At 45.3% G+C, this 288,358-nt stretch overlaps 1 long non-coding RNA gene across 1 annotated transcript in view; it reads left to right on the plus strand.

Moving 5' to 3' along the window:
* Nucleotides 1–287,803: 287,803 nt before the first annotated feature.
* The window catches only part of LOC146829597 (uncharacterized), a 20,956-nt gene continuing 20,401 nt past the window's right edge, over nt 287,804–288,358 (plus strand). Inside the window, exon 1 of the long non-coding RNA XR_014962273.1 lies at nt 287,804–288,074. This is a non-coding gene — a long non-coding RNA (uncharacterized LOC146829597). The remainder of the gene's footprint in view (nt 288,075–288,358) is intronic.

Below are 288,358 nucleotides of genomic sequence, written 5' to 3' on the forward strand. Positions count from 1 at the left end.
TAATACTTGGTGAACATTTAGGCAATGTTTTAGTGGGAGCAGTGTGGGAACGCTGGTAGGTAGGAATTTTATGGATATTCACGGACTGTGATATTTTCCTTCACAGAAATATAAGGAAAGTCTGTGATTCAGCCAAAGTTTTGTTTGTGCAGGGCATTCCAGGTAAGAAAAGATGTTGGGATCTACACAAGACACACCATCCCCAGACTACCCTAGGTACCTTGTTTTCAGAAAAATCTGGGTCTGGTAGGTTTCCCTGGGTACCGAACGAGCCCTTTACTAAATACAGGCGCTATCTGCATTGCCTGAGCGGGTCGATTTGCGAGGGAAAATCTTGGTGATTACTTGTGTCTTATGGTGCTTAGGTAGCCTTTTCTTTCACAGGCGATTGCCCGGTCACACAAGTGGAGTTCTGTTGTCATTGGGAGAAGTGTAGGAACATTGTGTGGTAGGGCTTTTCTGGATCACAGCAGATTCCATAAGCACAGTCTGCTTTCACTTTTGTTTTGCAATGTAACGTCAATGCTCAGAGCATGCGGCACAGTACAGCACATCAAAAACTTCAAACTCTAGACTCACTGAAAGCATTTCTCTCGAGTACAGACTTTGATTTTGGAAAAGAAAATATTTCTGGTGTCTTTAGCAGAAACTATTTATTTTCCAGTACTGTGGACCACCTGTTGAAGTCCACTGCACTGTGAAGGTGGTGCGGGGAACATCGACAGGTCGTCGTCTGCCCTAAAGGACTTAAAACCCAAAAAATCCATGCAGCCTGATGTCCTGTCCAACAAGAATTGACTGTAAGGATATGATGGCTACGTTGCACTAACTTCCTTGTTCCACGTTCGTAGGGGTCTTCTCCAATGTCAGGAGGCCCTAAGGATGGTAGGGTTCTGGGACTGGGGAAAAGTGAAAAGCACAGTGGTTAAAACAATAGTGGCAAGTGTTTCTAATGGCCATGCACAGCCAAGAGGAACTTTAAGTCGCCATACATGGTCTATGGAGAAGAGGGTTACAGAAACAATAAAAATTATTGAGAAGTACCACAAATATACAAGAGAAGATAGAGAGAAGAGGTTCTAAAAAAGGAGAGAAGATTCAGAGAAAGAAAGGAGAGTGAATAGAAAACGCAAGAGAGAGCAGGAGCGATAGGAATGGGGAGATAGATGCAGCAGCCAACAGAAAGGGGTAGTTGGGAAACGGTTGAGAGAGGCATTGGGGACAAAGATTAGGAGATGAGGAGGGAAAAGAGGGGGAAAGGAGTTGGCCTAACGGCTAGGGCGTTCAACCGAGACTCTGGGGAACTGGGTTCAAGTCTCGGCAACGACACTGAACATCCGGTGATTCTGGGTAAATCACTTAACATCCCCGTGCCTAACAAAAATGAATGTGTCCTCATGTAATACAACAGGTGCTGTGTAAAGCTCTGATACCCGATTCAAGTCAAGTTTGTGTTATATAAAACTCTGTAAAAAAAAAAAGAGAATGTAAGAGAGAACCTAAAGTAACAAAATGAGAGCTTTATACACGTGGAGAAAAGGTGCTATGAGATTTTAAGTGAAATTTAGAGCTTATCATGTTTTAACCAATATACCTGGCCCCTTGTGATTTAAATTTTCAATTGTGCACTTTGTTGGTAAGGTATTTTAGTGTTAAATCCCAAAATTACCTTGCATAATGGTCTTTATAGTAATAATAAGGGCTAACCATTGTTACTTGATCCACATTGCGTTTTGAAAATTGCTTAACAATGACACCCTTTTGGTATTTTTATCATGTGCTCTTGGTGAGAAGTGGTGACACTTTCTCTTTTATTGCATATCTGCCACGTCTACATTTGCAGGTATGGTCACTGGAAAGTACAACCTACTTGCTGAGAAGTCTAAGTTCAAATATGGAGGTTATTTGGCTTTCTAGTGTACATTTAAATATGTCAGTCTCTTAACTGTTTTCCTAACATGAGGCTTGGCTTTTATCTGTACCTGTAGTAATGCTGAGCAATCCCTCTGCAAGAAAATATTTTGCTCTTCTAGTACGCATGGCAGGATTATATGCTTTCTACATTCACCCCTCAGTAAAAGTGCATTCTCTTCCAAGCAATGTTAGCCACCTAGATGTTGCCACCTTGATTATTGTATGCAAGGAGCTTACTGCATGTGAAAGAGTGGAGAATGTTCATATTTCCGGCAGTGGAGGACTCTGTAGCATCTAAATGCGAGGCACCATGCAAGCAGCATCAAAGAGATATGTTATTAGAGAGCAGGATCCTGCAAACCGTGAAACCACCACTCAGAGCTTTGGAGACTGTGCTTCTGCTTACCCATCTGCAGCTTCTCCAACTGGAGATGGAACTAGTGTCCTCATCTGGACACTCAAATGTCCCCATCCTGTACTTGCACAATCACCTATCCTTTACCATGCCTACCTGTTGTGCTGGTTGATGCCTAACGAAGGTCTCTTTTTGTACAACTCCTTTTCACAACCTGCCTGCAACTATGAGAGGTGTATGCCAATGTTGGAGCCTGCTTGGAGTCTATGCAGTTTTGACTGGTGTGTTTGATCAAATGTAGTTAAGCTTTCTATCTTTTGTCACAACCTTATAATTACATTAATTGTGGGACCTTCCTAACTTCCCCTGTAAAATGGCATCTAAATTCTATCTAGTTTTCACTATTGTTGTAGCCCTAAAATGTTAAAACCCACTGTTCGCCACTAATTTCCCAAAATATTTTTGCTGGATGTGCTCCAAGCTCTGTTTAAAATTATTTTAAATTAGCTGTAAGTTAAATTAAAACTTCACTTACAAAGTTGGGCAGAATTAAAAAACTCCACATTTTAGGAAACAGACAAAGGTTCCTAATTTTACGTGAGGTAAAGTTTATCCTTTTGATCATTCCAGGTGTGATCATTACCTGATGCAGTAGGTCATCCCCATCAAAAAAATGGCTGAGTGTGGAGGTTGGATGTCCACCACCTGCGATAAGAGGCATAGGAGGGAGGGCTGTGAGATGATGTCAGCCTATTTAAAAAAAATAAATTTGTAAGTTTTGCATTTCGCAAAGCTTGAACAGTTTAGAAAATACACAGGGTTGTGAGTCAGCCAACTTTACAACTTTACACCCCTCTACTTTAAATCCCATCTAACTGATAGGATTTACAGTTCGATTTTGGGAAGTTGATTGAAAGTGCTTTAATATGTACCTTAAAAGAATATCAAAACCAGAATATCGATGACGCAGAATATCGATGACAGAATATCAAATGCAAAATATCAGCAATTAAGTATAGAATTTTCTACACTTTACTCCACATATATGTACCTATATATATATATATATATATATATATATATATATATATATATATATATATATATATATATATATATATATATATATATATATATATATATATATATTCCAGAAACATCACGTCTCCCACAAAGACAACGTGCGGCGCACTCCAGGCTCGTTCAAAAGATTTTTTTCTTTATTAATAGTTTTCCGTGAAAGCTAACACACGCGTTCCGGCACCCTGGCCTTCGTCAGTGTTAGTTTGTTCATTAGATAGCCACATATAAATGACAAATACTCTCATTGGACGGCAGGGCTGGTAAGCAAAGTTGACAGAGGACTTGCCGTATAACTAACAAAAAATCAATCGTTACCACGGCGGCCATTTTAGCCTGCTTGTTGAACAAAAGGATCGTAATGAAATCAATTTGTAAAAAGTAACAAATTATACCGTGTCAACTGAGCACATGAATTATGTAACATATAAAGCCAAAAAACATAAATATATATACGTTACAGTTTCCCATAGAAAAATAAATCCATTCAATTGGATGTGTTTTCATGTTGAACTATCTCAACCAATTCATTGAAGACACTACTGTATTGGTGGCATTCAAAAATTGGGAATACTCTAAGGTCATTGCGGCTTAATTCATTGACACAGTTCCATACTGGAAATGAACTTTACATAAATAAATTAGCTCAACAAGTTCATATGATTGGCTGCTGGATTTCATTCTTAGAAAATAAAGCCCTCCAATGGGCTAATGTCCAGCAGAAATTCAAAATGAAATGCAGGTCACACCATCGTGGAACATTACATAAAAAAAACATACGTGCAAGTAATAAATTAAAAATAACATATGCAAAAAATGTGCCCATCAAAATCTAACTTGGTGTTTCTGGAATATTTGATTGCGACATCGCCTGCGCAATCGGCGCACCCACACTGTCGAGAGCAAGGGAGTTGGGCGGGTTTGTTTGGAGATATATATATATATATATATATATATATATATATATATATATATATATATATATATTACCTACTGGCGGTCGCCAGTAGGTAGTTAGAGTTAGGACCGTGTTTCCATAGGAAATCTCAAAATTCTATTTTGAATAACTTTGGCGCCGGTTGACGAATCCTCGTGAAATTATCAAAACTAATGGGGCGCTCCGCTCAGCTCCTACCCTGAAAGTTTCGGGGGGATTCGTCAAGCGGGGGCCGAGAAAAAAGGGGGGTCCCAAAACGCGTTTTCCCCGTGCATTTTTCCATAGGGACTTTAGTCGCAGCTACAGCCCGAACGGCTGAACAGAATTATGTGAAATTTGGCAGAGAGGTAGCCATAAGGTCCATGAAGTGCCTTTTGCAGGTTTGGTGTAAATCTGTTCAGTATTTCCTGAGAAATTAGCATTTAAATCAATATATATATCTGTACGCGCGTACCGTGCGTGCACTGAGCAAGTCCTGTGCGCGCACCTTGCCGTGCGCGAGCGCACTTCTGATTGGTTGTTAGATGTCAGTAAACATTCGAATCGGTGGAAATCAGGAAGCGGCGGCTGCCATTTTGTCTCTCGCATAAAGAGGGGGTGATAAACAAAGGGGGAGAACTTGAAAAGGGGGCAGAGTGGGGAGATATTGACTCACTAGGCATTGTAAGGGGGTCACAGTAGGACCTTGTAGGGCAAAAAAAAAGATTTATATTTTTTTTAAAAATATCGCCGAGTGCGCGCACCCAGCGCGCACCCGAAAAAAAACTTTATAAAAAAAATAATAAAAAAACGCATTTGAGTGTTTAGATATAAGGTGGCTCTAAAAAGAGCCCTTGTGTTTATTGTTTGTTTTTTGGTACCTACAAGTAAGTACCGATGCAGAGTCTAAAGTTCAAGAGGAAGACTCTGTTGCCTTCATCAGTGAAGTGTACACCATCTCCACTATAAATGTCTTGCATGTTGTAACGCAAGTTGTTGTGGTATATAGAACCCATACCATAGTCTCTGAGGAAAGCAGAAATAGATTTGTTGACGTGCTTCCTTGCTTTGTCAATCTGCGGACAAAATTGGTTGGACCAGTTCCACTTTTGCCTTTGGCATATGTTAGAATATACGAAGGCAGTTTGTGGAAAAAGCTACATCAATTGCACAAAGGTGTCCTTAATAAGCATTTCCAGACCTACCCCAGTTAAAGTGCCTATGTCATTTCCACCACAGTGCACAATAATAAGGTTAGGCTGTGGGAGATGTAGAAAGGTGTTCACCAAAGGCATTAATTGGTGCCACTTTAACCCTCTCTGACCAATCCATGTAATGTCTACATTTGGCAAAGCAAGGTCTCTCACCATACCTCTTTTTTCTGCAAATTTTTCACTCCAGAAGACATAGCTGTGACCTACAATCCACACTGTGAACATCTTCAAAGGAGATCTGGATGCACTCAGGAGGTGTCTTTCAGTAGAAAGGCAAAAAGAAATGAAAGACAGTTGAAAAATGGGGCCAAACATACTTTTTTTTTTAAAAAAAAGAACTCATTGGCTGTTTCAAACCATTCTACACTAAAAACTAGGCTGTATGTTTAAATTTTAAAAAGCATGTTTTGTATTGGTTCAGAAAAATGTGTGAACAAAGAACATTAGTTTGGATTTGCTGGTAGGTTTGAAAAGTCAAGCACTCTTGCTCTTTGGAAATGAAACATTGTCTCCTGAACTTCTGACCTCTCTGCTCACACCTGTGTTCCATGACCTGTTGCTATGGTAGCAGGCAGAAGTCAAGTTGGGGGAATGGTAAATTTGGAAAGGGGTTGAAGTTTTCAACCAATAGAAATGTGTGATTTCATTTGAAAAAAAGTGGGAAGCACTGAGATTTGTAATTAACATGTATATGTGTGAAAAAAGAGAGGGAAACTGTGCCATTAACTGGTTCTGCTGAGAGGAGAGAGGTGTTCAGCTCAGAGATTCTGGTCTGATAAACTGCTGTGTGACTGCCACATTTCTTTCCCAAATAACTAATTTTAAAGGTGAGTTATGAGTTTGAGAGGGGGTGTTTGTGGTTAATGTAGATATAAAAAAAAGAATTGTGATTATTTGTTTAAAGTTGTGATTTACATTTTCTGTTTTGGGAGATATTTAACTGTCTTGAATATGTAAAATATTATGGAGTATGTTTTCACCATAAGTTAATGTGTACTGGTAACAATGAGGAATACTGTTTTGTGCCTACCATCAAACCATGAGTCTGTGTGCAGAGAAGAATTGTTGACAGAGATTTAATTTGTGTTGCTGTTGAAAAGTAAGACTTGCAGTTGAAAGAAAAGGACAGCTTCTTTTTAATTGTGATGGTTAGCATTTAGCAGAAATCACTTTGAAAGAAAAGAGAGGAAAATGGCAGCACATTTGAAAAAAGCATTAGTTCTGTAAGAATTGATGACCCAGGAAAGGGGCAGCCTGTGTTTTGTGCCTACCAACACAGCATGAGTCTGTGTGTATATAGGAATTGTTGTCTGAGATTTAATTTGTGAAGTTGTTGTTCAGTAAGAAATGCAGTCCCAGGAAAGGGGCAGCCTGTGTTATGTGCTTAAAATGATGGCATGAGTCTGTGTGCGCACAGGAATTGTGGGCAGAGATTTAATTTGTGAAGATGTTGTTCAGTAAGAAATGCAGTCCCAGGAAAGGCAGCCTGTGTTATGTGCCTAAAATGATGGCATGACTCTGTGTGCACACAGGAAATGTGGGCAGAGATTTAATTTATGAAGTTGTTGTTCAGTAAGAAATGCAGTCCCAGGAAAGGGGCAGCCTGTGTTATGTGCGTAAAATGATGGCATGAGTCTGTGTGTGCACAGGAATTGTGGGCAGAGATTTAATTTGTGAAGATGTTGTTCAGTAAGAAATGCAGTCCCAGGAATGGGGCAGCCTGTTGTGTTTACACAAATTATCCCTTAGCACACATGCACTGTTACATACATCCCTGCAGTCTTCATGCAGTTCTGGAAGTCTCTTTGCTCATCTGTCTTGCACCAGACAATACACAGTCTTCAGAAACACACTCTTGGCACACACGCAGCAGCTTCTCCAACACTCTCATGTGTAGTACTCAGCTCTGTGTGCTGTTTCAGATAGCAATGTGTAATGCAAACACATTCAACGTCACCAAGGCCTCATTTAAATTGATCTAGTGTAATCACTCACCCTGTAACACATGGTCATGGTGTTAAGGAGCTGTTCGGACATGTGCTGTTTTCTGCTTCTGTAACTGATATGGGAAATGTGTCAGGCAGTAACATTTAATTTGTGAAGATGTTGTTCAGTAAGAAATGCAGTCCCAGGAAAAGGGCAGCCTGTTGTGTTTACACAAATTATCCCTTAGCACACATGCACTGTTACATACATCCCTGCAGTCTTCATGCAGTTCTGGAAGTCTCTTTGCTCATCTGTCTTGCACCAGACAATACACAGTCTTCAGAAACACACTCTTGGCACACATGCAGCAGCTTCTCCAACACTCTCATGTGTAGTACTCAGCTCTGTGTGCTGTTTCAGATAGCAATGTGTAATGCAAACACATTCAACGTCACCAAGGCCTCATTTAAATTGATCTAGTCTAATCACTCACCCTGTAACACATGGTCATGGTGTTAAGGAGCTGTTAGGACATGTGCTGTTTTCTGCTTCTGTAAATGATATGGGAAATGTCTCAGGCAGTAACAGTAATTTGGTACTATTCAGGGACACTGTTTTGTTCCAAAAAACATAGCATGAGTCTGTGTGCGAATTGTGGGCAGAGATTTAATTTGTGAAGATGTTGTTCAGTAAGAAATGCAGTCCCAGGAAAGGGGCAGCCTGTGTTATGTGCCTAAAATGATGCCATGACTCTGTGTGCGCACAGGAATTGTGGGCAGAGATTTAATTTGTGAAGATGTTGTTCAGTAAGAAATGCAGTCCCAGGAAAGGGGCAGCCTGTTGTGTTTACACAAATTATCCCTTAGCAAACAGGCACTGTTATATATATCCCTGCAGTCTTCATGCAGTTCTGGAAGTCTCTTTGCTCATCTGTCTTGCACCAGACAATACACAGTCTTCAGAAACACACTCTTGGCACACACGCAGCAGCTTCTCCAACACTCTCATGTGTAGTACTCAGCTCTGTGTGCTGTTTCAGATAGCACTGTGTAATGCAAACACATTCAACGTCACCAAGGCCTCATTTAAATTGATCTAGTCTAATCACTCACCCTGTAACACATGGTCATGGTCTTAAGGAGCTGTTAGGACATGTGCTGTTTTTTGCTTCTGTAAATGATATGGGAAATGTGTCAGGCAGTAACAGTAATTTGGTACTATTCAGGGACACTGTTTTGTTCCAAAAAACATAGCATGAGTCTGTGTGCGCACAGGAATTGTGGGCAGAGATTTAGTTTGTGAAGTTGTTGTTCAGTAAGAATTGCAGTCCCAGGAAAGGGGCAGCCTGTTGTGTTTACACAAATTATCCCTTAGCACACATGCACTGTGACGTACATCCCTGCAGTCTTCATGCAGTTCTGGAAAGCTCCTTGCTCATGTCTCTTGCAGCTGACAATACATAGTCTGCAGAAACACACTCTTGGGACACACGCAGTAGCTTCTCCAACACTCCCATGCGTACTACTCAGGACTGTGTGTAATGCAAACACATTCAACGTCACCAAGGTCTCATTTTCTTTGCTCTACTCTAAACACTCACCCAGGTTGCAGATACTTATGGTATGAAGTAGCTGTTAGGAAATGTGCTCTTTTCTGCCTCTGTGATCTACAAGGAAAATGTGTAAGGCTGTAACAGCAATTATCACTTGATCTACCAGAGTAGTAAATGTGCTTTGAATTTGCAAATCAAATTCTGTTTTCTGCTTGGAAGCACACCATGAGGCTGTGTGCGCACAGGAATTGTGGCCACAGATATAATTTGTGTTGCAGTTGTTCTGTTAAAAAATGCACTTGCAGGAAAGGGGCAGCTTGTTTTTTTTCAACTGTGGTGGTTAGCACTGTGCACAAATTAGTAAATCACAAATGAGAGACAAATGGAAAAACATTTGAAATTAATGAAAAGTAAAAAAAAATATTTTAATGAATTATAATTACAAAAAGGATTTTTTTTTTAGTTCCTTGCAGGTATTGCTGAGCAACAGTGAAAAAAAAATGCCTTTAAGGACAAGAAAAAGGAAAGAAAAGCAACAACAAGTATATCTGGACAAAACTGGGAAAAAAAAATAGGAGGAGAAGCTGGTGATGGCAAAAAGAAAAAGTCTACTGGTAAGCAGAGCAGAGATTTCTTAAAAAAGATTTTCAAAAAACAAAAAAATGGCAAAAATAACTGTAAAACAAACAGAGTTTTATGTACAAAGCAACAACACAGTCAACAGCAAAAAAAAAAGCTAATGTACAATCAGAAGTATGTCAAACTGATTTAACACGAAAATTAGATTTTAAAAACATTCGTCGAAAAATGTTTCATAGAAGAGTGATGTTAAATTTGCTAAAGGATGTGAAAAAATATAAGAAAAAATCAAAATTTATTAAGAATTTTTTTTATATAGAAAATATTGTAAGTAAGGCTTTGGAAATAAAAAGAAAACTTTTTATTCTAATTTTGAATAGGATGCGTAGATCAGAAAAATTAGTGAATGCAATGAAGTCACAAAGCAAAAGGAAAAGAGAAGTGAAAAAAAGTAACTTTTGTAAAGTATTCTTGGGAGAATGGAAACACAGTTCAAGTATTGAACCATTTTTTAATGAAGAGAGTTATCTTCAAAGTAATAGTTTGTTGCATGCAGTTGACACCAATGGTAGAGCATATGAAGTTAAGGATGGTTGTGTGATGGAAAAAGAGAAAATGGTCCCAAGAAAGGAGGAAGAAGTAATGGCTGCTGAGGCTATGGGGAGACGTCCAAAAGCCCCAGTGTACACTTGGAACTGTAGTAGTATTTGTACTGTGCATCAGGAATCTATTGATAAATTACGTGACTTTCTAAGAGAATATAGTAAAAAGAGTGTAAAACAGAAGATGAAGGTGCTTCAAACACTAGATCCATGCAGAGTGAGAGAAAATACTGGTTTGCAGGGACATTCTCTGGCTTGTCTATCTAGAAAAGTGTGTAAAAGTGTTTTTCATCATTTTAGGATGCTGGCTGTTCATCATACTGAAATGAGAAAGTTTGTGAGAACATTGTATTTTGCTAAAAGTCCAGCAGTAAAGTTGAATGAGTTGAATAATGCTCTGTTCCGTGGATCTGTATCAGATGTAGTGAAGGTTACTGATGAGATTCAGTTTTGTTACTTTGGTCCAGAACAAGAAAGTGCAGAAAAGGACACAGTAAATGAGGAAAATGAGGAACAGAATGTAGAACTCATTATTACTAAAAATTTTGAGGATGAAATGACAAAATGTACTATCACCTCTAATGAAAGACCAAATATTACTTGTATTTGTTGCCGCAGAAGTCATTATAAAATTCAAACAAGGAATGTTGATCTGTATAAAAAAGTGAAAATGAAGATAATTATAAGTGGAAAGATTTTGCAACATATATATTTCTTGAAAATTGTTTTGAATTGGGTGAAGATCAGCGTATTTGTAAATACTGTTATAATAAGTTAGAAGAAAATAGAATGCCGACCAGAGCTGTACATAATAATTTAGAATTGGATGCTATTCCTGCCGAACTTTCTGAATTAAATACATATGAGTCTATACTCATTCAATGTGTTCATCCGTTCCAGACCATAGTACGTAGGGAGCCCAAAACTGGTAAATTACCTCCTTCTGATTTACTGAGAGGTTTAAAAGGAAGAGTGGTGTATTTGCCCTTGGATTTGAAAAAAAATATGGAAACAATTGATGCAGATACTTTGGAAACTGAACCATTAGTAATTCTGGTTAATGGTGTACCTACAAAGAATAAGAAGATTTGGCAGGAGCTGGTGGATGTACGAAAAGTACAAAGAGCATATTTGTATTTGAAAAAAATAATAAATGGTATGAATCAATTTATATAGATGAAGAAGAAGAAGATTTACAAGAAGACACAGAAACACCAACTGGTCAAATTGAAAAAGTGGACAAGTCAAAGGAAGAAGAAATTTATGAACATTTTAGCATACATCCTCTTCATTCAAAAGAAGTTATGGGAGACACTATTGATCTGTTTCAGATGAAGAAAGCAAAAGGAACTCCCGTGAGTGTATGGGAGGAGAGCTTGGAAGCTTGATGTTTTCCCCAGCTGTTTCCTACAGGAAAAGGAGGACGATACGATGATCGTCCAGAACAGATTCCAGCTTCTGAGTATCGGACTACAAGACTATATGCAGAAGATCCAAGATTTCGTCAAAGTATTCCTTATTTGTTCCATCTTTTATTTGAAAGCGACTTGTCTGCATTATCTTATGCAGTAAATCACATTTTAAAAAGTGGAGTACATTTACAAAATGTGTCTGCTAAGGATTTTATGGAGAAAGTGCAGCACCGAGATGATCATTTTGAAACACAACTGATCAATCTGATGGCTTGTCAACGTGGGACAAATGAATATTGGTATCGACGCCATGGTGAATTAAAATGCATGTTACGGAATTTAGGAACTCCTACATGGTTTCTAACCCTAAGCTGTGCCGAGTACGCTTGGGATGATTTACTGGATTTTCTACGAGAGGCAAATTCAAATATTAAAAACATTGAATACAAGACAGCTGGAGAACTGTGCTCATTGGATCCAGTTAATGTTTGCAGATATTTCAATCATAGATTTGAGGCTATGATGTCCTTCATCTGCAATAAAAAAAATCCACCTCTTGGAGAAGTAGTGGATTTCTTTTGGAGAAAAGAGTACCAGGCAAGAGGTGCTCCTCATATTCATATGCTGTTGTGGATCAAGGATGCCCCAAAGTTTGGAACAGATACTGATGAAGCAGTGTTATCTTTCATTGAAGAATATGCAACATGTGCTATACCTAAAAGCACAGAAGAGAAAAAGTTAAAAGAACAAGTTTTACGTTTCCAAAGTCATCGGTGTGGAAAATACTGTCGACGGAAGTACAAGAGTAAAGATAAATTCTACACAAAATGTCGGTTTGGATTTCCACGACCTGTTCTTTCAAAAGGAAGAGTAAACAGTTTTATGTCAGCTGTGCGACATACTATAACCAGAAAATCTCCCAAAAATACCTACAACCTAAAAAGAAATGAAGAGTCAAAATTTATAAATGACTTCAACCCAGTCATTTTATCCATGTGGAATGCTAACATGGATATTCAGTATGTGGCAGACAATTCAATTGATGTTGCTCGGTATGTGACATCTTACATCACTAAATCTGAGAAAACAGAATTGAAGGAAATGTGGCAAGAGATTTCTCACGAGAAGACTGTCAGTAAGAAGCTGTACAGTTTCAGTTTAAAGATGTTATCGCATCGAGAAATTGGATCCTACGAATGCTCAGATAGGTTATCATCTGCAAGTCTTTACTCGAAATCCAGAAGAATAATTTGGGTAAGCTTAGGCCTTGCAGGAATGAGAAATCGGGTACTGAAATCTGTTGGAGAAATTGAATATTTGGCCGAGAATGACCCAGAAAGTACAGATATTTTGAAATCAAACATGTTGGACACATATTACCCAAAGAGAAGTCATCATCTTGAGAACATGTGTCTCTATGAAGTGCTGCAGAACTACATTTTTTCACGGAAAGCCACAGAAGACATCAACAATGGAAAATATAAAGTCATTGGTGAGGAAGGATGTTTGGTGAAGCAAACAAAAGGAAGTTTGATAAATCACAGAAAGCTCAGTTGCGAAACTACTGACAAAAAGGAATTTTACTACTTGGCTCTTTTACAGCTGTTTAAACCATGGCGTTCAGAGGACGAACTACTGGGAGAATTTCAAAGCTATGAAGATTCTTTTAATGCTAGCAAAGACAGTATAGAATGCAGTACTTTCACAACTTATGTCCAAATGTTAAATGAAGAAAATGAACAGGAAGCAAAAATTGCAGCTGAAGTAGCTAGAGACAGTTCTCAAGACAGCCAAAGTTCAGGAACACTTAGTCAAGATCCCCTAGGACAACCAATCATAGAAAATGAAGCTGCAGTAGCCATGTTTGAAGTAGAAACGGCTATGAATCAAGCACAGGAAGATTCAATCGACTTACTAAATCTGGAACAACAACTAAATGAAGAACAAAAAGAAATTTATGAAGAAGTCATCAAAAAAATTGATCATGGATTACTACATGAAAAGAAAGAGTGCTCATGCACATCATTTGAACCAATCAGGATGTATGTGAGTGGACAAGCTGGAACTGGTAAAAGTTTCTTAATAAAAGTCATCAGAAGCTACCTACAGCAAAAAACAGCTTCAAATTTGTCTTGTGTGGTAACTGCTCCAACTGGGTTAGCAGCCTATAACATAAAAGGAATTACCTTACATCGCTTGCTAATGTTACCAGTGGAGCATGAGAACAAAATAGAATACCACAAGCTAACTGGAGAAGCATGCCTCGAAGTTTCAAGAGTGTTGAAGAAGATGCAAGTTCTCATTATTGATGAGGTGAGCATGGTTTCAAATTTAATGGTTGCCTTTGTGCATTTAAGAATGCAACAAAGTCTTAAGAGAGACTATGACGTGTTATTTGGAGGTAAACACGTCATAGTTTTTGGAGATCTTTTACAGCTCACTCCAGTTAAAGGACAACCAGTGTTTAATACTGTGACACATGAAGACACGAAGAAGTCATTAGGAAGCATTGGTAATGCGAATATTTGGTCATTCTTTGAGTACAAAGAACTCACCACCAAGCAAACGACGAAGATTACGCAAATATTCTGAAAGATATCAGAATTGGACTACTCACAGAAGTTGGCAAAAAAGCATTACAGAGTCGGTTGCTACATAACTTATTTCCAAATGAAGAAATAGTTGCAGAGAAAATATACCAGAACATTGCAGAAAAAAATACTGTAATCTGCTTAATGCCAACACTACGTGAGTGCTCAATATTCAATGAGAAACTTTTGAAATTGGAAAAGGAAGAGATTAAGAAAATGGAAGCAGAGGACAAAATTCAGCATGAAAGAATTACTTTTACATTAACAGGCAAACTGAAAAATAAATTGGATTCACTAGAGAAGAATATTTCCAAAACAGCTGGATTAGAAAAAAATCTATATGTTTGCATGAATTGTCGAGTGATTTTAAGAAGAAATTTGGATGTAGAAAAAGGTTTAGTGAATGGAGCTATGGGAAGAGTTGTGGGTTTTATTAATTATCAGAAAAAAGAAGGAATTGAATGTTTAAAAATAAAATTTGATCAGATAGAAGAACTTAAAGACATTCGTCGTTGTTCAGTTCGTTTCATGCTTGTGAAAGACTTATATGTACGTAGGAAGCAGTTTCCGTTTTCTCTAGCATATGCTGTAACTATTCACAAGTCTCAAGGATTGACTGTAGATAGTGCTTTTGTAAACATTGGTTCTACTGTGTTCAAAGAAGGTATGGCATATGTTGCTTTGTCACGAGTGAAAACATTATCTGGTTTATTTATGATAGACTTTGATGACTCAAAAGTTAGTGCTGATACAAACTGTGTAAAGGAGTATAATAGATTAAGAAGAACCTATGCTCCTCATTTAGGTCAGTATCCTGTGATTGAAAAACATGTTGTTTGTCCGAAAAGGAGATTTGAGAATATCTGTAATGTGGATGAACAGAACAACAAAAAAGGACAGTGATGTGATAGCAAGGAAAAAGAAAAAGGACAGTGTTGAAGAGGTTGTTGGTTGCCATTTTGAAAATAGCTCAGGTGTCAACTGCTATGCAAATGTAGTGCTGAATGTTGTATTTTATCTTGAAAAGTTGCTAGAACAGATAATAGTAAATCATGGAAAAAGATTGTGTTCTCTGCTGAGTCTCCTTTATGAGAAGCTGAGTAATGATAAAACTGAAATAGAAAGTGCTACTGATGTTAGAAATCTTTTAGATGTATGTTGTGGTTCTACACAGTTTAAAGAAAATGTCCAGCAAGATGCACAGGAATTCTTAATATATATTTTGAGTGTACTAGAAGATGAAGGAGTAGAAGTAGAAAACTTATTTGGTGTCTCTTACAAATGGGAACATTGCTGTGAAAACTGTAGTAGTAATGTTGATTCAGAAAGGTTCATATTTTTACCATTACCACAAAGTAAATCAATGACTTTTAGTAAATTAGTTAAAGATGCCAATCACAACATGGAATGTTCTGAATGTAAATCAGACATGTTTTCCACATTATTTTTACAGAAATATGGTCAGTATGTAATTTTAATGATGCAACGTTGTAGAGCTGATGGTTCAAAATTGGAAACTTTAATAAAGAAGTTTACAGGACAGCAATTATCAATTTCTGGAAACTTTTGTTACAGTTGCAATCATTTTTCATGAAGGACCTACTGTAGCTTCTGGGCATTACACAGTTTATCTTAAATGTGAAAAAGGCTGGACACTGTGTAATGATTCCCAATTGATTTTCAAGCAACGTTTGCCTTATGATTTACCCAATTCTTACTTAATTTTTCTGAAACCTAAATTTTGAAAACTAAAAACTGAATCTGAAGAAAGCATTTTTTGTAATTTTAAAGGATTATAATTGAAGATATCACTTAAAAAGGATTTTGAAATTACTATTTGGCCTAAAGGAAAAGGAAAAGTCCTTTGACAGAAATTATTTTGGCATGTGTGCTTTTGCGACAAGGTTTAAAGACGGTTTGTCTAGAAAATTTTTATTCATCTAGAGAAGTACTTGTAATATATATGTAATATTTCTAACAAGGTATATTTTAGTGAGGAAAGTTTTAGGGCTTTTTTTAAGCAATCTTTCAGATTGTTTTTTTTTGCCCGCTGTTAAATGATGAATACAATTGTTTTCACTATTTTAAGTGAAAAATAAAAAATTCTGAAAACAGCAAAAAAAGGGCAAAAAATTGCTTTGTAAAATATGTAAAAACATGTAATGCTTTTTGTAATGTATGATTGAATATTAATACTTTTTTTCTTTTTTTGCAGAACTGGAAAGAAAAAAAAAAAAAAAATTCTGTTCCCTTGCAAAATACTTTTAAAAAATTTTTTTTCGATTTTTTTTTTTTTTTAAAAAATAAGTGAAAAATATTAGTATTACTCAATCCTCCCTTTTCATGCTTCCATTTCTTCACCTCTTTTTGTACATTAAATTTAAAAAAAAAAAAATTTTTAAAAACCTTAAGTGCGCGCAGGGTGCGCGCACCTCAAAAACAAAAAAAACAAAAAATCCCCCCCCAAAAAATTTTTGGGGTTTAGTTTATAAGTGGCTCTTAAAAGAGCCCTTGAGTTAATGGAGGGAAACAGGAAGAGAAAAAAGAAAAAAAAGAAAAAACATCTATGGCCTACTGCACTCATGGGCATCAAATTTTCTCTGAATGAGATCAAGACTGGTCTCACACACAGAAATAAGTTTACCGCAATCAGTGCAGCGTGTGGACAACCTAGCAAAACAAGGTGGTCCAAAACGAGGTGTGGAAGAAGGCAAAGGCACCACTGCAGAAGAAGTGCTCGGCTGAGCTGCCGAAGATGTGCTCGGCTGAGCTGCTGCAGATGTCGTCGGTTGAGCAGGTGGAGGGTTTGCTCCAGAAGCTCGACGAAAAGTCACTGGATGCATTTTGTCAACATGCCTCAACATAGTGTGAATGCAAAAAGAATATTTCTTGTTAGGATTCCCACATGACAAGACTTTTTGACAAAGTACACATGTAACTTTAGGTGCATTTACCTTTTTTTGTCCCTCTGGAAAAGTGAAAAACTGCCATATAAAGCTGTCTTTCTGCTTCCTGCTCCTCTGCCTCTCAAGAGTGTCCTGGTCACTGTCTGAAGATGGTTGCTGTTCAGCCATTGTATCTCAACAACAGAATAGCTCCTTCTCCAAAGGAATCAGAACTAATAATGAGGGGAGTAGGTGTGGTTTGGGAAGAATCTGGAACTGAAAGTACTTCAAACCAATCAAAAGTGATGATTCTTGATCACATGACTTGCCATGAGGGGATTGGGTGTGGTGTTGAAACAATCAGAAACTGAAAGTAATGATAACCAATAAGAAGTGCTGTTTTATTATGCATATACCCGAGGTGCGCACACTGCGCAAGCTCCGAGCGCGCACCTCGTGATTACGTATGCGCGAACGCGTAGGAGCGCATGTGCATACGTCATATGCGCGTACATAGCGCGCATACGTTGAACACGCGTATACGCGACCGTTATTGCGCGTAATTTTAGCGTATGCGGAAGTAAACCGCGTGGGGCGCGTAGGACGCACGCACGCATACGCACTGGGTGCGCGCTCCCAGCACGCACTATGACGTATATATGCGTACGTAAATAACGTACGACGGTATTCATCAAAAACTTACGACATTGTACTAGGAGCGCGCTCAGAGCGCGCACCCCAAGAATTTATATATAAAAAAAAAAAAGTGGAGAAAAATTAATTGCAAAAATTAAAAAAACTGTTCAACTTTATCCTAATTGAAAATTTTTTAAAAAAGCAAAAACAAATAAAAAGATACAGATAATATATAAATGAATACATAGGAATTTTATTTTTAATAAAAAAAATTTTTTTAATTAAATAATACAAAAATTAGCATTTAAAAAACCGTACAAATTCACTGAAAAAACCAAAGGTTTCACACACATTATAGTTAGGAATTAGCATTTAAAAAACCTTGCAAATTCACTGAAAAAACCATAGGTTTCACACATGTTATAGTTAGCTGGACATTTCACTCGTGAAAAACCAATGAAATTCCCCCGTTATAGTTAGTTCAGCTAACTATAACTCGCGCCCCCGCAATGCACTGCTGATGACGTCACATATTACATCACTCATGACATGGTCAGTGACATCACTCATGACATCACTGATGACATCTCAAATGACATCACTGATGACATCATCCTTGTGACAGAGTGGCAGACCTCCTCTCACCCTAATATAACCTTTGATACACACATTCAAAAATAGAGACTAAAATTTTCCAAAAAAAGGACATACCAATACCAGTTACAACAACCTCTTGAGTAATTCTAAGATCCACATACACATCCACTCATTCACCAACAGTCCTGTACAGTCACTCATACATGTACTCACTCATCATATGTACTCATACACCTATACATCCTGTTACACAATGCCTCACATCCACAGAGTTACTGACACACATAGTCACTCATGAAAATAAAGAAAGAAACATACATTTACTTGCATATACATTTATACACACACCACCACACTTACTTCTACGGGAACTTACACATACTTAGTCTTTTAAACAATCACTTATAGAAACACATACTTATTCATACAGGAACTCTTTCAATCTCTCACTCTCACATATACTCAGTTATATACACCAATAGTCACATATACTAGTTTAAAACATATGTAGTTACTCATAGAGACACTATTGACACAGTCATTCACTCACTAACACACCCATGCACACACTCATCCACCCATACAGTCCTGCACACATGCTGTCTTCAACACATACAAACAGTGAGTCACTCATTCATGTACCTATGCAGTACGTAATACCCCCCACCGAACGATACACACACTCAGACTGATACTCAAAAAACCAACTAATAACCTATATAAACACCCATGTAGCTACTCACCAACCCATGCAGCCACTTATACACAAAGTGAGAGACTGATAAAGATATTTACATATTTAAACATTACTCACTAAGCCATGTATTCACTAAGATACACTTAATCAGTCAGTTATACAATCAATTTTTCAAAAACAAATCATCCATTTAGACACTTATATACCCATTTATTCTTCCATCGTCCTTGAGATATACATATATAAAACATATTTAATTTTCAGAAAAATACACATTCACTGGATGATGTCATCAGTGATGTCATTTGAGATGTCATCAGTGATGTCAAGAGTGATGTCACTGACCATGTCATGAGTAATGTAATATGTGACGTCATCAGCAGTGCATTGCGGGGGCGCGAGTTATAGTTAGCTGAACTAACTATAACGGGGGAATTTCATTGGTTTTTCACGAGTGAAATGTCCAGCTAACTATAACATGTGTGAAACCTATGGTTTTTTCAGTGAATATATATATATATATATATATATATATATATATATATATATATATATATATATATATATATATATATCTTCAAGGTATGTGGATTTTGTAGTGTCTTGTGGATATGAACAGCAGGGCCCTTCTGGTCCCTAATGGACTCTGTAGGAGACTGACAATCAGTTGGGTGTGTTTGGGTGTGGTTAATAAAGTTTATGCCGCAGGGCGTGCAGTTAACTGGTGCACTCTGAAGAATAAAGACATGCACTACAGAGCTCCATGTGTGACGTGGTCATTTGCATGCTACCGGGCTGGGGAGGACACTCAAACTGGAGACTAGTAGATTATACATGTCCGAAGAAACAAGACTGTGAGAGTTTGCCGAGGGTCAGCAAACTGCTCATGTGTGCCACATGTGCCTCAGTAGAAGTGAAGCAGGCTTCGATTGAGGTATATGAAGTCAAAGTGCCTCTCCAGCCAGTGCAATATTTTCACAGAATGCGAAGGCCTTATGGAGAGGCCTATTCACAGTCAGCCAGGAACCTGCTGGTAAGGCCGAAAGAAGAGGTACCATGCCACAACATACTATAGAGACATCATATGTACAGAATGATGACAGCCAGGCACAGAGAAGCACTGAAGGCAGCAACAGCCAGGTGCAAAAGTCCACCAAACTGGAAGCATACAGGTGCAAAGAAACTAAAGGCAGTGAAAACTAGTTACAGTGCAGAAGGTCGAGAACGGTGATGACTAGATGCAAGAAACAAAACTGTGACTCACTGCCAAAGATTAATAGAAAGGCCATAAGACATCAGATTGGTCATAACAACACTGAGGTAAGCATGTAGCAAGTGCTTACAGGAGGTGCCGGTCCAAGTGAGCAGCAGACGTCACTGTGGCAAGCCCCGTTCTCAACGTTGGTAAGGTCCACCTCTGATTACGATGACGTCGCCTTCCTAAAACCACCACTTCCTTTCGATACTGCCTAATAGAAGAATATTGGCACCAGATGGACTGCATGGATCCAAAAACTCAATGATTTCATCAGCGTACTAGAAGAAGCAGATGACAAAAAGATCATCAAATTCTTAAAGAACCTTCCAGGCGACGGAGTGAAAGAAGTGAAGAAAATACCACCAGATGAAATAGCTTACCGTCAAATTAAGGAGGCATTTGAAACAAGTTCAATCCAATGCCTAATGTCGACTATGAAAGGTACATTTTCAATCAGGCAAGACAGTAAGCTGGTGACATGTTGGCTGAGTTTGTCAAAAGACTTGATACCCTCATCAAGCATTGCAAGTTCAACTAATTCAATGATGAAGAAGTCAGATGTCTCACAGTCATCGATGGTTGCCTCTCTGACTCCTTCAGACGACATATGCTGAGAAAGGCGCTCTGTCTAGAGAAGGTACTCATGGCTGCAGGACCACAGAAGCATGCAGATCCACAAGCTGCTGATATGGAAGCATGAATAACCCAAAGGAAATCAGCACTGAACAAGAAAAGTAATCAGAGACGCAAGGTCAAGAACCTTTTTCTAAAAGGTTCCGAAGCAGGACACCCTTCGGTTTTCTTAGCCACCCATGAGAACCCCACTTTACAGTGGTGGTTAATTATTCTCTGGTACTCCCTATTTCGATTTGTATGAAAATACAATACATTAGGAATACACCCCTGGTAACAACATTACACATGATACGAAGCGTCCCTATCTAACTATAGCGGTAACAATGTGGTAGCATCCTCTTTTCTATCCCTTGTTCTTCTGTTATCATTTTATAATTTTAAAAAAACCTTTTATGCAGTCATCTATATATCTCTTTATAATCTAACTACATCTTGTTGATCTATACCAAAAGAAAAAATGCATAATGTGCTTCCTCCGTACAATTAGGAACATTGGGACTACATCGCCCATGATTCCCAACCCGTCAACGGCCAATGATGTGATCGGCCAAGCGTCAACCATTTTAAATAGGGTGCCGTACATGGAAGAAGGCACAGTTGGGAGGAGGGCAAGGGGAACACGATAGGTATTCAGTGAGGTAGTACCTTGATGAAGTAAGTCAGACATGCAGCACGCGTGCAGCTCCTTCTATTCTATAAACGCATAGTATTCTTTTTCGAAGATACCATAAGATGCAGTTATTTATAGCGGTTGTCATTATTACATTGCTTTAAGGTGTGACTACAGGACTTCCTTCCCCGCCCCTACATGAGGCACAACATTTAAACGTACAGGGTAAGAAACTTTTTTGGCAAAAAACAATAACAATGTGCAATCACCAGCCTTGGCGTGGGCAATAACACAGTTAATTTTTTTGGAAGTCCTACGTGTTTGTACACGGGTGAATTTCAATGCATGCTAATCGCATTGTATACCTAAGTGTGCGACTACATTACGGTGTGTTAGTAGTATTGCATAATTTCATACAATTTCCTTTTTGTTTTTAACAGAGTTTTTATAGCGCAAACTTGACCCGGATCGGGTATCAGAGCGCTTTACATAGCACCAGTGCATTACATGAGGACACATTCATTTTTATTAGGCCCGGGGAGATTAAGTGATTTTCCCAGAATCACAGGATGTTCAGCGTCATTGCCGAGACTCGAACCCAGTTCCACAGATTTGAGGTCGACCTCCCTGGCCGTTAGGCCAACTCCTCTCCGCGAACTTTGATAAGATAACTCTGGCTACTCACGAAGACCTGTCTGTCATATTTATATGTGCATGTGTTTGTGTTTATTGAATCACATATATGTTTTATGTTTTGTAGAGAAGATTCCTCCGGTTATTGAAGGACCCGATTCGGTCTAGGTGTCAATCGGGTTTTGTTTCCGTGACATTTGTACGCATGTTGTAGGGAAGCAGCATAGGGACATATTGGGTTCATAACAGTCCTGAAGAAAGCCCGGGACCCCTTTTGGGGCCATGACTGGGCTGAAACATGTCGAACTGATTATTATTATTTTTTTTTTTAACCGTGTTTTTATTCGCATTTATAGTTTACAATAACAAATTGACGTAGGATACATTTGGTTGGATTGCATTTGACATCGTGGTATAGTGCTATTCATACAATAGTTAGACAGATATCCTGGCAACATTAAGGCTTGATGCTAAGTGATTGCCATATAGAACTGGTTGGCGTAACTGGGGGAGTGTTCATAGAATTCTGGGTACTGATGTTAGATGAGGGATCAGGGCGATATATGCCACACTGGTCGGTACAGCTGTGCGCTACTAGAGGTAAGGGGGAACATGTTGTCGGTCACGCTCCGACATCTGGCCTTGAAAGACGTCGACCTGATCTAGTGGACAACTAGCACTATAACAGGGCTGTTATTCTCCTATATTTCATGTTTTTAATTATCCCTCCACCATCAACGAATAAAATTTAGAATAGATGACTGGCAGGGGGTAGGGATTTTTTGGGACCCCCTCTTTTTCTCCTTTCTTTTTCACCTTAGTTTCCTACTAATATTGGAACTACAGCCCTAACATGGGCTTGTTCCCCTTTAGAGGATTCTTTGGTGACTGTGGGATGGCCTATGATGAAGCCTGACACAATTGTTTGCGCACAACTGTGCTGGTCCATAATATTGGAATGTTTAAGTAGCTAGAATTATTCCTCGGCGAAGGAGCACCTACACTCTAAGGTGAATAAAAGCCCCAATGAGTGGGTTTGATAATAGAAGGGCACGTTAGTTTCTTTAGTGAAAACACCATAAAGTGATGTCTCTGAGGAAAAAGGAGCTGTGTTTCCGATATGGATTCTCCTTCCCACACGAAGGAAAATGTTCTGCCATTGGACAAGCATGCAAAAACTTGGAGAAAGAAAAACATTTCATAACAGTTTGCAACGCAAAAGAGAAATCAACTGCGTCATTGAAAAGAGTAAATGGATGCCAGAAAATTCCAGAAGCACTCTATACACACCCACATGGCCAAACAGTGACATCAATTGAGGCACGTGGAATCTAAATGAAGTCGATCATCATCAACGTCTTCTTCTAAAAGCTCTTCAACATTATTGTCGACTGACAGTGAGGAAGATGGCTGTGCAATGATAATGTCAACTACTAAATGACATGCACATATAGGTTTGGCTGCTGCATGCAGAAAAGTGCCCAAGTCCAAGAGAGATCGCAATGTGAAACAACCAAATTAATCTGGACTGTGCCCTAAGATCACACTAAAGGTGAATGGTTGTTCCATACCTTTTATTATCTGCAGTGGTGCATCGATAAACATTATGCAGGCAGAAAAATGCAGCACACTGTCTCCAGTGCCCTGTCTCACACTGTCAAAGACTAAGGTATGCTCATCGGCTTCCTCCACGTCATTGCAAAGTCAAGGATCATTTGTAGCAACCCTATGACACACGAAGACGAAAGTACAAGCGCAAATTCATCTTCTTCAAGTATTTCATCAAGTGCATGTTTACTCAGTTTCAGTACTGCTGCTGGCATGGGTCACATGCACAAGCTGAAATAGTGAGTCAGTCACAGTCAGTCAAATCACTTTTTTCTATACTTAAAAAATTAAGATCATAAAAGTACAAAAATGTACATTATAAAAATAGACTGAAAATGCAGCTTTCATAGTACAGACATTTAAAACAACAATTTACAATCAGAGTAAAATGCATAATTCATTAAGAAGGATTACAAAGTCGTCTAGTCTTCCATGAGAGAAGTAAAAAGGAAGCCACAGAAAAACACACTAACTGGTCAGGCAATGATTGTAAAAAATACACCCCAGGACGACGTTGAGTAAAATGGTGTTTGCACATGAGCGGCTGGATGAATCTAATACGATGATCCTTGTAAAATTTGCAAAAGAAAAAAATATGTAAATTTGATTGAAGAGAAATACCATCACAAGGGCACGGGGGGAGGTCAGGGATAGAATATATTCCAGCTGGATAGGAGAAAATGCAGTTGATCAAATTCAATATGAACCTTACTAAAATGAATCGGTGCCGTGGATTGGTCACAAAAGATAAATAAGGGGCTATGCCTTCCTGATCTATTGGGCCTTCTAGATATAATTTTACAGACACTTTTGAGCAATTAATCTTAAATCGCTCAGCTGCTCTTTGTTTGGAATATAGTGTCTTGATTTATTTTTTTGAGACAGTGATGCAGTTTGATGGAGTGTAAACATGTGCCCTAGACCAAGGGAAGAGAGACTATTTTTGACGAGTGTTAGCCACGACATCCTGTGTGCATGGTCGAGGGAGAGGTAATCTTCTATCAGCCTCTGTGTGAGGTTAGCAGATTCTCTCCTGCGGATCAAGTGCTATAAAAGTGTTGGTGCTAGCCTAATTGTGTTGTTAATGTAAGGAATATCAACTTGATATTCAACATGACAGTTGAAATTAGAACAGCTGGGTGGGAGACCAACAAGTCTTTTCTAGAAGGAGTCCTTGATGATCTGGAGGTTATGGGAATTAACATTTCCCCAAATCTCTGCCCCATAGGTTGCCACTGATTGCGATTTGGCGGAGTAAACCTTTTTAACCATGTCAAGGCACTTTGCGCCCAGTTTCTGGATGAAGGAGTTCAAAGCAATAATGGTCTTCTTGAGTGCTAAACCCTTATTGGTGATCATGTTAGAGTAGGTTAGTTGTCTATCGAAGGTTATTCCGAGATATGAAAAGGTGTCTGTGTGTGCTGTTCTATGTCCCGCTATATAGATATTTGGGGCCCTCCTTAGTTTGCTCTCAGATATTAGAATGAAGGTCTTCGCCTCATTTGTCTTTAAATCTAAGCTTTTCATGTATCTAACATAGGTATCCAATAGCTGCTGCAAAGCTCGACCAGTACGGGCAATTAGTACTGCGTCATCGGCATAAAGCAGGATTGGGGTGCACGTTTTGTTGATTAACGGAACATCCTGTGTGAACTTCAGCAGGGGTGATTCCACCCCATTTGTGTAGATGGAAAAGAGGAATGGGGCAAGAACACAACCCTGGCACACTCCCCTATTGATTGGGAATGACCTAGAGCACTTGCCCAGTTTCCCGAAATGGACACTTGCCGAAGCCGACGAGTAGAGCTGTCTGATGAAATTAATTACCGCCTCCTCAATGCCCATTTCTGCCATTATGCTCCACAGATAGTGATGGGTGATACAGTCACATGCTGCTGAAAAATCCATGAATGCCAGGTATAACCTCCCCTGCTTTATTTGGGTGTACTTGGCCATTAATAAGTTTAGATTGAGGCAATGATCCTGAGTTCCGCTTCCCTTTTTGAAAACGTATTGGACCGGGATCAAAAGATTATTGTGGGTGGCCCATTCCTCTAGCCTGTTTAATAAGACGTGACCCATCAACATGGCATTGCTGTCCAGTAGAGAAATTGGCCTGTAGTTTTTGGGCTCAGATTTGTTTCCTTTCTTATAGATTGGAATTATGATTGACCTCTTCCACGAATCCAGAGGGCCTATGATTGCAATAGTGTTAAAAACATTGGTCAGGACCGGACCCCATAGATCTGGCTGCTCCATTGTGAGTCAATAGTGAGTCGATTTCTGTCGTTTCATGGACTAGGAAAGCTTAAGACAATGGGAACAATCATCCTGTTGCTCAACGACATCGGCAAATTGCTTTCCATCTACAGGAAGCTGTTGAGAAAGAACTTGAAATGCTGTTGAAGCATGATATCATTGAACGCTCTACTGGTCTGACGCCATGGATTTCACCCATAGTGGTAGTGCCAAAAGGGACAGTGGAGGTGCTGCACGCATTTGCATTGATATGCGCCACGCAAACAATGCAATCGAGAGACAACAACATCCAGGGCCCCACATTGTAGACATGACTACACATCTGAATGGCAACATGGTCTTTTCTTGCCTTGATCTGAACAAGGGGTATCATTAAGTCAAACTAGAAGAAATTTGCAGGTACATTACTACCTTTTCAACCCATGTTAGTTTGTTCAGATATAAAAGACTATGTTTAAGGGCGTCATCAGCTGTAGAGCTTTTTCAGGATTTCATTTGCTTCATAATGCAGCCTGTGTGCCATACTTTTAATTACAGTGATGATATACTGGTATTTGGGGCTACTCAAAAGGAACATGACGAAGTCCTTACACAAGTCTGCCATTTACTTGCTGACGCAGGTCTCACAGAAAACAAAATTCTAATTCTTTGGGCATATTTTCTCTTGAAAGGGGAAGCCTCCGGATCCGGCTAAATTTCAACCCTTATCATCGACTTGTCTCACTTGTCCCCCACATGATGCGAACATGCTGCGATCTTTCCTCTGCATGGCCAGTTACTGTTCCAGGTACATTCGTGAGTTTGCCACAGTCAGTGCGCCTTTAAGAGATTTGACAAAACAGAATGCTCTGTTCAAGTGTTCACATGAATGTGATCAGAGCTTTAAGAAAATCAAACATGCAGTTGAGAACGTGACTGAAATGCCCTATTTTCATCCAAACCCGGTTGGGCTGGGTGCGATCCTTGCCCAGCACAATGGACACGACAATGCTTGCAGGCACATTGTAGCTTATGCGAACAGGAATCTGCTGCAGACTAAATGTGATTACTCCCAACCCGAGAAAGAAAGCCTAGCTGTAGTGTGGGCTTGTAAACACTTCCATGTGTTTCTATACGGAAAGCATTTCACCCTTGCAACTGATCACTGGATGTTGCTCACCATTTTCAGAACTCCGAAAGCCAAAATCCCCCTCACATCAAGAGGTGGGGGTTGTGACTGTTTCAAGAATAGGATTACACTTTCCTGCAAGGCCAGGGAAAGTTTGAAAGCCAGCTGACTATTTTTCAGGAGTACCATTATAGTGTCACAGCACAACATCCACAACAGCTGAGGCATATGTTAATTTCATAGTCAAGTCAAGCACATGTGCAGCTATATCTGTGAAACAAATGCTTGCTGATACAAACACCGATTGAAATATGCTTCCTCTTAAGAACATTATTGCACAGTAATCATGTAAGAAAACATACTCGACCACTTAAGGATGACTTTAAATATCACAAGTTCAAAAATGTGAGAGAGGAACTTTCTGTTACTCAAGAAGGCATTATATTACGAGGTTCGAGAATTGTCATTCCCGAGAGTCTGAGACAACGAATTATTGAACTAGCACCCGAGGGTCATCGCTGCAGTGTTGCCACTAAGAGAGCTCTCCGAGACTGAGTGTGGTTTCATCGCCTTGATGAACGAGTTGAAAGAAAATTAAAGGCCTGTCATTTGTTTAACTGCTTATCTCTCAAAATAACACAGCATAAGCTAGTTTTGTCTGATCTTCCGAAGCAAGTGAGGGAGAGGATTGCGGTGGATATCTTTGGTCCCCTCAACAATGGATATCATCTCTTGGTAGTCATTGAATAGTACTCATGATTTACCCGTGTGCAAGATCCATCATAAAACACAAATGACAACGTCATTGGGACAATAAAGGACAGTTCTGCAACCTGGGGTGTTTCCTCCATTCTTAAGTCTGACAATGGTCCACCTTTCAAAAGCCGGGAATTTAAGGAATATCTCCCTAATATGACTGTTAAACATCAGAAAAGTACTCATCTCTTACCACAGAGAAATGGTGGTGTCAAACGATTCATGGTCACCCTAAATAGAGTAGTTCAGCGTGCTGCACCATAAGGCAGTGACCTCAAGTCAGCTTTATGTTAACCCCTTCCTGCTTTCAGGTCAACTCCACGTTATTCCACGACAGATGAAAGCTCCGCCACCTTAATGTTTTGGAGAGCTATGGGAACAGAATTGCCACAATGGCCCGATAATAGGCTGACAGATGATTATGAGATCTGTATAATGGATTCCTTTCACAAGTCCAGAATGAAGACCTTTGCTGACAATCGCCGATGTGGTCAATGTGGAGTTAGGAATAGTTAATCTATACTTCCCTATATGTGCTGACCTTTCAATATTCTTTTCTCAATATTCCTGATAAACTATATTCTGAGGGTCGATATGTAGTAATACAACCAGTATTTGGGAAAGACTGTACCTACAGAGCCCAGCTTTAATGTTTGGTCTTAGCTGAGGGCTGTGCCCCCCCTAAAAATATACTTCTACAAGCCTGTGCAAGCCTCCCTATGAGAGGACTTACTGAGCTGCGAGCCTTTGTGCAAGTGGTATGCCAGGGTGACCCCAGTTGCAGGAACAGCGTCTGGGGCGCTCTTCTCTGCAGTCCTCCACACTTAATTCAAACTGCAGCCTTGTGAGGCCTTAACTTTCTACTCGCCCTTCTCTTGTCCAATCAGTTTTACGAAATCAAGTGTATCAGAGCACCTGAAGAAATGCTTGTTCTGATAAAACTCAGCCAGGACCAGTGCTTGAGGCTCTCTCCCCACCAAGTGCCATAAATAAACTAAGCCATGGAATCCTCATCGGCCCTGCACTGCTACATAGCTTTCAATGTACATGAAGTACAGTGCTTTAGGGCTAATTACTTGCATTCCTTTTCCGCCTTCACAACTTCATCGGAATTCAATCAGAACATTGTCATTCGGGCAGGGACACACCTGACATGTGTGGCATGCTATTTTGCTGTGCATTTTCACATACATTGAGTGGGAATGAGAATCATTGTCTGTGATGTAAATCTGTGATGTAAATCTCCCATGACCATTTTCAAAGAGTCTAAGGGCCTAATCTACAAGAACTGATGCATTGCTGCATCCAGGTGGTGATGCATTGAAAAGGTTAAGCTGTGCTACCACAGAAAAAAGCAACATGGATGCGCCATATTTATGTTATGGAGCACCATGTCGCAAACTCACAAGGTGCATCAGAAATTCTGACTCATCTGTGGGAAGATGGCACAGCGCATCTGCCCTCAAAGTGATGCACGGCTGAATTTGGGCTACGACAAGCTCAACTTCAGCAATGTGTCACAAAACAGAGGTGATGCATTGGTTCTGACTGATGCTACTGGCTAATGTTTGGGTATTAATGTGATAGAGTGTGAAATGGTGGAAAAATCCCCTTCAACAATATTTTATTGGTCCTAGATGTAAAGCATACAAGTATGAAATATGGCTATGTGCCACAATACAGTGGGCATAGTCTACTTAAGTGTAAGATACCCAAGCATGTGTGACATATTGAGTAAAACTTTAATGTGAATGGATACAATTAATTATTGTAATGTAAAGAGACAATTCCTGTGTTAACTACCTTATGTGTGTACTTCCCTTTTGTGGTTTGGAGTAAGCTTGGCTGAACTTGGGGACCCTTTCCCCTATATATATGTGGCTATCCTGGCCTGTCCCTAACATGCAGTACACAGCTTCACGTTGAATTGCTGAAGTGGATGATAATATATTAGGAGCCATGGTCCCAGGTTGCTCAAGGGGTCCGACAACACGATTGATACATGTGAAGCCTACTACTAGTTGAGCGGATGTGTTGCAATTACCTATTACAGTGCTTCAAGTGACTTCAGCCGGTCACTTTTTTATACCTCAGTCACTGCACTACTCCCTACGCCTGGGTTGCAAGGCACTGGAATTTTGATGCATTTCAGGCTTTGCACACCGCTTGCCGGTGATGCTTCACTTTTGGAGAAACTCATAAATATCACAGCATCGGGGACGTGGCTAAGGCGCAGCGCAAGATGGCCGCCTAGGGATTCCGCTCCGCCACACCGGGACCCACTTATACAATGCTGATGCGGTTTCTCCTCAGCCTCTACTTATCAACCGCCCGCATTCTATTCTGGAATGCTTCGTGCCTCTGGTGAGATTATTTCTGGACTTTAGCGCGTTGCGCTTCATGTTGTTTTTTTTGCCGCACTCGTTCCCTGAGAGCGCCCGCCATTTTGAATATGCGCGCCTCATCATCGGGAACTGACGCTTTTGCCGAGGTGCTTCTTACACGCTACCTTCTTCAATGACTCCTTGTTTCACCTCTGCATAACTGTTTATACGCTGCAACCAAGGAGAATAGTTCCTGCTCTTCTTGTACCATCCTGCTTTATTGCTGAGTTTGTCTCCTTACTCTGCCTGCCATTTTGTGTGTGACTCTCCTCAGATTTCTGCCATATTGATGGGTTTGCTGCTTCTACTCCTTTGGTGATTTCAGTTGACTTTGTATTTTTTCTGTTGCTGAGGGTCATATGAATACTTCTTTTATTTACCTCAACTGCCTTCTTCGCTACATAGAAGATACAGCATTGCCTGTGAGTGGTGTATTCCCTTGACTGCCTAACCCTGCGTCAAAGCACTCCTTCATCAACTAAGACTCCGTGCATTCGACGCCCTAAAGGTAGGATATTTATGGGAAAACTGTGTAGTCCAAAGTTTGTTTTTGTGCCTTCTAATCATGTTCCTATGGCAACGACTTCATCCTCCTCAGCATCAGACTCTTCTTCTAACACAGGCCAAATGGCTGGAGTTTCTTCTAATCGTCCTTCTTTAACGCAACCCTCTGCAGGCAAATCCTCTTCACCTGCTGCATCCTCTAAATGCCTGAAACAGGATCCTCCCTCTCATGATAAAGCTTCATCTCCCAATAACAAGATGCAACTTCTTGAGGAGAAATGGTCTGCTATGGAGAACAGAGTGTCGTCGGTGGAGCAGCAAGTCTCAGAGATACCAGTGAATTCACCACAAATTTCCTCTTTGGAAAAGTCGGTTCTCGCTCTTCAGCAACACACTGAGGATTTAGAATATAGGAACAGGAGCAATAACCTACATTTATGGATTACCTGAATCCCTGGAAGGAGATGACCCTGTCTCATTCTTCACCTCCTTTCTTCCGAAACTTTTAGATGCCCCATCTACCACTTCTCTCAGCATCCAAAGAGCTCACAGTCTTGGTCCTCGCACATCTACCTCAACTAAGCCACGAGGAGTCATCATTCTTTTCCTGAAATTTACAGATCTTCTCTCAGTTCTCTCTGCAGCTGAATCTAAACGTCAAATCTCCTGGATGGGTCAGACGGTGTTTCTTTCACAAGATGTCTCCAATGCTACTGCGACCAGAAGAAAATAATTCCTGAACCTTCGTGCTCCTCTGCGATCTCTTGGTGCTAGGTATGGTTTATTCCACCCATGTCTCTTCAAAGTCACATACCAAAACCAAACATGGACTTTTCAAAATCCTGCGGAACTTAAAAAACTTTATTCAAATGCAAACTCCCAATGGCATGGATACTTCCACTTCTTCTAATGGTTGAGCATTTAACCTTCTTTTTTCCTTACATGTTTTGTGTTCCTATATTCGCACTTCTTGTTTCTTGCTACACTGCAGTTTTGTATTTTTGATGTTCTATAAACTGTTTTAGAGTAGTTTTCCTTTCATGTTTACTTCGTTTCATGTTTTGCTCTTTAGATATCATTGGTCTTAAGACTTGTTATCTTTCGTGTTGCATGGTAGCTGATTATTTCTATCCTTTTATATTTTCCCTATGTTAATCGTTTCCTTTGTTTATCCATATAGATTGGTTGGTTTATTTTTCTTCAACCCGTGTGGCTCCTCTCCTGCGTTCTGCCGTCCTGGTCCGGTTCGGACTCCCAATCATGGGAGGCTCATCTTGTTGAGTGTCGCCATTGTCCCATTGTTCTCTTTTCTCTTCTCCCCCTCAGGTATGTTGTCCTCAGTCATCCTTTTTGGATATGTACTGTCTCTTCTTGTATTTTTTCTTCCCTTTCCTTCCCCTCTTTTCCTTCTCTTTCCCTATTACCTATTGGTTATACTTTTTTCTTTTCTTTTGTCCCTATCTATTTTTTCCCTCTCTATATATACTCTTTAAAAAAAAAATTCCTTGTGCTTTTTCAATTCCTTCTCTAAATTTCCTCTTTTTGTTCATCCCTTTTTAGGTCTCGGCTAGCGAAGGCTGCGCTTGCGCAGTCTCGCTCGCGAGATTTAACGTTTTTTAGTACGGGGCTTGAACCCGCCCCTCTTCTCCATTGGCTGGCTTCCTAAACGGAGGCCAGCCATTGGTGGAGAGGGGCATCTGTCCGTTTAAGCCCCGTCTTTTTTGGATTCGGGGGCGTGTTTTTTACTTTCTTTCTCTCCTCTGGAATGTAAACATTCCAGCCAATGGCAAGAGGAGAGAAAGAAAAACACGCCCCCGAATCTGAAAATGCCGCTGTGTTTCTCCGAGGCATTTCTGCTTGACCTCGGAGAAAGACGGGTCACCCACTCTATGCGAGACCTGTTTCCTTTGCCAACGTTTGTTTAAGCATTCCATCAAACCGGCCGACCAACAGAGAAGCAAGTAGGCACTGAAGTCCTAATTTTCGGGTGTTATATTGCGTCTTACTAGACCACCCACAGCCCTACGGGCGGCTGCATCATTCCCTGAAAACCACCGCCTAGCATTTCTGCGAGAGAACGTTTGGAAATCATTAGGATGAGGCCGCCACTCCCCTGCAGTAAGCTAGGGCCATCTTTAAATGGAGTAACTACCCATTAACTGGTTGGCGAGCAAGTCATGAATACAATTAAGTTACTTGTAATTGTGGTAATACACTTTCCTGCTCTGCAGCAAACATACACACATTAACTCGAACAGATTCATGTGTTTGATTTTCACATTGATGACGTTAAACGATAAGCATTCTATAAGTATTAAATGTAACCAGTGTTTTTACATTTTAGGATTTTCAGTGTTTAGTATTTTCCCCGCTTTGTACCACTCTCAATACATACCCTGCGCATACGAACGACCGCGGTACCTATTTCTTGGGAAATATCACTCGGAGTACTATCCACGTTCATTGGTAATCTCTGGTTCTCTCGGGCCTCTTTCTAACAGCGGTTGGGCTTTTCTTCTCGTCGATGCCTGGAGTACTGCACGTGACGCCGCTCTAGCCTGAAGACAGCTGCTTGCAGAGAGGTAGGGTAGTTGAGCTTGCTGTGCATTGCAAGATCCCCCTGTGAAAGTCGTCATCATTGGCCCGGTTCTGAGTCTTGGTATCACCATTTCAATTGTCATTGCCCCCTCTGCTGAGCCTACGTTTTGTAACATCCCATGTGACACACTTGGTGCAATCCTCGGCTCCAAGGTCTTAGATCCAGACAGGGAAAAAGGTTTTCAAGGAATTAGCAGTTCCGAACCAGCCAGAGTTCCCGCCCATTCCCTCACTCCCCGCGCGCTCTGGGCTGCAGAACAGGTAAGTCTTGGACATGCTGGGTATGCGAGGAACGCTTATACTATGGAATGCTGAAGGGGCAGGTGGACCAACGCGTCAGTTACAGCAACAAACTGAAATGTCTGGACTGGGTCACCCCGCTGGGTGTCGAGATGATGCCGTGGCAACGGGACACCAGTTTTCCAGTCATGGGCTTCCCTTTTGTCGATTTGTACGTTAAATAAAGAACTGGAAAACTGGTGTCACGAGGTCCCTCTATTACTGTAGCCATGTTACAAGTGTCGAGGTGGAATGATACAATGATGACAGCATTAGAACTTGTCTATTTGAAGGGGCTTACATATGCAATAATGAAGAAAAAGGTGCTTCTATACAATAACATATTTGCCTAGGATCACGCAATTTGAGACTAGCCTTGAAATCGGTAGTCTCCCGCCTGAATTGGGGGGGTTGACATGTCTGCGTTTCTCGCATCTTCTGTAGAGATCACTGTGTCACTGGTATCAGTCAAAGTAGAACAGCTCAGTTGTTCTTGTGCTCAATGCACTTGTTCCAAAGATTTGTGAATATCTGCGGGCTACGGATTTCAATCCTCTAACTTTAACAATGCCTAGGCCATTGCATTGTAAATGCTTGTTTCTTTTACTTATTGGCATTCTTCTCTTTCTTTTTGTCGTTGTAGCTTTTGTTTCTTTTACATTTTTACTATTTTTACATTCAAGGTTATCTCCTGGAACGTAAAAGGTTTTATTAATCCTATTAAACGACAGAGAATACTTTCCCACCTGGCTTCTTATAACCCAGATTTAGTTCTTTTACAAGAGACTCATCTTACTGAAGCCAAATCGCTTAAGTTGAGGAGAAGCTGGGTGGGTACGTTCTTATTCGCCCCATCTTCCAATAAAAAAAATGGTGTTGCTATTCTATGTCACAAGTAACTAAAATGTAAAGTTGTGTTCTAGGATAATGATACTGAAGGTCGATGGGTATTAGCTAAACTATTAATTAATTCTGTACCTTTAACTGTCTTTAATGTTTATGGCCCTACACAACCTGATTGTTCTTTTTGGCCTTTACTCACAACAAAATGTATTCAATACCGAGATGCCATGTTTATTTTAGGTGGTGATTGTGACCAGATTGTTGACCCGTTTCTTGATCGCAAGTCATCTGTCCGTTTTACACCTCATAAGACCGACAAGCAATTCCTTGACACTATTTCTCAATCACATCTCATTGATTCTTGGAGACTCTCACATCCTGATACCCTTGATCACTCCGTTTTCTCTCCCCCTCATGCATCTCTTTCTGGTCTTGATTACATTTTTCTCTCTCAATTCCTATCCCAAAATCTCTTATTCTCTTCTATCGAACCAATAGTTATCTCTGATCATGCTCCAATTGTAACAGACCTTGACCTACTCCCTCCACATCCTAAGTCTTCACGCTGGCGGTTTAATAACTCTCTTCTTACTGATCCTCTTTTCTTTTCTTCTTTTCGTTCCTTTGCTAACGAATTCTTTTTGCTCAATAATGACCCTACTTTGTCCCCTTATCTTCTTTGGGATTCCTTTAAAGCTACAGCAAGAGGGTTCATTATTGATTTTGTTTCTATAAAAAGAAACACTTTCTTCACAAACAGAAAACTTTATTAGCTCAAATTAAGTCTTTAGAACATGAATTTTACACCTCTTCCACTAATTCCATTTCACCAGATCTCATACGCGCTAAACTTGAATTTAACAAATCCAGTACTGATAATGCTTCCTCAAAACTCCTTAGTAGTAGCGCTCGTTATTATGGCGGTCGTAACAAGTCAGGTAAGGTCCTGGCTAATTATCTTAAAGCACGTAAAGAGCGTACTTTTATAGATTCTATCTACTCTTCCGATAATTTCCTTTTACACAAAGACCAGGAAATACTTGGTCAATTTCAACTTTTTTATCAGACTCTTTACACACCAGAATCTCCTCCCACCTCCTCTCTTATTCAAACCTATTTTGAGAAACTTCCCATTCCCTCTACCTCTCATCTTAATTTTCTTGACCTTGAACATGATCTTTCATTTGCTGAACTCTCTAAAGCCTTGAACACTCTCACTAAAGGAAAATCACCTGGGCCTGATGGTTTTTCTGTTGAATTTTATATGCACTTTTCGGATCTCTTACTCCCTAGACTTTTAGTGCTCTTTCAATCATTCTACCTATCCGGTAAGTCAGCAGGAACTTTCCAAGAGGCCACCATTTACCTCATTCCCAAGGAAGGCCATGATCCCCAATTTTGTAAAAATTTCAGCCGATATCTTTAGTCAATGTAGATTATAAATTATTTGCTAAATTGCTTGCTCTACGCCTGGATCCCCTTATGCCCCTTTCTATTACTCTAGCTGCTACTTCTGTTGATGCAGAGAAGGCATTTGACAGAGTGGATTGGTCTTTTTTAGGTCTCGCCTGAGACAGCGCTTTAGTGCTGCTCTGGCGAGACTTATAGTAAGGGACTTTTGGAAGTGGAAACGAGTGCATTTCAGGCCGCCAACTACAGTGCATGTGCTCCGGGCGCGCGCACCATTTGGCAGCCTGAAAGCATTCGTTTCCTTTCATGTTTGATCGCGATTACGATCACTTTCACTTTCGCGGCCGCTTGTTCTTGTTTAAATTGCACTCTGACATCTGCTGGGGGGTGTGTGTGTTTTTTTTCTTCCACATCGGGATGGTTCACGTAGAGGTGTTTTCGTGTCCTGAACTCAACCGGCTCCCATGGCTTCAGGCTTACACCTTATACATCCAGGCAATCCTCAACTCAAAGTTGACCCTGCTCCAAAGCCTTCTCCCTTTCATTACTTTAACTTCAGAACCCTACTGCCGCCTTCACATCCAAACGGGCGTAGCTGGTCAGTAAAATTGGGGAGCATGTGAGCCTGAGATTTCCTAACACTCACCATGGCATATCTAAATAAGGTCTACTTTCCTATCTTTAACTTGGGAGCTTGCGTGACAACACCGTTCAGCAAATTCGTTTTGCGGCTGAAACCTGACGTGACCAAAGCACATAATGAATTTTTAACATGACGCATCAATGCCACCTATTATCTGCTGCGATCGCTACAAAAGTAAATAAATAAAAAAGAAATATGGCAGGCGCACAACTTTTATTATCTATTTAGTGACTTGTGGCAATGGCGGCACGCCACCCTTTAGCTTTAAACATCTAAAGCCAAAGCGCGGCATGCCGTCATTGCTTCAAAAGTCAATAAATAGAAAAACAAAGGCGGGAGGAAGGTGCATTGTTTTCCGTTGATATACTTTTATAGCAATCACGGCACGCATTGCTTTACACATATTAAGCTAAAGCGCAGCGTCCCAGGATTGCTACAATAGTAAATAAATAGAAAAAAATACGGCAGCCACAAACCTTCTTTCGATTTAGTAACTTTTTTAGCAATGGCAACACACCACGCTTTAGCGTTTAACATCTAAATCTAAGCCGTGCCGCGATTGCTACAAGAGTCAATACATTTCAAAACAAAACCAGGCGGATTGCACATTTCTATCCCATTTGCAAAGCCAATAGCTCTCCATTTTTTTTTTTTACCACACTCCTGGCGTCCCTGAAATTATTCCTGAATCACGCCTGTGGGTATCGCTGCCGCGTGTGAAGGGTTCCCAACCCTGCCGCACATGAGACACGACGGTCGGTGTCGTATTGACCCAATTAACTGTCTCTTGCTCTGTGATCCGGTTAAGAAACCACACAGAATGCACATTTAGCCCCATAATAATGTTACCATAGACGCAACATGCTCTCCTTCCTAACCCTGGAAATGGCCGCCGACACACCCAGTGAGCAGATGTAATATATGATCACGTTTTATATAATTGTTGCATACATGCCTAGAGACCCGATTCAGGAGGGATACACCTGATTTTTTTACGCCAAACATGTCTATTTTGGTGTCTACATTGCTTCTGATTCGATACAAATCGATGAAGAAAATACATTCTCCCGATTATCATTTTTTTAAGGCTCCCAGCTTTTCCTCTTCCAAAATGCTGGCACGTACGTGGTTTCATTCCTTGCTCGTTCAGTGTTTCCACCACTCAGTGACATGGCCGAACAGGAGGTGATTAGATATACGTAAAACAAAGTGAAATGACTAAAGTCACACACATCCTTTGCTTACGTTAGGCCAGTGTGCGCTGTTTTGTTTTATGTTAATTAGATGCTTTTTATTTCTGTGCATGTGCAGTTTCAGTGAGAGTTTTTTTCCGTCGCTTTTTGTTTGTTTAAACGATTGTGCGCAAGAAAGAATCATGGTAACAGCTTGTTTATTTTTACCTTTTGTCAATCACACGGATTGATGCTCAAATCAGTGATTTAGCAAGCACTTGTTTGGGCGTGATGTTTTGTGCAACTACTATTTAGCGCACGCGGATGTAAACAAGGGCCAGTTGCTTTTGAGTTTATGCTTTATTTTGCTATGTTTGGATAAGTCTAATAATGCAAAGAACAAACACGATTAGAATACAATTCCTTGGAGTTTAGCCAACATGCAAAATCAGTGGCAGCACATGTAATGTTTGCCCCTTTTTTGCCGGCTTGTGATTGCACCTGGAAATCCGCCCTTGTGTGTTCACCCGTGACGACTTTGCGAATTGGAGCCTACAGTTATTATCATTATTATTTTTCTTTAAGATTCGTGACAAACATTTGCCGGGAGCGGAAGAGGAATAGAGAGGACATGGAATAGCAGACATTAGGTAGTGGATAGTGCGAACTGTATGGAATGCAGTGGCACAGTCATTCGACCAATGAAACAGGAGTGAGGCTTTAGGAGAACTGGCCTCGCAACATCTGTGGGAAACACACTTAACGCATCACACTTCTAAACTCTCAGTAAACAAACAAAGAAGGCTATTATCCTGGGCACAAGATAAGGAACGCTTTCACAAGCGCAGACACTCGTGGCTATGCATCAACACATACAAATCGCCGACACAGAGGTATCTCTTCAAAAGAGAGGGAGAGGCGTGGTGCAGTGGTCAGAGTGGTGGACTCCGGACGGCAGAGCCTGTGGTTCGATCCCGGCGACAGCGGCCTCACTTCCTGCATCCCCTCTTACAACAATTAACTTTCGTTATAACTCACACCCCATATGCTCGTTCCCTCCCACCCTTCCTTTGATGTCCGCTTTTCTTGTTGTTTACAAACCACACCACACTGCTGCACGCCACACACTGCTGCACGCCGCACACTACCGCACGCCGCACACTGCTGCATTACACACTGCTGCACGCCTCACACTGCTGCACGCCTCACACTGCTGCACACCTCACACTGCTGCACGCTGCACGCCACACACTGCTGCACGCCACACACTGCTGCACGCCTCACACTGCTGCACGCCTCACACTGCTGCATGCCGCACACTGCTGCACGCCTCACACTGCTACACGAAACACTGCTGCACGCTTCACACTGCTGCACGCCGCACACTGCTGCATGCCTCACACTGCTGCACACCGCACACTGCTGCACGCCGCACGCTGCTGCACGCCACACACTGCTGCACGCCACACACTGCTGCACGCAGCACACTGCTGCACGCCGCACACTACCGCACGCCACACACTGCTGCGCACACTGCTGCATTACACACTGCTGCATTACACACTGCTGCACGCCTCACACTGCTGCACGCCTCACACTGCTGCACACCTCACACTGCTGCACGCCGCACACTGCTGCACGCCTCACACTGCTGCATGCCTCACACTGCTGCACACCACACTGTTGCACGCCACACACTGCTGCACACCACACACTGCTGCACGCCACACACTGCTGCACGCCACACACTGCTGCGCACACTGCTGCATTACACACTGCTGCACGCCTCACACTGCTGCACGCCTCACACTGCTGCACGCCACACACTGCTGCACGCCGTACACTGCTGCACGCCGCACACTGCTGCACGCCTCACACTGCTACATGAAACACTGCTGCACGCCTCACACTGCTGCACGCCACACACTGCTGCACGCCACACACTGCTGCACGCCACACACTGCTGCACTCCACACACTGCTGCACGCCGCACACTGCTGCACGCCGCACACTGCTGCACGCTGCACACTGCTGCATGCCGCACACTGCTGCACGCCTCACACTGCTGCACGCCGCATGCTGCCGCACGCTGCTGCACGCCACACACTGCTGCATGCCGCTGCATGCCACACACTGCTGCACGCCACACACTGCTGCACGCAGCACACTGCTGCACGCTGCTGCACGCCACACACTGCTGCATTACTCACTGCTCCATGCTGCACGCAGCTGCTGCACGCAGCACACTGCTGCACGCCTCACACTGCTGCACGCCGCACACTGCTGCACGCCTCACACTGCTGCACGCCTCACACTGCTGCACGCCTCACACTGCTGCACGCCTCACACTGCTGCACGCCGCACACTGCTGCACGCCGCACACTGCTGCACGCCGCATACTGCTGCACTCCACACACTGCTTTTATGCGAGTTTATGCTACTGACATTGTAAATGACAATGCCTTTTATTTGTTTTAAAAACAAAACATAAATAAAAGGCATTGTAATTTTACAATGCCAATAGCTCAAACTCTTATAAATGCGAGACCTATTGCATTGCAAATGCTTGTTTTTGTTTGCTTCATTACGCTGGCATGGCTTTGGCCCTAAATTCATATCTCTTATCTCCCTGCTATGTTCGGCTCCTAAAGCTTCGGTCCTAGTTAATGGTCATGTTTCCTCTTATTTTTCTCTTCAGCGTGGTGTCCGTCAAGGCTGTCCTTTGTTCTAGCACTTGAACCCTTTTTGACCTCTATTCGTAACAATGTTTCCATCTCTGGTTTTCCTTATGGTGATAGTCAGTTGAAACTTTCTGCGTATGCAGATGATATTCTTCTATATATTTCTGCTCCCGAAACGTCTATTCCTGCCTTATTACTTTAATTTAATTCCTTTTCACAGGTTTCCGGGTATAAAATTAATTCCAATAAGACTGAAATTCTCCCTCTCACAAAATTCTGCCTCCCTCATCTCTTCTCCTCCACTGGGTTTGCCTGAAATTGTTCGAAAATTAAATATCTGGGTATATGGTTCTCTAATTCCATTGCCTCTTCAATTCAACTAAATATGTCCGCAGTCCTTTCCCGTATTGACAAGTCACTTTCCTCTTGGAATCTTCTCCTTCTTTCTTGGTGGGGGCGGCTGGACTCGATTAAGATGATGATAGCCCCTATTCTAATATATATCTTTTTCATGCTTCTGTTCATATCCCCAATATTCATTTTAAACGTCTAGACTCCTGTCTTTCAAGATTTCTTTGGAAAAATAAAAAGTCTAGAATTGCTTTAGCCTCTCTTCGTAAACCAAAATCGAATGGTGGAGTAAATTTCCCAGATTTTCGTCTATATCATAAATCTTTCTCGTTACGTCAGGCCTCTAGATGGCTTGCATCAGAACCCTCTCCTTTTACTCCCCTTTGGCTCTCTATAGAACAAACGCTATTGTTACCTTTTTCTCTCAATGAAGTTATACGTTTTTCCGCCAAAAATTCCTATACTTCCCTCCCCTTATTTAGACATACCTCTTCTCTCTTGAAACCTTTGGTCCACTCTACCCCTATTACCCGCGAATCCTTTTTAGAGACCCCCATTTGGCATAATTCGCTTATTCACCTAAACAACAGACCCATTTGCTGGAATTCTTGGAGATCAAAAGGTCTCATGAGGGTTAATCAGCTCTTTGATGGACTCTCACCTTGCTCATTTCCTCAATTTCAACTCTTATTTCATTGTCCTCGCTCCTTTTCACACAAATTCACAATTCTTATGGCAATTATTCTCGACGTTTACTATTCCCTTCCCTCCTCATCTTCCTCTATTTCTCAATCTCCTATCCTTAAAATTCTTTTTACCTTTCCTAAAGCTTCTCTTATCTATACATTTTTCTTATCCCCCAATCCGAATCGCGTTAAGTCTAAACTAGAACTTGCTTGGGAGTCGGATTTGGGATGTGATTGGTCTGTTGCTCTTTGGGATAAAATCTGGTCCAGATCTCTAAAAATTTCCCGCGCAGCCTCTCTTACCCAATCTTTGTTCTTTCTATATCATAGACTCTACCTTTCTCCAGTTTCTTTATTTCGTTTCTCTATTTCTCCTGATTCTCTTTGTTCGACCTGTGGCTTTGCTGATCTTCTTCATCTCTTTCTTTCTATGTCCTCCTGTTGCTAAATTCTGGGATGAGGTTTGGTCATATATCTCTTGTTTCTTTACAATTTCGATTCCCTACTCTATACCTCTTCTCTTTACGGGTAGCCATTCTTACTCTTTAGACCTTCCCACACATTGTCTTGGTTAATTTGACCTCATGCTTGCTCTTGCATTCCAACACATATCTTTTTACTGGAAAACTCTCACTAATCTTTCCATACAATGTTGGTGGAACTCTCTCTGTCATTTTCATAGACTTGATGTTGCATTTGCCTCTTCTTGCACTCCCACTCTTAACAGAGTTCTCTTCTGGTTACCCCTTACCATGTACCTGGATCGAATGGCCTTGAAGAAAAATTCACATATCACTTCCGAAAATGTTAAACCTCCTTTCCTCTCTCTTTTCATGCTCCTTATATTATGTCAACTTTTTACTGAATAATATGTTTTGATTTCCTTGCAGTTGCTTGCTAATATTCCTTTTTTTAATTCAGATTTATATTGCAATGTTAACATTCCCTCTCCTCCCTTTTATTTATCCCTTTTTCTGTTTCTGCTTTTTCCTTTCCTTTCCTTTCCCTCTCATTTATAAAACTTTACAAAATGCTTTTGCCTTTCTCTATATGGTATTAGCCTTACCTTTGTTTCAATTTCGTATTTGATTTTATTATCTGTAGTTGCTGATATCTTTGTGTATTAACAAATTGCCCAATAAAGCATTTCAAACATAAAAAAATAAATATCACAGCATCAGTTTTACAGTTGATTTTAGGTGGAAACACCTATCTTGCATACATTCATTTCTGCGTGCCGCAGCCAATTCTAGCGCAGGTATTTTCTGACGCAGGCCTACCAGAACTGACGCATTGGGCCTAATGCGTCACCTTTTAAATATGGAGCAAAGAAAGCACCACTGGAGCATCAAAAATAATTACTCAATGGTGGCTCAAGCTTCTTAAGTACTTTGGTAAGTTTGTAAGTTTGTTTTTGTTTGAGCAGTTGATTATGCTACCAAGTATAAAGTGTGATAAGCCGCACATTAACTCAGAAATGCTTGCGCACACTCACTTTCACTTCAAAATACACATGCACAGTCAATTACACTTACTCATTCACACTTACTCATTCACACTTTTATTCATAAACTCATATACTGTCACTTCACATTCTCATGCTTATTCCAGGTTATTCATAATGGTGCACAAACATGCAAACTCAAAAGTAAACTCTTTACGCAGTCTACAGCACACACATGGATCCCCACTCTTAGTCATTTACAGACTGACATTCTCACAATAACAGGTACACTCATAGAAATGCACACAATGCGTACATTGACACTCATTCAAAAAGTCACAATAACCCGCATTTTTTCAGAAGGAGATACACACATTTACACAGAATCTCTTGTTCAAATCTGTTCTTTTACAAATTTATGAAGTAAACACTCATCCTCAAGAAGAACTCTTAACGCTAACATGTGCGTACACACAGATAATAGTACTAAGGGCGATATTTATGACATTGTCACGCAGTGCAGCACAGCAAGTCACCTTGCTGCGCTGCACTGCGTGACACGGAAAGGGCAGGAATGTGCCATGTATAAAAGAATACAGTACATTCCTGCCTTTTCTCTTGTGCTAGCATCATTTTGGCTGCTTAACTCCAACGCAGGAACATTTGCACCATGGTGCAAGGGTACCTCTGTTGCATGCAGGATTGTTGTTGTGTAGGAAGGGCCACCTTCATGCACAAAAACAATCATGGGAGGCATATTCCTCTATCTATGTGTGCTGTAGAATGCAGCACACGTAGAAAGAGGAAGTAACAAGGGGAAATAAAGATATTTCTCCTTGTTGCTCCTCTCCTGGGAAGCGTATCTTTTTGGCACTTTCCCAGGTTTACCAGTTCTGGTAAATCTGGGAATATGTCAAAAACCCTAGGAGTTGTGTAGGAACACCCATGCAATGCCATGGAATGCCTCCCTAGTGTGTGCAGAGTGAGGCAATGCAGTGATTTGCGCAGCGTTGCTTTACTCCGGATTTATAAAGCCACTCAGGCCATGCAAAGTGGCCTTGTGTGGCTTCATAAATCTCATTTTAAAGTTGCGTCACACATGTACAACGTTGTGAGGTGCAAGCATGATGCAACCGGGGTCATAAAAATGGCCCTAACTCTTTTATGCAGTGCTTTACACTGCCCTTCAGACAATTATAAGTGCTGCAAATAAAGAAGTATTACTATTACAAATTAATTTTTTATCAATTTAACGACAATCGAATGGATGGCTTATTTGACCTTACAAGATTAAATTTGGAATTACAAATCACTACAGTTGACAGTGGAAAGTGTTTAACTCACAGTTTACATCTTGACAGCTTACTCGTGTATTAATACTGCACCAAGGAACAAAAGTCCAATAGGGCTGACTTTAAGGTGCTAATGAGTGCAAACAGACATGCACACAGTCAGTTCGTACTGTGTAACAGTGCTACTGCTCTCTTTCTGTGCCCTGTTTTATTTTTATTTTCCATGTTTTTGGAGCTGCTGATATTTTCATTTTGCAAAATCTAACCATGAGGGTTTTTGCGAGACCTTGGCAGCTCCCCACACACTTCCACCACCCTTGTTAAGACTTGCAGTGAGCACATCTGACACAGGCACTGCTTCTGTGGTGGCCAACTTACTCTTCCAAAATGGCCGATGGGTAGGTGGCATAAAGTGCCTGTCAACTTTGAATGATAAACCAATAGGTCCGGCCTTGGCAATCTATTTAGTTTGTGGTGCAGATCCAAGATGGCTGTGTTGCTTCCTGATACATCAACAATCTTCAATTTTAGAACCGTAAAGCAATGTCAAAATATGTCAATAGGGGCATGGGAGGTAGCCAATAGGCGGGAGGGCTGCCCCCAGGCAGACTGGGAGGATAGTTTTTGGAATTTGTGGGCTACATATTTGTAGCCCAATGTAGCCCAAGGGTATAAATGCTAGAGTTATTGGGTTCCCTGCCACCATTTCAGGTTTGGTGAGCTGGTGACTGCTGGCAGGGAGTAGTGGTAGCAGGATTTTTGTGTTTAAAAGTTTTATTTGGAGTAAAGTACAGATGTAGAGAATAAGCCATGCAAATTTTTTTAAACTGAAATAATAAGAAATAAGAAGGCAAATATTAAACAAAGTAGAAAGCATTATACATTTTGAAATTTTTATTTGGAGGGGGGGAAGATGGTAGAATATAATTCTACAACTAAAGATCGTTACACAGTGATACCAAAGAACAAAATTGTTGATCTACCTAAAAAACGATATATGATTGAGAAATAACAGAGTAAATAAACATAGAAAATATCATCTTACGGCGGTTTAACATTTTCAGAACGTTTAAAACATACCTGCCTTTTTGCAATATCATTTAAATAATTAGTTAATGGTAACCAATATAAGTCTCTATTAGCAAGTGGATTGTAAGAGGGGGCAAAAGCGATATCCAGTCTATTGAAGTGACAAACGTTATTCCACCAAGACTTAACTGAAAGATTAGCAGACCATTTCCAATTTAGTGTGATTTGTTGAAAAGCCAAAACCAACATAAGATCAAATAAACCTCGTTCATGGACAGGCAAACCCAAGGATTCTATAAAACTTCCTGCAAAAAGAATATCATTGGATAAAGGGATATTTAACTTAAAATGTTTGGATATAGTAGACCATATGTTCACCCAGAAGGAGATTACATTGGGATAAGAAAATAAAAGATGGAACAAATCAGCTAGAGGGGATTAACAGGACCAACAGGAATCGTTATTAATATTTGAGAATTTAGCTATTGATAGGGGAGTAAAATACAACCTGTGATGAAGAAAAAACATAGATTGGATAGTAGAAGCAGATCTAGAAATTTTTAATGATCTTGCACAGATTTGCTCCAGAAATCGATGCTCCACACACAACCCAAATCCCTCTCCCAGGCCAATTCTAAATTAGTTTTAGAACGAACAGAGTCTGGGGTAAAGAGACATATATAGATCAAGGAAGCCTTCAAAAATAAATATACATTTTTTAAAATTGGATAATCTGAGGATGTAGAATTATCAGAAGGAAGGGAATAAAAGATATCCAAGTTTAACTCCATAAGTTTTGAGAATTTCTGCCAAAATGAGCACGGACACTTAAAAGTAGCTTGAAGATGAGGGAAAGAACAAGAGGTCATGCCTTCAAACATATCACAAACCCAAGCTATTCCTTGGGGTCTCCAAGATTTCCAATATAAAGGTTTATTTTTAATAGTAATAAGGTAGTTATACCAGAGAGGTGATTGTAGAAACGATTCCCTAGTAGAGATCTTTACTTGACAATGATATTTTAATAGAGAGCATGGATGACGAAACAGTGGAAGAGATGTGATGTTTACTTCTGCAGTAAACACAAGAATTTCATTCACAGAGAAAGGAGCAATCTGAGAATGTTCCACTTTAACCCATAAAGGTGTGAAAGGGGAGATGTCTGTAAGAAGCCATTTAGATGCTTGCTTCAGACTCAAAGATTTATGATAGAGTCTGAAGTCAGGAAATGCTACTCCTACAATAGATTTTGGTTTCCTAAGATGAGTCAAGGACATTCTAGGTTTCTTATCATGCCATAAAAATTTAGAAAGAAGGGGGTCAAGTTTTTTTTAAATATATGGAAGAGATGTGAATGAGTAGCATTGAAAAAATGTATAGGAAGATAGGGTAATTATCATCTTAATGGAATCAAAATGACCCCACCAAGAAAGAAAAAGAGGATTCCTAGAGGAAAGGAGTTTAGATATAAGATCAAAAGCGTCCTTCATATTGATTTTAACCGAATCTAGAATGGAATTATTGAACCAAATTCCTAAGTATTTAATTTTAGAGTTGTTCTATCGGAAACCAGTCAAATCAAAATGTTGTTTAAAACAACATTTTGGAATGGGTGGAGAATTCCTGTCTTATCAGGATTCATTTTGTAGCCAGAAACCATACAAAAATCAGAGAATTCTTGCAATAAAGAGGGAATAGAGGTTTCGGGATTGGAAATGAAAAGCAAAATATCATCTGCATAAGCTGATATTTCCAAATGACAACCTCCATAAATAGATCCAGAAATATAAGCTTTTATGACGAATACGAGATAAAAAGATGAGCCCACCAAGAAAGAAAAAGAGGATTCCCAGAGGAAAGGAGTTTAGATATACGATCAAAAGCTTCCTTCATATTGATTTTAACCAAATCTAGAATGGAATGATTGAACCAAATTCCGAAGTATTTAATTTTAGAGTTGTTCCATAGGAAACCAGTCAAATCAAAATGTTGTTTAGAACAACGTTTTGGAATGGGGAGAATTTTTGTCTTATCAGGATTCATTTTGTAGTCAGAAACCATAGAAAAATCAGAGAATTCTTGCAATAAAGAGGGAATAGAGGTTTCAGGATCGGAAATGAAAAGCAAAATATCATCTGCATAACTGATATTTCCAAATGAGAATCTCCATAAATAAACCCAGAAATTGAAGCTTTTTGCCGAATATGAGATAAAAAGGGTTCAATGGATAAAACAAATAGGAGAAGAGATAAGGGACAGCCTTGACGTACACCTGAGTTGCAATGGAAAGAATTGCGAAATAAGGCCATTAAAAAAGACAGAAGCACTGGGATTCGTACAAAGTAAGGAAATAGGAGAAATACATTTGAGACCAAAACAGTGCCAACGAAGAGATTTAAATAAAAAGAACCAATCAACTTTATCAAATGCATTTTCCGCATCGATAGAGAGTACAGCTAAGGTATAGGAAAGAGTGGAAGTTTTATTAGGAACGTTAAGAAACTACAGAGAATGATCAGATATTAGTCCGCTTTTAACGAAGCCACATTGTTCTGGTCCAATTGGAGTAGGCAGAAGAGGTTCGAGATGTAGGGCAAGTAATTTGGCAAAAATGTTGTAATCGACAATAACCAGAAATATAGGGCGGTAATTCTTACAAAGTTTGGGGTCGCGACCTTCCTTGTGGATTAACCATATTGTGGCTTCCAAAAATGTACCCTCGGCCTTACCAATAGTGTGAAAATGATGAAAAAGGTGCAAAAGTTTTGGGAGTAGTAAGTTTGAAAAATGTAAATAAAATTCTACCGTAAAACCACCTGGACCCGGAGTTTTCTCTTTTTTGAGAAGATTCAAAGATTTGGCTATTTCTGTATCTGATATATCCGACTCAAGAGCATCGAAGTCCAAGTTTTCACGTGAAGAGGGAGTAGATTGAGCAAAATAAGTATCCATGAAAGAAATTGATGTAGGAAATTCCGGTGTATGTAAAGATTTATCGAATTTCACAAATTCTTCTAGAATAGCCTGTTCCTTAATGAGCTGTTTCCATTCTGCCGACTTCATGGAGTCTATTGATACAAGTTCTTTTCGACCTTTGAGGTGATTAACCAGAAGCTTACCGACTTTATTCCGTCCGCCATAATAACAGGCACTACTACCTAAAAGAATAGATGAAGCATTGTCTGTGGTTACTTTATTAAAATCTAACTTCGCACGAATAAGTTCCTCTGGAGGTGAACTAGAAGAGGAAGACTAGAATTAATGTTCTAGGCATTTAATGTTTGCTAATAAACTATTATATTGATTGAGTGTTTTTTCTATTTTCTGGACACAAAATTTATAATAAAGCCACAAGTGGCAGGTTCAAATGTATCCCAAATCAATGAAGAGGAAGAATTTGGATCTGCATTCAGGGAGAAAAACTCCTCAGCAAAAGAAATAAAGGAAGAAGAAAAATGAGGATCATGTAAAAGGAAATTATTAAACCTCCATCTGGAAGATCTGAGTTGCGATCGGATTAAGTCAAAATCTGTAACAACCATGGCATGATCAGAAATTACAATAGGTTCAATTGAGGAGGAAATAAGATTCTGGGATAAAGGTTTGGAGAGGAAAATGTAGTCTAATCGAGTAATAGAGCCATGAGGGTGGGAGAAAAAAGAGGATTCTGTTATATATGGGCTACATAAATGCCAGCCATCAACAAGGTGTGTCTGAGAAATTGTATTATGAAATTGTTTGTGAGCTTTGTGAGGGATGAAATGGACCTGGGACTGTAATATTGGGCAACAAAGAGTAGTCCGCTTAAGTAGGAACATAAACATTAAATACTATCAAATATATATTATTAACAAGTAACTTAACTACTATCCATCTACCTTCCGAATCCATTTCTTGACAAATAACAGAACACTTCAAATTTTCTGAGCTAGAATGATTTTGCCATTTTTCTTATTAGAGGTAGGAGTAACAAGAACTGAGCCAACCCAACTTCGTGTAAGCTTCAAAGCCTCCGTTTCTGTCAAATGGGTTGCTTGTAAGAGCAGGATTATAGGAGGCTAAGTGAGATAATATTCTCTGCCTCTTTATGGGATTAATAAAACCTTTCACAGTCTAAGATATAACCATGAACGTATATACATTGAGAGATATATGAAGTAACATGATCAACAATAATAACCGTAAGAAAATGAAACAATGAAAAAAAGGGAGTGAGTTGTAAAAAGAAAGGGAATATAGGAAAAAGGAGGGAGAAAAAAGAGGGTAGTAGATAGGACATTAAGAAAAGACAGTACATGTCATCAATTGATAAAAAATAAGAATTTAAATGAAGATAAAAAAGGACTGACAACAGTAATACGTACATTCTGAGGAAAGACAAGAAGAGATATTCAAGGAGTGGCGACACACAGAAGAAGACGATACAACCAACCGGGGACGAAGCATCACAACGGGGAATCATATGAGACGAGTAGGCAATGGATAAAAAGATATGTCAAAAAGAACACCTGCAGAGATATCAGGGACGAAAAAATAAAAGATAAAAATAAGAATAACATATTATAAGACAATTGTTAACAATAGCCTGCAAAGAAAAACATTAGGTCAAAGCGAATCAAAACATGTCTGTAATGAAAAAAGAGAAAGTCAAGGTATGGAGGACGTAGAAGAAAGAGGATCAGAAGTTTCCATAGATGTTGTGGAGTGTGACTGAATACATTTTTTCAGGTCTGCCGGGTCATCAAAGGTAGAAGTGTTGTTTTGGAAAGTGACGTTGAACAAACACAGGTGGAATAGTCCATAACGTGCTCCAAGCGTACGTAAAGCTGTACGGAGATCAGGGAATTCTTTCCGTCGTTTAGCTGTTGATGAAAAAAGATCCTGGGAAATAAATAATTTAGACCGAACAAGCTGTTCTTTTATGTTTAGCTGCATTTAAAACTTGTACCAGGTCTATGAATTTCAGAAATAAAAAAATCACACCCATTGGTTTTGAAGGAGCAGATGAAGAAGGCAAGCGGAGACCCAGCCTGTGTGCTCGTTGGATATTCAGATTTGTGGATGCAGAAAAGTCAAGAAGCTTTATGAGAAAGGTACTGAAGAAATGGACAGGATCACTACCCTTCAAACCCTCTGGAAGACCACCACGAAGGAACTGAAGCAAGGTTACAGACGAGCAACTTAACTCCACACTCACTCGAGACAACTACACCTGGGCACTCGATGCAAATGACGCAGACGAGCTTGCCCCGCTACGCAAGCCCGACAGACAACGCCCCAGGAAAGCTGCCTGGTTCACCACTGCTCTCCAAGAAGCCAGACGCATCTGCAGACGCCTGGAAAAGAACTGGAGAAACACCAAGACAACCGAAAACCACACCACCTACAAGGACGCCATGACGCACTACCACAACCAGATCAGAGCCACCAAGAGGAACTTCATCCACAACAAAATCCTGGCCAACTCCACCAACTCAAATGAACTTTTCAGTGTCATTTAAGAATTCACCAACCCACGCAGCAAAGCCACAGACATCACCCAATCCCAAGACCTTTGTGACAAGCTTGGAACCTATTTCCACCTCAAGATCAAAAACCTCTACGACAACTTCATCAACCATCCACCTGTCACCACAGATGGCCCCCAGAAACACCAGCAAGCCCACCATCTCCAACTGGACACCGATCACGGCCGAAGACACCGCCTCGCCCATGAAAAGCATCCACTCGGGTCCCCCACCGACCCCTGCCCCTCTCACAACTACCACAGAGCTGCCATCGCACCCAAACTACAACGCACCATCAACAACACCTTCCCAATAGGCACCTTAACAGACGACTGAAAGCGCGCAGAATTCAGACCCCTGCTCAAGAAGCCCACAGCTGACCCCACCGACCTCAAGAACTATCGGTCCATCTCGCTCGTCCCCTTCACAGCCAAAGTTGCAGAGAAAATAGTCAACAGGAAACTGACACAATTCATTGAAGAGAACGCCGTCCTCGACCCGGTCCAATCCGGATTCTGAAGCAACCACAGCACAGAGACCACCCTACTCGCCGCCACAGATGACAGCCGCAACCTCCTGGACCAAGGCCACTCTGCAGCCCTCATCCTACTTGACCTATCAGCGGCCTTCGACACAGTCTCCCAACATAGACTAGTCGCCAGACTACACAACGCAGGCATACAAGGAACAGCCCTGGACTGGATCCGATCATTCTACACCAGAAGAAGCCAAAGGATCAGACTCCCATCCTTCCTCTCCGACCGTACTAAAATCACCTGCGGAGTCCCACAGGGTTTATCACTGAGCCCCACCCTCTTCAACATCTACATGGCCCCCCTCGCAGCCATCGTCTGACAACACGGCCTTAACATCGTATCCTACATCAATGACACCCAGCTCATCCTCTCCCTCACCACAGACCTCACTACTGCCAAACTCAACTTCCAGAAAGGAATACAAGACGATGCAGGCTGGATGACCAACAGCTGTCTGAAGCTCAACGCCAAGAAGACAGAAGTCCTAGTCCTCGGTACCACTCCTTCTGCATGGCACAGCACCTGGTGGCATTCCGCCCTCAGAAGCCCAACTACCCCCTCAAACCACGCCAAGAACCTCGGCATTTTACTCAACTCATCACTCACCATGAACCAACTGGTCACCACCGTCACCTCTAGCTGCTTCAACACCCTCCGCATCCTTCGCAAGACCTTCAAGTGGATCCCCCCTGAGTCAAGGAAGACAGTCACCCAATGCACTCATCACTAGCAGACTGGACTATGGAAAAGCACTCTACGCTGGCATCAACAAGTCCCTACTACGCAAACTCCAGACAATACAGAACACAGCCACCAGACTCGTCCTCAGCATCCCCCGACACAAGCACATCAGCCAACACCTATGAAGTCTCCACTGGCTCCCCATGGAGAAAAGAGTCACGTTCAAAATCCACACTCACACCTACAAATGCCTACACAACAACGGACCCAAATATACCTCAACAACAGAAATAACTTCCACATACCCAAAAGAAACCTCCGATCTTCCAACCTCGCTCTGGCTGAAACCCCACACATCCACAGAGCCAGAGCAGGCAGAAGATCTTTCTCTCACATTGCAGCCAAGACCTTGAACGAGCTACCGGCAGACATCAGACGCACCCCCTCCCTGAACCCCTTCAGGAAGACCCTCAAGACCTGGCTCTTTGGGTAAACAGATCTGCGGACCCCCCTCAGCGCCTTGAGACCCTCATGGTGAGTAGCGCGCTTACAATTCCCTGCCTGATTAATTGATTGATTAATTGGAGACCATATAAACAGAGATTTTTGCGTGTATTTCTATTTTCAAGATCTTCCGCTGATTTCTTCAACGATAGGACCACCCTCTCTAAGGTAACCAATTTGGTGGATACATTCTGTAGATCATCGACATGTTGTTCCACTATGGCAATACGAGATTCCATAGATGACCATTTAGTGTCCAAAACTTGCTAGCGGGAATTGGTTTTCTCAACAAATAGACGCAAAGCACAAATTTCCTCTAAAGCAATGTCCAGAGATACCGGAGAAACAGACTTTGGAAGGAGGGTCTTGTTTAAGACGTTTGTTGGCAGAGGCTGCATTTTGATTGAAGATGCTGGCGAAACCGTCGACTTTAAAGATCCATATTGTGGCATTTTGCTATTTTCGTGAAGCGCAAAATCAGTATGAGAGGAATCAGACACCGGAGTGTGAGCAGTGTATCTCTTATTAGTAAGTAGCAACTTCTTACTCCTACCCATAAAGCGAAGGAAGGTGAAACTCCGTTGAAGAGAGATCACCAGCAAACACCCCACAGTCTATGAAGAAAATTCCAGAACGTAGCTGCGCAAATAGACTGTACTAGAATAGGAAATCCTCTCTTGGTCTAGAAAAAGAGTGGTTACGCATGAAAGAGCAGGCACTGTATAATTTTGTGGTGAAAGTCATTACATAATCATTGTACCTGAGGAGAAAGGAAAAAATTCCATCACAGATGAATTCAAAGTGGCGCCGTAGAAGAGCTGCAGTAGTTTTGAAGTAATTTCATAGAAAAAGATGAGGAAAAGCCATAACAACGGAAGAAGACCACTCAGGGATACTTGAGACGCATGAAACGCTCCGTTTCAATATGAAAATTGTGTTGTGACTGTGAAAATCACCGCGGCATTTCCCGTCGCAATACGGAGCTCCCATCTTGTTTGGCGCCATGCGCGCTCCTCGTCGGTAGCAGGATACTTGATTAGATAGTTATAGTTAACGTAAACATTTGGTAGCTTACCTTGAAATGCAGAAATTAAAGGTGCTCAGGGCTATGCACCTCTTGAAAGAAGCCAGGCGACTCGACTTGCCGGTGGCAGAGGCCGCGGAGCCGGCGCGCTGGGCATCAGAGGGTGTGGTGCTGCAGTCGCGGTGTGTTCCCCACCTCGTAAGGTGAGGGCCTCCATCTCGGAGCAAGCGGTGAGGGTAAGCGAGAAGGGCCACTTGTATCTGAGGAGAGCAGCCCCCCTGGGGTAGGCAGCAGGTGGCAGCTGGAGTGTCTTTTGCGGCTCCAGCAGCACTTTGGGAGGCAGGGGGCAAGGCTGCACCTCCCATCAGGGCTTAGGTCATAGGCAGTGCGCCCCTGGGGCACAATAGGTGCCTGCTGGAGGCCGTTGTTTCAGGCCAGGCACAGCATGGAGCCTTGTCGGAGACTTCGCAAGGCAGTTGGACTAGGGGGGGAGGGCAGAGCCCAGAGAGCGGCCTTGTGTGAGGTGATAGCTGGGCCGCTTGCAGGGATGAAGAAGGTGGGAGGGAGGGAAGGAATCGGAGCTGGGCCCACTCTGGAGACAGTTTGAAGATAAAGAGCAGCAGAGGTCAAGGGAGAGCACGGGTAGAGGGGGGGGGAGCAGAGAGCAGTTTTAGGGAAGAGTCAGCTGGGAGATGTGGATGGTCCTGATGAGGCCCAGGGTATAAGAGAAAAATGAAAGGAGAGGGATCAAAGAGGGGGAAGACTAGGTCCCAGAGGAACAGGAGCCAGTGTAGGCCCCCAGGGCTGGGAGGGATTGGAATTATTGGGGGAGAGGGTGATGGGGGGGCAAAGTGTCACATTTAGATGAATACTTGGTCACTACAGTGGGAGAAGGGAGACTGGGGTGGAAGAAAGGTTTTGGGGTGGATATGAGGGATTCGGGACAACAGGCAGGGGTGGTGACAAGCTTGGCACAAGGGCCTGCGTCTGCGTTAATCTCAGAGATGCAAGAATGGAGTTGGGAGGAGGAGGGGGCAGGGCATAGAGTGCAGAGCAGCTAGATAATGGAGATAGGGGGAGAGGGACATGCACTAGGTGTGACAGGGCAAGGGAAGAGGAGGAGGGCAGGGTAGGTAAGTTCACGGCAGGTAAGTAACACACCAGACCAGTTGTTTGATTTACAGGGCGACGAGTGGCGTGGAGTAGCCGACTTGTCAGAGCTGGAAGCTGGGCATGGAACGGCACGCCGGATACTGGCGGGGGAGCCCGTCACAGCCAGCACAAGTAGGCCAAGAACAACCTCGCTGGCCCCAACACCTGGAGGGTCCAACGTGAAGGACAATCAATGCATGGGGGAGCTGGAAGAGCCCTGTAGGATGCAATCTGCCCCTCCAGATAAAAAGAGGGGGGATCAGAGGAGGGGCCATCTGGGGTCCCGCCAGTTAGAGTACATAATGGCCATGAGTGGCCCCAGGAGCTTTTGCAAGAAAACAAAGTGCTGGATTTTGATGAAGAGAGCCTTTAAGAAGGCGTGCTAAGGGAGGATGATGAGCGGTATGGGGGGGTCACTCTAAAGTTTTGCATAGTGTTTTACAGGGGCCGGCAGAGAGGCCAATATGAGCACCGTAACTGACAGGGCAACTGGCGAGGCTGACTGCAACATTACGGCCACCCTCCTCGGAGCCAGGTGAGGCCAAAAGCACAAAGGGGAAACCTATCATGGTCTCTATTGGAATAGGTGCTGGGGAGCTGCAAGAGGAAGGGGAGGGTAGGCTGCGGATAGGGAAGTATGTCGCAGACGTTGGAGTGGGCACCAGTGACGCAGAGGGGTTTGGAGGCCACAAAGGTAGAAAGTAGTGCCCATATAGAGAAACAGATAGGCGAAGGAAATAAAAAAAGGGGGCAAGAAAGAATGCCCAGAGAGTAAGAAATTGAAGTTTAAGAAACTTCAATACATGGGCTTGACTAAACCTTTAGGGGCACATCTTATGTTCAGCCACCAAAGAGCACATTTGAAAGGGGGAATACATAGCGATGCTTAAGCTATTGCATAGGGACGTCAGGTCCAAGCAGGGATCCAAGGAGGAGGAATATAAACTGGCCAAACGGCCAAGAGTGCCATTGACAATCGAGGATTGTACAGCAACATTCCTGATATATGCAAGCGTCTATTGTGAGAAATACCCGGAGCGATGCGTGGCTCTGTTCAAATACACAGATGTTATCAGGAAGGCACAAATCACAGGGGGGATAAGTGTGGGCCCAGTATGATGTGGAGTTCAGGGCCTGGTTAACTTGGTACACCGAAGCAAAATGGGGAGAGCTGGATACTGATTTTTGGCAACACAGGATGGGGGCGGCACAAGGGGGGAAGACGATATTCACAGCCAGTGTTTGTCCATAGTTTACCAGCCCTTTCAAGACAGACTCACCCGGGGAGGGGTGGGGGGAGCCAGGAAGAGTCAACAAGGAACAGGAGGGGCTTGCTGGGGGTCGGTACGTCCTGGTCAATTGCTTTGGGCAGAGGGGTACCATCAGGGAGGACACCAATGGCAACAAACAGGAGCAGGGGGACATCAGTGGCAGTTCTCGGGCACTCGAGGAGTTATGGGTTCACAAAGGGCTCCACCCAAGGGCTCCTACTCCGGTTAGGATTGAAAAGTTGGAATTTTGGCTCCAGGATTATGAGAATCAAGAGGGGCAAGAGGAGGAGGAGCCTAGCGCGCATCCAAGATGGTCGCGTGAGCACAGGGCTCCCCGGACCCTCGCTGCTCCTCGGAATTTATCCTGAATTTATCCTGACTTGGCTGATGGAATCTGGAAGGCGAATTCTGGCTGAACATTGACCTTCTTTCAGAAATCGAATCGGACCTGGGAATCCTGATCTAAGGTGGTTTGAATTTTTGAGGCCCAATCGATGGCTGTGCCCGGCGCGAGGGTGAACTGTGGAGCCGGGGCGTAATTGAACAACAGCGGCAGCGGATCTGTGCCAGTGGCCGCTCCATTACTTTCGGTTTCACTTTTGGATCTCTGAGGGGCTGGAAATTGTAACCGCTTGGTGCGGCTGGGTGTTTACCTCTGCTGGATGCCTCTGTCTCCGCCTGCCACCAGTGTGCCCATTGACTTTGGTCCCCTCGCCCGGCCACATCACGGTCTCTGGTGCGGCTCCTGACTGAGTTGCCGGTGCCCCCTTGACGCTTGGCCGGTGGTCCCCTTTGGTGAGCGTGGTTCTCATGGGTGGCAGGGGGGGCCCCGAGGGGCGTAAGACTAAGACATCCCTCTGCGGGGGACCGGTCCAGACGAACAACATGGACCGCTATACTCAAGGAAGAGGGTCCCCTGGAGCGGCCGGTGCCCCCCCGGACGACGCTGGTGGTGGCCCGTCCGTTTCATCGGATCTGTCCCTGCAGGACATTATGGGCGCCATTACCGGCATCAAGGAGACCATCGCGACGCAGTACGAGGCCTTGGCCCGTAGAATCGACGCGGTGGCCATTGATGTCGCACTGATTCGGGCGGATCTCTCTAAGACCAACGAGAGGGTTCAATCGCTTGATGTGCGGACGTCCACCCTGGTTGCGGATGTGTCGGACCAACGGGCCACTCTCGGCGACCTCAAGTCGGCCAACGATCAGATGGCCCGGCGGCTGGAGGACTTTGAGGGACGGGCCCGCCGCAATAACATCCGCGTCATAGGCGTCCCGGAGACCTCCGACAACCACCCGGTTGATCTCATGGTGGAGGAGCTCATCCTCAATCAGCTTGCCCCCGCTGGCCTGAGTAAGTTCTTTGCCGTGGAGCGGGCCCATCGAGTTCCGGGCGGTCGGCCGCGGCCGGGGGCCCCCCCGAGGCCTATTGTTGCCAAACTTTTTTACTACAGAGACCGAGATGTGATTTTGCTGGCCTCGCGGGCCCATGGCCCGGTCCGCCATGAGAATGCGTCTATTAACTTTTTCCCGGACTTTACCCAACTTGTCCAGAAACAGAGGATGGGTTTCCAAGGGGTAAAGCGTCGCCTCCGAGACCTGGGTCTCAAGTACTCCATGCTTTTTCCTGCTAGGCTCCGAGTGGAACACGAAGATCGGACTACCTTTTTTGACTCTCCCGCGACTGTGAGTGACTGGCTTGACTCGCTGCCGGGCCGGGGGGACCGGCCTGGGCCCTTTGCTGGTACCGAGGGTGGCGGGTCTCCCTCGGAGTGACTTTGGTCCTTGACTTTGCCATTTTGTACTGTTCGGCTGGGTTCAACTTCTTTTGTGTATTTTGTTTCATTATGATCTATGTGGGGGGCGGTCGGGGACGGGTCCCTCTCCTCCTCCGGGGTCTTTCCGTAGAATGGGGTTTGTGGGGCGACAGGCACACTGCAAGTTGGGGTGGTTTTTTGGGTCGCAGGGGTGCAGGGTGGGGGGAGTTGGAATTGGGGGGGGGTCGGGGGGTTTTGATTTGTGTGTTTTGTTTTTAATGCGAGGTCTTTGTTCTGTTCCAGTTTCGGGCGTTGCGCTATCTGCTGGGGGACCCTTGATCTATTGGAGGGGATGGTGGGGGACGGGTTGAGGTTGATGTCATGGAACGTCAATGGATTGGGGGACCGTATCAAACGGGGTGTTGTGCTGCAGTATTTGCGTCGTATGTCTCCTGATGTGGTGTTTTTACAGGAGACGCATCTGGTGGGTAACGTTTGTCATGCCATGAACAGGGGGGGTTACCGACTCGTGGCCCATTCTGGTTTCACCACTGGCTCTAGAGGGGTAGGCATTCTCCTGCGTTCTTCACTTCCGTTAGAGATCACCAGGGTAGTCCCGGACGATAGAGGGCGCTATGTGGCTTTGACTGGGCGGTGGGAGGGGCAGTCCCTTTCCTTGGTCTCTGTCTATGTTCCCCCGGGCCTCCAGAACTCCACCTTTTCAGACTTGGGTCGTATGCTGCTTGAGCTTCCTGATAGTCTTCTGCTTATGGGTGGGGATTTCAATGCGGTAGTCTCGGGCGACCGGGATCGCCACCCGCCCAGGGCCCTCCCTGCTGCCCAGGCGTGACTTGGCGGATTCTTGGAGACCTTCGGTCTGGTAGATTGCTGGAGGTTAATGCATCCTACACAGTGTCAGTACACCTTTCACTCTGGGGCACATGGGAGTCTCTCCAGATTGGATTACTTTCTTATGCCCGCGGCCCAGACTGCCCGGATTCGAGAGGTTAAGCACCTGGCCCGGGGTATTTCTGATCCTTCCCCACTGTGGTTGCTTTTTGACACTGGGACGCGGTCTGCTGGGCGGATCGCTCCTATTAACCCTTGGTACCTGCGGAACCCCACGATCCGCGATAGCCTGGTCAAGTCGATTGACCAATACTTCCTTGAGAATGATGGGTCGGTGTTGTCCGCAGTGTCCCTGTGGGAAGCTTTTAAGGCGGTACTCCGCGGGCAGGCCCTATCCCAGATAGTGGTGGCTAAGAAGGTTAAGATGGAGGCGGTGGTGAAGCTGGAGACTGACATATTGGGGTTGGAGGCGGCCTTGGAGACGGGTGTCACTCCGGATGGGCTCCATGCCCTCAGCCTGAAGCAGTTCGAGTACAAGTCCCTTGTCACTGACGCTGCCAAGACCATGTATAGGGAGCAGCAGGGTAGGTTGTATGATGCCGGGGACAAGGCTGGTTAATTGATTGCTTGGCTGGATAGGAAGAAGAGAGTGAATCGTGTGGTCCCAGAGCTCCGGGTTGCGGATGGAGTGTGTGTGACTGAGCCTGGCGAGATTGTGGAGTGTTTTGCTGATCACCTCCGGGCGGTGTATTCCCCGGTGTCTGATAGAGATGAAGACGACTCTCGTCTTCTACTACGGGATATTGCCCTGCCCGGCTTATCCGTCGAGGACCGTGAGCAGCTGGATGCCCCCTTGTCTGTCGATGAGATTGCTACTGCGATCTGCTCCCTTCGTTCGGGCAAGGCCATGGGCCCCAATGGCCTGCCGATCGAACTATATAAACTACGCCCGGATAAAATCGCGCCCTTCCTTCGTCGTATGTTTCAGGAGTCGATCGAGAGGGGTTCCCTTCCCGCCGACCAGCGTCTGGCGACTATAGTCGTGATTCCCAAGGATGGTAAACCACGAGACCGCTGTGCTTCATATAGGCCTATTTCCCTCTTAAACGCAGAACCCAAAATCCTTGCTAAAGTCCTCGCCAATCGCTTGCTGAGCGTTATCTGTGATCTGATTCACCCGGATCAATGTGGCTTCATCCCCCACCGTAATACCGCTCTTAACCTGCGGCGTCTGCACGGCGTCCTAGCTAGGGCGGAGTACTTCTCTGAACCAGCCGTATTGGTTTCCTTAGACGCCACGATGGCCTTTGATACCATCGAGTGGCCATTCCTCTGGGCTGTCTTGGAGAAGTTTGGCTTTGGGGAGGGATTTCTTAGCTGGGTGAAGCTTCTTTATGCCGGACCAATGGCTCAGGTGGTTGTCAATGGGCGGGCTTCTCAGCCTTTTGCTCTCGGGAGGGGCACTAGGCAGGGGTGCCCGTTGTCCCCTCTGCTCTTTGCTCTTGCCTTGGAACCGCTCGCCGCCTGGCTCCGCTGGGAGCCCTCGATCAGAGGGATCCGGTGGGCCCCGGGCTTCGAGGATCGGGTCTCGTTGTACGCGGATGATATTCTTTTGTACCTCACCTCGCCGCGACAGTCGCTTAATGTTCTCTTTGATGTCCTTACTTCCTTTGGGAGAAACTCGGGTCTGATAATTAACTGGTCCAAATCTTGCGTGTACCCTATCTCTGGTGGCCCTCCCCTTTTGCCGCCTCTACTTCCTATCCAAACGTCTTCATCCGGCTTTAAGTACCTGGGGGTATATGTTTCGCTGGACCCGGCGGTCCGCTATGAGCAGAACCTCCTGTCTCCACTCCGACGTTTGAGGGTGGATACGGCTCGGTGGTGTAAGCTGCCCCTGTCTCCGCTTGGTCGCGCGGCCCTGTTTAAAATGATGTCCCTTCCCAGATTTCTTTACGCACTTCAGAACTCCTTTGATGTCATTCCGGTGGCCTACTTTCGGGAGGTGGAGAGTCTGCAGAGGAGACTGGTTTGGGACGGGCGGGCGCGTATCGCTCTGGCAAAGCTTACTCTCCCCTGGTATGACGGGGGCATCGCGCTTCCTGACATTAGACGGTACTATTGGGCCTCCCAACTGTCGGCTATTAACCATGCCACGTATGCTCCTGGTTTGAACCCGGCGTATGAGATGGATAAATTCCTGCTTCCCGGCGGTAATTATAACAGAGCGCTTTACTCCCGATCGGCTGGTAGGACCCTCACGGGCCCTACTAGGATTGCGGTACGGGTGTGGAAGGCGGCGAATGTAGCGATGGGCTGGAGTGAGCGTTTAACGTGTGCTACTCCATTGTTCGCCTCCGACCGCCTGGGGAGCCTCTGGACGACGAAAGGCTTTGAGCACTGGGACACGATCGGCATTAGCAGAGTGGGGGATCTGTGGGTTAAAGGCGCGGTCAAGACCTTCGCGGCGCTCCGGGGCGAGTATGAGCTTAGTGAGAGGGAGTTTTTCCATTACGCCCAGGTTCGGCATGCCCTGCTCTCGGTCTTTGGGGAAGGGACCAAGGTCCCTGTTTCTTCGCCCCTCGAGGACCGCATACTCGACGGTCACGTTCCCGATAGTACTATCTCTCTGATCTATAAAAAGCTGATAAATAATCGGGCTGACCTCTTGGTGCGTCTACGGGAGGCGTGGACGGGGGATGGGGTTGAGTTGGACGACGAGGACTGGCAGTCCGCGCTGTCATCTCCTAAGGAGGTTGCCATCCCGGCCCGTCTCCATTTGGTCCAGCTTAAGATTCTCCATCGCGTTTACGTGACGGGTCCCCGATTGGTCTCGATGGGGTTTTCTGATGACGGGCTCTGTAAGCGTGGCTGTGGGCTCAGTGCCACCTTTCTCCACATCCTGTGGGAGTGCCGCGAGGTGGTGGAATACTGGCGTCAGGTGCATGAGGTTATGAGGCGAGTCACCGGGGTCACGCTGTTGCCGGAGGTGCGTCGTTGTGTTGTGAATGTGTGGGAGCCCAATGACTATAACGCGGCCCAGACTCGGTGGGCGGCCCTGGGGAACATGATAGCAAAGAGGGACATAGCGCAGCTCTGGGGTTCACAGCGGCCCCCCACCGTGTCTGTCTGGAAGGAGAACATGGACTGGTGCATGTTCAGGGAAAAGACTGTGTATGTGGCTCGTGGTAAACCCGGGGCTTGGAGTAGAATTTGGGGGCAGTGGAATGTGTATCGTGGAAATATTTGTGCTCCCCCCCTGGTGGATACGTCTGAGGTAGCCTTGTCCCCCTGATCCTTGATGGTTCCTTACTTATCTGGCACATCTGAGTATAGCTTTGGTATTCCCGTTTCCCCCCCCCTACCTCTTAGTTCTCCTTCTTCTTGACTGCCATCGGGTGGTCGGGTATGGAAGAGCCCCTGCTGTGGTCCGACGCCCACCTCGTGTCTTCTTGCCTCGCTTTTTGTTTTTATTTGTTATTAATGTTAAAAGGGTGTATCCTGATTTTCCTTTATGTGCAGTCTGATCTTCTGTAAAGTGCGGAGCCCCGGTGGGCCAGTCATTGTGTTTGCACTGTTTGAGCTCTTTAATTACTAGCGGCCGGCCCAGGCGGTTGTAGGCCCGTGCTTGTACCCTTCTTTCTGCACAATAAAATGTTTAAAAAAAAAAAAAAAAAAAAAAAGAGGGGCAAGAGATTAAAGGAAGGGGTTTCTAGAGGGGTTGAAGTTGGGGTACAATGGAATGCATATCTGGAGATGGGCAGACAATTTACGCTCAGCCACGGAACATAAAAAAACAGTTCAGGACAAGCTTGACAAAGAGGTGTGGGAGGGTACGATGGTAGGTCCGTTTGAGGACTGGCCCATGGAAAATTTGAATATATATCCAATTGAAGTAGTGCCAAAAAATGAGTCAGGACAATTCAGGATGATTCAGCATCTGTCATGGCCAGAAGGGGTATCGGTCAATTATTTCATAGATGAGGAGGCGGCCACGGTGTATTGCTCATCAGTTGACATGGCCATGTTACTTGTAGTGACCGCAAGGGCAGCGGGACCAATGGCAAAAAGTGATATAAAATCTGCATTTCGGCTGCATCCAGTCCACCCAGATGATTTTCAACTCCTGGGTATCCACTTTGAAGGAAAGTGGTATGTGGACAAAGCATTACCGATGGGCTGCTCCATCTCATGCGCGCTGTTTGAATGTTTCAGTACATTTTTGCAGTGGCTGTTTTCATGGCACACTGGGCACCAGTTGGTGACTCATTACCTGGACGACTTTTCTTCGTGGGCTCTCATAGCTCCACGGAATGCTAGAAAGCACTGGAATGTTTCCAAAAACTGATTTGAGAGCTTGAGGTGCTGCTGGCACCAGAAAAAATTATGGCCCTAGCACAGAGCGACATTTTTGGGAATCAAGATAGATTCAAGAGCAATGCAGGCATGTTTGCCACAGGATAAGAAGGACAAAATGCCAGCATTGCTGCAGGACATGTGGTCTCGCGAAACAGTGAAAGTTAAGGAGGTACAGGCCCTGTTAGGACACCTCAATTTTGCTTGCAGAGTATTGAGGACAGGAAGAACATTCTGTAGAAGGTTGGGACTTGCCTTGTCTGGAAAACATCTGCAGCATCATCACATCCGGCTCTCAGCCGGAGTCAAAGAAGACTTGAGGATGTGGGCGGTGATCTTGCAGTCATTCAATGGAATTCCCCTGGCAAGGGATAGGGACTTATAATGGGATGTGCACATTTTTTCTGATGTGGCAGGTAGCGTGGGTTTTTGATTGTTCTGGCAAGGGAGGTGGTGTGCGGAACAATGGCCAGCAGATTGGAATAATGGAGGCTGGTTCATCGACTTTTTGGGAAATGTTTCCGCTTTCGGGGGAAGAGTTGGCACACAAGAGAGTGCTGTTTAGAGTGGACAACATGGCAGTAGTGGAGATTGTAAATCGCCAATCCGCCAGGGATGAACAGGTGCTGAAATTGTTGAGAGTCTTTGTGTGGGCATGCTTGCAACATGATCTCGCTTTCAAGGCCTTGCATGTAACCGGGTGTGGACAATCGCGTCGCCGATGCTTTGTCTCGTTCACAGTGGGAGAGATTCCATGGGCTGGCCAAGGACGCCTACAGGACTCCTACGCCCATGCCTCAGCAACTATGGTACATAGCCAATGTCGGATGTTACAATTGGTGGTAGGGTTGCTTGTGGTTTCTACCAGGGTGACAGACATTTTGGCATTCAGAGAGTTTTTGCATTTGGGTGCACAGCAGCGGGAGGAACGGTGGCTGCGGGCTGAGGATGTTGTACAATACATCCTAGACCTCACTGACAGAGGATTATCAAGGGTCACAATTTCCGGTAAATTGGCCAGAATTGCTTTCATGGGGAAACTGGTATGTGGCTAAGCCCCATCAGCAAGGGAACTGGGTCGGAGAATACTAGAAGGTCTCGGTGGCCAGAATCAGAAAGCCTCCATCATGGCAGATATTGAGTCGGTTGTTAGAGGTCTTGCCGGAGGTGTGCAGAGATGGAGGGGAAACGCGCCTTTTTTCCACTTTGATGGTGTGGATGTTTTTTTGGTCTTTTTGGGTGTCGGAACTACTGGGGTAAAAAGGGGCGGGGAGTGTTTTGGTAGGACGTGGTCATGTGCAGCAGCAGGGTGCAGATATGGTTGAGTCGGTCTAAAACAGACCAGAGGGGACAGGGGAAATGGGTTGTGCTTCAGGCATTAGAATCCCCCCAGCACATGCCCACTATGGTGGGCATGGCAATGGTCAAGATTATCTGGATTATCAAGTGTTGCAGTTTTTCAAACATAGCAAGGTAGACAGAGTGACAGCATACCAATTGTTAGCATTGATGTGGAAAGCCTTGCAACACTTGGAAATTGATGGGGCAGGATATGGGACACACTCATTTAGAATAGGGGCAACATCAGAAGCAAGCACAGTGGGTAGGCACAGGACGAAAGTGTGCGGCTGGGCCGCTGGTCATCACAGTGTTACAGGCGCTATGTGAGAGGGCTGGGGGTGGAATTGCGTGCTGTGAATAGTAATATGTGAAATGTATGCACATTTTTTTGTTTCAGGTTCAGTGTCTGGCCCAGAGAAAGAAGAAATGGCTATTTGGGTCATGGGGCACTTGTTTATTAAATGGGCCCAAGTACAAGCAGAGGAGAGCTATTTTGGCCAGAATCACGGATTTACTGAGCGTTTGTTTAATATTACTTGGAAAGGAAAAGGGGGCATGTGTTGGAAGGAGCTAGTCTCATGTCTAAATAACCTATTGGTGAACAGATAGTGCCAGATATTTTTGTCTTACACTTAGGAGAGAATGATCTGTGCAAAGAAAAAGGGGTAGTGCTGATGCAAAGCATGAAGAAAGTCCTGGCACTTGTCAAGGAGCAGTGGGCAGGGTGTTTCTGTAGGGGACTCGGTTTTGGTAGGATTTGCCACTTGGATTCTTTTTGATGCAGTGGAAGTTTTTTAGGAGTGATGGGGTTCACCTTTCTAGAATGGGCATAGATCTGTACCTTCTAGAATTCAAGGAAGTTCTGGCTGAACTTTGAATGCGAATTGCCACAAGTAGAAGATGCCAACTGTGGGCAGCAAAGAAGGGTGGCAGAAAAAGGGAAGTGTGCATCCCCTTTTTCTGGGTGTCGAGGGCTTGTAAGGTTTGCCAGCGGTTGGCAGAAGTTTGATTGGCATTGAAAGTTAGGAACCATGTGCAAAACAAGGTTGGGCAGGTAGTTCAAGGTTAAGTTGTAGACGTTTGGTTATTTACATTTTCAGAATTGGAGGCATAGGATGTAGGTTTAATAGAAATGTATATTTTTAATAACAATACATGGTAATGTTTTTGTAATGTGTTAACTGCAGGGTGAGGCATGTTAGGGGTAATCGTAGGGGTCGGGGTGGGATCAGGTGGCAGGTATCAGATGTATAGTAAGGGATATGTTCTGTGAGGCAGTTGCCAGGTTATGGTATTGTAATGTGCACCTGTTTCAATAATGCAGACTTTTTCACACACAAAATCGGTGAGAGTCCTTTCTGCTCCCTCTCTCCCATGAGGAGTTTGAGGGGCAACCGACAGGTGGAAGGTCTGCCCCCAGTCCAGACTGGGAAGGTGGGGCAGTCCAGGAGACTGACATTTTGTGCAATTTTTGGGTTACATATTTGTAGCCCAATGTAGCCCAACGGTAGAAATACTAGAGTTATTGGGCTACCTGCCACAGTTTTAGGTTTGGTGACCTGGTAGCAAGGAGTAGTGGAAGCAGGATTTTTGCCCGCCCTCCCATCCCAAAATGATTTGTGCTTGGGGGAAGTTATACAGTGGACTAGCACTTTTCACATCTTTGATGTCCTTTTTGATTGAGACGGGTGTACAAGGGGTTAAGTTGTAGCTGTCGCTTGGAACAGGTGCTTAGCAGAAGCTTGCAAAGTGTGCCAGGGGTTGGAAGAAGTTTGGTTGGAGTTGAAAGTTAGGAACCATGGGCATGGAAAGGGAAGGCAGGTACTTCAAGGTTCAGTTGTAGACGTTTGGGTATTTACAGTTTCAGAACTGCAGGTAGGTTTAATAGAATTGTGTATTTTTAATTGCAATACATGGTAATGTTTTTGTAATGTGTTAATTGCAGGGTGGGGGCATTTTGGGGGATCGTAGGGGTGGGAGTGGGATCAGGTGGTAGGTATCAGATGTATTGCGAGGGGTTCATTTTGTAAGGCAGTTGCCAGGTTATGGTATTGTAATGTGCCCCTGTTTCAATAAAAACTAGCAACAATGTCTCAACTGGATTCAATGAGGAAGGCAAATACATTTGTATGTACACAACATTACAAGAATGAAAGAGGGAGACTCCTAGTAGTTTGTTCAAAAGTGCTCATGGCATCATACATTTGAAAACAAAGTTTATACAGAACAGTTATATCAGCACTGTGGGCATAAATTGCGAGGGCAACCCAAAGGGGCTCGTGACACAAGGAGTGAAGGTGCAAGTGCCAAGTGAGAAAAACAGCAAAAGGCGCAAGGTGACAAAGTGGTAAAAGTTATACACAGTGATCAAAGGTTCAGCAAGAATGATTATTTACAAATATTGAACAAATATTGAACACGGTTTTAGATTTTTATGAACCAAAGTAGAATGTGCGCCGTGAGTTACGTTGATAAATTGGTCGACGGCGTTTCGGTCCTATTTAGTCAGGACCATCATCAGGACCGGGTTGCCAAATTTAGAAGTGCTGTGGGTCAAGAGGAACAGGCTGCGAGGGGCAGACAGGTATATCCAGGGGTGAATCAAGGTACCGGCGTGCCTAATATGAATCACGGGTATGGGGTAGCGTGGGCTCCATCTGCGCGAGTTAAGGCATGGGTAGGTCTTCCCTAAGAGGACCAAAGTACCAGCGTGGGTGGTGGAGACTCCAGGTATGAAATTGGAAGTGGCACTGTCCTAATGGCTACCAGTGTGATCCTGGATAGCGTGAGTAGCAGGGTCGGGTCCCAGATCCACTGCGACGGTCTGGCAAGGGGTACCGTGTAAATGAAGTTTGAAGGATGGAGTCAATCCAAGGGCAGGAAGAGCGCCAAGGTCAAAGCCGGGCCACCACAGACGTGTGCGATTTCAACCTGTTTCACTAAGGCAGCCTTTTTGACACACAAAAGTGGTTAGAGTCCTGGCTGCACCCTCTCTCGTAAAGTAACTTTGCCTTATGTGCGAACGCTTGGGTAGTTAACTTTAATCTTTTTGCCGTACTTTATTATTGGTTTACAAAATTACTCATGCATTGCTTTCACTAGGTTGGCTGTCTTAAAACAGTAAGCTAATAATGAAGTACGATTCTAAGATGCCCGCTTGCGTACCAACCAACGTTGGTAAAAACAATAGCTCTGTGATTGAATATTAAAGACCAGAACTATCGGCTTTGCCAGTGTTTGTTTAAAATGCGGAAGGAAGGTCATAATGCTACATTACACAAAACATGCCTCTAAAATTTGGCTATGAAAGGATGGCGAGACAGCTGGCTCTGCAAGATTGGCCCGGCGCCATATTAAATGGTCTCCTTCTTGGGAGACTGACTTCCTGGTCTGTGTATTATCTGAGGAAGCATGTGTATAAAGTTAATTTTACCAATGTGTCTCCTTCTGTGACAGGCTTGGTGTCAGGGAGTGGAAGGATGTATATTGCAATTTGTGGTGTGCTGGGAGGATGAGTTTCTGGGTGCACATTTTGTCATACAAGAAGTACCATTGACTACCCACGTCCGACAAGAATATTTGTTTGTTAGGGGACCTTTGTACTTAGCAAATGAAGTTTTATGGCGTGATGTTTTATGGCTACCCAAACAATATATATTTGAATGTATCTCAATAAAATAAAACTATGTAAAATGGCATGATGAGGTTCGATGGTACCAATATATGCACATATAATAAATACGTCACCAGCTAGCAATGCAATGGTGGAGCACAGTCACACAAAGTTCGCTAGTGCAATGTTCACTTGCAGCGAAGTAGATTTTATCTGCAGAAAGAACTTACGCATTGCTCATTGTTCATCAAGAGATTTGCACCCACAAATGTGCATTTACAACATATGTATGTCACGTATTCCCAGACTGATGCACTGCTGTAAGATACGCAGGCAGCACTCCCAATCATTTATAATCATGATATCTCCTAATGATGCACACAACTATTGTATGTCCACTCCGTTTTTGATGCTTCTGGAGGTGTTCGTAGTTTTGTGGGCCCTGGGCCCACATACTGCTAAACTTAGTAACACAGACACTGTAACTATGCTGGTTAACTGGCCACGAGCACGTGCACCCAGGCCCTTTTATTGACAGGGTCACGTCACTCGTGACACCTGTGATGGATGGGTGCGGGGTGCATGTGTGTCCACTCTCACGAGGGAGTGGCTGACTAACAGGCTGCTGAGACACTAGAACGTGTCCAGCATGACACTACATTGTTCAAAGTCAATAAAAATGTGCAGTTTAGAGTGTTGCTAAAATATGTGTCTCCAGCGTTTGCATTATGTAACATCACTCCCCCACCAGAAATGGCTGCCAGAGATTGCTGTAAGGAAAAATGGCTTCATTTCAACCACCTGGGCCAGGAGAGGGATTAAGAGAGCACACAGGCTAGCCTGAGTGATAGGGTGCTATTTAGCTAAATACTCTCCAGTCTTGTGAAGGGGCGGTGTAGGGGAGGAGGGAGAGATGTCACTTCCATCCCCTTCATATCTTCACCTTTGCCCCTGCCATATCTGCCCCTCCTGCTGATCAGGAGAGCGGCGCCATAGCTGGAGCTGGGCCTCCCCTTCCCGGTTGTGGAACCCACGAGGTTGATCTCGAGTCCGGGGCTTAGGCTGGTCCTGTCCTGGGCTGAGGTAAGAAGGGTGCTGGGGGGCTTGGTGGGGGTGGCCGGCAGCTGTGTTCTCGCCCTCTCAAAACAGAGCACCCTGGAACAGTTTGCTTCATCTACAAGTGGGGGGCCTTCATCAAGCTCCCGTCCCGATAATGCAGCTTTACTTGAGACCATTACTGATTCAAGGGACACACTTCAGGCCAAGATTGGCGCAGTGGGCACGGAGGTCTCATTCCTACAGCAGGATCTACACAAAACTGTTGACCGAATCACTGAGGCAGAGACGTGTGTATCGTCTGTGGAAGATACCATGCAGACCCTCCAACGCCAAGTCAATAAACTGACTGTGATCTCCCAAGAGCTGGTGACCCAGGTCGAAGACGCAGAAGGCCGCGTCAGGCGCAATAACCTCCGTTTCGTTGGCTTTCTGGAGGGATGCAAGGGCAGTTCCATGAACCCCTTCCTCACCTCCTGGCTCAAGGATCTGCTACCGGCGGACAAGATTTCTAGTGCTTTGTTGTCGAGAGGGCCCATCGGGCGCTTACAAAGAAGAACCTCCCCCCCCCCCCCCCCGGGGGACTCCGCGGCCGGTCATCACCAAATTGTTAAACTATGCGGACAGGGATGCGGTGTTACAGTATGCTCTCCTGAATAAGGACAAGCTCATATTTGAATCTAGGCCCATAATGATATTCCCGGACTATACTCGTCTGTTGCAGCAGCAAAGACAATCTTTTAAGGCACCAAAATGGAAGCTACATGAACTGAACATCTCTTACATTCTGCTCTACCCATCAAGGCTTCAAGTGATTTATAATTCTAAAACCCTATTCTTTGATTCACCTGAAGCGGCCTTTGCATGGATTGATGAGCGGCAAAACCTAAAGCCGCACTCCCCGCCTCCGCTGGACTCCGACACCTCGGTGGGCTCACAGCGGAGTCGATCACGCAGGACGAAGTCCAAAAGATGGTACCATTTGGAGCGCCGTTCCTCTAGTCCTGTACAAGCCTCTGGAAAGACTCCTGGACAGTGATACTTCTACAAACCTATGACGGCGTATTCAAGGGTTGGACTTACTCCTATCAGTACAAAATGAGTGGGGTTCCAAGTTAATTGTAGTGTCTGGCCTGCTTCGCCACTCGCTCCCCAGGGTTCATGTTCTATGGGGGGGTTGGGATCCATTGGAGGAGGGGCTTCGGGGTCTGTGGTTTGGGTCCTACAGATGCTCCTTGTTATCAGCAGTATCAGGTGGGGGAGGGTGGATGTTGGGAGAGGGGTGTTCTGATTTGTACAGTTATGTTTATTGTTGTTTACACACGCGGACACACATCCCACTCCTTACTTGGTAGCTTATTGCTCTTAGATACAGAGTAGACGCATGGCTTCTTCGCCTATGGCTTCCCAAATAGGTGAATTGACGATAGTGACGTGGAATGTCCAGGGGCTGCTTAATAAGGTAAAACGTGGGGCAATCCTCAGGCAGGCCAAACGATATGGGGCTGACATTCTTCTCCTGCAGGAGACTCATCTTCTGGGCAATAAGGCCCCCTGCCTGGGCAAGTTTGGATTCCGACAGGTGTGTCATGCCGGTTTCATCAGGGGCTCCTGTGGGACTGCCATCCTTATTCACGCTCGAGCCCCCTTCATTCATAATAAAATTTGGACAGACCCCGGCAGTAGATTTGTCTTCCTGACGGGGACACTTTATGGTGAACAACTCACGTTGGGCAGTGTTTATGCGCCCCTACCTCTCGGGGCTACATTCGTGGAGGGTTTGAGCCGGGTGTGGGGTGAGCTCCCAGAGGGCCTGGCTGTACTGGGTGCTGACTGGAATGATATCATGACACCATTTGATAGGAGACTGGGCTCCGGGGTGGCTCCCCCGAAGGCATTTCCAAATTGTCATCGCTGGTGGGGGTGCTGGGTTGGGCGTACTTTTGGCGGGAATACCATCCAGCCGAGACAGGCTTTACATATATGTCCGGGGTCCATGGTTCTTTGTCTAGATTAGACTACTTGTTCACGCCACGGAGCTACATCCATAGGTTTTCCCGGGTCACACACCTCCCTAGAGGGTTGTCGGATCATTCGCCGGTCCGGGTGACACTCCTTCTGAATTTTCAGCAGCCCCCTTTTCATTGGCGGATGTCCCCATGGCATCTATGTAACCCTGAGTACCAAGAGTGCCTCCATGCGGGATCTAGGAATACTTCTCTCTGAATCCTGAGTCCACCCCCTCCAGAGTTACCGTGTGGGTGGCCCTGAAACCTACCATTAGAGGGGTAGACATTAGTTATAGAACCAACGATAAGCGTAAACGTGCCACTCAGAGGTATGAACTTGAGGCCTGGTGCGTCTCCCTGGAATTGGAATACTCGCTGGCTCCCACACCGACCCTTCAGAGGAATCTGTCCTTGGCGCAGCAGCAGCTGCATCAACATCTGACGGAAGAGGCCAAAGAGATCTGGTTGGCATCCGAACACCGGATTTACCAGTGGGGGGATAAGTCGAGCAAAATGCTGCATAGACTGTGTCAAGCCAGGCTGGGTCTGGCTTTGGTCGCGGCCATCCGGGGTGAGGACGGTGCTATATGCACTACCCCCGTGGAGATATTGTCGGAGTTTGTACGTCACTTCTTCGTGTTGTATACCCGGAGGGAACTGGTCTCCGGGGACATCATCGCGGAGTTCCTGTGAGATATTCCTCCTCAGTGGTTGTCTGCCCAGATGAGGGATCAATTAGACGCTCCCAACACATTGGACGAATTGTCTGCTGATTGAATGCGTTGCATCCGGGTCGAGCCCCAGGCCCCAATGGGTTGCCTGTGGAATTCCTCCATTTGCATATGGCTGCACTTGGCCCGCACTTACTGGATGCGATTCATCAAGCCCTGGAACTGTGGCTGCTGCCTCAGGACTGGCGTCAGGCCGGAATCATTCACTTCTTAAAGCCTGGCCGCCCACCAGAGGACCCGTCCTCGTACCACCCTATCTCCCTAATTAATATTGAGTCCAAATTGTTGGGGAAGGTCCTGGTGGACCGCTTGCAGTCGTGTATTCAGGACTTGGTCCATCCAGACCAATCCGGATTCATGCCGCACCAGGCCACTAGACATAACATTCGTCGGGTCTATAATGCTATGTCCTGGAACCTGAGTTGGGATGTCCGCCAACTTTACTCCTGGCCGATATTGATAGGGCCTTAGATACCCTTAGCTTTTCTGACTCTTGGAAGCAATTAACTTCAGCCTATGTGCGTCTACTATATACCGCTCCTATGGCATCTGTGCGAATGGCCGGTCATCGTTTCCCCTATTTTGCGATCGGTCGAGTCACGCGTCAGGGCTGCCCTTTGTCCCCTCTTCTCTTTGCCTTGGTGGTGGAACCACTGGCTGTGTGGGTCCAAAGGGACCCTGTGATCAGGGTCTTTGACTGGCCACGATCCCAGCCGGACCGCATAGCACTCTATTCGGATGACGTGCTATTGTATTTGACCGACCCCTGGATCTTGGGTCCACGTATCCTGCCGATCCTACATGTTTTTGGCCAGAACTCAGGGCTACATATTAACCACGCTAAATCTGTGCTGTTCCCGGTCTGTGGCACTCAGGACAGGGGCACATGGACATCCCAGTTAAAGCACGCTTCAGACGGATTTCAATACTTGGGGGTATATATATCCCCCTGTCCGCAGACTTCATGGTCACGCAATATAACTCCGCTGCTCGCCGGTCTCCGCGACGAAACAACCGCTTGATCTTCTTTACCCCTTTCATTATATGGGCTGTCGGCTATCTTCAAAATGGAATGTCTCCCCAGGGTTCTTTACCGCCTTCAGAATTACCCATATTTTATACCATGGGCGTGGTTTGCGCAGATTAATGCTCTACTCAATAATTTCCTTTGGGTGAGGAGCGATACGTACGTGTCGCACTCCAAACATGCACCCAATCCACATACTGCCAGGTATTGCTGCCGCAGATGTCTGCTCCTATATTAATCATCAATGATTGGTGATATAATTCACCCACGGACCCGGCGTTCGCTCTAGAGCATATGGCTACGGGAAGGACTCCCCTTCTGCATTTACTATACAGCGCGCAGAGTCTAGACTTCTTGCCGCATGCCAGTCGGACAACGATCAGGTTATGGCGGTACATGGTTCGGCGAATGGGATGGCAAGGGCGGCTGACACAGGCAACGCCCCTATGGCATGGCACTTATTTGCGCCAGGCGGTCGCCCTGAGGGGGTTCCACCAGTGGGACCTGATTGGTATCTCCATCATAGGGGACGTCATGCGTGGTACTGTTCTAAAATCTTTTCAGAGACTCCAGGAAGAGTTCCAGTTACACAAAACTCAGTTTTTTAGATACCTCCAACTGTGGCATGCCTTGACTCCCTCTCTGGCGAACATACCTGATCTCCCTGATTTCAACCCGTTAGAAGGTCGGCTTCTTATGGGGGATCTGGGCACCCATAAAATAAGACAAATTTACCAGCCACTGATAACGCACACCCATACGACTCTGCATAAGACTCGGAGGGCATAGCAGGATGACGTTACAGACCTGACGAATGATGACTGGGCAGAGGCGATAGCTAGTCCCCGGGGTGCCGCAGTAGCATCCAGATTCAGTCTTATACAGTTCAAGTACGTACACCGTGTGTAGTACACCCAGTTGCGCCTCTGGAAGATGGGAGTTGTGGTGTCCCTCTTGTGCTTGCGCTGCGACAGGCAGGAGGGGACTTTTTTCCACACAGTGTTGAGTTGTTCGGCTCTACAGCCTTTCTTGCGCAGGGTCTTAACCTGTCTTGGAGAGGTGTTATCCTGGGACCTCCCGCAAGACTCCCGCTTGGCCCTCCTCCACAGTACCGAGGACATAGGTGGTAATCGGTACAAGCAACATCTACTCTTCCTTGCCCTTGCCATCTCTAAATGGGATATCGCTCAACTGTGGAAGGGTACCCCTCATCCGACAATGAGAAATTGGCGAGGAGAACTGGATTAGTGTAGGGAGCTGAATAGGCTGTATTCCAGACACAGGCTGTCCCCAAAAACACAGAAACATTTGGTCTAGATGGGCTGCGTATTGGGGTATTGACCTCCCACCTCTTCCATCACACTCCCTGTAATGGTAATTCACTGGGATTGCTATATATAAAGTGTTCGTATGTCCTTCTGGGTGTATACAGGTGTTGATGTTTGTTTGCCAATGCGGGTGGGGTGGGGTTGTATGCGTACAGTTTTTTGTGTGTTTTCTTTTGTTTTGTATACAAAGTGTACTCACGGATAACTCCATATTTGGTAATCCTGTAATATTATATTGTTTATGTGGATTTTGTCGGCCTTCGCCCATGTGGTACTCTCAAAATGTAATAAAAAATGTTTTTAAATTTTTTTTAAAAGAAGCAGCTGCATTAAAAACAATTAATATACCAAGAACATTCTAAAACGATTCATGTGGAAGAACAAAAACCGGAGGGAAAAAGAAAAGTGTCCGCTATGCTCTCCTCTCAACATGACTAACAATCCATTTCTAAAATGTACTAAAGGGGCGCAAGTGAGCCAGCTATACAGCGATGTAAAGCCAAGCAGAAGTAAGGGAAAGACACAATCTCAAAGGCAACCTTCTGGCAGGATTGGTCAAAGACCCGCAGCGCCAAAGCTACAGCCACAAACTCACACCTTAAACATAGAGAAAGTGGGAAGGGGCTTTAATAAGGCTACAAGGTTGCGGCTAACTGCAGTGCTAAAAGAAACACCCAACATAGCTATCGAAAAAGGCATATTTGAGGTCAAAGATTGTTGGGCCACAGATCTGAGAACCTTAATAAGAATGGGAGAGTGCAAAACACATGATCAAATCATCTACGTTTGACACCATAATGGTCCACCCCCTGCAGGCCTGGTTAGTGCTGCACCTGCCCTGCTTCCACCACTCCTTGGGTGAGTCGAACCTCACAATTTCCTCCTTTCAGCCTACTCGTTTCTTAGCCACTCTAGACAGCCAGTCGCACAGTTTGTAAATTTACAGTACCAATCTCCTATAACTTCAGTGCCACTTAGTCACTGTTCCTGGTCTGGGTGCCATCTTGAGGGTCATTTCCACCTCACACTCTTGTCACTACTAACCCTCCCTCCTCTCCACTTCTATCCCTGCTGGAGTGAACCACTGAACACTTTCTGGCAGAAATGTTGGCTCTCATTGTGTAAACACCAACTTGTTGTGTATGTTATTGTGTACAGACGGATGACAGCCCCACCTTTTAATAACCGCTTGGATGAACAGCAGTTATGTTTCATGCCCTGCCCTGACTGTAATTGCATGCTCAGCCATGCCCTGTCAGGATTCCTGTGCATAAGCAATTCATCTTAATTGTTTGTGTTTAGCAGTTTTACATCCTATCATTGTGTCTCAATAAACCCTAGTACACTTTTCCATACCTCAGGCCTTCCATTCACACATCATCGCTAGTTGCTGCTACAAATTGTTGTTTACCTCTGTTCACGTTGTAGGACCTTACCACCATTTAATGCTGCAGGTACTGTGATTTATACCTGTACATTTTATTTTAGTTCTCATTCTATAGTTATTTGCCCCCGTGGGGGGTGAATCTCAAATTTCCCAACTAAAAAAGCAGAGGGCAAGATGGCTAAATGTCCAAATCTGGGGCATACACATCTTACTGTTTAGACCATCTCTGTGATGCCAGGCACATTGGATCACTGTAGGTACAGGGGACAGCAGGCCCTGGGCTCTCTGTGTAGGCCGGGTGTTTTAGGGACAGCTGTAAGAAATGAGAGACCTCAGATGTTTGTCCAAGGTGGCGGCACCACAGACTGCAGTTGCACAGTGCAGCTGGTGGAAAGTTGTGCAAGCCTTCTTGTGGATCACAGTCCTGTAGGGGTGGCAGCTTCTTCCAATATCAGACCAGGTGAAAATGAAGATGTAATGAATTTTAATTATTCGGGTGATTCTGCAACACCATGTGATTTGTTATTTTGTGAACCAACCTATTAGTTCAAAGGTCAGTTTACAAAATTGAATCCCATTCACAAAAGATTGGTGCATATTTTTCAACCACTTTCTCAAAATAGAATTTTGGTACATGAGGCAAACATTGTTTCAGTGAGAAATCACAGGCTTACCACTGGCGGCTATAATCATAGCTACAGGCTTGTCGTCAAAGAAATGCGATTAAAGTGATTAAGCAGCGGCAAAACAACATTTAACTCAAGAAGACAATCTATTAAATTCTGAAACCAAGTAAGTAAAAAGAAGAAAGATAAATCATTAAATCAAGACCAAAACAACAAAAAAAGGAGAAAGGGTTAGGAAATATGTATGAGAAGTTGGCCTGGTATATGCTGTCGACTAGATATAGTGGGCACCCTGTACCAGTCCAAACAACCCCTTATTGGTTATAAGTTAAAGACAACCTTTATTGAAAGGTATCCTAGTGGTAGCTATGGAGAGCAGCCTTCAGGCTAAGTCTTGAAGGAATGTAAAGCAGCTTGTTTTACCAGTCTATAATCTCTTGAGTGCCTAAATGTAAGATAACCACGCCAGGTATATATATAAAATATATGTATTTATTTCTAAACACACCCTCCTAGACTCTTTATGAGACTAGAGGTCAAAACACATAAGTTACACCTTAAATATCACAGTCATAAGCACAAATATACGTCAGGCCCTAGGGGCGAGCCACACCATATACTAAAATAGTGCTATAAGAACCACGACTTAACTAGACACAAGGCCCCCACTAGACCCCAAGGTTCCTTGGGGTCCCAGCGATTCTACAGGCTCTAGCCTGTAGAATCGCTGGGACCTCAAGAAGGGTGGGATCATACTCCCCACCAGTTACTGGTGTGGGGGTATGATTCCAAGGTGTTTGACACCAAACACGACATGTTTCCGTACAGCCAGTCCAAAGTTAGCATTTACCGTTGGGTTATAGTGCACTTAAGAGTATATGGTCAGGCTGCACTACAAACAGCATCAGAGAAGGTAGTGACGCAGGGGACCCACGGGGGCCGTGTGCAGTGTGTGAACACAGCCGCGAGCTCCCTTTAGCTTCTATGGGGAAAGTCGCGGTTAGAATTTTAAAGATTAGGGACACTTAGAATTGAGTCAAGACCAAATCCTTTTGGACTAAGGAAGTTCTAGGGCTAACACCCACGGGAGAACCGGAGTACTCGTGTTACCTCACCCAGGGAAGTCGGGTGCATAGGTGTATTTTGGTGATGGGTCGCGTCGTCGATTTCAATGGGAACTGGCAAAGAAGTGCTGCTTCCGGGAAGATGCGAAGTGTCCGAAGAGATCCAAGCCTGGATGTGTGAGAAGAACCTGAAAGCAGAGGGGACAGAGTCTGGGTCACTAGCCAGTGACCAGGAAGGCGATAGGCAGATGCCCACCGATGTTGGGTGATTTCAGGCTTGACTCTTCAGCCACAAGGACCAGGAAGTGTTGAGGACAACCAGGAGCTGGATTAGATCTGTCCCACAAAGGATGTCGAGTGCGGCAGTGTTGGTGCCCAGATTGGACACAACAAGCCTTGGCAACAGCAACCCACGCAGAAATGAGAAAGATGCTTCCGTGCAGACCAGCAAGATCTGTGGGACACACCACTTGGTAGGGAGTTGGGGCACGTCTGGAGCAACCAGAGAAGCTCAAGGAAATTCAAAGTTACCCCCTCAGGGACCCACCAGTTGACAAACCAGGGATCGCAAAGGGACCTCGAGACGAAACCCAAAATGGCGTCCCACGGGTCACTCGGAGTGACCAGGCCAACAATCTTCAGTGGATCAGTGCTCAAGGTGGGGGCTACAAGTCAGCCCAAGCACGACTTCAGAAGACGTCGAGAAGTCAATGCACTTGCAAAAGTGCACGGTGACCAGGAGTTGGTTCCACACTACTCACAAGGTCTGCGGGTCTCAGCTTTGCTGGGGACTCGGGTCAGCCTGTGAGATGTCTGGAAATACTCTTCCTGGGCTGCAAATACTTCGGAGTCCTGCGGGAGCTTCGGAAATGCAGACCAGCAAATTGCTTTGTTGGTGCCTGCCAAGCAGGGGAGTCACTCCTTGACCGCAAGTGAGATTTCTTCAGTGCTCTAGTCTTGAGTAGAGCATCAAAGTTCCAGGATTCAGCTTCAGAGTTTCATCCAGGGATATCTAAAGTTCTGGTTACAGAGGTTCCCTACTTATACCTAAGGAAGGGGTTGGACTAGCTCTGGGGACCCACCTATGGGAGGGCTTGGAAAGAGGGGTGGCTACACCCATTTCCTTTGTCCATATTCGCACCAGAGCAGGGGCTGGAAGCCACTGAACCAGTTTGAGTTGGACTATGCACAGGTACACCAAATGTGCCCCCAGTGCAGGACTTCAAAGCACTCAGAGAGAGCTCCCACCCAGCCCCAGTACACATAAGCCTGTCTGGGAGGTGGTTACACCTCCCTGTGACAGGAAACCTATTTTCCAGGCCTCCCCTGCCAGAGTTTCAGTCAGCAGCAGGAGACCAGACCCATGTCTGTGGCTGCAGCATCCATTTTGTGATGCCAGGGCTCTATTAAGTTTCTACTGGGTATACCAGTGCTGTCATGTCTCTCCTGCTAGAAGGGTGGGATCATACTCTCACACCAGTTACTGGTGTGGGGGTGTGATTCGAAGGTGTTTGACACCAAACACGACATGTTTCCGTACAGCCAGTCCAAAGTTAGCATTTACCGTTGGGTTATAGTGCACTTAAGAGTATATGGTCAGGCTGCACTACAAACAGCATCAGAGAAGGGTCTCCGAATGCTGCAGTGGGGCTCTGCTCATGCAGGGTGTAGGAGAGTAGGATCTGCTTCATATGGGTACCCCCACTTTTTGCTGGTGTTTAACTGTTTTTCGACCTTAGTCTGGCTGTGGCCCTGCTAATCAGGACCCCAGCCTAGCTGCTTCCTCTCTAAAATGGTTTGCATGTACATTAGGTACATTTCTAATTGGATTCTGGAGTGCCTTATAAGCCCCCTAGTATATGGTATACTATGTACCTAGGGCATAGGTACCTCAGACGCCTACCAGGGGCTGAAGCATGCCACCCCTGGGAAGCACTCCAAAATGACACCACAGGTCTGCTACTGCAGCCTGGGTAAGGTGGTGCTTGCACTCCTTACAGTGGTATAGGCTACCTATATTACTACCTAGGCTACCTATATCACTACCATTGCACACACATATAAAACATATAAGTCACTCAAATGGCAGGCCTTGACAATCCTGAAGGCAGAGTGCTTGGTTTTTATGTGAGAGGGTACCCCTGCATGAGCAGAGCCCCTCTTCAGCGTTCGGAGTACCTCCTCTGATGCTGTTTGTGGTGCAGCCTGACCATATACTCTTAAGTGCAGTCCCACGATTACAGCTGTGGCAGGTCCTGTATGACTTGGGCATCCCCCCCCTAATCTTGGACCTCCTCAAACGCCTTCACGAAGGGAATTTTGCTAAAGTCCGATGGGGGCATCAGGGACAGCTCACAGAGAGGATTACCGTCGAGAAAGGAGTACGCCAGGGCTGTGTTTTAGCCCCGACCCTGTTCTCTCTCTTTATAAATGGGGTGGCAGACCACTTGAGAGAGGACACGGTCGATGCACCAACCCTGTGCGGGGAAAAAACACCCACCCTGCTCTTTGCTGACGACACTCTGTTGATATCTAAAAGCCCTATGGGCCTACAAAGATTGCTCTCCCGCTTCTCCCATTTTTGTGACACCAGGGGCTTGAAAATAAACACTTCTAAAACCAAGCTAATGGCACTATCACCCTCTAGAAATTTTAGGAATAATATTAAGCTTAACGACACTATTCTTGAGCTAGTTGAGGCTTTTGATTACCTTGGAGTCAGGGTAAACAATAAGCTAAAATGGGCTCCCCATCTATCGAAAATGCTTCTTGCCCATAAGAGAGCCTCAGGGGCAATAGCGAAACACCAGAGACTCTCTTACACCAGGCCCATTGCTGCGGCAGTTAAGGTCTATGAGGGGAAGGCAATGCCAGCTGCCCTATACGGGGCGGAACTGTGGGGGTTCGAAAACCTAACAGAGCTGCTTAGATCTGAGAATAAGTTCTTCAGAGACTTACTGTCGCTCCCTCTGTCTACCCCACTAGTTCCTCTCCGTTATGATCTTGGCAGACAAAACATTAGCAATGTAGCCAGGCTGCGCCCATTACTATACTGGGCAAGGCTCCGGAGAACCCCTGAACTCCTCCACTATGCATCTGCCCTCGACGAGCTAATAAAACTTGGAGCTGAGCGTAAGATCCCTTGGGTATCAAATTTGAAAAAGGAGCTCCAGAAGATAGGTCTGGAAGAGGCCTGGGTAACCCAGCTCCCCCTACCCAAATCTGTGATAAAGAAGGCTTACTGGGAATGGGTTATGACTAATACCCTAAGAAATCAGGGAGGTGAGCTAACTTTGAATTTCCTGGATGTGAAACCTGCACCTAGCATGGAACCCTTTCTTGACATTATTGAATCTCCTGAAGATAGGTCCCTTTATCTCAAGATGAGATATGGTACACTCCCACTCTTCGAGTTTCAATCTAGATGGAGCACGGCACCCGTAAGTCCGAAAGGCTGTCCCGGTTGTGCCTCGCCCTTGGAGTCTACTGGTCACTTTCTGTTTGCATGCAAAGCATACCGGCAACCAAGAGCGAGATGGTTGACACCGGTTTGTAAAAATATGGGGACCAGGTCTGCCAGGGTGGCATTGCGTATCTTGATCTATGACACATCAGTCCCTAGTGTCATCTGTGGGACTGCTAAATACCTGGGCTGGGCCTGGAGGATTAGACGCAAGCTCCTTAAGGTGCAACAATTTTAAGATATAAACTTATCCCTGTTGCCCATAAAGAATACCATTGCCAAAGGTACTGACAAATGGGGGTCTTTGTCTACACTGTATATGCATATTTATTGCCATTTTTTACTGCTTTTAATTGTATAAGGTTCAAAGCATATAGTTGTAGTAGGTTTTTAAAACTGTTTTTATATTTATTGTACCAAACTTTTATGATATTTTTGTAATATATCGAATAAAGTAACTACAAGTGCATTATAACCTCGCGGTAAATGCTAACTTTGGAATGGCTGCACGGAAACATGTCGTGTTTGGGGTCAAACGCTTTGGAATACTACCCCCCACCAGTTCTGGCAGCGGGGGTAGCATTCCACCCTTCTAGAGGGAGAGACATGTTCACACTGGTCTAACCCGGTAGGACTTTCTACAGCCCTGGCATCACACAATGGATGCCTCTACCACAGACACGGGTCTGGCCTCCTGCTGCTGACCTAAACTCTGGCAGGGGAGGCCTGGACAATAGGTTTCCTGTCCCAGGGAGGTGTAACCACCTCCCCAGACAGGCAGATGTGTATTGGGGCTGGGCGGGAGTATTCTCTGTTGCTTTGAAGTCCTGCACTGGGGGCACACTTGGTGTCCATGTGCATAGTCCAGTTCAAACCGGTTGCAGGGGCTACCTGCCCCTGCTCTGGTGTGAAACTGGACAAAGGAAATGGTTGTAACCACCCCTCTTTCCAAACCCTTCCATAAAAATTAACTTGAATCTTGTGATTGGAACTGCCAAATCAAAACTTTTAAACTTCACTGTATTTTGCCAACTCACTGGGCGATTTACTTCCTGCCACTCCCCTCCCCAGGCCTCTAGCCAATCGGCCGTAAGAAGGTGGAGTTCGAGGCGGGGCCTAGACACTAAAGCTCGCCGCAGCGCGGGAGCGGGCAATTGTTGCTACTTGTCGCGCGGACCTGCTGCATGAAGCGCGCTATGCTTGTTTTTTAAAATTAACTTGAATCTTGTGATTACAACTGCCAAATCAAAACTTTTAAACTTCACTGTATTTTGCCAACTCACTGGGCGATTCACTTCCTGCCACTCCCCTCCCCAGGCCTCTAGTCAATCGGCCGTAGGGAGGTGGAGTTAGAGGCGGGGCCTAGACACTAAAGCTCGCCGCAGCGCGGGAGCGGGCAATTGTTGCTACTTGTCGCGCGGACCTGCTGCATGGAGCGCGCTATGCTTGTTTTTTAAAAATTAACTTGAATCTTGTGATTAGAAATGCCAAATCAAAACTTTTAAACTTCACTGTATTTTGCCAACTCACTGGGCGATTCACTTCCTGCCACTCCCCTCCCCAGGCCTCTAGCCAATCGGCCGTAAGGAGGTGGAGTTAGAGGCGGGGCCTAGACACTAAAGCTCGCCGCAGCGCGAGAGCGGGCAATTGTTGCTACTTGTCGCGCGGACCTGCTGCATGGAGCGCGCTATGCTTGTTTTTTGAAAATTAACTTGAATCTTGTGATTAGAACTGCCAAATCAAAACTTTTAAACTTCACTGTATTTTGCCAACTCACTGGGCGATTTACTTCCTGCCACTCCCCTCCCCAGGCCTCTAGCCAATCGACCGTAAGGAGGTGGAGTTAGAGGCGGGGCCTAGACACTAATGCTCGCCGCAATGCGGGTGCGCAGCGGACGCGCGCACGGGCGCGCCGGCGGTGCGCCAAGTCATTAAATACTCCTCTGAGACACTTCACTCATTAGCTAGTCGTTGCTCCCCCCTCAACCTGTCCACTCAAAATCGCCTCAGGGAATACAGTATATACTCAGAACAGTACCATCATATGGCTCCCCTCACTCCATGCCCTCACCACCCTATCACCATCACCCCTAAAATAACAACGCAGATCGCTCTGCACATTCTTTATCTCAATACCCGCTCGCTGGTTAAACACCAACTAGACATCTTCTTGCTGCTCAGCTTTGAGAAACCAGATATCCTTCTGATCACAGAGACCTGGCTTACCCAGGATCCTGCGCCAGACATTCTAGCAGCACTCCCCTCTGAATATTACATCCTAGCTGCAAATCGACCCCAGGGCAAAAACGGTGGTGGAGTCGCCGCCATCATCCACAAAGACCATGTCTTCACCGCTCTTACTCCTCTGGTCCTCCCGGAGGTAGAGAGCTTAGTTATCAAATTACATGACTGGCTCTATCATGTTTGTGTTAATTTACCGACCCCCTCAAGCTATGCCTGCTTTCCCGCCTGCTTTAAGTGAACAAATGGCTAACCTATTATTCATGCAAGCATTATGCTTATAGGCGACTTGAACTACTGGTTCAATGATGCCCTGGGTGGGCCACATGCTGCAGAGCTATCAGAACTACTCTCCAACCTGAACCTCGCTCAACACGTATCCTCCCCCACCCATGCAAAAGGACACATCCTGAACCAAATTTGGTCCTCAAATCTCATACTATCAGCGCCTACTATCTCACCTTGTATATGGTCCGACCATTATCTAATCAACTTTACTGTTACCACCAACCCTAAAACAAAGGCTTCCTTAACCGGTGGAGGCATGACTAGAAAATGGAGGTCCATCGATAAATTGGGATTCACTGACACCTTAGCAAAGTCCATACCCACCTTCAACCCAGACGTTAATACCATGGACATTGTGATCTCGGAATGGCTATTGAAGGCTTGCGACACTCATGCCCCACTCACTAAATTCACCCGTACTCGACACATAGATGCTCATAAGTGGTTCTCCACCGAGTTAAAAAAAACAAAAGCTTGAGCTCCGGCAAAAAGAAAGAAAATGGAGGCTAAAATACACCAAGGAGGACAAACTACAGTTCTCCCTAGCCCGCAATGATTACAAAAAAGCTATACGTGAAGCCAAAGCGACCTATTTCTCAGCCAGAATACTAAATGCCCATAACAAACCTAAAGAAATTTTCACCATAGTTAATGACCTTTGCAACACAGATAGAACCCATCCCGACCAGCCACCTACTCAAGATTTCTGTAACTTTCTAAACACCTACTTTTTGGAAAAAATATCCACTATCAAAGCCAGCATTCCCGCCACCCCCTGTGCGGATAACCTTGCCATCTCAACAACCAATGCAATCACTATGGATCCTTTCCCTGCCCTATGCCCCCAGACTCTCTCAGATCTGCTGGTTCGAGTCAAATCTGGCTCCCCCAACGACTCCTGCCCCCCACACATTCTAAAGGATGCCCTGTCCAACCTTCCTCACAGTGTGCTCCCCTTCCTTAATGAATCTCTCCTCCAAGGTAAGGTTCCCACTGCCTTCAAGAACGCGATAGTGGTCCCGCTACTAAAAAAAACCTGGGGCTGACCCACTGAATCCCTCCAACTATCGCCCCATCTCCCTTCTCCCCTTTCTCGCCAAGATTCTCGAAGTCCACGTCGCTAGGCCCCTCTCAAACTTCATCGAACAGTCTATTCACCTAGAACCTAATCAAGCTGGGTTTCGCCCCGTCCATTCAACTGAAACGGTCATCCTCGCTGTATTGGACACCTTGCGAGCAAACGCAGACAAGGGCGTCCCTCAGGATCTGTCGGCCGTGTTCGACACCGTCGACCACAACATCCTATTGGCCCGTGTCGAACAGGCCGGCATACAAGGTCCTGCATATAATTGGATTAAGTCATTCCTCGAAGGCAGAACACAGGCAGTCCGACTCGGCCCTTTTACCGCTCCTAAGATTGCCACCTCCTGCGGTGTCCCCCAGGGTTCGTCCCTTTCCCCTCACTTATTTAATTTATATCTCAAACCCCTCATCAACTCCTTAAAAAATAGGAAGATAATCACCTTCAATTATACAGACGACTTACAACTCGTCTTTACACTGGAATGCCCGAACTCTGCCCTGGAATTCCAAGCCACTATGCCTCACATCCAGCGATGGATGAATCTTAACCACCTTAAACTCAACCCCGGCCAGACAGAATTAGTCCTGCCGGGAAAAAGCAAGATCATGTGGGGCCCTCACTTCTGGCCTACCGATCTTGGACCAACCCCCACCCCCTACCCTTCAGTAAAAGGCCTAGGAGTCACTCTAAATTCCGACCTCTCGCTCAGAGGACAGGTGGGGACAGTTGTCTCCTCATGTGTCTTCCAACTGAGGAAAATAAGAAAAATCGCCCATCTGATTACTCCCTCGGCCCTCATTCAGGCAGTAATAGCCCTCGTACTCTCGCGTCTTGACTTCTCAAACTCCATCTATCTCGGTTTGCCTATGTTCCTACTCAACCGCCTACAAATAGTACAGAACCAGGCAGCGAGACTAATATTTAAGCAACCTAAATGGCATTCTGCCAGCCCCCTGCTGGCCAAACTGCACTGGCTACCCATCACCCAACGTGTAGCGTTCAAGACCGGATGCTTACTTTTCAAGGTCTTGCACTGTAGGAGTCCCAAATTTATCAGCAGCCTGATTGAGAAACATACCCCACGCCGTAACCTACGGTCTGCCCCCCTCAGGCTACTAATTATCCCAGCCATCAAACTCAAACGCCAGGGAGGGTGCAGGTTCTAGTTTTTGGAACTCTCTGCCTTTGGACATCAGGATGCAGGAAAATTTGATGGGGTTTAGAAAGGCCCTCAAAACCTGGCTGTTTGCGCTGACCTATGCTTAGCTCCCCCCGCCGTGACACTTGCAACAATTAGCGCCATGAAACCTTCTGGTAAATGTGCGCTTTACAAGCTCTTATTAACATAACATAACATAACATAGGTGGGTCCCTAGAGTATGTCCAACCCCCAAACTTTGTATAGGTATGGGAACCCTGGACCTTTGGCGTTTTACTTTGCTTAGAAGACTGAAGAAATCTCCCTTGGGGTCAAGGAGGGACTCCCCTGCTTGGCAGGCACCGAAGAAGCAACTGACCGGTCTGCATTGCTGAAGGTCCCGCTGGATGCCGAAGTCTTTGCATCACCAGAGGTGGATTTCCAGACTTCCCCGAGGCTACCCTGAGTCCACAGCAAAGCTGAGGCCCGTGGCTATCGTGGGTGACGTGGAACCGTGACCTCTGGACACTGTGAACTTTTGCAGCAACACTATCTTCCTGTTCTTCCTTGAAGTTTTGCTTTGGGCTCCGAGTAGCCCCAGCCTTGAGCACCTCCTGTACCGAAGATTGCTGGCCTCCACTCCACGAGTGACCCATGGGCCAGTTTCAAGTGCGACCGCTTGAGGCTCCTTCGCGATCGCTAGCCCGTTGGCTAGTAGGTCCTCACGAAGGCAACTCCTCTTCTACTTGGGCTTTTGTGGTTGCTCCAGACGTGCCCCGACTTACCCTCGCTGGGTGAGTCCCTCGAGCCTTGCTGGTCTGCACCACAGTCCTTTCTCTGATTTTCAGTGACTTGCCGTTGCCAAGGCTTGTTGGGACCATTCTGGACACCGCAGCACTCGACAGACTTTGTGGGACAGCTCGAATCTGGCTCGTGGACTTCGTCGATGCCTTCTGGACCTCGTGGCTGAAGAGTCAAGACACCCATCAACTCACCTGAAGCACCTGACATCTGTGGGCATTGGTCCATCCTGCCCTCGGTCACTGGCAAGTGACCCAGACTCTGACCCCTCTGCTTTCAGATTCCTTCCATCCTAGATCCAGGCTTGGATCTCTAGCGAACACTTCTCCTCTTCACGGCAGCAGCAGTTCTTCGCCAGCTTCCATTGTAATCGAAGACGCGACTCGGCACCAAAAGACACCGATGCACCCGGCTTCCCTGGGTGAGGTAACACGAGTACTCCGGTGCTCCCGTGGGTGCTAGCCCTAGAACTTCCTAAGTTCAAAAGGGTTTGGTCCTGACTCGATTCTAAGTGTCCCTAATCTTTAAATTTCCAACAGCGACATTGCCCATAGAAGCTAACAGGAACCCGTGGTTGTGTTTACACACTGCACACGGCCCCCGTGGGTCCCCCGTGTCACTGCCTAGGGTGGTTCCTTGGGGTACCAGCGATTCTACAGGCTCTAGGCCTTGTGTCTAGTTCAGTCGTGGTTCTTATACCACTTTTTTGGTATATGGTTTGGTACGCCCCTAGGGCCCAAACGTGTATTTGTGCTATTACTGTTGATAACTGACTTGTAAATTAAGTACTTCGAACTCCAGTCTTATAAAGAGACTAGAGGGGTGTGTTTTATCTTAAATACATATATTTAAAATATATACCTGGTGTGGTTGTCCTTTCATTTGGTCATTCAAGAGATTATAGACTGGTAAAACAAGCTGCTTTACATTCCTTCAAGACTTAGCCTCAAGGCTGCTTTCCATAGCTACCACTAGGATAGCTTTCAATAAAGGTTGTCTTTAACCTAGTCACCATAAGGGGTGTTTGGACTGATACAAGGTGCCCACTATAATTAGTGGACGGCATATATCAGGCCAACTTCTCACACAGGGGCACCCTCTCACATAAGAACCAAGCACTCTGCCTTCAGGATTGATAAGGCCTGCTATAGGGGTGACTTATAGGTTTATATGTGTGTGTATATAAAGTGATGTAGGTAACCTATATCACAGTAAGGGGTGCATGCACCACCTTACCCAGGCTGCAGTAGCAGACCTGAGGTGTCATTTTGGGTGGCTTTCCAGGGGTGGCATAATACATGCTTCAGCCCCTGGTAGGCCTCTGGGGTACCTATGCCCTGGGTACATAGTATACCATATACTAGGGACTTATAAGGGCACTCCAGATCCAATCTGAAATGTACCAAAAGTACATGCAATCAATTTTAGAGAGGAAGCAGCTGGGCTGGGGCCCTGAATAGCAGGGTCCCAGACAGAATAAAGTCGAAAGGCAGTGAAACACCAGCAAACAGTGGGGGTAAACATGTGAAGCAGATCCTACTCTCCTACAATATGCATTTAAGAAAGTGTAAAAAAGCAACAATTGGAACAATGTAGGTGTAATAGTCAAAGCAACCTGTGTTAGTCGGGAAGGCAGAAGCAGTTTTCTCATGAGCGGGCACATTCAAATGTCTTCATCTTGGTCTCCGCTAAACATCTGATTTGCATCTTCATATTTGTAGATCCTGAGTCCATGGCTGGCATGGAAAATTCTGCAAAGCACCATATATAGGATGGCAGTGTATAGGAAGAAGTACTATGTGGGTAATTGAGGTGCTCATCGGGTGGATGTTGTGTTGGTTGGAGAGACTCAACGAGAAACATTGAAGTAAGGTACCCACACACACTATATTATTCCAAGGGTGGTTATCAGAATCTTATGATTGGCAATGAATGTAAAAAGCTGCAGAGAGGTTAAGCAAGACCAGGAGCTGGGTTTGCTGTAGTCACAGATACAGAGAACGTTGTCCATGACTTGGATGGATGCCATTTGAGTGCTGCAGAGAGGTAGGCAGCCAGACTGGTAGTTATCTTGAGGTTTAATATTGGTAAATTGGGCTTGCAGATGGATAGTCACTTTTTATATGATTTTTAAGAGGAATGACAGGTAAGTAATGGATTAGTATTTGGAAAGATCATGGGGACTCATGTTTGCTTTATACAGGAGAATGTAAGCTAGAAGATGTAAGCAGGAAGGGGGCATTCACAATTTTGAGGAGTTGTGTGAGTGCTTTCTGCAGAAGGGGACATTACATGTTGGAATGTGGGATAATATCAACATGTGTGGTGTGCATCAGAACTGTGAAGTGTTGGTTCAATCTGTGTTTTGGACTGCCTTAGGGTAATCTTCCTGTGTTAGCAGTAACCCTGTGTTTGGTGCCTGTATCTTCTTTTACCCTAGCTCTCTGTATCACCATTTACGACCGATCAGTCTGTAAATTTGTATGTATGCTCAAGTTGCTGCCTTGTCATTCTATAAGACCTTTTGTCAACTTTTGTCTTTGCTTCTGCACAAACTGGTAGGTAACCCCTGTGGTATGTAAAGTTCTCTGCTGTTCCTCCGAGCTAGGTTTGCACTGCATGGCCAAATTTATAAGAAATACATACATTGTCATAGAAAGGTAGTACCCCTGGAGTCCTCTCAACAGCTTGTTATCTACAAGGCTAATTTCAAAAGATTTGAGGATAAAATCAAGGCATATCATACTCAAAATTAAAAGCAGATGTCCAAATATATTTCACTGTACATGTACCTTCTCTTCAGCCCCTCTTTCGTGGGCAGTCCCTCAACTGGCGTGTATACTCTAGAAGCATGGCTGATGACAAATATCGATGACCTCGCGCACCTCTAGGAGGACCGATCATTCGGCGCCATGGTTGAATAAATCCTTGAGAGTCAGCAAAAGCATATGCAAAGGCCTTGAAAGTGGCGTGGGCATTATCTCTCGGAGGATATGAATATTTATAAGACAGCTCTCAAATCACACTACAGACTGGTGATAATGGCCACAATTAACTATCTGGAGGATAACATTGCAACAACCAACAACAGGGGCAAGGACATTTTTAATATCGTAAAGTCGTTTACGGCACCTAAGGCAGTGAACAAGGAAGCCCCGCTATCAGCAGATTGGAGGAGCCATTTGGCCCGTTCCTTTCATGAAAAGATCACGGTGATCCAGCAGTCATTCTGCACGTTGGCAAGGGAGGATATCTCTTCCCCTCACACCCAGGTGGGCATCATCACTCAACCCCTTCCCCCTGTGGCACTCTCACAATGGCCAGTTATCGAACTTGAGGATTTACTCACATATCTCCTGGGGGAAACAACCTTTACAACACAGTCATTACATCGCACTACCTTTACAATGCAGTCATTAAATCGCAACATCCCTTACATCGCATGCCATTACAACACAGCCATTACATCGCATGTCACTACAACGCATGTCCTTGCAACACATGTCACTACAACGCATACCATTACAACGCACACCATTACAACGGATAGTTTTTACCCTTACACTATCCAACACTTACCCTACTGTTGCACTCACTGGAGTGGTAATATTAATTTCTACCCCTACACTATCCAACACTTACCCTACTGTTGCACTCACTGGAGTGGGAATAGTAATTTTTACCCCTACACTATCCAACACTTATCTTAAATTAAATCTAATGGTATGTGTTGTAATGGTATGCGTTGTAATGGTATATTGCGATGGTATGGAATGTGTTGTAAATGTAGTTTCTAAAAATGCATTGTTTTGGCATGCGATGTAAAAACATGCGTTGTAATGGATGTTGCGATGTAAAAACTGCGTCGTAAATGTTTGTGTTGTATCGTCATACATTCATCTCATGGGCCTCAAGTCAGGATCACCAACAGATGCGTGGTCAGCTAAACTGATACCTGCTCTAGCAGCCACTTTAAAAGCACCAGTCAATAAGGTACTCAACTCCTTGCTTGAAACAGGCATTGTGTCCCCACTCTGGAAGCAGGCAAATATTTAGCCACTCCTGAAAAAAACAAATGAGGACCCTAAGGATCCTATGAACTACAGACCCATTTTCCTTCTGCCGGCCTTCTCCAAAATTTTGGAGAAACATGTTATCAAAGTACTCATGGAGTATGCGGAGAATCACAATCTCCTGCACCCCATGCAATCCAACTTTAGGGTCAACTACAGCACCGAGACAGCCCTGCTGGAAGTGACAGAACATCTGAGAGACAAGTTGGACCATGGGAGCAGAGCAATTCTCCTTTTGCTCGATCTGTCAACAGCATTTGACACAGTGCCCCATGGGATACCCCTCAACAGACTGAGGGACATGGGCATCGAAGGGAAGGCACTAGCCTGGATAACATCCTTTTTGGAGGACAGAGAACAGGTTATCTGGACTCCTCCATTTTCAGCCTCTATGCCCAGCATGCAGGTTGGAGGCCCGCAAGGCTCCTCATTAAGTCCAACTCTTTTTAATCTATATTTGTCACCTCTAGCATTACTGGCGGAGGCACAAGGCACCAAAATAATTTCTTATGCTGATAATACTCAGCTGATTTTCACATGCGACAAAAGCACAGACTTCAATGGGGATGTAATTAGATCTGCCTCACAAAGGTTTTTAGATGGATGTAAGTGAATCAGCTCAAGTGCAATCCCGATAAAACTGAAATTGTCATCTTCGGCCAACCCACTGTGAACAATTGGAGCCAATGGTGACCCACATAATTCTCCCGTCCCAGTGCTGCCCAATCTACGCAAAAAAAACCTGGGCATCTACATCGATAATAGGCTCTCGATGTGGTCCCAGCTTTAGGCCCAATTAGGAACCTGTTTTGGCTTACTTCGGATGTTGAAGAAATTCCTTCCGGTTCTCCCCCCGGATTCTAGTAAGAAAGTGGTGTAGGCGCTGATCACGTCCAGATTGAACAATGCCAATGCCCTCTACCTGAGACTACCGGACTACCTTCTTCAGTGCCTTCAGGTAGGGCAAAATTCAGCAGCTAGGGCGATTCTCAGACTGAAACACAGGTTGCATATAACTCTTCATGTTAAGTCCTTACATTGGCTTCCAGTGAGGGAGCGGATAAAATTCAAGGCCATGGTAATCTTCTTCAAAGCCTTCTATGGCATAGGCGCCGACTACCTTAGAAAACGAGCTAGCCGTTACACATCTACTAGAGCACTCAGATCATCCTCCACTGATCTGGCCCGTATTGCCAAAACACGTCTCGTGCGTAGAGGTGGTAGGTCGTTTAGCTTCCTAGGAGCCCAAGATTGGGACAAATTGCCGGTAGATCTGAGAACATCAACAGATCTTTCCCACTTCAAGAAACAGTTGAAAACATGGCTTTTTAAGAACATACAGGCACATGCATCAAGCACAAAACCGGTCGCAAACGGGCAGATTCTCAGAATCTGCCCCTTTGCGACCGGTATTTTTGCATTTGGGATGCATCATCCCAAATGCACAAACCGCTATTTAAGGAATCTCAAAATAGCGATTCCTTAAATAGCGATAGCATTTAAGGAATCCCTAATTGAGATTCCTTAAATGCAATGCATTACAGTTTTAAAAATAGCGATTTCGCTATGAGCGTGAGCAAATTACCATGAAGCTGGACTTCATGGTAATTTGCGAAAACGTAGAAAAATGCACTTATTTGCATTTTTCTAAGTTTCATGTTGCGCACACACATGCCCTTAGCGCATGTGTGTATGCAATAGGGTGTCATTTTGACACCCTTGCACCATCGAAATTGCGGGAGCAATTTGCGAGTACCTACTGGTACTCGCAAATTGCTCCCGCAATCTCTAATTCATTCCTATGGGCCTGGAGGCCCATAGGAATGAATGGGAAGACATTCCTTAATTGCGACTTGCAATTTGCTAGTCGCAATTAAGGAATTTGTGGGAATCGCTATTTCTTTAGCGATTCCTACATGCATAGGGTTTTGCGATTCCTTAATTGCGATTCCTTAATAATCGCAATTAAGGAATCGCAAAACCCTATGATGATGCATGTGCCTGTACGCCTTTTAGTAGGGCAGCCATCTGTGAACTGTTAGCGCCGGGACACTCCAGCCCGAGTAGCTGTGCACTTTATAAGTACCTGTCATTCATTCATTCAAAGACAACTGAAGACGACTATGAAAACGAGGAAATAGAAACAAAGTTGATAAGCCCTCTCCTTCAAGAGGCCACTGTGAATCAATGTCACTCTTCATGTCAATTCCCAGGTCATGTGAGAGGACACAATTATGTGTAGGTTTTGGAAAGTAAACTGTTACACCTGACATCCTTGGCGTGGTTTGCCACCAAATGTTTTGCCTTTACCACTCCTGTTTTGCCGAATTTGTTTTTGGTGGCTTTAGGACTTTTGTGCACTTTACCACTGCTACCCTGTACTAAAGTGCTTGTGCTCTCTCATTCAAACATGATAAAATGTGCGTACACCCAACCGGCAGATTTAATTTACTTGTAAGTCTCTAGTAAATGGTACAACTTGTACCCAGGCCTGTAAATTAAATGCTATTAGTGGGCCTGCAGCAGTAATTGTGCCATCTACTAAAGTAGACTCTTAAAATATATCCCAGGCCTGCCACTGCAGCCTGAAGAGCAGTTTTTAAGCCATCACTTCAACATTTGCCAGGGCTAGACCTTCCTTTTTAATACTTATAAGTCACCCCTAATGTAGGCCATTAAGGCTCCTTGGGAAGGGCCCATTGTATTTAAAAAGTTGGACATGTGTGCTTACATTTTACATGCACGCCCAGTTAAAAATTCCTGTAGTCATTTCTTTTTTACTGGTATAAAGCCTATCTCTCCCGTTTTTTTAACTTTTGGTTAACTTATCACATTTAATAAGTGCTAACTTTGGATCAGGAGCAGACTGAGATAAGCTGTTAAAAACTCAAATGAATCTAAAGTCCTCTTTATTGGTAAAGTCAATTTTAATCACAAGCCACTTTTTGAAAGTTGGCATTTTTTCGACCCAAACATTTGTGTCTTCTGCTACTGTAATGGATCACATGACTGTGTATGGCTCCGTGTAGTGCTTCCAAACAGTAACACAAAAAGGGCTTAGGTGTGGACAGGATTGGCCCTCCTGGCAGGATGGCTGGGAGAGCAACTGTACTCAGCTCATTTACACTTCAATGGACTGTGCCTCCCACAGACACAAAGGAACTTAACACCAGACCTGCCCTGTCTTTTTTTCACCCCAGACAGTTTGGAGCCTTGACAGAGGAAGGACTTTCCTGAACCAGTTGTGGGGGTAGGACAGGGAGTCCCCCCACACAAAGACTGGTACCTGGTATAAGTACTGGACCTCCAGACCAACTCATCAAAACACTTGTATACCTGTGGAAGTTACATAAAAAGGACTGCCCTACTCTTTGAAGGGCTGCCTTGCTGTCTGTGAAGGAAGTTTGGACATGCTTGCGTTCATCCCAGGCTACTCAGAGTGGCTCCAAGGGTAAGTTGCCTGACCTGTGTGAGTTACAGGAACATGACAAGCTTCAGATGCCTCCCCACAACTGCGCAGGTCCTAGACCTGTGACAGGCATCAGAGTGTGTTCCTCCTCAGGAAATAGTGAAGATCCTAAAGTGTGGGTTCCTGATCTTGAACCGGACAGTTTGTGCTAAGACTCTGTCATCCACAATGACAGGCAACATGAAGCTACAGTGTATACCTGCTCTTTGCGTCTAAAGCAACTGCCAGCTACAACTGGCAAAGTGAGACTTGCAGTTCGTGCTACAGCAACAAAAGGCAGCGACGACCACCAAACCGAATCTGCAGCAATGACCTTCCACGAAGCCCGACTAGCTCTTTGTGCCGCAGCGATGACCATGTGCAATGCCTGGCCTGCTCTTCGCGCTAGAGCGTTGACCGTCCATGATGTTCAGCCTCCTCCTCGCAGCCTCATACACTGCAAATTAAACTCTTCACGCTGGACTTTAAAGGTAACCTTTCAGCTGGCCTGACCTGGTCTCTGTAGACCAACCCACGCTCCATCAAGGTCGGTCTGAAGTTGTAACTTTCCCCCAGTCTAGCTTGACTTGGTGACCGCAAATGCCGCATTGTGGTGGTTGCCGTTATTTTCATTAAAAATGTTAAAATTGAATATCTCTGGTTCTACTGATTGGACTTTTTTATGATCTGATATAATTTTACATATTAAAATCTACTCTAATCTTCTACATTGATTGGGATGTTTCTTGTGTTGTGTTTTCACTTTATCACTGTTTTAATGCTGCATAAATACGGTTAGAAATTGAGCTTTCTGGGTGGCAGGGTATACACCTTGTCCAAGCAGGAGCCACAATCCAAGACAGGGTAAGTGAGATACACAACCTACATTAACTTGTGCTCACTGTCTGGTAGATTGACACAGAGCAATCAGGCTTAACTTAAGAGGCAAAGTATAAAGTATTTGTGCACACTTTAATTACAGTAACACAATGAAACAACACAGAAAGATTCCACACCAGTTTCAAAAATAGAATACTTTTTACCAGTCAAAACAAGACCAAAACAACAAAACCCCAATATGTAGTTCCAAATTACAAGTATTTAAAGTATGAAGGTAATTACAGTGCTAACAGAACACTTGTGTTTAATAGACTAGTTGCGGTCACGCTAGACCAGGGTAAACTGACAAAGATCCCAGTAGGGGATAGGCAGATATGTGTTCTCAAAGTTTCTGACTAAAACAGTGTTTAACAGTCACCAAAAGGAAGGATTGGGGATGGGGGAATTTCATGACCATTATGTTCCCAATTTTGCTAAGTGTTTTTGTGCCATCAGAAGATTGCTTAAGAAAGGGATTCAGTTTGAATCGACTGCTTCCTGTCAGGAGGAATTTGATTATACAAAGGGGCTTTGTCTTCAGCACAGTCGCTGAAGAGTTTTAAACCAGGTTTGCCGTGTTGTGTAATTACTGATGTCAGTGACAAAGGTCTTGGCTGTGTCCTTAAACATATGCAAGATGGCAAAGAGGTTACTATTCCATTCGCATCTAGTTCTCTTGAAGGAGCAGAAATGCGGTATTCCACTATTGAGAAGGAGGCGCAAGCTGTGTTCTGGAATCTCAAAAAATGGAACCAGTTATTCTGGGTTGTGTGTTTTGTTGTGCAATCAGACCACAAACCTTTGCAGGAGATTCTTGGCAAGAAAGGCTTAGATTGAGTGTCCTCTTGCATATGTAAGTGGATAGCTGGAATGCAGGAGTTCCAAATTGCTGTGAAGTACATTCTGGGTGTGGAGAATAAATATGCGCACTGTGTGTCAACGCCACGAGGCAAGAGGTGTGGCGCCGCGGCCAGGACGACTGACTCTGGAATCTGGGGATCACGGTTCGATCTCTGGTGGCAAATTAGCCCAGCACCATGTGACTCTGGGCAATAGCTTGCTTAATTTTCTCGACGGCCCCCAGCGCCTAGAGACCTTTACGGGTGATTGTACGCGCTTTACAAATGTGGATTATTATTATTATTATTATTGTTACGTTGTGATGTACAAGATTCAGAGTCTGCAGCAGAAGAATGATACCAAGGTGTGCGCTGTCACCGGAGGTTGTGTTACTGAAAAAGAATGTTGAGTGAGTTAGAGGGAGATAAGGTGTTGAGAGGTGTACATAAGATGGTGTGATGTCTGGAATAGACAGATGTGCTCAGGATGAAAAATTCAAGGGATTTGCTTGTGATATCTACGTTTTGAAATTCCCTGGTGTTATATTCCTTCTCCCCCGTTTGTTCTGTGAATATTGTTCTCCAGTTCCAAGATGGAATGTGTAGGTCCCATTATGAGGGGAGCTGGAGCTGTGAACTGCTTGTACCTTTGGCTGGAGCTTCTCATACAAAATAAACTGCTTGATGTTTCAACCCTCATCCAATGGCTGCTGTTCTTGACATGACCTGATTTAGAGGATTCCTCACTGACCCTTAGGACTCCATTATTCCTACTCCAGTAACACAATGTAGGCTATCATAGTTTACAGGAAAAAGTGGAAAATTCGTGTGTTACCTTTTACGACAGTATGCTACACTTCAAAACAAAGCTACCCCACTGCAAGTCCTAACTTTAGCAGAAAGACAGCTGCCTCTTTTGATCCCTGCTGGGAGAGTATTCAAGCTTAATCAAGCAATCAGAACACAATCAATGAAATCAGAATTAATCACAACACAATCAATTCAAACACAATCAAAGTATGACGAATGAGGATAGGATCTTTGTAATGCTTGCTGGCGCCTACAAATACCGCCTTCCTTATCTGTTCACCAGTGCTGCAGACACCATAGACATATACCCAGGGCCAGGCACCCTCATAATACATATTGGCCTCCCCAAATGCAGCTGGCTGGAGGCAGGGTTCGTAGGCCAAGGTCAAGAAATTGCTTTCAACACAAATGCATAGTTCGAGTCAGCTCTTCCTTTATCTAGGTTTATTTTCAGCATTTTTGTTAAAATTGAATACCTGCACCCCACTGTGAAGCAAATGATAATTGAAACTGCTCCTGCATTGTCATCTGTACCAATGAGTGCAGTGTGGGAGGTATTCATGAGGGTGCATGAGTGTCTGCATTAGTGAAATGCAGATTTTACTGGTCGATGCTAAATGTATTTGCACTTGGTCTCTCTCTAGGTAAGACATTATTTCATAACTTAGTTCAAGTTATCTTTCCTAAAATACTCATTACCCCGATTCATCTTTTAGATCACCAGATCTCTCCATCTGTATGCTCTGATCTCAGCGCTCACCCACACCCTTAATCCTTCAAAATAGACTTGGGATGATATAAGTAGTTTATTAGCACATGATGACATCATGTGGGGCACCAAGGTTGGTAAACTAGCAAAGGGGGCCCACAAGGACACATACAAAGTGACACAGGGGCACCAACAATGACACAAACGAGAGGACTCCAGCATTGGCAGTGGCAGGATGCCACAGGAGCACCAGCAAGAGTACAGTGACAGAGGGTCACTGACACGAGGAGACAAAGAGACAAGGACACAGGTGCCCTGGCAAATAAGCAGTGTCACTAGATAAAGACACAAGACAATCAACACTGGCATTAAATCACCCGCACAGCGGATACTGAAACTGGAGCACCAGCTCTGACATGGGAACCGCGACACTTGAGGCTGGCATGAGGCATAAACACTAATGGAGGGGCACTGGCATGCGGAGTGTCAATGAGACCCTGACAGAGAGACGCTAGGGGGCCCGGATACTGAACTCAAGATAGATGCCCTAGGACACAATATCACATGAGCGATACAACATGGGTACACCGAATGCGGGGCACGCTAGAGTACCGATGTGTATCTACTTCCAGGAGGAGCTGACACAAGGACATGGCAAGGAGACACTGCCAGGGGGACACTGCCACTAGAACACTGACGCACGGGCTCCAACACTGATATGGGGATGATAACTTGGGGATAGTGAAACTGGAACATTGACATGGGTCACACCTATTGACACTGGGAAACTGGCACACGGGCAGCAACACTGGCACAGCAGCACTAGCAATCACACAGCAATACTGGCACGAGAGCACTACCACTGGGAAACAGATGCAGGCACACTGGCACAGAAGCAACAACAGTGACACGGGGATATTGACGTGGGAGAGTAACACTGGGTGCTGACAGGGGGCACCATCACTGATGCTTCGACGATGGAATTGTGCGATTGCAGTGGAAGACTATGACGGACTGTAGGATACTGACATTAAACTACTGATGATTGTACTCCGGAATGCCAAGCATAGGAAATCTTGGGATCAGAATATTGTGGGCAGAATATTGAGGAACAAAATGTTGAGGGGTGAGTGCATGTGGAGGAAGTAAAGATTTATAATTCTCATCTTCACACCTAAGCTCCTTGAAGATACAAACATCTTCTAGGTAAGAACATCTCTACTTAGTTAACTTTTGATATTTCGGCCTTGATACTCGTGCCATTGAGAGTCTCATCTCAGTATTCTGGTAACACACTGATACTGACACTTGGACACTACATCATGGCAGCGACATAATACGGTGGCACTAATACAAGGGCACTGACTGTGGGACACAACGTTGGGGGACTGACCTGTGATTACTGACAGACTGTGCAGAGGCCCGAACATGAGATTTAAATAAAACTTTATATAAAGTTGTCTAGATTCTTTTTTAACATGGCTTTTCTGTGTTTATTTTCATTAATTATAAGTCCGGTCTAATTAAGGAAGTCATTTAGACAGATGGTGGCTGGGACATACATTTTTCTCACGTTACCAGATTAGTAGATACACAATAAGACAACAAACGGAAATTGGTGCACGAGTCTGGGAGACCAGCCACCATATACTCCTATTCGGGACCAAGGGCCAGATGTACGACCAGCAATTTTGCGATTCGCTTTTTGCGACTCGCAAAACTGGATGTACAACAGTGTGTTCAACACCGTTTGCGATTCCCAATGGGGTTGCAAATTGCGACGCTCATGAATATTAATGTGCCTCTCGCAATTTGCGAGCCCATTGGGAATCGCAAACAGTGTTGAACACACTATTGTACCTCCCAGGTATGGTGGCCGGATGGGCTCAGCAGACCACTATGTCTGGCACTGCTTTTAAATAAAGCTGTTTTTTTTTTAATGCACCCCGTTTTCCTTAAAGGAAAATGGGATGCTTTTAAAAAATATGAAACGTTTTCGTTTCATTCTTTAAGGGCAGGTACTTCGACCATTGGCTGCCATTAAAAAACTATTTTCAGAGCCTGTCACAATGGGGAAGGGGTCCCTTGGGGGCCCCTTCCCCTTTGCGACTCCATTACTAACCTCTTGGAGAGGGTGGCAAATTGCGACTGTTTTGCGACCAAAATTGCAATCGCAAAATATTTGTACATGGGTTAGAGAGTCGTTATTTGGAAGGGAACGCCCCTTCCAAATAGCGAGTCTCTAAACCTTTTTTGCGATTCGCAATTCATTTGCGACTTATAAAATTGTGTTTGTACATGGCCATTCCAATTTTAGCATGCGCTAACCCGTTTGCGCATGCTAAAATTGGTCGTACATCTGGCCCCAAGTCAACAGTCATTATAATAGCACATATTACTCAGCAACCAAAGCTTTTTATTGTAAAACAAAATTATCAAATTATATCATCACACAATTCCAGGACTCATCAGGATTGTTTTAAAAGGCTCTTTCTTTATTCAAAATTATTGCTAAAAATGTCTTTTCACTATATCCAATGTGTTTCAACCCTTGAAGGGATGTCTTCGGGGCTGATTTGAGTATCTTTAAACACAGGTTGAAAAAGCCCTCTTTTCCTTCTTGTTAGATTTCCAATGAATATCATTCCAGTATTGATCCCTTCTCGTATGGGGATAGACCTTTTCCGGTCGGGTGAATTTAATCCATTCACATTCGGTGTCCCTGCAGCGACCACACACAGCGTTAAAAGGTCCATCCGCATACGAGATGGTGTGCGAACACTCAAACCAATACATAATTGCAATAATGTTCTATTCATATTTCATGGGTTGTATTTGCCAGAATGTGTTTAAAAATACCATTTGACACATATTACCTTACGCCTACGCTGGTGAGGCGAAGGTTTCTGGTGCTGCCTTTGATTTACAATTTCTCGTAGATCTGGGGCCGTGTCAAAAAGCCATGGATGTTGCTGTAAAAAAACCCCATCAACACCCATTGCACGCCCCTTTAATACAGAAAACTGCTTTTAAGGGAACGGTTTTTACGAGGCAGCCTTAAGCCAAAAAATGTGGCTTAGTGCTGCCTCGTAATTATGGAGCCTGCGCCACGGAAAGTTTCTACATACCTACAAAATCTAAGTACAAGTTGAATTTTTCACCAGTGAATCCATTTTTAAAAGAACTGCCCTTGAGCGCATTGCAAATATTAAGCTATAAAAGCACCAGCCTTCTTTCAGTACACAGGGGACATTTCATAGTGGCACCACAAGTAAACAGCTCTTATCACAATATCTGCTTGAAGTCTTTTGACATGCAGGTCATCCTTGTTCTAAATTTTGCTTTCAGTAACACATCTTCCCAAGAAATGAGATAAGGCTGTTGAAGAGATCTGATGAGCTATTGTTGTACTGTGCGGGTGCATCTTAACTGGGCATTTTCCTACTGTTCCATTCCGTAGACAAGGCATGATTTATAAGGTTCAATTCATGAAGGTTTGGCTATGAGAAGGTGCAGGTCTTGTAGTATTCTTGACTTAATACTGGAATTAATGTATAAGCCAGGAGTCCTAAATCCTAAATGAATAAGATGCTGCAAAATCTTTTTAAATTTGGCCTTCAAAGGCCAGCTAGAACATTTCAGAAAACTTCCTCCTGTAAGGTTCCTCCTAGGCTTGGTGTGATTTTAGACTTTTTGGATATTCACAGACAATATATAAAGTATTCCTGGAAACAGCTATTTTTAGACCACTCCCCCAACTCTAATACTAATTGTATGATGGGATGAATCCAGCACATTGGCTGATTTGTACTTTATGTAAGTTTAACATACAACCATAACATTTCAGAAGTCTTGATTTTTTTATCAAGGTGAGGAGGTTACTATCTTAATTGCATTTCTGAACACTGGCGTTCTACCTAGACACCTAAAAATCATATGAATCAATTCTTCAATGCTCACAAACGTATCCGTCAATAATTAGGTGTGACCCCTGTAGAGGGCCCGCAGAGGGAGGACTGAAACTTACCTGGAAAGAAGTGCGAGCCCTAAATATCACAGGGTTGAAAATCCCAGTATGTGCACTCAACTTGACATCCTTCAGAGGTCAATCAAGGGAGTACCATTTGAGTAGGAAATAAAAATATGTGTTTCCTAATTACTGTGAGGCGATTAAGTCTGTAAAAGAATGCTAACTATGGTTCCTCTAAAGACGATTCCCTTACTTCTGAATGCGCCACAAGAACACAGGGTTAATATTGAAGTTTCCTTATTCAATATTCAGGAGAGAGCCATAGTTAATTCTGTATTCACTATTCGCTTGGCAAGCGTATCATTGCTTTAATTAATGTACACGTATCAACACATTGCAACCTTTCTGCATTGCTTGTATCACATTGCCCTACTAATATTCCGTCTGTGACGTTGTCACTAAGGGTGGGCGGAATTTGCGAAATTGACTTTCGCAAATTATCGCGAAATTGCGCAAAATCTCCGCGAGCGTGCGAAACGTTCGCGAAGATGCGGAGATTGCTTTTCCCGCCCGTTCACGATGTGTTTTTGCGTGCTCGCGGGAAAATATATCTCCAACTTGCCCATGCGGTCGCTAATGGGCGCGGCCATCTTGCTTGCGATGCTTATTTCCTGTTCGCGATCGCAATGACGTGTTCGCGATCGCAAACTCTCGCGGGATAGCGCGACCGGCTATCAACAATCCAGCATCTTGTGGCGCATGCGAACGGATAGGAAAACTCGTCGGCGAATGCAGGGACCGGTAAGTTGCGACCGCGCACGCGAGAATGCATTTTTAAAGCGCGAACAACAAAAAACTTCCGTTCCCCGGCAGGTTGCGAAAGTTTTGACATTTTCGCGCTCTCTGCGGAACGTGAAAATGACAAAATATCGCAAATTCCGCGAGCGGAACGAAATTTACCACCCAGGCCTAGTTGTCTGTCACTACATCGCTAGGAAAGTGTATGTTTACTTGGAATTCTATATAGAAAGGGTACATAAAGAGTAACTGTGTAATATGGCTGCATATTTGAATAAATTGTTGATGAAAAGCAATGGGCAGTAGTGAGAGTTAATTGCTTTATGCAATCTGTGGCTATAGTGTATACAGCATAATTATGAATTCACCACGTTTGCAACATAATTTGCAGATTGTTGTTTCTAGGACAAAAACGATGAAAATAACAAGGCCAAAAAATGTGCCGCATAATATGCATTTTTTTTTGCAGTATAATTTAGATACATTTACAATAAAATATTATCAACAGTTAGCCTGTATTAGGACCCTCTATTGACTTCTTGGAGGCTTTGGTGATATTTAGAAACTATTCAGACTTTTGCCTCGTTGTTTATGTCACCAGAGTCCTTAATGCAATATTGAGCTATGTTTTACGTTATGTCTTAGAAAGAGAATACATAACGAGTAACTGTGCCATATGGCCCTATATTGCCATTGAGGAGTTCTGTTGACATATATAGACCATGAGGCTAAGGCCAAGTGGTTTATACTTGTCACTTGAACTCCAAGATGGAAATATATAGAACCATACTGCACATGCTAGTCTTTGTGAATCTTTTATAATTCACCATTTATTAAAATATTTGAATACTCTATAAAAAGATTTGTTGAGGGTCATCTGTTTAGCACTCATTGATTGCCCGAGACTGCAGATATGTCTGTAAATGTTTTATTTGATTTTGTTCAGGATAATATGTACTATAAATGTGTTTTATGCAACTGCGTGTATTATCATAAATCGAATTTTAAATGCAAGGAGCATTGTAAGAAAATTAAAAAAAATATTATAAAATGTGAATTTCTTTTGTAGTATATTTTGTTTGATAAGACATATATAGAGAATGAAAATAAAGTGCACTGTGGGGCACTGTAACTTTGTGCTGATGGGACTGTGTTTACAATATTTAAGTTCACACACTGGGGATGGTTCATTAGTAGATGCTTGCACCTAGGTTGGGCCTGCATGGGTGAATGTGTAGGTTGTGTTGATTAAAGCTCTGAAAGAAGGACTGTCATAGTGAAACTGTGTGCTTTTTTTACTAGTATTGAAAAAAAGAGGAAATGTTGTCTTATCTATCCATTAAACTGCTGTGTTTATTTAGGGCAGCTAAATATCCTGCAAATTTAGCATTGTGAATTAGGGGAACTAATTGACAGTGAGACCTCTTTTCTGAGAAATACAAGCTGTGGCACCACTGGCAAGCATTCAATAAGGCTTAGCCATGTTATATATATTGTGGTAATTATGCAATGGCAGGATGATGTAGAGGAAACATTATTTGAGAGATAAACAGAGTGCAATAAAATCATGTATTGCTCAAGTGATTAGTTCTAAGTGATATCATTTGGGTATTGAAAGATCAAACTGATAAAATGTCAAAAAGTGAACATGACTTCTAAATGACTTTGATGTGCCCATGGGATGTGTGGCCTATGGAAGCCCATGGCCAGTATGTAACACAAACCTGGACTAGGCTTCTTAGCTGATTAGTACAGGGCTTCGGACCTTGCCATCTCTTGGTCACTGATTTGAACCTGGCTAAGGATGTTTGTATTTTCAAGTGGGGTGGGATGGGAGGATGTAGAGAAATCATTCAGAGATTTTAAGTTCCACGCTGTTAGGATGCTAGTGGGTTTACGCCTGTAAAGAGATTGGACACAATTTTACGTATAGTGGCTAAGGAAACCGTTTGTGCTTCTTTCTGAATTTCTGACATTGGTGGATTATATGCAAGGAGTTTCTCCTAAAAAGGGCTCATCCTCTGTTGATGGCAGCCACTGTAGCAGAGATATCTCTACTTCCCTGGTGAAACACACTAGATATGGCAGATTTTCATCTACTATCTGACTTAGCTTGTAATTTACTCCACACTGATGGACAGAAACTCTGCCAACCATATTCTAAATCATAAACTAAGCTCATAAAAAGTAAAAAATATTTAGATAACTACTTCACAAGGCTAGAGTAAAATTGTGAAAGAAAAGCATTGCAAATTGCTTAATTTGTTTACCTTTAAGTTATTGGGACCAACTAGTTTTAAAAAGGACTGCAGTAAAGTATGTCAATCTATGGGGGGTAAAAGTCTTTATAGTATGACCTGGGAAAAGATAAGCTGCCACCAAGGACACATCACCAGAGCGGGCTTGGGGTATTTAATACAACAGACAAAGTCATCATCAATGTTAGAAGATTGATGATGGTCAGTCCTTTACTGTGGCAGGTATATCAAGTCTGTATCGGAAGAAGTCTCAACAGCGATGGATGGAGTAAGTTTGATGGATGTTGAACAGATGGAAACATTAGTTTTGGAAAAATCCTTCTCAGTAGATAATGCTAGGAACTCATTAATTGGATTCAGCAGAGGTCTTTAATTGGGCGATTCATTTTCTGCTGCAGTCACAGGGCTTTAATCTTTACAATTAGCAGGCTGAGACTGGACACACGACTATTCCCTGAGATTTCGTTTGCAGGATCTCACACTGAAGAGCTTAGGTCGAAAAGGCTTCAAGCTAAGTAGGGAACCAGAAGTGGTTGAAAAGTTCTTTTTTCTGTCAGATCAGTCTAGAGATTTGTCCCAGTCAGGTTCTTCTGAGCTTGAATATCATCATAGGGTTTTGTGGGTTATGAATTAAGAATATCAGTTCAGCAGTGCACTATGACTTTGTTATTTTTCACTGGAAGTTCCATTCTATGGGACACAGGTGCAAGTGGGAGATTCTCTTCTAGGACATTGAAGTACTTTATCAGAAATACTGTGTGTTTGTACAACATAAACGTCATAACTTGTGCAAGGCTGACTCCACAAAAACCATCAAAATTGTGTAAATTTACAATGCATGTCTCCTATAATTCATGATCACCTACTCACAGTTCCTGGTCTGTGTATCATGTTGCCCATCATTTCTACCTCACACCCGTGTCACTACTAGCTCTCCCTCCTCTCCACTTGTATCCCTGCTGGAGTAAACCACTGAGCATTTCAGGGAGATATGTTGACTCTCATTAGGTCAACACCAAATGGGGTGTGTATTATTGTGGATAAACGGATGTCAGCCCCACCTTTTCATAACCGTTGGATGAACAGCATTTATGTTTCATGACCTGCCCTGACTGTTCAGCTTATGTAATTGCATGCTCAGCCATGAGCTGTCATGATTCCTGTTTAATTCATTTGGTGCGTAAGCAATTGATCTTATTAGTTTTTGTTTAGCAGCTTCACATCCTATCATTGTGACTCAAAAAACCCTAGTACACTTTTCCATACCACAGGCCTGCCATGCCCTCATTATCGCTGTTTGCTGCTACAAATTGTTGTTTACATCTATTGACGTTGTAGGACTTACTACCATTTCATGCTGCCACTACTGTTATCTATACCTCTGCATTTTGTTTTAGTTCCCATTCTATATTTTTTGCCACCCTGATGTGTATTTATGTCAGAGAGATTTGGGGGGGAGAGGGTGGATCTCAAATTTCCTAACTAAAAAAGCAGCCTACACGGCTAAATGCCCAAATCTGGGGCATACTAATCTTACTGTTCAGGACCAGTCACACTGGGTCATTGTAGATATGGGGGACCGCCATTCCAGGGCTCTGTGTGTAGGTCTGGTGTTTAAGGGACAGCCGTTAGAATTGAGAGACCTCAGATATTTGTCCATGGGGGCTGCTTCACAGATTGTAGTTGCGCAGTGCATCTGGTGGAGAGTTGTGCTGGCCTTGATGTTGATCACAACTATGTATGGAGGAAGGCTTCTTCCAATACCAGACCTGGTAAAAATGAAGTTGTAATGAATAAATTAGAGGTGGGCTTCTGCAACACCTTGTGATAGTTTAAAGGTCAGTTCACAAAATTAAATCCCATTCACAAACGATTGGTGCACATTTTGCAACCTCTATCTCAAAATGGAATTTTGGTACATCAGGCTCCTTGTCCCTTATTAGGCAAACATTGTTTTAATTAAAAATCTCAGACTTATCACTGGTAGCTATGGCACATAGCAACAGGCTTGTCCTCAAAGAAATGTGAGTCAAGTGATTAAGAAGTGTCAAAACAACATTTAACTCAAGAAGCCAATCTATAAAATTATGAAACCAAGTAAGTAAAAAGTAGAAAGATAAACCAGTAAATCAAGACCCAAAAAAAGAAAATGGAGAAAGGGTTAGGAAATATGCATTTAAGAAAATGTAAAAAAGCAACAATTGGAATAATGCAGGTGTAAAAGTCAAAGTTAGTCTATCCACATTACTAAAATCAGAGACAAAAGTCCATTCTTGAACAAAAAACACAAGGCAACTTATGTTAGTTTGGAAGGCAGGAGCAGTTTTGTTATGAACTGGCACATTCATATGCTTCTAAACTTCTCGTGATGCTGAATGCCTTATCTTGGTCTCTGCTGAAAATGTGAGGTGCATCTTCATATCAGTAGATACTGAATCCATGGCTGGCATGGTAAACTCTGGGAGGCACCATGTACAAGATGATGGTGAATGGGAAGAGGTACTATGTGGGTACTGGAGGTGCTCATCTGGTAGAGTTTGTGTTGGTTAGAGAGACTCGAGAAACATTGATGTAAGGTGTCCACACACACCACATACATTCCAAGGATGGTTATCAGAACCTGATGATTGGCAATCAATGTAGAAAGCTGCAGATAGGTTAAGCAAGACCAAGAGTAGGGTTTGCTATACGCACATATAAGAAGGACATTGTCCGTGACTTGGATGGATGCCGCTTGAGTGCTGCAGAGAGGTATGAAGCTGTATTAGTAGTTATCTTGAAGTTAAATATTGGTAAATTGGGGGGTGGCTTGACTCTGTAGCGGCTGTGTGAGGCTCTGGTGCGGCTCGGGGGAAACAGTGGACCTGTTCTTCTTACATGGTGCACTTGAAGGGAAAGCTGTAGAAGGGGCTGCATTATCGAAAGTGAAATGTTTTATAGTTGCATGTGGGAATTTTGGACAGGAATACAGCCAACAGTATTGCACTGCCTTTTCTACTTCCTGATTCTTGTCAATTTGTTGGATTATTTATCACCTTTTGACTGTACCACAAAAATTGCTGATCCTTATGTATTTCTTTACATTTGTCAAAACGTCCTTCCTGTACCTAATTTGATACATCTATGCTGTGAACTAACTAATGGGAAATGACCAGGAATTTTAAATTGTATGCTCTTTCTAAGCTGCCTGTCAAGTCTATTTCTAGAGTTCATACTTTTAAATCTTTTGCAGTACTTGACAAAATGGAGGAAAATATGGTCACCAACCAAGATTTCACTTCGTCTTCTACTAGATCTGGGGTTTTGTACTCCTCTGTCACGGAAATATCCTCCAAAATACCTTCAACATCTAAAACTTTTGAAATTAAAAGAGCCAAAGAAGATCCTCCTTCTCCTACAAAAACTACTGATTCAATTTCAAAGGACCTGCCTCTTGAAGACATTGGAGCCCTTAAGCCGTACATGGAAGATACTAATAAGTAGCTTCAACTGTTGGGCGATAAATGGTCTCATGTATAGAACAGAATGTTTTAGGAGGAACGAAGGGTAGAGATCCTTGAAGATTCTAAACGGTCTGTCAACTCATTAAAATCTACTGTGAAAGACTTACAAAGACATGTGGAGGATTTAGAGAACCGCAGTAGAAGAAATAACTTATGTATCTATGGTTTAATTGAAGGAGCGGAAGGTTTGGAACTAATTTCCAGTCTTTCCTTTCAAAGCTGCTTGACCTTCCTGCTTTGCCACATATTCAGCAGGCTCACAGACTTGGTCATTCTTCTTGCTTAGCATCGTCTTCACAAAAACCTAGAGGTGTAATCATTTATTTCCTGGAATATCAAGATCTACCTAAGGTCATCTATGCAGCTAAAGTTAAAAGGCACATTACATAGTCGGATCCAATTTTTTTTGCGCAAGTCTTTGCCAAATCCACAGCAGACAGGATGAATACATTTTTAGATATGTGTCCAGCTCTTCGTTCACTCAATGACAGATTGGTCTTTTCCACCAGAGTTTGTTTAAGGTGACTTACAATAATAAGACTACTCCTTTTGAGGATCCTTCTCTTCTTCAAAAGTTCATTGATGGATGCAGAGGAATTTCATTAGAGTCTACGAGTTCTAATATCACTTGAACTTTCTCAGTCTTATGAATTACGTACTTGCTTTAAACTGTTTGTAATTATTTTGTTTGTTGGTTATGCGTTGACAATATGCTTACCTTTTATCTTTTAGGTCTATTTCATGTGTCTAAAAGATCTTATTATTATCTTACATGCGGTCTGGTCCTTCCCCTTGCGCTGCTTGCTTCAGCTCCTCACCAGTGTCATCCCCATGTGTGGCTTCACCACGCTCATCTATTTGTTTGTTATATAGGTATGTTATTTTGGTTATTTTCTATTTATTACGTTTGTTCTTCTTCTTTCTTCTCCCTTTCTTTTCTCTCTTTTTGTTTCTATCTTTCCTTCTAATTTATCTTCTAAATACGTATAATTTACTTTTTAATATCCTTTCATGTTCTATATTAATTGCTTATCTTTTCAAATCTTTCATGAAAACTAAAAGCTTATTAATTTTTAACTATGTTCATGGTGATCAACATGTTTTGGAACGTTTATTATAATTTAAATGGCTTCAAGAGTTGTTTCTTGAAATATAAAGGGTTTAGGTTCTCCTATAAAGCATCAAAGAGTATTAACACATCTTTCTAGATTAAAAAGTGAAATTGTTTAACTGCTAGAAATTCATGTACTTGAGTCAGAAATTGTTAAACTTAAAAAGCAGTGGTTCGTCATATTTTTTACTCTCCAGGCACTGGAAAATGTAATGGAGTGGCAATATTATGTTATAAATGTTTAGATACTTAAGTTATTTCCCAAGAATCAGATTCTAATGGCAGGTGGACTGTTGCTTCCGTTACTATCAATAAAATTCCTATTCCAATTTTCAATACATATACTTCCACACAGCTAGATGGATCCTTTTGTCCTGATATTCTATCTAAATGAATGTCCCTTACTGATTAATATTTACTTTTTGGTGGTGATTGTAAAACATGGTAATTGACCCCTTTATCGACAGACATTTCAATTCAAAATTTGCTCCACCATACATGCATTCACAGTTCACTTATACCATAAACCAAATAGCTTTAATTCATACCCAGAGAGTTTGCAATTTGACCCTATAGGAATATATGTTTATCTCTCCGGTTCACTCCTCTTAATCTAGTATTATTTATTTGTTTCACAGCAGTAAAGCACATTATACAATCTGTGATTGGCTCCATAGTAATTTCTGATCATGTTTCAGTTACGTTTAATTTGGACCATATTCCACATATCCCTGAAACTAATTTCACTCAAGATAATCAAGAGTTTGCTACAACTTTTTTTATTGACAATTAAAAACACAATCTTTTTTTCCAGACGTTTTGGAACTGTTTTAAGGCTGTGTCTAGAGACTTCATTATTTCTTGTGTGCCCCAGAAGAGGAAATCATCCTCGAAAACATTACTTCAAATTAAGAATTATATTAAACAAGTGGAACATAAATATTATAAAACTAAATCTAAGGAGTGTTTAGATGAATTAATCCAAGCAAAATTCACTTTTAATAAACATTTGACAGAGATTACTTCTTCATATCTCCACAAATCTAGCACTAAATGTTATGGATGACAAAATAAATCAGGAAAATTACTTGCTAACTATCTTAAAATTAAAAAAGAACATATTAAAATAGATTCTAGTCTGTCTTCAGCTAATATCCTTGTTCATAATAAGGGTATTAGCCAAAGACAGAATCAAATAGAAGGGATATTTTAACAGTTTAATAATTATTCTAGTACTCTATATACTTCCAAATCCCAGGCTTCTCAAGGGGATATCCTACAATATTTAGTTCCCATTAAACCACCTCATTCTACAGATATTGAGTTCTCTTCCCTAGATAAGGATATTTCCTTTGAAGATACTCTTTTTCCATTCAGTCATCTAAAAAAGGGAAATCTCCAGGTGCGGATGGTTTTACCATAGAATTTTACTTGCACTTTCTTCTATTTTTTAATAATTTCTAAATTACATCATCTTTCTACTCATTTTATAGTGTCCAAATCTGCTGCAGCCTTGTTTCAAGATGACCTAATCTGCCTTATCCCCAAACAAAGATCTTAAAATGTGTACAAATTATAGGCCCATTTCCCTTGTTAATTTAGTTTCAAAAATAATTTCTAAAATGTTTGCCCTTCGTCTTCATCCCTTGCTCCCCAAGTTAATAGGTATGGAACAATCTGGTTTTATTAAAGTAAGACATCTTTCCGATAACATTAGATTATTTTTTAATGTCTTTAGTAAATCCAAATTGTATAAACAGTCTTTAACAGCTACTGCATCAGACGCAGAAAAAGTCTTTGAACAAGTTGCTTGGCCTTTATTTTTTCCATCCTTTCTTGGTTTGGCTTTGTTCCTAAATTTTTAAATCTTGCTTCTTTGTTGTACTTCTCCCCCAAAGCTTCTATCATAATCAGAGGTCTTATATCCTCACAATTTTGTCTCCATGGAGTTGTTCGACAAGAATGCCCTTTGTCCCGCTTTTATTTATTCTCACTGTAGAACCTTGTCCAACTAAACTTCATCTAAATCCAGATATCCATGGTTTCCTATATCAACAACCAAAACTCTCTTCCTTTATGGATATTCTTCTTTTTATGTGACATCCTCAAAGCTCTTTGCTAGCCTTTTTACCAAAGGTCACATATTTCGCCTCTATCGGGCTATAAGGTAAATATGAATACATGTGAAATTCTTCCTTTAAATAAATTTTATCATGCTAATTTCATTGATATTTCATTGGAATCAAGATAAAATAAAACTTCTTGGTCTTTGGTTTCATACCCCCATTAAAGAAACAGTCTCTACTAACATGAAACAGGTTCTTTCTTCTATCACCTCTCTTACTAGATAGAATCCTCTATTTTTATCCTGGTGGGGTAGATTACACTCCTTAAAGATGATATTAGTTCCGACAATACTTTTTACTTTATCTAATATTCCTGTAAATATTCCTTGTTTTCATTTAAAACAAATACATTTGTTATTATCTGAATTTCTGTGGAACCATGAGAAAGGTTATATGTCCCTTCAGAGACTTAAACAACCCAAACATTTAGGATGAGTTAATTTCACAGATTTGTGTACTTAATCCATCAACTGCTGCATGATCTGAACATTTGAACAAAAAAACCTTGTTTCTAGCTCAAACGGCTCAAACATTACCAAAAATGCAGTGACAAGTGTAACAGTGTGGTGGAAGGCCCTTTGCAACCTGGAATGGTCACCTGTTACTTTTTGCTAAATGTGGGTATTAAATTGATACTAATGGTGTGTAAACCACTCTTGCTTCTTATTGCACCTCTCTTGCTTCTTTCTGCATTTCTCTTGCTTCTTTCTGCACTTCTCTTGCATCTTTCTGCACATCTTTTCCACTTTCTGCACCTCGCTTCTTTCTGCACCTCTCTAGCTCTTCTTTCTGCACCTCTCTTGCTTCTTTCATCTTCACCTCTCTTGCCTCTTTCTAAACCTCTCTTGCTTCTTTCTGCACTTCTCTTGCTTCTTTCTGTACTTCTCTTGCCTCTTTCTGCACCTCTCTTGCTTCTTTTTCTACCTCTTTTGCTTTTTTCTGCTCTTCTATTGCCTCGTTCTGCACCTTGCTTGTTTCTTTTTGCACTCCCCTTGCTTCTTTCTGTACCTCTCTTACTTCTTTATGCACCCCTATCCCTTTTTCTGTACCCCTCTTTCCTCTTTCTGCACCTCTGTTGCCTGTTTGTGCACCTCTCATGCCTCTTTCTGTACTTCTCTTGCATCCTTATGCACTTCTCTAGCCTCTTTCTGCATTTCAGTTGCTTCTTTCTGTACTTCTATTGCCTCTTTTTGAACACCTCTTGCCTTTATCTGCACCTCTGTTGCTTCTTTCTGCAATTTTCTTGCTTCTTTCTGCACCTCTATTGCTTCTTTCTGCACCTCTATTGCTTGTTTCTACACCCTCTTACCTCTTTCTGACCCCCTCTTCCCTCTTTCTGCACCTCTCTTGCCTCTTTCTGCACCCCTCTAGCCTCTTTCGACAGTTCTCTTGCCTCTTTCTGCACCTCTGCTGCTTTTTTCTGCACTTCTCTAGCTTTTTTGCAAACCTCTCTTGCTTGGTTCTGCACCCCTCTTGCCTCTTTATGCACACCTTTCAACCTTTCTATACCTCTCTTGCCTCTTTCTGTAGTTCTCTTGCCTCCTTCTGTCCCTCTGTTGCTTCTTTCTGTACTTCTTGTGCCTCTTTCTGAACCCTTCTTGCCTGTTTTTGCACCTCAACTGCCTCTTTCTGCACCTCTCTTGCCTCTTTCTGCACCTCACTTGCCTCTTTCTGCACTTCTCTTGCTTCTTTCTACACCTCTGTTACTTTATTCAGCACTTCTCCTGCCTCTTTCTGTACTTCTCTTGCCTGTTTCTGTACCTCTCTTGCCTCTTTCTGTACCTTTGTTGCTTCTTTCTGCACCTCAATTGCTTCTTTCTCCACCCCTCTTGCCTGTTTCTGCTCCCCTCTTTCTGTACCCCTCTTCCCTCTTCCTGCACCTCTCCTGCCTGTTTTCTGCACCTCTCTTGCTGCTTTCTGCACCTCTGTTGCTTCTTTCTGCACTTCTCTTGCCTCTTTCTGTACCCCTTTGCCTCTTTCTGCACCTCAGTTGCTTCTTTTCCTCACTTCTCTTGCTTCTTTCTGCACCTCTTTTCCTCCTTTCTATACCCCTCTTGCCTTGCCTCTTTCTGCCCGCTTCTTCTCTCTTTGTGCACCTCTCTTGCCTCTTTCTGCACCTGTCTTGCCTTTTTCTCCTGTTCTCTTGCCTCCTTCTGCACCGCTTTTGGTTCTTTCTGCACTACTCTTGCTTTTTTTTGCACCTCTCTTGCATCTTTCTGCACCCCTCTTCCCTCTTTCTGCACCCCTCTTCCCTCTTTCAGTACCTCCATTGCCCCTGTCTGCAACACTGCTCCCTCTTTCTGCATCTCGTTTGCCTGTTTCTGCAACTCTCTTGCCTCTTTCTACAGTTCTCTTGCCTCCTTCTGCACCTCTGTTGCTTCGTTCTGCACTTCTCGTGCCTCTTTCTAACTCCCTCCAGCCTCTTTTTGCACCCATGTTGCTTCAGTTCTCTTGCCTCTTTCTGCACTTCTCTTGCCTCTTTCTGCACTTCTCCTACCTATTTTTGCACATTTCTCACTCTTTCTGCACCTCTCTTGTTTTTTCTGTACTTCTGTCTGTACTTCTCTTGCCTCTTTCTGTATTCAAGTGGGAAGTGCACTGTGTCACGTTTAAAGGTCTGCGTGCTCTCGTGACTGACGTATAAGTCTATGTGTACATGTATTCTCACATGTGATATGCAGCTGTAGAAGGCAGCTTAAAAAGCGGGTAGCTTCTCCTGTAGGTGGTCAAATTTTCTCAGTTCTGCTCTGTCATTCAGTTGCACAGGCAGACATGTCTTATGTATATAGGTGTTATAGAGCCCCTCTAATATACTATTGAATACCCATGTGCCCTGTATTATGAGCAGAAAGAAATACATACACCTTTTTGTGCACAAATCTACAGAGTATGCTGTTTGAAACACAGGTATTCAAGTATTTTTGTTTATTTTTATGTAACATGTCACTAGGTAAAAGCAGAGACACTGAAGTACTGGGTATTTTAGTCCCAGCGGTGCAGGGGCACACACCCTATGACTTCGGGGTTTCACCCTGTTCCGGACCTACAGAAACACAGAGTCTTCTGGGTGAAGTCAAAGAATCGTTTATTGGCTGCAGACCAATGACAGGTATCCTAGAAGTACACCAGCGTGTATGTTCTCAGGAGACTGCTGAAAATCATAGGAACGGACTTCTCCTTAAGTACAAAATATCATGCTCCAGGCATACATTCCTTGGTTTATGATATGGTCATATAAAGGCATACATTACAAACGAAAAAGCAGAGTCATGATGACCATCCCACATTCCAGTTCGGCCAGCCCACAATGATTTACACCGGAAGGTTCAGGTCCCATGTTTGAAGTAAATAGACCCCCCAATAAACATGAGCATCTCCTGTTTTGGGAAACAAGTCATAAAGCAAGGACAAGCAGGTGTAGAAGAGATTAGCCGGGGGATTGTGTAGAATGAAAGGGTTTTATGACGGGTCAAGCCCTGATACGAATCACTGGTGGACGGAGGAAGGGGAGCTCGTGAGACCGGTTTGACCCGGGGCAGCAGAGCCAGCTGCCCAGGTCACAGAGAAGTCAGAGGGAAAGCTCATGTACTGTGAGGCCCGTATTAACTCCATCATAGCCTATGTGAGGGCAATGACAAGATGGCCACTGCTTCCAAAATGGAACCCGCGTAGTTGAGCAGAATACGTGTACACAGTGCGTTCGTAACTAGAACGACACGCAAAGCACTCGTACGTGCCGCATTTACCATTTGCGGTTCGCTAATACCAAGATAGACAGGGGTAAGGCCCTGTCCCCTACGCGGTTCCCGAATATCAAAGTACGACAGACCCTCCTTTTGCCCTTACATAGGCAATCACTATACTCATCTTAATCCGAGTCTAGGTCAATGTCCGCAAAGTCATGGAGATGTTGCTGTAGCATCATCCTATTACTTAGTTCGTCCCTCGATACAGGTTTCCTTACCCATAAGGTAGTACAGAGGCCACATATCGCAGGAGCACACTGTATACATAGACAGAACAGGAAAAGAATGGCTAAGATCATTCCAATGACCATCAGAACTTTCCAACCCCAGGCAGATATCAATTCCCAGAACCATCCCATCAGTGACCAATCTCCCTTATCCACGTGTATGGCTTCAGATATTTTATGGAGTTTGGAGATGGCTTGATACACTGTTGGAGCATTATCTGGTATGAAAATGCAGCAACTGGATTGGATGACCTTGCATACCCCACCGCGGTCTGCGAGAATAACGTCTAGGACCATGCGGTTCTGCAAAGTCATAAGGCGATCCGCTTGGAGCTCAGCTGTCAAATTACTAAGGGCACCAGCTGTTACATTGACGGTGGATTCAACCACACGAGTCAGCTGTCTCAGGTTCCTACTATTGACCATAGGTCCCCAAAACGGCAGGAAACCCAGGAAAAAGTCTCCTGCTTCCTGACCGGCAGTGTCCTCCTTACTAATCACGCCTCTCACAACTCTGGTCTTGTGATAGTCAGAGGCGGCAGTAAATGTCGGCGGTAGCAAGTTTGCAATATAACATGTGCCCGAGAAATCAGGGGGCAACCATGTATATGCTCGATCATGACAGATGAAGTATGTGCCCTTAGCAGCCAAAAACGCAGGGGAAAACTGTGACGGGAAAGTGTACGTTTCAGTACAGTCACTTCTTCCCAGTTGAGCCCTAGGGTTCTGACCATTACCCTGTAAGCAGAACCGACCCATGTGGGGTACGACCCAGATTGGAGATGAGATTTTTCGCTGTCTTTCACCCAGACTAATACTATACCCCGTCGCGTTCCATCCCATATAAGGTCTCAGCTCTTCTTTGGGAATGGATGAGTATGCATTAATATCTCTACTCATATCGGCAACTCCTTTCATCAAAGCCTTATTATTGGTGATGGGTCTGATGGAACGCGGTGGGCGAGGGGAGTATGTATCTAGAGCATAGAGGAACATGGTTTGGAATGCCCATGACGATCCATTGTAACTGTACGGTAGCACCAGGTAGGGAATACCCTTGTTAGTGGTATGTGGCATTAACCCACAGACCCAGCAATTGGTCGTATTCATTACCAGTTGGTGCTGGTGCAAGAGTTGGATAAACGAGTTATTTACGAACTCTGATCGTCGGGTCTGTTCGTGCTCAGGCAAAGGGTGAAAAGAGTGAGAGGAGGCAGTAGAGAGAAGTACAGGCTGTTGAGTGGGTGCAATGGGTTTTGGAGCAGAGAAAAACACACATCCTACAATAAACATCATGATACTACACAGTGTAAAAAGGCACAAAAAGACAAAACATTTACTTTTTACAATTCTACACATCCTGGCTTGAAAGTTCATTTCTTCAATCGGTCTCTCCATCTTACAAAACTCCATCCTCTACTCGGGCCGCTCGCGGTGGATGAGTTTCTTCTGCTAAGGAGTACGCCTGTCAGTCCAGGGAAACGCCCTAGACCAACCAGAACCGTTGACCTAGCGTCTTCGGCCTGTACCCCAAAGTCTTGGCACCGCGACCCTGCGGCAGAACCCGGATGGTGGTTCGAAAAACAAAAATCAAGAAAGTCCTTCAGATGGGAGAGCAAAAAATGTCAAAAGGGAAATAATGAGGGAATCTTTATTTGTCCATGGGTCTAGGTCTCAAATTATAGCGGAGACGGCCAGGTGCTGTTTGGTCTTGAAAAAGAAGTTCAGGCTCAGTGGTGTCCAGTCGATTCGATGGCGGCACAGCTTCCTGCAGAATATTGTCACTCTCTTGGACTGAAGCTGTGTCTTTTAGGCGTGCGTTACTGAATGGTACAAAGCGAGGCACAATGTCTGTCTCTGAGTCGGCGATACCCTCGTTGACCCACTGGTCATATGGCAGAGGCAAGGGAACTACCTTGCAGTGAGTACCATGGATCCAGTGCTTCTTCCCTTTCACTCGCACTGCTGATCTTGTCGAAAGAAGAACAAGATGAGGGCCGATCCAACGAGGCTCGTCGTTGCCCTTACGCTGGAAATTCCGTACTAGGACCCACGAACCAGGGTTGATGGGGTGTCCAGGAGGTTCAGAGGCTTGGGGAAGAGTATCATGTACCTGTTGGTGCAAAACACGCAGTTTAACAGTCAAATCATACAGGTAATCGAGCAGCACTGGATGCTCTATCTCGCTAAATTTAGTGGGCCTTGGCACACCCCATACATTAGCCGGGCGGCCAAAGACCACCTCGTAGGGACTAAGTCCCACTCGTGAGTGTATCGTCATTCTGGTGGACAAGAGTGCTAGAGGCAGGGCATCAGGCCATTTAAGACCAGTGCTCGCCTGAATTTTGGCCAACTTGAGCTTTAAGGCTCCATTGTAGCGTTCAACCAGTCCAGCTGATTGGGGGTGATTTGCAGCGTGAAATTTCTGCCTTATGCCTAAACCTTCACATACACTCTTCATCACTTTACCCACAAACTCACTTCCGTTATCACACCACACCATTCTCGGCATCCCAAACCTGGGGAAAAACTCCTTCACAAGGGCTTTGACTGTGGATAGGGCAGTGTTATCTTTCAGAGGATAAGCCTCTACCCATTTGGAAAAAGCACAAACAACCACCAATACATATTTCAGGTTGTTGCATCTTTCCATGTGAATAAAGTCCAGCTGCAAAACTTCGAATGGACATGATGGGGGTGCAAAGTGACCGGCCGGAGTTGGGGTTCCCCTACCAGGGTTGTACTTCAAGCATACCATACAATTCTTGACCACATTCTCTGCACACTTGGGAATTCCAACATTCTGCCATACTGGAGCCAACAACTTACAGATACCTTTTGTACTGATATGCGCCATTCCATGCGCCATAGTAACCACTGGAAGCACATATGCATCAGGCAACAACCATCGCCTATGTTCTGTCAGGTCAATCCAACAACCATTCTCATCCAACTTACCCATACTCTCTCTCCACTTGCTTAACTCTTCTTCTGTAGCTTCAGCCTGAAGCGACTTCACACTCTCTATTGTGTTCTCACATATTCCCACATCATTAACCCATCTTGCGGGACCTGCAACATACATTCTAGTCTTCACATTCTGTGCGGTTTCTCTCGCGGTCTCATCAGCAAACGCATTCCCACGTCCAACATCATCTGTAACTTTCTTGTGCGCACTGCATTTCATGATCGCAACTTGCAAAGGTAGGGTCAGTGACTCAAGGAGATCATTCACCAACTTGCCATTCTGAATTTTAGCTCCATGCGACGTCAGGAACCCACGCTCCTTCCACAATCGCCCAAAATTATGAGCCACGCCAAAGGCGTATTGGCTATCTGTATATATATTCACTCTCATTCCTTCAGACAACACGCATGCTCTCGTGAGGGCAATTAATTCTGCTGCTTGGGCCGAATTATGTGGCACTCGTGCAGTTTCCACGACCGTATGTAAAGTCGTGATAGCATATGCAGCAGTCGTGTCACCATTAGGGAGCTTGAAACAGGACCCATCTACCCATAAAGTGCCATCACATTCAGTCAGGGGAGTATCTTTGAGATCTACTCTCCCTTTCGTCTCCTCTTCTGTTCTGAACAGACAGTCATGTTGCTCAATCTCATCTGAGTCTGCTGGAATCGGCAATAATGTGGCTGGATTCAGCGTATTGCATCTTTTTATGTGTATGTGATTCGCTAACAGTGTGAGCTCGTAGCCCGATAAGCGTGCACTAGTCAAGTGTTGTGTCTTGGTTCTATTTAATAATGTGTCTACAGCGTGTGGAACCATGACAATCAGTGTGTTGTCCATTACCAGACCAGCAGATTGTCGGATAGACATCGCTGCAGCAGCTGTCGCTCTCAGACAGCTTGGCAATGCCCTCGCTACAGGGTCCAAGGTGGATGAAAAATATGCGCATGGGCGCGGTCTGTCGCCAAAAGGCTGTGTTAACACTGACAACGCACATCCATCTTTCTCGTGAACATACAATGTAAAAGGCTTACTGTAGTCGGGAGTACCCAACACAGGAGCTGAACACAACGCATTGCGCAATTCCACAAAACTTTTCTGGCACTCTTCAGACCATGGGATAGGATTTGGTGTGTCTTTACATGTTAATGCTAACAAAGGTTTTGCCAACAAAGAAAAACTAGGGATCCAATGCCTACAGTATGAGGTAATGCCCAAGAAAGCACGCACTTCTCTCTGTGTCTTTGGCACACTCAACTGTGCAATGGCTTGAATTCTCTCTGGGGTCAGTTTCCTTCCCTCCTTCGATAAGAGATGACCTAAGTAGGTCACTTCTTGTCGACAATATTGCAGCTTAGAGAGAGACACCTTGTGATGAAAAGCAGATAAGTGACGCAACAGTGACAATGTGGCCTCTTTGCAGATCTTTTCAGTATCCGCAGCGATCAGTAAATCGTCCACGTACTGGATCAGGATAGCGCCACTAGGTAAAACAAGTGCATCAAGCTGCGCTTTCAGAGCTTGACTATATATGGATGGACTCTCGCAGTAGCCTTGGGGAGCGCGTTTGAAGCGGAAGCTTCGGCCACCCAGACTAAAACCAAAAATGTCTCTGCTCTCTTCTGCAATTGGGATACTAAAGAAAGCATTCTTTAAATCGATCACTGAAAACCATGCAGCAGAGGCTGGAATCATTGTTAACAAGGCAGTTATATCGGGGACAACCGGAAACTGAGGCACAACAATCTTATTAACCTCTCTGAGATCTATCACAAATCTGTAAACAGGTGGCTGTGAAGGGTCCGTTCGTTTTAAAACAGGTAAAATCGGGCTATTACAAACGTTGCCTCTTGTCTCTTCAATCACACCCTTATTAATCAAATCGCTGACAATGTCTAACAATGCTTTCTGCCCTTCATTAGAGATCTTGTACTGGGGAATACGTGGCAGTCTGACATTAGCCTTTAGAGTCACCACATATGGTGGTATTACCAAGAGGCCCACATCATTGGGACCAGTAGCCCAAAGGGCATCCGGAAGGGATGACAATTCAGGTGGCATCGTGTTTTTAGACAAATACATTGGGGAAACCACTGTCTTGCCTAATGTAAGTTGTACTCCTGAAGGAGAACAATACAGTGTAGCGTGCAATCTTTTCAACAAATCTAATCCCAGCAAATTCTCACCACAACCTGTTGTCAGGATCAGGGGCGCTTTCAGCTCGCAAGGTCCAACAGAAAGTGACATGGGACTGGAAATCGGGTTCCTAACTGGGGCGCCAGAAAAACCTACTGAAACATTTATATCGCCAGATAAAGGTGCGCCAGGGAGTTTGGAATGCATGATTGAACTCTTTGCAGCACCAGTGTCTAGCAGAAAAGGCTCCGTTACATTTGCTGTAGTCACCTCAACATACGGTCCACTCTGATCCACTGGCACTGAAACAACTCCCTCTCTCTGTCTATGGCTGTCCTAGTAACCATTATTTTCTGCATCGCCATCTTCTGCATAATAATCATTATTGTAATACTGTGCCGTATTACCAGTCACGTTAGCTTGCTGATCAAAACTATTAATTGCGCTTTGGGGCGGAAGAGGACGCGCATTTTGGGGAACACTTCCACGCCCTCTGCCTCTAGGAGCTTGCTGACCACCTCTACCTCTTGCGCCATACGTATTACCATTCCGTTGCATTAATTTAGGACAACTATATTTAAAATGACCTTCCTCTTTACAGTATGAACATTGGTTGGGACCTACAGGGACACGTGGTTGATAATACCCATTCATTTGCTGGTTTGTCTGAAATTGTTGGGGTTGGTGATAGACACCTTGGGGTTGTCTATAATTAGTACCACCGCCACGTGGTGCATAGGCCTGCTGTAGAAGAACCTTCGTTTTTAGTTCCTTCGTTTTCTTCTCCGTCCTATCTTTCTCGTCTTTATCTCTGTTTTCATAATACTGTGCAGTAGCCAGTATTTGCGCTGAAGAGGAAACGGCCCAAGAACTCTCTGAATCTTTCAACTTTTTACACAGGTCAGGGAGTAAATTCTGCACAAACTTGTCCACAAACAACCGTTGTCCACCCTCAGTACTCATATCTTGCCCACTGTGGTCAATAAACGTTTCTTCAAACCTAGTAAAGAAGTCTGACACTGTTTCATCTTTCTTTTGCTTGCATGCAGATAACTTGTCCCAATTTACGCGCATCGCAGGCATTATTGTCTTCATATACGTAATGATTCTACCAGGCAATTCAGCTACTAAAGGTTCTGGTTTCGCACCACCCGTTTGTCTAGCATCAGCAGCAACAATGTTAGCCCATGTATCCCCTAGTTCTGCATTGTGATCTACATTACGAATTGATCCCCATAGAGGCTGTGGAACAACATTACCAAACAACATGTCTATGTCGGCCAGATTCATGACGCATGACCCTGCCGTCCGTGACAACTCTTTATAATAACCTGCTGGGTTTTTACGGGGATCAGGCAATGTCTGCTTAAGTGCTAACACCTCAGAGCGCTTCCATGGAACATGCACCCAAACACGCTGGAAATGCGCTGGCACAGCGGGGTTACCACCGGCAGCTGCAACCGCTTCCTTCCATACCGGGGGAACTTCTCTCATAGGGTATTGTCGCGCTTTTGCCTTACTCCCCACAAGGACCTCTTGTTCAAACAATGACTGTTGGCAGTCGTCATTCCTTAAGGACAGTACAATCGCAACTGCTTTATCTACTTCGCGGTCCACAATTATACCAGTTCCAAAATCACACCTCACTCTACACAATTCCTGCGGATTCGGATTTCTACCACTATCCTCCAATTCTTCACAGAGAATTTCGCACATTTTCTCAAATACGTATCTCTGTTTCGGGGCATCCCATTGATGGAAAGTGTTAACAACCGATTCCACATCATACAGTGAAGGAAAAACGATCCATCTACGCGCCATGTGATCTATTACCTTTTTCTCATCGGGGTTAGGCAATTGGCTGCGCAACTGCTTACGCTGTACACCAGGAGTTGCACCAGATGACCCAAAGAGAGGCGACATTAATGTAGTAACCACATTAGCCAAACGCTGTCGCGCTGAAGGAGAAGCTGAAGCGAGAACAGGGGGAAAAACAGAGGGAAGAAAAGAGGATGTAGAGACAGGTACTGGAGTGGTAGAAGGAAGAGTATTAGGGGAGGCAGTTACTGGATCAAGCAAAGTCGCAGGAAGTGCGGGGGTAGTTGGAAGCACTACTAGAGGCGCTTGAGAGGACTGCGCTACAGGAATAGGAACTGGTTGCAAAGCAGCTGGCGGTTGCGGCAAGGCTTGCAGTATATGCACTGGAGGCGGCATATTTACAAGCTGGGGAGGCGCCGTGGCAGTTTGAGCATACGGGGGTGGCGAACTCAACAAATGTGACATCAAGGGATCTTTCTCCTTCTCTTCTGACTCATCCTGCTTAGAATATGGCAAAGCCGGGTAACATTTGTCAATCCCTAACTTACGCTGCCTGTGCAATTGCTCATTCATTTGCTCCTCTTCATTGTCTTTAAATTGTACAGCTGCTTGCATTACTGACATACCTCTCTCTCTCTTATTCTTTTTCGCTAACTTAATTTCCTTCTGTTTGGCTTCTTTTCGCCATAAGCGGAAAGAGTCAAACATCGCCGGCCGGGCTTTCTTCTTAAACAATTTAATTTCCAGATTATCTAGAATATCGGTATCGAAACTACCATTTTGGGGCCATTTTAAAACACCGTCTTTCCTGGTGTAGTGGATCCACACTTCGTTATATGCAATGGGGCCTACGCCATGTTTTACATAGAGCTCATAAGTTGGAGTTCCAACCGGAGGAACCGGACATGATTCTTCCAGCTGGAAACCTTTTCCACAACCCAAGCAGAATAACTTACCAAATAGTCTAGAACCAGGCATCTTCGCTCACTAGTCTAGATCCAAACGTCAAAGGATTATCGATTACGATATTCTCGTGAATACACGAGTCCTCTGGCTTTGGGGTTTGCAAACACCAAATCACCAATTACCAAACCAAACCAAACGATCCCGAGGGATACCAAAACAAATGGGAGACGCTCCACTTATACTTAACTGAATATAGCTGATCGATGACGTCACCAGAAGACTCTCTCGATTGTTTCGCTCTCTCAAACTCGTCAAGGGTCCAAAACAGGTCGATTAATCAGGGCAGCAGTCCTTCGTAGCCGTCGGGACGCGGAGAACCTCGCAGAAAAGACTTTCGGACCACGTCGACATGCAGGGGGTCGATGAAGTGGCGGCCTTCCTCCGGAATTTCCACACGAAGCTCCTCACGAACCTCTGGCTTGGACTGGTACCGCTGAAATCGGCCCCACGTTGGGCGCCAAACTGAAGTACTGGGTATTTTAGTCCCAGCGGTGCAGGGGCACACACCCTATGACTTCGGGGTTTCACCCTGTTCCGGACCTACAGAAACACAGAGTCTTCTGGGTGAAGTCAAAGAATCGTTTATTGGCTGCAGACCAATGACAGGTATCCTAGAAGTACACCAGCGTGTATGTTCTCAGGAGACTGCTGAAAATCATAGGAACGGACTTCTCCTTAAGTACAAAATATCATGCTCCAGGCATACATTCCTTGGTTTATGATATGGTCATATAAAGGCATACATTACAAACGAAAAAGCAGAGTCATGATGACCATCCCACATTCCAGTTCGGCCAGCCCACAATGATTTACACCGGAAGGTTCAGGTCCCATGTTTGAAGTAAATAGACCCCCCAATAAACATGAGCATCTCCTGTTTTGGGAAACAAGTCATAAAGCAAGGACAAGCAGGTGTAGAAGAGATTAGCCGGGGGATTGTGTAGAATGAAAGGGTTTTATGACGGGTCAAGCCCTGATACGAATCACTGGTGGACGGAGGAAGGGGAGCTCGTGAGACCGGTTTGACCCGGGGCAGCAGAGCCAGCTGCCCAGGTCACAGAGAAGTCAGAGGGAAAGCTCATGTACTGTGAGGCCCGTATTAACTCCATCATAGCCTATGTGAGGGCAATGACAAGATGGCCACTGCTTCCAAAATGGAACCCGCGTAGTTGAGCAGAATACGTGTACACAGTGCGTTCGTAACTAGAACGACACGCAAAGCACTCGTACGTGCCGCATTTACCATTTGCGGTTCGCTAATACCAAGATAGACAGGGGTAAGGCCCTGTCCCCTACGCGGTTCCCGAATATCAAAGTACGACAACACACACATGCATACCTTCACAAACTTGGTCAGACTTACAACAGTGATATGGTTAGGATTGCTGTTTTACATTTGGTAGGCCTAACATTCTGAGCAGTCGATGAATAGTGAAACTTCAAGTAGAAAAATGAGGTTTAAGACATCTTGGGAGAAGGATTAGTGATTTGTCTACTTTGTATGAGTCCATGGAAAGGTACATTGTGTTGCTTCTTTCTACATTTCTCTTTATTCTTTCTTCACCTTTTTTCCTCTTTCTGGACTTCTGTTGCCTCTTTCTGCATTTTTCTTGCTTCTTTCTGTACCTTTCATCATCTTTCTGCACCTCTCGTCTCTTTATGCACTTCTCTTGCTTTCTTTATACACCTTTCTTCCTCTTTCTGTACATGTCCTACCTATGTAGGCATAGTTAGAAATTAGCATTTCAAAAACCTTAGAAACTCCCTGAAAAAAGCACTGGTTTCAGGGGCATTATAGTTTGGAATTAGCATTTAAAAAACCTTAGATATTCACTGAAAAAAATACAGGTTTCAGGGACGTTTCACTCATACAAACCCAGAGAAATTCAGCCATAATAGTTAGCTGAGCTAACTATAACTCACGCCCCCACAATGCATGCTGATGACATCGCATATTACATCACTCATGACATGGTCAGTGACATCACTGGTGACATCACTCATGATATCACTCATGAAATCATCTACTTAATATCTGATACACCTCCCCATACCCTAATATAACCTTTCATACACCCACTCTAAAATACAGACTATCATTTTTAAAATCATAGACACACCAATACCATTTAGTACATACCCACTCACTGATTCATAGGTTTACAAACACATCCACTCACTCACCCATACAGTCACTCAGACACGTAGTCACTCATCAATACAGTCACTGATATATGCACTCATACAGACACTCACACACCACCACTCAACAATAGAGTTACTCACACACCTAGTCAGTCACTCAAAGAATCAATCACACTGCCATTTACTCACCTATACAGTTATACACACACCACCTCACTTATTCATACAGATACTAACACAGACTTACTTTCTTCTAAAATCTCTGACACAGTACACAATCATCCATATAGCCACTCTCACAATCACTCACTCTCACATACAGTCACGTATATACTCCAACACTCACATATACTGCCTTTCACATATGCAGTTACTCACACACATACCACTGAGACATCCATTCACTCACCAATACATCAATACGCATACTCACTCACCCATACAGCTCCTCGCAGATGCACTCATGAACTCATACACCCAATGAATCACCCATTCGCACATCCACGAAGGAAGTCATAGTCCCCCACCCACCCACACAGACACTCAGGCACCCATAAAGGTACTCAGACAACCAATCATTAAACCATGTAGACACTCATGTAGCTACTCACCAACCCATGCAGCCACTTACACACCAACTGACAGACTGATACAGACATTCACACAGATTAGTCATTCACCCATGCATTCACTAAGACATGTTTAATCATCCATTCAGACACTGATTTCTTCAATACACCTTGACGCATATATATAACATTAATAAACTTTTTAGAAAGACTCACACTCACAGGATGATGTCATCAGTGATGTCATTTGAGATGTCATCAGTGATGTCATTGACCATGTAATGAGTGATGTAATATGTGACGTCATCACCAGTGCAATGTGGGCGCACGAGTTAGAGTTAGCACAGCTGACTATAACAGCTGAATTTCTCTGGTTTTGTACAAGTGAAACGTCAGCCTAACTATAACATCCCTGAAACCTTTGTTTTTTTAATTGTATATATATATATATATTTTATATTATCTACTGGCGGTCGCCAGTAGATAGTTATAGTTAGGACCGTGTTTCCATAGGAAATCTCAAAATTCTATTTTGAATAACTTTGGCGCCGGTTGACGAATCCTCGCGAAATTTTCAAAACTAATGGGGCGCTCCGTTCAGCTCCTACCGTGAAAGTCTCGGTGTGATTCGTCAAGCGGGGGCCGAGAAAAAAGGGGGGTCCCAAAACGCGTTTTCCCCATGCATTTTTCCATAGGACCTTTAGTCGCAGCTACAGCCCAAACGGCTGAACAGAATTACTTGAAATTTGGCAGAGAGGTAGCCATAAGGTCAAGGAAGTGCCTTTTGCAGGTCTGGTGTAAATCTGTTCAGTATTTCCGGAGAAAATAGCATTTAAAAGCATATATATATCTATAGGCGCGCAGGGTGCGCGCACCGTGCGAGCACCGTGCGAGCACCCTAACGTGCGCGAGCGTAATTCTGATTGGTGGTTACATGTTAGTCAACGTTCGAATCGGTCGAAATCAGTAAGTGTCGGCCGCCATTTTGTTTGTTTTCAGTGCGAGAGTGAAAAAGGAAGGTGGTGAACATGAAAAGGGGGCAGGGTAGAGAGTTCCTGACCCCCTAGCCTTTGTCAGGGGGTCCCTGAAGGACCCCGAAGGCAAAAAAAAAAATTTTTTTTTTAAATCGCAGGGTGAAAACCAAAAAAAATACTAATAATACTTTTTAATATGTAGTTTATTGTAAAATAAATATATAAAAAAAAAAATACATAAATAAATTAGCATTTAAAAAACCGTACAAATTCACTGAAAAAACCATAGGTTTCACACACGTTATAGTTAGGAATTATCATTTAAAAAACCTTGCAAATTTACTTAAAAAACCATAGGTTTCACACATGTTATAGTTAGGTGGGTATTTCACTCATAAAAAACCAATGAAATTCCCCCGTTATAGTTAGTTCAGATAACTATAACTCGCGCGACCGCCACTCTATCACAAGGATGATGTCATCAGTGATGTCATGAGTGATGCCACTGACCATGTCATGAGTGATGTAATATGTGACGTCATGTGCAGTGGATTGCGGGCGCGCGAGTTATAGTTATCTGAACTAACTCTAACGGGGGAATTTCATTAGTTTTTTATGAGTGAAATATCCACCTAACTATAACATGTGTGAAACCTATGGTTTTTTAAGTGAATCTATATATATATATATATATATATATATATATATATATATATATATATATATATATATATATATATATATATATATATAAATATATATATTACCTACTGGCGGTCGCCAGTAGGTAGTTATAGTTAGGACCAATTACCCATAGGAAATCCGCAACATTTTATTTGGAATAACTTTGGCGCCAGTTGATGAATCTTCGCAAAATTTTCAAAACTGGTGGGGCGCTCCAGTCCGCTCCTATCCTGAAAGTCTCGGGGTGATTCGTCAAGCAGGGGCCGAGAAAAAAGGGGGGTCCCAAAACGTGTTTTCCCAATGCAATTTTCCATAGGAACCGTTAATTGCAGCTGCAGCCAGAACTGCTGAACGGAATTACACAAAATTTGGCAAAGAGGTACCCCTTGGTTCACACTCATGCCTTTTCGTTAAATGGTGTAAATCCGTTTAGTAGTTGCTGAGAGAAACAAAAGTAAAATCATAGATATATCTGGGCGCAGCCTAACCACACATCTCATCGTGAGATCTGATTGGCTGTCAGCACTTCATCCTAGAAGTGTTGGCAGCCATCTTGGGACCAATATACATGATAGCACCTCATTAAAAAGTCTTGCAGTTAATAGAAGGTTTTAAGTCTTTAGTTACATTATAAATCATTTGTTGAGGGTACCATACTCATTTTAGGAATTGTGGTGTGTTCTATGGTAATTTTACCATATGAAAAAGCCTTCTGCTGGGATATCATCAATCATGTTTGAGAGAAAACTATTTTCTCATGCTTTTCCCACAGAGGTTTGGAAGGTGATCTATAAGCTAAACTGAGAGCATATTTTCTGTAAATTCACATTATCTTTCTCAGTCATGTGAGAATGAAGTCTGACATTCTCAGTAAAACATGTACATCCAACAAGGGCAGAGACTGTCAGTTGATTCCTTTGTGTTCTACTGCAGCTTCCCAGAGTGTTCTAAAGAACAACTAGAGCGCTAACAGTCCTACTTATGACAAACGTATGGCACACCTGAAGCCATCTTGATTGGAATAAAATGGTAACTCTTAAAACAGTTAATTTAAGAAGGAACAAAATGAGGGGGTTCATTTTGCGATAGAAAGTATGATTAGTGCTGCAGAAAGAAAAATTAGGGCACATTTTGATTGACTTCTCAAATCCTCTTCTATTTCATTAAAAGATTCTGACATGCAGACTGAAACATGCACTTTCAATACCACCAGCAGACTTCCCTGGTGAGCAGTAGCTTTACTACAGTGATCTAATGAGCAACTAGAGTGCTAACATTCAGAATTGATTGCAAATGTGTGACACATCTGAATGCCTTCTTGATGGAACCAAAGTAAGAAAGCATTGAAAATGCAATAGGTCTCGCCCTCGTTTAAGTTAAAGCAATTCTGTTTGTAATTAGGTGGCTTTTTAGCTTTGCTTTTATTAGTGTTTTTCAAACTTTCATGTACATAACATGCATATGTATGCATATATGTATATGTATATGTATGCATGCATTTATATTTGTATTTATATAGATATGCAGATTATATATATGTTTATATATGTATGTATATATATTCCACTAAGAAGGGGGAGCCCCGATTATTGATAGAGGGCAGGTTCACGGGGGAAAGTCAAGAACCAAACAACAGGAAGAAAGCCTGCCCAAATAAGTTTTAGAGGGTCATCAAAAGGATCCCAGAATAATAAAAGACAGTCCGGAACAGACAGTCGCAATTAATCAATCACTTTATTTTTTATATATATTTTGGATAGATTAGATGTAGAGTATAGTAAAACATATTTTCTCATATTCAATCATACAAATACAAAATCAATATCAGCAGATAGTACAAACAAATAGGAGAAACATATAACATTAGTATCATCAGTACATATTATCAAAATACGAAGTCCCACATAATCAGTCACTCAAAATATAATTCAAACATGCTAGCAACCATTCACATTCACACATTCACAATTAAAACAATCTAGAACAACATCAGTGAGAATCATAAGCCGCATGATGGTAGGATGGGAAGATTACATAAACCATCCGCGAAGTGTCAGGTGGAGAGATCCAACAACCTAACAACTTAGGCGCCAACGCGCGTTTCGGTGTCTAGCCCCAGTCGGGGCCACACCTTCATAAGGGCGGAGATGGTCAAACAGCACAGGCACCAACAGACAAACCTAAGGTCACAAAAAGATCTATTATCAACAATACAGCAATTTGCTAAAACATTGATTGGTTGACATTAAATTAATAATTAGAAAGCAAGTGTCGGAACCGGAAACATCAGAAAATATAAAGATATTTCTTTTTAATTGATAATAAGGAAACGGCCAACTGGCCCAATTAAATGTGGAATGGGGTGCACCCAAAGATTAGAAGGTCAGATACCAAGAAATAGAACATCGCAAAGGGTCCGATCATATTTCCTGGGAACAGGATTCAGTGCCAGGGTGAGGCCATCCAAAGCAGTAAAGAGCCAATGTGATAAAGTTCAGATATATGTAGAGATGAGATAGAAAAATTCCATAAAGAACCCTGGATATAGAACCTTTTTAGTGAGCTTCGCCAATGGGTAAGTGAGGATACATGAGAAGAATTAAACAAGCAAAAAGGCGGAGGATCAATACCTATCGGGAGAGAGCCAAGGAGTTTTTTTGTATATATATATCGATATCGTCGAGATGGTAGGCAGGGAGCAACGAACTTGTTCCGCTCCACCGGTAGGTAAACTAAGTAGAATAAAATAAAATAAAATAATACACAAAAGAAAAATACCATTTAATTTAATATGAGAATGAGACAGAACAATGTCCAAATTGTCAGGTAAAGTCTAAAGAAGCGAAGTTGGGCGGGCCACGAAGCGCTAAAAAAGAACATTCATACCTACCAGAAAGGGATTTTAATATGTACTGATGATACTAATGTTATATGTTTCTCCTATTTGTTTGTACTATCTGCTGATATTGATTTTGTATTTGTATGATTGAATATGAGAAAATATGTTTTACTATACTCTACATCTAATCTATCCAAAACATATATAAAAAATAAAGTGATTGATTAATGTCTGTTCCGGACTGTCTTTTATTATTCTGGGATCCTTTTGATGACCCTCTAAAACTTATTTGGGCAGGCTTTCTTCCTGATGTATGCATATATATACACATATATATATAAATGCATATGCATATATATGCATATATATGTGCATATGTGTGCGTGTAAAGAGAGGTAGAGGTGTAGAGGTGTAGAGCTAGAGGTGTAGAGGTAGAGAGGTAGAGGTAGAGGTAGAGAGGTAGAGAAGAGTAGAGAGAGAGGTAGAGAGTAGAGGATGAGTAATAGAGAGTAGAGAGTGAGTAGTAGAGAGTAGTAGAGAGAGTAGCAGAGAGTGAGTAGTAGAGAATAGTAGAGTGAGTAGAGTGAGTAGTAGAGAGTGAGTAGTAGAGAGTGAGTAGTAGAGGATAGTAGAGAGTGAGTAGTAGAGAGTAGTAGAGAGTGGGTAGTAGAAAGTAGTAGAGAGTAGTAGAGAGTAGTAGAGAGTGAGTAGTAGAGTGAGTAGTAGAGAGTAAGTAGTAGAGAGTAGTAGAGAGTGAGCAGTACAGAGTGAGTAGTAGAGAGTGAGTAGTAGAGAGTGAGTAGCAAAGAGAGAGAGTAGTAGAGAGTAGTAGAGAGTGAGTAGTAGAGTGAGTAGTAGGGAGTAGTAGAGAGAGTAGTAGAGAGTGAGTAGTAGAGCATAGTAGAGAGTGAGTAGTAGAGTGAGTAGTAGAGTGAGTAGCAGAGTGAGTAGTAGAGAGTAGTAGAAAGTAGTAGAGAGAGTAGTGGAGAGTGAGTAGTAGAGAGTGAGTAGTAGAGAGTGAGTAGTAGAGAGAGTAGTAGAGAGTGAGTAGTAGAGAGCAGTAGAGAGTGAGTAGTAGAGAGAGAGTAGTAGGGAGTAGTAGAGTAGTAGAGAGTGAGTAGTAGAGAGTAGTGGAGTAGTAGAGAGTCAGTAGTAGAGAGTAGTAGAGAGTGAGTAGTAGAGTTAGTAGGGAGTAGTAGAGTGAGTAGTAGAGGGAGTAGTAGAGAGTGAGTAGTAGAGCATAGTAGAGAGTGAGTAGTAGAGTGAGTAGTAGAGTGAGTAGCAGAGTGAGTAGTAGAGAGTAGTAGAAAGTAGTAGAGAGAGTAGTGGAGAGTGAGCAGTAGAGGGTGAGCAGTAGAGAGTGTGAGTAGTAGAGAGTAGTAGAGAGCGAGTAGTAGAGAGCAAGTAGTAGAGAGTGTGTAGTAGAGAGTGAGTAGTAGAGAATAGTAGAGAGTGAGTAGTAGAGAGAGTAGTAGGGAGTGAGTAGTAGAGAGAGTAGTAGAGAGTAGTAGAGTAGTAGAGAGTGAGTAGTAGAGAGTAGTAGTGAGTGAGTAGTAGAGAGAGAGTAGTAGGGAGTAGTAGAGTAGTAGATAGTGAGTAGTAGAGGGTAGTGGAGTAGTAGAGAGTGAGTAGTAGAGAGTAGTAGAGAGTGAGTAGTAGAGTTAGGAGGGAGTACTAGAGAGTGAGTAGTAGAGTGAGTAGTAGAGAGTAGTAGAGAGCAAGTAGTAGAGTGTGTGTAGTAGAGAGTGAGTAGTAAAGAATAGTAGAGAGTGAGTAGTAGAGAGAGTAGTAGGGAGTGAGTAGTAGAGAGAGTAGTAGGGAGTAGTAGGGTAGTAGAGAGTGAGTAGTGGAGAGTGAGTAGCAGAGAGTAGTAGAGAGTGAGTAGTAGAGAGTGAGTAGTAGAGAGAGAGTAGTAGAGTGAGTAGTAGAGAGTGAGTAGTAGGGAGAGAGTAGTAGAGAGTAGTAGAGAGTGAGTAGTAGAGTAGCAGAGAGTGAGTGGTAGAGAGGAGTAGAGAGTAGTAGAGTGAGTAGTAGAGAGTAGTAGAGAGTGAGTAGTAGAGTGTAAGTAGTAGAGAGTAGTAGTAAAGAGAAGTAAAGAATAGTAGTAGAGAGTGAGTAGTATAGAGTGACTAGTATAGAGTAGTAGAGAGAGAGTAGTAGAGAGTAGTAGAGAGTGAGAAGTAGAGAAGTAGAGAGTGAGTAGTAGAGAGTAGTAGAGAGTGAGTAGTAGAGAATAGTAGAGTAGTAGAGAGAGTAGTAGAGAGTGAGTAGTAGAGAGAGAGTAGTAGAGAGAGAGTAGTAGAGAGTAGTAGAGAGTGAGTAGTAGAGAGTAGTAGTAGAGAGTAGTAGACAGTGAGCAGTAGAGAGTAGTAGAGAGTAGTAGAGAGTGAGTAGTAGAGAATAGTAGAGTAGTAGAGAGTGAGTAGTAAAGAGTAGTAGAGAGTGAGTAGTAGAGAGTGAGTAGTAGAGTAGTAAAGTAGTCAGTCAGTGTCAGTCAGTCAGTCAGTGTCAGTCAGTGTCAGTCAGTCAGTGTCAGTCAATCAGTGTCAGTCAGTGTCAGTCAATCAGTGTCAGTCAGTCAGTGCCAGTCAGTGTCAGTCAGTCAGTGTCAGTCAATCAGTGTCAGTCAGTGTCAGTCAATCAGTGTCAGACGGTGTCAATCAGTCAGTGTCAGTCAGTCAGTGTCAGCTAGAGGAACTCTGCTGTTCTGGTTCTCTGGTGCTAAAGCAGCTCTGCTGACCTGGTTCTCTGGCTCTAAAGCAGCTCTGCTGATCTGGTTCTCTCCCTCTAAAGCAGCTCTACTGACCTGGTTTCTCTGGCTCTACAGCAGCTCTGCTGACCTGGTTCTCTGGCTCTAGAGCAGCTCTACTGACCTGGTTCTTAGGCTCTAAAGCAGCTCTGCTGACCTGGTTCTATGGCTCTAAAGCAGCTCTGCTGACTTGGTTCTCTGGCTGTAGAGCAGTTCTGCTGACCTGGTTCTCTGGCTCTAAAGCAGCTCTGCTGACCTGGTTCTCTGGCTCTAACGCAGCTCTGCTGGCCTGGTTCGCTGGCTCTAAAGCAGGTCTACTGACCTGGTTCTCCCCCTCTAAAGCAGCTCTGCTGTCCTGGTTTCTCTGGCTCTACAGCAGCTCTGCTGACCTGGTTCTCTGGCTATACAGCAGCTCTGCTGACCTAGGGGCATATTATCAAGAAACAGAGATAAAATTATCACCACTTTAGCGGCAGAAAACTGCTGCTAAAGCGGCACTAATGGGCATGATAATATGCCCTTGAGAATTCCCATAAAAGCCCATGTTTTGGTGACAATATGGGCTTCTATTGGAATTGTCAAGTGCATATTATCAAGCCCATTATCGCCGCTTTAGCGATAATTTTAACTCCATGCTTGATAATATGCCCCCTAGTTCTTAGACTCTAGAGCAGCTCTGCTGACCTGGTTATCTGGCTCTACAACAGCTCTGCTGACCTGGTTCTCTGGCTCTAAAGCAGCCCTGCTGACCTGGTTCTATGGTTCTAAAGCAGTTCTGCTGACCTGGTTCTCTGGCTCTAGAGCAGCTCTGCTGACCTGGTCCCTTGGCTCTAAAGCAGCTCTGCTGACCTGGTTCTCTCCCTCTAAAGCAGCTCTGCTGATCTGGTTCTCTCGCTCTAAAGCAGCTCTACTGACCTGGTTTCTCTGGCTCTACAACGGCTCTGCTGACCTGGTTTCTCAGGCTCTACAGCAGCTCTGCTGACCTGGTTCTCTGCGCTCATGATGCACGTACCCGACTTAGAGAAAATATATTTAAAAATAATATAAGTTTCATATAAGTACAAATTTATTATTTTTATGAATATCTTAGATAATCTCTTGCCCTAATATGTATATTAAAGACACATATATACCATTTCGGAACATAAATGTTTTTTGCGGGAGTCGCGCTCCCAGCGCGCTCCAGCATGTATATGACGTCATGCGGGACCCGCCACCGCGCAAGCATCTCGTACCGTAATGCGCATGTGTCACGAATGCGCGAGAGCAGGAGTCGCGGACTGGTCACTTACCAATCGCGCACATCACGTAATATTAAATGTATATGATGTAACTGAAAAACACGCAGATCCTTCACAACTTATCTAAAATGGCGGCTAGAATCCGCGCACCCACCGTGATGTGTACGCTTTGAGTGCGCAACTCCGATAAAAATTTTGATTTTTTTTAAAGAAAATGATATAAATATATTAAAATAAAAAATGAAAACAACAAAATTAATCAATGTTTCAGTTTGAATAATTTTTAAAGATTGTTTTTGCAATTTTCAAAAAATTATATAATGTTATTTAATGAATAAAATATTTATAAATAAACAGTTAAAAAACTGTAGAAAATCAGTACAAAAAAATAGGTATAACTACTATCACACTTAAAAATTAGCATTTAAAAAACCTTTGAAATTCACTTAACAAAACATAGGTTTCAGAGACGTTATAGTTAGAAATTAGTATTTATAAAAGCTTTGAAATTCACTGAAACAACCATAGGTTTCAGAGACGTTATAGTTAGAAATTAGCATTTAAAAAACCTTAGAAATTTACAGAAAAAACCATAGGTTTCAGGGGTGTTATAGTTAGCTGGCCATTTCACTCGTACAAAACCATAGAAATTCCTCCATTATAGTTAGTTCTGCTAACTATAAATCGCGCGCCCGCAATGCACTGCTGATGATGTCACATATTGCATCATTCATGACATGGTCAGTGACATCACTGATGGCATCATTGATGACATCTCAAATGACATCACTGATGACATCACTGATGACATCATCCATGTGACAATCGGATACACCTCATCTTACACTAGTATAACCTTTCATCACTCACTGTAAAATACAGAGTACCATATTTGAAACCATTGACACACCAATACCAGTAACTACATACCCGCTCACTGATTCCTAAGTCTACACACACAACTCCCCATGCAACAACAGAATCATTTATACATGCAGTTATTAATTAATAGAACACTATCAAATGTACTTATACACATATATAGACATTGACACATCAGCAGTCATCTTAGTCGGTTATGCAGTCATCCTACTCACTCATAAAAAAAATTAATCACACTTACATTTACTCACTTACACAATTATCCAACAACACCTCATTTATTCAAACACATAGTAACTCATAGTTAATATGTTAAAAAAAATCACCATTACAATTATACACTCATTCATCTAGTTACTCTCACAATCACTGACTCTTACACATACTTATTTATATACACCAACTCTCACATACAATGCCTTTTATTTTTTTTACTTTGTTGAAGATGTACAACTAAAACATATATTCGCTCACCAACACACAAATAAATACACTCAGTCACCCAAACAACTGTTTCCACATGCACTCTTAAACCTATACACCTAGTCAATCAACCATTCACACATCTATGCATAGAGTTACACACACCCCATCCAACCACACACAAACTCAGTGTCCCATACAAATATTCACCCAACTAATCAATAACTAATATACACACTCATGTAGTTAGTGACTGTAGGAGAGTAGGATCTGCCTCTTTTGTTGCCCCACTTTTTTTCTGATGTTTACACTGGCTTCTGTCTATAGTCTGGCTGGGACCCTGTTAATCAGGGCCCCAGCCTCTCTGTTCCCTCTAAACAACATGGAGTGCATATTAGGTGCACTAGTGATTGGATACTGTGGTGCCTTATGAGTCCCTAGTATATGGTACCTTAGGTACCAAGGGCATAGATACTTCACAGGCCTACCAGGGGCTGAAGCATGTATTATGCCACCCCTGGGAAGCAGACTAAATCTGACACCACAGGCCTGCTACTGAAGCCTGGGTGAGGTTGTGCTAGAACTCCTCACTGAGATATAGGTTCACTATATCTCTCCTGCACACACATTTAAACCTATCAGTAACCCCTAAGGCAGGCCCTATCAATCCTGAGGGCAGGGTGCTTGGTTTTCATGTGAGGGGGTGCATTCTCTGGGGCTGTTTGTGAATGCGGTCAAACCATATACTCTTAAGTGCATTATAACCTCGCGGTAAATGCTAACTTTGGAATGGCTGCATCAAAACATGTCGTGTTTGGTGTCAAACGCTTTGGAATCATACCCCCATACCAGTAACTGGTGTGGAAGTATGATCCCACCCTTCTAGAGGGATAGACCTGTGCATACTGTGGAAACGCGGTAGAATCCTGAAGAGCCCTGGCATCACAAAATGGATGCAACCAGTCACAGACACTGGGCTGCCCTCCTGCTGATGACCAAAACTTGCAGTGGAGGAAGCCCAACAATAGGTATCCTGTCACAGGGAGGTGTGACCACCTCCCAGACAGGGTTTAGTGTATTCGGGCTGGGTGGGTGCACTACTAGAGTGCTTTGAAGTCCTGCACTGCAGGAGCAGTAGGCTCCTCTGTGCATGCACCAGTTAAAACTGGCTCAGGGGCTACCTGCCCCTGCTCTGGCACGAAACTGGACAAAGGGACGTGGGTGTAGCCACCCACTCCCCTGACCCTCCCATAGGTGGGGTCATAGACCTAGTCCCTCCCTTCCTTCCAGTATAAGTTAGTGAACCCTTGCCATTGCAAACTAAATACCCCTGGATGATGCTCTGAAGAAGAATCCCAGACCTTTGACGTTCCACTACCTCTGGAAGACTGAAGAATCTCCCTTGGAGTCAAGGAGTGACTCCCCTGCTTGGCAGGCACCAAAAACTACAAACTACGGTCGCAAACTCCACTGCTCCCGCTGGAGCCCGAAGTCCCTGCAGCCCAGGAAAAGGATTTCCTGACTTCTCCAAGGCCATCTTGAGTCCCCAGTGACGCTGAGGCAAGTGAACCCCACGAGTGATGAGGAACCACAATCCCTGGGTACCGTGCACTATTTTCGAGTGCAACCCCTTCACGACGTTCTACAAACCTGTGCATTGGGCCACGTGTGGTCCAAGCCTCTAGCAGGGATCCCTACAGAGATCAGAGGCCTACCCCATCTCGAGTGACTGTGGGCCCCTATTGAGTGGATCCTCCTGAGGCATCTTTGCAATCCCTTGCCGGCTGGCTTGTGGGTCTCCTGAAGACTTTCCTACAATTCCAAAGGGCTCCCCTGGTTGCTCCAGGCCTGCCCTGACTTACCCTTGCTGGGTGAGTCCCCCAGACCTTGCTGGTCTGCTCCACTGACATTTTGTCCTTTCCACGAGACTTGCTGTTACCAAGGCTTGTTGGCTCCAATCTGGTCATCGACACAGCAGTAAGCTGCAGATTTTGTGGGACACGCCGAATCCAGCTCCTCGTTGACGCCTCCTGGACCTCGTGGCTGAAGAGTAAAGACACCAGTGAACTACCTGAAAAAACACGACGACTGTGGGCATCCAGCTTCCTGACCCCTGGTCACTGCCAAGTGACATTGTCCACTCTGCTTTCAGGTCTTCCTACTTCTGAATCCAAGCTTGGATTCCACCGGACACTTCTTCTGTCTTCACAAGCAGCAAGTCTTCATTGGTTCCCATTGAAACTGACGCCGCGACCCGACACCAAAAGACACCTATTCACCCGGCTTCCCTGGGTGAGGTAACTCCAGCACTACGGTGCTCCTGTGGGTGTTGGCTCTAGAACTACTTACCCTGTAAGTGACTTGCTTGTAGACTCTCCTGAAGTATCCTTAAACTCTTAATTTCCAACCGCGACTTGCACCATTGAAGTCAACGGGGATTTGCGGCTGTGTTAATACACTGCATGAGTCCCCCGTGGGTCCTTTACTTACCTGCCTTGGGTGGTTTCGTGAGGCCCCAATGCTTCTGAAGGCTCTAGGCCTTGTCCCTTTGCAAGTCGTTATCTCTAAGTCTCATTTTTAGTATATGGTTTGGTACGCCCCTAGGGCCCCAGCCATATTTGTGCTTAATTTAATGTGAAACGTTGATTTGTGCATATGTTCCTGACTTCTAATCTCATAAAGAGATTTGTAGAGAGTTGTTTAGTAATAAATACATATATATTTGATATATATACCTGTGTGGTGTCCTTTCATTTGGTAATTCAAGAGATTATATGGTAAAACAAGCTGCTTTACATTCCTCTAAAGACTTAGCCTGAAGGCTGCTCTCCACAGCTACCACTAGGATAGCTTTCTCTAAAGGTTGTCTTAAACCTACTATCATAAGAGTCGAATTGTACTGGTGCAAGGTGTCCACTTTAACTAGTGAACAGTATATACCAGGCCAACTTCTCATAGTGACCAACTGATGCAGCATGTTATGCAGCAACAGAGACAGTGATGCACACATTCACAAGTTTAGTTACTAGTCCATGTATTAAGTGAGACAATTTTAATTACTAACTTAAACAGACAGTCAGAAAGCTACTAAATCCTCCATCCAGACAGTTATATAAATACTCAATCTTCAATACAGATTGGTATATATATAATACATATTTAAATTTCAAACTAAACCACATTCACTGGATGATGTCATCAGTGATGTCATCAGTGATGTCATTTGAGATGTCATCAGTGATGTCATCAGTGATGTCACTAACCATGTCATGAATGATGCAATATGTGACATCATCAGCAGTGCATTGCGGGCGCGTGAGTTATAGTTAGCAGAACTAACTATAACGGAGGAATTTCTAGCGTTTTGTACGAGTGAAATGGCCAGCTAACTATAACATCCCTGAAACCTTTCTTTTTTTCTGTGAATATATATATGTATATATATGTATGTATATATATATTCACTGAAAAAACCCACAGGTTTCAGGGACGTTATAGTTAGAAATTAGCATTTAAAAAACCTTAGAAATTCACAAAAAAACAGAGGTATCAGGGTTGTTATGGTTAGTTGGACATTTCACTAGTACAAAACCCAGTGAAATTCGGCCGTTATAGTTAGTTCTCATAACTAAAACTCATGCCCCCGCAATGCACTGCGTATGACGTTACATATTACATCACTCATGACATGGTCAGTGACATCACTGATGACATCACTGATGACATCTCAAATGACATCACTGATGACATCACTGATGACATCATCCAGTGAATGTGTGTTTCTGTAAAGTTCAAATATGTTTAATATATATAGGCCGAGTTGTATTGAAGAATGTGTGGGTGTATGAGTTTCTGAATGGATGATTTACTAGGTGTGTGATTGATCTATAAGTTAAGTGAGTGATTAAACACATCTTACTGAATGCATGGGTTAGTGACTAAAATGTGTGAATGTCTGTATCAGTCTGTCTGTTGGTGTGTAACCGGCTGCATGGGTTGGTGAATAGCTACGTGAGTGTCTATATGGGTTATTGTTTGGTTATCTGAGTATCTGTATGGGTGCCTGAGTGTTTGTGTGGGTGGGGGGTGTGACTCTGTGCATAGATGTGTGAGTGGGTGATTCACTGGGTGTATGGATTCTCACGAGTGCATCTGTGATGGACTGTATGGGTGGGGGAGTGTGTGTATGGGTGTGTTGGTGAGTGAATGGATGTCTCAGTGGTACATGTGTGAGTAACTACATATGTGAGACAGTATATGTGAGTGTTGGAGTATATAAATGACTATATGTGAGAGTGAGTGATTGTGAGAGTGGCTGTATGGATGAGTGTGTGCTTGTTTCAGTGATTGTATAAGAGAGTAAGTATGTGTTAGTATCTGTATGAGTAATTGAGGTGGTGTGTGTATAACTTTATCGGTGAGTAAATGGGCGTGTGATTAATTCTTTGCATGACTGACTTGGTGTGTGAGTAACTCTATGGATGAGTGGCAGTGTGTGAGTGTCTATATGGGTGTCTGAGTGCATATTGTAGTCTTGTACTGATGAGTGACCAAAAGTATGAGTGACTGTATGGGTGAGTGAGTGGATGGGTGTGTAGACCTAAGAATCAGTGAGTGGGTATGTAGTTATTGGTGTTGGAGTGTCTATGGTTTTGAGAACGGCAGTCTGTAATTTAGAGTGGGTGTACCCCCTCTCTTGGCCCGGCACCATCCCCCTCCACCGTGGTCAAAACACTGGGTGTTAAAATGAATAATCAGCTCACTCTTCACTCACAAATCAGTTCCGTGGTTTCCTCCTGTTTCCTTACTCTCCGAACTATCCGCTCTGTCTCCCGCTTCTTCTCTCCCCAGGCACTTAAGATCATCATAGCCGCCCTGGTAATCTCACGATTGGACTACGCCAACGCCCTCTATCATGGCATTCCAGCGTACAGCCTGCGTAGACTCCAAACCATCCAGAACCAGGCGGCCAGGCTGATATACAGCCTTCCACGCTACCACCACTCCACCCCCCTTCTAAAAAAGCTTCACTGGCTCCCCGTGAAACAACGCTCCCTTTTCAAGATCGGATGCATGGTTTTTCAGGCCCGCCAGGGCACTGCCCCCGCTTTCATCGCCTCACTAATTAAACCCTATGTCCCCGCTAGAAATCTCCGGTCTTCCTCCAAGTCCCTTCTCCAGACCCCCCGCTTCTCACGCAAAAAGTGGGGCGGTTCTAACTTCTCAACTCTGGCCCCTACTTTCTGGAACTCACTTCCAGACAATCTCCGTTCTGCAACTCAGTATCTCTCCTTCCGTAGAGACCTGAAAACTTTCCTTTTCAGCCAGGCTTTCCCCGCCTAATACTTACTCCACCCTTCCATGGTCCTTCTTCCTCAGTTACTGAACCTCCAGCGCCAAGAAACCGCAAGGTGTACGCCGCGCTCTACAAGTGTTTTAAATTAGAAATTAGAAAGGTTATATTAGGATGTGAGAAGATGTATCAAATTATCACGTGGATGATGTCATGAGTGATGTCATTTGAGATGTCATTAGTGATGTCACTGACCATGTCATGAGTGATGTAATATATGATGTCATCAGCAGTGCATTGCGGTGGCGCAAGTTATAGTTAGCTGAACTAACTATAATGGCCGAATTTCACTGGTTTTGTACGAGTGACATGTCCAACTAACTATAACGTCCCTGAAACCTGTGTTTATTAGTGAATTTTTAAGGTTTTTTAAATGATAATTTCTAACTATAACGTCCCTGAAACGTATGTTTTTTTCAGTGAATTTCAAAGGTTTTTTAAATGCTAACTTCTAACTATAACGTCCCTGAAACCTGTGGTTTTTTCAGTGAATTTCAAAGGTTTTTTAAATGCTAATTTCTAACCATTCCTACAGAGGTAGGACATTTGCAGAAAGAGGAAGAAAGGCGCAGAAAGAAGCAACGGAAATGCAGAAAGAGACAACAGAAGTCCAGAAAGACGAAGAAAGGTACAGAAAGAAGCAAGAGATGTGCACAAATAACTGACAGAGGAGCAGATAGAGGCCTTGTTGCAAAGTCATCCTGTGCCCCCAACTTTTTGCTGACGAGTACTGGTGGTAACTGACTCTGACTAACCAGGCCAAGAGCCAGTACTATGCTAAAAGACACTTAGAATACAGTGAAAACACCTACATACACTAGGGAACACTATGCGTTGGGGTACCCCTGTAATTTGCATGACCTCCTCTGTAAGGTACTAGTACATAATAGGGCAGGGGGATTAAAACTACCTCTAAGTCAGAGGTGCAGAAAGACACTTCTTTAAGAAGTAGTCACATTTGCAGAGTGGAGGAGAAAGGGTGCTGGGCCTACGACCAGTGCTCAGGAATTCTGCTGCATAGAACTTAGAGGAGGTACCAACAGGGATTCTTGGCCGCCAAAGTCCCTCGGGGATAAATTCGATTTCATCCCCTATCCCGTAGTCTGCCAGGAGGCATGTTTGCAGAGAGTTGAAGAAAGGGGGCTTGTCCTCAGTAGACGTATTAGCAATCCCACTTCTTTAACAATATTTGGGGCCCTGGGGACCCCATCCCCTAGGGTCTGACCCATTTTTATAACAAAATAATAAAAAGATTCAGGCCAATTTCGGCCCCGGGGACCCCATCCCCCAGGGCATTGCCACATGTTTAACACTTTTTTTTTAAAGGAGGGGGCTGCGTGGCCCCCCTCCTGAGGCCATTAATGGTCCCAGGGACCCCATCTCCTGGGGCCTGGCAGCCTTTTAAAAATATTTTTGGAGGGGGGCCGCGTGACCCCCTCCTCAGGCCAATAGTGGCCCGTGGACCCCATCCCCCGGGGCCTTGCAGCATTTTTATTTATTTATTTTTTGGAGGGGGCCACATGGCCCCACTCCTCAGGCCAATTGTGGCCCCCGGGACACCTTTCCCCGGGGCCGGCCTTTACAATTAAAAAATTAAAAAATTAAAAATTACTTTATTGGGGAGGGGGCCACCAGGCCCCCCTCCGAGGCCACTTCTGGCCCCGGGGACCCCATCCCCTGGGGCCTGGCCTTACCGTAGGGGACCATGGGTGAAGCTCCAATGCCCCCACGGTCTCGCCAGCTCCCCGCCTCCTGCGGAATCCGGCATTGCTTTTGAGCAAGGTGAGCTGCTGACATGCAGCTCCCCTTGCTCAAAAGCAATCCTGCTTTGTTTCATTGTAGCGAGAGCAGGTTTTCCAATGAAGCAAAGCAGAGTTTGCCATGGCAGGGCGGTAGCCGTGCTCCCGCCCTGTCATAGCAAAGAGCAATGTCCGGGGGTGGGCGGTCCCCAGGATCATCAAGGGTTCGAGGATGGGGCCCGCGCAGCCCTCAATTTTCAAAGTCCCGGGAGGTGATGGTCCCTAGGGCAGTGTGGGGAGGCTTGAGCACCCCCACACTAATTATTATTTATAGCCCTGGGGAGGTGGCGGTCCCCAGGGCTTGGGGGGCCCATGAGGCCACCCTTCCCATTTACATAAATGAGTGGGGAGGTGGTGTCCCCGGGGCAGCATGGGAGGGGTTGTGTACCCCCCACGCTTTTATTAAGGAATCCCCAGGGAGGTGGTGATCCCCGGGGCTGCAGGGGGCCACTTGCCCCCTGCATTTAAATTAATAAGCCCCGGGGAGGTGGCTTTCACATCATAGCAGATGCCCTCTGGACCACAGATGAAGATGACCCCTGCCTCCTGATATTCCAGGACCTTTCAGCTGTCCAACCTCACCCTCAGGGAGCACAGAAAACTAAGACGGCCTGGTACCAGCTATCTCAACTAAAGAAAGTCAAAAATAAATTCCAGAAAGCAACTTCAGAACTGCTGTTCAAGCCTTTGTACTCTCACATGTGGATGGTGGGAATGCCCTACTCCAGTGCTTCTCAAACATTTTAGAACCACAATCCACTTTTTAGCATGACAAACTTTTGCAGCCCACCTATCTTTAATGGACATGAAGCAGGCTGTTTTTTTAATGTAACTAAAGCATCATGTGGTAGCACACTGTCATTTACAGAGAGCACATTTTCCATTGAAATGGCCACTAAATTTGTACAGACACGATTTTACTAATGAAACTATATCAAACTATATTGCGCACAAATTATAATGTTTGCTGAAATGGGGTTTCAGCTAATAATTTTCATTTATACATCACCAAGAAAAGGTTTCTGATTAGTTTTGATCCTATTCAACTCTGCTTCCATCACACTTTAGAATTACAAAAAATGTACTTCATTTTTGCTCTCCGAACTGCTGAATGTGTACCATTCATTCACAGGTATTTACATTTTGACATCCTACGGTCTTCTCTTTCACACTCTCTGTACCCCAACAAAATTGTCACATAATCCCCTTAGCTTTTCTTTCTCCGACTGCAAAGTGAGTGGAGTTTGTAAACCCCAATCTAAAAAAGCAGCAATTTGTCAAAAGACATAGCCTGACATTTGATCTCTGTAATTGAAAAACAGCAAATGTGGCAAGATAAATACAGAATTTTAAGGCATATTCATTTATTGCTTGGACTTTCACAACCTATCAAAACCGGCTTGCAACCCACAGTTTGAGAAACACTGCCCTACTCCATAGCCTCCCAGACTCCACATGCTGCAGCATGTCTCACCCAGAGTCGGAAGAAATATGATCGCATCTTCCCCATCCTGATGGAACTCCTTTAGCTCCCCTTGCAAAGATATACCATCCTCAAAACCAGCTGCATAATTTTCAATGCCATGACAACTTGCAGATAAGCTCACTCTCTCTGGTGGTTCTCTGCACACCCACAGTTAGAACACCATCCAACTGAATTCTAAGAAGTGCAAAAAAGAAAGCACAAGACTACAGGCTTTTTCCATCTATGCACCCAGGGTCTGGAACAACATTCCCGCATCCATCAGGACTACTCCAACATTTCTCCAATTTGGGAAAGACTTGATGACTTGATCTTTATATGACACTACATCACAATGCAGTAATCATCCGCAACTCAGCTTCCTTTCCTGTTCCTCGCAGATTTAAGCTTGTCTTTGACCCTGTACAGTGCTGCTCTGCCTCTTGGTAGGAATACCATATAAATACACACATACAAGTATGAAGTTCAAGTTGAATTTTTAAGCACTGAATCATTTTCACAAGAAGTGCCCTAGCGTGCGTTACAGGTTTTAAGCCATAAAGGGGCCTGCCTTCTTTTAGTACACAGTGAACATTTCATTGAGGCACCACAAACAAGCAGCTCTTATCACAATATCTGCTTTGGGTCTTTTTCTGTGCAGGATATCCCTTTTTGCATATGCCGCTTTCAGTAACACATCTTCCCAAGACTTGAGATAAGGCTGGTGTAGAGATCTGATTAGCTTCTGTCGTACTGTGCGGGTACATCTTAACTGCCATTTTTCTACTGTTACATTCCGTAGACAATGCATGATTTATAAGGCTTAATTAAAGAAGGTTTGGCTGTGAGGTGGCGTAGCTCTTGTAGTAATATTGACTTAATAATGGAATTCATGTATAAGCCAGGATTACTAAATTAATAAGATAAACACAATCTTGGTAAATTTGGCCCTCAAAGGCCAGCTAGAAAATTACTGAAAACTTCATCCTATAAGGTTCCTCCTATGCTTGGTGTGATTTTAGACTTTTTGGAGATTCTCATCAATAGATAAAGTACTCCGGGAAACAGCTATTTTTGGACCACTCTGAAGTAATGAGAACAGTTAGACATAAGTGTACAATTCCAGTCTTTATTGGAGCATACATCAAAGAGCTAGCTTGGTACCCAACTCTATAAGAACCACCAGCCTGGAACATGGAATGTCATCCAGGATGAAGCTCAACCAAGGGATACATACAATAACAGGCCTCGGAAAATCATAAAAATGTTACTAGACCTGCCTATTTAGTGACTTAAATAATCTACTTGACCTATTTGTAATGCTCTTGACCTATAAACTGGTTTCAAATAATGTGATCGTGGGCAAATAATTACATTTCTTCAGCTGCCATTTTCTTTATGATCACATATGTGAGCACCTTCAAATGTGCGAGTTCAGAATATCTGCTGTACAAAAAACTCTTTTGTGTGATTTAATAGGCTAAACTTTTTTCCATATATAATGCAAATCTAGCCACGTATTGGAAACACATGACCCCCGACTTGCCTCTTAATTCATTAACAGCATTTTCATCAGGGCTGGGGCAGGAATGTTTCTCAAATCATGTTTAAAAACTATCACTTTTAATAAATACATAACTAAAGCATGAAGTGGTAGCACACTTGTCATTTGTAATCAGCAGATTTTACATTGAAATGGCCACAAACTTTCCCACTGACATGCGGCTTACTGATAAAACTTTATAGTGTACAAATAATGATGGGGCATATTATCAAGAATGGCGTTAAAATTATCGCTGCTTTAGCGGCAGGAAACTGCAGCTAAAGAGGCGATAATGGGCTTGATAATATGCACTAGAGAATTCCAATAGAAGCCCATGTTCTGGTGTGAACCTGGGCTGCTATTGGAATTCTCAAGGGCATATTATCAAGCCCATTATCGCCACTTTAGCGGTAATTTTAACGCCGTTTTTGATAATATGCACCAATGTTTGTAAATAGAGTTTCTGCAAATATGTCATTTGCACATCGCCAAGTAAAGTGTTCTGTTTTGTTTTGCTCCTATTTAACTCTTTATTTGCATCACACTTCTTAATGACAAAGAAAAGTGCTTTTGTGATTCCTGATATTTTGAAATATTTGTAAGATTAATTTAGAGGCTATTTATTGAAATGTTATGTGTTAGAAAACAATAACTGACATCTCCCGACAGCTCACTTGACAAAAACCTCTAACTCTAACTCTAGTAAGAGAGAGAAAAATAAACCTAATTTTCCAAGCTGACATCTGCCCTCTTTCCTTGAACAGACAGTAAATGTGTCAAGATAAAAGCAATATTTAAATGTATCTTTATTGCTCATTGACTTTCTGAATGAACAGAACATCTGTTTCTTTCAAGCCTAAGTTTACTCACCAGATGGGACTAGTGGGTGCTAAAATTAGTTCCCAAAGGTTTACTGCAATTGCGAGTGGGCGAGTAGATATTTTGAGGCCTGAATAACAGCAATAAGAAAAGTAATGCCTGTTTTGAAGAAACTTGGTTACGAACATGGAATAAAGAATAGTTACTTGGAATAAAGAATAATTAGAATGCTCATTGTAAAATAGCTAACATTGGCTGCCACACACTCTCCCACCTCTAATACTAATTATATGATCATGGTGAATCCAGCGCACTATTAGATTTTTACCCTTTGTAAATTTAACAATAAAATAAAATTTCAGAAATTCATATTTTTTTAAAACCAAAAATGTTACACAATCCTGGACTGTCTTGGCTGATTAGCACAGAGCTTCAGACCTTGCTACCACTTTGTCACCGATTTGAACCTGGCCAAGAATGGTTGTCTTTCCAAGTGGAGTGGTATGAGAGGATGTAGAGGAATGATTCAGAGATTTTGAGTGCCAGGGTGCTAGGATCCTAGTGGGTTTATGCATGTACAGAGATTGGTAACACAGTTACGTATGAGTGGCTATTGAAACGCTCCTCCGGGAGCCTGCTTTTGTGCTTCTTGCTGAATTTCTGACATTGGTGGATTATATGGCAGCGAGTTTCTCCTAAAAAGGCCTCTTTCCCTTATGATGGCAGCCACCATAGAAGAGATATCTCTGCTTCCCTGGTGGAACACACGAGATATAACTCATTTTCAGCTACTGTTTGAAGCAGCTTATAATTTACTCCACACTGGCGGACAGAAACTCTGCCAACCATATTCAAAATCATATTGTTACTGTATAAAATAAGTTCATTGAAAGTAAAAAAAAAAAATTGATAACTACCTCACAAGTCTAGCGTAAAGTTGTGAATGAAATGCAAAGCAAATTGTTTAATTTGTTTACCTTAAAGTTATTGGGACCAACTAGTTTTAAAAAGGTCTACGGTAAACAATGTCAATCTATGGGGATGTAAAAGTCATAGACAATGATAAATTGTTGCTATCAGTCTTTACAATGAGATCAAGTCAAGTCAAGTCAGGGACATTTGTATTGCGCAGCATATCACTCAAAGAGTCTCGTGGCGCTTGCAGACGGCTCTGATAAAGAAGGAATGCTGACTTACTGGTCAAACAACCATGACTTCAAGTTTTTACGAAAACAGCTATGGACGGGAATGGTGCGTAGGTGTATAGGCATTTTATTCCAGGATGCCGGCGCAAGATAAGTGAAAGATCTGCCACCTTGTCTCTCTGTATGTATTCTGAAGGGAGTGAGCAATGAGTCAGTGCTGGATCTAAGCACCCTCTGAGGCTTATACCAATGTAGCTTTTTTGTCCAGTATCGCGGGCCTTTTCCATACAGATACTTGTGTGTTAAGCAAAGGATTTTAACAAGAATTTGCTTTTCCACAGTAAGCCAGTGTAAGGCTTTTAGACAGGGGGCAGAGGACGATCTGTACGGAAGATTCAGGGCCAGTTTTTTTCTAAAATCTGAAGCTTATTTAGAAGGCTTTCATTTATTGAGAGCAGAAGGGCGTTATCATAATCCATTCTATTTATGATTAATCCCTGAATTAATGGTTTTATTGCCTCAGTGGGAATCCATTTGAAAACCTTCCGCAGAGTGCGCATTATACCAAAACAGGTGCTGGTAATATGATTTCTTTGGCTTGTCATGGACAATTGATTGTCCATGTAGAAGCCAAGATTGCGAACCATCTCCTTGGGAGTTGGCCAGGTGCCCAGATCGGATGGCCACCAATCGGGTGTCCAATATTCAGGCGCTTTACCAAAGAGCATAATCTCTGACTTAGTACAGTTCGATTGAAGGTGGTTACATCTTATCCACCTATCAATGTGAGACATGCAGTTTTTAAAACATGACTTAGTTTCAATAGGATCTGGACCCAGTGTGATCAAGATTTGCGTGTCAAAGATCCAGGCAAATCTTCAGCTGCCCTCAAGGGCACATAACCAGAGAAGACTTGGGGTGTTTAATACAATGAACAAAGTCATCATCAATGTTAGAAGACTGGTGAAGGTCAGTCCTTTACTGTGGCAGGTGTGAGAAGTTGGCCTGGCATATGCTGTCCACTAGTTATAGGGGACACCTTGCACCAGTCCAATTTGTCTCTTAAGGTGATAGGTTTAAAATCCAACCTTTAAAGAAAGCTATCCTAGTGGTAGCTGTGGAGAGCAGCCTTCAGGCTAAGTCTTGAAGGAGTGTTAAGCTTATTGTTTTACCATGGATAACCTCTTGAATGACCAAATGAAAGAGTAGTCCACACAGGTATATAATCAAAATATATGTATTTATTCTAAGAACAAATCCCACTAGTCTCTTGTGAGGCTGGAGGTAAAGATAAAATTCAGTAAAGCATTTATAACAACAATAAATAGCACTGTAATCACAGGGCCCCAGGGGGGGACCAAACCATATATTAAAAAAGTGGTATAAGAACCACGACAGTTCTGCAGACAGTGCCTAGGGCACTTAGGATCGCTGGCCCCTTACGAAACCACCCAAGGTAGTGAGAAAGGGGACCCACGGGAAGCGTGTGCAGTGTTTAAACTACAGTCGGGATCCCTATTAAACCCTATGGGAAATGTCGCGGTTGGAAATTGCAAGAATCTGGACACTTCTAGCAGGAGTTCAAGTTCAGGAGTTTAGATTTAGGCTCTTGGAGGGCCCACACCCACGACAGTACCAAGGTACCACTGTTACATGCCCCAGGGAAGGCGGGTGCATGGGTCGTTTTCGGTGTCAGGTCGATGTCTCGTTTTCAATGGAAAAACGTGAAGAACTGCTGCTGGCGAGAAGCGTCATCGATGTCGTGCAGATTGAAGATGTAGATCTTGAAGGTAAGGAAGTGAAAGCTGAGGGGAAAGAGTCTGGGTCACTAGCCAGTGACCAGGGGCCTTTGGAGAAAGAGCCCTTCAATGTCGGGTGTTTTCAGGTGGAAGATGGGTAGATTGGATCAGCAGCCACGGGGTCCAGGAGGCTTCAAGGAAGGCCAGCTTCTGGAGGGCAACTGTCCTACAAAGGATTAAGGCCGCTGCGGTGTTAGTGTCCGGATTGGATCCACTAAGCCTTGGCAACCGCAACCCACGCAAGAATCAAGAAACAGCTACGGCGCAGACCCACGAGGTCTGAGCGAGGTCTCCAGCAAGGAGACTGTAGAGCAGGCCTGGAGCAACCAGGGGAGCCCTTTAAAGTGAATATTGACTTCTGCTAGGGCCCCCCAGCCAAGAGACAAGGGACCGCAGGAGGCAGCAATTTGGAGTGCGTAAAGATGTGCCCACGGATTGCCGGAGCGGGCTGGGGCATTGTACTTTGGCACAGGTGATGCTGAGAGGGTGGCGCAATGATGGGCCAAAGCACAACTTCCCCACTGGTCGGGTTCATGTGCTGTGCAAGAGGTGGCTGGTGTCCTGGGGTATTGGGTACCTTGGCACCCACAGGGTCCATGGTGCTAAGCTTTGCTGTGCACACTCACTGGCCTCTGGGATGCTTGGGAACCCACCTCAGGGCAGGCAGAAGTCTTTGTTGTCCGTAGGAGCAGTGGAGTTCCAACCGGGTCACTTGCAGTGTTTCAGGTGCCTGCCAAGCAGGGGGGGGTAACTCCTTTACCCCAAGAAAGATTTCTTCATTCAGCTGAGCGGCAGCTCGTCAAAGTTTCAAGTCTTTGAAGCAAAGTTCTCGTCCAAGATTAATCTGAGGCTCTGGGGACCCTGCACCCACCTTTATCCAGGGATTAGGGGAGTGTCTGAATCAGAGCCCACCAATGGGAGTTCAGACGGGAAAGGGTGGCTACACCCTTTGTGTGTTTCCCGCCGGGTCAGGGGACAGGATGCCCCTGAACCGGTCTGAGCCGGTGTATGCAGAAGTAGGCACTGGAGAAGCCTACGTGCAAGTTTGAAAGACATCCTAAGGTGCACCCACCCAGTTCCAATCCACATAGTCTGTCTGGGGAGGTGAGGACACCTCCCTGCAACAAGATCCCTATTGTCCAGCTGCCGTGGCTGGAGTTCTGCCCAGCAACAGGCAGCAAGAATCGTGTGGGTGGCGGGTAGCATCCATTTTGTACTATGTGTGCTCTTTTAAATTGGTGTCTAAAATCTGCCGCTTTTACCATATCACCCCTCTAGCAGGGGGGAATCATGCCCTCATTCCCATTGCTGGATTGGGGGTATGATTCCACGATGTTTGACACCAAACATTACATGGTTCTGTGCAGCCACTCTCAAGTTATCACACTATCGCGATTACTTATAATGCGGTTAAGAGTATATGGTATGGCTGCACTACAAACAACCTCACAATAGCTTTAACGAAGGTTGCAGAGGGGCTCTACTCAGGTAGGGCTTCCCCCTCACACATATCTCAGCACCCTGCCTTGTAGGATTAGCAAGGCCTGCCTTAGGGGTGACCTATGAGGATATATGTGTTGTATTTAAGTGGGATACAGGATACCTATATCCCTGTAAGGGGTGCAAGCACCACCTTACCCAGACTACAGTAGTGGTCTGGTGGTGTCAGTTTGTATGGCTGTCCCAGGGGTGGCACAATAAGTGCTGTAGCCCCTGGTAGGCCTCTGAGGGACCCATGCCCTGGGTACCTAGGGTACCATCTACAAGGGGCTCACAGGGTGTCCTCAGTATCCAATTGGTTTGTACCTATAGTACTCACATCAGTTTAGAGAGGAAGCAGATAGGCTGGGGTCCTGGATAGCAGGGCCACAGCCTGGCTAGAGTAAAAAAAACAGTCAAAACATCAGCAAAAAGTTGGGGGCAACTATGCAGTCGATGCCACTCTCCTACAGCAGGTATATCAACTCTGTATCCAACGACGTCTCCACAGAGATGATGGACTAATCGTGAGGGATAGTGAACAAATTGAAACATTAGCTCTGGAAAAATCCTTCTCAGAGGATAATGCTAGGAACACATTCATTGGATTCAGCGGAGATCTTTACTTGGGTGATTCATTTACTGCTGAAGTCACAGGGCTCTAATATTTTCAGTTAGCGATACCTTCAGGCTGAGACTGGACACAGCTCTATTTCATCATATGTTGTTTGCATGAGGTCACACTGAGCTCTTAGGTTAAAAAGGCTTCAAGCAAAATAGTAACCAGAAGCAGTTGAAAACTTCCTGTTTTCTGTTAGATCAGTCTAGAGAGTTGTCCCGGTCAGGTTCTTCTTAGTTTTAATATTTTACAGAGAGTTTTTTGGGGTATGAGTTCAGAATATCAGTTCAACAGTGCAGTGAAGGTCTCTACACATCAGTATTTTCAGGCTGTTAAACTTATCACCAAGCTCCAGCACAACACTGTGGCCCATATGTGGCAATGTCTCTCGCTGTTTCTGTATCAAACTGTATCCAACAAGGTGCAGGGTCTGAGCAAGCAAGGTCATGGTTTCGGAAAGGCTATCTCTATAATTCCTCTGGCCTCCTTCTATACTTTTCGACATCACAGATGCCAACACTTCAGATGCGCAATACATCATCTACGACTTATAAAATGGCACTTTGTGGGCTACAACTTACTCTAAATTCTGATTGTAAGTTTGTGGTCCTTGATGAATCTATTGGGCTGGTGATAAGACAGTTTTCTAGTAGTTCTCTCTAGAGAGGATAGGGAGTATTAAAAGGGCAAAAGTTGTTGATGTCAACAGGGTCCATTTTAAGAGATGTTTAAGAAGCAATGAGCCTGCTTTCAACCTTTGAGAGAACAAACCTGGGGAGATAGATAGGTTGATTAGGCTAGCACAAAATTGAACTAAATATGAACTCAGAGAATCCTTTAAGGTTGGGAACATAGGAAACTCAGAAATTGGTAGTGTTTCTATTGTGCAAAATGTGTAGTTCCCCAGCCACATTAACGGTTAGGTAAACTGCTGATTGACTGCAAATGGAGCCTCCGCTAGCTTTAACAGTCAATCGTTGAAGAGGAGAAAGTTACTCACTCTGACGGAGTGCACAGTGAGATCATGAAAGGAACATTTTTTTATGATGGATCCCCCCATCTTCCAACCATACATTTCTTGTTGTGTTTTTAGTTAATATTCACGTGTCCTCCACGACAACAGTTGCTGGTAAGTGAGGTTACACTTTCATCCAGTTTGTAAACACTTTGGCTTATTGCCTTTGTCACTCACCCCTTGTCGTTGTGTTTTCCCGTAACAGCGCATCGGCTGGTACTTCCGTTTTTCACTTTCATTCGAGATCCCTTATGTTTCATTACATGAGGTGAGTTCACCTCATTATGCATTACCCTCGTACTTTCCTTTTCCCCACATTCTCCACAAGATATAAACAAACTACCTTCTTCACCATCACTATGGTGTATTCTCTTTCCTGGTGACGTTGTTTCTGTTGCTCGGCTTTTTTCCAAATTCCATCGTTATATTCCCATAAATAGTGGCATGTTTCAACTACCTATAGAGTGAGACTAACAGTTTGTTGCATCATAATCAATGGTTCTCTTTGAGTATCCAAAAATGTTCAATTTCAGTAATGTTCATTATTATTTTTGTCCGTAGATTGCCCCTGACGAAGGGACGTGCCTGTCCCGAAATGCATTGGGCTCATCTTTACTCTCTCATGTATTCAATTGAATGAATCAAAAATGTAATTCGTTTGTTTACTGATACAATTGTACTTGCTTATGGATATAGTACAAATGATGTGTTATTGTTTATGAAATGATTCACAAGTATATGTGTACTTATATTTTACATATATGAATCAATATATGTCTTCTTGAACTCAATTGATTTGATTGATTACTTTTCATAAGTCAAGGTGACTAATAACCAAGGGTCTTAGCTACCCCTAGCACTGTGCGCAGTGACAACTACTGCATGGTCAGTTTGTTTTGTTTTCTTTATTGACTCTATGCCCGATTGACAGCGAGCATATCACTGCAGCACCTAAGTCATTAGTGATTTTATTTTTAGCTCCAACCTGAATAAGCAGGAGTGCGCTGCCCCCTGTCATAAACCTTTTCAAAAGCTGCCATTTACCATGGGTTTGGAAGTAGATCGTATCCTTAAATTCAAAGAAGTTTTTTGTCAAAGCTATTTCTGCCAGATTAAGAGTAGAAAACCCTAGGGGTACCATAAGTCCATTCTTGCTCATTCAGCATATGCTCCACCACCCTAAGAGTCTCTCTATTTGGTATGTTTGTGTAAAGGGACTCGATTTCTAGTCCCCCCAGGAATTCTCTTGTTGGATCAAATTCCATCTCTTTGATTGAGAGTGTCTATGAGGTATGCCTCCATTTTCTGCACCAAAGCTTTGAAAAAGAAATCACAAAACTGTGATAGCGACTTTAATATAGAGCTGATGCCTGAGACAGTGGTGGTCGGGTGGGTTTATGCAGCTTAGGCAGGGTAAGATTATTTATGTGCAGGAAGGCGTCACTTCCTACACACAAACACTCTTTAAATGCCATGCAGGACACATAGAAGTTTCAAAATGTCTTTTTTTTTTTTTAAATGATTGTTGATGTGCAGGAAGGGACACTTTCCTGCACATAAACAATCATTAGCGTTTTGCTCTTTCCATGTGTGCTGCACAACGCAGCACAAATGGAAATAGCAAAACCAGCATAAACGAAATTAGCCATTTTTCCACGTTTTGCCAGGGTAAGACCAGGTTTTCCCTGGTCTAAATTTTAGTGCTGCCCCATATTTACGCCACACTTGTAAATATGGGGCAGTTTCAAAATCAGTGGGTGTCGCTGTGGAACGCCGACAGCAACACCCATTGCCCTCCCCTTTCACGCTAAGGTTTCCCCTATCGCCACAACAACGTCCTGAAAAGTGTTGCTGTGGTGGCAATAGGGGCTTGTAAATATGCTTATAGGCCTTCATTATCAGCCGATTTGATGACCAGATTGGTATTCTGCCTGATTTTACCCACTGCCTCCCTTTACAATCTTGAGAGGTTTCTGAAGGGTTTATCCTCTACTTCATGCACCCCTGCCTGCTCAAATGTCACAACCTCTGATGGTAGTAGTGATAGTTGTGGAACAAAGTTAGAATTAGGACGAAAGCCTATGTCACCTTTCTGTGTCTGGTTTTCCTCCTTATCATTAAAGAATATTCTCAATCGTGGTTTTCCTAAAAAATTCCACCAGTTCCTGTTTTAGCTGGAAACTATTCAGCAGATTAGTTGGGACAAAGCCTAAGCCCTTTTTGAGGACCCTCTCTTGCTATTCTGTAAAGTTATAATCTGTCAAGTTCATCACTCCTTGTTGGTCCCGGGACAAAATCCTAAAACATGCTCTAGGTCACCTGTTTCATCAGGTCTTCCCACTGGACTCGTTATGCCCCTCTTTGTTTTCCTCACCCTCTTCCTGTGCCTCTCCCTAAAAAAAGGGAGGAACCGATTGGAATTGGGGAGGTTGCATAGCTTGTATCGGTTGAATTGGTGGGAACATTGGGGGCCACTAATATCCTTGACCCGAATACCCTTGGAAAGTCAGGCTATACATTGGAGGTTCTCCCTGATAGAAACCTCTTGCCCTGCCTCTTCTCCTCAGCCTGTACTCATAATTACTGCTATGACTCGCAGAGCTGGAGGTATCCCCTTCTTTCCTTCTCCCTTGGAAACCCTCCTTCGCCTCTAGCTGTTTCTGTTGAATATCTACTGTTGAGTATGGGTACCCTTTCTCCTTAGAGAAATATTTCAGATCTTTCTGGAGTTTATTGATCTTGGACTGCGTCAGATACTCCTTATAGTCAGTCACTTCACTATTACTTTCCCCTAGGCTCTTTTTGTACATTGCCAATAGTACACTAGTTCTAAGCCCTTGGTCATTTGCCTGAATCCGCTATTTTTTTGTCAGTGTGGATAATTAAAATTAGCCAGTCTCTCGCGCATTTCCAGGCGATCAACGCCCAGTCCTTCTAAATGAAACATCTTCAAGAAAAATCAGAGGTTCATTGTTGACCAACAGCCCCCTCGGTGCTGCATTTGCTCTCAAATTCTCTATAAGAATAGCTCCATCTAAGATGGTCTTCACATGGGTCTTTTTAAATTCAATTAGTGTGTCCCATCCTTCTACCTGGGTGAGGGCCTGAGTGATAGTGGTTTCCCCTAACAAAGAAGGGCCAGATAGGATCAATGCTGCTGCATCATTCCCATATGATAAACCCTGTTCTTCAGCCATGTTCATTCACAGTGACAGGACGCATTGAGTAATTCTCCGCTCTCCTGTGCACAAAAGAGGAATTCTCCCTCCTATCCGGTTAAGTTGCCTCTTCAGCTCAGCAGCTGTTCGAGCACTATACTACACAAAAAAAAGGGGAAAGAGTTATCTGTCTTAAACTACCCTCCTAACCGCACAGCCAAACACAAACAAAGGAATAGAAGGAAAGAGAAGTCTCAAAGGATAAATGTGGCGGGATCAAAATTTGTTGAAAGTGCCATCACCCACCAGTAGTGGCATGCTTCATCATTAGGCTTGCTGACAACATCCCTGCATGAGATGAAGCATAATGGCGGGGAAGACAATAGAGACAAAAAGTAGCAGGGATCATTAATATGCAGAAACTAAGTTTAATGAGTTTTTAAACTGACTCCAGAATATCCCCTATACCTTTTATTCATGGATTTCCTGGTCAGGATTAAAAAGTATACTATATAGGACGGCGATGATAGGGAACGTTATTACTCCTACATCCATCCTATCTGCAAAATTGTCAACATGCTTCAGTCGTTTATCTGTTACCCATAAGGGTCATTCAGCCATCGTCAGGACTATAGATAATTAATTATCAATTAAAAGAATGCTATTTATTTGTTACTTAATTAACTTCCCACACTGTACCCCTACAAACCGAGCAGCCCACAGTTAAATTATAACTAAAATAAATAAGTATAACAAAACCTTATAACTAATAATCAATTAACTACTTAATGAACAATTAATAATTACTAAATTAACATCCCACCAGCACCCCACAACCAAAATATAAATAAAATAAATCAGTATTACATAATGTACATAATTAATTAGCAATTAAACAATTAATAATAAATACACAATTCTTAATTAACTATTACTTAACTTCCCACCCTATATACCTACTATCCCAATAGCCCACACCTAAAATGTAGCACAAATATAATGTTATTGCACATTTTAAATAATTGATAATCAATTAAATAATAATTAATAAATTACTAATTAATTGTTTATTAGTTATAGCTTAATTAACTTCCCACCATTTAACCCTACAAACCAAGCAGCCCGCATTTAAAATATAAGTAAAAAAATATAATTATTACACAATTTACATCATTAATGATTAATTAAATAATTATTAGTAAATTAATAATTAATTGTAAATTAATTATTACTTAATTAACTTTTCACTCTATACCCCTACTAACCTAGCAACTGCTACAACACTATAAATTACCATGAGCAATTCAATAAAAAATGTAAATCCTTTAAAATTAGAAACTATATTTAAAAATATTAAACATTATACAAACAATAACAAATAAAATAATATATGAACTAAAACACATTAAGAAATTTAAAAACGATATTCTTTATAACTATGATATTAAAAACGATATTAACAACAATGATATTCTTAACAATGATATTACTTACCTGAAAAAAGCGATATTCTTGACTGATATTTCTGCATCACAATGTTTTTTAATCACAATACTTTTTTCCGATATTTATCTCTCCCTATATTTACAACTCAATATTTTGTCCAAATACTGCCAGACTGATGTATATTTGAAAGCATTTTGGAGAATGGTAAAGTCTAGGAACACTGGACACACTTTAATATTGTTAACTAACAGAGGCCCTGTGCAGTAACAGAACAGTTTTGTAAATCTTACCATTGAAACACACAAGTTTAATATTTTAAATCTGAGGTGATCTTCCCCCCATGTTTTGCCTTTTGCCTCCCATTTTTGCTGATCATTTTTGTAGGCCTTAGGACACTAAGCACTTTACTACTATTAACCAGTACTACAGTGCATGTGCTTCTCCCCTAAACATGATGACATTGGTGTGTATCAGATTGGCATATTTGTTGTACTGGTAGCTCCCTTGTAAAGTGGTATACAATATACCCGGGGCCTGTACTTCAAATGCTACTAGTGAGCTGCAGCACTGTTTGTGCCATCCACAGATGTAACCTTTCAAACCTGTCTCAGGCAGCCATTGCACTGCCTGTGTGTACCGTTTACTGCCACGTTGACTTGGCGCTTAAAACTATTTGTAAAGCCTTAAACTCTCCTTTTCTTACATATAAGTCGCCCCTAAAGTTGCCTCCGGTTTTCGGAAGTCTCAGGGACATATAAGTCTTCCTGCAATTCTGCTGGTGCTGCTGGACTCTGCCTTCTGTGAATCATATCCTTGCCTGAGGTCCCCCCTCCAAGTTCCGGGCCTCTGACGTGGGTTCTGCAGCTGCTTTCTACAAAAACTGATGCATCACCTCAAGTGCGTGTAAAATTCTGACACATTACCCTTCAAATCAAATGCAGAGGCTGCTCGATGGCATTGGATCCACAGCCTGCACAGTTCACCAGCGACGCATTGCATTTAATTCAACGGAGCGCACCAGGGCCGGACTGGGAACTGAAAGCAGCCCTGGCAAAATTTGCCAGACCAGCCCCCGTCCGGCGCGTAGCGCGCGAGCGCGGTGAGCGTGCACGACCGCTACTAGGGGGTTTTGGGGGGGTTCTTCCCCCAAGAAAATTTTGGAAAACAGACCAAAATGGTGAATTTTAAAGCACATTTTTCATTACATATTCAATTGTATCAACTTTCAAAGCACAGTAAATAGTAGATGATGACCTTAAAGAGCACCAGGTTACCCATTGTGGTCCCCGGACCCATGAAAACTTCTGGCATGCCTGAGAATTTGTGCATTTTTGAAGGCCTCTACATGTTGGTGCATGCAGATAGAAACAATGCAGAGCGGCTGTGCAGTTGCGGTTGACATGCATGATTCGCTAATATTTAAATAAAAATATTACGAGGACTGCATGTCAGAGATTGTGAAATACCTTGCTGTGCGTGCCAGAAGTTGTGCTCAAGTTGTAACAACGAGGCACACGTTCCGAAAATTTCAATTGGCAACAACAGCAAATAAAAATGTGCAAGTATGTGTACAAAAAAGCGACCACAGCAGAAAAAACACCAATGCCACATGCTTTTGGGCTGTATATTGCTTTCAGTGGCATCAGTGAACACAAAAACAAAACCTTTAGATTAATTGTTCAGACAGTCCCTTTATAGCATGCCGGGGAGCCTTGGGTTCATTAGCTCTCAATACTTCTTCACTCTCTGACCACACTTCCACCCAGAAGGAATCGTGTTAGCACTCAGAGGCTGCAGAACATTGATCCCCTCTAGAGATCTGAAGGATCCGCCAGTCATCTTGAAAAAGGAGGACTGTCTCCCACATGAGGGAAGCTTATGTCTGGAGAAACTTTAAAGGGTGGTTTGTCATTCTCTTTCCTTGGAGAGATACTATGAAACACAGTACCATCAAATTCCTCATAAGAGGAATTATTTATTTTCACTGGGATTAGATGCGAAGGTGATATGTGTAGAACCACAGCACCCACCTTTAGAAAGGTTTTCACCTTTTCCTAATATTTTTTGCCCGAAGGAAATATGTTCTGATGTCAATCGTGAAGACTATTTTGATTTAGAAGCTTTCCTCTTTAATTTCATCTGGGGTGTGGCGGAGTAGTTTCATGTGTCCTGCGGTAGCAAAGCACCTCTGCTGCGTACCCCAATACTGATTGCCTAATACTGTAAACAAGGGCACAAGCTTGCACACCATTGTACAGTATTTGCCAAAGACTTGGGCTCTAGGTGCAGGGTCATTTTCAGGACAGTTGGAGCACAGTTTTGAGAAAGGAGCAATCGTCTATAGTATTGCTCAGGTTCAGTTAGACATGAATAGGCCATCCGATAACATTAAACCAGAACTTGGGGTGGGGAGGGGTTGTACGTTATTTACTAACAAGAGGATGCTCCCAGAGGTTTCGCTCCGAATCACGAAGTAGAAAGCCCTGGAACATGTGGAAGCTACCATCTTAAAGAGCCAGACGTGTTTATGGCTATGTGACTGTCCCTAGTATAGTCTTCTTACATTGCAAGTTCTTGGAAGATGCAAATCAACAACAGAAATACAATTTAAAGAGTACTCTTTTGAAGCCTGAAGAATAACAAAAGAAAAAATTAGTTCCACTCAAAGCAAGGGATCACTGGAGAAGCCAATCACTATGTACTGATCGATCGATGGAGAAAGTGGTGAAGTGGCGGGTGACATGACTAGGACGCAAAGCTCAATTGTCAAAGGGGATTTGGACTTTGAGGGCACATTTTTTTTTTTCAAATTAACAGTGTTCATTATGGGGACTCTTTTTTCAAGCCCAGTCTGTTATTGCTGCTTATGACCACACAACTTTGAGCTTCTCCGTTATTGTTTTGTCTACATATGACTAAGTGAATCACTAGTCCAGTTCTTTACATTACTCTTCTAATTAAAGCACCACACAGCCCTTTTACAATGTTACTATCATCCACACTGTGCACATGCACATAGGTATGTATACAGATCTATTTCCAATCACAGAATGTCCCAAATATGCTTAAAAGTGGAAGCACAAGCCATTTGTCTGTGATCCATGGAGATTCTGTTATCAGCACTTCTCCCTTTTTCCACAAGAGCAGTTCAAACATGAATGGGAAAAATATCCTAGTTTGCAAAAGTTTTCTATATAATTATGACTCGGCCATATTTGCCACATAATACAACATCTGCTACATTATCTGACAATTTTAACTAATAAATTGTTTTTAGCTCAAACGGATCAAAAGTTACTAAAAAATTTGACTTGTGCTGCTGCGAAGCGGACGGCCCTTTGCAAAGGTTGACTGATCACCTTTCTCACTGCTGTAGTATGTTACACTGGTACTAATAAGGCAAAATCTTTCCAGAGATTGATAGCATGTGTAAAAATGTCAAAATAATAAAAAGTGTCAGAAAATATACTGCATTACGTTGCAGCCTTTTTTTTCTGCATAATGTAGTCAACACTGCGGTATAATTTTGTCTTCTTTTGCTGCATAATTCCAGTGGCCCCGAAGCAGGCGGCACATCTTAAAAGTGCATGTGCATGAAGCAGAGAGAATTTGAAGTTTGTGAACTTAGTTTAGCCTGCGTGCAAATCCTGTATTGCCAATCACTGGTGAGTTCCAGCTACTACTGCTGAAACAAGGCCAATAGCGATACCAATGGGTGAGGCAGACTGGCCTTCACGGCAGGGCCGACTTTAGCGCTGGTGGTGCCGTGTGCAACAGTGTTTGTTGGTGCCCCCCAATGACCACCTCCACCACAGAGTCCCTCAATTCCAGCCTTTAACAGTGCCCCTCAAGTCTCCATAACCACTCTCTCTCTCAGATGCATTTAATTTGATTTACAGCGCCACTCAATCCAGTGTAGGGTTTTAGAGCACTTTACATCACACAGACTACACAGAGACCATCAATTATATATGTGTAAATCACTGTATAGGAAATGTTACATAAGACAAAGGACTAAAAGGTGTAGAAGTCACATGCCAACCATACTAGTGGGCAGTATAGTTTAATAGTGATTGGTCTGGACAAATACAAACTCAGAATTTAAAATGTAATACCATGGTTGGGGGCTCTCTTTAATAATCAGAATTGATTTCTATCCAAATGAACACTTTTTGCAACATTAGGATAATCAAAGACTGGGGAAAAAAGATAATGCTCTAATTTTTACCTTGCAGTTTGCATGCAGCTCTTAGATGACAATAGCTCACTATTCTATATTAAGATTTTAACTTCTAAACTAAAAGCAACCAAAGATCTGTCTTTAAAAATCAGTAACCCACTGACCTATTTACATTATTTGCACTTTGTGATCTACATAGTACATGCTCTTTGCAGCAGGCACATTAACTTTCTGCGCAACCTTTCAATGAATCAAAACTTCCACTAGACAAAACTCTGATCTCTCTCTAGGAAGAACATTAATCAACGTAGTTATCATAACATTTCTATTGTTGCCAAAAATGGCTGGAGGCCAGGAGGTAGGCAGCAAGCACTTTTAAAACCATAATATACTTGCCACTCAAAGTCAGCACCCGGTGCAAAACACCGGTCGCACCACCCTAGAGCTGGCACTTCTCAAGGGTCCTGTGACCTCAGTGACAGAGTCACTGTTGCTCTAGGGTGTGCTACTTTATAAGCCTGTCCGCAAGACTAGAGGTGAACTTCAGTATGGATTGTGGTGGACAGGCCTCCAAGGTTAATCCACACTTGCCCCCACTAGGGTAAACCTGCTGGTGCTAAGACACCGGGGCTTCTATGGCCTTGTGGGGCCTTCTTAGGCCTAGCATGGGAATGTGCTCCCTCAGGAGAGTGGTCTGGGAGACTGCTCATGAAGGCTGAACCTGGTTCCTCAGTTCTAAATCCACAAGCTCTGACCATAGTGCCACATCCTCTCCCCCACTGAGAGAAACTCGCACTGCCTTCAGCTACAACCTAATTGTGCCCTGCTATAAATACCTGGATGTGACTCAGTTCAAATTATGCACTAGACAAGAGCAATATATGCTGCCTAAAAAAAGTAACACCATCCAGAAAAAAGCAAACACCCATAGGGAATGCAAGATTAAGTAAAGCATGTAAAATGTAAGCAGGAACAACATGGATAACTTAAAGCATTTACACTCACTATTCAGAAATCAGTGTGTGCTTGTGCCTGAAAAGTTAAGAACATGACTACAGGGCCTGGAAGGGACCTGCTTCAATGTCCATTGCTTATAGCCTTACAAAACGCAAGCAGTGTGGTTTAAAAAGACCACATCCATGACCACCGAGCCGCAGTACACATTTTGTTTTCAAATCCACCCATCAATCCAGCATTTCAGTATCTCCAGGAGTCTTGCACTTCCTCATTCAGGGAAAACAATGCTGTTTAAAGAAAAGATAAAACAAAAGCAGCACTTCACTGGCAAACTCTGTATAGTGGCGCTAATGTGTTTGGGTGTGAATAAAATCAATCTGGCTGCTTTGTGAATACTGTCTCGCTTTATTTAGGTATTTATTTATGTTTCATAGTTGAACCTTTTATTTCTCTCACTCCTGAGTCTGAACTTTGGAATAGAATAAAGTCAGCAAAAGACAACATTTGAAGCAAAAGTATTTTTGGATCCATTTCACGGTGAAACAAATAAACGAAAGGAGGAAAGAGGGGGTGAGAAGTAGGCCAGCCCAGCCACCGCCTCGCTCCCTGCTACAACTGACACACAACAAACAAAAGTCACTGCTCTGCTGAACCGGCCGGGGCCTAGACCCTTCTTGCCCCTTCCTTAGGCCCCGGCCCTTTTGCTTTTGATTCTGGCCCCGGCCCAGTTGCGACGCCCCCCGGCCCCAGACAGCGCCACCACTGCCACCAGTCACCCATAAATAAGACCTGGCCAGGAACAAATAGCACTCACCTGCAGACTGGGGGAATTAAATCACGGGGTGCCGTTCTCTTTCCCTATTGCTGACTGTCTCCCTCTGGCCTCTGAATGCCTGCCTCGACCTCGCCTTAGAGCCACGCACGTCACGTCACTTCACGTCACCGGACCATGATGATGCTGTAGACGTGCGCAGCGTGACAGGTCAGGGGGTGTGGGGGGGGGGGGGATGGGGGTTTAATAAAATTATAATGAGTAGGGCGGCGGGTGGCGGCTGATCATAATAGCCTAGTAGCCTGCCTGCACACGGGTCGGAGCACGAGCACCGCAGCAGAGAATCCTTGTCCTGCTCACACCAGGCCTCAGACAGACAGGCAACTGTAAGCACTGTGTTCTGTTGATGGGGCCGATTTGGACCGACCGTGACTCCGTCGGTCCAAATCGGCCCCAACAACAGAACCGGCCCCCTGTCACAAAATCGGCCCCCATCCAGCCTACCGGGGGATTGCCCGGTGCCCGGAATCACCAGTCCGGGCCTGGAGCGCACCGACGAAGCATGACCCCCTTTGTGCAGGTCGACAATGATGCAGTAGGCTCTCGACGTTGACACTTGGTCCAGTCAAGGTTTTTCTTCCGTGGGGCCTGTTTGGGTCCTGTAGCGGGCCTGCTACCGATTGTAGCTGCCCTGAGCTTTGAACTTGCACCGGTGCCTCGCAACCTCAAATAACATTTTGACAGCTAGTGACTTCTAAGCACTGTTTTTGCATTTAATCTTTAAAAATTCATATCTCAACTTCTACTGATTGGATATTTGTCATTTTGGTCTTATTGTGCTCAGATAAACAGTCTCTATTTTTCTAAACCTGTGTGGCGTCTTTTTGTGGTATATTCTGTATGTGTTACACAACATCTTTTGTAGATAAGTCTGACTGCTGTGCCAAGCTACCAGAGGGTGAGCACAGGTTATCTTATTGTGTATCTATCTTACTCTGACTAGAGAGGTGGTTCCTGCCTGGCCTGAGTGCATACCTAGGCCAACCAGGAATCCCATTTCTTAAATATTTTAATTAGTCTTTTCCAATCAGTCACTATGTTTTAATTGATAAAGACGCACATGGGCTTATTTACAAGCCCCTTACGCCACTGGTATGTCACCTTTTCCCGTATTAAAAGTGACACAACGGAGGTGCAAGGGGCTTGTAAATAAGCCCCACAGTGAGAGCTTTTTAAGCCGACTGTCTATCTAGAGGTAAAACAAATGCTAACAATCTGTCCATAGAAATTAAACAAACTGGTGGGAACATGCTGAAAGGCAGATTCCTTCCACATATTAACTGTTCAGGTTCATTAGCTAATGGAAACACCTTCGTGGTTGTGGTATTGCTTCTCGCTTCATTTGTGTAACTCATGCCTTCTGCTTGTTTTTTTTGTGTGTGTGTCTCTGACTCACGTTGTGCCTTTAGCAAGAACACCTGGGGCGTTTGCGACAGGAGAGGACGTGGCTGTAAACATGCATGAGTCAGGATTCCTTCCAAGGGTGTATTTTCGCTTGCAAGTGGCTGTTCTGTCATTATTTTTATGACTGATTACATTAGAGTATTGAAGCCGGAACAGCTTTAAAAAGAACACTCTCCTTCCTGCCTGCAGGTACGTCATAGGCAGGATGTCTTTCCAACCCGACGCTCCCAGTCACACGCTCTGTGTTTCACCTGCATAGAAGTAACTTTCTACCTCTGTCGCATGTTCCATGCTAATAACGTGGTGGCCCCCCAACAAAATGTGACTATTGGGTGATCAACTTCCACTGCCATGATACATTATGCATCAAGGGTCATAGTATTGGGCATGTTGGTGTTCTGCGCAGCCCATTCCATGCTAGTTGTGTGCTTACCGTGGCGTTGATTTCAGGTCGGCTACAGTAGGGGGTCTGTCTGACTATTGCACCCAGGGAGGTAGGGTTGCTGCTAGATGGGCCATATAAGGAAGCGATCGCAACCAGTAGTGCGCAAAGTGTGCCTGCGCGCAATGATAAATAAAGTTCAAAATCTGACCCTGCCAATTCCCGTGTCATAGAGTAGCGTCAGTATCTCCCAGGGAGATATGAGGTTGGTTTCTCGCCCAAGCTACAGTGGTCCCATGGGATCTTAGGGGCATATCATCAAGGCGGCACTATATAATTATCACCGCTTTTGCGTCCGTTTTTGGCAGAAAAGCAGTGATAATTTCATCACTTTATCAGCAAGGTCATGCTATCGCGTGAATCCTTGCCTTAGCGCCCTTTTCCTTAACGCCCAGCTTTGCATCTCTAATGAGATGCAAAGTGGGCGTTCCTTCTCAAAGAACGTGAGAAATGTCGCTAACCGACATTTCTCTTATTATCTAGTGCCACGCTAACCTGCAGAGCGATAAGAAAAGTAGCGCTAACCGCGGTTATCGCTACTTTCCTTACACCTGCTTTTCATCTGACTTAGCCATGATATCCAATGGAAGGTGGATATCATGGCTGAGTCTGCCCTGCCCTATCAACAAGCTATCGCCAAACGCTGTGCGATTATCGCTGGATTTCCAGCGATAATCGCACATTTGGCAGCTTGCGCCTGGAATTTCATCGCTGTTGAGATAAGCGTTGCTGAGAGCACGCTATCTCAGCGATAAAATTCAGCGTTAGCCGGCGATAATTATCCTTGTGCTAAGCGCACTGAGCGATAATTATCGCCGGCCCTTGCTGATATGCCCCTTAGCGTTTAAAAACATTGTTGAGTTAGGAGAATGGGAATATTATAAAACAGGTACAGTAGCTTGGGCAAGATGATCTTTTTTGGAAGTGCAATCCTGCTCATCAATGACAGCAGGAGACGGGGCCATCTGTGGATCTGTCCCTCTATTTTTGCCATGTTTACCCCATAATTTTCTGCAATGACTGTGGATCTGTCCCGGTTTCACCGCACACCTAAATATTTAGGTGTATTAAGCTCAATATTAGAGGAAGGTCTAACACTTTGATTTGCATGGCCTCTGTTAGCAGAAATCTAGTGGGCTTATTCTAGTTTACCTCAATGCCCAACAGTTCCTTGAATAATGTAAATTCCCTGATAATATCTTTCATTTCACCCCTTTTTTTGGGATACTGAATTTGCAGCACCTCTCTATGCATGTATATTTGTGGGGTGTTTGCAAACCGTGAACTCATCCATAGGCGACAAAGTCCTGCAGAGTCCAAGAGGGCAATCTAAAATCATTTACAGAGTAGAGGGGCTGCAGTAGTCAGTAAAGGGTGAGGGTCACATTATTAACTTCTCATTATCTTTTCACCTTTCATTAAGCTTACTAGGCACAGTCTATTTTCCCACTATAAGGTGCTGCTTAAAGTTATGTATAACTTGTGGTAATAGGGTCTATACTACACAGTGGTGCCGATTCCGATCCGTTAAAAATAATTTGCGTACGACCCGTATCCGTATTTTTTTACGTACGAGTCGTAGAAGCACCGTACAAAGGGCCAAGTACGATTCGTCCGTGAAAAATAACTACGAATAGCGTCGGGAAAAGTCTACAAGAGTGCGTCGGAAAGTTTTCACGTCCGATTATCGTCGGGAAAAGTGTACGAGAGTGAGCCGGACATTTTCACGTGCAAATCGTAAAACACAAGCCCGAGCGCGCAAGTACGATCCCGACCGTCCGTCCGAATACACAATCGCACGTAAAAAGGCCCGTACGGAGCCAACGAAGTAGCACACATGTACACGGGTAAACTCATGCCTGTGTACGAGCCGTACAGCCCCCCAAATATGTTAGCACCGTATACCACCCTGTCCGCACTGTACCCCAGCACCGCAACTGTACGCGCCGTACTCCCCAATGTACGCGCCTTACCCCCCCCGTCCGCACTGTACCCCAGCCCCGCACCTGTACACACTGTACCCCCCATGTACGCGCCATACCCCCCCTTAGGCGCATCACCCCTGCATGTACGCGCCGTACCCCCGCATGTACACGCCGTACCCCAGGTCCGCACGTGTATGCACCGTACCCCCCCTGTGGGCGCATCACCGCCGCATGTACGTGCCGTACCCCCGCATGTACGTGCCGTACCCCAGGGCCGTACCTGTACGCACCGTACCCCCACCGCATGTACGCGCCCTCCCCCCATGTACGTGACCCCCCATGTACGCGCCTTCCCCCCCATGTACACGCCGTACCTCCGCATGTACGCGCCATACCCCAGGGCCGCACGTGTACGCACCGAACCGCCCCGCATGTACGCGCCGCACTCCAACACCGTACCCCAGCACCCTCACCCAGCATCGCGTATGTACGGATCGTACCTACGCGAAAAAGACTCTTACAGAACCAGGACACTGTAAAACAGCACAAGGAGGGTCAATTCGACTCGCACAACACCACAAAACACGTCTACATGACAAAATACATCCCAATGACTGACCTGGCACATCCAAACAGGCAAACTGAGGCCCCAAATCACAACCACCACTTATAACACACCCACCGAAATTCAAACACAGCCACACCCAAAAATGGACCAATAAAAAGGGCCCACACACACAACCCATGAGCCTTTGCAACAGACCCACTGCTGCCAGACCCCACTGAGAAACAACTCCACAGAGAAACTACTCCACATCACTCATACCTCCACTACACCTTCACTCACACACCTTCACACAACCTCCTCCACAAACAACCCCCTCTTCACATTCACACACACACCGTCACATTCACACCCACACACCCACAACCATCCACACCCACACCCCACACCATGCCCACAGACAAGAATCCAAAGTTCACAACGGCGGAGCTGGACCTCCTTGTCAACGAAGTCATCAGAGTCGAGCCACAGCTGTTTGGAACATTGGTCAGACAGACCAGCATAGCTCAAAAATCTGCCATGTGGCAGAGGATTGTCGATAAGGTGAATGCTGTTGCGCCCATCCGAAGGACCAGGCATGAATGCCAAGCCAGGTGGTACGATCTGCGCAGGGCGGTCAAGAGGAAAATGAATGAAGAATATGCCCAGACTAACATCACTGGAGGTGGGCCGCTCCGCAGACCCGTACACTACCATCCCTGGGAGGAGAAGGTGATGGCCCTGCTACCGCCAGTGGGAGTACACGGAGTCGAAGGAGTCGCAGAGCCTGGTGAGTACACAAACAACTTATGTAACATGGGGGCAATGGGGTTCACACCACATATACACCAAATGCACGCAACTTCCCCCAAGCACTCACCGCACACAACCACACTCAAAAACCACGCTCATGCCACTAACGTCTCCATGCACCCTTCACAAATCAAGGCAAGGCCATGTCCAAGGCTACAACAACCACAAACACAAGACTGGATGTCCGGGAGGCTGGGAGGGTGGGCCCCACACAACACATTGTGAAAATGAGATGCAGACACCAATGCCCTCAGCCCATATGTCATAGGTACATACTCATGCACAATGCACAGGGACTGGCAAAGTACTGACAAGGTAGCTGACACTTGGCCCTGCTGTATGCAGCACACGGCCCTCCTGGGACCACTGTACACTCAAACATCAACTCCACAAGCACAGGTATCTAGCACAGGAACTCACACTCACTGTCATGCCAGCATGCACCATGAGGGGACAGACACATCACCTGGGAGACCCAATGACAACTCACACTACACACAACAGCAGGCCCGGTCACAACCCCCCCTAACACAAGCACACACCCCCGGGGCAGGCAACGGATTTACACACTCCCACAATGGACATGTGACACAACAAGACCGATCCAGAGCCAAATAAGCATCAGAGCCAACAATCTACAGGTCAAACACTCAGGAGAACATCCCAATCTGTCCCCCGCAACATACCCATCCCCAAGTGGACATTGAGAGGAATGCTACGCACATCCAACTACCTGGAGGAACTGTGTCAACTTGAATATGTATGAAACATAGATGTCGCATGAAACACCATTAACATTGTCTCTCTCACACACACAGGGCAACGTCGTCGATCTCCCCCCAACACTGGGGGGAAGAATCACAGTCCCAGGCTCCGCGTGAAGACGATCCCACCGGCAGCGACGACTCTCACCACTCCGTGGATGACCCCGACCAACCTGGACCCTCTGGTGCCCAAGCCCCTGCAGCACCTGCGTCAGGTACATCTGTGCCAACCACCCCCCCCCATTCCTGCCACATCCCAGGACACACCCAGGAGCCCTGCTCGCACTGAACAACAGAGCCAGTCTGACCAGGAGGGACAAGGTTCTCCGGGCACCCAGGAGGAGGCAGGCAAATGCCATCCCTCAGGGGTCCCGTAGACCCGATGTGCCCACAAGGGCAGGCCAGGTTCAAGTGGGCAGGGGTGGTGGGAGTGGAGGCAGGCGGAGGCAGGCGGAGGCGCGAACCTGACTAGCCAGCTCAGGACACCGGTATGTCACACATACGCAACATCCTGGACTCATACCGGCGTGACACCAGAGGCATCAACCAGGTCGTGTCAAGACTCTCCGAGATGCAGGGGACCCTCGATGACATTAAGAACCTGCAGGTCGAGCATCATGCCAGTCATCAACAACACCAAGGACGGATGGAGGCAAGACTGGCTGAGCTCCTGGCGGTGCACAGGGACGTGAGCCAATCACTACATCAGGTCGCCCAAAGCATGGCCAACCCTCCCTGTGCCACCAGGCGTAGACCAGCACCAGACACAGGGAGGGAGGAGGAGGAGGAGGATTCATCTGACGGAGCGTCCCTAGCATCGTCAAGGCCTGCATCTGAGGGTCCCCGGAGGAAGGTGGGTCGTCCACGGAAAAGACCGTGAGAGTCAACGGACCATCCCCATCTCCCAGGTCACCTGGCCTGGCACCTGGCCCTCTGGCGCAACAGCAGCACCTCATCCAATGACATTCTCTGATACATTGACTTGCTGGTCACAGTCTGACCAATGATGACCAACACTGTGGTCTGGACTCTGATGACTTCCAATGCCAAGGATACCATCTCCCCCTGTGAACTTTGGATTCTATTCCCCCGGTACAGCACCTAATTGCATCTACCAAACCACTTACCCCATCGTAAATAAATATTTCACTTTGGACATGAGACGTTCCTGTCATTTTGCATTATTCAACGACATATGTGTGTGGAAATGTAAAACTATGCCTGAGTGTTGAACCTACTCCAGCCATCCATACCCTGGGATCAGAGTCTGGTACAGGACACACATGGGTAACAAGGTATCATTCAATGTAGGCATGGAGCACAACACTCACCTGTGATGGCCTCTGGCTGCTGAGGGGGGGCTTGCTAAACTGTGCGGAGAGACCTATTAGGGAAATCATCGTCAAGGCGTAGAGGGCATGGCTCATGTGGTGGTTCCCGGGGAGGGAGTCCCAGGTATGTGTGGCCAGGTGGGAGAACAATGTCCTGTATGCTGGAGTACGGTGGATGTGAAGAACGGTGGCCAGAGTAAGGTTGGATGCAGGGAGATGGCCCAACGGGATCTAGGATGACAGACGTACAAGGTTGGTTGGGGTCGGGGTTGTGGACTGCCTCCTGAGTGTGGGTGGGGAGTGTGGAGGTCACCCTGCAGCAGACAGTGATCCATTGCAGCTATCCATGGTGGACGGTGAGGTGGCTGGGGCGCAGGGTGTTGAAGCTGAGGTGTGCAGATGCCCCCTGGAAGTGGACCAGTTTCCTGGGAGTTTGGATGTACTTGCTCCGTAGAGGGCAAGGCAGTATTTGACACAGATGTTGTCATGGACCTGGGGGATGGTCTGTCTTTTCTTGGATTGGATCTATCTGTGGATCATGTGCATAATGCAGAGGGCGTTGCAGCATGAGGTACAGATGCTGTGGACTAGCATGGCATATGTGAGCGAGCCAAACATGATGCACACCATCGTGTGTGTGTGGCCACTGGGTGCTTGTGCAGGGCTCTTGCAGGTGGGACACAGGCACCTGACCCAGCTGGAAGGGGACAATCCTCAGATGTTCACCTCAGTCCTGTACAAGTCCAGCCTCAGGTGGCTCGTGTGCAGCCATTCATCAATGGATCTCATGCATACTTGAATGATGGAACTGCCAATGTCTGTGTCTTTGTTGAGGGTGAGGAGCACCTGGCTGTCAATGGCATACGAGCTGATGATGAGGTGCTGTGTGCATGTGATGGTGGAGAGGGGGGTCCTGGACACTCTTTAGATTGACATGCTGAGACATGATACCTGTGCCATGTCCCAGACGATGACACCATACTACATGCTGAAGCCTTGAGTCCCACTCCCATGCCCTTGCTGGGCTACAGAGCCGGTGGGGAGTATTAGGGACGTGACCTGGTTGGTGTGACAGGGCCTGGAAGGCGGGGCAGCGCAGTGTAGGCAGTTGGAGTTGCACACTCAGCATGCAAAGGTGTTGTGTGTGTGCCCAGGGTATGTCTGACAGCAGGCGTTAGATGTGCGGATGGACATAGCTCGGAGTGTGGCTGATACATCAGACTGTAGTGTGATGTGGGTAATGCAAGGACAGGATGGTGGTGCAATGTGCACCTTGCATGTGCTGATGGTCCAGCCTTTGGCACCGCGTGGCGGCAACAGTGGCATAGACAAGCTGAGGACAGCAAAATGAATGGGTGGAGGGAGGAAGTGAGGAGCATCCTGGAGGCGTGTGTGTTGCCAAATCTGGATACTCTGTTGGCCCTTGGTGCAGGGGCTGCAGCAGCAGGCGGCATCTCCTTGCAAAATGACAGAATTTGCACACATAGACTAGGATGTCAGAAGGACAACTGCAACAGGCGCGTGTGTAAAGTAAGGAGTGTCCAGTGTCACATGGCACACCCAGAGACAATGCATGCACAATCACCAAAGAAGCATGACACCGGATCAGGAAACTGAAGGCCGACCTACGCACAGGAGACACACCCTCAGCAGCTGTTGATGGCCCATTGCGTGGACCAACATGCCAAAAAACATACACGACCATGTACTCCATGCCCAATAGGGAGCCTAACCCATGAGCAACTGCATGCATGTTGCTAAACTACACATGGACTCCTATGCATAATCTTCCACAACTATGCCTGATATGCTGCATGCAAAGTGGCGAGAGACCTGCATTGACAGAGATGAGGCACCTTGGAGTGTGACGAACACCTTTATTACTCAGCCTCACACTTAGGGAAATGCATCAATTGGAACAGACTCACAGGTCATTTGGCTGACCATGTGTGACCTACACTGGACACCCCCTTCAACACACAGATGTGTAAATCCTACTGATCTGGCACACAAGTGAAGGGGTTGAGCCTAACACCCCTTGCTGCACACGGAGAGTCTACAATTCCCCATTGAGCCTCATATGGGGATGTCCCACACTATGTCCACCATCAGCATCCCGTATGTTCCTTGGAAACATCATACACACATTGATGCCTTCATCAGAATCCACACACCATTACAGATGACTGTCAGGAAGGGTGACCATCAATTCATGGGAGCCATGCAACACGTCATGCGGCCCATGGTGAATCGACATGTATGCATGGTAACACAACATGCACAGGAGCAGTCCCCACATATCACAAACACGTACCACCCACAAAATGCCTTGCTGCACTCCTTACCCAAAATGACTTTTCACCATGTCTGTGCATGTAACTCTGATCCAGCACACGTTGCAATACTCATGAGGGATAGCAGGAGGGCAATGATGACATGAGCAGACGACAGCCGCAAGAACCTGGGGAGGACAGACACACAACAATTCAGACAAGAGCTAGTAATCCGCAGACATGTACAGGTACTCTACAGTAATGATGTTGTCACCATGCCCTTAACAAATTTAGTGTCCCAGCTAATATGTGTGGAATGACATCATCACTTGAATTACACATCAGAACACACCTCCAAGTCACTTAGCACACAGTCAGCTCGACACACACATTGCAACACATGCCACACACGGCTCAAAGCGTGCACACTCAGACACAGGGACTCACCATTATGAGAAGAAGTTGCGGATAAGCTGACTCCGGATGTCCTCATCCTCATACTCATCCTCACTTGCCCCGTGCCCGGGCCCTTCATCCTCCACGGGTGGATGATCCTGCTCATCCGGATCAAGGATGAGTGGCACGGCCTTCTCCACTGCCATGTTGTGCAGCATGCAGCACACAATGAAAATTTTGCAGACCTTCACCGGGGCATATGGGAGGGCGCCGCCACTCTTGTGGAGGCACCGGAATCTGCTCTTCAGGAGTCCAAACGTCCTCTCAATCACGCTCCTCGTCTGCCCATGGGTGTCGTTGTACCGGTGTTCTGCGGCTGTTCTGGGGTTGCGGAGAGGCGTCATCAGCCATGGCATGTTGGGATAGCCAGAGTCCCCTACATGGAAACATCATGTGAAGAAGTGGGTCAGGAGATGCCGTAAGATACAAAGATAGCGCAGAACACAGGACTAACAGAGTATACCCACCAACAAGACATGCTCGTTCTGCGTGCAGCTGCAGCATCATTTCTGGCACCCTGCTACGCCTCATGATGTATGCATAGTGTGCGGACTCTGGAAAACGTGCACAGACATGGGAAATCAGCATGTTAGCAAGACACACCACAAGGGCATTAATGGAGTGGTAATGTTTTCTGTTTCTGTAGGCTACCTCCTGTGCCTGTGGTGGTACCAAAGCCACATGTCTCCCATCAATGGCCCCAATTACATGAGGCATCCCTCCCAGGGCATAGAACTCACCCTTGACACCTGTCAACTGCTCACGAGTGGGAAAACGGATGAATTCATCCAGGTGCTTCTATAACATCATGCAGGACACGGCTGAACATTGTCTGGGACATGCCACCGACATCAGCTATGGTCAATTGAAACGTGCCGGTGGCAAAAAAATGTAGGGCTGCCATCACCTTCACCTTGGGGGTCAGAGCTGTAGGATACCTGTGTTGTGGTTGGAGGTGTGGTGCAACCCGGCGGGTCAAGTCCTCTATCAACTCTTGCGAGAAGCGGTATCTGCGTATGCAGTCATGTTCACGCATGGCATCCAGGTCTGGCATTCATCTGGGGAGAGGCGGTGCCCTGCAGAGATTTGGAAGAAATAACGAAGAGTGAGTACATTACCACACCAATGTCACTGAGGTGAACACATGTTCAACAGCTAATACACATCTGCTTAATACAGAGTCTGTGCTGTGCAATACATCCAGGACACGTGGGCCAGCCAGGTGACACTCCTACCAAGAGCCAGCCACAATGGTTGCATGGCAATGTTGACGTGACATGCCATGAAATAGCTGTTGGCCAGTGTAAGTGACAAGCCAGACACATTACATGAGTGACAGACATCCACATATCAGCATTTTAAGTATGTCATCTCATACAGACAGCTGGCGGGAGTTTAGACGCACAGGTCACATGTTATCTGGAAATGGACAGATGACACACATTTCCATTAAGGGGTCCATGTGAAAAACTGATGTCACAGACATTGAGACAATGCAGATATTGCCTCATGTCAGGAAGTCATCTTCGAACCATCATGACACATGTAATGTGTGAGTCCACATGTGGCATGGTGTGCGTATATGGGTGTCATGCACATATGCACACAGACACATGTTGGATGCTGCAACAGCAGATGGAGTTGACGGAACACCAACGGAAAGCTCATGGGAACACATGACACACACATGACATAGTCACATCGTGGCACACTGGGAGTCACATGTGAGGTGTAATTATCCATGTACCTGCCATCAAGGGACAGTTGCGGGTGTTGCTGACTGTGCCATACCAGTGATGCTGTGCTTAACACGTGTGTCGCACATGCACACATGTGCAAAGTGTGAAGGGGAAGTGTGCCACGTAGTGCCCCCTCACACATGACATGTGTAAACAGCTCATCACACATCTATTGTGCCACAACATGAGGAGACAAGTGCCACATCACTGCCTGACACACCTAGGCCCTGCACATGAAGGACTGCACTGACAATGACTTGGTGTACAGCCTTGTGCGAGTCTGATACCTACATTCCTTTCGTGTGGCCTCCTATCACCAGTGTAAGCGGTGAAACGCAGTACACACGCTCCGAGGGCGTGTGTAGGGCCCGTACTCACGCGTGTACGGCCCGTACACGTGTGAGTACGTCCTATCACTATCATTGGGGGTACCGTAGGGCCTAGTGATAGGCACGTACTCACGCGTGTACGGCCCGTATCACTATCGTTGGGGGTACCGTAGGGCCTAGTGATGAATGTAAATTCGTCTGTAATGCTGCAGGAAGACGAAGAACGGACCCAAAATCAGTGCCAATCACGGTAATTTTATTTTAAATATTCCTGAGCCAGTCCGACATGACGCGTTTCAGCCCCCACGTACTCACGTACTCACTCATGCGTGTACGGGCCGTACACGCGTGAGTACGTGCCTATCACTAGGCCCTACGGTACCCCCAACGATAGTGATAAGGGCCGTACTCACGCGTGTACGGGCCGTAAACGCGTGAGTATGTGCCTATCACTAGGTCCTACGGTACCCCCAACGATAGTGATAGGCACGTACTCACGCGTGTACGGGCCGTACACGCGTGAGTATGTGCATATCACTAGGCCCTACGGTACCCCCAACGATAGTGATACGGGCCGTACTCACGCGTGTATGGGCCGTACACACGTGAGTATGGCCCATATCACTGTAGTGATGGTGCCCTAGGGGTACGTGTGATAAGCGCCGTACCTGCGTGGGGATTTAAGAATTACAATGGGGACACATGAGGGACAAGTATTAGGGCCTAAATGCATGCTGGTTGTCATGGATACCGAGTTTCAAGTTCAAAATTTTACATCATGTGATCTGGAAAAATCAGTTGGCCACATTTAACATTGTTGCAAAGTGGTTGTTGACTTGACATGATGCTGCAAAATCGAAAGATGCAAAGGCTGTCACTGGTGTATGTTTAAAGGGATTGGAGGAAACGTAGGATGCCAATGAGTCTGACCAATCACTCTGTACTCCTGTAAATGAAATAGGCCAGTGTTAGACGGACCGGGAGGGTCGGCCGAGGACAGGGGGAGAGGTCTCCGGGGAGAGCCGTCTCTAGCGATCGTACAGACAAATAACTTCCCCCCCACAGACAGATACCACACAAGAAGAAGGTTTAGCGTTCTTTATAAGCACTTCTTAAGGTACGATGGAATGGTACAAGGAGGTCTGGACTCAGGGGTCCCCTCGATTCAAGTCTCTCAAGGTAGGAAAAGGGGGTAGCGGGACAGTCTGGTTACCAGTCTGGTAGTTGAGATGGTCTGGTGGGTAGCTCACAATCCTCGAGCTTGGTGGTTTAGCTGGTACGGGCCGCGGCAGCGCCAGCAGGTCCCGGTAGAGATGGTCGATACACGGTCCGCGGCAGCGCCAGCAGGTCCTGGTGAAGATGGTCGATGTACGGTCCGCGGCAGCGCCAGCAGGTCCCGGTGAAGATGGTCGTTACAACGGGCCGCGGCAGCGCCAGCAGGTCCCGACGAGGATGGATGTTGCAGAAGGCCGCGGCAGCGCCAGCAGGCAGGACGATAGTTCGCAAGATAGGGCTACGGCAGCGCCAGTAGTCCGTCAAGGCTGAGTTCTCTCGGTGTCTCTCGACTCCAGGATACAACTGCCTTCCTGCTCCGGAGCTGCTCCAGTTATAGGGCAGGCGCCCTTTGATGTCCGGACCCTCGCACTTGGAGGTCGGAGGGTCCGGGATGAAGGTGTCCAGACACCCAGCAGGGGGTGGAGCCGGGGCCTGGGGGAGCTGGAGGCGATCGACACCTGGCGGGGGAGAGTCCTTGGCGCTTCGTTCTCCCATTGACCTGCCAAGTGGTCTGCTCACCTCCTGGGTGGATGGTGGTGCCGGGATGTCGGGGCCGGCCAGGCCCAGGGTTAGGGTCGGGTGGAGGCCACGCGGCCTCGTGGCGCAGGGCCCAAGATGGCGGCTTGACCCGGCCGGGGGAGCCGGTGGGGGCTGGGGCCCGGGATACATGGAGGTCCGAGGGCAGGAGTTCCGTCGGGAGACGGGGTGCGGGTGATTTCCGTGGGTCACGCCTGGCGGGCCGGGGCTTGGGCCCTGTCATGCGGGGAGGAAGCAAGCCCTTCGTGTGGCCTGTCCAACATGCGTCCCCCCCAGCTGAAGGCGGGGAGAGTCACCCATCTTCTTGGGGACTCTCCTCGTCGAGGCGGAAGAAGCGTGACAGGCCATCTGCGTTGGCGTGGTCTTGGCCCGGTCGGTGCTCCACGGTGAAGTTCATTCCCTGCAGGGAGATGGACCAGCGCAATAGTTTTGGGTTCTCCCCCCGCATCTGCATCAGCCACTGCAGGGGTCGATGGTCGGTTTGTACCCGGAAGTGGGTACCGAAGAGATAGGGCCGGAGCTTTTTGAGGGCCCACACCACTGCGAAGGCCTCCCTCTCGATTGTGCTCCAGCGCTGTTCTCGGGCCAGGAGACGTCGGCTGATGAAGGCCACCGGCTGGTCATGACCTTCGGGGTTCAATTGGGAAAGAACCGCTCCGATGCCGTGGTCGGAGGCGTCTGTCTGTACCACGAATTCCCGACTGTAATCGGGGGCCTGGAGCACAGGGGCGGTGCACAGGGCGGCCTTCAGCTTCTCGAAGGCCGCTTGACAATCGGGGGTCCAGCTAATCCGCTTCGGTTGGTTTTTGGACGTGAGACCCGTGAGGGGCCCCACGATGCTGCCGTAGTCCTTCACGAACCGCCGGTAGTAGCCGGTGAGCCCCAAGAAGGCTCGGACCTCGGTCTGGGTGACGGGGGGGCTGCCAGGACTGGATGGCAGCAATCTTAAGTTGCAGCGGGGCCACCAGCCCGCTCCCCACCTGGTGCCCAAGGTAGGTCACGGACCCTTGACCAATTTGGCATTTGCCGGCCTTATTCGTGAGGCCGGCCCGCTGGAGGGCCTGTAGGACCTCTTGGAGGTGGAGGAGGTGGTCGGACCAGTGGCGGCTGTATACAGCGATATCGTCCAGGTAGGCAGCGCTGAACTCTTCGAGCCCCGCCAAGACCTGGTTCACAAGACGTTGAAACGTGGCGGGGGCGTTCTTCATGCCGAAGGGCATGACCTTGAATTGGTAGTGGCCATCGGGAGTAGAGAAGGCTGACCGTTCCTGAGCCCGGGGTGTGAGACCGATCTGCCAGTAGCCCGCTGTTAGGTCGAAGATACTGAGGTAGCGGGCGGCCCCCAGCCGGCCGATCAATTCGTCCGCTCGGGGGATAGGATGAGCGTCGGTCCGGGTGACAGCGTTCAAGCCCCGGTAGTCGACGCAGAATCTCAGTTCAGGTATGGCGCCGGGGGCAGCGGCTTTGGGGACTAATACAACCGGGCTGGCCCAGGGACTGTCCGAGGGCTCGATGACCCCGATCGTGAGCATTTTGGCCACTTCCTCTTGTATGCAGGCCCGTACCCGATCTGGTACGCGGTAGGCCCGGTGTCGGATAGGGGGACTGTCCCCGGTGTCCACGTCGTGCAAACACCAAGGGGTGACCCCGGGGGTGAGGGAGAACAGGGTAGCGAACCGCAGCAGGAGGTCCCGGCAGCCCTGGCATTGCTCCGGGGTGAGGGCACCAGAGAGCCGGACCCCGTCCACGGAACCGTCATTCTCCTGAGTCTTCAGGAGATCCGGGAGGGGTTCGGAGTCCTCCTCTGCCCCACTGTCCGCAGCCATCAGGAGGCTGAGTTCTGAGCGCACAAAGTGTGGTTTGAGTCTGTTGGTGTGGAGGACCCGAAGGGGGTTCCGGGGGGTCCCCATGTCGATGAGGTAAGTGACGGGGCTTTTGCGCTCGACCACTTTGAAGGGCCCCGTCCACTTATCTTGCAAGGCACAGGGTTCGGTGGGGGACATCACCCACACTTGTTGACCAGGCTCGAACTCGACGGAGGAGGCATTGTGATCATACCATCTCTTCATGTCTTCCTGGCTGGCCTCGAGGTTCGCCTTGGCCATCTCCCTGAAGCGCCGGGTCTGATTGCGTAGGGCCAGGAGGTACCTGAAGACGTCTGGAGGGGTCTTTAGGGGGGCCATCTCCCAACCTTCTTTGACTAGGCTGAGGGGCCCTCGCACTGGGTGCCCGTACAGGAGTTCGAAAGGGCTAAAACCGAGGGACTTCTGGGGAACTTCTCGGTAGGCGAAGAGGAGGCACGGGAGTAGTACATCCCACTGGCGACGGAGGGGCTCTTCCAATCCCCCAATCATCCCCTTGAGAGTGCGGTTGAATCGCTCCACTAGTCCGTTCCCTTGGGGGTGATAGGGGGTCGTGAATCTGTAGGTGACCCCGCATTGTTGCCAGAGGGACTTCATGTATTTGGAGATGAAGTTCGTGCCTCGGTCGCTGACGACTTCTCGGGGGAAGCCCACCCGGGAGAAGATCCCCATTAGGGCCCGGCCAACCACCGGAGCTGTCACAGTTCGTAGGGGCACCGCCTCGGGGTAGCGGGTGGCGTGGTCCACCAGTACCAGGATGAACCTGTGTCCTTGTGCCGTGCGGGGGTCCAGGGGCCCCACAATGTCTATTCCTACCCTCTCGAACGGGGTGGTGACCACTGGGAAGGGTTGCAGAGGGGCTTTCAGCTTACGGCCACTCTTCCCGCTGGCTTGGCACGTGGGGCAGGACCGGCAGTGGTTCAGGACGTCGTTCCTCATCTTCGGCCAGAAAAAGTGGGTCACCAGGCGACTGTAAGTTTTGTCCTGGCCCAGGTGTCCAGCCAGGGGGACATCGTGGGCCAGGTTGAGCAGGAAGTCTCTGAAGCGGAGAGGTACCACCAGCACTCGACCGGCCCCTAGCTCTGTGATTCTTTGTTCGCTGTATAGCAGGTCGTTATCCCAGTAGACCCAGTGAGATCCGGTGGAGTCCCCTGCGCTCTGGGTGCTGGCTTGTTGGTGGAGTCCCTCGAGGGAGGGGCAGGTCTTTTGTTCCTGGCGGAACTGTTCTTGGGTGGGCCCCCCTTCTTGATGCCACTGAGCCAGGCCGGGAAAGTCCGGGGGTTGCGCGTCCCCTTCGGTCGTCGGTTCCGTGGGGTTGGCCTCGTCGTTGTCTCCTACTGGGGCGACCGGGGGCGGAGGTGCTGGCCATTCCGGTTCTTCTGATCGGGGGACGGCACGGGCGGCCATGGACCGGGTGGTTATGCAGGCCCAGTCCGGGAGGCCCAGCATCCCCAGGTGCTCTCTTCTCTCGACGGTGGCCCACGGGGAACTCTCAAGGTCATTTCCCAGGAGGCAGTCCACGGGGGCATCATCCCGGACCGTCACTTTCAACAGGCCGGAGACCCCTCCCCATTCGAATGGAACGCAGGCCATTTGGCACAGACTTTCAGAATTGTCGGCTGAGCGGACGGGGCAGAGAATGTTCGGCAGGATCTGCTCGGGCTTCACCAGGTGACAGCGGACGGCCGTCACACTGGCGCCTGTGTCACGCAAGGCCTCGGCCAGATGTCCATTAATGGTCACCCACTGACCGTATTTCCTGGTGTTAGCGGGTAGGGGAGCCCGCGGGACCATGTCTTTTCCCCCTAGGCACGCCAGAACCATGGCGGCCGGTTCCCACTCTTGCTGGGCCGGCTCATACTCTTCCTGTTCCTCTGATAGTCGCTCTTCCCCCAGGGCGGCGGCAGCTACCTGGCGGGGCTTGGGCGTTTGGTTCTGCGGGCAGCTCGGGTCATTGGCGTAGTGGCCGACTCGCTGGCATCGGTGGCACGTGACGTTGGCTCGGAACCCAGGACGCATCGGGGGGTTGCCCCGGCCGGCCGGAGACGGGGTGCTGGCCACGGGTGTTGCCGGTAGGGGGTCTCTCCCTCGCCCCTGGCCTCCTCCTCCTCCCCGAGGACGGTGCTGGCCTTGGTTGCTTCGGTTTTGCTCGTGTGGCCCTCTCCGGCCCACTCGGGTGCTTTCCCATCGGTCAGCTTCGGCGGCGAGCTGCCGGGGGTCAGTCAATTTACTGTCGAGGAGGTGCTGCCTGAGCTCGACGAAACAGTTGTTCGACAGGTGTTCCCATACCATAAGGTTAAAGAGTTGTTCGTAGGTCGTTACATGGCTCCCCTTGATCCAACCCTCGAAGGCTCGGCTGAAATAGTTAACATACTTCACCCAAGTTGTACCCGGGATCCGGGTGCAATCTCTGAACCTCTGGCGGTACATCTCGGGTGTGAGGCCGTAGCGGGTGAGGAGGGCAGCCTTCATGTGGTCGTAGGACGACATTTGGTGATCTGGGAGCTGCAACAGGGCATCGCGACCTTCGTTGACGAACCTCCCCCATAGTCCGGCTCCCCAATCACTCCGGTCGATCCGGTGGGAGGTCATGGCGATCTCGTAGGCTTTGAACCACTGTTGTATGTCGTCTTCTCGGACATACTCTCGGACAACATCCTTGGGGATGTGGACTTTTTTCTCGGTTGGCCCCGGGGTGTGCGGTCGCTCAGGCACCCCCGGTTCTTTATTCTGTTTCCGAAGTTCTATTTCCGCCAGTTTGCGCTCGTGATCGAGTGTTATTCTTTTTTCCTCAAGCTCTCTCTGTCTCTGCTTTTCTTCTCGTTCTTCTCGGAGCCGCATATGCTCTAGATTTAGTTTCTGCTCGGCTAACTTTAGTTCACCGTCCATCTTGAGTCGTGCCATTTCCAACTCGTGTAATCTGGTTCTTTCTCTTTCTTGGATCTCCTCCTGCGAGAGGCCCGTTCCCCGCTCCTCGGGAGCCGTGGCGTTCCCCTCTGGTGCGACACTGTTTTGGTCGGAGTATCCGGCGATCCCAGTTTCTGCCCACGACTCAAGGGCGCGCTTCAAATCGTCTTTGATACTCAGGCCGGTGGTAGCAATGCCTAGTTCCATACAGAATTGTTTAAGTTCGCGGTGGCTATATTCTTCCAACTTATCCATTTGGAACTTTTCAGTGGAACCGCTATCTTTGGCTGACATCGTGGTTTTGTCGTGGGTTGAGCTACTCTCTGTACGATTACGCGTTGATTCGGATCGCGCCGCTGGCCACCAATGTTAGACGGACCGGGAGGGTCGGCCGAGGACAGGGGGAGAGGTCTCCGGGGAGAGCCGTCTCTAGCGATCGTACAGACAAATAACTTCCCCCCCACAGACAGATACCACACAAGAAGAAGGTTTAGCGTTCTTTATAAGCACTTCTTAAGGTACGATGGAATGGTACAAGGAGGTCTGGACTCAGGGGTCCCCTCGATTCAAGTCTCTCAAGGTAGGAAAAGGGGGTAGCGGGACAGTCTGGTTACCAGTCTGGTAGTTGAGATGGTCTGGTGGGTAGCTCACAATCCTCGAGCTTGGTGGTTTAGCTGGTACGGGCCGCGGCAGCGCCAGCAGGTCCCGGTAGAGATGGTCGATACACGGTCCGCGGCAGCGCCAGCAGGTCCTGGTGAAGATGGTCGATGTACGGTCCGCGGCAGCGCCAGCAGGTCCCGGTGAAGATGGTTGTTACAACGGGCCGCGGCAGCGCCAGCAGGTCCCGACGAGGATGGATGTTGCAGAAGGCCGCGGCAGCGCCAGCAGGCAGGACGATAGTTCGCAAGATAGGGCTACGGCAGCGCCAGTAGTCCGTCAAGGCTGAGTTCTCTCGGTGTCTCTCGACTCCAGGATACAACTGCCTTCCTGCTCCGGAGCTGCTCCAGTTATAGGGCAGGCGCCCTTTGATGTCCGGACCCTCGCACTTGGAGGTCGGAGGGTCCGGGATGAAGGTGTCCAGACACCCAGCAGGGGGTGGAGCCGGGGCCTGGGGGAGCTGGAGGCGATCGACACCTGGCGGGGGAGAGTCCTTGGCGCTTCGTTCTCCCATTGACCTGCCAAGTGGTCCGCTCACCTCCTGGGTGGATGGTGGTGCCGGGATGTCGGGGCCGGCCAGGCCCAGGGTTAGGGTCGGGTGGAGGCCACGCGGCCTCGTGGCGCAGGGCCCAAGATGGCGGCTTGACCCGGCCGGGGGAGCCGGTGGGGGCTGGGGCCCGGGATACATGGAGGTCCGAGGGCAGGAGTTCCGTCGGGAGACGGGGTGCGGGTGATTTCCGTGGGTCACGCCTGGCGGGCCGGGGCTTGGGCCCTGTCATGCGGGGAGGAAGCAAGCCCTTCGTGTGGCCTGTCCAACAGCCAGCAAGGCAGATATAAGGCAGGCTGAGCCCATGAGAGGGCACGTGCCTGCACAACATGTCAGTCGATACCACTGCTGCTGTATTGTCTCCCTCTGGCACCATGTCAAGGACTGTGGAGAGGGCCCAGCCTTTCACCCAGGAGGAGAACGAGGCCCTGCTGGATGTGATCCTCCCACAGTACCCCATTCTGTATGGTCGACCAGGGGAGCAGGTGAGTGCTGACTCCAGTACCTTTGCCCGTGCACCTTTATTGTGTCTGTCACTTCTGGCATTGTGGCCAGGTGTGACAGACATGCAATGTTGGTTGGAGTGGGTCCCGGGGGGGGGGGGGGGGAGATGGCTTATGTCTCTCATGCAGGGTTTGATGTAGTTCATGTGTGCACTCCTCACTTGCATTGTGCTTACTGTGACATTCACTGCATAGTGCATGGCACATTCCGCCAGTCAAATCCTCTTGGGCATTCTTCTTCTATTGTCCTGCGGTGATTCAGTAGTCACCCCGGTGTGACAGGTGACTGCACCCACAGATGTGTGTGAGAGTTGAGTGGAGCTGTGGTGAGAGTGGTGAGAGTGTCCAAATGATGTGTACGCCCCCTGGACATTGATGTGTGTGAATGTTTCTTGTCATGTGGATGAGTGTCTATGTGGAGTGTTGCACCACAGCTGCATGGAGGAGGCAACTGCTCAATCCATCTGATGTGTGAAGTAAGCCGTGCTGTGTGTCTGACTTGCTGAGCTAGCCCCACACCTGTGACCCCCCCCGGAAAGTGGCACATGTGCAGAGTGAGGTTTGCATCCGCTGTTGCCAATGGCAGGTGATTGATGTGTGCCTGTGTGTGTCTGTGTACTCTGCTGAGGTTTCGTCAGTGGCCTGGAGCATGTGACTGCTTTGCGGTGCTGTCCATCAGCCTTGTGTTGCTTGGGATGCACAGTGTGTGCCATGATCAGGGAATGGTTCGCACCCCTCATGCCACCTGTGTACTTACTATGCCATGTAGTGCATTGGTGCGTCCCCAGTGGAAAAAGTCCCTATGACTAAGGTGCTATTACTTGCCAGCATACTATGCCCTGTTCTACAAATCTAAGATGTTCGACTGTGTGTCTCTGTGACATGGTGCAGGTGTAGTGATGTTATCCCACTTTGTCATCCACACAGGTATCCCCCTACCACAAGGGGAAGATCTGGAAGGACGCCGTCAAGGCCGTGCAATCGGCGGAGGGTCGCAGTCGGCGCCTGCCACTAGTGAGGAAGAGATGGCAGGACATCCGGTGCTGGACCCGGAGGATCGCCCGGGTCATGCTGAAGGAGGAGGCTCCTCGCAAGCATGGCGGGTGCCGGCGCCTGACCCACCAGATGCGGCGTGTCCTGGCTGTGGTCTTCCCTGACCTGGATAGGCAGATACAGGAGTTACAGTAGCAGAAAGGGGGTAGGTACATGTGTGTTTGTTGTTTGTCGCCAGCTTTTGTTGCTGCTCAGTCGCCTGGAGACACTGCCAGGGTAAATATGTGCAGTGCATATCCTGTTCCCCCACAGTCAAACTGTGCTGTTCTTCCTCCCTTCCCCTCCTTGACATGTGTAACCTGGTCTGTGTGTTATCACTATTGCACATGGTCATCTAGGCTGCCAGTTTCTCAAGGTGCACACTGCTTTCTGCATCATGTGTGGGGGTGGTCTGCCTGTGCCCTTCCTGTACAGTCATTAGGGGGTGCATATTTTTTGCCACTGATGCTGAGTCCCAACATAGGAGTGTGAGGTTTCAAATGAACAGACTTGCTGCATGCATTACCAATGTTGTGACCTCGGACATGATGTGCATGAGTGGGATATATGCATAGTGCCGGGACGGTTGCTCCTGTAACAGTCAGCTCATTCCAGGACCATGGAGCAGTGTGCCCACTACAGTCCCCTGTCACAGCCTGCCCTCCTACTCATGTGTGTCATCCAACACTGTGCACATTCACTGTGGGTTCATCATGGCTCTGCCTCTGTGGCATTGTTCCCTGGCCTAGGTAGTAGTTTTCACATGTGTGATACATTTGCCCACTGGACAGGGATACAGCAGTTTGCTTGTGCATACTCACACTGGGCAGTGCCTGTGTGGCTATTCACAACAATCTGTTGATGTTTGTTTGTGACCAATATGTTTTGCCAGCCCTACAAGGTGATGTCGTGTTAATGAAGCTAGTTTTCAAGCACAGTTATTGTTACCCTGAATAAGAGCTTTCACTTCTTGATTAGTATCAGTCAGATTGACTCAGGTATGGGTGGGTGTGCGCGGGAGGGGCGTACATGTTCAACCCTGATTTTTCATTGCCAGTTCTGACTTGTGTGTGATGATTCGCAGTACAGAAAGTCATCATGCAGTGCCCCCGTGATGTTGGCCAGTACTTGCTGTTGGTGCTTCATTGCCTGTGTCAGTTCTTGGCAATCATGTATCCTGCTTTGACATTTTTGGCACCTGTGTGTGGTTCAGATGCTACACAGTAGTGACTTTGTGTGCTGACATCTGTGGGTACATTCTGCCTTGCCATGAGGGGTAACCCACAGTACAGCTAGGCTTTTTTGCTAAACAATTGCAGGCCCATTAGCTTATGCATTGTCCTGGGTGTGGACATGTGTGCCACTCCAGATTACTGTCAGTAGGTCATATGTGTAGCCAACTGTGTGATGAGGTGACGGATAGCCATGTGACAAATGACATTATTCAAGTTGTTACTCTGGGAAAATGTCCATTGGCACTCACTACACCTGTTAACATGTCTCAATGTTTCATATGCTTGACCTTGTTGTTTGGTTGTGAAGGACAATGATGTGCCTGCATGACAGATGTCTCCCAAGGAAGTGCACAAGACACCACCTTTACACTTTCCAGGGACAGGCTGGCACATTGGCTTGGCAGTTCGGGCTGGACTGTTCCCATGAGGCACAGGGTCAGACTGATTTGCATATGGCTATGTCTGAACTGGGGTGGCAGAGTGGGCTAAAGAACGGTGATGGATCAAACCCAGATCTGTTGACTGGGTGTGAGTGTTTGATTGGTTCTGATGCTCCATCCATCACCACCCCCTTTTGTACCACATTGTAAAGTGAGGCACAGTTTGAACAACACTTGTTTGGAGTTCATACATATACATGTTCCCACAGTGTGTTAGCATTTGGGTTAGCCCTTGGTTGTTGCTGATACCAACTTACGAGTGTCAAGTCATCCAGCCACCCTGGTGCCATGTATATGCACTTGGTGCTACGCCATTTCTGCCTAACAGTGGCTGATTTGAATGAGTCTGGCAGCTCAGACAATGACTGTGTACATGTAGTTTGGTGTGCACCTCCTTGTGTGACTTCTGCTATACAGACACATGTGTGTTGTGTTCACAGAGTGCCACATTCACACATGCTAGACATGTCCATTTTGTAAAGGGTTGTGATTCTCCAGGAGTCACAATGTATTTATTTGGGGTGTCTAAAGTACTCACAGGTCTCTGAGTGTGGGGACACCTTCTGCATTGGCATGTGGTATTTGGCCTTGGGTGCGACAATACTGTTTGTTTCCCAGTGAACAAGAGGTGGCATGCCTACATAGTCTTGCTGTGCTCAACTGATCCCAGACACAAGCTTCTCATGATCTTGTGATTTCAAATTATTTGCTGTTGTGTCCTATTTTTCATTGCTTGCAAGTGGCATGGTGCGTCAACCAACTGGGGAGTGCAGGGCTTACATATGTGGGGAGTATCCTAGATGTTACTCCTGATGCCTTTCCTGATATGCAGTGTTGCCTATTTTGTTTGGACTCATGTGTCAGATGTATACAGGTGACTGATTTTATCCTGTCTCTTCACCTTGCCTACAGCATCATCGGAGGACACTGAGGGAGACACCGGCACAGACGTGGAGGAGGGATCGAGCAGTGGTGCCACCACTGCTGTGGAGTTGGTGGAATCTAGTGGCACGGAGGGCGAGGGGAGTGAGGCGGAGGACCTGCCCAGTACCAACACAGACTACGAGGCAGACTGAGCTCCCAGAGGGGGCGGAGGCTGCTCCCACAGCTACAAGCAGCAGTACATCTCTCGCCGCCCCCTCCATTCCCATCACCGCCCTCCCACTTGCTCGGTCCCTTCTGTCCGTTCTAGGCCACACCGTGTCTCCTTCGTGCCAGGCACCGCACCCCCTGCCCCTGTCCCCCCTGCTGCCCTCACTGCCGAGTCTGTGGACATTCAGCGGCAGTTGCAGGTTGGGCAGACATCGATCCTGGCAATAATCCATGGCCACACCAGACTGCTGACCCAGATGGTGTCGTACATGGAGGTCATGTCATCAGCGATGTCTGACCAACGGATGTTGCTGAGGTCCCTGGACTCGTCACTGACGGCAGTAGTGAGTCACCTGCAGCGCTGCCTCCCCCCCCTACCCCTGGCCCATCCACAAGTCCAACACCCATGCCTGTCCCAAGCACACCCAGACATCCACACACACGCACCCCACCAGACACAAGCAGCACACCACCACGTAAGGGCAAGCGCACACCTCCTGACACGCACGCTCAGGGGGTAGCAGGCACACCCGCTGGGTCTGGGGCACACAGGCAGGCATGCAGCCACAGTCCTCATCCGCATGACTCACTCCCCAGTCCCTCCGATGTCACTCCCCTTGGCTCCCCTGCCCCAGATTCGGAGAAGGAGGCCTACTTTGCTGGGCTGGTCCTCAGCCCCACTAGTTCACCTGGACGCAAACGGTCACGGCACTCCACCGGTAGGGGAGTTGAGTCCCCCAGCCCGTCCACCACCTCCCCCAGTAGCGCTGCAACCCATCCCTCCGACCCCCACCCTCCTTGGGGCCTGTTTCTCTAGGTGCAGGGGAGACGCTTGAAGAACAGGCAGAAGTGTGCAGCGCCGAGCTCGCCACCACCTGTGGTGGAGTCGTCCGTCCCTGCACCCACAACACCTACCCTTCCCCCTCCTGTCCCTGCGGTGCCTGGTCCTTCCCCACATGACGCCCCCCCCCCAGTCGACGACACAGTCTTGTGAGGTGCAGGCAAGCTATGGGAGACGCATGGCCATGTGTCCCCCCCCAAGGACTGATGATATGAACTGGCCATTGGCCTTTGTGAATATTCTTGTTTACACATTATTATTTTCATGCTGAATAAAGCATTTTCTTTTTCGTTGGAAAAGTCTTGCATTTCAGGTATTGATGTTGATGCTGATGCTACAGGAGTTGGGGTTGTGGGCATGTGTTATGTTTCAGGAAAATGTTGTAGTCTGCTGCTCATGGGGTGGAACCTGGTATCTGCGTGCCATCACAAGGTCTCTACAAAGATTCTTCGTCGTGTCTGCTCTTTGTGTTTGGAGACATTGTCCCAAGGTGTGTTCCTTCCTCTGTGGCACCTGGCATCTCCCCTGCAGAGAGTTGCACAATTGTTGTGTTGCCCTGTGTCTACATGTCCTTTGTTGGTGATGGATCCCTTCAACTCTGGCCATGCCTGCTCAGCAATGTGTCTGGCTGCATCGTCTGTGCCATCCTTGGTACTCACTGTACTTGTGTATAGAGTATTTTGCCATGCCTTCATGGATAAATGGTCCCTTTTCCGCACAATGCATGTGTGTAATCCCAGCCTAGTACACATATGGTACTTGTTCTGCTGAGTATTTGAACACCTGACTCACAATTGTGGCCATTGTATCTGTGTGAACTCCACCCTATTCCTTCCATGACAGACAACATCTTGGTGGCTAGCCCAGCACCTGAACATTCCTATCAGTCCGGGGATGTGCGTGTCAGTGTGTGTTCTCTTGGGCTCTCTTAGTTTGTTAGGCAGTGACATGACTATACAGTCTTGTGGCATGATCTCAGTGTGTGTATTGTGCTGCATCTGCCAGGGGTGGGTATGCATGTGTTATTTGTCCTCACACCCACATGTGGTGTGTCATGCAGTGGGGGTAAGACCTCCTTCCTCCTGGGAGTGGGACACTGCTGTCAGTGATGTGTTGGTTGTTATGGCACTATCATCATTGTCCTAAGTTAGGGATACGTACATTCACCCATGGAGCTGTGGTCATCTGATAATGATGTACACCCCCCCATGTCTCTGTCCTCTGCTGGGAGTCCTCTGCACCCACCCCTCATATGTCTGGGCGCTGCTGGGAGTGATAGGCACCCACCCCTCATATGTCTGTCCACTGCTGGGAGTGATGGGCACCCACCCCTCATATGTCTGGGCACTGTTGGGAGTGATAGGCTCCCACCCCTCATATGTCTGTCCACTGCTGGGAGTCCTCTGCACCCACCCCTCATATGTCTGGGCACTGCTGGGGGTCCTCTGCACCCACCCCTCATATGTCTGGGCACTGCTGGGAGTGATAGGCACCCACCCCTCATATGTCTGGGCACTGCTGGGAGTGATAGGCACCCACCCCTCATATGTCTGGGCACTGCTGGGGGTCCTCTGCACCCACCCCTCATATGTCTGGGCACTGCTGGGAGTGATAGGCACACACCCCTCATATGTCTGGGCACTGATGGGAGTGATAGGCACCCACCTCTCATATGTCAGGGCACTGCTGGGGGTCCTCTGCACCCACCCACTTGCGCCCTTGCTGTGGTACACTGCTGTCCTGGGCATACACCACCCCCAATTTACAGCTGATGTGCTGCACCAAGCCGTACACCTACATCCGTGGCGTGTGTACGCCTTGTATCCATCATGTATTGGGGCTGTAGGGGTACTCGTGTACGGACCGTGCCCACGCTCTGGGGGCGTGGGTACGGTCCGTACACGCGTACCCCTACATCACCACTGCAATGATGGTACGGCCCGTACCCCCATTGTGGCGGTGATGTAGGGGTACGCGTGGTACGGCCCGTACCCACGCTCTGGGGAGCGTGGGTACGAGCCGTACCACCATTGTAGTGGTGATGTAGGGGTACGCGTGTACGGACCATACCCACGCTCTGGGGGCGTGGGTACGGTCTGTACATGCGTACCCCTACATCACCACTGCAATGGAGGTACGGCCCGTACCCACGCTCTGGAGAGCGTGGGTACGGGTCGTACCACCATAGTGGCGGTGACGTAGGGGTACGCGTGGGTACGGTCCGTACCCATGCTCTGGGGGCGTGGCTACGGGCCGTACCACCATAGTGGCGGTGACGTAGGGGTACGCGTGGTATGGCCAGTACCCACGCTCTGGGGGCGTGGGTACGGTCCGTACACGCGTACCCCTACATCACCACTACAATGGTGGTACAGGCCGTACCCACGCTCTGGGGGCGTGGGTACAGTCCGTACACGCGTACCCCTACATCACCACTACAATGGTGGTACGGGCCGTACCCACGCTCTGGGGGGCGTGGGTACGTCCCATACCACCATTGTGGTGGTGAAGGGTACGCGTCCACGTCCACTTCCGTTGTGGCGGGACATGGGATTGGTGGACACGCCCCCGAAGTGACCAGACCATGGAGGTAATTAATGTGCAGGATGTATTATTATTTTGTGGGGTGTGGGTTATGTTTCCTGCCCCTTGCACACTTGTACGGAAATGGTATTTCTGTGCGAATCGTACTTGCGAGTTTGTAAGGTGTTTTTCCCGGGTACGAGTTGGACGGAAGAAACGCTCCGTACGACCATTCGTACCCAAGTTTTACCGGATCGGAATCGGCACCAGTGTTGCTGTGTCACGTGGTACACAATTGTTGGATATCGTTAGTTTTCTTATCTCAGTGGCTTATCCTTTCAGCCTTAATTTTCTTTAAAGAAATTTTTAGATGTATAGGAAATGAGCAGTTAACATAGGTTCTGTTGTTGTTCTCTATCTATTTTTTTCAGTGTTTACTGAGATGGAATCTTGAAGAAGACTTCGCCGAAACGCACGCAGTTCCAACATACCGCCAGTTCCTTTCAAATCTGTTGTACTATATCATAAATGAAAAGATCATTTAGAAGTGTTTTGAAATTATTTCATTTCTATAATCCAATTACCAGATGATAATTTAAGATATATACTGGAAATGTGTACTCACTGAATTATTGAAAACATCTGCACTAATGTATGATATATTTTTACGAATATTTGTGAAGCATTTGTAATTTATCCTTGATGAACATATGCAATTCAATGGAAACTTCACATATTTTTTAACAAAAGACAACAAAAAATGTAAAATATATTTTTCTATATAATAAACTAAACAAATGTTAGTAAGTATTTGCGTATCTGTTATTTCAGAACATTTGATGGACTAGATTAATTGTCTATTTAGCACTACTATTTTATCGCCTTGCCTAGGCTATGTTTTCCAGTTCCCAAGTAGATCACCTGCAGTGTCCCCTAGGACTCATTCTTAAGCTCCACGCTCTTCAACGCATATATGACCCCGCTGGCCAGCATCGTCTGATCCCATGGTCTCAACATAATTCCCTTCCCAGACAGATACCCTGCTCATCCTCCCACTCACCAAGGACCACCACCACAAGAACAATCTTCCACAAATGGATGACTATGCGCCAACTGGATGAAGAACAACTGCCTGTAGCTGAACACAGACAAGACAGAAGTACTGATCTTCGGCAACAGCAGCAACACATGGAACGACTCCTGGTGGCCATCAGACCTTGGACCCACACCAACTCCCTCTACCATGCCAGAAACCTCACAATCATCATTGACAACAAGCTCACCATGAAATCAAAGATCAACACCGCCTCCTCCGCATGCTTCCTCACTCTGCGCATGCTGCGTGAGATCTTCAGGTGGCTACCCCTACACACGAGGCGCACCATACACAGACTCTCATTACCAGCCTACTGGACTGCGACAGCGCTCTCTATGTAGGAATCACCACACACTTCCTTCAAATACTTCAAACCATACAGAACACTAAAGTCAGACTCATCCTCAAGCTTCCCTGAAGAATCCACATCACACCCCACCTAAGGCAACTCCATTGGCTTCCCGTACAGAAACGATGCCAGTTCAAACTGCTAACGCATGCACACAAGGCTGTACATAAGCAAGCACCCGCCTACATTAACCACCACCTGAACTTCTGCCCACCATCGAGAAGACTACGCTCCGCCTCCTTTTCACTTGCCCATACTCCTTGCATCTACCGAAGCAAAAGTGAACAATGCTTTTTCTACCACATCTCAGCCGAAACCTGGAACAACCTCCCCATGCAACTCCAGACCATCACCTGACATCCAGAATTCTGAATGGCCCTCAAGACCTGGCTGTTCGAGCAAGCCTCTGAGACCTGCATGCACTTGGATACCCCATTAGGTGTTTAGCTGCACTTTATAAATCCTGATTGATTACATCTTTTTTCTTGAAATTTTGACTAACTTTTGGCTATTTACGAAACCCATGTGTAAAGTTACTCATATGTGTAGACTTGCCCACCTCCACACCCAAAAAAAGGGTGTGGAGCCAAACTTAAGAATGTAAGCTCTTACTCCCAAAAAAGAAGCAGCATATGTTGAGCACTGCACATGGCCAACCACTGATACTACAACACCCTACCATAGAAAATAATGGAGATAGGGTCTTAAATAACCAGTAGGAAATAATGTGAAATTTAATTATTTAAAATGGTTAAAAAAATATAAAATAAAATCTAATATGGGAAGATATATAAAAATCTGGATCCAAAAGGATACATGAGTCACTAATAAATGAAATATTCAGGAAAGAAGTGATTCAAAACAGATGGACTCACCAAAGAATAAAAATGTCTGCCTTTCTCAGGTTGTAAAAACGGTTACTACCTGAGGAAGGCAGAAGCCAAAACATTGTAGTGTAAACATATTTTTGTGCTTCCTACTGGAAAGTTCCAGGGTGATTTGCCAAAGGGAGGCAGAGAAAAAAGGGAGTCCCATAGGAAAATTCAACATTGCTACAACCAAAAGGGCTGTATGGAATTACATCAGATTTGGCAGACAACGAAATCTTGGTCATGAAGGTATGCTTTTTGTGATTTGGTGTAAATCCGTTCAGTAGTTTTTGAAAAATGAAGGTTTAAAAAATATAGATAAGATCTGATTGGCTGCCACAACATCAAGAAAAATGTGACGATAGCAATCTAAGGACTCTGGAACTCTGTCCCCTGTCCTAGAAAAAAGGGGACAGGGTAGAGATACCCTGCATGTCTAGGCCTGGGGGGAGGCACCAGGGCCAAAAATGGTAAAACAGTATTTTTTATCAGTGCCACGGATCTGATGAGGGTCCACAGATCTGGGAAAAAATGGCAGTCTCCCATCTTTTATTAAAATATCCCCCCCAGGGTGGGACAAGGAGAGAGTGGCGGCACATATATATGTTTGGGGAAGCCAGCGCATGCACCCCCTCCCAAAGCATTCAAGTGGCCCAGTACCTCTTGCAGGTGCCATTTGTTTATAATTAGAAGACCAGGGCACACGGCCTCCTTCCCTGAACCTCTATGAGGCCACGGGGTCCCCATCACCCAGGGCTGGTATCAATCTGAGGGAAGGCATACAGACCCCCTCACTGAGCCTAAATCAACCCCCGGGGCCCGATCCAAGTAGTGCCATGGGGCACCATCCCACAGGACACATGCAGATTACCAAAGGCGCCCACCATCCCAGACAAGGAGAAGAACACTGCAACCTCACATCCCAATGTTGCAAACCCAAAAATAAGGCCGTTCATCATTTATGGCCCATGCTCTATGCAGGCCTCAAAATGAAAACTATGAGCAGATGCCTCAATTTGTACTTTGCAGCTACTGCTGTCAATGACAACCGCAAAAGACCAGTACTGCTCCATCTAGGGGGAGCAGACGTATATAAGTTCTCACATACAGTACATGAAGCGGGGTCACCTCACATGAACGCCACCATGGTAGCGCCCTCAACGCCCAGTTTGAACCAGTTGCAAACCGGGTCTATGAAAGGTCTATATTACTTCAATCCCTGAAAGAGGCTGAGGAGTCAATTGACAAATTCTACACGTGGTTGAAAGAACTGGCGGCCCATACAAAATCTGATACCCAACTCTCTTTTAAATACCAAATCCTTGCATTAACCTCCACCCTTTTTGGCTTATTTTCTATTGAAAGCACATTCACAGAGCTGTCTACAAATCGTGTCCCTGCAGTTTACAGAAACTCTCTATCTACTCACCCATTAGATACTTGAGATCTTCAAATTCCTTCTCACATTTCACCGAACAAGAAGAGGAGGCTTCTCTGTTGCAATTGCAGGAGCTATTGTAGAACAAACTCTCCATGAAACTTCAAACTACTGCAGATCTAAAGCACTTTTTGAGGGGTTCCAACTTGGTTCTTTAGTCAGAGTTAGATTATGACTTAATTTCTCTTCTTTCTTTTTCTTAAGCTTTTTTTTTACTCCTCATGTGCCTTTGGTTCCACTGTTCATCATATTTTTTTAGAAGCTCATTTTGGGAATTTGTTGTGCTTTATAAATCACCATTGACATTACACGTACAATTGCATGCACCTTCACAGATGATAATGAAAAGTTCAGTGCCCAAATAATACAAGCGGGGAGGGGCGTAGGTCAAACCGCACAAGCAAATTTTTCAACAAAGAGGGAAGTCCCTGCTTCATATCCTTACACTGGGCTGGTCTGAAAAGCCGACCAGATGTCTCATATGGGCTCCCATACTAACCAGGCCCATCAAGTCTGAACCACTGAACTTTGTGTTCTAGAAGGCAACAGCAAAGAAAACGAAAGACACTAACAGCAAGCACCAACAACAGAATAGATGGTATCGCGGGGTGGTGCTGCATCCAGGTGAATGCCCTGCCCTGGGCAATAAGTGTGCAGCCTGCGTCAATTCCAACCGTTTTGCCAAGGTATGCCAGTTATCATGCCCAGGGCCAACAACCACAAAAACTGTAGAGACAGCCATCACCCCAGAAGACACTGACCAAGGGCTGATGGATATGGACGATGATGAAGACAAAGAGAAGGTCCACATGATACTGTCTAGGGCTCATAACGTCTCCCAGATAAAATCAGCCCTGGTCGAGAACATCCAGGCACCGCAAGCATCGACACAGGCACCTCCATTACTGTGATGGTCCAATAAAACTTACAAAAACTGAAGAATCCATCAACACCACAGCAGCCCACCAGAGTGAGGGTGTGAGCTACAGGCACTCGAAATCGCTAATTTTGGCTAGAATGTTTGCAACCACCCTGGAACACCAAGGTATCATAACATAAACCAAAGTATATGTGACTCGCAGTGGCCATAGAATGCTACTATACTGCCAGACTACCCAAGACCACCCGCTTGTCCAGTTTGCATTCTGCATTCACACCACGGACCTCGAAGGACTGCTAGAATAATTTCAAGACCTTTTACAGGACATCAGCTGTCTGAAAGGCAAGCAGGTGCAGCTCTACACTGACTCGGCCATACAGCAAATGGCTTTGTGACACTTAAGGCTCAACCTTAGCCCCAAAGTCAGATGAACTAACAAAACTGGAGGCGACCAACATTATTGAAGGAGTAGAAAGACCCACCCCTTGGGCTTCACCAATCATGGTGTCCAGGAACTCCAAGCATAGAGGAAAAGTATACATATGTGTGGGCAGGCGGCTACTCAGTCTTGCCTTCTAGGGAAAATGGTACCTGACCCCAACAGTTGATGATATAGTGGGGGATCTAAGTGGTGAGTGTTGTTCTTCAAAGGCAGACCTATTCTATGGGTACCACCAGATCCTTCTAACATCGTCATCAAGGTGTGTTACAATCTTTTTAACTGATGTCAGACTGTGCCCTGATAAGTGATTGAACTTTAGCATCTCAAGCGCTGCCAAGGTTTTTCAGAATGTGGTGAGAGAGGAGCTATCCGGGTTGCAAGGGATGCTAAATGTCACAGATGGTATATTGGTACATGCCACTACACCAGAAGAATATTACCAGCAATTGAGGAAAGTTCTAAATGCACCCCAGGACAGTGTTCTGACCCTTTACTGTGCCAAGTGTGCATTTATGAAGCCTATAATCACTTTCTTTGGGTACTCATTTTTCAGCAGATTGTGTGGCCCTTGCCTGAAAGAAAAAAAACAACATCAAAACTGTAAGCTCTCTGTCATCCATGTACGAGGTTCAGAGATTTTTAGGGATTGGTAATTACTGCAGGAGCCCCTCACTGCTGCAATGAGAGACTTGCTCAAATCATACATACCACAGGTCTGGAACCATTTGTCAAAATTAAGGAGGTCTTATTAGCTGGAACTTCCCTATTTCAACCCAGCCAAGTACACAGAGGCGCAGTAGAGCAGTGCTGGCCCAACGGCAACAATGCAGAGAGTTGGCTCCTATATCATATGTCAGCCAAGATCTCACCCCAACTGAGCAGCAATAATCGCAAATTGAGAGCTTCTAAGGCCATTTGTTCATGGTGCACATGGACCACAACACTGTTCATGGGGTTCATCTCCAAGCTGTCCTCCAAATAGAAAAGTGAGCACTGCACCGCCGGGAGAATTCCTTTGTCTGTAAACCCAGAGCTAGAAACCCTGTAGACTCCCTCTCACAACACCCCAGTTGGGCTATGCTTGCTGATGAGCAAGAGGCACCTGAGACAGAGGAATATGTAAGGCCAAACATCAAGCCATCATGACCTCTTCCTGTGTGTTTAGCTGGTATCGCCGAAGCAACAGCCCAAGATGAATGCCACCAGCTAGCCTTCGAAGCAGTGCAGTCGGGCAACTGGAACAAACTCCAGCAGAACTTGGAGTGACAAGCGCCCCACATTCAAGATACTGGTATTCCTCCACAATGTCCAGCAGGAACGGACTGCATCTGTTGATTGGGGTCTTATACAAGACTACGGGCAGGTGATCCCTCAGAGCCTACCTCCTCACCATGGTCCATAGGGTTCATCAGGGTATGGTGCACACCAAAAGCTGTTTGCACAGCAGAGTGCGGTTCTCTCTTCTGGATAGGTCGTGGAATATGCAGTGCGAGAGTGCCCCATGTGCCAGGCAGTGGGTGCTTCTGACCCTTCCCCATTGGTAATTACTCAAGACATTCCCAAACGACCCTTAGTATGAGCGAGTGCTGATTTTGGGAGCTTTCCTGACGGACAGCATCTGCTAGTTATTATAATTGACTTTCCTAATATCCTGAAGTGGGAGTTGCTAAACAGTTCATCAATAGAAGAAGTTATCTCCGAACTAGAGAAGATACTTGCCACTCATGGATTAGTTTGAAAACTGTGCTTGGACATTGGTCCTGCTTTTCAGAAACATGAGTTTGCAGGCTATTTGGGGTCTCTAGCAGTCCGCCATGTGACAATCATGCCCCACTGGCCCCAAGCGAATGGGTAAGTGGAGCTATTTATGCATTATCTGATCAAAGTTCTCTGCATTGCCCATGCCCTAAGCCATCATCTTGAGTGGGCTTTATGTTCGTGAAAGAATACTGACAAACTCCCCATGTCACGACTGGCGTAACTTGTAGCCAGTTATATATGGGTAGACCGGTTTAAGGTGTCATCACATATCATTCTGCCTGGGTTCCAGCCCCTCTAGATGAGGGGGGGGGGGGCGGTGGGTTTCATTGTAAGAAGCAACATTATTAGTGATAGAGACAGCTTGCAAGGCCGTCCCATATTAGTGCGGGCACAAGGTCCCCAGTGACCCTGGTGGAAGACGGGGTATCGTTCAGTGAAGGACTCAGTTCAGTAGAGTCGTGAGACCCTGAAGTCCCTACGAGTCCAACCAAAGACAGACGGCAGCAGAAGATCAGTCAGTACAGGTGGCTGCCCAGGTGGAGTGCCAGTGAGGCAATGGGGGAGGATCCTGGAGGCCCGCACCATCCTCAGGACCATCTGCTCGTTCATTTCCGAGCCGAGGTTTTTGGTTGATATAATGGGCTTAGCTTTACGAGTAGGGGCGGTCCTGAGTGCACAAGATATTTTCGTCTTGTTATGTTTTTATTTGGTTTGTTGTTTGGGAGGAATGTTTGCTATGAGCCCAGTAGGGCTCTCGGATATTTGGGCAGCCTAGGTGGTGTGTGCCCCTGTTAGTGTGGTCCAGGCATTTGGTAGAGCCTATGACATCAGGGTGTATTTAATTGTAGACTCCCACAGAAATGGGGTTGTTAGTGAGAATTATAATAAAGTACAGAGTGACCATTCACTTCTGTATTTCGCTTGTTGCAGAGAGTTTATTGGCCTCCTGACATAACAGTCTCAACAACCATGGACGTCAATTCACCAAAATGCCAGTCAATTCACTCACACATACATATGCTTATTCACACATACACACACACACACACACACACACACACACACACACACACACACACATATACACACACACTGCCTACACATTCACACACATTCAAACACACTCACACATACACACACATTCACACATACAAACACACTCACACATACAAACACACTCACACACACAGTGCCTACACATGCACACACATTCACACGTACAAACACACTCACACATACACACACACTGCCTACACATTCACACACATTCACACATACAAACACACTCACACATACACACACATTCACACATACAAACACACTCACACATACAAACACACTCACACACACACAGTGCCTACGCATGCACACACATTCGCACATACAAACACACTCACACACACACTGCCTACACATGCACACATACATACACACTATCTTACATAAACACACTCAAAACTGCAAGTGCCCACACAACCTACATACTTTTAAAAGCATTTTTTTTTACTTATCTCAGCTGCCAGGGAAAGTCATTTTCCAGCTATTTGTACTGCATTTTTTTTATTAAACTAGTAGCGATTAATGTATGATATACTATTAGTATAATAAAAACGAGGTGAGTGAAGCCCCCACTGACGTCCATCAGGACGAGCTGCTTCCCTTCCTGCCATAGATGTTGCCACAGTTGACACTGGGGATCGCAAAGGCAGTGCCCGGGGACACACTGGACAAAACACAGGTCTCTGCAGCAAGTGCATCACCCTCTAGAGTTATCTGACTAATATTACTATCCTCCCACATTTGCAGACCTCTGCAGCAGGCGACCTTCGTGACCAACTAGTCAAACAGGCCAGATTTGGTATTACCTTTGTTCCCGTTGACTATTTCTTTGCAGCTTATTTTAAAAACAATAGACGGTCAGAATCTGTTTTTCATAACACTGCCCTCGTGACCCCACCCTTTCCTCTGCCACTCCCTGAGCCCCAATGTATGGGTTCCCAGAGTCATTTCTCCAAACCCAGCACTGGCCACAGCAGCTGCCACGCGGGTGTCTTCGTTTCTGAAACAAAAGGTCCAGCTTCAAAGATGCTTCTCTTTCCTCGGTCACAGCCTGTATTTACCTTTTTTATTCGGGCTATGCTGAACTAGCTACTCTAATAAACAAAAACACACAAGTTTGGCTCTCATACACAGCAACACCCACAGCACACATACAGTGGCGTAACGAAACTTGAGGGGGCCCCCCTGCAAAGCACATGGAGCGGGCCCCTCCCCGGCGGCCTGGCCCACCACCTACCTCTTTGCCTTACCACCCAGAACTCTAGTATATTTTGATTTGACTTCAGCATGACATAGCCACGTTTTTTATCATGTTCACCAGTCCACCGCGTAGTGTACCTCGTCATTGGCGTCACTGCTTTCAATAAACATTATCTGATTCAAATAGGAACACCAAACTGAAAGCACCTTTCCTTTGTCGCGTTGATCATTTATTTGTAGTTTCATTTAGTGCCTACTAGTGACCAGACCCAGTTGTGACCAAGGCAAGCGCTTTATAGAAAGGACAAATATGTGCAAATCTATGTGATGGAATCGGACAAAAGCGTTTTAACTTGGAATCCTAGGTTTTCAATAGCACAATTCGTCCTAGGAGATTTTGCTGGAACAGTAGGGGGTCTCCGTTCACTTTTGGAAACCTCAAAAGAGGTGTGTGCGTCTGGATGGAGGAATGTTTCCGTTTCCAGCGTCAAGGCCTCGCCGAGGAATGCATCCGAAGCCCTCTCACCACGAGGTGGTTCATGTTTGTGCCAGGGTGGGTGCACGTCTCTGTACTCGATGCTGGCCGGATCAGGCATCAGCAGAGCCCACAATGACATCACAGGCAATGAACTGACAACGTCCTCACTAGATATTCCTGAAGGTTTCCATTAACACGGTATAGATTACGTCTGCGAGGTTTACATTTCACTGGTGAGATTCAACCGATGTATTCGGTGCTGGTAAGCGTCTTGGCCTGAAGTGGAAACCCTGTGCCTACCTTCCTGATTTCCTTCGGTTTGCCGTCCCTGTTGCTGCTCGACTCTCTCTCCCGCCGCCGTGCCTGCAATCTCCGCGGCCGCTGTGTGGAGGGAGACAACAACTACAACTCCCAGGCTCCCCGGCTACCCACCACCGGAAGCTGTTACACCACCTTTCGCGCCTGGAGGCGCTTTAAAAACGACTCCACCCCCGGCGGAGCGGGTGCTGGTAAGCGTCTTGGCCCGAAGTGGAAACCCTGTGCCTACCTTCCTGATTTCCTTCGGTTTGGCGTCCCTGTTGCTGCTCGACTCTCCCTCCCGCCGCCGCGCCTGCAATCTCCGCGGCCGCTGTGTGGAGGGAGACAACAACTACAACTCCCAGGCTCCCCGGCTACCCACCACCAGAAGCTGTTACACCACCTTTCGCGCCTGGAAGCGCTTTAAAAACGACTCCACCCCCGCGTCGCGGGACCGCGCGCGGGCAGCGCCGGGCGAAGCCTGGGCAAAGGGCGGGCCATCTGTGGCCGTCCGGGGCAGGGAGAGGCAGGGCTGGGCCACCCCCCTTGGCCCTTCATTATACGTGTGCCTGATGTGGAGGTAAGAGCAGCCTAAAGCTGGAAATAACGCTGGGGTGACTACGGGTTTGGTTAACGAGCATACAAATCATATCAGTTATTGTTACTGAGATATTGTTGGTGTAGATAGTTGAAATGGGGAAAAATGCCACTGAACTATCCCGTCCTAACACCAGGCAGAACAAATCTACAAATAACCCTCTTCCAAGTCTAACAGCCATAGACAGGATGTTACAAAAGACTATTAGGGTTGTCGCCACAGCGATAGAGAACACGGAAAGACGCCTCTCGCTTCCTATTGGCTTAGCCCCACCTATATTACCTGCTAATTCATCTACAGTTATGGCTAATTCCTTTGACTCTATGCTAATGACATCATACGCTGGACTACCAGGTGCAGATAAAAACCCTGAGACATTTAACAATAATCATATCTTGCACTCGGATTTGTCCCCCCTGGTAAGCAGACTTTCTACCACACCAGTATTGCAGGAGCAGGATTTAAGCATAGAACTCCATCTTGTTAATGATACAACAGATTTAGATGGTAATAATACCAAATTGTTGACTAACACTATACGTACAGACAGGACACATGCTGTAATCTCGCCTGTTAGAACGAGAGGGCAAAAAGCCAAAAGTAAACAAAAGCACATTAATAAGGAGCAGATTGGATACAAACATAGGGGTAAAGGCAGCAGAATACATCATAAAACAGCACCGAATCTGCTGGGCCGAAAGGGGGAACTATGTGAAGATCAGTTAAGTGTTATAGATGTTCAGCTTAATGGAAATAAGAATGAGGTTAGCGAAGAGGGTTTTTGGGAGAGAATGGAGACGCTGTTATCAACACTCCTAGGGCCAATTAGTGAGAAAATCAGTGTTATTGAAGCTAGGGTAGGTTCTATTGAACAACATTTAACGCAAATTCCCTACCCAACTAAGTCTACCCAAGTTTTATCAGTTGCCCCTCCATCCGAACCCACCCTAAATAAGGTTGTGTCTGAATCTGTCCTATATACGATCGAGGGTACCAAGGATAAGTCAAGTGGAACAGTTACACAATGTATAGCTCCAAATAATTTACCGGAAAGCATTATCAATAATAGTAGTCGTCCCATCGATGGTGGAAGATGTGAACAAAAGGATAAAACATTGATGGAAAAAGGTGTTACCTTAATGGAAGGCAATGGGAAACAAGGGGGTCAAACAATAGACCTGATAAAGGGCATACGTCACCCAGAAGATTTTAAAAGTAACAACGTACCACCTGTGATGAATTTGCCACCAGAATGTGGAGCATATGTCACAATTCTTTGTAATGTTCCCAGATTACGGGAAGGGCAATTTGAAACTAACGAAACCCTCAAAAATAAAACCCTTCACTGGCTAACTAAAAATTGTGGTTTCTCAATATTAGATGCAGATCAGATTATACTTACACAAAGAGTGGGTTGGATAGGTCCCACAATAAAAACATTTGACGGGGACTGCATCATAGTTAATTTTAGGTCACCAGTCTGGGCCCATAAAACTTTACTTAGAGCCCCTCCACCTTCTTGCCGGGAATTTAACACAACTTTACTGCCACTTGCCTATTTTTATAGACATTCATTGGTAAATAACCCTGTCACTAAGCTTATGGCCTACCATTCGAGTAACAATTGGTTGCCCGCAATATCGGTAACCCATCCAGTGCGATCCCCTCTACCACTATATAATAGGTTTCAGTGTTTGACACAAATGGAGGACAACGATTGACACACAAATATAGCGGGGACCATTGATTTGGGGAGGATGGTGAGTTCTAATTTATCAATAAGGCAAAGTGAAATAAGTAATACACATTCTTTGCTTACGGATCCCATTATGATGAGTAAGTTACTGGTTATTAATGAGACTGATATTTTAACAACAAGTACATCTGTAGAGCCTTTTACGAGTGTGGATGTGCCCACAAACCTGAATAATGCTAAAGGAGCAATAACACAAGAGGGGTATACACTGACAACATGGAATATCGCAGGTCTCGGGAATAAATTAGGTACGCCTTTTTGGCAAGATTTTATCACTTCCGGTAGCGATATAATGTGCCTACAAGAAACATGGTGCACAGATTTTGTCACAGTCGAAGGCTATACATCATATTGTTTAAATGCTACACCCTCCTTAAAGGGTAGAGCAAAGGGTGGACTATTGATGCTTATTTCCACCAAATTGATTGGATGCAAAATTGTAACCTATTCATTTATTGGTAATCATAGTCAAGTTTTGCGACTATCCTTCCCAAAGGGAAAGGATTTGGTGTTAATAAATCACTATAATAACAATTTTCACAAAGATAGGGGAGCTCCTTTAGTTGCACTGGAAAAGGAGATAGACAGGGTACTGAATATTTCAAATAAACTGGCGGTTATTTTGTGGGCGGGCGACTTTAATATTCAAGCGTGCCCCGCTACATATACTAACTCATGTGGCTATATGAAGACCTATACGATGGCAGTGGGGACTAAGGATGATATGCTACATTTCCCACATTGTGAATATGGTATGACCCTTAATACTTTAATGGCAAAATTCGATCTTGAGCTGTTAGATTGTACTACGAGAAAGGGCCATATCAAATGTCCAACATTCACTGGCAGGGAAGCAAATAGTAATATAGACCATATCTTATTCTCGAAGAATAGTCCATATACGAACCTTTGGATATCCGAACAGGTGGTTAGCGACCACAATAGTATTTCTATAGTTCTGTTGGCCTGGGGCAACAGACTGACTAATACTGCCCATACAATCTCAGATATTCTCCCTATGAGGCCGAATGGTATGAGAATTAAGTGGGATGGCATGGACCCACATAAGATACAATTGGATGTGGTTAGTAAATGCAGAGACAGTATTAATTACTGTCGCAGGGAAGAGGTTACCCCCGAAATGTTATGTATGGAATTTTCTAATATAAATAACGTGATTAGGAATATTTTAACTAGGAAAACTAAAGGTTCGAAACAAGATGGAAAGAAGTGGTTTGATTCTGAATGTACCAAGATATTATTCAAATTAAAATCAGCATTAAGGTCTAAACCCCGTAACCAAATACTTGTCCGTAAATTGCGAAACGACTATAAACAAGCTGTTCTGGCCCACAAAAAGGTGATGAGATTAGATGCATGGGACAAATTAGGTATGGCAAGTGAAACTAATAATATAAAACTTTTCTGGGAAATTGTAAATAGCCCTTTTTTAAAGGATGATCATATTCCTGAACTGACGTCTTATGTTAACTGCACGGAATGGATTGAACACTTTTCTAACATTTTTAATCCGGACAAGGTTTTTTTAAATTCTGTTTTACTTAATGATTTTACATGGCCTACATTACCACTAACAATTAGTGTCGAGGAGGTGTGTGAAGGGATGGTAAACAGTAAAGGGGGCAAGGCACCAGGACCGGATGGTGTTCCGATTGATTTATATAAGGACGAAATGGACCTTTGGGCACCAATCCTTACAAGAATTTTTAATGTTGCCGCTATGGGGAATTTCCCAACATCATGGGCCGAATCATTAATTGTCCCCCTTTATAAAAAGGGTTCGCGCTCTGAAGCATGCAACTACCGCCCAATATCACTACTTGATTCCTCAATAAAAGTGATGAGTAGGGTGCTTTTAAAAAGATTGGAAACATGGGCCGAAGATTAAAAAATATTGACCCCAGTTCAATATGGTTTTAGGAAGGGCATAGGGACCATCGAACAATGTTTAAATCTGGATCTACTTATCAATAAATACACAGTGGTGAAAGGGGGAAATCTGTTTTTATGCTTCGCAGACCCGAGTAGTGCGTTTGACTTAGTGGACCATTCGCTCCTTTGGTCAGTATTGCTTGAATTGGGGGCACCAAAGGAGATCGTGTTCTTCTTAGCAAGGGTTTATGAGAAACTTTCTTGCAGCGTACGATATGGGCCTACTGGTGAGCTAACCCCGTTCTTTAATGTGCGAAGAGGTATCAGACAAGGGTGTGTACTGGCACCTTTCTTATTTTCCCTTTTCATCAATCAATAGCCTTGGTTTGAAATAATATTCCGGCTGATGCCCCCACAATAGATAATACTGTTGTGTCTGTATTGTTATATGCGGACGATGCTGTTTTAATTTCACGCACCCCTTTGGGTCTGCAACGCCTTATTGATGCTTTTACTGATTTTATTAATGGCAGGAAATTGTTGATTAATAAACTAAAGACATTTACCATGATATGTGGCAAAAAATGTAAGTCACCGCGGTCCTTCTTTTTAGAAGGCTCAAAGATTCAAGCTGTTAAGACCTTTTGCTATTTAGGCATTAGCTTCGATGGAAATGGGAAATGGACCAATGAGCAAGAAAATATTAGACATAAAGTGATTAGAAATACCAATGGTATTTTTCGTTTTGCTGCAAAAATAGGGGACCATAGAATAAAAGATATGGTAACAATATATAACGCAAGATGTGTCTCTTCAGCTTTGTGTGGAGCTGGATTATGGGGTTATTCCTCTACGGCCCAACTCCAAACAAATATAAATAATTTCCTCAAACGATTGTTATGTGTCCCGGCCGCAGCATCAACTGACCTAATACATCAAGAAACTGGTCTCAAATATATATCAGATCTGGCTGCCTTACACCCTTTATTATTATGGCGTTCAATTTGGCACAAAAAGGAAACTGAGTTTACACAGTCCGTAATTAAAGACTGCCTTAAGTTAGACCATTGTCCCCGCATTCCGTGGTTGAACTATATTATCTCTTGGTATAATATATTATTTGATTTTACTATTTCTAAAGATTCAGATTATACAATACCGTTCTCCAAGAAGGAAATAAAAGACACATTTTTGCTTTACAAGACGGAAGAAAGAAAGAAATTGCTTAGGACCCAAAAGACTTCTGTATTTTATAGGCAGTTAAACCTCATGAGTGGACTCCAGGCATATTTGGTGGACGTGACTAGAAAATCGCATCGATTTGTACTAGTACGTTTAAGGTTGGGCATTGTACACCATCTTGTATCCTTCCCCGTAATTGGGGCAGGCTCTAACTTAAAGTGCCCTTGTGACAATGTCTCCAAACAAAGCTGTTGCCATTTTCTGTAATTTTGTAAATTTTATGTATTTTTAAGGAAATTGTATCTGAAACCTATCCTTTTAAAATACAATATTCGTTTAACAGTAGATGCTATGAAAATATTATGTTCTCTTCAGAGTCCAGATGTCTGCTTCCATGTTGCATTATTTATTCTGGAATGTAGAGCTGCTAGGAAATCTATTATTATATGATTAATGTGAAATTGTGTGTTGTTATGGCCTAACCTGCACTTATGCATAAGTCACTTTATTATAGCGAGGTAGAGTTTTCTACTTTGTTATGGCCCATTTGCACCTGTGCACAAGTCACTTTATTATGGCAAGGGAGAGCTCTCTACTATGATGAAAATTAATGTCTTTTGAGCAATTCTATATATTGATGTAATATTACAACGACATGATTTATTTTGCACATATGCACAGGTCACTTTATTATAGCGAGGTGGAGCCTTCTACTCTGTTGAAAATTAATGTTTATCGAGTATCTTCATATATGTAGTATTGACATATGTCTGATTTTATCCTTAACTGATGTAATATTTGTTTATTTATTGATGTATTTATGATTAGTGTATTACCATCCCCTGCGAGATACTAGGGCCGGTTCAGGAATAACCCTTTTCTTTTTAAACTGTTTAAAATTATGTGTTATAATATTTTACTGTATATTTTTTGTTTTTGTTTAGCTTATATGGTTGTATTCATACAAACCGAATAAAAGCTTTTTGACTTACTACTATCCTCCGACATTTGCAGACCTCTGCAGCAGGCGAACTTCGTGACCAACTAGTCAAACAGGCCAGATTTGGTATTACCTTTGTTCTCGTTGACAATTTCTTTGCAGCTTATTTTAAAAACAATGGACGGTCAGAATCTGTTTTTCATAACCCCGCCCTCGTGACCCCACATCCTTTCCTCTGCCACTCCCTGAGCCCCAATGTATGGATTCCCAGAGTCATTTCTCCAAACCCAGCACTGGCCACAGCAGCTGCCACGCGGGTGTCTTCGAAAGAGAAACAAAAGGTCCAGCTTCAAAGATGCTTCTCTCTCCTCGACCACAGCCTGTATTTACCTTTTTTATTCGGGCTATGCTGAACTAGCTACTCTAATAAACAAAAACACACAAGCCTGGCTCTCATACACAGCAACACCCACAGCACACATACAGTGCCGTAACGAAACTTGAGGGGGCCCCCCTGCAAAGCACATGGAGCGGGCCCCTGCCCGGCGGCCTGGCCCACCACCTACCTCTTTGCCTTACCACCCAGAACTCTAGTATATTTTGATTTGACTTCAGCATGACATAGCCACGTTTTTTATCATGTTCACCAGTCCACCGCGTAGTGTACCTCGTCATTGGCGTCACTGCTTTCAATAAACATTATCTGATTCAAATAGGAACACCAAACTGAAAGCAGCAGGTGCAAAGCAAAAAAACAGGTTCTCTCGAACTCAGAGTCACTAATGCAGACCGAGAGAGGGCCCAGGCCAGCTACCTTTCCTTTGTCGCGTTGATCATTTATTTGTAGTTTCATTTAGTGCCTACCAGTGACCAGACCCAGTTGTGACCAAGGCAAGCGCTTTATAGAAAGGACAAATATGTGCAAATCTATGTGATGGAATCGGACAAAAGCGTTTTAACTTGGAATCCTAGGTTTTCAATAGCACAATTCGTCCTAGGAGATTTTGCTGGAACAGTAGGGGGTCTCCGTTCACTTTTGGAAACCTCAAAAGAGGTGTGTGCGTCTGGATGGAGGAATGTTTCCGTTTCCAGCGTCAAGGCCTCGCCGAGGAATGCATCCGAACCCCTCTCACCACGAGGTGGTTCATGTTTGTGCCAGGGTGGGTGCACGTCTCTGTACTCGATGCTGGCCGGATCAGACATCAGCAGAGCCCACAATGACATCACAGGCAATGAACTGACAACGTCCTCACTAGATATTCCTGAAGGTTTCCATTAACACGGTATAGATTACGTCTGCGAGGTTTACATTTCACTGGTGAGATTCAACCGATGTATTCGGTGCTGGTAAGCGTCTTGGCCTGAAGTGGAAACCCTGTGCCTACCTTCCTGATTTCCTTCGGTTTGCCGTCCCTGTTGCTGCTCGACTCTCCCTCCCGCCGCCGCGCCTGCAATCTCCGCGGCCGCTGTGTGGAGGGAGACAACAACTACAACTCCCAGGCTCCCCGGCTACCCACCACCGGAAGCTGTTACACCACCTTTCGCGCCTGGAGGCGCTTTAAAAACGACTCCACCCCCGGCGGAGCGGGTGCTGGTAAGCGTCTTGGCCCGAAGTGGAAACCCTGTGCCTACCTTCCTGATTTCCTTCGGTTTGGCGTCCCTGTTGCTGCTCGACTCTCCCTCCCGCCGCCGCGCCTGCAATCTCCGCGGCCGCTGTGTGGAGGGAGACAACAACTACAACTCCCAGGCTCCCCGGCTACCCACCACCAGAAGCTGTTACACCACCTTTCGCGCCTGGAAGCGCTTTAAAAACGACTCCACCCCCCGCGTCGCGGGACCGCGCGCGGGACCGCGCGCGGGCAGCGCCGGGTGGAGCCCGGGCAAAGGGCGGGCCATCTGTGGCCGTCCGGGGCAGGGAGAGGCAGGGCTGGGCCACCCCCCTTGGCCCTTCATTATACGTGTGCCTGATGTGGAGGTAAGAGCAGCCTAAAGCTGGAAATAACGCTGGGGTGACTACGGGTTTGGTTAACGAGCATCCAAATCATATCAGTTATTGTTACTGAGATATTGTTGGTGTAGATAGTTGAAATGGGGAAAAATGCCACTGAACTATCCCGTCCTAACACCAGGCAGAACAAATCTACAAATAACCCTCTTCCAAGTCTAACAGCCATAGACAGGATGTTACAAAAGACTATTAGGGTTGTCGCCACAGCGATAGAGAACACGGAACGACGCCTCTCGCTTCCTATTGGCTTAGCCCCACCTATATTACCTGCTAATTCATCTACAGTTATGGCTAATTCCTTTGACTCTATGCTAATGACATCATACGCTGGACTACCAGGTGCAGATAAAAACCCTGAGACATTTAACAATAATCATATCTTGCTCTCGGATTTGTCCCCCCTGGTAAGCTGACTTTCTACCACACCAGTATTGCAGGAGCAGGATTTAAGCATAGAACTCCATCTTGTTAATGATACAACGGATTTAGATGGTAATAATACCAAATTGTTGACTAACACTATACGTATGGACAGGACACATGCTGTAATCTCGCCTGTTAGAACGAGAGGGCAAAAAGCCAAAAGTAAACAAAAGCACATTAATAAGGAGCAGATTGGATACAAACATAGGGGTAAAGGCAGCAGAATACATCATAAAACGGCACCGAATCTGCTGGGCCGAAAGGGGGAACTATGTGAAGATCAGTTAAGTGTTATAGATGTTCAGCTTAATGGAAATAAGAATGAGGTTAGCGAAGAGGGTTTTTGGGAGAGAATGGAGACGCTGTTATCAACACTCCTAGGGCCAATTAGTGAGAAAATCAGTGTTATTGAAGCTAGGGTAGGTTCTATTGAACAACATTTAACGCAAATTCCCTACCCAACTAAGTCTACCCAAGTTTTATCAGTTGCCCCTCCATCCGAACCCACCCTAAATAAGGTTGTGTCTGAATCTGTCCTATATACGATCGAGGGTACCAAGGATAAGTCAAGGGGAACAGTTACACAATGTATAGCTCCAAATAATTTACCGGAAAGCATTAGCAATAATAGTAGTCGTCCCATCGATGGTGGAAGATGTGAACAAAAGGATAAAGCATTGATGGAAAAAGGTGTTACCTTAATGGAAGGCAATGGGAAACAAGGGGGTCAAACAATAGACCAGATAAAGGGCATACGTCACCCAGAAGATTTTAAAAGTAACAACGTACCACCTGTGATGAATTTGCCACCAGAATGTGGAGCATATGTCGCAGTTCTTTGTAATATTCCCAGACTACGGGAAGGGCAATTTGAAACTAACGAAACCCTCAAAAATAAAACCCTTCACTGGCTAACTAAAAATTGTGGTTTCTCAATATTAGATGCAGATCAGATTATACTTACACAAAGAGTGGGTTGGATAGGTCCCACAATAAAAACATTTGACGGGGACTGCATCATAGTTAATTTTAGGTCACCAGTCTGGGCCCATAAAACTTTACTTAGGGCCCCTCCACCTTCTTGCCGGGAATTTAACACAACTTTACTGCCACTTGCCTATTTTTATAGACATTCATTGGTAAATAACCCTGTCACTAAGCTTATGGCCTACCATTCGAGTAACAATTGGTTGCCCGCAATATCGGTAACCCATCCAGTGCGATCCCCTCTACTGTGGTAAATAAAATATCACGCTCTCATAATTTTTCATATTATCAATAGGATCATGCATAAAGCAAGAGGCTGAGTCTGTGGTATCAGATTCATAAAGGGCTTTATTCCAATAACTCGAGTCAAAGGGAGAATATTTCCATCACCAAAATTGGATCTGGACGGGGCTGAAAAGTATTCTCAATATTCTCAAAACATTATTCACAGAGTACAGTATATATACATTTCTCAATTGTACGTAAGCAAAAGAGCAAGAGAGAATGAGATAAGAGCATGTGGGCGTGTAAGTAGGCGTGAAGGTGGGCGTCCATGTGGGCGTCCACTTGATGATAATGGGTAATTTGTCATGTGTGGGTGGATACCTGGAGATGATTTCGCAATGTCAGCAGAAATACTTGGCAGAGATGCGCGCGCAGCAGCATGACGTGTGATTGACGCGCAACTAGAGGGTGAAGGGGACTTGACATTTAGCTCTACATGTGGAGACAAAAAGTCTGGGGGGTCAAGTCAACCTAATCCCAAATCATATCTAACATCCTATGTTTAAAGAACTATGTTATCCACAAGGGAAGGGCTCTCGGACAAAATCTATTCTATACTGACTGTGAGTGCGTGCACAAGCGTCTAAGTGTCTATATGAGATGCAAGGGGCAGAAACTTTCCATGGTAACAGGGCTATGAATTACTTGCATGAGGACAGAGAAGCCGAGTCTTTTGCTCGGTAACTGGAAGAATGTTTACTTAAACTACTAGGCAGGAATGCATTGGCTGAGGAGCAAAGTAGATAATTCGAAGGTGAAATACGGTTTCTTGGCAGGCAGGCAAAACTGGCCGAGGCAGGCACCGTTAGCCGCACAGGGAGTAGGACAAAGTTCAAGGATACAGATGCGAGCTCAAGCTGAAGCTGTCAGAGGCAGAGAGCAGGGAAAGGCTTGAGGACAGAATCGGGCCTACTCGCCTGAACTGTAAAAATGGAGTAACTGAGCCATATAAAGTCGGTGGCCTTTCATACTTAGGAAGCGAATATCCAGCCCATTCATGGCGGATCTGACAGAGGACATGTTGACGGTGGACGCACATGTGTTTGCGTCATCAAAACTGGAACTGGAGGGAACATACATGTACTTGTGACATGCACATAGAACCGTTGGGGTCCAAGATAGGGGACATAACTGACCAGGAAAATCCATATTTCCACACTACCACTATATAATAGGTTTCAGTGTTTGACACAAATGGAGGACAACGATTGACACACAAATATAGCGGGGACCATTGATTTGGGGAGGATGGTGAGTTCTAATTTATCAATAAGGCAAAGTGAAATAAGTAATACACATTCTTTGCTTACGGATCCCATTATGATGAGTAAGTTACTGGTTATTAATGAGACTGATATTTTAACAACAAGTACATCTGTAGAGCCTTTTACGAGTGTGGATGTGCCCACAAACCTGAATAATGCTAAAGGAGCAATAACACAAGAGGGGTATACACTGACAACATGGAATATCGCAGGTCTCGGGAATAAATTAGGTACGCCTTTTTGGCAAGATTTTATCACTTCCGGTAGCGATATAATGTGCCTACAAGAAACATGGTGCACAGATTTTGTCACAGTCGAAGGCTATACATCATATTGTTTAAATGCTACACCCTCCTTAAAGGGTAGAGCAAAGGGTGGACTATTGATGCTTATTTCCACCAAATTGATTGGATGCAAAATTGTAACCTATTCATTTATTGGTAATCATAGTCAAGTTTTGCGACTATCCTTCCCAAAGGGAAAGGATTTGGTGTTAATAAATCACTATAATAACAATTTTCACAAAGATAGGGGAGCTCCTTTAGTTCCACTGGCAAAGGAGATAGACAGGGTACTGAATATTTCAAATAAACTGGCGGTTATTTTCTGGGCGGGCGACTTTAATATTCAAGCGTGCCCCGCTACATATACTAACTCATGTGGCTATATGAAGACCTATATGATGGCAGTGGGGACTAAGGATGATATGCTACATTTCCCACATTGTGAATATGGTATGACCCTTAATACATTAATGGCAAAATTCGATCTTGAGCTGTTAGATTGTACTACGAGAAAGGGCCATATCAAATGTCCAACATTCACTGGCAGGGAAGCAAATAGTAATATAGACCATATCTTATTCTCGAAGAATAGTCCATATACGAACCTTTAGATATCCGAACAGGTGGTTAGCGACCACAATAGTATTTCTATAGTTCTGTTGGCCTGGGGCAACAGACTGACTAATACTGCCCATACAATCTCAGATATTCTCCCTATGAGGCCGAATGGTATGAGAATTAAGTGGGATGGCATGGACCCACATAAGATACAATTGGATGTGTTTAGTAAATGCAGAGACAGTATTAATTACTTTCGCAGGGAAGAGGTTACCCCCGAAATGTTATGTATGGAATTTTCTAATATAAATAACGTGATTAGGAATATTTTAACTAGGAAAACTAAAGGTTCGAAACAAGATGGAAAGAAGTGGTTTGATTCTGAATGTACCAAGATATTATTCAAATTAAAATCAGCATTAAGGTCTAAACCCCGTAACCAAATACTTGTCCGTAAGTTGCGAAACGACTATAAACAAGCTTTTCTGGCCCACAAAAAGGTGATGAGATTAGATGCATGGGACAAATTAGGTATGGCAAGTGAAACTAATAATATAAAACTTTTCTGGGAAATTGTAAATAGCCCTTTTTTAAAGGATTATCATATTCCTGAACTGACGTCTTATGTTAACTGCACGGAATGGATTGAACACTTTTCTAACATTTTTAATCCGGACAAGGTTTTTTTAAATTCTTTTTTACTTAATGATTTTACATGGCTAATAAATCCAAAGAAAGATTGTTGTCCACAGGAAGACTTTATTATCTCCAACCACCGACAGGACTAGCCAACAGGTCAGCTCTCCAGTGTCTCCTCAGTCAGAATGCCAGCCTGTCATGGAACCATCAGACTCGCATTCTGTCACCAGGACAACCACTGACATAGCCCTGCACACAAGTAAATTACAACACATCCCCTTTACAAACAACCAAAAGAACTCAAAACACCCCAGAAAGCAAGAAGCAAGAACTAAGAAAGGAAAGCAATACACCTAGCATTTACACAAACATCTAAAATTAAAGAACACACGGAGATAAATAGCACTAATACAAAATATAATCTTTTAACTTTGAAGGCATGTGCCTCCGTCTATTCAAACTCCCAAACCCCCACTTCTTTCTTCCGGAACATAACCATGAACACTGGCTGCACCCGGACCTGTGTCATTAGACTTAACCAATCTAGACATACTCCAAGTACAGCCATTGTCCAAAGTCACAACATTTTTTTTGATTGTTACAATGACAAAAGGACCTGATAGATTAGACACCCCTTTATGACAACGTTTCACTCTCTTCACCCAAACTTTGTCACCAACATTCCATACCCTCTTCTTCACGGACTTCTTGTCATCATAACGCACTTTGTATCTCTTCTGATACTCAGAAAGCCTGGTTTTCCTCTCCTCCTCACATACACCCTTACTCATCCCATTTAGGAAGCCAAACCGGGTTCAACTTAGAAACTGCCAACCTCCCCCTTAAAGCTTCAAAAGGAGACTTCTGAGAAATCGCATTGGGAACTGTACGATGAGCCCACCAGGTTTCCCTCAACACTTCACTCAAAGAGGTCTTGGAATCAAGCGCCCTTTGAGCACAACTCTTGACAACTCTGTTCATCCTCTCCGTGAGACCATTGGCCTGTGGAGAATATAATGCAGTCTTCTGATGAACTATCCCTAGACCTTCAAGAAAAACTTGCATCTCTTGGGAAACGAACTGCACACCATTGTCCGTAACCAGAAACCTGGGTACCCCTTCAGAAATAAAAACATCCTTAAGAAACTCAATTATTGACTTGGAATTGACCGTGGCCATACACTTGGTAATCACCCACTTTGAAGTGTAATCCACCAAAAGTACAACAAACCTCTCATGAAGAGGCATTAACTCCAACGGACCCATGATGTCCAACCCCAACTTAGTCCACACTGCGTCTGGCACATCCACAGGTGAAAGGGGAACCTGATTGGTCACATGAGACTTGTCATTGATGGCACATAAATGACAATCCTTAACAACAGACTCCACCATTCGATCCATCCCTGGCCACCAGTACCTTTCCCTAACACGTGCTTTTGTGAGACTTCTCCCAAGATGTCCCTCATGGGCCAGATTAACCACCTTATCCCTGAGAACACTAGGCGGAACCAATCTATCTCCCCTCATCAATTTGCCTCCACAAAAAGATAAATCATCCCTAACACACCAGTATGGTTCCACAACAGGATCAAGAACTCTGTAGCTTGGCCAGCCTTTAGCTACAATCTCTTTCAGGGAAACAAAAGCTTTATCCTTAGCCAACCACTCTTCCTCAGAGAGCGGATCTTCCATCACCCAATTCACATTCACACACTCATCATTCGGCTCTCCGCCACTCGCTGGCAACCTGGACAAACAATCAGCTGACTTGTTACTCACACCAGAAATGTAGTGCACGCGAAAATTAAATTCCTGCAATCCTTCACTCCATCTCTTAAGCCTAGGAGTCAAATGGTCACTGTGATGACACGAGAAGATTTGAACAAGAGGGCGATGGTCAGATTTTACTTCAAAAGGAATTCCCCATAAATAAAACTTAAAGTGATGTATAGCCCAAAACACACTCAACGCCTCCCTCTCAATACAAGAATAGTTAACCTCCGCATCTCTGAGAGCCCTGGAGGCAAATGCCACAGCCTTCTCTACCCCATCCTCCACCTGCGAAAGTACTGCTCCCAGTCCCTTGAGACTCACATCAGTTGTAAGAATGGTTCTTAATTTCACATCAAAATGACCTAATGTGGGCATCCTTCCAATTTCTGACTTAACTAACTCAAAAGCTTTTTCACACTCTGGTGTCCAAACAAAATGCACCCCTTTCCTTAGTAAAACTCTAATTGGCTCAACCACACTAGCAAACCCTCTCACAAATTTGGAGTAAAACTCCGCCATGCCCAGTAATAAATCCAGAGAAAGATTGTTGTCCACAGGAAGACTTTATTATCTCCAACCACCGACAGGACTAGCCAACAGGTCAGCTCTCCAGTGTCTCCTCAGTCAGAATGCCAGCCTGTCATGGAACCATCAGACTCGCATTCTGTCACCAGGACACCCACTGACATAGCCCTGCACACAAGTAAATTACAACAATGGCCTACATTACCACTAACAATTAGTGTCGAGGAGGTGTGTGAAGGGATGGTAAACAGTAAAGGGGGCAAGGCACCAGGACCGGATGGTGTTCCGATTGATTTATATAAGGACGAAATGGACCTTTGGGCACCAATGCTTACAAGAATTTTTAATGTTGCCGCTATGGGGAATTTCCCAACATCATGGGCCGAATCATTAATTGTCCCCCTTTATAAAAAGGGTTCGCGCTCTGAAGCATGCAACTACCGCCCAATATCACTACTTGATTCCTCAATAAAAGTGATGAGTAGGGTGCTTTTAAAAAGATTGGAAACATGGGCCAAAGATTAAAAAATATTGACCCCAGTTCAATATGGTTTTAGGAAGGGCATAGGGACCATCGAACAATGTTTAAATCTGGATCTACTTATCAATAAATACACAGTGGTGAAAGGGGGAAATCTGTTTTTATGCTTCGCAGACCAGAGTAGTGCGTTTGACTTAGTGGACCATTCGCTCCTTTGGTCAGTATTGCTTGAATTGGGGGCACCAAAGGAGATCGTGTTCTTCTTAGCAAGGGTTTATGAGAAACTTTCTTGCAGTGTACAATATGGGCCTACTGGTGAGCTAACCCCGTTCTTTAATGTGCGAAGAGGTATCAGACAAGGGTGTGTACTGGCACCTTTCTTATTTTCCCTTTTTATCAATCAATAGCATTGGTTTGAAATAATATTCCGGCTGATGCCCCCACAATAGAGAATACTGTTGTGTCTGTATTGTTATGCGGACGATGCTGTTTTAATTTCACGCACCCCTTTGGGTCTGCAACGCCTTATTGATGCTTTTACTGATTTTATTAACGGCAGGAAATTGTTGATTAATAAACTAAAGACATTTACCATGATATGTGGCAAAAAATGTAAGTCACCGCGGTCCTTCTTTTTAGAAGGCTCAAAGATTCAAGCTGTTAAGACCTTTTGCTATTTAGGCATTAGCTTCGATGGAAATGGGAAATGGACCAATGAGCAAGAAAATATTAGACATAAAGTGATTAGAAATACCAATGGTATTTTTCGTTTTGCTGCAAAAATAGGGGACCATAGAATAAAAGATATGGTAACTATATATAACGCAAGATGTGTCTCTTCAGCTTTGTATGGAGCTGGATTATGGGGTTATTCCTCTACGGCCCAACTCCAAACAAATATAAATAATTTCCTCAAACGATTGTTATGTGTCCCGGCCGCAGCATCAACTGACCTAATACATCAAGAAACTGGTCTCAAATATATATCAGATCTGGCTGCCTTACGCCCTTTATTATTATGGCGTTCAATTTGGCACAAAAAGGAAACTGAGTTTACACAGTCCGTAATTAAAGACTGCCTTAAGTTAGACCATTGTCCCCGCATTCCGTGGTTGAACTATATTATCTCTTGGTATAATATATTATTTGATTTTACTATTTCTAAAGATTCAGATTATACAATACCGTTCTCCAAGAAGGAAATAAAAGACACATTTTTGCTTTACAAGACGGAAGAAAGAAAGAAATTGCTTAGGACCCAAAAGACTTCTGTATTTTATAGGCAGTTAAACCTCATGAGTGGACTCCAGGCATATTTGGTGGACATGACTAGAAAATCGCATCGATTTGTACTAGTACGTTTAAGGTTGGGCATTGTACACCATCTTGTATCCTTCCCCGTAATTGGGGCAGGCTCTAACTTAAAGTGCCCTTGTGACAATGTCTCCAAACAAAGCTGTTGCCATTTTCTGTAATTTTGTAAATTTTATGTATTTTTAAGGAAATTGTATCTGAAACCTATCCTTTTAAAATACAATATTCGTTTAACAGTAGATGCTATGAAATTATTATGTTCTCTTCAGAGTCCAGATGTCTGCTTCCATGTTGCATTATTTATTCTGGAATGTAGAGCTGCTAGGAAATCTATTATTATATGATTAATGTGAAATTGTGTTTTGTTATGGCCTAACCTGCACTTATGCATAAGTCACTTTATTATAACGAGGTAGAGTTTGCTACTTTGTTATGGCCCATTTGCACCTGTGCACAAGTCACTTTATTATGGCAAGGGAGAGCTCTCTACTATGATGAAAATTAATGTCTTTTGAGCAATTCTATATATTGATGTAATATTACAACGACAAGATTTATTTTGCACATATGTACAGGTCACTTTATTATAGCGAGGTGGAGCCTTCTACTCTGTTGAAAATAATGTTTATCGAGTATCTTCATATATGTAGTATTGACATAGGTCTGATTTTATCCTTAACTGATGTAATATTTGTTTATTTATTGATGTATTTATGATTAGTGTATTACCATCCCCTGCGAGATACTAGGGCCGGTTCAGGAATCACCCTTTTCTTTTTAAACTGTTTAAAATTATGTGTTATAATATTTTACTGTATATTTTTTGTTTTTGTTTAGCTTATATGGTTGTATTCATACAAACCGAATAAAAGCTTTTTGACTTACTACTATCCTCCGACATTTGCAGACCTCTGCAGCAGGCGACCTTCGTGACCAACTAGTCAAACAGGCCAGATTTGGTATTACCTTTGTTCTCGTTGACAATTTCTTTGCAGCTTATTTTAAAAACAAAGGACGGTCAGAATCTGTTTTTCATAACACCGCCCTCGTGACCCCACATCCTTTCCTCTACCACTCCCTGAGCCCCAATGTATGGGTTCCCAGAGTCATTTCTCAAAACCCAGCACTGGCCACAGCAGCTGCCACGCGGGTGTCTTCGAAAGAGAAACAAAAGGTCCAGCTTCGAAGATGCTTCTCTCTCCTCGACCACAGCCTGTATTTACCTTTTTTATTCGGGCTATGCTGAACTAGCTACTCTAATAAACAAAAACACACAAGCCTGGCTCTCATACATAGCAACACCCACAGCACACATACAGTGCCGTAACGAAACTTGAGGGGCCCCCCTGCAAAGCACATGGAGCGGGCCCCTCCCCGGCGGCCTGGCCCACCACCTACCTCTTTGCCTTACCACCCAGAACTCTAGTATATTTTGATTTGACTTCAGCATGACATAGCCACGTTTTTTATCATGTTCACCAGTCCACCGCGTAGTGTACCTCGTCATTGGCGTCACTGCTTTCAATAAACATTAACTGATTCAAATAGGAACACCAAACTGAAAGCAGCAGGTGCAAAGCAAAAAAACAGGTTCTCTCGAACTCAGAGTCACTAATGCAGACCGAGAGAGGGCCCAGGCCAGCTACCTTTCCTTTGTCGCGTTGATCATTTATTTGTAGTTTCATTTAGTGCCTACTAGTGACCAGACCCAGTTGTGACCAAGGCAAGCGCTTTATAGAAAGGACAAATATGTGCAAATCTATGTGATGGAATCGGACAAAAGCGTTTTAACTTGGAATCCTATGTTTTCAATAGCACAATTCGTCCTAGGAGATTTTGCTGGAACAGTAGGGGGTCTCCGTTCACTTTTGGAAACCTCAAAAGAGGTGTGTGCGTCTGGATGGAGGAATGTTTCCGTTTCCAGCGTCAAGGCCTCGCCGAGGAATGCATCCGAACCCCTCTCACCACGAGGTGGTTCATGTTTGTGCCAGGGTGGGTGCACGTCTCTGTACTCGATGCTGGCCGGATCAGACATCAGCAGAGCCCACAATGACATCACAGGCAATGAACTGACAACGTCCTCACTAGATATTCCTGAAGGTTTCCATTAACACGGTATAGATTACGTCTGCGAGGTTTACATTTCACTGGTGAGATTCAACCGATGTATTCGGTGCTGGTAAGAGTCTTGGCCTGAAGTGAAAACCCTGTGCCTACCTTCCTGATTTCCTTCGGTTTGACGTCCCTGTTGCTGCTCGACTATCCCTCCCGCCACCATCTCCGCGGCCGCTGTGTGGAGGGAGACAACAACTACAACTCCCAGGCTCCCCGGCTACCCACCACCGGAAGCTGTTACACCACCTTTCGCGCCTGGAGGCGCTTTAAAAACGACTCCACCCCGGCAGAGCGGGTGCTGGTAAGCGTCTTGGCCCGAAGTGGAAACCCTGTGCCTACCTTCCTGATTTCCTTCGGTTTGGCGTCCCTGTTGCTGCTCGACTCTCCCTCCCGCCGCCGCGCCTGCAATCTCCGCGGCCGCTGTGTGGAGGGAGACAACAACTACAACTCCCAGGCTCCCGGCTACCCACCACCAGAAGCTGTTACACCACCTTTCGCGCCTGGAAGCGCTTTAAAAACGACTCCACCCCCCGCGTCGCGGGACCGCGCGCGGGCAGCGCCGGGCGGAGCCTGGGCAAAGGGCGGGCCATCTGTGGCCGTCCGGGGCAGGGAGAGGCAGGGCTGGGCCACCCCCCTTGGCCCATCATTATACGCGTGCCTGATGTGGAGGTAAGAGCAGCCTAAAGCTGGAAATAACGCTGGGGTGACTACGGGTTTGGTTAACGAGCATCCAAATCATATCAGTTATTGTTACTGAGATATTGTTGGTGTAGATAGTTGAAATGGGGAAAAATGCCACTGAACTATCCCGTCCTAACACCAGGCAGAACAAATCTACAAATAACCCTCTTCCAAGTCTAACAGCCATAGACAGGATGTTACAAAAGACTATTAGGGTTGTCGCCACAGCGATAAAGAACACGGAAAGACGCCTCTCGCTTCCTATTGGCTTAGCCCCACCTATATTACCTGGTAATTCATCTACAGTTATGGCTAATTCCTTTGACTCTATGCTAATGACATCATACGCTGAACTACCAGGTGCAGATAAAAACCCTGAGACATTTAACAATAATCATATCTTGCACTCGGATTTGTCCCCCCTGGTAAGCAGACTTTCTACCACACCAGTATTGCAGGATCAGGATTTAAGCATAGAACTCCATCTTGTTAATGATACAACGGATTTAGATGGTAATAATACCAAATTGTTGACTAACACTATACGTACGGACAGGACACATGCTGTAATCTCGCCTGTTAGAACGAGAGGGCAAAAAGCCAAAAGTAAACAAAAGCACATTAATAAGGAGCAGATTGGATACAAACATAGGGGTAAAGGCAGCAGAATACATCATAAAACGGCACCGAATCTGCTGGGCCGAAAGGGGGAACTATGTGAAGATCAGTTAAGTGTTATAGATGTTCAGCTTAATGGAAATAAGAATGAGGTTAGCGAAGAGGGTTTTTGGGAGAGAATGGAGACGCTGTTATCAACACTCCTAGGGCCAATTAGTGAGAAAATCAGTGTTATTGAAGCTAGGGTAGGTTCTATTGAACAACATTTAACGCAAATTCCCTACCCAACTAAGTCTACCCAAGTTTTATCAGTTGCCCCTCCATCCGAACCCACCCTAAATAAGGTTGTGTCTGAATCTGTCCTATATACGATCGAGTGTACCAAGGATAAGTCAAGGGGAACAGTTACACAATGTATAGCTCCAATAATTTACCGGAAAGCATTAGCAATAATAGTAGTCGTCCCATCGATGGTGGAAGATGTGAACAAAAGGATAAAGCATTGATGGAAAAAGGTGTTACCTTAATGGAAGGCAATGGGAAACAAGGGGGTCAAACAATAGACCAGATAAAGGGCATACGTCACCCAGAAGATTCTAAAAGTAACAACGTACCACTTGTGATGAATTTGCCACCAGAATGTGGAGCATATGTCACAGTTCTTTGTAATGTTCCCAGATTACGGGAAGGGCAATTTGAAACTAACGAAACCCTCAAAAATAAAACCCTTCACTGGCTAACTAAAAATTGTGGTTTCTCAATATTAGATGCAGATCAGATTATACTTACACAAAGAGTGGGTTGGATAGGTCCCACAATAAAAACATTTGACGGGGACTGCATCATAGTTAATTTTAGGTCACCAGTCTGGGCCCATAAAACTTTACTTAGAGCCCCTCCACCTTCTTGCCGGGAATTTAACACAACTTTACTGCCACGTGCCTATTTTTCTAGACATTCATTGGTAAATAACCCTGTCACTAAGCTTATGGCCTACCATTCGAGTAACAATTGGTTGCCCGCAATATCGGTAACCCATCCAGTGCGATCCCCTCTACCACTATATAATAGGTTTCAGTGTTTGACACAAATGGAGGACAACGATTGACACACAAATATAGCGGGAACCATTGATTTGGGGAGGATGGTGAGTTCTAATTTATCAATAAGGCAAAGTGAAATAAGTAATACACATTCTTTGCTTACGGATCCCATTATGATGAGTAAGTTACTGGTTATTAATGAGACTGATATTTTAACAACAAGTACATCTGTAGAGCCTTTTACGAGTGTGGATGTGCCCACAAACCTGAATAATGCTAAAGGAGCAATAACACAAGAGGGGTATACACTGACAACATGGAATATCGCAGGTGTCGGGAATAAATTAGGTACGCCTTTTTGGCAAGATTTTATCACTTCCGGTAGCGATATAATGTGCCTACAAGAAACATGGTGCACAGATTTTGTCACAGTCGAAGGCTATACATCATATTGTTTAAATGCTACACCCTCCTTAAAGGGTAGAGCAAAGGGTGGACTATTGATGCTTATTTCCACCAAATTGATTGGATGCAAAATTGTAACCTATTCATTTATTGGTAATCATAGTCAAGTTTTGGGACTATCCTTCCCAAAGGGAAAGGATTTGGTGTTAATAAATCACTATAATAACAATTTTCACAAAGATAGGGGAGCTCCTTTAGTTCCACTGGAAAAGGAGATAGACAGGGTACTGAATATTTCAAAAAAACTGGCGGTTATTTTGTGGGCGGGCGACTTTAATATTCAAGCGTGCCCCGCTACATATACTAACTCATGTGGCTATATGAAGACCTATACGATGGCAGTGGGGACTAAGGATGATATGCTACATTTCCCACATTGTGAATATGGTATGACAGCTGTTAGATTGTACTACGAGAAAGGGCCATATCAAATGTCCAACATTCACTGGCAGGGAAGCAAATAGTAATATAGACCATATCTTATTCTCGAAGAATAGTCCATATACGAACCTTTGGATATCCGAACAGGTGGTTAGCGAACACAATAGTATTTCTATAGTTCTGTTGGCCTGGGGCAACAGGCTGACTAATACTGCCCATACAATCTCAGATATTCTCCCTATGAGGCCGAATGGTATGAGAATTAAGTGGGATGGCATGGACCCACATAAGATACAATTGGATGTGTTAGTAAATGCAGAGACAGTATTAATTACTGTCGCAGGGAAGAGGTTACCCCCGAAATGTTATGTATGGAATTTTCTAATATAAATAACGTGATTAGGAATATTTTAACTAGGAAAACTAAAGGTTCGAAACAAGATGGAAAGAAGTGGTTTGATTCTGAATGTACCAAGATATTATTCAAATTAAAATCAGCATTAAGGTCTAAACCCCGTAACCAAATACTTGTCCGTAAGTTGCGAAACGACTATAAACAAGCTGTTCTGGCCCACAAAAAGGTGATGAGATTAGATGCATGGGACAAATTAGGTATGGCAAGTGAAACTAATAATATAAAACTTTTCTGGGAAATTGTAAATAGCCCTTTTTTAAAGGATGATCATATTCCTGAACTGACGTCTTATGTTAACTGCACGGAATGGATTGAACACTTTTCTAACATTTTTAATCCGTACAAGGTTTTTTTAAATTCTTTTTTACTTAATGATTTTACATGGCCTACATTACCACTAACAATTAGTGTCGAGGAGGTGTGTGAAGGGATGGTAAACAGTAAAGGGGGCAAGGCACCAGGACCGGATGGTGTTCCGATTGATTTATATAAGGACGAAATGGACCTTTGGGCACCAATCCTTACAAGAATTTTTAATGTTGCCGCTATGGGGAATTTCCCAACATCATGGGCCGAATCATTAATTGTCCCCCTTTATAAAAAGGGTTCGCGCTCTGAAGCATGCAACTACCGCCCAATATCACTACTTGATTCCTCAATAAAAGTGATGAGTAGGGTGCTTTTAAAAAGATTGGAAACATGGGCCGAAGATTAAAAAATATTGACCCCAGTTCAATATGGTTTTAGGAAGGGCATAGGGACCATCGAACAATGTTTAAATCTGGATCTACTTATCAATAAATATACAGTGGTGAAAGGGGGAAATCTGTTTTTATGCTTCGCAGACCAGAGTAGTGCGTTTGACTTAGTGGACCATTCGCTCCTTTGGTCAGTATTGCTTGAATTGGGGGCACCAAAGGAGATCGTGTTCTTCTTAGCAAGGGTTCATGAGAAACTTTCTTGCAGCGTACGATATGGGCCTACTGGTGAGCTAACCCCGTTCTTTAATATGCGAAGAGGTATCAGACAAGAGTGTGTACTGGCACCTTTCTTATTTTCCCTTTTTATTAATCAATAGACTTGGTTTGAAATAATATTCCGGCTGATGCCCCCACAATAGATAATACTGTTGTGTCTGTATTGTTATATGCAGACGATGCTGTTTTAATTTCACGCACCCCTTTGGGTCTGCAACGCCTTATTGATGCTTTTACTGATTTTATTAATGGCAGGAAATTGTTGATTAATAAACTAAAGACATTTACCATGATATGTGGCAAAAAATTTAAGTCACCGCGGTCCTTCTTTTTAGAAGGCTCAAAGATTCAAGCTGTTAAGACCTTTTGCTATTTAGGCATTAGCTTCGATGGAAATGGGAAATGGACCAATGAGCAAGAAAATATTAGATATAAAGTGATTAGAAATACCAATGGTATTTTTCGTTTTGCTGCAAAAATAGGGGACCATAGAATAAAAGATATGGTAACTATATATAACGCAAGATGTGTCTCTTCAGCTTTGTATGGAGCTGGATTATGGGGTTATTCCTCTACGGCCCAACTCCAAACAAATATAAATAATTTCCTCAAACGATTGTTATGTGTCCCGGCCGCAGCATCAACTGACCTAATACATCAAGAAACTGGTCTCAAATATATATCAGATCTGGCTGCCTTACGCCCTTTATTATTATGGCGTTCAATTTGGCACAAAAAGGAAACTGAGTTTACACAGTCCGTAATTAAAGACCGCCTTAAGTTAGACCATTGTCCCCGCATTCCGTGGTTGAACTATATTATCTCTTGGTATAATATATTATTTGATTTTACTATTTCTAAAGATTCAGATTATACAATACCGTTCTCCAAGAAGGAAATAAAAGACACATTTTTGCTTTACAAGACGGAAGAAAGAAAGAAATTGCTTAGGACCCAAAAGACTTCTGTATTTTATAGGCAGTTAAACCTCATGAGTGGACTCCAGGCATATTTGGTGGACGTGACTAGAAAATCGCATCGATTTGTACTCGTACATTTAAGGTTGGGCATTGTACACCATCTTGTATCCTTCCCCGTAATTGGGGCAGGCTCTAACTTAAAGTGCCCTTGTGACAATGTCTCCAAACAAAGCTGTTGCCATTTTCTGTAATTTTGTAAATTTTATGTATTTTTAAGGAAATTGTATCTGAAACCTATCCTTTTAAAATACAATATTTGTTTAACAGTAGATGCTATGAAATTATTATGTTCTCTTCAGAGTCCAGATGTCTGCTTCCATGTTGCATTATTTATTCTGGAATGTAGAGCTGCTAGGAAATCTATTATTATATGATTAATGTGAAATTGTGTTTTGTTATGGCCTAACCTGCACTTATGCATAAGTCACTTTATTATAGCGAGGTAGAGTTTTCTACTTTGTTATGGCCTATTTGCACCTGTGCACAAGTCACTTTATTATGGCAAGGGAGAGCTCTCTACTATGATGAAAATTAATGTCTTTTGAGCAATTCTATATATTGATGTAATATTACAACGACAAGATTTATTTTGCACATATGCACAGGTCACTTTATTATAGCGAGGTGGAGCCTTCTACTCTGTTGAAAATTAATGTTTATCGAGTATCTTCATATATGTAGTATTGACATATGTCTGATTTTATCCTTAACTGATGTAATATTTGTTTATTTATTGATGTATTTATGATTAGTGTATTACCATCCCCTGCGAGATACTAGGGCCGGTTCAGGAATAACCCTTTTCTTTTTAAACTGTTTAAAATTATGTGTTATAATATTTTACTGTATATTTTTTGTTTTTGTTTAGCTTATATGGTTGTATTCATACAAACCGAATAAAAGCTTTTTGACTTACTACTATCCTCCGACATTTGCAGACCTCTGCAGCAGGCGACCTTCGTGACCAACTAGTCAAACAGGCCAGATTTGGTATTACCTTTGTTCTCGTTGACAATTTCTTTGCAGCTTATTTTAAAAACAATGGACGGTCAGAATCTGTTTTTCATAACCCCGCCCTCGTGACCCCACATCCTTTCCTCTGCCACTCCCTGAGCCCCAATGTATGGATTCCCAGAGTCATTTCTCCAAACCCAGCACTGGCCACAGCAGCTGCCACGCGGGTGTCTTCGAAAGAGAAACAAAAGGTCCAGCTTCAAAGATGCTTCTCTCTCCTCGACCACAGCCTGTATTTACCTTTTTTATTCGGGCTATGCTGAACTAGCTACTCTAATAAACAAAAACACACAAGCCTGGCTCTCATACACAGCAACACCCACAGCACACATACAGTGCCGTAACGAAACTTGAGGGGGCCCCCCTGCAAAGCACATGGAGCGGGCCCCTCCCCGGCGGCCTGGCCCACCACCTACCTCTTTGCCTTACCACCCAGAACTCTAGTATATTTTGATTTGACTTCAGCATGACATAGCCCCGTTTTTTATCATGTTCACCAGTCCACCGCGTAGTGTACCTCGTCATTGGCGTCACTGCTTTCAATAAACATTATCTGATTCAAATAAGAACACCAAACTGAAAGCAGCAGGTGCAAAGCAAAAAAACAGCTTCTCTCGAACTCAGAGTCACTAATACAGACCGAGAGAGGGCCCAGGCCAGCTACCTTTCCTTTGTCGCGTTGATCATTTATTTGTAGTTTCATTTAGTGCCTACCAGTGACCAGACCCATTTGTGACCAAGGCAAGCGCTTTATAGAAAGGACAAATATGTGCAAATCTATGTGATGGAATCGGACAAAAGCGTTTTAACTTGGAATCCTAGGTTTTCAATAGCACAATTCGTCCTAGGAGATTTTGCTGGAACAGTAGGGGGCCTCCGTTCATTTTTGGAAACCTCAAAAGAGGTGTGTGCGTCTGGATGGAGGAATGTTTCAGTTTCCAGCGTCAAGGCCTCGCCGAGGAATGCATCCGAACCCCTCTCACCACGAGGTGGTTCATGTTTGTGCCAGGGTGGGTGCACGTCTCTGTACTCGATGCTGGCCGGATCAGACATCAGCAGAGCCCACAATGACATCACAGGCAATGAACTGACAACGTCCTCACTAGATATTCCTGAAGGTTTCCATTAACACGGTATAGATTACGTCTGCGAGGTTTACATTTAACTGGTGAGATTGAACCGATGTATTCGTTGTTGATGGTTTTGCAGAAATATTCCGCACTATGACCAAAACATCTCCAGAATGTGTAGATTGGAAGGTTCCTGGCTGAGTGGGTCCCCAGACCCTACACGTGTGCAGTGTCAGTGTTAAGGCTTTGTGACCGGTGCGTCGTGCCTTTCCTACCCCTTTTCTACCCACTCCGCAAACGTGCATGGCCCAGTTGGTTCCTTGGTTCCTTGTTTACACCCTAGTCCACGCCCCCTTAAGTAACTGAAGCCGGGTCTGGTGGCTTAGTGGATTAATACATCCACTGTGGGGGCCTGTGTTCTTGTGGTCACAGGTTCAAATCCCAGCAGGCCTTGTATCCTTCTGAGGTCGATGAAATGAGTTCCATTGAGTTGGGTAACGATAAACATCTGTTATTCAGCGCAAAGATGCAATTGGGTCTATGTGCGCTTTTCAAATACACTTTGTTATCTGCACATTCAAGGTTGGACACGCCACTGGCAAAGTTTGGATGTCACACTCGCACAACTCCAGCCCCGTCTGGTGGCACCTGCTAGCCCTCCGCGGAGGAGCCTTTGTACGCCCTAACTGGTAAACGTAGGACTACAGAAAACCCACCCACGCAGCTCTGGCTGCGCCTTTGTAAGGCTGCCCGGGGTGGGGGTTGCGCAGCGGCCCGCCCCCTTGAGGGCGGCCGCCTTAGTGCCACAGGAAGGCACAGGGGTGGGAGGTCGTGTCCCTGGGCTTGACCTAGGGAGACCCCAGTCAGGTAGCTGCTTCCGGCGGGGAGGAGCCAAGGGGGGGGGTACATATTCGGTCCCCGCCCCCTCCTCGCCCTCTTGTCCGCTCGCTTGCCTTGCCGGTCGCAGCTCCATCGTCGCGCGCCTCGGAGCCTCATGTTGCGGTGAGTTCACCTGCCCCCTCTCCTCGCTCCGGCCTTGTCCCTGAGCTTTTCCAGGCGACGGGGCCCTGTGGTCGGAATACCACGGGCGTGGGGTGGTGCGGGCGCCGAGCCAGGCTCAAGTCGCCGGCCTGGGAGGTTGCGCGTGCGGCGGGGGCGCGCGTGTGTGGCTCATCGGTCGGGCATCGCAGGCCATCAGAGTCACTGGGGCCTTAGGGCTCCTGATTTGTGCAGGTAGATCTCGGGAGAGAGACTTCTCAATGATTTGAATGGGCATTTCTTGGGTAAATGTTCACTTTGCAAGTCACGGGTTCGAGTCCTGCAAGTGCAGCCACCCATGATTGGTAATGGAAGTTAGCGTAATTGACTTGTCGAAGAGAGGATGTGGTCCGCCGGCCACGCTGCCGACTTTGGCGCTGGAGAGAGTTCGACCCTCGAGGTCGCGTGCACGTTCGGTGTCCCTGGTGTGAGGGGGCCCAGTAGGCAGGACGGGAGGCTTCGATCTGGGGAATCCAGGTTTGGGCCTCAGCGTAGGCATTAAAGGGAGAGGCGGTGTGGCCTCAGGCACGTGCACGCTATCGCTGGCAAATCTCTTACTTTCCCCGCGCCTGAATGTGTATGTAAATGCGGTGCCATGTAAAGCACTCCTTTACCGTCGGGTCGAGTTCGCGCTATATATATATGCAACACCATAGCAGAGTATCAGCCATGGGAATTGAAAAGCATATGCCTGAATGTGCAATGTAAATACGGTGTCATGTATAGCCCTCCAATACCATCGGGTCGAGTACGCGCTATATATATATATATATATATATGCAACAACAAAGGCAGAGTACCTGCCATGGGGAGTGTAATCATTATGCCTGAATGTGTAAGGTAAATACGGTGCAATGCAAAGCGCCCCATACCTTTGGGTCGAGCTCGCGCTATATATATTGCAGGGTGCCGATAGTACAGTGGTTAGACCGGCGGCTTTGGAGGCGGCACTGAGGTGGTCACGTCTCGCCATGTTTGGTTGGAGAAGCGCAATGTGTATATAATTATACTTATATTTTGCTCGCCTCGTTGAACCTCCGGTGATGCTGGGCATCCACAAGCCTCCCGTGCCCAACAACTCATTAGGTGCGTCCCCTTGTAACGGAACTGGGCTATGTATAGCGCTCTGATACCTAGTTGTATTGGGGCAAGCTAGCGCGATTTATAGTATGGTCCGGTAGATCGCGGATCGACTAGGCGAGAGGAGTTGGCTAATGGATAGGGCGCTAGTGAGAGGACGTGGCTCAACAGTCTGAGCTGCAGACTGCGGAGCTGAGCAACCGTGTTCGAGACTCGGCAGTGGGTACAACCCTCCTTGAAATGTTTCGAGTGCAGACCTGGGGACCTGGGTTCGAGCTTGGTTTGTCGCTGATCTTCCTGTGATTCGGGGCAAATCACAATCTCCCCGTGACCAACATATAAATGTGCGTCCCCTTGTAACGTAACTGGGGCTATGTAGGCGCTCTGTTATCTTATCTTATCTGCTATCCTTCATGCTTTCTAAGTAGAATAATGATTCATTGTGTCAGTGTCCGGAGTGCCGGACGCGGTTGCGGGTGAGGGAAGGTGCACAGCTGGTGCGTGTGGCGGTTCTGCCAGGCGGGGCTCCTTTACTCGGACGCCTAGCAGGTCTTGGCCTCGCGTTGATTTGGACATCTCAGGTCCGGTGGTGCCTCTCGCTGCAAGGAGGGGCGAGAGCCTGGGCCTCGGTGTCGCGCATCCTGCGGTGTTTCTAGGCTATTCATGTGACCCCTCAGAGTCCTGCAGATTGTGGTGCGGGGCGCAGGCAACGGGCCTCATCCATCCAGGCATGGCGCAGCGGACAATGGGGACAGCGTTTTGCGTTGAGAGGCCTGCGCGTCCTATGGTGGACGACGTCGCGGCTCTCTCGCGGCCCCCCCCTACACTGTTGCAGGGTAACGGGACTCAGCAGGGGCAGCGGGCCAGGCGGGTCGCGAGAGTGTGGTTAGGTGTTGGCAGAGCGGACCGCCCGAGCTCGCTTGCGCCTGGCTTGTCCTTGATTGCTGACCTCTGGCTGGTGCTGTAGCAGGTTTCTATGCCAGGTGACTGCCGGTTCGGACCCCGGCCGTGGTAGGAGGGGGGTTTAGGTGCACATTCATGCCGACTTTCAGATTCGGGTTCGGCCATGTGTGGGCTTTGGAAGTGTGCTTCTGCGGGATCGGTCTGTTGATATGCAAGTGCACGCTTCTTACATCCCAGAAGCACAGAGCGCGATGGCAGGTAGAGAGAGGGTGATGCATGTGTGGTGCACTGGCCTGGCAGGCTGCTGGCAGTGCATAAACCCCCCCCCCCCTCTTTATATAATATTTTCTCAATTTTGATTCAGATAAGTGGAACTTTCGATGGTTCGGATCAGACAGTCGCTAGCCATCCAAGATAATAAGTAAGAGCGGGGTGGGCGCTGCAGTAGGAACACCTGAGGGTGTGGGGTTCCGGTCATGTGGTGGTAAGACTGGAGCAACGCCCTGCGGCTCGGGATATCTCGCAAATGTCCTTAAGTTGTTGAAGAGAATAGTTCTTCAATTTTGATGCGGCGCTCGGCGGTGGTAAGTCCGGTAGAGCCATTGTTGTTTATTTAAATGGCGTGTCGAACTCAAGCTTGCGGAGTCGTCCTCCCTCACCATGATCGTCCTTCAGCACACAAAAAAAAAAAAAAAAAAAAAAAAAACTTTCTGTCTCATCCTGTGGGTCGAGCATAGGACTTGTGCCATAGGTTATGTAGGCCACTGGGAGGTAGCGCTGCTCTGTTTGACTGTGATTATAACTGCAGGTTGTGGAGCCCTGGGAACATTATTTATGAATGGCCTTCGAGTGCTCCTCTGTTTTTACTAATAGTAAGTGTTGGTTGTTAACCTCCATTTCCAGTCTGTTGCAGTTTTTGGAAGTTGGGAATTTATGTGCACGTTAAGGACTGTCCTGTCAGGCACCGGTCTCTACATCGCCTAATCGCTACATGCTTTCTCCCCCTTTACTCATTATGCTCATGGGAAAGTGTCTCTCATATCGTTGTGTGCTCTGTCACATTAGGGCTCTCAGCTAGATGTGTCGACCGTAGCTCGCATTTGGGTGCGCATTGGGGCAATGCGGTGATGAAGTGCAGTTTGGTAGTCAGTTGTATGGGGAGGTAACTTCAAGGTGACTGATTAGGTTTTCACAGCCTCATCATTCCAGAACCATCACATGTACAACGGAGCGACAGTTGTTGCTGAGGCACTTATCTCCCAATAATTTTTGGCTGTAGGGTAGTGTCCTTTGGTAGTACGTAGCTTGAGGCAGTGACAGAGGCCGCATTTTGCCACACATAGGCATTATGTTGTTAAGTGTAGGATGTTAAGGTGAAAGCCTAACAGGTTAAGATGATTTGGAATTATATCGTCATTGCCATTGAAAGTGAGGATTCGGCGGTGCGGGGTTAAGATGATTTGGAATTATATCGTCATTGGCATTGAAAGTGAGGATTCGGCGGTGTGGGCGGTTTGCCTATATCGGAAAAAAAAAAAAGAAAAAAAAAAAAAAAAAAAAAAAGAGCTGGGGGGGGGGCCTTCATTCTGAGGAGGTCGCTGTATATCTTGTGCATTTCCTCCATCCTCGCCGTTTATTAAGGGCTCCCCCAGGTGTTGTGTGAATTGGCTGTTTACTGGTGTGGGGGGACAGCCCAGCTTTCGTATTCGCAGGCTGACATGAGGTAGAATAGCTCTCGGTTGGCCTGCAATTGAGCTATGATGGGGAATTATTTCACTATATGCAATTAAAAGCACCGATCAGCCAATAGATGGGCTTGGTTTAGGTAGTGCTCCTCGCGTAGCAAATATAGAGATTCGAGGATATGTGCTCAGTATGTCATGTAATTGGAGCTCAAGTTTAACATTTCAACACCTTTGCGCTCACATACACAGACATTTGTATAATCAAAATGTATTTTCTCAATGTGCATTAGAGTAACGCTATGAATGGTGACCATGCAGGCTTTCAAGGAGCGGGACACCTAGTAAATGTGCGGTGTGCCCGGCCTGCATGCCATAGTTATTGCCTAACGCTGCAATATTCTCGGCGGGCCGGTGCCCGGCCCCGCGCAGGCCTGGGAGGCAGAGTGATTTGAGGAAACAATTGCTGCCGAGGTTCTTTGCTGTATGTGTGGGAACGAGTGTCCGCCTCTAACTGCAAGGGAAAATGCCCTGGGTCTCACACAGAATTGGCTTTCATTCGGTTTAAGGAGATGAGTATTGATAATGCGTAGGGATTGTTGGCCCAATTCTGAGCTTTAAGATGTGCTGCGATACTGGCACAATTGAGAGATGGAGTTTGTGTCTCTTGTGAGGAAAATTTTCCAGTTACAGTTGCAGCTTCATTAAAGGTGTGATTAAAATGGTATCTAAAAGGAATGTCGGCCATGCGGCTGATCACATACCACAGTCAGTCTGCCCTTTCAAACAGCGAACTTTTCGCACCAAGGGCCCTCCTGCTTCTGGTGCCTTGCGGCAGGGGTGCGATCCTCTAGGGGTTTTTGTTTCTCAAACTGATGCAAGTGCTGAGAATTTTTCGCCGTCGTCTTGTTTGGATTACGCTCGCGATAAAGTGTCACTCATAGGTGCATTCTCACGAATTACACTGACTTAGGGAACGGTCACACATAGCAGTCTAAACTTTGGCTGCTTTGTTCAATGTGTTTTTGAACCCAGATCATCTGTGTAGGTTTGGCTGATGCAGCTGTTGCATAGCACCCAATCTTTGCCCACTGGTCATACAGCAGTATAATTGTTCTATCTGCAGCAGTCTGTGGGGAATGTCTGAGAAGTTTTGCAGAAATGGTGAGGGGGGTCAGGTTCGGGAACTGGTCCCCGGGACATGGTTTGGGCCATTAATCACGTTGATGGTTTCTTATTTACGGGCACATTACAGCCTTGGGTACAGTAGCCACACGTACCTCTGCTTTACTGCTATATTTAATAACGCACAGACGGTAGGTGCATTATGTGGTGGGCAGTTGATAGGCGGGATGCATTAGTGTTAGAGCAAATGTTTGGTCTCACGTCCCCTTCCCTTCCACAGAGGTCCCAATTCTGTCTTAATGCCTTGCTCCAAGCTGAGTTCACTAATTTCAGAATTCATCAGGTCAGACTTCCACAGTTGACAAAGAGTAACTGAGCAGAACCTCAACCACTCTGCGCTGCAGGTCACGGTTCGTTGCTGAAGATAGATGATAGCTCTAGCTCACTGAAGGTACCACATATTGGTCCAGTGGCTACCGGGCTGACCACTGCCCATGATGTTTGTATTAATTGGGGGGTGGCTGAAGACCTCGAATAGTCGCACTTACACACAGGTACTTGGCAGCGTTGGCACTGGGAATAGGTGAAGGAAGCTGGAGTGGTTCTTGACGGGTGCCCTGGCCTGACAGTTAATTTTAATTTATGCACTGCCTAAAGTAAGTGTGGTGTGATACAGTGGAATTTATTTCCGTTGTCGTGTGCTGCACTGTTTGACCAATATTAGGCCATAGATGAGCATGTCCATTGAACAACAGTCCCACAGTGTCGAGGTCAGCACAGGATACGTCACGTGTTTGAGCAGCCACGACATGAGCCATGCTTCGCAGACGCCTCACACAAGCACACAATTTGATTAATTTGATTATAGGACCACTCAATGCAAATACAGTTAGGGGCACAGTCTGAGGGAGAGTTCTTTCCCATGATGGGGTTGACTTCTGGAGCCAGCGAGACAATTTGAACTATACCGGCAGTCAGCATCACAGGTCCCGCCGCCCTAACATGTTTCAGTAATGCGCATGGGTAGGTTGGACATGCGCCGTATCATTGACGGATTTCGCTCCCACTGTAGTGTCATTTATAGTCTTGGAATGTCACCCACAGGGGCGCGGTCATTATGAAAATGTCATACATAGCAATATGAAACCTTGGCAGCTAGGGATGTAGGCGGCGGGCCCTCGTTTGGCCACTAAGTGTGCAAAGACTTACTTACGATGGTGCAAGGGGCCCTCAGCAGTAGAGTTAGTTGAGTGTCATCACACCCCGATATAACGTCAGTGATAAAACGCAGGTTGTGGCCACACACGACCAGGCACTCTAGGGCAGCTGGGGCGGGAGTGTGCCAGTGCCAGGAGGGTGCGGGTTGCCTGGTTAGGGCGGCTGGTTTGGAGGGAACACTAATACAGAGCACATTTTGCATTCATAGAAGGCTGAATTGATACGTTTATGGCATGGTGCCAGTTGCTTTAGTTATGCGCATGTTTCTGGGCCGCGTCAGGAACATTCAGAATGCAATGCTGGTGGTTAGCCTGTTTCATGCTGTTCAGAAGTGTTTTAGCTCAGGCTTGGCCAAACATGGGTCATAGGCCGGTGGTCTGCGCTGGGGTTCATGTTAACAATCAGGTGAAGCGCAAGAACGGGGGCATATGGTCCATATGATCAAGGGAAACCCCGGGGTAACACTATGATAGCCACTATTTAGCAGGAGACTAATTGGCTTTCCCGGTATCCAAAATAGAGAAGAAGTTTACACGTTGGTTCTCCGCTGTGGGCACCCTGTCCTGTCTCTCCCTGGTATACTAGCAGAATTTTGGGAGGGCAAGGGTTTACAGTTGGTGGTGACTGATGGAATATGATGGGCGTACGCCAGCTGAGTGGAAGAGGAAGTAAGGGCGCCTGCAACGCTTACCTCCTCCCGCATTGGCACGGCCAGGCAGGAGTGTCTTGTCAAAGGGATTGTTCTTTAGCCAGGCAAAGGCAACTTTGGACCATCGCCTATTCAAGGTTTAAGGTCATTTCAGTCAATTCCACGGGGATTTTAGAATGGTTGGGGGAACCTGTCCTGACGGTACATGCTGGCCGTCGGCCCGGTTGGGCGGAGACTTGTTTTGGCTGGACCTGGGAGAAGTCCTAGTTAGGCATGGATCTTTTCCTACTGGCCCTAGGGGAAGCGTTGGCTGCAGCGGGTTGTAGGGAAATAGGTCTACCTTGGTGGGGGGCCATGGTAGTGACGGTGGCCACTCCCAAGGCTGTGGAGGAGTTACAGGGCGATCCAGGGTCTGCACATACCAAGGGGTATAGCATGCAGCAGCACCGTGTGGTGCTAAGCCAGGATACCCAGGGATCTTTTAGCGTGTCCACTGGAAGACCTACGGCGCCCCGCTAACCGACAGGCGGTTGTGGGTCTGAGCAACCGGGGGCTGCCATGTATGCTCCGCCCACCCATCACGGGGGGGCGTGGTGAAGCATGTGGACTGGAGGTCCACGGATGGGAGGGGGGGGACCCTCCCAACATTTGGTGGTCACCAATTGGCGTTGCCATGGTGACTCTAGGCTTATCAGACGGGCAGGCGGCATGGGGCTGGCCTGCCCTGGGATCGCCCGTAAGATAACCCACCGTGTTTGCATATTTATTATGCTAATAAACCTGCAGCAATATTTCTCCACTTACATTCAGTGTCATGTGTTTTATTATGATTATGTACTGATGTGTGTTATGATAACGGTTGCCGATATTGGCACTATGTAAGGCTGCCCGGGGTGGGGGTTGCGCAGCGGCCCGCCCCCTTGAGGGCGGCCGCCTTAGTGCCACAGGAAGGCACAGGGGTGGGAGGTTGTGTCCCTGGGCTTGACCTAGGGAGACCCCAGTCAGGTAGCTGCTTCCGGCGGGGAGGAGCCAAGGGGGGGGGTACATATTCGGTCCCCGCCCCCTCCTCGCCCTCTTGTCCGCTCGCTTGCCTTGCCCGCCCATCCGCTTACCCGGCATCAGGAGGGACAAGAAGGGGGGGGAGGTTTTTCTAACAACTTTCACTTTTGTGTTGCAGGAGGAGTTACAGGGCGATCCAGGGTCTGCACATACCAAGGGGTATAGCATGCAGCAGCACCGTGTGGTGCTAAGCCAGGATACCCAGGGATCTTTTAGCGTGTCCACTGGAAGACCTACGGCGCCCCGCTAACCGACAGGCGGTTGTGGGTCTGAGCAACCGGGGGCTGCCATGTATGCTCCGCCCACCCATCACGGGGGGGCGTGGTGAAGCATGTGGACTGGAGGTCCACGGATGGGAGGGGGGGGACCCTCCCAACATTTGGTGGTCACCAATTGGCGTTGCCATGGTGACTCTAGGCTTATCAGACGGGCAGGCGGCATGGGGCTGGCCTGCCCTGGGATCGCCCGTAAGATAACCCACCGTGTTTGCATATTTATTATGCTAATAAACCTGCAGCAATATTTCTCCACTTACATTCAGTGTCATGTGTTTTATTATGATTATGTACTGATGTGTGTTATGATAACGGTTGCCGATATTGGCACTATGTGTGTTGTGCCCCGATGCTGAGACCCGCCTGAGTCTAAGAGTCGAGTGTGCAAAAAGTGGCACCCGCGGGGTGCATGTGTCCAAGTGGATTATGAACAAGGAAAGCATCATCAACTCTCTACATTTAAAGGTAGTCTGAAACTGGCAAGGGAGATTTAACTAGTAACGCTACTGGCAGGCAGTTGATCGTGCGGCGCTTACACTAAAAAGGAAATTATTGTTAACACGCGCTGCAGATTCCAGAAGGCCACGACTCTAACCGCACCCTCTTTGTGCCACTCGTAACTGTCGAAGTGTGTTAGTCTCACTGTGGCCCCCCTTTACGCCAGGTCTGTGACCTCATACCTCTGTGCCCCCATCTTCAGTCTGCCTAGACTAGAGAGTTAGCACCACTGAACTCTGCTCTAGGCCTCACTTTAAGGCCCCTTGGCCCCTCTCTGTTTCCCGAGTGTTACACTGGCAGTAGCCTCAGGCTGCCTGTCTGCGTTCACCTTTTCTCTCTGTCACTCTCTCCTCCCTGTGTGTCGCTGCCCGCGAGTCCTCGCTGCAGGGCACCCATCTCCCTCTGCCCCGTGCCCCGCCCTGCAGGACGTGTGTGTCAATCCTAACGGCCCCTCTGTGCACGTCAGGTCTCTGCCCCACCCTTGTCCGCCGGACTAGTTGACTTGTACTGCACCCTTCTTCTCTAGACCCCTCTCTCTAGACTCTAACCCCTGGCGCTTTCTGCTGCAGCCCCCACTGTGGGTCAGACCACACATCTTTCTCTGCCTCCTCCTGTCCTAGTCTGTCAGCACTAGTGAGCTTATTTTGCAAGCTTCTAGCACCTTTCTATAACCCCCTGGGCACCCTGTGCTCCACACGTGTGCTGACAGTGAAATATTGGTGCAAACCACACCTCGTTTTCTCTCCTCCTCTCTGCCCTCTTCTTCTGTCCGAGTGAGTCCATGCTAGGGAGCTCTCGCTGTGTCTCGGACAACACCTCTGCCCTAATCCTCTCTCATGAACCTTTCCCCCCCATCTCTGCCTCGCCCTTCATCAGCTGCCAGGTGTGTCAGTGCCAGGGACCTGCCGCGTGCTGCTTCTTTAACCCCTCTTTGCCCGAGTGTGCCAGTGTGCTCTCTCTGCCCCAGTCACTTGCACCCCTCTCTCTCCATCACTCGGCAATCTTTTTGTGAGTGCCACACTTCCGTCTCTCCCCACCCCCGCCCTCCCCTGCTGCCCTAGCGTGACACTGACACGGATCTGCTGCATGCCTCGGACCCCTCCCCGCCCCCCCGTCCGAGTTTGCCATGGCCGGTGCGTTCTCAATGTAGCCTCTCTCTTTCTCTGCCACCAGGCCCTCTCTCTGGCAGCTCTTAGTTGTTGCAGAGCTTACTTTCTAACTCACCGTCTCCCTGCCACTCCCCGCCTTCTCTGCTGTCCCGGCGTGACAGCACTCGGGTTTAGCTTAATGGCGCTCTCTGACCCACCCTCCCCCATGCCCGAGTGTGCCCTCGCTGCCTGCACCCCTCTAATCTCCCCCTGCATCCCTTCCCCTCTCTCCTGCCACAACTCTGCTCGCGCCCTCGGAGCCCCCAGCCTAACAGCTCCAGCTATCTGAGGCCTGCCCCGGCTCTAGCACCTGTCTCTCCTCCCTGAGTGTGTCGGTAGGGTGGTCTGTGGTCAGACTGCTCTCCCTTCACGCCTGTCTCTCTCACCCTCCAGTTCCTGATGAACTCTCTGACCACCTGCTGTGAGTCAGGCGACCGGGGCCTGTCCGGGGCCTCGACGCAGACCCCCGTCTACTGGCCGGTGTATGAGAGCAGTCTGCTGGCCATGACGGCAGCCTCTATTCCTCTGCGCAGGGCTACGGCAACTACGTGACCTACGGTGCTGAGGCGCCCGCCTTCTACTCTCTGGGAAGTGTGAGGGGTGCATGTGTGCGCGGCTCCGGACAAGGCCACGAGGTGTGAGTAGGCGGGCACGCTCAAGCGAGAGCCACACAGTGCCCCAAATCTGAGTCTCCTCCAGTACTGACCTGCGGGGCTGGCAGAGGCCGTGCACATCACTGCATGCAGACAGGGGCCATCAGATGCCACATTTTCTTTCACAGACCTGCACAGCCGGAGACAACTGCGCGCCATTTAATTATGAAAAGGCTCAGAGGCCCGGCCGGGCCCGGGCATGCGCAAGCGCACCAACCATTTAATAAATGAAGAGGCCGTGGCATGCGCGCACCATTTAATTTTATGGGGAGGGCGTGCGCACCATTTAATTCATGAAGAGTTGTAGAGGCTTGCTTGCTGGCTCTGCTGAGTGAGTGGGCCCCTGGAGCGTGGGGCCCCTCCGCACCACGGGGATGCGGGGGGCCTGTGTTACGCCCCTGCACACATAGAAGCCCGGGTCACTCGCCCAGCCAAGTGTGTAATTTACTCCAAAGACACACCATTATTGTTAAACCATGAACCCTCCTCCATCAGTACACTTCTGATGTAGCCTACATCACATTATGCAGTGCTAGTTTTCGTTCAATGTTATGTTATTATGTGTTGCGTTGTGTTATTATGTGTAATTATGTGTTGTGGAGTGTTATTATGTGTCGTATTGAGTTATTATGTGTTGTGTTATGTTATTATGTGTTATGTGTTGTGTTATTATTTGTTACTATGTGTTGTGTTCTTATGTGTTATTATCAATCAATCATACAGGGTTTGGAATGCGCACTACTCACCCGTTAGGGTCTCAAGGCGCTGGGGGAGGGAGTGGGCCACTCCGGTCAGTCGAAAAGCAGGTCTTGAGGTCCTTCCTGAACTGGTGCAGTATCGGGCTCCGTCGGGGGTCAAGAGGGAGTTTGTTCCAGGACTTGGCTGCTAGGTAGAAGGATCTTCTGAGTGCTCTGGTCCTGTGATAGCGCGGGACTGTCGCTAGGGAGAGGTCGGGTAAGCGAAGGTTTCTCTTGGGAGCGTGGAAGGAGATTCAGTAGTTGAGGTATTGTGGTCCGGTGTTGTGGAGGGCCTTGTAGGCATGTGTGAGCAGCTTGAATGTTATCCTTCTTTCGACGTGTAGCCAGTAAAGGTCGCGGAGGTGTTGGGTGATGTGGTAGTGTTGTGGGATATCGAGGATAAGTTTGGCTGCGGCATTCTGGACGGTCTAGAGTTAGCGGAGGAGTTTTTTGCTCATTGCCGCATAGAGGGTGTTGCAGTAGTCCAGTCTGCTGGTACTGAGTGCGTGGGTGACAGCTTTCCTGGAGTCGGGGGATCCACTTGAACGTCTTGTGCAGTACTCTGATGGTGTTGAAGCATGCAGAGGATATGGCGTTGATCTGGCGATTCATGGTGATTGAAGACTTGAGTAAGATGCCTAGGTTGCGTGCGTTGTCTGTTGGAGTGGGTGGGTTTCCGGGGGCTGGGGGTCACCAGGTATTGTCCCAAGCAGAGGGGGTGGAGCTGAGGATGAGAACTTCTGTTTTCTCCAAGTTGAGCTTCAGGCAGCTGTTGCTCATCCAGGTCGCAACAGCTTCCATCTCTTCTTGGAAGTTGTGCCTCGTGGTATGCGGTTCCTTGGTGAGGGAGAGGATGAGCTGGATGTCATCGGCGTATGAGTCGATGCTGAGCCCGTGGTTTCTAACGAGGGCTGGAGGGGCACCATGTAGACAATGAAGGGCATGGGGCTGGGGGTGGATCCTTGGAAACTCTGCATCTGATCTCTGTAAGTTCTGAGAGGAAGGGCTGTAGTCTTATTCTCTGAGTTCTGCCTGAGAGGAAGAATTGTATCTATTCTAACACTTTTCCTTGGATGCCAGCCTCGTGGAGTCTGGTGGCTAGTGAGCGGTGGGAGACATTGTCGAAGGCTGCCGATAGGTCAAGGAGCATGCAGGCTGCTGTGTGGGCTTGGTAGAGGAGGGCGTGGATGTCGTCAGTGGCGGCGAGGAGGGCGGTCTCGGTGCTGTGGTTGCTGCAGAATCTGGATTAGTAGGCATCCAGGATGTCCATTATGTGTTATGTGTTGTGTTATTATGTCTTATGGTATTAGGTGTTATGTTGTGTTTTTATGTGCTGTGTTATTATGTGTTATGTTATTATGTGTTGTGTTATTATGTGTTATGTCATTATGTGTTGTGTTTTGCTATGTTATGTTATGTTGATACATATGCTGTTATGCTATGCCATGTTACGTTTTGTTATGGTATGTTAATGATTCTTATAAAGAACGGTTACTCACTCCCACAGCCGTATCCTGGCGCTAAAAGCAACAACCACAGAGGATGATTTGTGACTAAAATCTTAAAATAGCCACGTTTTTAGCAATGTCTTAAAAATTCTACATTTCTGACAGAAGCGAATTTGGGTTGGCAACTTATTCCAATGATGCAGAGCCAGACAGGAGAAAGAACTGCTCACAATGCGAGGCATTCGCATACGACGGGAAGATGCCTGTGCATTATTGGTGGATCTAAGGCTCCTAACCAGATGGTAGAATCTTCAATCCAAACAAGAGTATCTCACTAGTGACTACAAGGAGAGCATTACCAATGTCTAGTCAACTATCTATGAGCAATGGACTTTTTAGTAACTAGTTACTAGCTTGAGTAGTGGATTTTCTAGAGTTGAGGGGAAGCAATGGGGTTCTTTCCTGAGTAGGTGTAAAATGCCAAGACAGGAACCACAGTCTGATTTAACTTGGTCACCATAGAGAACTGCAAGGAGCAGTTCCCAACTCACTAGGTCATTAATCCTCTTAACAGATCTCTTTAGCTTTGCCAAGTAACAGAATGTATGTCTTTCACCCACTTAGTTCTAAACAATAATATTTCCACATACAACTAGAGAAACTAGCTTTCGTTACCTCAAGATCTTGCCCAAATGAAATGACTAAATGGATATCATCGGCATAAGAGAGAATCTTGAATCCAAAGGATTCCACAATCTTTGCAAAAGGGACCACATAAATATTAAAAAGTGTAGGACTCAGACAGTTCCCCTGGGGAGCATGTCCTAGTCGTGAAACTCTCCTAAATTAGTTTTTCATTTCTGTGAGGCCTACCTTTCCAATAGGATGGCATTGGTTTAGAATATTACATTTAATAAGTGATAGCTTTCAATCTGGAGCAGGTAGGAAGTTTGAGTTTCATGTCTAATAAATTGTAATTTAAAACCCTCTTTAATGATAAATTCGGATTTTAAGCAACAATTCTGAAAATAGCACTTTTAGAAAGTTGGCATTTTCTTGTCCCAACCATTTGGTGCCTGCAGCTTGTATCCTGGGTCATATGACCAGGCGTAACTGGCAGTTGGTCTTTGGGTATTGCTCGCCAGGCAGTGAGACAAAGGGTAATAGGTGTTGGCAGGACAGGCCATCTCTGACTTGATGGGTGGAGGAGCTGTCACCTAGTACACTTGCACATTGCAAACGCTCTGCCTGAGCACACTCACAAAGGGTTTGACACTAGTCTTTTGTGACCCCAGACAAGCTGGGCCAGGGCAGGAAGGCAGGAAATTCAAGACACCTCTGGGGGTGGAAACCTCCAGAATCTTCACCTACTTCAAAGTGAGCAACGGGTATAAATATTGGACCCTCAGACCCAGCTCTTCAGTACACCTCTGAAGCTGTGGAAGACTCAGAAGGACTGCTAAGCTGCTCTACAAGAAGGACTGCTACTCTGCTGCCCTGCTGCCTTATTGAGAAGGACTGGACCTGCATCTTGAACTCGGGACTAGCCAGAGTGACTCTAAGGGCTAGTTGGCTGGCCTCCTGATCAGAGCCTCAGAGACAGAAAAGGCTTCAATCACCTTGAACCCAGTGCTTGGACTATGTCTGTTGTGAGTCCTACACCCCCCCATGATGTGCCACCCCAGTCCTGGACCCTTGGAAGTGGGCTGAAGGTGCTCTGCCAGCTCAGCTGTGGAACTGTGTACAAAACGAAGGCAGTGTGGTGCATCACCTCGCAGCGGTTTCGGAATTAACACAGTGCAATGCATCCCGACACCGAACCTTAAATTGAATCCTGCAGTCTTCTCAGAACCACTTCTGCGCAAGGAATCCTCCACTGAGGCCTTTGCGTCACAAGGCCCTCATCTGCAGCCTCCTAGACACTGATGCAGGACTCCACATCGCAGCCCCGCAGCTTCCTCACAACCACCGGTGCACAACGCATCTTCCATGCGGGACTTCGCCTGCCCCTCATCGACGGCATCCTTGATGATGACGCAGAGCTCCGCATCGCAGCTCCACAGCTTGCTCGGAACCCCCGCTGGACGATACAACCTCGACACAGGATCTGCAAATGCTCTGCAACCAGGATTTAAGCTGCTTTGTTCAGCGGGCCTAACTTCGTCCCTGTATCCAGCTCTGGCTGCATTGTGGTCAGCCTGTACTTGTGACTTTGTCCCAGTCTGGCACGACCAGATAACCACAGTTGGTGCTTTGTGCGTCTGGGCACTATTTTTACTTAAATCTTCAGAAATGCATATCTCCGGGTCTACTGATTTGATTTTTGTTGTTTTGGTGTCAAATAATGTATTACATTTTACCATATTTTGCTAAATTACTTTGGGATTGTTCTTGTGTTGTGTTTTCACTTTATTGTTGTTTAAAGTGCTGCCTAAATACTTTGCGCATTGCTGCTAAGTTAAGCCTGACTGCTTTGTGCCAAGCTACCAGATGGTGAAGCACAAGTTAATTCAGGGTGGAGGTCTGCTTGTGACTTCACCCTGACAAGAATTGTGGTTTCTACTTAAGTAGAGTACCTCCTCAACCAGTAGCCCAATTGCGTAGTTTTGAAAAGTGATTGAAGGGCATGTCATGCTTTATAACCACAATATTTGAATAAGCTATGGCTTTCTAGCCATTGGTGTATAGAAAATTTGTGTATCTTGTCTTATCCCCTTCCTTCAATTTCTCTAATGTGCCAGGGAGGAGGAAACTCACAACAGAATTCTCTGAGGCATATTTGGTTTGATTGGCACAGCATGCAAGTTATTTTTAAATAGCTTACAAGTGCTACTTCAGAAGAGCCTGTAAAAGCTATAGATTTTTGGCTAATGTACTTTACAATTGGGATGCCCAGAGCAGCTCTTGTTTCCAATTTTCAAAATATTATCTAGTGAGTGAACCTCTCCACTCTCAAGCCCCTTTTGTGGGGTGCACATCCACTCTTTCATCGCTCACAGGTTGCAACTCTGAACAGTTATTCGCGCCTCATCACTTTGAAGGTTTACGGCCAGCCACTGCTCACAAGGAAAGGTGCATGTGATCAGGACACTCTGTAACAATGTGTGACTTTATTTCTATGCAAACTGTCATGCATAGAAACATCAGTGACATTCTCCCGTGTTTTAATACCAGCATTGAGCAGTGGCATGTACTAGACTGTAGGAGGTTCAACCTATTTGGGCCTAAGTAAACTCCCTGACTTCTCGCTGTTCCTTTAGCGCAGAGGTCTTCAAACTTTTGGATGCCGAGACCCCCCTGTCAACATTTTGAGGCGTAAGGACCCCCTCTTGACAAAAATGTCTAAACCTGTTGACTAAATTGCGTGGGATGAAAATGTAAATAAGGTTATGTGATGCCGCGTATTTTGGGATAGCATTGCTTCATTATTTTGATATTTGTTACACTCAGTAACGCTGAGGAAAGATTTCAGCCAATCAGTACCCATTTATAACTAAAATACAGCAATTATCATCAGAAAGATTTCAAGTCAACCTTTGTGAAGGGCCTTCCACTCTGCAGCAATACGTGCTGCCACATTAGAAGCTCACCTGGCCCTGACCGGAAGAAGCAGGGGTCCCTTAAAACCCTGGCGGTTTTGTGTAGAGTTAAGCCTTTTACCCATGCAGCTTTCCTCTCACCCCCTCCCTTCCATCCCTCTCTCCTCTCCTAACCCCGGATCCCTCTCTCACTTTGCAGGTCATTTTCTTTCACCCCTTTTTACAACTTCTGAACTCTCCCCATTCAACCTCTCACTTCACCTTTAATCACCTCTTGCCATTCTGTCCTTTCACTGCCCTCATCTCTAACAGTCTCTCACATTTATCTCATGGCCTCTCTGGCCCTGTCACCTCCCGTGCCCCTCAGCACTTCTCATTCACCTCGTCTCTTCACTCAAATTTTTGTCTATTTGTATCTTACACCTCTCCAGTCCCCCCATTCCTCTTTCACATCTCCCCTTTGTTCTAACAGAAGCCCTCACCTTTGGATCACACTCACTTCTTGCGTGTCCACACTTCTCTTCGGCAATTCACATTTCTCCTCATCCCTGACCTCTTCAATGAAATTCTCTCACTCCCTTGCTGTCCTCTCTCATTTTGGGTGCGGATGCAAGTTCAGAATGGGATGAATGAATGTATGATTACTGATGGGCTTGTTTGAGTGAGTTGCATATTGAGTAGTGAGGGGGACAGGTGAGTGAAGTGTCACATGAGTGCAGGATGAGTAGTGTACTCGTGTGACTGCAGGTTGAGGTATAGTGTGAGCAGGACAAGTGCATTTTGAGTGCAGAGTGATCACTGTGTGCAAGGTGAGCGGGTGAATGGTGCAAGTGCATGGTGATCAGTGTGAGTGCATTGTGATCACTGTGAGTGCAAGGTGAGCGGGACAATAGGCGAGAATGAGGAATGAGTTGTCTGAATGCAGGGTGTATTCCCAGACACTTGAAGTAACTCAGCATGTTATTGAGCATAGTTGGGAGTTTCCTTAAATAATAAGAATTGATTTCTAGCCAAATTAACCCTTTTTGCAACATTAATCAATGGTCTAATAATGTATTCTTTGTAGTGTGCATGCTGTTCTAGGATGAAAGTTAATAGCTCACTATTCTCTATTAGGACTTTAAGTTATAAATTGCAAGTAACAAAAGGATGTCTCTTTTGAAAGCAGTAACCTGCTGATCTCTTCACATCATACGCACTCTGTAATCTACTTGGTACACGTTCTTTGCAGCAGGCATATTAACCCTCTGCACTAACTTCACCTAAAAGTCAAAACCTCAACTATACAACATTCTGATCTCTCTCCAGGAAGATAATTAATCACACGAGTTATCTTGACATTTATGTGAGGCCTGGTAATTGCCGGGAAAGAAAGCACAATAAACTTTCACTCATGGCGCCCCCAGGAAGCCAACTTTGTATTCCTTTCCATGAAATGCATTCTCACACTAGGGCAGTGAATGTAAAATCCAAATGTAAGGAATAGGCACAGTGGGGACCCAGGGGGTACTGGAACCAGCAAAAAAACCTAAGCCTCTGTAAGCAGTTTACAAAGGCATGTTAACATGCAAATGGTCTTTAAAGACCTGTGAAAAAACACGGGGGTGCCGGAGATAGGAATCCAGACACTGCCCAGCTGAGCCCCCAGCAGCTCAAGTTTCACTGCAGCAGCCCGGGCGACACAGGACGGGGGAAGTGTGGGGGTGGGGGGCTGAAGCCCTTGGGCCTGGGCAGAAGTGTGACTGGGAAGGCGCGACCCCCTTTGCATCACTCCACGGCCCCCCTGGGGGTCGCGCCCCACAGTTTGAAGACCCCTGCTTTAGCGTCTTCCCGGCATGCTGATTTGTGGTGCAGCAATTGTGCCAGACCTCCCAAAAGAGAAAAGTCTACCTCACCTCTGTGGATATTCAGTTCCACCTCAAGAAGGCAGCTAGCGTGCTTCTGTTGTAAGAAAGGAAGGCAGCGACCGAAAGTGAAGAGGCTGCGTATTAAACCTGAGTCTTGTGGTAAAGCAAAAGAGGCGACCATTCTTAAGGGTTTTTTATGGTCTGGCTTGACAGCACAGCTGTCGCAAGACAATTATGTGAGAGCCAGCTGAAGAGAGGGGCTTTGGCGTTAGCCAAGAGTACATACTATATTTGGGCAGAAGGTGTGTGCTTCCACAAAATAGTACTTGCCCTCCAGCAGCTATCTTCATTTTGTTTATTTATCCAGCTGCCTGAGCTTGAATTTTCAAGGTAATTCATATGACATTGGAACACTACTAAAGTGTCATAGATTTCTAGATTACTTATGGTGTTTTTCGCTGGCAGCAGCAAAGATGAGAGGAGGGCAGTCATTAACCTACATGGATTTGCATGTCTTGCTTCACAGTGCACTGTCACCTGACCTTGTGTGATCAACAGGAAACAACTTTCAGAGTCCTTCTGAGAGAGGGGGTTAAGCCCCACTCACATGTTGTGATTCTGAGCTAAGGATTTGATTTGGCTGAATTTGTGTGCTTCCATGATGAAGGCTGTTTGTATGGCACTTTTTGGCGTGTGTCAAAACTTACACCGAATACAGTAGGACTGTGTTGGTTATTGTGGCAAGCCAATGGTCATGGCTATAGGCCTGATCTATTTATTATGAAATGTTATGATAAAAGCACTAGGCCGTATGTATTGTGAAAAGTATAGCTCAAAGTTGATCGACATTTGAGTGTGGATTATTACTAACCTATATTACAGCATAAAGATAGATATTTTGTTCCATCAGAACGCACAGTTTCCTGCAGTAAGCAACGGTTTTGATGTTTGCCACCCACTCTGACAAACCCTGGGGGGCTTTACTGTGATGATTTTTGGTAGGCCCGTTTGAGAAGGGTTGTATATTGTTTTGTAAACTGTATTTTTCTACATATTTGTAATTTTATAACTATGTGCATGATGGTTGCCAGTTTATGTGCACTTTAACAATCCAGGGATGGGTAAAGTGCAAGGAGAATATTAAATGGTAGAGGCTTCATGAGTTAATTGGGAAAATAATGCCAGATTATGTTTCATAGGTTTGTTCTGTTTATTATGAAACATCATGACAAGCCAGTAGGACTGGCCTCCTTATTGTGAAACCATGCAATACATAAAATGGACTTTTAAGGATAGATTGTTATTACATTGTGGTAATGTCTGTAGGAAGGCACTTTGCTACATAGAATTTCACATTTCACACATTACTGTAGTAGGAAAGGATGTTGGTGATCTCCCCAAACAAACTGTAGGTATAGTAGATATGTGCTACAATAATCCTCGTTAGACTGTCTTAGGAGAGATAGTATTTTGCTTTGCCAACTGTGATTTGTATACCTTAGTACTTTCATGATTGTGTGCCTGAAGGTTGCCTTGTGGGAATGCTCATGCTCAGTACAGCAGGCCTTAGTAGTGTGCAAGGGAATGTTATGCCCGATGTCATAGGTCTGGCCTGTGTATTAAAGGCAGTAGGTCTGGCTTATATATTGTGGAAAGTATATGGTAAAGCCTGCAGGCTTCTAACAGTGGGTTGTTGTCACATTATGTTACAGGCCATACAATGATATTTGGTTACATGTAATCTCACAGATTGACATCGTAGGCAAAGGTTTTGGTGCCACCCACTCTGCCAAACTCTGGAAGTGAAATTTCACTGTGATGATACTTGTTAGACCCCATTAAAAGGGGCTATATATTTGTTTTCAAACTGTAATGTTTTACATATTTGTAATTTTATATGTATATGCCTGATGGTTGCCATCTTCTATGCATCTCGGAGGGCCTGGGTTATGTATGGTGGCAAGCTATTGGTAAAGGGTAGAAGCCCTATCAGTTCACTGGTAAAAGGTTATGTGAGATTCCCTATGTGTGATGTGAGGCAAAGCAAGTAGGCCTTACTAAGTTATTGTGAAATGTATGTGATGAAGGCAAACAACTTTTAAGGGTGGATTGTTTCCATGAAAAAAGTCTATGTCTCCCTGATACATTGTTGGAATCACTTCCATTTTGGTTTCTTCTTTGGGGAAACGCTTTTATATTCCTTGACATAACTGGGTCCTAACTTTCTATTATTCACTGCTTCTTATGGGAAGACTAAAAAAACTGGGGCCCCCTGCATCACGCTCTACACAGTCCTTCATCAAAAACTCTAAGATTTTCACAGAACTTTCCAAAATGGAGGACTCTTTGGTATCTATATCTAAGGGCTCCTCACCCTCAAGCTCTGTCCCCCTTGCTGCAGCAAAGGCTGCTTCTAAGCGTTTGAAAAATGATCCACCCTCTCCACCAAAGCCCACTTCTCCTGCTTGCTTAGATATGTTACTGGAGGAGATATGTGCTCTTCGTCCCTTCATGAAAGAACAACTACCAAATTGCAGTTTCTTACAGAGAACAGGTCTCAGATAAATGACTGGCTTATAACAGTAGAGCATAGCGTCTCCTCCTTTGGTCTCACTAACGAAAAAGTTAACACTCTTCAGTCTCAGGTCTCTTCACTTCAGAAGCAGGTCGAAGACCTTGAAAATAAGACTAGAAGAAATAATCTCCGCATATATGGTCTGCCAGTAGGTTCAGAGGGCTCTGAGCCTCTCTCTCTTTCTTCAGGTCTTCCCTACCTAAATTGCTGCACCTACCAGAAGGAACATCGCTTAATATCCAGCGTGATCACGGACTTGGCCATCAGCAAACAGGTGTGTCTATTTCTTGGAGACCAAGAGGAGTTATCCCATATTTTCTCAAATATACAGACCTGCTTGAAGTTCTTTCAGCAGTTACATCAAATCAACGTGTTACATGATCTGGCTCCACTTTATTTTGTGCTCAAGACTATACAAGAACCACAGCAAATAGACGCAAAGAATTCCTCAACATGAGACCTGATCTACATTCTCTGGGGGCTCGCTTTGGACTTTTGCACCAATGTCTGTTTAAGGTCACCTATAAAAACAAAACTACAATGTATGAAGATCCAATTCAATTGCAGAGCTTCATTAATTCTTGTAAATCAGAATCTATGGACTTCTCTGGAGCATCATCATCTCAAAACATTTAATGTTATTCAACGCCCATAGTAGTTTCTCTTCTTCTTTGCCTGTTTCAGAGTTCTAATATACGGTTTAATAGTTTGTAGATGTTTGTTACATTGTCTCTTAACAGTTTATTATGTCATCCTACTTTATATTGTCCCTTTCTTTTATAATAATAGCTTTTTCTCATAATTTGCACGGTTGTTGATGTCTGTGCCCGCCTTGTACACTTGCCCTATGTTATGTGACATGGTCCTTCCTCACCCTTCATTCCATTGAGTCCAGGTGTGCCATCCATTCCATGTGGTTTCATCCCCACCACCATCTTCTGATACTCTCAGGTATGTTGTACCTTTATACTATTGTACCTTTTTCTTCCTTTCTTCTATTCTCTCTTATCCCTATTTCCCTTCTAGTTTTTTGTTTCCCTTTGTCCTTTTTTCTCGGTTCAATGTTTCACATTTATACTTGTATTCACTCTTTTTATCTCTAATTTATCATCATATTACTTGCTTACATGGTTGGGCTGATATTAGATTAATCTTCTGCTTTTTGATGGTTTATCTAGATTATTGTTTTTTTTAATATTCTTGTCGTTGAAAATTGTCTTGTGGAATGTCAGGGATTTGAACTCTCCCACTAAACGACAATGTGTTTTAACACATTTATCTAAATTGGAGGCTTATATAGCTCTTATACAGGAGTCTCATTTAAAGACAGCTGAATCCTTGAAACCGGAAAGAGGCTGGTTAGGGGAAGTCTTTTTCTCACCAGGTGATGGCAAAAGAAATGGGGCATTAACTCTCTGTCATAAATCGCTTTCTGTTTAATTGCTTTCTCAGATATCTGATAAAGATGGAAGATGGTTATATATTAATTTGTAAATTAGTAGTTCTCTGTCTTTTTTGCTTAATATCTATGCTCCCACTAACAGAGACCCCTTTTTTTGGGACGTCTCCAGCTCAACAGATCTCATCTTGCAATTATGATAATTTCATCCTTGCTGGAAAATGCAATGAAGTAGTTGACCCCTTTATAGATCGCAACTCGCTCGTCTCCTTTAAACAGCATGAAACACATAAACTATTTACTCAAACCAATCAGTAATATAAGCGTATAGACGCATGGAGACTTTGTAATCCTACCAGGAGAGAATATACTTACTACTCTCCGACTCATCAAACCCAATCACGAATATACAATTTTTTTGTGTCACACATGTATCTCAATTTTTAAGAGATGCAGATATTGGATCCATTCTAATATCTGATCATGTTCCCATTTCTTTTCAATTGAATATACTGCCAAAATCTAATGTACCTTAGAGATGGCGTTTTAATAATGCTCTACTTTTGGACCCAAAGTTTAACTCTTCTTTTGTTTCCTTCTTTAATGAATATTTCTCCAATCAAACTGATACCTTATTATTCCCCGTTATTTGGGATGCATTTAAAGCAGCCGCCAGAGATTTTTTTATTAGCTTTGTATCCAAAAAACGCAAAATCTCTCCTAAACTAACCAGAGATCTCTTGATAAAGAATTCGGAGCATTCCTATTATTCTTGGAAATCAAAAGATTGTTTGTCTCAGCTTATTAATGTAAAGTTTCAATTCAACAAAGAATCAACAGACAGTGCCTCACTATATTTATTAAAATCTAGTGCAAAGTCTTATGGCGGCTAGAACACAGCTGTTAAACTCTTGGCAAATTATTTACAAGTTAAACACAACAAGCTTAATATTGAATCTATTTAAGATTAGCAAAAAACAATAAGGTTTAAAGATCCCAAAATATTAAACACATTTCTTCTTTTTCATAAATCATTATACACGCCAGAAACTCTACCCTCTGAACTTTAATTTCTCAGTTCTTTTCAGGCGTTCAACCGTCTTCTAACAATCAAATAGATTTCCCCCCCTTAGTATCTGATATATCACAACAGGAACTTCTCATCGCTTTACAAACACTCAAGAAAGGCAAGGCCCCAGGTTTTACAGTGGAGTTCTTCACACTCGGGTGACTCCTATGGTTTCGTTTTTAGAAGCCCTAATTTGACTCATTCTTAAAGAAGGGAAAGATTTAAAATACTGTAAAAATTACAGGCATATCTCACTGATCAATATCAACTACAAAAGAAATTTGAAGGCTTTGGCCATGCGTCTTGAACCCTTCCTTTCTCAATTACTTGGCGTTGAACATTCTGGATTTGTTAAAGGTCACCTTATCTCAGATAACACTACCTGTTTTTGATATTCTATCAAAATCTTCTCACTTACCTCATTCACTAGCAGCTGTGGCCTTGGATCCGGAAAAAGTGTTTGGCCTAGTTAACTGGTCATATCGCTTTCAAACACTTGAATGGTTTGTTTTTTGCTCAAAGATTACACCTTGATTTTGGTTCTATACTCTAATCCACGGGCAGCCTTATGTGTAAACTGTAACACAGACCCTTACTTTGGTTTGGGATGAGGTGTTCGTCAAGGCTGTCCTTTGTCCCCGTTCCTTTTTAACCTAGCTGTAGAGCCTTTTCTGTCTAGAATTCATCAAAATAAAGACATACACGGGTTTGACTTTAATAACAAACAAATTAAATTGACAGCAGATGCAGATGATATACTATTATTCCAAGACCGCAATCCTCTATCCCTACCTTTTTACATGAGGTGGATGCTAACTCCCATAATATTATATACAATTTCCAATATTCCAGTAGGCATTCTGTAAAAAAAGTTTTTTATAAATAAACTGTGTACTATCATCATTCTTGTGGAAAAATAAAAGGTCTTGCATGTCATTACTAAGATTAACATGGCCAAAGTTAGAAGGTGGTGTTAACTTTCCAGATTTTCCCACCTACCAAAAATCTTTTTTACTCCGCCAATCCTCAAGATGGCTTTCTGAATCCCCTTTGGATTGTCCTTTGTGGGTGGACCTTGAACGTTCATATTTATCTCCTTTTTCATTTCAGGAATATCTTTCTTTCACCCATAGACCACAATCCATATCTATTCCCATCCTTAAACATACCTACAAAATCTTAGAATCTGGCCAACGATACCCCCTACAGGTTAAAAATAATTCTCAATTCCACAATATGGCACAGTAAATCTTACTGATCCATGGCAAACCCTTTTATTGGAAACCTTGGAGACACAAGGGCCTAATTTGGATACACCAACTTTTCTTCAAGATGAAGTCATATCCTTCTCACAGGCCGTCAGCTTTTTTTTACTTACCCCCCTTTTTCCAGTCTAAGTATATTCTTCTAAAGCAGGCCCTCTCCATTGCATATGCTCAAATTTTATCCCACAGCCATCCCACTCCTCACCTTGTCAATAGTTTTCACACTCTCCTTTACACGTGCCTTAGCGCATCAACTATTTACACTCATCTATGTACCATACTTACTGATAGAGGGAAAACTAAGGTAGAACTATCTTGAGAACAGGATCTTGAGGTAGAATGGCAGATCCTCTTGTGTAACAAAATATGGACTAAAATCAGAAAATCCTCTAGAGCGGCAAACAATAAACAAACACTATTTTTTTTATTTATAATAGACTTTTATTCTATCCGGTTCTCTTAAAAAAAAAAAGACATACTGACATTCATGACACCTGTTGGACATGTTCTCCACTTCTGCTGATCTGAAACACTTACTTTTTACATGCCCACATGTGCGCACTTTCTGCAAAAGTGTTTGGGTTCAAATTAACTTAATTTTTGGTTTCAAAATCCCTTTCTCCGTTGATCACTTATTTTTGGGAAGTCAATCACCTGCTTGGGATGATTGCAATTATAAAATAAAAATTGTAGATCTATTGTTAGCAGTTGCCTTTCAGCAGATTACCAAAAATTGGAAAGATTTTGCTAAACTATCATTCCAGGCCTGGTGGTGTGCAGTATGTTATAATCATAGACTGGATACAACATTTGTACACCCCACTCATCTAGATATAAAACGCTTGAATTTATGGTCACCCGTTACAATGTTCATAGATGCCAGGGCTAAGTGTTCTTTCTCCCAAACCCCTGTTCAGCAAGAAGTTGCCCAACCTCCGTGACATTCCTCATCTTAGTAACATATTGGTATATTTCTGTTAATATCATTATTGTATATTTTATAAGAAATGTATTATCTTATTGACGATATTATTTTCTTGTTGCTCTTTCAATCCATCTTAACCATGTCAGCCTGATATTTTTACTTAAATAAGTCTACTTAAATGCCTAATTGTTATTTATACGATTCTCTATTGCCTATTTTATTATGTATTTTCACTCCATGATGTCTCAATAAAATTACTTTTGAACTTAAGGGTGGAGTGTTATTACACTGTGCTAAAGCCTGTAGGCAGAAATGTTGTTACATGGAATCTTGCAGATCATTGTAGTAGGCAAAGGTTTTGGTGCTGGTAACACACCTGAACAAACCACAGGAATAGGTGATTTGCACTATAGTAATCCTTATTAGGCTCAATTAGGGATCTTGTATTGTTCTGACTAGTGTATTGTGTAAATGTTTGTAATTTTATTATAATATACCTAATGGTTGCTTCATGGGAGGCTTATGAACCAACACAGTAGGTCTGAGTTGGTTATAGTGACAAGCCAATGATAATGGTTATAGCCCTGATTGCTTATAATGAAACGTTACAATAAAGGCAATAGGCATGACACAATTATTGTGAAAAGCTTGTGTTAAAGTCAAAAGGCATTTAAGGGTATTCTGTTATTGCTTTGCATTTAAGGCTACAGATAGGTATTTTGTTACATGGAATCTCACAGATTATCATAGCAAGCAAGAATATTGGTGCTGGTCACACCCTTAATAAACCGTAGGCACAGAAGCTTTGTACTGTCTGAATCTTTGCTAAGCCCTCTTAGGAGAGATAGCACTTTGCTTTGCCAATGGTAATTCTGTATATTGTGTAACGTTATGACTGTATGCCTGATGGTTGCCTTGTGGGGAAGCTTATGCTGAGTACAGGAGTCCTCCTTTGATTATGGTGCGAGGCCATTGATAAGCTACAGGCCTGATGGGTTCACTGGGAAGCAATAGTCCTGCTGACATAGATCCGATCTGTTTATTTTGCAAAGTTGTGATGAACACATTAGGCTTGATATATTAACTGTGAAAAGCATATTGGTATTTTGATACACAAGATGTCAGGTTATCTTTGTAGTGAATGAATTTGTTGTTGGTTACAGCCTCTGACAAACTCTAGAGGGGGAAGATGTGCACGGTAATAATTCTTGGTAGGATCTCTTTTTAGATGTTTGCCAGGATCTTGCAATAACAAAATCATTAAATAATACATACATCTATATAGATCCATATAAATACATAGAGGGCCTTTGGCTCTGCTCCACCATTGGTCTCTCTGAGTGTCAGTCGCACTCCGCTTCCATCACGACAGCGAACTGCAATGAGGCAATGCCTTTTTTGGCTTTTTTGCCCTGTGAATGGTCGCCTTTTCTGATCACTTGTGTATATCCACCTAAAAATAGGTGTGCTTTAGTATCTGGGCTGGTTGATCAGTTGTTTAGTTTCGATTATTTTTCGTTTTCTAGTTCCCTTTTCATTTCATTGCCTCTCCTGTTTTTTTTATGTTTATTAGGAGGAGACTGTAGTTCTCCAAGCCTTGCTAGCTGGTGGCTTGCTTGTTACTCACTTCATGTGCAGTGCACTGCATTCCACGTGGCCACTTCCTCTGAACCATGAGTTCATTATGGAATGCTGTTGTCCATAGTGTATCATTGTTTTAAAATTCCAAGATGACAAGCACATTTGTTCTCAATGTGGCATCCATGCTTGAACTTTAAACAATGATTGAAAGTTTAAAATACCTTTGCATGACACACACTTGCTGCTATGTTTAATTTTGTTATTGCTAAATATGCATGCCATGTTTAGAAGGCAGCATGTTTTCTTTTTTCTAATTGTATTCTTTTTATGTATCCTACATATGTTGTTGAGTTTGTGTATATCTTATTTTGGTTGTTCGGAGGGTGAATCAAAGAACTGTTGAATGGATGCATGAGTGCGACTTATGCAGGTAAGAGCGGTGGGGTGTTTGGGGGATTTCGACAAACGACAAGGGAAAATTAATTATTCATTTAATTTCCCCTCGTGGTCATCTGTCAAGTCTCCCACCATCACACCGCTCTTACCTGCAAGAGTCCCATTGGTGCAAGGATGAGTGACAGAGTGCATGTCTGATGATTTGTCTATACTAATCAGTCAAACAAAAGGCATTATCATTCATTAGTCAGACGTACTGGCATTGCCAATGCTTATCTGTTTTGTGAGCGTTCTACTACTGGTGAAGCTACACAAAGAACATTTGATATTACATTTCAACTGTGCATGAAAATAATGAACTTAAAATATATATGCACTTTTATTTTTACTTCAATGTACATATTTATATATTAATTGCTCATTTGACAATGTTTATTCAACTGTGTTCAGCAATGTACATTTTAAGTGGCACTGTTTTTTACACAGAACGTTCACGTTTCCAAAACACTTGCCCAGGCTCGACCAACAAAGCCCAAAGGCCTAATACATTAGCGCAGCAGGTGCAGTGGCACTGGGGCCTAGATGCCTAAAGGTGAAGGGCCCATTGAACCCTGGTTGCTGCTGTATTTTATCATTCACACGGAAGCCAGGAGGCCCATTGCCGCCCTTGCCTAGACTAGAGGCCATGACACAATGGCCACGCTACCGAGCGTGACGTCGCCTTCGAGGTCTCATGCCTCAAGTGTTTAGGTCTCGCCTGAGACAGCGCTTTAGCGCTGCTCTGGCGAGACTTATAGTAAGCGACTTTTGGAAGTGGAAACGAGTGCATTTCAGGACGCCAACTACAGTGCATGTGCTCCGGGCGCGCGCACCATTTGGCAGCCTGAAAGCATTTGTTTTCTTTCACTTTCGCTGCCGCACGGCCGCCCGCGAAAGTGCTCACCATTTGCCAGCCTGCATTGCCTCTCTCCCCTACCCCCTCCCTTATCCCACTTCCTGCTTGTTTTTTATTGCGATTCTTGCAGGCTGGGCTCCTGCAGCCCGTCAGATTAAGAAGGGACCCTTAGCTGCTAATCCACAACTGCCCTCGACCTCCTGCCCCCACACGCACCACCACCCTCTTTCTTACCTTTCCCTCAGGCAGATCCATATTCTAAGAAATATCGCAGGCATACCCACACGAGTGCACTAATACTTAAAATACACGCCAAAAACCCAACCCAATTACACCCCCCTCTCCCCCCACCTTGCACTAACAAACACCAGAACTCGCGCTTCTCTCCCCCACCCCCCCACCATCGCGTCTCGCGCGTCCAATGCTTGTTCCTATTTCTTTCTGCTACTTTTATCCACCCTCGAGAACGCCTCTATTCTGAGTGTTGTGCCCCGTTTTGTTACTGCCGCTCCCCCGCCCCCATTGGCGCCTGCCTGTCCCTTCCTATCCCTGGTCCCCTTCGCTTTCTGTTTGTACCCAGGCTGAGCACCGCTCTCTTCTGGCGCCCCTTCTCTCGCCCCCTTGTTTTTTGCTACCCCATAATCTGTCCTGTTCGCCTGTCTCTCCCTTGTCCCTCCGTCATATGCACCCCTCGCTCCCCGTGGCCCCATCTCTGCTCCAGACAGCTCACGGTGACTGCTGAAGCCGTAGCACCCCCTCCTCACCCCGCAGCCGACTCTAGGCGCCATTCGCATGACGAGCGCATTCACCGCTATTCCCACAAAGTATTTCTGGGATCGCGTATCTCAGGATTCATTGTAATTAAAAATAAGCTGCAGGACAATGGCGCCGTGGCAAGGTGCGCGCCTTCCCCAGCGCTATTTGTTAAAGTCCTGCATTTAAAGTCTCAGGGAGGAATAAGGCTACAACTTAATTAGCGGCTTGCCGTTGCTGTGGCAACGGCGGGGCCCGTCAGTAGAGGCGCGTAATTAAAGTCGGGATATCAAATGATGCTTTGTGGAGGAGGATACATGGCCGTCCTACGTTAAGACATTTCATGAAGTCTGGCACGAGACATCTTGTAAGGCAGGCGATCACCGAGCTACGTGATCCTTCGTGCCAGGACAGCCACAGCTGACGTGCGGGAGTGAGGGGAACCCTCGCCAACATGTCCACTCACCACAGGCACAGTGACACTAGAAACATAAACCGGCTCATTTACCATCGTGTAACTAAACTGTCTTGGAGAAACGGTACTTGTTTTAAAAAGTCACAAACGTTACAGGAACAAAACGTTTTCAAAACGCATTTTAAGCATTTTTTTTTGTTTTCGGACAATGTTTGTCGGTGCTATGCATTTGGTGCTTAATTTTGTGTCATTTTATTTAACAAATCAACAAAAGTCACGTGGAGGTTGCGGCCTGGAAATGCTGTGGCGCGCACGCGCCGCACTCTCCTTCTACTGGCACACACATTCAGCTCACCGTCCTGCACACCCCCTCACCCCCATATGCTCTGTCGACAAAGTCCCTCCCACCCTTCCTTTTATCTCCCCTTTTGCTTGTACTTTTAGCGTGAGTATTCACAGCCCTGAAGGCACTGGAGTGATTTACATGAGCCCGTGCGTTTTTTTTTGCGTACAATTAAAAAGACAGTACTTTAAATAAATACGAATACAGTTTACTTCTAAGTCACTGCAGTGATTTACGTGACCCAGTGTCACACTGTGCGTTTTTTTCTCAAAAGAAAAAAGAGTTTACAATACAAATACACTTTACTTACAAGTCACAAACCTCACATGAAACGTGAATGAAAAATACTTTCAAAACACACAGACTGCACACTCACACCACGCACACACACACAGCTCCCACCCTTACACACTGCACTACACATATTAGGCCCCTCGCACACACACACCACACACTGCCCCCCTCGCACACAGCCCACACACTGCTCCCTCTCACAAACACTACACACACTGCCCCCTCTCACACAGACCACACACACTGCCCCCCTCTCACACAGACCACACACACTGCCCCCCTCTCACACAGACCACACACACTGCCACCCTCTCACACGCCACCCTCTCACACAGACCACACACACTGCCCCACTCTCACACAGACCACACACACTGCCCCCTCACACTCTGCACCCCCCCCACACTCTGCACCCCCCCCCCACACACTCTGCCCCCTATTTTGTACGATGTCAGTAGGTGCATTTTCACTTTTTTTAAAAAGTCACAAACGTTACAGGAACAAAACGTTTTCAAAACGCATTTTAAGCATTTTTTTGTTTTCGGACAATGTTTGTCGGTGCTATGCATTTGGTGCTTAATTTTGTGTAATTTTATTTAACAAATCAACAAAATTCACGTGGAGGTTGCGGCCTGGAAATGCTGTGGCGCGCACGCGCCGCACTCTCCTTCTCTGGCACACACATTCAGCTCACCGTCCTGCACACCCCCTCACCCCCATATGCTCTGTCGACAAAGTCCCTCCCACCCTTCCTTTCATCTCCCCTTTTGTTTTTACTTTTAGCGTGAGTATTCACAGCCCTGAAGGCACTGGAGTGATTTACATGAGCCCGTGCGTTTTTATTGCGTACAATTAAAAAGACAGTACTTTAAATAAATACGAATACAGTTAGTTTACTTCTAAGTCACTGCAGTGATTTACGTGACCCAGTGTCACACTGTGCGTTTTTTTCTCAAAAGAAAAAAGAGTTTACAATACAAATACACTTTACTTACAAGTCACAAACCTCACATGAAACGTGAATGAAAAATACTTTCAAAACACAGACTGCACACTCACACCACGCACACACACACAGCTCCCACCCTTACACACTGCACTACACATATTAGACCCCACAAAATGCCAACTCACACACTGCCCTAGCAAACATTAGCCCCCTCAAACTCTGCACCCCCTCACCCTCAAATATATAAGAATAGAGTTTACTTCAAAGGCACTGCAGTCATTTACGTGAGCCAGTGTCAGTATTGAAAAAAAATACACAATCTAATACAGCCTTTACAGAAAATAGAAATACAGTTTACTGACAAGTCAATAAACAACCAACTGCCCCCTCTCACACAGACCACACACACTGCCCCCTCTCACACAGACCAAACACTGCCCCCCTCTCACACAGACCAAACACTGCCCCCTCACACATACCACTCACACAGACCCCTCCACAAAGACCACTCACACTTACCCCTCCACATACACCACTCACACTGACCCTACACACATTAGACCCCAGAAAATGCCACCTCACACACTGCCCTACACACATTAGCCACCACACTGCTATCTATCTTTCTATCGCCCTCACTCTATCTATCGCCCTCACTCCATCTATATATCTATTGCCATAACTATCTATCTATCTAACTATCTATCTTATCGCCCACACTCTATCTATTTATCGCCAACGCTCTATCTATCGCCCTCTAGCTATCTATCTATAGCACTCTATCGATCGCCCTCTAGCTATATATCTATCACCATCACTCTAAATAGTTATCTATCACACAAAATCTATCTATCTATCACCCTCACACTATCTATCTATCGCACTCACGCGATCTATCTATCTATCGCCCTCACTCTCTATCTATCACTCTATCTAGCTATCGGACTCACTCTATCTATTGCACTCACTCTATCTATCGCCATCACTCTATCACACTCACTCTATCTAGATATCAACCTCACTCTATCTATCTATCTATATAGATATCGATCTATCTATCGCCCTCACTCTATCTATCGCCCTCTAGCTATCTATCGCCCTCCATCGCCCTCACTATCTATCTATCTATCGCCCTCCCTCACTCTATCGCCCTCCCTCACTCTATCGCCCTCCCTCTATCTATCTATCGCCGTCCCTCTCTCTATCTATCAATCGCCCTTCCTCTATCTTTCGCCCTCACTCTATCGCCCTCCCTCTATCTATCTATCGCCCTCTCTCTATCGCCCTCCCTCTATCTATCTATCGCCCTCCCTCTATCTATATCTCGCCCTCCCTCTATCTATCTATCGCCCTCCCTCTATCTATCGCACTCAATCTATCTATCGCATCACCACAGCATCACTCAGCACCACCAAAGCATCACTCAGGGGCACACAACATCACTATGCGCTACCACAGCATCACTGAATGCCACAGCATCACTCGTCGCCACCACAGCATCACTCGTCGCCGCCACAGCATCACTCGTCGCCACCACAACATCAATCTGTGCAACCATTCAACAACAACTGGTTCAAATATGTTCTCTCAATGTTTCAAGCTTTATTACAAATGTCACAAAAAGATGTTAATATTTCACTTCTGTTCTTGGATTTTCGTCACAATAAAATACACTAAACATAATCTTCACAAAAGTTATTTACAAAAGTTTAAGCTATTGCCATTATAAATTACAATAACTTTTATTTAAGTATTAATTATTTAAAAAAATTAAAAGCCATTGTTATTTGTAATATCAATACATCTAAGTCACGTAAATACAACACATATTGCCTTACAAATAAAACTATTGGAATTGTAAATGACAAAGCTATTAATTTAGCTATTTTCAAAACCAACACAAATACAAAATTTGGCATTTACAATACCAATAGCTCAAACTTTCCTAATGCGAGACCTATTGCATTGCAAATGCTTGTTTTTTCTTGTTTGCGTTTTTTCTAATTCTCACATACGTGTTCATGGTTACATTAATAAATGCTTTAGGTTTTACTAAAGTTTATCTTCCAAACCTTTGCAAGTTATATTAAAAATGTCGAAGAGAAAACATACAAAATTAACTAACTTTTTTGCACAGGACATCAATTTGCTGCTGGAGCCAGAACTGTTTATCTAAGAATCATATGGGAGGGTTTTGTTTCTTCAGAAGCTGCTGTGGTTAACAATTATATCTTTCCTGGAAATATTAGGCATATGGTTTTAGAATAAAACGATCCAGTCATGCTAAAACAAAAAATCTAATTTAAGATACACTGGTCCCCGCTGAATTGTCACTCTGAGGATCACACGTTGACTCTGTTGTATTGCGGCTCCTCTCCATTTCAGCATCAGGTAACCAAGGCAATTTAATTATTTTATGAAAACGAGAGAGAAATGCTCCACCACTTACCTTAAGACCTAAGTGACATCCCAGTAACTGACATCCCAGTAAGTGACATCCCAGTAACTGACATCGCTAGATCTTTGACAGCGATGCCAGATCTTCGTATGTTTATCCAGCCCTTACTGAGAACTAGAGTTTGGGGCTAAGGTGTATTATAAAACAGTTTAATAAAGTTATACTTGTCACTTATTTGCACCAGTTATATTGGTTAAATCATAGGGCTTCCAAATGATGAAGATTCAAGTTAATTCACTGTAGAAGGCCATTTCTGTAGACAATATTGCACAGCTTGTCAGTGCTTCTATAATCTTTTAATGGAAATGGCAATATAAATTTTTACATAAAAAAGCAAACAAGCACTCCGGGAGGTCGGTTGGAGAATTGGCCTGCAGGATGTATGGAGGAAGCGTAACCCACAGAGCCGCTTTACCCCAGCAACTGGGATATACAGTCGTCTTGATTACTGCTTTAAGTCAGGTAGTCTAGTCCAGGATGTTGTTACTATCTCCTACTTGCTTCGCTAACTCTCAGATCATTCCCCTCTATTGTTTTCGTATAAAATGAGCAGGCGTGCCCTCAGGGTACCTCTTTAGCAGTTGAGGTTGGAGGCCTTGGCGGACTCAGTCTTGGCACACACTGTATCGGAGGTACTGGATCATTATTTTGAGGAGAGCACAAATGCAAGAGCCATGGAGTGGGATGCTATGAAAGAGGTCTTATGGGGGGGATGCATGAAGACGATGTATGGAGTTAAAATGCAGTTCACGCGTATGCTGGGTGTACAGGATAAGCGACTGGGTGTATTGGAAGAGTGTCTGCCTGTAGAGCCACAAAAGTTGGGGGAATGGAAGAAATTGAAGAGAGAGCAAGAAACGTAAGATAATTTGTGCACACTAACTATAGGCAGAGGAAGACAGAGCTGGTAGGATGTTAGAAATGCTTCTCCGTAATGAAACCCAGAGGACACCTTTGGTGCTGGTGCATGATTCATGGTAGGGGTAGGCGGAATTTGCGTAGGCGCGCTACGCAAAGCTCTGCAAAACGGTAAAAAATCTCCACGAGCACACAGAAATTCTGCGAACACATGGAATTGCTAGTTCGCGATGCTTTTTTCCTGTTCGCGAACACTGTTGGCGTGCTTGGGGGAAATATTTCGTGAACACGCATTTTGAGAAAGCAAAGAAGCAAAAAGTTCCGCAAAGCCGCGAAACGCAGAATATTGGACAATTCCGTGTTCTCCGTGGAACGCGAAATTACCCAAATTCCGCAAATTCCACGAGCGGAACAGAATTTACCGCCAGGCCTAATTCACGGGATAGGGAGGTACACTCCCAGCAGGATATTACAGAAGTCTTTGCAGAGTATCTACAGTGGTCTATGCAGCTTCAGATAATGACTCTCAAGCGGCGGGGACAGAATATCTGACCAACCTATATATAGCTTGCTTGTCTGGAGGGGACATGGAACAGCTGGATACACCCCTCACTGAGGAAGAAATCATCGTGGCTATCCATGCACTGAAACCTTCTGGCTTACCTGCTGGGCTGTATCAGAAGCGGGCGGGCTCCTTTGTGGATCGTCTGCTGGTGGTGTAACAGGAGGCTTATGAGAGGGGGCTACTGTCAGACTCTATGAGAGAAGCACTCTTAGTTATGTTGCCCAAGCTGGATAAAGATGTCAGGGAGGTCTCCTCTTACCACACTCTCTCCATGCTACATGTTGATGTTAAAATACTCAGTACATTGGAGAAATGGTCCCAGATGAGCAATTCTTAAGAGTAAGCAAACTTGTAGTACACTATTCATTAATACACTAATACACTCTGGATATGTATAGAACAATGTTATTTAATCACATTGAACATTCTTGCTATTCAATCAGCAAATAACACTATATGAATGTATTCAAAAACAGTACCAAAAACAGTGCCCCACGTTGCGGGGAGAAAGAAGGGGGAGAAAGTAATGTGCATCAAGTGAGGGTTAGTAAAAGTGTAAAGGGAAAGGTGTGACATTCAATTCATCACATGAATATTTAAAATGGATCACGGCTTATTTCAGCCACACATTTTCGTAATAAACAATAGACAGCCACGATTTGTAAAATTATATCACAGCGATAAATCACTGTTGATCCAACTGGCATGAAACAATGATACAGTCGATGTTTCGACCCCCAATGAACAGAGAAGGCTGCTAAAGTCCTTTCAACGGGTTCTTCCTCAGGACAGAAAAAGGAAGGGGGGGCCCCATGGACCACCCTGGACTGGATGGTATTGACGTTGTGGATGGGTCCTTAGGCTCCAATGGACAAAGAGAAGATTGATGGTACTTGGGGCATTCAATGTACGAATGATCCCTGTGAAACATCCATTACATCAGGGAAGGTTGCTAAAATCACGTGTCCAAACTGGACAGAAGTGTTCCAATTGAACTGTTGATAAATCTGTAATGCAGAACAGGTTCGCCAATTTGGGTCAAGCATGATTACAACTTGCGTGCAGTCCTCTATCTGAAGTGATCGAGCGCATCGGTCTCCTGTTGCAAAGATGTCAGGGAGGTCTCCTCTTACCTTACCCTCTCCATGATACATGTTGATGTTAAAATACTCAGCAAGAGTCTAGCAAATAGGTTGCTGGGCTACCTGCCACCTCTGATTCACAAGGACCAGTGTGGTTTCATTCCTCTCAGAACCACCCTACATAATCTGAGGAGGCTTTCCATGTTCATGCATGCGCCAATACTGAGGGCCAATCCTTACGTTCTAGCACTATTTGACAAAGAACAAGCATTCAAATCCCTATCATGGGATTTCCTATGGAAGGTACTGTGGAAGCTGGGCATAGGTGAGGCGTTTATCAAATGGGTGCAGTTGCTATATCAGTGCACCATGGCAAGGGTACATATTGGCAGGACAGTGTTGCATTGTTTTCCCTTCAACATGGGACAAGGAAAGGTTACCCATTATCACCATTAGAATCTAAATTGCATTCAATATTGCCCGGGTGGGGAATGACGGTTGAGCAAACCACACATGAGGTCTCTCTGTACGTGGACAACGCATTTGTATATTTGAGATAGCCGGTGTATTTGTTCCCTATTACTTTAGCAACCCTGGCAAATTTCGAACAGGTCTCTGGGCTTCATGTAAATCTAATCAAGTCCAAACTATTCCTATTGGGCATCATAGGGGAGGTTCTACAACATGATCTCCCAACGTTGGGGCTCCTATGAGAGACTACCAGCGTGAGATAACTTGGGATACGAATAACAAGGGAGGTGGGGACATTTGGGCCTCTGAACATCATTAGAGATCTGGAGGGTCTTTAACCTTTGCTGAAATTTTTAAACACTCTCCATTTGTCTCTACTGGGTAAGGTGGTGCTCGCAAAAAATTATTGTTTTGCCCCGCTTTCTTTACGTTTTTCAGGGAGCCTTATTTGACAACTCCAGAAAATACTTAGTTGAATTGGATACATTCATTGTTGACCTGTTTGGGCATCTGCTTGGAAGAAAGTCAGCCTGGCTACTTTGATGCGAACCTGGTGGCATGGTGGACTGGAGCTGCCCAGTTTGGAGCTTCACTATCTTGCTGCACAGCTCCAACATGCAGTACACTGGCTGGACGTCGGAGAGAATTGGTAAAAACAATTGCTGCACATCTTGTGAGATGCCATTCCCCAAACTCCTGATGTTGGGGACAAGAGCGTCTGATTTGGTTCCGTATTAGATGAGGCAGGTGTGTCTGGCTTGGCAGGGGGAGGTTCGGTGGGTGTAGCATCACACTGTATATTTGCCGGCAAAACCCATGTGGTCCCTGCTCCCATTTGCACAAATAGCCCAGCCCAAACTATGGCGGTAGATCGGTGGTGGGCAGGAGGCTGCAACAATCTATGGGAACTGTAACAGAATGATAGATTAATTACACTGCCAGATGTGATAGAATCATCTAATTTAGGCTGTGGACATTGCTTAAAGTTCCCTAAAATGGCCGCCATGGCTCGTAGTATAAGGCCTTCATTCCTGGATGATCTGAGGAGTCACAAACATTGGTAACTGTACTCTCCAAAGTTGAGTATGTTGCATTCCTGCCCTTTCCCTACTTTCCCTATTACGCAGCACAACGTCGAAAGGTGACTTGCTTTTCTGAGTGATATAATGATAAATTTACCCTGGGTTCGCATCCCCATGTTTAGACACTCAAGGCAAAAAGTGCGCTCCTTCTAAATTATAGCAGATAAAGCATGGAACCTTCTCTAGTTGAGTTTACAAAGCACACGTGATCAATACTTTGTAGAAAACTCTAAAACACTTTAGATATTTTCCATGGGTTAATTTGGGGTTTTATTGCTGGTTTCTATTGGTCTTCTGTAGAGCCGGGATACTTCTTCAGAGCAGCTGTTCATGCTCAACAAGTCCTGTCATTCATTCACTCATTTTTCATGGTATTTGAGATGTCATCAGTGATGACATCAGTGATGTCACTGACCATGTCATGAGTGATGTAATATGTGAGGTCATAGGCAGTGCATTGCGGGGGCTTAAGCTATAGTTAGCTCAGCTAACAGCTGATTTTCTCTAATTTTGTACGAGTGAAATCTGACCCTATAACGTCCCTATAATCTTTGGATTTTTAATGAGTTTCTAAGGTTTTTGTTTAGAATTCTATTTGCTAACTATAATGTCCCTGTAACCTTTGGTTTTTTCAGTGAATTTCTAAGGTTTTTTAAAAGCTAGTTCCAAACTATAACGACCCTGTAACCTTTGTTTTTTTACAGTGAATGTCAATGTTTTTTTAACTAGTAATCATGTTTGCAGAGTGGTGGAGAAAGGGGGATCTGCCTCCGACCAGCTCTCAGGAACCCTGCTGTGTAGGACTTACAGGAGGTAGCAGGAGGGCTTCTTGGCTCCTAAGGTCCCTCAGGAGTAAAGTGGACTTTATCCCCAAACCAGTAGAGCAACTCAAGCAGTGCCATGTTTACAGAGTGGTGGAGAAAGGGACATGGCTTCCAAAGACCTCTTAGCAATCCCGATGTGGGTGACTTACTGGAGGTAACAGGAAGTCCTTGGGGGCCAACTACCTTTCCTGTCACATCCAGTATGTCACACACAGCAGGACTGCTGAGAGGTTGTCAGACGTCACACCCCCTTTCTCCACTGCTGTGCAAACGCAGCTCCTGGCGCACTGCTAGCAGGTGGATGAAGTCCCTTTGACTCAAAGGGATCCTTGGGGGCACACTACTCCTCCTGTTAACTCCAATAAGTCTCACAAAGTGGGTTTGCTGAGAGATGTTCAATGGCCACACCCCCTTTCTCCACCACTGCAAACGCACCTCCTGGCATACGACTAGTTGGAGGATGAAGTCCCCTTGACTCTTGAGGGTCCTTGAGGGCCAACTACCCCTCCTGCCTCCTCCAGTAACAACCACACAGCTGGATTGCTGAGAGGTTGTCAGAGACCATGTCATGACCCCTTTCTCCACAAATTTGCAAACGCGCCTCCTGACGCACAACTGGTTGTGGGATATAGTCCACTTTAGTCCTGAGGCCCTCAGGAGTAAAGTGGAATTCATTTCCCAACCAGAAGTGTGCTAAGAGGCGCGTTTGTAGAGTGGTGGAGAAAGTGGGCATGGCCTTCAAGTCCTCCCAGCAATCCCGCTTTCTGGGACTTACAAAAGGGCTTATTGGCGCCCAAGACTCTCAGCATTCAAGGGGATTTAATTCCCCAACCACCATTGTACCAGGAGGTGCGTTTGCAGAGAGGTAGTGAAGGGGGCGTGGCCTCCAGCAACTTGGCATAGTTTTTTTTGTTTTGTTTTTTTCTTAGGGAAGTAGGGCTGTGTAGACCCCCTTCCCTCGGCTGATTTAATCACCGGGGACCCCTCCCCCAGGGCCAGTCTTTTGTGGCTGATTATGGGCCCGGTGACCCAATTCCGTGGGGCCCGGCTGTCACCTTTTTATGAAAAAATGAGGAAGGGGCCTGGGCGGCCCCCCTTCCCCGGGCTGATATTGCCCGGGGGACCCCATCCCCCAGGGTATGGCCTCTCACGTCTCCTGCGGGAGCCGGCATTGTTTTTTGACAAAGGGAGCTGTAAACATGCAGCTCCCACTATCCAAAAGCAATTCTGCTCCGCTTCATGGAAGCAAGAGCATATTCAAGGGGAAGGTGAGTAGTGTTTGCTATGGCTTGGCGGGAGCATTGCTCCTACCAAGCCATAGCAAACTGCAATGTCCTGGGCGTGGGCACCCCGGGACATTAATGATGCTGGCCCTGGGTGGTGGCGGTCCCCAGGGCCATCCACAGCTCCATGAGGGTGGCCAACCGGCCTCACGGCAACAAAAAATAAGCTCCGGAAGGTGGTGGACTCTGGGGCTGTGTGGGGGGCTGGAGCACCGCGCATTATTTTTAAATATAGCCGCGGGGAGGAGCCAGTCCCCAAGGCTGCAGGGGGTGCATGGCCCCCGCATTTATGTGAATTAGCCCCGGGAGGTGGTGTCCCTGTGGCTGCATGGGGGGGGGGGGGTTGAGTCCCCCCACGCAATACAATTTATTATAGCCCAAGGAGGTGGAGGTCCCAGGGCAGTAGCGGGGCCACATGCACCACCCTCATTTCCTTTGTGTTCAGCTCCAGGAAAGTGGTGGTCCCTGGGGTTGTGGGGGCCTGCACGGGCCCCCCAATTATTATCTTTAATTGCCCCCAGGACCTGGCCCACCCGGGGGCCTAATTAAATGAAGCGCAGGAAGCCACACTTTGTTTTTTTTTCAATTGTCGGCAGGATTCGTGGATTGAACGCGGTTCACGCTGCAAAGTTTTTAAAAGAATGCTTTTTTGGGCCCTGAGGATTCGTCAAACTACACCAAAGTTATTGACAAACGCAAAAAAGTTCTTTTTATGGAAACTAGGTCCTAACTATAACTACCTGCTGGCGACATATATACACACATACACATTACCGCCAGAAGGTGGGTATAGTTAGGACCTAGTTTCCATAGGAAGAGCAGTTTTACCAATAACTTTGGCGCAGCAAGACAAATCTTCACAAAATCGCCAAACCTCTTACTTTACTCGGTTCCGTTGCTGTGTTGAAAGTTTCATGGTAATCCGTCAAGAGGGGACCGAGAAAAAAGGGGGGTCCCAAAACATGTTTTCCCCATGCATTTTCCCATAGGGATTTTGAACACGACTGCAGCCCAAACCGCTGAACAGAATTACACCAAATGTGGGAGAAAGGTAGATGTTGGTCCAGAAAGCTTGCTTTGTGTGATTTGGTGTGAATCCGTTCAGTAGTTTTAGAGATATTTAAGGTTCAAAAATATAGATATCTGGGGACACGGATCCTTGCAGTGGACTCACGGATCCACAGTACCCATACTGAAATTTGATTGGCTGCCAAAATTTCAACCAGGGAGTGTTGGAAGCCCTCTTGGGACTTGTTAGAAATGGGATTTCTGGCTAGCTGAGACTTGCACCAAAGCGAGGCAGAAACCATCACTCTAGTCAGGATAAGAGAGTTACACGTCTAAAATAATCCCTGCTCACACCCTTGGTAGCTTGGCACGAGCAGCCAGGCTTATCTTAGAGGCAGTGTGTAAAGCATTTGCACATAACCAACAGTAATACAGCGTACACACTACATAAGACCAAAAACGATAAAAACTCCACAATACAATACTTCAAAGTTCACAGTTCAAAAACTACATTGATTAAAAAGAGTTCCTTGGGTGGATAGCTCCGTCCGGGCTTCCACGGTGTCGTGAGCACACAAATCCGAAAACAGTTCTGGCTGACCGCGGGGTCGCAGCCAACTACGGTGTTGGGAAGACCCGCAAACAGTACCTTTCAGAGATGCAGCGCGATGGGGCCCTTGAAGTCACTCACGTTGCAGGTCGAGCTCCTCTCTGATGGGATCAGGAGCGCTGGCGCTAACAGGTGTCCGGTGCTGCGGTATGAAGTGCAGTGGTGCGGCGTGCGGTGCGAGCAGCGGCTCGGTGGCGGCGTCAGGTGATGTTGTCGGTGAGACCAGGGTCATGTTGCGAGATGGAAGCAGTGCTCGTCACGCTGCTAGCAGGTACCGGTGCAAGCAGCGGCGTTGTCGTTGCTGGAGCACTGTCGGCTGACGAACTGGAGTCGATGACACTGGCGTCGGTGGGCCAAGGCTGCGGTGTCGGATAGGGCGGTGCGTTGTGTAACTTACGAGCGGTGCCCCCGAACCATGGTGCAAGCAGCAGTGCCAATTTCGGCGGGAGGTGGCAGCGTCAGGAAGGCCACGGTGTCGCCGTGTAGTGAGGCGGTGCAGAGAGCGGGCCCACAGTTCGCGCTACGAGCAGCGGCTCGGTGATGGTGTCAGTAGGCGTCCTCGGTGAGACCAGGGTCGTGGTGCAGCATGGCGGCGGTGCCCTCTGCGGTGCCAAAGATTCAACGTGAAGCAAGGCGGTGCGGAGTGCAGTGCCCATAGGTCGCAGTGTGAGCAGTGACTCGGTGATGGCGTCAGCAGGCATCCTCGGTGAGACCAGGGTCACAGTGCAGTGTTGCGGCGGTGCCCTCTGCGGTGCCTTCAGGGCAGGTGTTTGGCAGGGTCTTCTGAGACATCATCGAGTAGCGTTCTTCGGGTTGCAGCACAAAACACCCAGTGCTGCGGGTCGAAGAACCTGAAGTCTTTGCTGTTCCTGAGACTTTGTGAACAGGGGGCAAGCTCTACCTCAAGCCCTTGGAGAGTCTCACCAACTCGGTTGCAGAAAGTCCAGTCCAGGCCTTTCACTGCCCATGACAGAAGCAGCCACTGCAGGTCAGCCCAGCAAAGCATGCAGCAAAGCGGTCATTCCTCTTAGGAGTTTCTCCGGCGCTTCTCCTGTGTAGTCTTCTTGATCCAGGTGAGTTCTAAAATTCAGGGGTCTGGGACCCAGCATTTGTACACAAAAATCCTTTGATCTGCCAGGCAGAGGGTGTCGGGGTCCGGCCAGAACCAGTTGGGCCTTCTCTGGCGTGAATTCCTGGCAGGAGGTGGAGACGGCTTTATCAGAGGCAGACCAGGCCCTTTGAGGTGCAAGGAAATTCCTCCCCCTTCCCCCATCTCAGCCGAGGTCTAATCAGCCCTTTCCTGATCTATCCAGACCATCTGGAGTCCCTCCGGCCCCCCAGCCCCAGACAGGCAATCCACATTCCAGCAGAGGCATACGGGATGACCGAGCCAAATAATACCCACTTTCTAAAAGTGGCCTCTATGAACTCAGAATAAAAAGGGCACCCTCGCTAAAGGCTGCGCCTTTAGATGCTGAGTTCAGGCATACCAAACTTCATTCACTTATACCTTTTTCAGGCTACGTACGTGGGTGGCACAATCCGTGCTGCAGGCCCATGAGTAGCGGTTGACTCACAAGCCCCGGCACCTGCAGTGCCCTTTACTAGGGACTGACAAGTAAGTCACACATCCAATCAGAACACAATTTACCACAGGATCACCAGCGTTTTACCACCAATCAGCAGTGCGAAAAGCGTGCAGAAACGTTATACCAGCAAAAACATAATCAAAACCGGGAGGGCAGAAAGCAAAAACTCAGGGGAAACCCGCTGAAAGATGTCAAGTCTAACAGGACTCTGCTTGAAGCCGAGTCCCAACAACAATGTAAAAAATAAAGAAAAGAGGGGCAGGGTAGGAATACCCTGACCCCCCCCCCAGATATGATGGGGTGGTCCCACAAGGACCCCTCCAGCGGTTTCAAAAATTTAATTCAATTCTGCTGCAAATTCGCGGGTGGATCCGTGGATCAGTGGCAACATGGAAAAAAAGCAAAGTGCGGACTCCCACTCTTTGTTTATAATCGGCCCCTGGGTGGGCCAGGTCCTGATGGCATTTTCATATTGGATGGGGGGCACACGGGACCGCCCTCCTGGGGCTTATTGATGCCCCAGAGACCACCACCTCCCCAGGACTTGTTTACCAAAAATGTGGGGTAGGCCTGTGTGACCTCTCCTGCTGCCCCAGGGACCACCACCTCCCCAGGGCTTATTTATTTATCAATGGGGTTGCCTCTTGAGCCCCCTCAGCCCTGGGGATCGCCACCTCCTCTGGGCTTTTGTCAAATTTAAAGTGGGCGGTGTGGGAAGTCGTCCCTAGGGCCATTTATGGCTCCAGGAGGGAGGCTCCAGGCCCCCCTCCTTAATGAATAAATAAAGCTGGACTGGTAAATTGCCTCAGGCCCCTCCCCCTTTTACCACCACTCTGCAAATGTGCCTCCTTGCGGGCAACTGGTTGGGGAATGAATTCCCCTTGGCTGCAGAGGGTCCTTGGGGGCCAACAAGCCCTCCTGTTTCCTTTAGTAAGTCCCAAACAGCGTGAGTGCTGAGAGGACTTCGGAAGCCATGCACCAATTGTCTACCACTCTGAAAACATGCCTCCTGGTGCACTGCTGGTTGGCGATGAAGATCCCTTGGATGTTGATAGTCCTTGGGGGCCAACAAGCCCTCCTGTTACCTCCAGTACGTCCCACACAGCGGAATTGCTGAGAGAATTTTGGAGGCAACCCCCCTTTCTCCACCACTCTGCAAACGCTCCTCCTGGTGCACTCCTGGTTTGGGGATGAAGTCCCCTTGGAACCACAGAGTCCTTGGGGCCCAACAAGCCCACTTGTTACCTTCAGAAAGTCCCACACAGTGAAATTTTGACCTTCTGAATATTGAACATTACTGAATATTGAACTGCTGAATAGGGAACGGCATGTTATGTTCGTTTTTAACTGTTTTTAGTGTGTGCTCTTGTGTGTAACCTACCTGAATTACTTTTGCTTGCTTACTCTCTCTGCCAGTGCCCCGTTCCACCGCGGGTTCTCCCGATTGTTGTGGAGGGTGCCAGCATACATTTGGGCTGTTTTCTGAGTCAGGGGATCGTTAGCGCTCTAGCGCTCCTCGCTATTTAAACTTCCTGTTCGGCTCGTCGCGAGCGGACGTGTTGAAATTTTGAGCTGCTGAATATTGAACATTACTGAATATTGTACTACTGAATAGGGAACGGCATGTTATGTTTGTTTTTAACTGTTTTTAGTGTGTGCTCTTGTGTGTAACCTACCTGAATTACTTTTGCCTGCTAACTCTCTCTGCCAGCGTCCCGTTCCACCGCGCGTTCTCCCGATTGTTGTGGAGGGCGCTGGCATACATTTGGGCTGTTTTCTGAGCCAGGGGGCGGAGCTAGGGGATCGTTAGCGCTCTAGCGCTCCTCGCTATTTAAACTTCTTGCTCGGTTCGTCACGCAGCGGACGCCCTCAGCGGGCGCGCCGCTGGCGCGCCTAAGGCAAGCCCATCTGCACCCGTCCGCGCCACGACCGTGCCAGGGGCCAGGGATGCTGCTCGTGCTGCCTTAGATCTTTACCCTAGGAGCTGCTACTCTAGAGAGGGCTTGTTAAACCTTCGACCGGCTGCTCTGCCCTGTCATCACAATTGGAATCCTGAGTTTCTCCCCAGGAAATTATACCAGGGATGTAGGGGTTGCAACATTAGCTGGAAGCAGACCAGTGAGAGCTGCCCAGACATCACTGCCGCTAAGTTTCTTGGTAAGGAGATGTCTGCTCATGGCTTTCTTCTTAATGCTAGGTCTATTATTAAAAACGAAATAGCTTTCAAAGCCTTTGTCTCAGCTAGAAAGCCCACCTGGGTTTTTATTACAGAAACCTGGGTGACGGATGCATCAGGCCCTGACCTGGTAGACGCTATCCCCTCGGGGTACACCTTGTCCAGATTGGATAGAGTAGGCCGGCGGGGAGGAGGGCTAGGAATCCTGTATAAAGACGCCCTCATCTGTCGCACACAGGCTCTGACCACTTCCTCTGAACCTTACCAGGCTTACTATTTTTTGATCAATCTTCACCCCACAGAAAGCTTCTCGGGCACTTTATGCGATAGACAACCGGGTCCAAGGACATCCTTTAGTCAGGACTTTGGCAAATTGGTAGAACCCTACTTGGAGAGATCCAACATCACGATTCTGGGGGATTTTAATTTTCATTTAGAAAACACCTCCTGTAGGGATACTCAAGGTCTTTTGAAAACTCCGGGCTGCTGTGGGCTTGCTCAGCGGGTCGGAAGCTCTACGCATATTGCGGGGCATGCCCTTGATGGGGTCTTCTCTAATGATCCTAGGCTAAAGGTGGGGCAGCCTATCTCCCTTGCCTGGTCTGATCATTTTGCTGTCCCATTTGACTTGCATTTCCAGGCCTCATCATCATCAGCCCCTAGCGATAAGAAATTAGACTAAAGAAGGAATTTCAACCATATAGACAAGGAGGCACTTTTGCCTTTCCTTGATAAGTTGGAGCCCGCTAAGCAGCTTGATGCCAATTCCGCTGCCGCGGACACTCTTACAGCAGCAATGGATTTCCTTACTCTGGCTAAAAAGCATTATTCGGCAAGAACAAGGCCTTCAGCTCCCTGGTTTACAGAAAGACTTAGAACACTTAGACAGGGCTGTCGTAAACAGGAGAGGTTGTGGCGTGCTCACTTAGAACCCTCGGAGAGGGAACCACATAAGCAGTGCCTGAAAGAGTATAGGACGGCTATTATGGAGGAAAAGAGATTATACTTCTCCAGGGTTACCGCCTCCCTGAAATCCTCCAGGGATCTTTTTAAGGTTATTAATTCCCTCATCTCCCCGCAGGTATCGGATCCCTCAGAGCCTTCACAGATACTCTGTGATAAAATTTCAGATTTTTTTCAAGCTAAAATCTCCGATATTTATTCCCTGCTGGAAATAGCGAACTCCAGTATCAGGTCGGAAATGGAGATGTCGATTCTCTCCTGTGAAGCCCTCCCCTCGGGGGAGACCCCTAGGTTTCTTACTTTCCCCCCTTTGTCTTTGGAGGTGACGGATAGGCTCCTGGACCGTGTCAACTCAGGCTCCCCTTTGGATCCTTGCCCGCTCAAGGTGTTAAAAAACTGCCGGGAGATTGTGATTCCTCTCTTCATGAGGTTCATGAATGTTGCCATCTCTGAAGGAGTTTACCCGTCTTTGTGGAAGATAGCGGTAGTTAAACCACTATTGAAGAAGCCCTCTTTAAACCCTGGTGAATGAAAACATTTCCGGCCGATCTCCCTGCTTCCTGTTCCTGCTAAGATCTTGGAGGCCCATTTAAATCTCCATCTCAGCACATACTTAAAAGACCATCATCTCCAGGATGGTTCTCAACATGGTTTCAGGAGATATCATAGTACGGAGACAGCCCTGAAGGCAGTCTTTAATAACATCCTGACTCAGGTCGATGCTGGCCGTACTACGCTTTTGGTGCTCTTGGATCTCACCCCGGCATTTGACACCTTATCTCCTCATAGGCTGGTGGCTCGCCTTCAAGAGATGGGTGTCAGGGGTACAGCTCTGAGCCTCGCCTCCTTCCTTGGGGAACGTGAACAGAGTGTGAAATTAGGGCAGTATTTTTCTGCCCCTAAAGCTCTGCAGTGCGGTGTCCCCCAGGGCTCTTCTTTGAGCCCTACACTTTTTAATATCTATGTGGCCCCAATTGCAAAGGTGGTAAAATCTTTTGGACTGGAGGTGCTGTCCTATGCGGACGACACCCAAATAATGGTTTCTATAACACATACCGTTAAAGATGCGGCCCTCAATTTTAGGAGCTGCATGGAGGCAGTTTCCCTCTGGATGGTGGAAAATTTCCTGAAGCTGAATGGAGAGAAGACCGAGGTCTTGATCTTTGGGAATGATCAGGAAATCTGGTCCAGCGATTGGTGGCCGGCCGCGCTGGGGGTCTGTCCTTGTCCAGTTTCTCATGGGAAAAACCTAGGGGTGATCATGGACAATGTTCTCTCTCTGAGGCTGCAGGTAAACAGGACTGTTTCCACCTGCTTTGGTATCATCAGGATTCTTAGAAAGATCTCTCATTATCTTTCGTTTGAAGCACGTAAGCAGGCCGTTGTGGCCTTGGTAACCTCAAAACTGGATTATTGTAATGCCCTTTATTTGGGCATTAATAAAGGTCTCATCCATCGGTTGCAGATGGTGCAGAACGCAGCAGCCAGACTTGTCTTGAATCTTTCTAGATTTCACTCAGTTACAGCCTCGATTAAGCTTCTGCACTGGCTCCCGATTAATGATAGGATAATTTTTAAGATCCTATGTCTGACTGATGAAGCCTTTTATGATTCTGGTCCCAAGGACATTAAGTCGATCGTCTGTCATTATGCCCCCTCCAGATCTCTTCGGTCCGCATACAAAAACCTTCTTCTTGTGCCTAGGTTTAAGAAGGCTAAATGGAGCGGCAGAGCCTTTTCCACCATGGCTCCCAAATTGTGGAATTCCCTACCTTTGAACATCTCTAGTGAGGCCTTGAGACCTTCATTCTGTAAGGCTTTAAAGACCTGGCTCTTTTGTGGTCCTTCAGTATGAGCATGTTCCCTTTCTCCCGTCCCCTGATGGTTTGCATCTAGCGCCTTGATGCCCTTGGGCTAAGTTCGCGATTTTATAAATTTAAATTCATTCTTTCAGTGGAAGTGCCCAGAGGTCTTTAGAGGCCATGCCCCCTTTCTCCACCACTCTGAAATGTGCCTCCTGGCACAATGCTGGTTGGGGGATGAAGTCCTCTTTGATGCTGAGGGTTCTTGGGAGCCCAGAAGCCCTCCTGCTACCGCCAGAAAGTCCAACACAGCAGGATTCCTGAGAGCTGATTGGAGGCCTCACCCCTTTTCTCCACCACTCTGCAAACATGACTACTAGTTTAAAAAAACATAGAAATTCACTTACAAAACCAAAGGTTACAGGGACGTTATAGTTAGGAAATAGAATTTTACACTTGTTAGCTACAGATTAAACCATGGAACAGATTTACACCAAATTTGGCAGAAACGTAGATCTTGGTCCAGAAAGAGTATTGTTTTGTAGCTTTTTAGCAATTAGTGCTAAAAACAATTGTATATTTGGGGACACAGAGCTTCCCCAGATACCAACAGATCTCAAGCTGAGCAACAATTGGCTGCCACCACCTCAGATGTTGGGGTCCCAGAAAGACCCCACCTGGGGTCTGAAGTTTTATACTTTTTTAGTTTGTATCAAACTTGGAGAGGATCCACAAATTTGTGACAAAATTCCCCACCAAAAAACAAGGACATCACTCGGCCGCTGCTACTCCCATATCTCCCCGAACCGCATCTGGGGTGGACTGTACATTGTGCACAGCGAGATAAAGCATATCCCTTACCTATTTCTGCCACTGCTGCTTATCCGATAAAGCGCATCTGGATGCCATTGCTGAGACCATTGAATATCATATCTTGGAATGTGAATGGCTTCACGCACTATATAAAACGTAAGAAGGTGTTCACGAATCTTAATTATAACCACGTCACCTTATCCTTACTCCAGGAAACCCACATCAAAAGCATCAAGGTGGAGAAACTCTGGTGTGACTAGGTGGGCAAGGTGATCCATAGCTGCTAGCCCCCAACCACTGGCTGATGGACATGTGACACCTTGAAAATGTGGAGTAGCCATCCTGATGAGCAAGTCACTCCTGCATACGTTGCTTGAATGCGGTTTGACCTGGAGGGTCTTTCTGCAATTGTAAAGATGCACATCTGTGACATAGTGCACAACCTATGCACAACAGGGCCAAAACACCAATTTCTCCTGCGGCTTAATTGCATGCTGAATGCCACCCATTTGCTCATGTGGGGTGACTGGAACTTAGCATGGGATGCAGCACCAGCCCTTTAGACGCGTTCAACAACACAGATCAGGACCTCATGAGTGATATTCTTGCGGTTCATGGCCTTCTTGATGTTTGGCGCCACCTCCACCTGGTAGAATAAAATATACCTATATCTCACTGGTACATGGAACCCAATCGAGGCTGGATTTCTTCCTCACCTCTCAGCCAATGAGCCCCATTACGAGCGGTACTACTATACTTGAAGGTGCGCTATCTGATCACTAACTGATTCATTTGTTGTCCAACCTGGGACTTGTGACAGAGATCCGTACGCCCTGGCGTCTCAACCTCTCCCACTTTAACCAGCCCACAGGCAAGGACAGGCTTACATCCCATGTCCTCACCTACCTCAAACACAACAAAGGGTCAGTGGCCTCAGCTCAAACTCTATGGGCAGAGGCTAAGGCAACCGTTAAAGAACAGCTTCTGAGACACACTACTGTAATCAATAAGCAAAAGGCAGACCTGCAGAGAACAGACGAAGGACATAGGTGACCTCACATGCCTATACATGGCCCATGCCTACATTTCCACAAGACGCTGCCTTGAGAAAGCATGCATGCATCTCACTACCCTGTTCACTTCCTAGGCAGAATACGATTTACAAAAAATGTAAATACTGCCACTATGATCACGGGGAGAAGGCGGGCAGGCTGCTAGCGGAGCAATTGCAGCAGAGCAAAGTGGGTAGGACTATCCCTGTCATTACAACTGAATCTGGCGGCATTGTCAGCCATCTACAGGAAATTGCAAATGCCTTTGCAACCTACTACCAGGCCAGGATCTCACCACCCCCAAAGTGGTTAAGGACCCGATACAGATAAATGCCTTTTTCAACAAAAATTCACTTAACTGTCCTCAACGAGACGACTTCAGAGAGAAATAACTAAGGATGTGATAGCCCAACTCATCTCCAACCCCCCGAAACAAGGCCCTGGGAAGGATGGCTTCGTGGACGAATTTTACAAATGGACGAAGGCAGAAGTAGTGCATTCCCTATATGCCACCTTCAAAGAAGCTGACCACATGGATTCCTTGACCCCTTCTAAATTAGGGCCCTTATTACGGTCCTACCCAAGCCCAGTAAGGGCGCTCTCCTTTGTAGTAGCTATCGGCCTATCTCCCGCCTCAATGGAAAAATTAGGATCCTAGCCGGGATCCTGTCGACCCGTCTTAAGCGGGTCATCAATTCACACCCAAGTGGAGTTTGTCCTAGGATGTTCGTCCCATAACCATCTTCACACACTGCATCATAACATATGATTGGTCAAAGATCTGCCAGAGGAAGCACTGGCCCTATCACTCGATGCTGAGAAGCCCTTCAAACTGAATAGAATGGGGCTACGTCTTCGCAACGCTCCTCAAAGTCAGCCTTGGTGTGGGCTACATCTCCAAGTTCCGCTGGCCGTACGGTTTCTACCCAGCGCAGGTCAACTGTGGTGGGTTTCCTTTCGGACCCTTTCCTGGTCCACCAGGGGACACGATGGGGGTATCCGCTGTCACCCATACTCTTTCCCCTAGCCATCGAACCCCTGGCGGACGCTGTATGCCAATCAGAGCAGATAGTAGGAATTCCCAACATTTGAGGCCCCGTTGACACTCTATTTATATGCGGATTACATTCTGCTCATGCTCTTGGAACTCCCCACCTCCATCCCAGAACTGCTGGATGTCATCTCCCCATTTGCAGCTATATCCAGGCACAAGGTTAACTGGGGTAAGAGCAAAGACCTGCTGCTCACGAGAATGACCACCAGGGCCACCATAGATGGCTATCCGTTCCAGTGGAAACCTCCAGTCTCAAGTACCTGGGAATCAATGTCAACCAGGGACTGGACTGCATGGTAGTGGACAACTTAGAACCGCTCTTGGAAAGAAGGAGGCTTGTTCCTGAGAAATGGATGTAGCTGAACCTCTCACTATGGGAAAGGTAGTAAGCAGTGAAAATGGTAACCCTCCTCAGATTTACCTATGTTCTGTGAATGCTCCCATCGACAACACCTCTTAGGTGACTGAGGCAATTAGACAGTGGAATCAAGAACTTTATCTGGGGGAAAAGGAGGCCCGGAATAGCCATTGGTAAACTCATGGCCCACAGATCTTGAGGAGGCCTAGGTTACCCCTCCATTGAACACTATGGGGTCTCCCTACATATGGCACAACTGGCTTATATAAACCCCACCCCTGGACCCCGCCCCAATGTGGGTCAAAATCGAGAACAGCATAACGGGAAATCCACCAGTGCTGCACACAACTCTTCCACTCCAAGGCCATGACCAGAACATAAAAATGAAATTATAGGCTCCTCTCAGTGGGAGCCAACCTCCATGATCAGGGGCTCACCTGGCGCAATGCCAGGATCCGCGTAGGACTAAAAAAGCTCAATAGGGGACCCTGGCGTGAGGCGGGGATCCTCACCGTGAATTAAGTATTATCTCTGGGAATGCTCAAATCATTCAGGACACCCAGAGAGGAATACAGCCTACCACACACCAACATTGGAGATACACACAACTATGTCATCTCACATACAGAATAGGCACCCAACCCGGGCACATCCCTCCCTCTCCTGTGCTCACTCACCTCAACATCTGGGGCAATCCAGGGGTGTGATGTCGGGACTATATAATCTCCTGATCCGTCACTTTTACTCCCAGCCACAAGCAGTGAAACTCCATGCTAAATGGCAGGATCGACTCCAGGTGGAATATGGGGCAGAGGGCTGGGCCGAGATCCTGAACAACGCCAGCCGAGGAGCAACAGAGCTGAGGCTAAAATTCTGCCTTTTTAAACTGCTGCTGGAGTGGCACTGGATGCCAGCGAAACGCAAAGCAGCGGAGCTCCTACCTCACGCTCATAGAAATGTATAAAACAGCCTCCTATGAGAAACCTATTTACAATATGCAAGCCAAGCCGACACATTTCTTCTCATATGGTCTCCCTTCCTTTAGGACGATAGGTGACACCTGGTTGACACGGCAGTGGTAGCTCCAGTCTCATGTATCCCTCCCCTCCACCCCCCCCCCCCCCCCTCCCATCAAAGAAGCCATAGACGCTTACACTACAGCCTCTTCTGATGTTGGTCGGAAGGGAGCACAACCTTGGGGCACGTCTTCCTTCTCAGCATCCTCCTGTGGACCTTTCTCTCTCACCCCTCTGTAGTCCCTCCTTCTTCCCCCGACCCTTTCCTCTTACACCGCCATTTCTCCACCCCCTCTCCCCCTTGGAAGCGCACCACCCTCTCAGTACTTCTTTTTGTTTTACATTTCCAGTGCCATGGCAGCCAGGCATTAGGTCAAGTAACTCTGTGCTGTGCCGCGTGTGCTTTATTATTTGTACCCAATGGATCAGGCACGATACCAAAGCACGATGCCATTTGTATCCCTGTTTTCCATTTCATTTTCAATCAATAAACAGATGCAAATAAAGAAGTATATTGATTTTATTTCACAAAATCTATATTTGATGGGGCTGAGTTTCAGGTTCTCAGTTTCAAACACAGACAGACAATCGTCTTAGGTCCCATCCAGACTGATCATTGGCTGAGTGAGCTGGGACTCCAGGCGCCTGCTCTTTTCACTCAGGCCTCAACTGCATGTTGTAAGGACGAGAAGCTGCAGGAAGGTGGGTTTAGTTTGAGTTTATTTGCAGTGCGGCACAGGACATCTGATCAAGAAGGGCAGTAGCCGTAACTGCCGTACAATGGCTCTGGAACATGGAACCACAGTTGTACAACGCAGGTACATGGTTCCATGTTCTAAGCATGAGACAGGGCACGAGGGAAAAGAAGGAAAAATGCAACACATGTTTCTCAGAATCTGCGATCAGGCCGGTAACTGCAGTTGTCCCCCATCAGGATTCTGAGGTTCACGCGAATACCAGTGGACTATTAATATTTGCCCAGCGACTCTGGCTGCACAAAGCAATAGGAATCTGCAGGGGAGTATGCAGGGGAAAGGGGGCACGGCCAAGGAATCACAGACAAGAAAACAATTCCCCTGGTAATGCCAAGGGACTCGAAAGGTCCAACTCAGAATGCTCAGTAATGCTGCACCCCTAGAGTCAGCGGGATACCCAGAATTGCTAACTCTGTGGATGCTTCTTAACAACCCACGTCCGTGCTGCTTGTAATGAGGCCCAAAGTCGTCTTAAGAGCATGACAGAAGAATCATAATGAGGCTGATGCAGCTATGCACAGGATATAAGGAATCACTTAATGCAGACACGCATGGAACCACAGGCCTTCCATGCGCGGCCATATCTCATCTGACTCCAACATCTGTCAGTAGAGAATTCCTCCCAGTCATGTATCTGAGCTAATCTTTCACAAATAGGGTCCCATGTTTCCGGGTCTGATGGCTCAGTTGACTAATGCATCCACTCTAGGGGTCTGTGTGCGACTGCATGGTCACAGGTTCACATCCTAGCGGGTCCACTCAGTCTTTCATCTTTCTGAGGTTGATAAAATGAGTACCATTGAGTTTGGTAACAATAAAACATCTGTCATTCAGCGCCAAGATACCCTTGGGTGAATGTGTGCTTTACAAATACACGTTATGGTGTGTTCATATCTTCCACTGGTAAATGGGCTGGTCGTAAAAGCTGTGAAATGTCCGACTGTAAGGCCAGATAGACAAGCCTTTGGAACCCAAGCTGCCGTTCTGTGACTGTCCTTACCAGAGTGTGCACAGTGCACACAGCCTGTTTCTTAAATTCTATAATCTGCTTTATGAGTCAGTCACAAAGATACATTTTCAGGGGGTCGCTTGTGTGTAACAAAAAATAACAAACGTTTTTTTTGTTCTGTCCTCCTCCTCGGAAAACTACAAAGTGTGTGTAGAAGACTTGCACTTAACATAGAAAGGGAGAACAGAGAAGGAAGCGCTGTTGGTTCTTTCATCAACATGAAGGAAGTTGAGGTTTTCGGTGAGAGCCATTTTGTAAGTTGTGCCTGGAAGCAGAGGACATGTTGCTGCAATCGACCTCAAAGTGCCCCCTTTGCAATGCACCACGTTAAAGTGTGCCCTCTTGAACTCGGTAATATACAATGTATGATGCTAGTGTCAATAAAGATGCTGCTAATGAGAAGTATATTTCTTCTTGACTGATGAACTGTACAATTTAATATTAATTCTTGCGTGCCTTGTGAGTCTTATTTAGTTCTTGGCGCAAGGTAGAAACATGTCATAAACAGTTTGTGCTCCCTTTTTAGATCCGGCTCGACAGTGCAGCTGTCCCCAGACCTCAAGTGATCAACAAAAACACATTTTCAGAGTCCTACTGAGAGAGGGGCCTAGGCTTCACCCACATGTTGGTTCTCCTGAGTATAGGATTTGATTGGGCTGAAATTGTGTGCTTCCACTAAAAATAGTTCTTCTATTATATTTTGTGATTTGTGGCAAAGTGTTTACTCCATACAGCAGGACTACGTTGGTTACGATGGCAAGTCAACGATCATGCCCCTAGGCCTGATCTGTTTATAAGAAATGTTATGATAAAGGCGGCATGGCGAGCATACTCATTGTGAAGAGCATGTTAACATCAATCCATTTACGGGTGGATGATTGTTATTACAGATTACCATAGTAGGCAAGTGGCTTGGCGTTGATTACCTCCTCTATACTCACACTGTGAGTATAGAATATTTGAGAATCCGTGTTAGGCCTACTTAGAAGAGATAATATTGCTTTACCAACTGTAATTTAGTGTACATTCTTACTATCGTGACTGTATACCAAATGGTTGCCGACTTCGGGTATACAAAATACTGACTTCAGGAGCCAGAATGTAGCACACACGAGCATGTAATCTCCTAATACTGAAGACAGGAGAGACACTACACATTCGGCTACATGGGTGCACTTCGCCAAGGAATTAATGTGTATTTTGGCTATTTTTGGTGTTTGATCAAGATGGCCATTGATTGATTGGATTAAATGATTATGAATAAAGAATTTGACTTTTGACAAATAAACCAGAGTTCAAGATTTCTTCGACTTCGGAACTGACGTTAATGCATTTATACTAACCTCCTTCTTGGGGCATTTGATTACAAAACACACCATTGGGGTTTTAAGGTTGGAGATTTCAGGCACCAGGTTTGTTGTCCTTAGACTCCAATCCATAAGAGGAGGGTTTTGGTTTTGGTTTTGGTTGCCATGGGCATAGAGGATTTGCACTGGGAGAATCCCTGTTAGACCCTCTTAGGAGACATGGTATTTTGCTTTGCCCCCTGTCATTTTGTATATTTTTGTATTTGATGTTTTATGCCTGTTGGTCATCCTGTGGGAAAGCTTTGGCTCAATACAGCAGGGCTGAGGTGGTAATGGTGACAAGCCAACGATAGGAGTTGTAGGCCCGACTGGTTCAGATGCCACAGGTCTGATCTGAAAGCTTTTAGGCCTGATTTATTTAATATGTAACACATGTTCAAGCTATTAAGCCTTTAAGGGTGGATTGTTTTTGCTCCATGTTAATGTCTGCAGTCAAGTATTTTGTTACATGAAATCCCACAGACTATCTTTGTAGGCAGGGCCGAACCGGACACCGAAACTGGCTCTGGCAGCTGGGACCCGGGGTGGGGGAGGCGAGGTGGTGCGGTGTGGCCAGGCTGTTTGTTACGGTTGGTGTCAGCCAATTTTGTTACAGGGGGCTGATATTGCCAGCCCCCGGTAACAAAAATGGCCCCCCAGGGGCTAAAAACTGGCCCCCATCCTGGCGGCCCCCATGGGGGAATGCCCGGTGCCCTCTACAGCCCTGTTTGTAGGGAAGGATTTTTGGTGTTGATTACCGTCTTAGAAAAACTCTAGGAGTAGAAGATTTGCACTGTAATAATTCTTGCTAAAAACTCTTTGGAAGGCCCGACGGGCTTAGCTGTCATCCAGCATCTTGTAGTAAAAAAAGAAAAAAGAAAATCATGAAATAATAAATGCATCCAAATATACATAAATGTCCATACAGATATATATAGGGACTTTGGGTGAGCGATCTTCTGAAATTGGTCTGTTATTTACACTCTACTTCTATCCATGAACGCATACTGCATGGGTGGGATAATGCTAAAGAGTGCAATTAGGGATCTTCTCCCGAGCAAAGCTGCCAGCCTGGGTACCTCTTTAATGATGGCTCCCAAAATTGGGTGGTATTTTTTAATATTATTGCAAATGCAGTATTGGATGGTGCTGAGGTTCCTGAATCTTGGAAGGCTACTGAGATTGTACCCATCCACAAAAAATTAAATTATAGGCTGATAATAAGAGACGATTCCCATAACATATTTGTAGACAGTTATTGAGCGCACTTGAAACATGGATAGAAGAGGCTAATGCCCTGTCACCCTTGCAGGCAGGGTTTAGAAAACAAGTAAGCACCATAGATCAAGTGTTTAGATTCATGACTATCTACTGGAAAATGATGACTATCCAGAAAGCCCATTCATACATAGTTCTTGTGGACTTAAAACAGCATTTGATGTAGACCCCCTGACAAGCTGTGGGATTTGCTTAAGAATAAAGGGTTGCCCTAGCCACTGCTTGACACACTACCCTCGGATACCTATGCCCAAGTTCGGTGTTGGGGGCAGAGTCAGCCTACAGAGCGAATCAAGGTCAAGAGAGGGATGCGGCAGGGTTGAATGCTCCATCCTCTTTTAATTGTATTTCAAAAATGTTGGGCTGCTATGGATCTGTTTAAGAATTACCCCCAAAGGATCGCAAGTTGTAGGACGCCCGTTCTTTTATTTGGGGACAACACCTTGTTGGTGTCGAAAACTCCAGTGGATATACAGACACTGTTGAACCAGTTTCAGCCATTTGCAAAAATTGTGGATTGGATTTAACCTGAGTAAAACTAAGTTTATTGCCATTAACCCTCATAGGACCTTTAAAGGGTCCATTACTCCAAGTGGCTGCAAACTGGATAAGGTGTCGGGCTTTGATTACCTGGGATTTAGGCTTACATCAAATATGTCTAGGCAGCCTCAAATGAGGAAAAGTAGTCCTAGCTTGTGTCACTGTGCCTCAGGGATTCTACGGCTTTACAACTCCTCCATCATGAGACAGATATCACCTGCACTCAACATCTACCAGACAAAGGCAATAGGGAGTGGCCTATATGGAGGTGAAATGTGGCGACACATTGAGTTATCTTTCTCATCAGCCAAGAACATTTTTTTTAAAACATTTTTAAAGTTACCCAAGAGTACTCCAACACTTTCTTTACTGTGGGATATGGGTGTCAAGTCCATTGCGAATAAGGCCAAACTTAGACCCAAAGCATCCTGGCAGACTAAGCTCAACTCTGGCCTTGGAAGACTACCATATAGGGCCCTTAATGAAATAGCTGAAATCAAGATCAAATGGGTAAGTAACCTTAAGACATTACGGTCACATCTGGGCTTAGACGATTTTTAGGGAGTCGAGTCTCATTAGAAACCGTTAAGCAAGGAACTATATTGAGCGCACATATGGGGCCTGGAAGTCAGGGGTAAGAATCTAGGTTCTCTTTCTGTAGAGTTCATGAATCTTAAGAATCAGTGTAAGTTTAAAGACCTCCTTGGTTAGGAAACTTTATGTTAAGTTCTGGTTTGGAACCGTCCCTGTGAAGTCTTTCTGCAACTAATGGAAGGGTTCCCTTGATCAGAGCACTGTTTGTCCAGTCTGTCAACTTGAATTCTATCGCTTTTTCTTCTTTTGCCCAGGCTATAATCGTCCAAGGAAACAGTGGACAATCCCTATTTGTAGGCATGTGGGTGCAAGGCAGCGCCACACTGCACTTAGATTGCTGTGTGCTGAGACTGAGGAGAAGATGGCGTGCGCAGTAGCTAAGTATCTGCATGGGAGTTGGACCATAAGGGCAAACATTATGAACCAATTGTAAGAAGTTTTTCCATGATGGTAGAGAGACTTTCCAAGGCTTTGACTATTCTGTGGCTTTCATTGTGTACATACTCGAAGTCCAGTGTTGTTATTACACATAGTTTTGCACTTTACAATTTATGCTATGCAATTGACAGCCATTTTGTGTCTATGTTTGCTGCCTAACTACCATTGTCATGGTTTTTAAAGAAAATTTTCATCTGAGTATATGGAGGTCTCCTTCTCCAGGCATTACCGATATGGTTCGAGCTGGCCGTACCCAAGCCAAGTACTTATACTGAAGACGGCCCGTGAGTGTGACACTTTGAGTCTGATGTTCTAAGAGCACTAAGGCTAAGTAAGGAAGCTTCAGATAGCACAACTCTAAATAAAGTCTCTAGATCAATATGTAAGTTTTTAATGTTGTTCTTAAATGAGATAGTTGCCTTGCTTGAAGTTTTGTATTGTATGACTCATGCAAGGCCTGCAAAGCACATGTACAGTTCATGGTAGGACCGAGTGTAATCATCATTTTTAGTTTATACTATTACAGAAACTGTACGTGGATAATGTTTGAGTTGTAGGAGTTTTTCTATGGAGATTCTATTTGAGGTAAGCTCTGCCTTAAGGGTTTTGAATAATTGCAATCATTTTGTGAGTCGATTTTGATGACCATAGGCAGTGTTATATTTACATTGCTGAACCTAAGGTTATGATGTATCTTAAAATGTTTACGTCTTACGTTCGTTCTATGCTTTTATGGTTTTTACCGAAATAAAGGGCCTAATTTATGAAAAGTGCTGTGCGCTATCCTTGTGACACCTTGGATGCGCCATATTTACAGTACGGCGCTCGACGTTGCAAGGATTGACCAGATATGGCACGAAACCTGACATACCTGGTGGCGCAGTAATGACACATTGCTGGAGTGTGTCGTAAAATAGACACAACTACAGCAATGTGTCATTACACATGGGCGAGTCCCATGTAAAAGTGCCTGCGTCAGTCCTTACGCCTGCTTTGAAGCAGGCGTAAGGATTTGACACAGTGCACTCCACTCCTAGAAGTGGCACCGTGAAATCTCATAGATTTCCTTGCAACACTTTTACAAGCCTTTCTTTATGGGGAATGCCCACCCTGCATACATTATACCTGATGCAGGTGTAATGTAGCACAGGGGTTTACAAAGTGACGCACCGGAATATGCCCTTCATAAATAAGGGCCAAAGTATTTTGCATGGGGTAATGGTTCACTTCAAATTAGCCACTGGTTTTCTTGTACTGTGAATGAGGGCATTTTCTCATCACATTCGATAATGGGCTTGATAATATGCCCTGGAGAATTCCCATAGAAGCCCATGTTCTGGTGTCAACACTATTGGAATTCTCCAGGGCATAGTATCAAGCCCATTATCGCCGCTTTAGAAGCAGTTTTCTGCCGCCAAAGCGGCGATAATGCTAACGCCGTGCTTGATAATATGCCCCTTAATCTACCCGTGCCTGAATGTGCCCTTGTGTAACGTAACCAGTGCTCACGTAAAGCGCTCCAATACCTTTGGGTCTATTCCGCGCTATGTCAATCTGCATTAAAAAAAAAAAAAAAAAAAGACCACTTGCTGACCACTCATTTCATCTGCAATGTGCCGTATGCCATGTGACCACTTCTTAGTAACCCTGGCGACCATTATGGAAGGCCGCTGTCCACGTTGTATCATTGTTTTATAATGCCAAGATGGACAAAAGGTCACGCTTGCCTACATTTATCTGGGAAATGGCCCAGAAAAAAGGGCACCCCATGTAATTTAGTGCAATCAGGATTTAATTATTCGCCTAGAAATGATGGTGTAACTTGAACCTGAAATGCTGGTCTTCGAGTCTCAGGACTGGTTGTACCATAATAGACCGGACAATTGCACTCACCCATGTGCCCACTCTTTGTGCGTGATACTAATAACTTGCTTTTATATAGCGCTTTGAGCTCTGGTGGCAAGGGTTTTTGAAACCCCAGGCAAAATCACATATTCCATTCGGGCGCTCCCTTTCTTCATGTAAGGAGACCCTTTACTGCACTCTGGCAAACTCGCCTGCTCGTGTGTCCTGCTGCGGCGTCTGCCTACAGAGGTCGTTCTGTAGCCCTGTCAATGAGCCCTTTGGAAACAATAGTACTGAAGCGGCGCTTTACCCACTGCAAAATACCTTTGTGAATAGAGCCCATATATCCCAACAATGCACCGTCTGACAAATAACAAAAGAAAACATTCACAATGATGAACCAGCAAAGGCAACATGTCAACAGGTCGGTCGTTGCAAATGCCACGACAAATTTAGGAGCAAAATTGCACCTCCTCGATGTAGGCAGCAGCCTTTCTCCAAGAGCACGTGGCGTTATTCAGTTGGTGCCAGTGCTCTGTGAAGTGTACAGGGCCGTGTACTTCGTAGGCCTCTTTCAAATATGACTCTGTATTTAGTAATCCAGTGGAGTTACTGGCTTTTTGCAAAAAGCGCATCCGCTGCTTTTCACAACTCCTTGAGTGTGCTCTTTCTTGTCTCTTCACGCGCAGATATTTCCTGCGTGCTGACCTCAGAGCTATCTTCCTCTTTCTCCGCTTCCTCTTTGCAAGATGGCCGAGTCTTCAAAACCTGCAGCCTTCCTGTTCCAGGCACAGTGGTGGCCCGCACTGGAAGGGGGAGCCCACCGTCCCGCTCAGATCCAGCACCCGAGGGAGACGGCGCCTGCCACGCGGAGAGGGAGCACGCGGAGAGCGGGCGGTCGGGAGGCGCGCGGCCGCCGGAAAAGAGGCCTACGCCGGGAGCAGAGGAGGCGCAGTGCTGGTGAATGATGGGTGCGGTCATTGACTGGGCGGGGAGGGGGGTATATCCAGGAGAAACCATCACTAGTGCTGCAGGTGCAGCGGGTATTGCGACCAGGGCCGGTTTTATGGCTCTGCGACCGGTGCAGCTGCACCTGCCGCTCACTTTGGTCGGAGGGAGATCGAGGGCGCTGTGTTTAAATATAACTTATGGGTTTAAAAGTCCGTGAACTTCCTTGTGCCCCCAGCAGTTTCAGGGAACATTTAAAAATGTCAAGATAACTCTGCTGATGAATGTTGCTGCTG

This window comes from Triturus cristatus, chromosome 5_2 (assembly GCF_964204655.1).
Source record: "Triturus cristatus chromosome 5_2, aTriCri1.1, whole genome shotgun sequence".
NCBI lineage: Eukaryota > Metazoa > Chordata > Amphibia > Caudata > Salamandridae > Triturus > Triturus cristatus.